The sequence below is a fragment of the Symphalangus syndactylus genome, chromosome 2 (genome assembly GCF_028878055.3).
Source record: "Symphalangus syndactylus isolate Jambi chromosome 2, NHGRI_mSymSyn1-v2.1_pri, whole genome shotgun sequence".
In the NCBI taxonomy this organism is placed as follows: domain Eukaryota; kingdom Metazoa; phylum Chordata; class Mammalia; order Primates; family Hylobatidae; genus Symphalangus; species Symphalangus syndactylus.
Genome location: NC_072424.2, coordinates 17,469,457 through 17,757,814, shown reverse-complemented (window position 1 = coordinate 17,757,814; position 288,358 = coordinate 17,469,457). Strand labels below are relative to the sequence as shown.

General features: G+C 41.0%; 1 protein-coding gene and 1 long non-coding RNA gene across 4 annotated transcripts; one reads left to right on the top strand and one right to left on the bottom strand.

Moving 5' to 3' along the window:
- Positions 1-100,082: 100,082 nt before the first annotated feature.
- Positions 100,083-192,092, bottom strand: LOC134734197 (uncharacterized). Its single transcript, XR_010117519.1, has 3 exons — positions 191,475-192,092; positions 187,204-187,321; positions 100,083-103,982 (listed from the first exon to the last, which is right to left on the bottom strand). It is a non-coding gene; the product is annotated as an uncharacterized lncRNA (long non-coding RNA).
- Positions 192,093-192,131: 39 nt separating this feature from the next.
- WDR11 (WD repeat domain 11) lies at positions 192,132-255,379 on the top strand. Of its 3 annotated transcripts, none has more exons than XM_063625048.1 (29): positions 192,132-192,286; positions 193,271-193,382; positions 199,740-199,893; positions 201,181-201,354; positions 203,844-204,030; positions 206,466-206,631; positions 207,188-207,302; positions 208,130-208,325; positions 208,627-208,730; positions 212,366-212,542; positions 215,657-215,741; positions 224,568-224,674; positions 227,033-227,108; positions 230,599-230,707; positions 232,650-232,774; positions 233,526-233,673; positions 235,915-236,021; positions 236,742-236,856; positions 237,555-237,726; positions 245,890-245,998; positions 246,899-246,961; positions 248,100-248,165; positions 248,898-249,075; positions 249,894-249,989; positions 250,486-250,651; positions 251,158-251,255; positions 251,715-251,860; positions 252,615-252,682; positions 254,410-255,379. In XM_063625048.1, the coding sequence occupies exons 1-29, from the start codon at positions 192,201-192,203 to the stop codon at positions 254,478-254,480; spliced, it is 3,576 nt and encodes a 1,191-aa protein (XP_063481118.1). In that variant the 5' UTR covers positions 192,132-192,200; the 3' UTR covers positions 254,481-255,379. The 3 variants fall into 3 exon arrangements, 2 of the variants coding, with proteins under 2 accessions (XP_063481118.1, XP_055103005.1); XM_055247030.2 differs by having other exon boundaries at positions 252,615-252,694; positions 254,420-255,379; XR_010117440.1 differs by lacking the exons at positions 250,486-250,651; positions 252,615-252,682; positions 254,410-255,379 and having other exon boundaries at positions 251,715-251,848.
- The last annotated feature ends 32,979 nt before the right edge of the window (positions 255,380-288,358 follow it).

Sequence of the window (288,358 nt, the reverse complement as noted above, 5' to 3'; positions counted from 1 at the left end):
AGTAAAGGTCATAGATATTGAAGATGAGCAAAGAATATCCAATGTGCAGACAACAGGCTTCTTAGAAAAGAAAATAAAACAAGAGAGCAAAACAAATATCAAACACAATTTGAAAAACATTTACTGAATTAAATATCTAAAGCTCTATAGTTTTGTAAAACCCCACCCCACATGATAATATCAACACAGAATGATCAGTGTCAAAGTATATGATAATGAAATGACTAGACTTTTAAGAAAAAAAAAAAAACTTTGGGCATCTAGACAAAAATGAATAGAGAAAGAAAATGAAGTGATTATCATACTTTTGACAGCAATGCTTTATGTCAGAAGAAAATGGACAATTTACTCAAGGAAAGAAAATGTGAGCCAGGTGTTATATCCAGCAACATTGACTTCAAAATATAAAAGGTGCAATGTATTATCAACAAGAAAGAACTCAGTTTATGTGATTCTTCCTGAAAAATATAAAGTAGAATGTGAACTTCAGACCAACATATTGGTATCTGCATATTGGATATTCTTTGCCCATCTTCAACATTTGTCACCTTCACTTGAATTCCCTTGATTTCTCTCCTTGTCTGTTTTTGGTTTTTAAAATCACTCAGTTTTGTATTTCTTAATAATTTTAGTCTTCATTTTAAAAATACATTTTTAAATTTTACTTCCAATCGTTTACCTAAGACTGGTGGTGAGCAGCAAGTATATAGTAGTTTGTGGAACTCTAAAACTACATAAAGTTAAAAAAGAGAGAGTATAGTGTGTATAGTTATCTATATCTGTACATATATACAGTGTATATATATATATATATGCTATGGCAATGTAGGTATGATACAACTATTTTTTAAAGGGACGGAATAAAGAGAGCACATGTAAGCAATTCTTTAACAATTTTAATAAACATATTACAGTTGTAATATTTGTATTATCATTGTTATTCTGAAGCTATTAGGCATATATTATAAAATGAAGCAAATAAGTCATCCCTTGGTTTTCAGAATTTCATCAGGATTCTCAGGGTGGAAAAGAAGAGATACGGATGTGATATACAAAAGGACCCTCTAGCCCTGCATTTAAATTAAAAATATCTTATTAATTCATGAGATTTGTATTAATAAAACTGAAATACATACCTATAAACAGGAACATAGAAATATGCACATACATAAATCCCAGCTCTTTGCACTTAAAAGCCTAGAAACAATGTCCTACCTGCTGATAGTTTTAAAATACCATTTTCTATGAAAAGAAATCATGGCTGATCCCAGGTCTAGGGCAGAAAAAGGGTAATATCCTGGAACTTATTGACACAACAGATGACAAGAAAGTTATCGAAGACCACTAGTGTCATATCAAAAGTCAACTTGAGTGGGTTCCCACTTGCCAGAGATAGTACAGTTATTACTCCAATGAGGATAATAATTGTAACAGATTAAAACTCATTAAATATTTAGAGTTCATAAATTTATAATAATAGTTTAAAAAACTAATTGGTTCACTTCACAGATTTTCATTATCTTGCAAATTGAAAAACAAAGGGAAAGAATGCTGCTTTTTTTTTTTTCTGTAAGAACTATATACTACTGGGTAACCAAATAGTAGGTGAGCGAAAGCATCTCTGTATAAAAACACTCCAATTAAAAGAAAAAGAAAAGATGAAATTAGAAAAACACCATTTAAAAATCTCCACTCAACAGATCTAGGCATTATGAATTAATAGCTACTAACATCACAAAAAGAGACAACTAGATATTGTTTGCCTCCCAGTGACAGAACACAACATACCTTTAGTCTTATCAATGGGACCAAACTTGAGTCTGATCAAGCCTTTGGATCCCGCTGCAGTTTGAATGAAATATATAGGAAAGAGGGACATATGGCCACTGCACAACGAGTATTCAGTCAACAAGATTTAAGCTGCTGGAAACTATAGGTTACATGGCCTGTGTTTTTCAACACATAAATGTAAGGAAAAGAAAGGGATGGGAGTAATCCTGGATATTAAAAGACATTTAAATGACAAATAATTTTTTAAATGGCAAGATGAAACTAGTGTCTAGGGATACACACTGGGGTGAAAAATCTAAAAAGAAACCCAAGGAAGTGACTACTATAAAAGTCAGAATGGAGGGAGGTATAATTGGGAAGGGGCTCAAGGAGGAGATCCAGGATGGCTGACCAAGTTTGATTTCTTGACTTGGTGGTTACAGGATACTCACCATAGAAAAATGCATTGATTCTAGACCCAGCAATCCTATTACTGGGTATATGCCCAAAGGATTCTAAATCATTCTACTATAAAGACACATGCACACCTATGTTTATTGCAGCACTATTTACAATAGCAAAGACTTGGAACCAACACAAATGCCCATTAATGATAGACTGGATAAAGAAAATGTGGCACATACACACCATGGAATACTATGCAGCCATAAAAAAGAATGAGTCCATGTCCTTTGCAGGTACATGGATGAAGCTGGAAGCCGCCATTCTCAGCAAACTATCACAGGAACAGAAAACCAAATACCGCATGTTCTCACTCAAAAGTAGGAGTTGAACAATGAGAACACATGGATACATAGAGGGGAACGTCACACACCGGGGCCTGTCAGGAAGTGGGAGGCAAGGGGAGGGAGAGCATTAGGACAAATACCTAATGCATGCACGGTTTAAAATCTAGCTGATGGATTGATAGGTGCAGCAAACCACCATGGCACATGTATACCTGTTACATGGTGCATGTATATCTATGTAACAAATCTGCATATTCTGCACATGTATCTCAGAGCTTAAGTAAAATTTTAGAAAAGAAGATCATAAGGAAGAAAAAAAGAAAAATTCATTGAATTACATATTTGTTTTATGTATTTTTCTGTATCTGTTTTGATTTTTTTAAGGTGTTGACAGAATTTAGCTCAGAGAGGCTGGTTTAGCTGATGTCAGGACAGAGTACACTGCTTATTTAGGCCCAGTTAAAACAGACACTAGGGGAGGCGTTCAGGTTTACTATGTCTTAAAAGATCCCCCAAAGATTCTAATGCACAGTCCTGGTTAAGAAGGACTAGCCACATAGTAGTTCTTGAAGCATTGGACAAGCAGCTTCAAAATCAGCTGGGATGACTGTAAAAAAAATGTATTTTCCTTACCTGAGAACTTGCTAGAAATGTAAATTCTCACACTCCACTTTATCTACTGAATCAGAAACTCTGGGGCCCAACCCTTTGTATTTTAGCAAACCCTCCCAGTGATGCTGAGGCAAGCTCTAGTTTGAGACCCTCTGCATTACCCCAAACAGCCACTTTCTCCAGTTTCTCAAAGACTCAAACCTGTACGGGGATGAATAGAGCAAAGGCTCTAGAAAGTGCTAGGAGTGGCCATAATTTTAGATTGAATTCATCTATACAGAGAGGGCCCCTCATCTTCTTTCCCTGGACAGTAAGTACCAGAGGAAGTGCAAATGCATGTTTGGACTATTTTTCAAATTATGACAGTCTGATAGGTCCTCTCAGCTCTGATAACGCAATATATGGAGATCATGGTTATTACTTTAGAGCAGGCATATCTTCAACTGTAAGCTGGTTCCATTGCCAAACCTTAACAAATCTTGATGGTAACATTGCTGAACTCTCTGTGTAAATTTAATATGCAGAAATTATCCTTTTAGAGCCACTCAACAATAGCAGCAACAAGAAAAAAAAAACATGAATCTGTGTGTGTTTATTTGAGTTCTTAGAGCACAGCCATCTCTCGGCCTGTGAGGAGGTAAGCACAGTGGAAATGCATTCCCCACAAGCTTAGGGACTCATACAAGAAAGCCATTTCTTTCTTATTTGTAAATTCTTGGGCAGGTTTTCTGCAAACTTCATCTGAGCAATATGTTAAAAGTCTAAAAACTGCTGTTCTCAATGTACCTTTTGGAAGACATGGCTCTAAAACTGGGAAGCTTCATTCTATTTGATTATTTGCAAAGGGAGATATTTTAGAAGTGATGTCAGGGGAAAAGTAGGATTATTCCCCCCTGGATTGGCCTTGGCTCTTGGTAGTGGTTCACTAATGATGATTAGACATGCTCTGTTGACTGTGCACCAGGTGGGCACAGGCTTTATGCTGTTTTTCCAGGACAGAGAGAGATGTACATTCATCCATCAGGAGGCAAGAACTCTTCTCAGTTGCAGCTCTCTTTCCCTAGCTGTAGCCTGAGTCAGAGCACACCCAGGCTGCAGGTTCCAAAGCTCCATTTGGTACCAGTGATGTCTTAATAGCACCTAAAGGCCCTGGGGTGCCCATTCCAGAAAGGATCATAAACAAAATCTGGGAGAAAAGTGACTTTCTTCAGAAACACCCACACTTTTGCTTTTTGATCCCTGTATACAGGGACACAATGGCCTGGAGTGCTAAGATTCCACTAGCATCTGTGAATATAAAGATAGAGATGGTTTGTGGCCACAGGTATCTTGCAGTCCAGGGAATAGACAGACTGTACTGTACAAGGACAGTACAGAGTGATGAGTAGTCAGTGGTGACGCATGCCTTAGCTCAGAAAGAATGTAGGAGAAGGATCCTTTCTCTGAGGAACCAGAGCAGGCTTCACAGAGAAATTAGACTTTGAGTTGAAGTGTGAAGAATGAGGGATTTTTTTTGGAGGGGGGAGGGGAACAGGCAGACAGCTAGTGGGAAGTTGCTCCAGACAGAAGGGTCAGGCTTGGCAAAGGTTTGGAGACGTGGAGCCGCATATAACGCGCTGGCTCTGTATTCTCCATTGTCACTGTAAGGTGGAGACCAGTAAAGACAACGGCTGAGCAGGTCTGGAGCTGAGTCGGAGTTAAGGTTTAATCCAGCTTGCGAGGAGAGAGCCTTTGAAAAATTCTGATCAAGAGAAGAGCGTACTAGTTTACAGTCCCACCAACAGTGTGAAAGTGTTCCTATTTCTCCACATCCTCTCCAGCACCTGTTGTTTCCTGATTTTTTAACGATGGCCATTCTAACTGGTGTGAGATGGTATCTCACTGTGGTTTTGATTTGCATTTCTCTGATGGCCAGTGATGAGGAGCATTTCTTCATGTGTTTTTTGGCTGCATAAATGTCTTCTTTTGAGAAGTGTCTGTTCATGTCCTCTGCCCACTTTTTGATGGGGTTGTTTGTTTTTCTCTTGTAAATTTGTTTGAGTTCATTGTAGATTCTGGATATTAGCCCTTTGTCAGATGAGTAGGTTGCAAAAATTTTCTCCCATTGTGTAGGTTGCCTGTTCACTCTGATGATAGTTTCTTTTGCTGTGCAGAAGCTCTTTAGTTTAATGAGATCCCATTTGTCAATTTTGGCTTTTGTTGCCATTGCTTTTGGTGTTTTAGACATGAAGTCCTTGCCCACGCCCATGTCCTGAATGGTATTGCCTAGGTTTTCTTGTAGGATTTTAATGGTTTTAGGTCTAACATATAAGTCTTTAATCCATCTTGAATTAATTTTTGTATAAGGTGTAAGGAAGGGATCCAGTTGCAACCATTGTGGAAGTCAGTGTAGCGATTCCTCAGGGATCTAGAACTAGAAATACCATTTGACCCAGCCATCCCATTACTGGGTATATACCCAAAGGACTATAAATCATGCTGCTATAAAGACACATGCACACGTATGTTTATTGCGGCACTATTCACAATAGCAAAGAGTTGGAACCAACCCAAATGTCCAACAACGATAGACTGGATTAAGAAAATGTGGCACATATACACCATGGAATACTATGCAGCCATAAAAAATGATGAGTTCGTGTCCTTTGTAGGGACATGGATGAAACTGGAAACCATCGTTCTCAGTAAACTATCGCAAGGACAAAAAACCAAACACCGCATGTTCTCACTCATAGGTGGGAATTGAACAATGAGAACTCATGGACACAGGAAGGGGAACATCACGCTCCGGGGACTGTTGTGGGGTGGGGGGAGGGGGGAGGGACAGCATTAGGAGATATACCTAATGCTAAATGACGAGTTAATGGGTGCAGGAAATCAACATGGCACATGGATACATATGTAACAAACCTGCACATTGTGCACATGTACCCTAAAACCCTAAAGTATAATAAAAAAAAAAAAAAAGAAAAAAAAAAACCCTACCTTCGGAGAAAAAAAAAAAAAAAGAGAAGAGCGTAGAATTAATAGTTAGCGTTATTATTACTATTTACACCTAGTGTGTGCTAAACACTGTACTCAGGGATTCCGTTGAATCTTAAAATAACTATGAAATAAACGTTGGTCTCTTCATTCTACATATGAGGAAATAATTTCAGAAAAGGGAAGCAGCTGGCCTGGGATCACACAGTAGGAAGTAGCCAGCTCCTGACTGAGACTGAGGTGGGTCTGACTCCTGGAGGCTGAGCTCAGAAACTCTTTGGAAGTTTGGATTATAGATGGAGGGGGAGAGGCTGCAGGAACTGCTTCAGAGGGGATATGGTAGAACTGAACTAGAACTGAAGATGCCAGATTATAGCATTTTTCAATAAAAAGTACACGTGTCTGTGTTCCTATTTTGTTTGGGTTTTGGTCTTTAATAGCCTCTTTAGGATCAAAACAATTCTGTAGATGAAATCTACCCATGTTTACATTGGATATTTGCTATAGCAATGTTCCAGCAACCCTGGAACAATCTCAAAATTTAGATTCATATTCATTTCAAACTCTGCCAATTTGGAATTTTCTTTCTTTCTGCCTGGACCCTGATGAGCAGCATCTATAACTTCTCCATAGCCAACTCCGATACCAGGGCCTTGAAAATATGGATCAATCTTCATTCTAGGATTTATAAGGTAGCCCCTTATAAATAAATTTAACCCAGAGAGAGCTACTTGCTGCTAAAATTATAATTTAATAGTGAAAAGGGGATTCAAAAGGCCTGGGGCTTTTTGCAGTCCTGTATCTGCAAGCAAATTTGAAACTCTTTGAGCTTGTTTTCTTTTTTTCACCTTCAAAATGGAGATGAGGGCCCTTGTGAAGGTCAGGTAAAGTCACATTCATGGACATATTATTTCCTGGTCTTCTACAGCTGAGCCAGATCACCTCATTCGTACACATTATCAGTGCCTTGCTTTGTCCACTTCCACAGAGAAGGGAAGATTCCCAGATGGCCTGCCCTCATTTATCCATGGAGTAAGTAGCCCATAGCCTACATCACAGATGTGAATTTATAGCCTCTGCAAAGACAATGGAAACTGGCAACCAAATGCCTAATTGAAAAAAACAAGACAAAAACCCAAACAATAGCCCATGAAGTAAAAGAACAGGGTAAACAGCAGTCAGGAAGGAAAAAGAAATGAATTTGAGGTTATTTGACTGGCTGTTTTTCCCAGATCACAGAAAACAATTATGCCATGTTAAACTATGCAGAAATTGCATCTATACTGCTCATTTATTCATCTATCCATCTAATCCACCATATGACAGGCACTGTGCTAGTGCTGGAGACTCAGTATGAACAATAATCTAATGGAGGATTCAATTGTTGATCCAGTAATTACACAAATAAGGTTTATATAAGTAACCATGAATTGTGCTCTCATGTCAAGTTTTTCTGAGCTTTAAGTGGATGTGGGGAAAGTGGGGAGGAATTCAATCTACACCAGGAGGACTGAGAAAGATCTAAAGAGTGGGAAGTAGCTGAAAGGTGGCCTGGTCAGGTGGAGAGGGAAGGATGTTCCTTGCAGGTGGAACCATGTGTGCCAGTGCCCTGTGATGAGAGGGCTAGCATAATTGAGAAACGTAAAGAAAGCTTGAATGCAAGGAGAGAGATAGGGAAGAGTGGGATGGGAGAGGAGTCTGGAAGGCAGGTGGGGGTTCTTCTATGAGGGTCTTGTAACCATGTAAGAATCTGGGTCTTTGGATTAAAGCATTATTCTCAACCTAGGTGCACATTGGTGTCACCTAGCAAGCTTTAAAAATCCTGAGTCCTGGGCCCTGCCCCCAGAAATTCTGATTTTAATTGGTGTGGGTGCTACCTGGGTATCAGGATTTTAAAAGATGCTCAGGTGATTCCATTGTAAAGATGGATGGATAAATGAGTGAATGAATGAATGAATGAGTAGCATGGATGTAATTTCTGCATAGTTTAATATGGCATAATATTTTTGAAAAATGCTGTTTGTGAATCTTCAGTTCTAATTCAGTTCTGCCATACCCTCTATGAGGCAGTACCTGCAGTTCTCTAGCCTCTCCTGCTCCATCTATAACCCAAACTGCCAAAGGGTTTATGAGCTCAGCCTCTGGGAGTCAGACCCACCTGGGTCTCAGTCAGGAGTTGGCTACTCCCTAGCTGTGTGATCAATGGCTTGAGAGCCACTGGATTAAAACGTTTTACATGATATATATCAACTGATTTCCACTTTGAAAGATCAGTGTGGCTGTGGTGTGGAGAATGGATAGACAGGGCAGGGTAGATGGGACAGGACTCTAGTGAGCAGACTAGTGCAGTGTCCTCAGCCCCTGGTTTACCAGGCTCTGCAAGGGCTTTTCATTGTCTATCATGGCAGCCATCAGTTTGTCTAGAACTGTTAGACACTCCAAAGAGGTAATTTTGCTTTTTGTTTTCTTCTTTTATTTTAAAAATAAGCCCAATCTGCTTTCTTAAAACGGAAACAAATTGATCTAATTTCTGCTCCTTGGGACAAGGCAGAACGAGTTTTCTCCCTTTTCTACATGGCAGCCTGTCAATAATGGAAGATGATTGTGGTGCCCTAAAGATATCTTTTTTTTTTAGACAGAGTCTTGCTCTGTCACCCAGGCTGGAGTGCAGTGGTGCGATCTCAGCTCACTGCAACCTCCACCTCCCAGGTTCAAGCAATTCTCCTGCCTCAGCCTCCCGAGTAGCTGGGATTACAGGCATGCGCCACTACATCTGGCTCATTTTTTTGTGTTTTTAGTAGAGACGGGGTTTCACCATATTGGCCAGGCTGGTCTCGAACTCCTGACTTTGTGAGCCGCCCACGTCGGCCTCCCAAAGTGCTGGGATTACAGGTGTGAGCCACCGCACCTGGCCAAGATACCTTTCTTTAATACTAGATGCGTGGACTTATAAACTACTTCTTATGCCATGAATTCTAGATGTCTCTGCTGAGTATATCCTAATTTGTCATTAACATGTCCTCTTAAAAATCTGTTACTTTTTTGCTAAATATGGCTTCTCTATTTTATTAAGTCATTTTGATTATTACAGAAAATGCCAACAGAAAATACTGTGCCAAGAGGAAAGCTTTGATTTATAAAAACTGTTGATTTGTCTTCTAAAACAAATGATATTTCAATGACATATAAAAAAGTACTTGAAGTTTTACTCTCGGGCTTGGAAACAGTTGAAGCCAGCATTTGAAATTCTAACTTTCTTATTTGTTCTGTTGGTTTAGTGGGTATAACTTCTTTTTAGGAAAAAAGTAGAAGCCACAGGGGGCTTTCCCTTTTATGTTTCTCAAAAATTTAAAATTTTTCCATTGAAGAATTTGAGAATTTGACTTAGCACATAAACAATCTTTCTTCTGTCTCTAAGTGTTGAAAAGTAAGATGAATCAGCATCACTACCATTTATTAAGTGGTTTCTATAGCTGGTATGGAGCTCATCAGTTTGCATGTTGGGCATCTCATTTAATTCCCATCACAATTCAAGAGAGAGGTAAGATCGTTATCTCTGTTCTACAGATGAAGGATGAGGAGTTAAGAGCTGATCCAAATCATACCAGTAGCACCCCTGATTTCTGCCTCTACAGCACAGCATGGCACACTTTTGACTCCCACATTCGAAAGCAAGTTTATGCCTTGACTAAAGAGTTAAGGGCCGGGGGAGGGGCCAAGAATGGCTGACTAGAAACAGCTGTAGTCAGAGGTTCCCACTTAGAAGAATGAAAATGGTGAGTGAATCCTGCACCAGTAACTGGGGTATCCAGGTTCTCTCATTTAGACTAACTAGGCAGTTGGTGCAACCCAAGAAAAGCAAGGAAGATCAGGGTGGTGACGGCCCACCTGGGAGCCACGGGGAGCAAGGGGAGCTCCCATCCCCCAGCCAAGGGAGGCAGTGTGTGATTGTGCTACCCTGCCTGGGAAACCATGCTTTTCCCACAGATCTGTGCAACCCATGGGTCAGGAGAACCCCCTCATGAGCCCATGCTACCAGGGCCTCGGGTCCCAAGCACAGAGCTATGCAGATTCTCAGCGGCCACTTGGCTGGAGATTGCCTAAGACTACCCAGTTCCCGGGGGGAGGGGCAGCCTCCATCCCTGCGGTTGCCTGCTGCCTAAGACAACTGAGCTCCCAGGGGGAGGGGCAGCAGCCATCACTGCAACTGCAGTCTACCATTTTTCCCCTGCTGGTGCCAGGGAGATTGGATGGTTTGGACCCAGGGGGAATTCCCCACAGCACAGCATAGTGGCTGTGGCAGATGGTGGCCAAACTGCCTTTTTAGGCCAGATCCTGACCAATAACTCCTCACTGGGTGGGGCCTCCCTACAGGAATTTCAGCGACTCCAGCCAGGGATTTAGGGACAGAACTTTGATCTCCCTGGGACTGAGCCCCTGGAGGGAGGGGTGGATTCAGTCTGCATAGATCAGCAGACTTAGTTTTTCCCCCTGCTGGCTCTGAGGAATCTGGGCAGTCTGGATGAGTGGGATTCCCCTAGTACAACACACTCCCTCCACCAAGGGGCAGCCAGAGTTCTCTATTAAGTGAGTCCTGGATCATGTGCCTCATGACTGGGTGAGACCCCCCAATAGGGGTTCCCAGACACCTTATACAGGAGCATTCCTGCTGGCATCAGGTTGGTGCCCCTCTGGGACAGAGATCCCAGAGGAAGGAGCAGGCAGCCATCTTTGCTGTTCTTTAGCCTCTACTGGTGACACCTCCAGGTGCAGGAGGGACTCAGGAAAATAGGGTCTGGAGTGGACCCACAGCCAACCGCAGCAGCCCTATGGAAGAAGGACCTGACTGTTCAAAGAAAAACAAACAAACAGAAAGCAACAACAACAGCATCAACAAAAAAGTCCCCACAAAAATCCTATCCAAAGGTCAGCAACCTCAAAGATCGAAGCTACATAAACTCATGAAGGTGAGAAAGAATCAACAACAAAAACACTGAAAACTCTTAAAGCCAGAGTGCCTCTTCTCCTCCAGATGGTTGCAACACCTCTCCAGCAAGAACACAAAACTGGGTGGAGGCTGAGATGGATGAATTGACAGAAGTAGGCTTCAGAAGGTGGGTAATAATGAACTTCACTGAGCTAAAGGAGCATGTTCTAACCCAATGCAAAGAAGCTAAGAACCAATGTAAAGCAATGCAGGAGCTGTTTACCAGTATAACCAGTTTAGAGAGAAACATAAATTATCTGATGGAGCTGCAAAACACAACCCAAGAACTTTACAGTGCAATCACAATTATCAATAACCAAATAGACCAAGCAGAGTAAATAATTTCAGAGCTCAAAGTTTATTTTGCTGAAATAAGACAGGCAGACAAGGTTAGAGAAAAAATAATGAAAAGGAATGAACAAACCCTCCAAGAACTATGGGATTATGTAAAAAGACTGAACTTATGACTGATTGGGGTAACCGAAAGAGATGGGGAGAATGAAACCAAGCTGGAAAACATACTTCAGAATGTCATCCAGGAGAACTTCCCCAACCTAACAAGAAAGGCCAACATTCAAATTCAGGAAATCCGGAGAACCCCAGTAAGATACTCCATGAGAAGATCAACCCCAAGACACATAATCATCAGATCCTCCAAGGTCAAAAAGAAGGAAAAAAATGTTAAGGGCAGCCAGCCAGCAAGAAAGGCCAGGTCACCTACAAAGCAAAGTCCATCAGACTAACAGCAGACCTCTCAAGAGAAACCCTACAAGCCAGAAAAGACTGGGGGCCAATATTCAACATTCATAAAGAAAAGAGTTTCCAACCCAGAATTTCATATCCAGTCAAACTAAGCTTCATAAGTGAAGGAGAAGTAAAATCCTTTTCAACAGGCAAATGCTGAGGGAATTTGTCACCACCCAGGCCTGCTTTTCAAGAGCTCCCAAAGGAAGCACTAAATATGGAAAGGAAAAACCATTATCAGCCACTGCAAAAACACACTGAAGTACAAAGACCAATGACATTATGAAGCAGCTACATCAACAAATCTGCAAAATAACCAGCTAGCATAATAATACCAGGATCAAATTCACACATAACAATATTGACCTTAAATGTAAATGGACTAAATGCCCCAATTAAAAGACACAGAATGGCAAGCTGGATACAGAGTCAAAACCCATCAGTGCGCTGTATTCAAGAGACCCATCTCATGTGCAAAGACATGCATAGGCTCACAATAAAGAGATGGAGGAAAATTTACCAAACAAATGGAAAGCAGAAAAAAAGCAGGGATGCAATCCTAGTTTCTGACAAAACAGTCTTTAAGCCAACAAAGATCAAAAAAGACAAAGAAGGGCATTATAAAATGGTAAAGGGATCAATTCAACAAGAAGAGCTAACTATCCTAAACATATACTCCAATACAGTAGTACCTAGATTCATAAAACAAGTTCTTAGAACCTACAAAGAGACTTAGACTCCCACAAAATAATAGTGGGAAACTAATGCTCCACTGTCAATATTAGACAGATCATTGAGACAGAAAATTAACAAGGATAGTCAAGACTTGAACTCAGCTCCAGATCAAGTGGAACTGATAGATATCTACAGAATTCTCCACTCAAAAGCAACAGAATATACATTCTTCTCAGCACCACGTGGCACTTACTCTAAAACTGATCACATAATTGGAAGTAAAACACTCCTCAGTAAATGCAATACAACTGAAGTAATAATAAGTATCTCTCAGACCACAGCACAATCAAATTAGAACTCAAGATTAAGAAACTGACTCAAAACCACACAACTACATGGAAATTGAACAACCTGCTACTGAATGACTTATGGGTAAATAATGAATTTAAGGCAGAAATCAAGAAGTTCTTTGAAAGCAATGAGAACAAAGAGACAACAGACCAGAATCTCTAGGATGCAACTAAAGCAATGTTAAGAGGGAAATTTATAGCACTAAATGCCCACATCAAAAAGCTAGAAAGATCTAAAATCAACACCTTAACATAACAACTTAAAGAACTAGAGAACCAAGAGCAAACAAACCCCAAAGCTAACAGAAGACAAGAAATAACCAAGATCAGTGTGGAACTGAAAGAGATAGAGACCCAAAAAACCCTTCAAAAAATACATGAATCCAGGAGCTGGTTTCTCGAAAATATTAATAAAGTAGAACACTAGCTAGACTAACAAATAAAAAAAGATGAAAGAATCAAATAGACACAATAAAAAATGATAATGGGGCCATTACCACTGACCTCACAGAAATACCAACAACCATCAGAGAATACTATAAACACTTCTATCCAAATAAACTAGAAAATCTAGAAAAAATGGATAAATTCCTGGACACATACATCCTCCCAAGACTGAATCAGGAAGACCTTGAATCCCCAAATAGACCAATAACAAGTTCTGAAATTGAGGAAGTAATAAATAGCCTACCAATAACAACAACAAAAAAGCTCAGGACCAGACAGATTTATAGCCGAATTCTACCAGAGGTACAAAGAGGAGCTGGTACCATTTCTTCTGAAACTATTTCAAACAGTTAAAAAAGAAGGAACTTCTCCCTAGCTCATTTTATGAGGCCAGCATTATCCTGATACCAAAACCTGGTAGAGATACCACAAAAAGAGAAAACTCCAGACCAATATCCCTGTTGAACTTTGATGCAAAAATTCTCAATAAAATACTGGCAAACCAAATCCAGCAACATATCAAAAAGCTTATCCACCATGATCAAGTCAGCTTCATCCCCAGGATGCAAGGCTGGTTCAACGTATCCAAATCAATAAATGTAATTCATCACATAAACAGAACTAAAGACAAAAACCAAATGATTATCTCAAAAGATGCAGAAAGACCTTTGATAAAATTCCACATCCCTTCATGTTAAAAACTCTTAATAAACTAGGTATGGAACATACCTCAAAATAATAAGAGCCATTTATGACAAGCCCACAGCCAATATCCTACTGAATGGGCTAAAGCTGCAAGCATTCCCCTTGAAAACTAGCACAAGACAAGGATGCCCTCTCACACCACTCCTATTCAACATAGTATTGGAAGTTCTGGCCAGGGCAATCAGGCAAGAGAAAGAAATAAAGGGTATTCAAATAGGAAGAGAGGAAGTCAAATTGTCTCTGTTTGCAGATGACGTAATTGTATATTTGGAAAACCCCATCGTCTCAGCCCAAAAACTCCTTAAGCTGATAAGCAGCTTCAGCAAAGTCTCAGGATACAAAATTAATGCAAAAATCACAAGCATTCCTATACACCAACAATAGGCAAGCAGAGAGCCAAATCATGAATGAACTCCCATTCGCAATTGCTGCAAAGAGAATAATACCTAGAAATACATTCTAACAAGGGAAGTGAAGGATCTCTTCAAGGAGAACTACAATATGGCAGAAGGAAATAAGAGAAGATACCAATGAATGGAAAAACATTCTATGCTCATAGATAGCAAGAATCAATATCATGAAAATGTCCATACTGCCCAAAGTCCCAAAGTTATTTATAGATTCAATGCTATTTCCATTAAACTACCATTGACATTCTTCACAGAATTAGAAAAAACTATTTCAAAATTCATATGGAACCAAAAAAGAGCCTGTATAGCCAAGACAATCTCAAGCAAAAAGAACAAAGCTAGAGGCATCACGCTACTGGACTTCAAACTATACCACAAGGCTACAGTAACCAAAACAGCATGGTACTGGTACAAAAACAGACACATAGACCAATGGAACAGAATAGAGATCTCAGAAATAAGACTGCACATCTACAACCATCTGATCTTTAACAAACCTAAGAAACACAAGCAATAGGGAAAGGATTCCCTATTTAATAAGTGGTGCTGGGAAAACTGGCTAGCTATATGCAGAAAATTGAAACTGGACCCCTTTCTTACACCTTATACAAAAATTAAAGATGGATTAAAGACTTAAACATAAACCCCAAAACTATAAAAACCCTAGAAGAAAATCTAGGCAATACCATTTAGGACATAGGCATGGGCAAATATTTTATGACAAAAACATCAAAAGGAATTGCAACAAAAGAAAAATTGACAAATGAGATCTAATTAAATAAAAAAGAGCTTCTGCACAGCAAAAGGAACTATCAGAGTGAACAGACAACCTATAGAATGGGAGAAAACTTTTGCAATCTATCTATCTGACAAAAGTCTAATATCCAGAATCTACAAGGAACTTAAATTTACAAGAAAAAAAAATCTCATTAAAAAGCAGGCAAAGGACATGAACAGGCACTTCTCAAAAGAAGACATTTATGTAGCCAACAGACATGAAAAAAACCTCAACAGCACTGCTCATTAGAGAAATGCAAACCAAAACCTCAATGAGATACCATGTCATGCCCATCAGAATGACAATTGTTAAAAAGTCAAGAAACAATAGATGCTGGTGAGGCTGTGGAGAAATAGGAACACTTTCATATTTTTGTTGGGAATGTAAATTAGTTCAACCATTGTGGAGGACGATGTGGTGATTCCTCAAAGACCTAGAACCAGAAATACCATTTGACCTAGCAATCCCATTACTGAATATATATGCCCAGAGGAATAGAAATCATTCTATTATAAAGATACATGCACACATATGTTCATTGCAGCACTATTCACAATAGCAAAAACATAGAATCAACCCAAATGGCCATCAATAATAGACTGAATGAAGAAAATATGGTACATATACACCATGAAATACTATGCAGCCATAAAAAGGAATGAGTTTATGTCCTTTGCAGGGACGTGGATGGAGCTGGAAGCCATCATCCTCAGAAAACTAACACAGGAACAGAAAACTGAACACTGCATGTTCTCACTTACAAGTGGGAGCCGAACAATGAGAACGCATGGACACAAGGAGGGGAACAACACATAGTGGGCATGTCACGGGGACATTGGGAGAAAGAGCATCAGGATAAAAAGCGAATGCATGTGGGGCTTAATACCTAGGTGATGGGTTGATAGGTCCAGCAAAGCACCATGGCACACATTTACCTATGTGACAAACCTGCATGTCCTGCATGTGTATCCTGGAACTTGAAATTAAATTAAACTAAATTTCAAAAAAAGAGTAAGGGCCAGCTTGCATCCATATTCTTTCTAGGAACTTTTCTCAATGCTCCAGCCTGAGTGACCATGCCCTTCTCTAGATTTCATAACAACTGTCTATACTAGAGGAGGCAATTATGATGGGCTTATGATTTCCACCATTACTCATAGTTATTAACCACTAAATTATTGTTTAACTCCTTATCTCTGTGTAGATTTTTTTTCTCCACATAGACTCTAAGTTTCTTGGGGAAGGATTGTCTATTACAAGTCTTTGCTTTCCCATAATGCCTAGCATATTGCTCTGTCCATATGCAAGACAACCAATTTACTTGAGTTAATGAATAAATAAATTAATAAAGAGCAGCCAGTTATTTTGGAAAATGCAAGGTATAAATATCTTTTTAAACCCTGAAAAGCTCAGAGCAAAGAGGAGAAGGGGCTAAGTGCATAGGCACAGGAGATGAACACTTCTGGGCTCAAGTTCCAGCTCTGCCACTGGCCAGCTCTGTGACCTCAGGCAATGTCAGTCACCTCATCTGTAAAATATGGATAATAACTTAATACCCAAACTAGAGGATTGTCGTGAGTGTCCAGTGAGATGATATGTGTAAATCCTTTAACCTAATTCCTGGCATATTTGCATAAATTGTAGCTATTGTAGTCAGACTAGCTCTTATTATTGAATCATGCTTTACTATGTATCAAGAGCCTTTCTGAACATTGTCTTGTGTAATTATTGACAGATGTTTACTGAACACTATGATGTGGTGGGTACACAGTAGCAAATACATAGGCATAGTCCCTGACCCCATAGAGCCTTTGTCACATAAACAGTGAAATATATAAGACAGCTATATTTCTCCCCATTCTACCAATGAGAAAGAAGGACTGAGGGGCATGACTCAGGCTTGTCATTTGGTGATCTGATATTCAAGCTGTGCTGTTTCTGCCCGCTATGCTTTGAATGTGTCCCCTAAAAGTTAACGTGTTGGAAACAATCTGCAATGCAACAGCTTTGGGAGGCCTAATGCAAGGTGTCATTATTGTAAGAGTGAGTTAGTCATCACGAGAGTGGGTTGTTATGAAGTAAGTCTGACCCCTAATGTCTCTCTCTTTTGCATGTGCTCACTTGCCCTCTCACCCTTCCACCATGAGATAATGAGCAAGGAGGCCCTCCACAGATGCAGCTGCTTAGTCTTGGACTGTCCAGCCTCCAGAACCATGAGCTAAATAAACCTCTATTCTTTATAGATTACTCAGTTCATGGTATTCTATTATAGCAACAGAAAACAGACTAGGATACTGCCTCACAAGATGTTCTTGCCATGACAACCAGGTGGATTGTGAGAGGAATATTCTGTGAGCAGGGCTGTTTCCAAACCAGGGAGATGGTGTTCATTTTAAATATGTTCATGTATATGGATATTAATTTAGCTATGGCCATTAGCTTTGATCTGTTTGATATTAAATAAACCTGAACAGACATGATACAGTATAAAATTAAGTATTGTTTGATTCCTCAGTATATTTCCTATTAATGAGTAATTATGAATACAATTCATAAGGACTGCAAATGTATAATTTGTATGTACATGTGTATGTCAGGATTGGTAGAAAATGTGAAATATTAAGTTATACTGCTTAAGATAGTCTACTACAAGTCTACTGATGAGGTCATTTAGTGTGAATTGCCTTTAAGAAGAATCTCGCTACCAACATCATCTCCCCATCACCATCTGCCCATAAGATATGCCAAGTATCTATTTGAATCCCTTCTTTTTAAAATTCGTATTTTAATAATGAATTAAATGTGTCTGTGTTCCTATTTGGTTTAGGTTTTGATCCTTAATAGCCTCTTTATGATCTATACAATTCTGTAGATGAAATCTACCCATGATTACATTGGATATTTGCTATAGCAATGTTCCAGCAACCCTGGAACAAACTCAAAATTTAGATTCATATTCATTTCAAACTCTGCCAATTGGAATTTTCTTTCTTTCCGCCTGGACTCTGATGAGAAGCATTTATAACTTCTCCATAGCCAACTCTGATACCAGGGCCTTGAAAATATGGATCAATCTTGAGTGAACATTCATTCTAGGATTTATAAGGTGGCCCCTTATAAATAAATTTAACCCAGAAATAGCTACTTGTTGCCAAAAATATAATTTAATAGTGGAAAGGGGATTGGGAAGACCTGCAGCCCTGGCCCTGTCCTTTACCTGTCCTGTAACTGCAAGCAAATTTGAGCTTGGTTTCTTTGCCTTCAAAATGGAGATGATGTCCCAGAGTGCCCTTGTAAGAGTCAGATAGAGCCACATTCATGGAAATGTTTCTTGGTGTTCTACAGCTGTGCTGGATCACCTAGTTCTTGCACATTACCAATGCCTTGCTTTGTCCACTTCCATAGAGAAGGGGAGGTTCCCAGACGGCCTGCTCTCATTTATCCAAGGAGCAAGTAGCCCATAGTCTACATCGCGAATGTGGATTTATAGTCTGTAAAGACAATAGAAACTGGCAACCAAATCTCAATTAAAAAAAAAAAAACACCAGGCCAGGCATGGTGGCCCACACCTATAATCCTAGCACTTTGGGAGGCCGAGGTGGGTGGATCACCTGAGGTCAGGAGTTTGAAACCAGCCTGGTCAACATGGTGAAACCCCATCTCTACTAAAAATACAAAAATTGGTTGGATGTGGTTGTGCATGCCTGTAATCCCAGTTTACAGGGATTACTCAGGAGGCTGAGGCAGGAGAATCGCTTGAACTGGGGAAGCAGAGGCTGCAGTGAGCTGAGATTGTGCCATTGTACTCCAGTCTGGGCAAAAAGAGCAAAACTCTGTCTCAGGAAAAAAAAAAAAAAAAAAAAAAAAAAAAACCCAAACAATAGTCCATGAAGTAAAAGAACAGGGTAGACAGCAGTCAGGAAGGAAAAGAGAATGAATTTGGAATTATTTACCTGGCTCTTTTCCCAAATTACAGAAAACAATTGGGAAAGACCCTGAGAATCGAAATACCCTCCTCCTTCCCGACTCTCCTGTGTATGGTGAGATTTATGGATTTAAAGGCTGTGTAATAGAACATACACAGTCAAGTCTTCATGGGCAAACCGTGGCTTCACTTCATGACAGCGGTAGGGTTGGCAGTGAAGTGAAAACATCAGCAAAACATTTCCCTTAAAATCTATTCATGGGGACACTAACAGGGCCATTCCACGTAGCACATTCTTCTATGTGTGGGGCAAAGGCCACAGATTGTGAGGCCACAGCATGAGCATGGCTGAGACCCTGGCAAGAAAGAGTGTGCACAGGTCAGAGGATTCAGGCATCCTCAATCATCAGAGACCAATGACGTTTGTCTGGGGTTAACCCAGAGTGAGGCTAGCACTGGCCATGTGGAGCATCCTGAGCCGTTCTGTGGCTCTCAGGCTGTGGCCTAGTTTGTTGTATGTCTCAAAATAAGCACCTTGACCTCTTCTCCCTGTGGTGTTTTATTTTGATATGGTAGTTTGACAGTTATTAATATGAAAGTATAATATATGGAGGAAATTTTTAAAACTATAGAAAAGTAAAAAGAAAAATTATTTGCATTACATTATAAGCCTTTCAGCATTTTGTTCTCTTTTCTATTTAACCTTTCAAATATGCAGAGATTTTAAAATAAAACTGGACTCAGTTTGCATTTTCAGTTTTCTGTTTTGATTTTTTACTTATCATTATGTCATGGACATTCTTCTAAGTCATTAAACATTTTTAAGAAATAACATTTTTAATGTATCATAGGGCTGTCTCATGGTGGCTGCCAGTGTGGATTATGAAAGGATTGTTCTTAGGACAAGACTATTTCCAAACCAGGGAAATGATGTCCATTTCAAGCACGTTCATGTGCACAGATGTTAGTGAAACTGTGGCCATTAGCTTTGACTTGTTTGATTCATAGTATGAGTCAGATATCCCTTACCTGAAATGCTTATGAACAGAGGTATTTGAGATTTTGGATTTTTTTTTTTGGAATATTTCCATTATATTTACTGGGTCAACATCCCTAATTGAAAAATCTGAAACGGCCTTTGGAGCATTATGTCAGTGCTCAAAAAGTTTCAGATTTTTAAGCATTTCAAAATTTTGAATTTTCAGATTTGGGATGCTCAGCCTATAGTCCATTGCATGACTATACTGTATTTTTATAATCATTTATCTCTATCATTAGTTGCTTAGATTCCTTCATCTGTTTCTGTACAAATAAACACTGCTATGTTTTTTTAATATTATAAATAAAAGTGAAACAGATTAGTTATTGTTATTTCTAACAGTGGCATATATTTTAAATATGTAAAAGTAGTAACAGTGTGGCTTGATGCAAAAATAAGCCAACAGAGTAAGGAAATAGAAAAGACAGCCAAGGAAAAGATCCTAATATATACAATGTATTGAATGATAAAAAAAAAAAAAAAAAATGTATCACATCAAGGTTAAGAGTTAAAGCCAGTAAAATTTAAAAAAAAAATCACGAATCAGTGGGGGAGTGATTATTGAACAAATAGTGCTGGGAAAGCCTAACCTCATATTCTATCAGCAGAATAAATTTTACATGGAATAATGAATTAGATCTTAAAATTGACATCATGAAAATACTGGAATAGAACCTTAAAGACTAATTGTTCTTAGAGTTTAAAAAGACTATTAAAGCAATGAAAGAAATAAGGAAAAAGTGATACATAAAAATATGTAACTTAGGACAGGCACAGTGGCTCACACCTATAATCCTAGCACTTTGGGAGGCCAAGGTGGGAGGATCACCTGAGGTCAGGAGTTCGAGACCAGCCTGGCCAGCATGGTGAAACCCCATCTCTACTAAAAATACAAAAATTAGCTGGACCTGGTGACAAGTGCCTGCAATCCCAGCTACCTGGTAGACTGAGGCAGTAGAATCGCTGGAACTTGAAAGGCAGAAGTTGCAACGAGCCAAGATTGCGCCACTGCACTTCAGCCTAGGTGACAGAGTGAGACTCTGTCTCAAAAAAAAAAAAGGAACTTAAAAGAAACAAATGCATATATATTCTTTGCTTCTGTATGTATGATGGATGAGCAGTAGATAAAACAAATTCACTCTTCTAAAGGAGCTCACATTCGAATGGAGGAAGGTAGGCAATAATAAATATATTCAGAAAAATAAAATAGGGTACTGGAAGAGAGAATGAGCATGCTTATTTTCCTTTCTCAGCTGTAATCATCTGACAGCTGTATACATCCTGACTTTAATTGTATTTGTAGCTACCATCAAGTTTTTTCAGACTTTCTTTAAGTTATGGTCCTGTAATGATCAAAGGCAAAAATGAAGTACTGCCTTTCGTTTCCTTTTTGCTATACTTCTTCGTTCTCTCTATTCTTGTCCTCTGTTAATATAAGCTGTGATTGTGTACATAGATTCCATTATAAAATTATTGCTTTATCTTTCAGTAAATATATTTGAAATTTTTATTTTTGTAATCAGATTATCTTTTGCATTTAACTTTTAAGCTAATTTTAGGATTTACTACAGACACATTTAAACCAGGATTTTCCCATTTTAAGTACTTAGCTTTTATTCTTATCATGCTTAAAATTGATGTGCATCTTCAAGTGTTCCTTTTTCACCAAATAAGTAAAGACATATTTTTCTCTGAGTCCTTGTCTTTGTGGTAATGTCTTTCTTTTAGTTTTTCACATAACCAGCAACTTGGCCTTGGAAAATCCCTGGGAACCAATCCTTTGTCCTCATATCTCCTTAGTTGTTACTTCTTTGTGTTTTAGTCTTTAGCATTATAGAGGGGAAAAAATCCTACCAGTTTTTAATCCTTTATAGATAACCTATTTTTCTTTTTGCTTTTATTTCTAATTTGATTTGTTTTGTTGTTTTAAACACTTGTACAATTTTACATTTGTTCTTGCAATTCAATAAAGGGCCAGGATATTTTTAGACATGAGTCTATTTTTATTAACATTACCTGTTACATGGCCAATCTTCTGTATATAAGTATATATTGTCTTGCACCTCAGGAAAGTTTGTTTCTTTTTATGTCTTTATTATTTTAGTTTTAGGTTTTTTTCTTCCATTGGAAAACCTGTAACACTTTAGTTCAGTCTTATTCGTTATCTTCTGCATCTTGTATCTTTTCTTTTATTATTTTGGTGTCTTTGCCTTTTCCTATGCTTTCTGGAAGAGCAACTCACTTTCTTCCTGAATATCCTTGATTTAGTTTTTAAGTAAATTTTATTCTTTCTTGCCTCCAGTTCAGGTTTTAATTAGACCCTTCCATTTCCCTCTTAGTTTATCTGATTCCCTTCCTTCCTGCACTTATCCTTCCCTGCAGCATTCTATTTCTGTTTCAAAAGGCCAAGTAATTTTATAAATCATTAAATATGTCTGATAAATTTCTAAAAAGGTGTTTTGATATCTGGAGTGAATCAGAGTGATGCATTTCCTTTGGGCTTTCAGAATGATTTTTCTTCTTACTCATTTTATAGCTTAAAAAAATTGTTGGGTCTTACTGCGTTTCTTAATTTTTCCTCAAACAGAGAGCTATATAGGGCTGTTGTTCTACAGACAAGGCCTGTCCTGTCTTGTCTACTCACCTGGTATCCCCCACACAGTACATGGCCTGACACATAGTAGGCACACAACGATTATCCGTTGAATGAATGATTGGCCAGGGAAAGCAATTCAACTAGTTTTCATCTTAGACATATGTTTTAAAAACCTTGTATAACAGAATCAAAATAAAGAAAGGGAGTTTTATTGCTTAGGTTGGAGGGAATTTATCCCTCAGCTGATGGCTCAGTGACCACAGCAAACAGGGTGATCTTTCACCATCATCTTGCTCAGCTGTATTTTTCTATACTTTCCCCTGACAATTGCCAGGAGACATTAATGAATCTTACAAAAGTCCGGACCATATATATCTTCAGAAGTGTCTGCCCTGCTCAGCCTGTGGACAATTACTCAAGTCATTGGAGATAGCTGGCCCAGTCAGGAAGGCCATCTTCCTCACAACCAAGGCTTGGGTTTGACACCTTGTACATCCTGCATAAACAAACTCTGTTTGATTCAGGCCCCAAGGCAGACACAAAACAAGCAGGGCAGCTGGGAGGAAGTTTGTCTGTTATTTGTGAGGAGGAAAGAAGCTCAAGCTACGCACAGAACTTGCTTAGCTCATTTTATTAGCTAACCCCCGCTCCCCGCCCCACTTCCTGACTCTCTCTCTTTCTCTCTCTCTCTCTTTCTCTCTCTCTCTCTCTCACACACACACACACACACACACACGCATTCCACATCTAAGCCCAGCCCAGGAAAGTCCAGAAGGAGGCATACACATGCCTAGTGGGCCTTATATTATAGTGACCATTACAAAGAAATGTTTTAAAGACTCTTTTAAGGGAAGTAAAGGATTTTGCAGAATCCCATTTGCAGGGAAAGGCCTGTTCTGTGCTGGCACCTGCTCCTATGTTTCTTCTAGCCGCCTTTTAAGGGGTCTCTAGAGCCCATGAAGAAGGCACATCTGATGTGTGGGAGGAATCAGAGTGCAAGAGGGTGCAGAGGTCTGGGAGGAGCCTCCAGAGGGAAAAGCAACCTGCATCCTAGCTCCACAGATGCGCAGCCTCCCCTGCCCCAAATCCTGGAGCTGGCTTGGCATTTTGTCTGATGAATAACGCAGGGTTCTCCAAAATAGTTTTGCTCTAAAGATCAATTTCCTCAGATATCAAAACAGAAACCATGAGCAGCCCTCTCTCCAACCAAAGATAAGACATTTCAAAATACGAGAGGGCACACGATCCCCAAGACTGAAAGAGAGAGACTTGTTGATGACACATGGGAGTATACTTCATTTGGCAATTATCCTCTCCCGTTTTTAACCTCAATGGATCTGGAAATGGATCGAGTCTACAGACACTCTGGCTGATTTCCTAATGGGTTCAAAGGAGTAATCCTGCAGAGCTCCCTGTGAACGCCACAGCAGGAGTGGGATGGTCTCCGGCAATGTTTGTAACACCTCCTTTGGACTTTTTTTTTTTATTTTTTTATTTTTTTATTATTATTATACTTTAGGTTTTAGGGTACATGTGCACAATGTGCAGATTTGTTACATATGTATCCATGTGCCATGTTGTTTTGCTGCACCCATTAACTCATCATTTAGCATTAGGTATATCTCCTGATGCTGTCCCTCCCCCCTCCCCCCACCCCACAACAGTCCCCAGAGTGTGATGTTCCCCTTCCTGTGTCCATGAGTTCTCATTGTTCAATTCCCACCTATGAATGAGAACATGCGGTGTTTGGTTTTTTGTCCTTGCAATAGTTTACTGAGAATGATGTTTTCCAGTTTCATCCATGTCCCTATAAAGGACATGAACTCATCATTTTTTATGGCTGCATAGTATTCCATGGTGTATATGTGTTGATTCTGCCCTAAGGTGCATGATGTTCTGCAGTGGAAATGGGTTGGCTCCCAGCTCTGCTCAGACCTTCAGACATTAATCTCTCAGATAGTTCAGAAGCTACAGTCAAGAATGGGAGGGAATGTGTCTGGATGCCAGGTCCAGCCATTAGTGCCCTTCTCAGCATGACTCCACACTTCCTTCTGGCCTTAACTCCCAATGCTCCTTTATACATCACCTTAAACTACAGTAAAACTCAGCAGCTAAGCACAACCTTACTTTTCAACTTCCATTTTGAGTAGGGTGGAGAGACACTTTCACTTGTTGTCTTGGCCTAGAATACCCTCTACCTCTTCCCTGCCCACCCATCAAAATATTTTCTTTCCACCATTACAAACTTTAGTAAATAGCCTGGGTTTTCCCAGAAAAGTCTAACCTGCATACAGATAAGGGCTGGTTTTCCTCATTATTTACTTCCTTTGGGAAAGGCTTAATGCAGAATTTTAAATGTTGTTCTGCTCATATTTTACATGCAGTGTTTTGTCCATCCTTGTCATTTTCACCCTCTCAATACAAACCTTATATACTTAGAGACTTAATTAATAGCAAGATACATCTAAAAATAAGAGAAATTAAAGCTCAATATTAGAAGACTTTAGGAATAAGATGACCCTTTTAATAGCATATTGCTGAGCTTTTACTAAACACCTATTATTGTGTTATTATTATTTCTGTTATTTTTCTAGGTAGGATTCATAAAAATGCTGATATCTGTCCTGACAAGAGCAGAGGGAAGAGTGTATGCTTGAACCATCTTTATGTTAAGAGCACAATAAAATTCATGGCTTATAGTTTCCAAAATATTGCCATGCTCATTCTATGAACTGATTCCATAAACAAGTCTGTTGCTACCTACTTCCTTATACCTCTAGCTCCACGCTTGGCTCTTCCCCTCCTTTCCTAGGCCAGGCCCATTTCTCTCCAACTGTTCTTACAGTTGTGACCTCCTTCCCCAACTCCATCCATTTTCTCATTGCAGCCAGAGTGACTTTCCAACATGCAATAACTCTGTCTCCTGTATGGCCCACCTCGAGTTAATACAACTCTCTACTACAATACAGTGAATCAGTTTTTTCTGTACGGCAGGCAGGAAGAACCTGTTGGGCAATTACAGTGCCAGGTACACAGTTGGTGCTTAATATATGCTTATTGAACAAAAGGGTGCATGAATTAATATATAAATATGTCAAAAATAGCTTCCTCGCTGGGCATGGTGGCTCATGCCTGTAATCCCAGCACTTTGGGAGGCCGAGGTGGGCAGATCACCTGAGGTCAGGAGTTCAAGACCAGCCTGGCTAACATAGTGCAACCCCATCTCTACTAAAAATACAAAAATTAGCTCAGCATGGTGGTGGGTGGCTGTAATCCTAGCTACTCGGGAGGCTGAGGCAGGAGAATTGCTTGAACCCAGGAGGTGGAGGTTGCAGTGAACGGAGATCACGCCACTACACTCCAGCTTGGGCAACATAGCAAGACTCTGTCTCCAAAATAAAAGCTTCCTGGGGTGGGCAAAGAAAATGCTATGATTTCTAGTCTACTAACCCACAACCAGCAGGCCAGGGGTTTTCTGAATGTCACGCAACTTCTATGAACAGGAGAAGCTTTAGAACCCAAGATTTAAACCTCGTAGATTGGTGAGTTTCCTTCCACATCTTAGATCAGAGCAACATTTACTTCCACTTTTCTACCTTGGCTGTATGTTTCTCCCAAAGTAAAAGAAGGACACTGGAAATAATTCTACCCTCTCCTGTGGAGACAGTATCAAAGTTGTCAGGAGACCAAATTCATGTAACATGCGATCAGTCAATGAGTTATCTCTACTGCTTAGGAACAGCATCAACAATGACACACTCATTCCAATGCATCATTTTTGTGTGTCTGCAATGCAGTGTAACAAGTCTGTGCTTTAAAATCATGTTTTTAAAAGTTGTCATTCTTTTCTTTCTTAAAGTTGTCATTCGTGTCTCACTTGTAAGACTTTTGCAAGTGTCATTTCTTCTGCTTGAAATTTAGCCTCCCTATTGTATATTTTGGCTTTTGAGTATTTTTACATCTTATCACATCAGTGTCAATGTCTTAACAAAGCACATCAGCCAGAGGGTGAGTATTTGAGCATCTATTCAGAATCAATGCCATGCCCACTGTTGCAAAGAATGTGAGAGATACTGAGATAGCTTTACCATCAAATATTGGACCGCCCAGGAGTGGAAGCTAACTAATTTCTAAGTAATTTCTCAACCAGAGATCTATAAGAAAAAGAAAAAAAAGACCAATTATTGAACACATTTGCAAAGGCCTTACAAGTGAGACAAGAATGACAACTTTTAAAAACATGATTTTTAAGCACAGACTTGGTACACCACATTGCAGACACACAAAAATGATGCATTGGAATGAGTGCGTCATTGTTGATGCTCTTCCTAAGCCATAGAGGTAACTCATTGACTAATCACATGTTACATGAATTTGGTCTCCTGACAACTTTGCTGCTGTTTTCACAGGACAGGGCAGAATGACCAGTTAGAATTCCCTTCCATTGGCTGGGCATGGTGGCTCATATCTGTAATCCCAGTACTTTGGGAGGCTGAGGCAGGCAGACCACTTGAGGTCAGGAGCTCAAGACCAGCCTGGCCAACATGGTGAAACCCTGTCTCTACTAAAAATATAAAAATTAGCCAGGCGTGGTGGCGTATGCTTGTAATCCCAGCTACTCATTAGTCTGAGGCAGGAGAATCACTTGAGTCCAGGAGGTAGAGGTTGCAGTGAGCCAAGATCGTGCCACTGCACTCCAGCCTGGGTGACAGAGTGAGACTCCTCTGTCTAAAAAAAAAAAAAAAAATTTCCTTCCACCACTACCACCACTATAGACTTGATGTGACGAGGGCCCTTCCCAGTGATGAGAGGAGGACTCAGGTCTATAAGAGAAATGGGTTTCACAGGAGGCACAGCAGGACTTCGTGATGACCCGCAGGTGCAGAGCTGAAGGACAGGGAAGGTCTCTGTTGTCTGTCAGGCTGCAAGCTCCATGACAGCAGGAACTGAGTCATTTATATTGACCATTGCATTCCCAGTACCTGGCCCAGGCCCACTTCATAAGGGGCACTCAATATATATTTTCAATGAAGAAGTGATTAAGTAGAGATTAGGGATGAGAGGAGTCCCAGAGAGCTCTTATGTTCTAAATATGTGTAATGGGAAAAATGGTGGCGCTATTTACTGGGAAGTAGAATCTGGGACTGGAATTGAAATGGAGCTGGCTTTGGGGGAGAAATGACAAGGTGCACATAAGACTTAATCTGGTGATGTCAGTTTATCTGTGTAACCAGGACTTCTAGTCTCCAAACAAGGTAGACAAGAGGCAGATAACAAGTGAAAGAATAGAATAGTCAGAGTAACACTTGAATGAAAGTCAGGAAACCCAAGTTTCATTTCTGTCTTAGCCACCAATTTACTTCCCTTTTCTGGGTGTTTGCTCGTCTATACAATAACAAGGTTATATCAAACAGGTGCTAAGGACCACTTTAGGACTAGAATTCTAGATTGTAGAGGATTCTATGCTAGGCCAGGCTATGGTGAGTGACGCTCAAGATGAACCTTCAGAAGTAGGTGATGGATGAGTTAGACAGGTGAGTGTAATGGTGACCAATAGCAAGCTCAAACTCACGCATGGTGGGGCCATGGACAGTTCCCTCCCCTGGCTGTTTCTTCTAGGCAGAGTATCGTGGAAGCCCTGAAGGCTATAGATCATCTAGGCCAGGATTTTTCCACAAAGTATGTTCTAGAGGTGAGGTGTTAATGGATGTTTATACACACTTAAATGAGGTTCTATGCTCAAATAAATTGAAAAACACTATGTTAAAAGGCTTCTTTTTACTGGACTTTAAAAATAGCCCTTAATATGCTCATTTTCCCTCTAGGATGCTAATATACTGGATACACTTCCTTTAAAAAAATGAAAGATACCATAATCAGGCAAATCTCAGCATGCAGGATGGGGCAGCTGACTTCCCGCAGGCTTGCTGACAGCCCTTGATGACTCTTGTCAGTGCAGTGAGATGGCTCTTGGTGGAGTCACTGAGGATGAAGATCAGGAGAGAAAACCACATACTGTCTCCTGGACACCAAGCGCCTCTCAAAGGCCAAAGGAAGCTTCCATCATTCTGGTGTGCACATCTGCCCCTGTATCCCAATAAGAGATCTGAGCACGTGGGTGTTCCAGCTTCCAAACGTACTGGGCTCCCACTGGTGAGATGATATTAGCTACTTACTTATGTTCACCTCCACACCTATGTCCTTCTCACTGCCAAACTGCCTCTTTGCTCATTTCTTGTTCTGTGGGCACTTATATTTTTGTAGCATGAAGTAATGAGGACTCTGAGGACTTCCACTTCCCAGAGCCAGGATTAATTTAAAAGTTTTGTCACCAGGCAACAAAATTCCAAAGGTTACTGTCCACTTGCATTCAACTGGAGGCACGCTCAGAAAGCATTCTTTTGTGGCTTTAGCACGTGTGGCAGGGGCACTGGTTGAGGCTGGACATTTACTTGCAGTTTGATTGCTGACTGTGTCACTGGTTCCTGATGATTTTTGGCATGGGATAAATGCTGTTAGTCAGAAGCAAAACTTCCCCCGTGAGAGCTATTTGTTAAATCCAATCAACAAGCACTGGTCAGGCAGTTACTGAAGTGGATCCCTGCTAATTTGTTCCTCTCCCACTGTATGCAATTCCAATAGCTACTTATCATAATTCCCATAGAACTCTGAGAGGGGAGAAAGCCTATGGATACAAGATTTTCTCTCTGAAAGTGCAAATTGCATTTTTAGAGAGAGACAAGCAGCTGTGGCATCCTGGGTGGGACACAGAGGGTGGGTGGAGGACTGAAGGAGGAAATGATATGCATGCCCTGAAATGGTGTCTCATGTTGCTCCCGAATAGTGACAGGATTTGTATTCGACATGGCTCCTGCTCACGAACTGTGGTCTCCCTGAGGGGATAGCATTGTCTGGTTCATCTGTGTCCCTAGCCCCACCACCTAGTAGGTTAACAATTTTTTTTTTTTTTTTTTGAGACGGAATCTCACTCTGTTGCCCAGGCTGGAGTACAGTGGCGCCATCTGGGCTCACTGCAAGCTCCGCCTCCCGGGTTCACGCCATTCTCCTGCCTCAGCCTCCCGAGTAGCTGGGACTACAGATGTCCGCCACCTCGCCAGGCTAATTTTTTTTTTCGTATTTTTAGTAGAGATGGTGTTTCACCGTGTTAGCCAGGATGGTCTCGATCTCCTGACCTCGTGATCTGCCAGCCTCGACCTCCCAAAGTGCTGGGATTACAGGCGTGAGCCACTGCGCCTGGCCTGGAGGTCAATAAATATTTAAAACACCTATAGCTAAACCAACAGTTAGTAATTACGACTCCTCACGTATTCTATGCCAGGCCCGGTGCTGATGATGTGCATATTAAGCACACCTCCTCCTTGATTTTCATCGCGACCCTAAGCAGAAGATACTGGCATTATTCTTTCTGTGATACAAGTTAGGAAAGAAGGGCCAAGAGACCTGATGTCACCTGCTGGGGATGCAACAGCTGTAGACTTTGTGATCCGCCCTCCTCGGCCTCCCAAAGTGCTAGGATTACAGGGCCTGAGCAGAGTCCAGGTTTCTGAGCCCAGCCCAGGTCTCTGAGCACAAGGTATGTGCTCTGGACCACAGGCTTTAGGGTGGGGAGGGGAGCAGGAAACGTTGGTGCATAGGGTTGGAGGCAGGGGTAAGTCTCTGCCTTAACCGAGGTTAGAGGTCACTCGCAGGAACACAAGGGCCAGGGGGAGTTTCCGTCATGAGGCATACATCTGAATCCCTGTCCTCAGCCTGCCTCCCTGCCCCTTTGCAGACCGTCTGCTCATCCTGAGTCCCTTGGGCATGCTGCACACCTTTCCCCACGTGATATTCGTGCTTAGGCTGCAGAGGCTGTGAGACACAGGGTAGTGTTACACTCTGCCTTGATTTGTCACAGGAGATAGTGTACCTTCTGGAGCTCAGGGGCAAGATCTTCCCAGAAGGAAAGCTATCAACAGCATGCCTGTTGGAAATACTGATGAATGTGTTCATTCAACTTTGATGTAGTATTTTTAAAAGTCAATTATTTTCAGCAGTGAATATCAAAACAAAATTTAACAAAGCTAAGATTGCTACATTCAGCTTTAATATTTGTCAGCTGGCGAATATCTCTTTAATTACACAAGCACAAATCCAGCAACTCATTTTACTCTACTGAAAATGCAATGATGACAATCAAAAAATTATCACTTTCATTTTCACTGAGTTTATATGAGGGCATGAGGCCATTCAAGCTTTGCCAAAAGATGTACATACTGTCGATGGGTTCCCTCTGCCTTTGAGAAATATTCCCCCAATTGCCTTTCAGTTATTATTTTCATTAAAACTTTTAGTTTAACTTTTAGTTTCATCAAACGAAATAATCTTAAATTAAACAAAAACAGTTTTATTTTAGTTCTATTAAAACTTTAGTTCATTCGAACTTTTAGTTAAGGAATTCCCTTCCACAGGGGAAAAAGTAGTTAAAAATAATAACTAAAGCCCAAAAGATGTAACAATAAAATGATTACCTGGAACTATCCTCTTGTAGGTAAGTCTAAGATATAATGTGGATTTTTCTTCTCTTTTAGAAGGAGTTGGCCACAGAATACCAATGTGAAGTGTTGAGTTTTTCTTTTTCCTTAAGTTTTATTTAAATTTTAATTCATAAATAATAATTGTACATATTTATGTGGGTACAATGTGATGTTTCAATACATGTGTACATTTTATAATGATCAATCTGGGTAATTAACATATTCATCCCCTCAAACATTTATCATTGCTTTGTGGCAAGAGCGTTCAAAGTCCTATTTTCTAGCAGTTTTGAATTATACACTATGTTATCATCAACTGTAGTCCCTTTACTGTGCAATAGAACACTAGAATATTTCCTCCCATTCAACTGTGACTTTGTAACTAACATCTTCCTTCTCTCCCTCCACCTCCATCTCCATCCTCTGGTGAGCATCATTCTACTCTCCTTCTATAAGATCAACTGTTTTAGATTCCATGTTTAAGTGAGATCATGTGGTATTTGTCTCTCTGTGCCTAGTTTATGTCACTTAACATAATGTCCTCTAGGTTCATTCATGTTTTAGCAAGTTATAGGATTTTATTCATTTTTGTGACTGAGTAGTATTCCATTGTGTTTATATACCAGATTTTTAAATCCGTTCATCCTTTGTTTCCTAAGTGTCCATCAACAGATGAATAGATCAAAAATGGATGAATCTTGGCTATTGTTAATAATGCATTGGAGTACAGACATCTCTTATGCAGAATGATTTCAATTCCTTTGGATATACACCCAGGAGGGTGATTGCTGGATCACATGGTAATTCTATTTTTAGTATTTTAAGAACTCCCCATACTATTTTCCAAAATCACCTATGAATTTATTTATTTATTTATTTATTTATTTATTTATTTATTTAGAGACAGAGTCTCGCTCTGTCACCCAGGCTGGAGCGCAGTGGCGCGATCTCGGCTCACTGCAAGCTCCGCCTCCCGGGTTCACGCCATTCTTCTGCCTTAACCTCCCAAGTACCTGGGACTACAGGCGCCTGCCACCATGCCCGGCTAATTTTTTGTATTTTTAGTAGAGACGGGGTTTCACCATGTTAGCCAGGATGATCTCGATCTCCTCACCTCATGATCCACCTGCCTCAGCCTCCCAAAGTGCTGGGATTACGGGCATGAGCCACCGTGCCCAGCCTGAATTTATAATAAATCAACAATGTATAAGTGTCTCCTTTTCTTCACATTCTCAACACTTGTTATCTTTCATCTTTTTGATAATAGCCAATCTAACAGATGTTATGTAAAATCTTATTATGGTTTTAATTTGCAACTCTCTGATGATAAATGATGTTGAGCATTTTTTTTTTTGTATATCTGTTGTCCATTCTTTTGAGAAATGTCTACTCAAGTCCTTTGCTCATTAAAAAAAAAATTAGATTTGAGGGTACATGTACAGATTTGTTACATGAATATATTGCATAATGCTGGAGTTTGGGTGTTAGTGAATGCAGAGCCTAGCAGGTAGTTTTCCAACTCTTTCCCCACCCTTTTGGAGTCCCCAGTGTTTATTGTTTCCATTTTTATGTCCGTGTGTACCCATTGTTCAGCTCCCACTTGTAAGTAAGAACATGTGGTATTTGATTTTCTGTTTCTGCATTAATTCACTTGAAATAATGGCCACCAGCTGCATCCATGGTGCTGCAAAGAACATGATTTTATTCTTTATATGGCTATATGGTATTCCGTGGTGTGTATGTGCCACATTTTCTTTATCTAATCTACTGTTGATGGGCATCAGTTTTGTTTTCTTGTTATTGAGTAGTTTAAGTTCCTTGTACATTTCAGGTATTAGCTTCTTGTCCAGAGAATAATTTGCAAATATCTTCTCCCATTTTGTGGATTGTCTCTTCACTCTGTTGATTGTATCCTTTTCTGTGCAGAAGCTTTTTAGTTTGCTGTATCCCCATTTGTCTATTTTTGGTTTTGTTGCCTGTGTTTTCGAGGTCTTATCCAAAAGGTCTTTGCCCAGACCTATGTCATGGAGATTTTCCCGTTTTCTTCTGGAATTTTCATAGTTTAAGGTCTTACATTTAACTCTTTAATTCATTTTGAGTTGAATTTTTAATAGAGTAAGATATAAGGGTCTGATTTCATTCTTCTACATGTGGATACCCCATATTTCCATTACAATTTATCAAAAACTTTCCTTTCTCGGTTGTATGTTCTTGGCACCTTTGTCAAAAATCAGTTGGCTGTAGATGCATGGGTTTATTTCTGGGTCTTCTATTCAAGTCGATTGGTCTATTTGTCTGTTTAAATACCACTACCATGCTGTTTTGATTACTATAGCTTTGTAGTATATTTTAAAATCAGGTAGTTTGATGCCTACAGTTTTGTTCTTTCAAAATTTCTTTGACTTTTCAGGACATTTTGAGGTTCCACACAAAGTTTTGGATTATTTTTTCTATTTCTGTGAAGAAAGTTATTGGTATTTTAATAGGAATTACATTGAATCTGGAGGTTTTGGGGAGCACCATGGATATTTTAACAATATTGACTTATCTAATCTGTAAACCTGACACATCTTTCCATGTATTTGTCTTCTTCACTTTCTTTCTTCAATGTTTAATAGTTTTCAGTGTAGAGATCTTTCACCTCATTGGATAAACTTATTCCTAGGTATTTTTTGGTAGCTATTATAAATGAAATTGCTTTCTTGATTTCTTTTTTAGATTGTATGCTATTAGTGTATAGAAATGCTACTGAATTTGTATGTTAATTTTATATCCTGTAACTTTACTAAATTTGTTCATTAGTGCTAGTAGGTTTTCAGTGGAGTCTTTAGGGTTTTCTATATCTAAGATTATGTCATCTGCAAACATGGAAAATTAACTTCATCCTTTCCAATCTCTCATGCCTTTCCATCTCTCATACCTAAGAGAAAGAAATAAAAGGCATTTCTCTTGCTCTGGCTAAAACTTCCAGTACTACGTTAAATAGAAGTGATAAAAGTGGACATTCTTGTTTTGTTCTAGATCTTAGAGGAAAAGCTTATAGCTTGTCTCCATTCAGTATGATATTGGCTGTGGGGTTGCCATTTATGGTCTTTATTGTATTGAGGCACATTCTTTCTATATCTAATTTGATTAGAGTTTTTATCATGAAGGATGTTGAGTTTTGCCAAATGCTCTTTCTGCATCTATTGACATAATCATATGGTTTTTGTTCTTCATTCTCTTAATGTGGTGTACCATATTTATTGATTTGCATACGTTGAAATATCTTTGCATCCATTGGATGAATCCTATTTGGTCATGGAAAATGATGTTTTTAATGTGCTTTGGGATTTGTTTTACTTGTAGAGTCACGCATTGCATAACAATGTTCCAGTCCATGATAGACTACAAATATGACAGTGGTCCCATAAGATTACAATACCATATTTTTACTGTACCTTTTTATGTTTAGATACACAAATACCTACCATTGTGTTACAGTTACCTACAGTGTTTATTACGGTAACATTCTGTGCATATTTGTCACCTAGGTGCAATAGACTATATCGTGTAGCATAAATATGTAGTGAGTTATACCATCTAGGTGTGTTTAAGTACACTCTATGATGTTTGCATGACAATGAAATCATCAAACTACGTATTTCTTAGAATATGTTCTTGTTGTTAAGGGATGCATGACTGTATTTTGTTGAAAATGTTTGCATCTATGTTCCTCAGGGATACTGGCCGATAGTTTTCTTGTATTGTTGTGTCCTTGTCAGGTTTTAGTATCAAGGTAGTGCTGGCCTCATAGAATGAGTTTGAAAGTATTCATTCATCTTTAATCTTTTGAAATAGTGTGAGAAGAATTGTATTAGTTTTACTTGAAATGTTTTGTAGACTTCAGCAGTGAATTCTGGCTTCTATCAGGTCCTGGGCTTTTCTTTGATGGAAGACTTTTTATCACTGATTCAGTCTCATTATGCATTGTTAGCCTATTCAGACTTTCTGTTTCTTCATGATTCAATCTTGGGAGGTTGCATGGGTCCAAAAGTTTATCCACTCCTAGGTTATCCAATTTGTTGGTATATAATTGTTCATAATAGTCTCTTATTATCCTTTGAATTGCTGTGGCATTAGTTGTAATGTTTCCTTTTTATCTCTGATTTTATTTATCTGAGACTTCTCTCTTTTTTCTTACTTATTTAGACTAAAGTTTGCCAATTTTGTATTTGCAAATAACAAATTCTTCATTTCATTGATCTTTTGCATAGTTTTTCATCTGTTTTATTTATATCTGCTCATATCTTCATTTTTTCACTTTTTCTCTTAATTTTGGGTTAGTTTTTTCTAGCTTTTTGAAGTACAATGTTAGGTTGTTTATTTGAAATCTCTTTTTTTTATTGATATCAGCATTTATTGCTATAAGCTTCCCTCCTAGAACTGCTTTTACTGTATCTTACAGATTTTGGTATGCTGTGTTTCCATTTTCATTTGTTTGAAGACATTTTTAAATTTCCCTTTTAATTTCTTCATTGTCCCATTGGCTGCTCAAGAGCATATTGTTTAATTTCTCTGTATTTGTAAAATTTCTAAAGTTCTCCCCTGTTATTAATTTCTAGTTTTATACTATTGTGGACAGAAAACAGTAAGTGATATGATTTCAATCTTCTTAAATTTGTTAAGACTTGTTTTGTGGCCTAACATATAATCTATGCTGGATAATGTTCCCTGTGCAGTTGGGAAAAATGTATATTCTGCAGCTGCTGAATGGAATGTTCTATAAATATCTGTTAAGTCCATTGCGTCTAGAGTGCAGTTTAAATCCAATTTTTGTTTGTTAATTTTCTGTCTGGATGATCAATCCATTGCTGCAAGTGGGGTGTTGATGTCTACTGCCATTGTTATATTTCAATCAGCCTATCCTTTCAAATCTGTTAGTATTTGCTTTATATAGAGACTGTTCCTGATCTACGATGATATGACTTAACAATTTTTTGACATTATGATGGTGTGAAAGTGATTCACATTCAGTACACTCCTTGACTAATGATGGAAATTATTGTAAGTAAAAAACACACTTTCAACTTACAGTATCTCCAGTGTATGATGGCTTTATTGTAACTCCATTGTAAATTGAGACGCATTTGTATTTAGGTCCTCTGATGTTGGATAGACATATATTTACAATTAGTATATTCTCTTCCTGAAATGATTCCTTTCATTATCATGCGACGACCTTCTTTGTGTCTTTTTACAATTTTTAATTTGAATTCTATTTTATCTGATCTAAATATAGCTACTTCTGCTCTTTTTTGGTTTTCATTTGCATGGAATATCTTTTTCCATCTTTTCACTTTCAGTCTGTGTGTTCTGACAGGTGAAGTAAGTCTCTTGTAGGCAGTATATATTTGGGTCTTGTTTGTTTATCCATTATCCACTTTATGTCTTTTATTTGGACAATTTAATCCATTTATATTCAAAGTAATTATTGATAGGTAAGGACTTACTAGTATCATTTTGTTCATTGCTTTCTAGTTGTCTTCTAGATCTTTTATTCCTTCCTCTCTTACTATCTTCCTTTCTGGCTAAGTGATTTTCTCTAGTATTATGTTTTGATTTCTTACCTTTTACTTTTAGTGTATCTATTATAGGTTTTTGTTTGGTGGTTATAATGAGGCTTACAAAAACCCTCTTATAGATATAACAGGTTATTGTAAGCTGATATGAAATTAACTTTGAGTGCCATAAAAAAGTCTACGTTTAACCCCACCCACCACATTTTGATCTTTTACTGCCAAAATTTCCATCTCTTTATACTGTATACCACTTAACAAATCATTTTAGTTTTAAAAATAGTTTTATCTTTAAACCTTCATACTAAAGGTATAAGTAATTTAAACATCATTGTTACAGTATTAGAGTATTCTAAATTTTACCATGTAATTATAGGTACCAGTGAGTTTTATACTTTCAAATGTTTTTTGTATTACTCATTAGTATGCTTTTCTTTCAGCTTGAAAAACTCCCTTTAACATTTCTTGCAAGACACATCTTGTGGTGAGGAACTTACTCAGATTTTGCTTGTCTGGGAAAAATCTTTCTTTCTCGTTCATTTCTGAAGAACAGCTTTGATGGATAAAGTATTCTTGGTTTGAAGTTTTGCTTTTTTATTTTGTCTTCAGCACTTTGAAAATATTATTCCATTCTCTCCTGGCCTGTAAGGTTTCTGCTAAGAAATTTGCTGATAGTCACATTGACGCTCTTTTGTATATGATACGCTGCTTCTCTGTTGCTGCTTTCAGAATATATCAGATTTTTTTTCTTTGATTTTTCTTTTTTTTGAGACAGGGCATGCAGTGGTGTGATCATGGCTCACTGCAGCCTCAACCTCCTGGGCTCAAGCAATCCTCCCATCTCAGCCTCCAAAATAGCTGAGACTACAGATGTGTGCCACCATGCCCAGGTAATATTTTTATTTTTATTTTTTGTAGAGATAGACTCTCACTATGTTGCTGAGTCTGGTCTTGAATTCCTGGGCTCAAATATTCCTCCTGCTTTGGCCTCCCAAAGTAGTATGATTATAGTCATAAGCCACGGCACCCAGCCCTGGCTTTGATTTTTTTATTTTTATTTTTTTATTGTATGTCTTGGTACACTTGTCTTTTGGTTGAATTTGATTGGAGACTTCTGCTTCTCATTTCTGGGCATTGGCATCTATCCCTCAATTATGGAAATTTCCATCATTATTTCTCTAAATATGCTTTCTGGCAATTTTCCTCTTTCTTTTCTTTCTGAACTCCTATTACACACAGGTTTGGTCTCTTGATGGTGTCCCATAATTTCTATAGGCTTTTCTCATTCTTTTGTCTGTTTGCTCCTCTGACTGGATAATTTCAAATGTTCTGATTCCCTGCTCGCAAATTCTTTCTTCTGCTACATTGAGTCTACTGTAGAAGTTTTCTATTAAATTTTTCAGTTCACTCATTGTTTTCCTTATCTCCAGGATTTCTACCTGGTTCTTTTTTATTGTTCCTATTTCTTTGTGAATCTTCCCACTCTTTTCCATATTATTTTCCAAATCTTACTAACTCTTCTTTCTGTATATTCTTGTAGTTTGCTGAACTTCTTTATGAATATTATTCTGAATTCTTTGTCAGTCATTTCATAGATCTTTATTTGGGGAAGCATCCATTATTGCAGCTTTTTAAGTTTCTTTTGGAGGTGGCATGATTCTCTGATTCTTTGTAACCCTTGTGCCCCTGTGTTATTTTCTGTGCATTTGAGGAAACAGGCCCCTCTTCTGACATTTACAGATGTCCTTTGGCTAGGATAGAGCTTCCCTACTTAGTCTAGCCTGTGATTATTGGAAGGGCCTGCTGATGATGGCCCCAGGCAGGCAGAACTTGTTGTGGGTTCTCTAGATGGCTGGGCCACTCACTGCCTTTGCTCTGATGTCAAATGGGGCTACTGGCTGGGTTCCAATGACCAGTGAGACCACCCACTGGCTCTACAATCAGGCATTGCTGCTGGCTGGGTACTGTGATGGCCTCTAGCCAGACCTGTCACAAGATGTATTTTCTGGCTTAGCAATTCCAATATTTGGGATCTTCAGTGGGACAGGGCTGCAGGTTGGGCTTCAAGCTTAGAAAGGGTCACTTCTCTGGACAGGCAGAACCTGGGGTTATGTTTCTTAGAGATATGCAGCTGACGATTGTGTCTTTGTCTATGTGGAGCTGTGGGGTGAGCTTTTGACTGAGTCGAGTAGCTGTTTGACCTCCTGGATCAAGCAGGACTGGCCTCTACATTTCTTAAAAATGCATGGAAGTAGGAATTTCCCTATCTACATCAGGTTGTTGAGCCAGGTTTTTGGCTGTGTTGAGCCACTGCTTATCTTTCCAGGTCAAGCCATTCTAGGCCCTTTGCTTCTCTGAAATCCATGAAGTTGGGAATCTGCCTACCTGGATGGGGTCACTGGAGTGAGTTATGAGGCTGAGTAGGAAAACTAGCAGATTAGGGGCTCAAGCAGGATTGTGCTTCCCACCACGCTTCTGAAGGCAAGTAGCTCAGCTCTGTGGGGTACACTGTGAGGTGGGCTGATACCTTTTATCAAGTGCTACATCTGGCAGAAACACAGAGGTACCACCAAGATCCATGTGTTGGTCACTTTCTTTTTTTCAACCTGACCCCTGAGCAATCAAGCCATGCTATTTCCCTAGTGTTTCCCATGAGGTGAGAGGAGAATGGGCTTCCTGGGAAGTGCCTCAGAATTCTAGGGACGCTAGATGACTGCCTCTGGTTCTCCTTTCCCCTTGTAGAAATTGTGAGCCCAGGGAAATTCTCTCCATCTGGCACTGTGCTGACTTTAGGGAGGGGGCAGGAGTGGCGTGGTCACAGTGAACTCACCCTTCTAATTTGAACTTGCTCAATTCTTCCTACGATGTGGATGTCTCAGGCTTTTTTCCAGATTGAGGTTGAGGTTTTCAAAAGGAAGAGAAAATAGAATAAAATTTACTCTAAGAGGATGAATGATCTGATGCTAACTGCTTCCTGTGGTTGGTTTACTATTGCAGTTGTCAATCTAGATGCCTTGGTCAGAAGGATCTTTTTGTAATTTAAACGTGTCCTCTGTTCTCAGAACTGAGATAACCAGTTTTATATCTTCTATTTCACAAGAGAAGTGGAAGAGGTTTGTTGAAGTTTTCAAAAGGATATTCTCATCTGTGGATAGTTGCTAGTTGAACTTTCTGTGGAGGAGAAGAGTGGAGCCCGATACTTCTCATTCTGCCATCATGCTGATATCATTCCCAAAGTGCCGATTTTATTTTTTTTAAGACAGAGTCTTGCTCTGTCACCCAGTCGGTAGTGCAATGGCTCACTGCAACTTTTGTCTCCCCGGTTCAAGTGATTCTCCTGCCTCAGCCTCCTGAGTAGCTGGGATTACAGACACCTGCCACCACACCTGGCTAATTTTTTTTTTTTTTTTTTTAGTAGAGACAGGGTTTCACCGTGTTGGCCAGGCTGGTCTTGAACTCCTGACCTCAAGTGATCCACCTGTCTCAGCCTCCCAAAGTGCTGGGATTACAGGCATGAGCCACTGTGCCCAGCGCCAAAGTGCTGAGTATTTTTACTGGCATCACCTTCTGAGGGTAAAAGTTCTCTGGTCATTTCTGTGCAGCAATTATCTGCTTTAGTGGGATGAAGAAGAAATTTTAATACACATATATCTCTGCATTTTAATTTCAGAGCTTATATCCTATTCAATTCCTACTTCAAAATGTATTTTATTCAAGTAGATGCTGCCAAAATATGTTACATTAATTTGTCTTTCTGGATGGAGGTGTTTCTAACAGAGCAATTATATATTTGCCTGGACTAAACATTCATTTCATTTCCATCAGGAGCCTCTTCTACTTTGCTTGTGAAATAGAAGATGTAAAATCGGTTATCTCAGTTCCGAGAACAGAGGATATGTTTAAATTACAAAAAGATCCTTCTGACCATGGCATCTAGACTGACAAGTGCAATAGTAAACCACCCACAGGAAGGAGTTAGCATCAGATGATTCATCATCTCAGAGTCATCTTTTATTGTATTTCCTCTTCCTATTATAAACTTTCTCATGAAAATGAGTTTACTGAATCTTAATGTTAAATGTGCTCTCCTTCTAATTATCTGGCATTTTCATGAAAAAAAATTAACAAAATGAAACATAAGCCAAGTATATACTCTTGTTTCTTAAAATAATAAGGACAAAAAATAGTATAGGTTGATTCAGTTTTTGAGACCTTTTGAATTACAAACAGAATCATGAATAGAAAAATTTTACATAAATAGTAAAATAAAATTAGATGGAGGAACAATATAAAATCTCCATTTCATAGTTGTCATACAGTTGGTGAATTGTTTCCTAAGAGTAACAAAATTAAACTCAGGAAAGTAGCTGGCAGTCAATATTTCTCTGACCCCTGCAAGTTGTGACTATAATAAAATAAAATTTGACTTTTTGTGATTATTGCTTAAAGATATTGAATACAAACTGAATATCATCTGTCTTTCTCAAGTGATGACACTTCTCAAATATTTAAGCCCAGAGGGCATTTAGATGATATTTTAGTCAGGAATTTAACTGCATACTCATATGTAAACTAAAATTGTGAAGAAGCCAAACTCATACAACTTCTACCCACTTTCTAAGTCTAGGGCAGCCTAAGCCAGAATTGGAGGACATTTTAAATTGGGTGAGGTTCTGGAATATTTATATTGGAAGAAGTTCAACTTTTTATTACTTGTTGGTGATCAGAAAGCTGTGGGTCCTTCCCAAGCTACAATACCATCCACAAAGTGGGAAGAAATGAATCCTACCACAGTACATAGAGGTAGTAAGTAGACTAAAGAATAAAGTTGCTTTTGGCTTGCTTTTAACCAAGGCTGGCTAATTAAATTAATCTGCTACATATATTTAATGATCAATAAAGTTTAGCGATTGTTATGAACACAATATAGTATATATCTCAGTAGCTCTCTAGGTGGTTTTTGTTTGATTGATTGGTTTGGTTTTTGTTTTATTTTGTTTTCTGTAACCAGTGGGTTCTTGGGAAGGAGGCACAGTTCATACTCTTATTAGTCAAGACAATGCTCAGGTATGTTGCTATAACAAATGATATCAGTGGCTTAAGCCAATTTCATTTCTCACTCATACCTGCCAAGTGTGGGGTGGTAGGAAGTGTAAAGGCTCCCCTGAGTTTCTCAGAGACTCAGGTTGACAGAGGCTCCACCACCTTGTGACATTGCCAGCTGACAATGGCTTCTAGGGTCTCTGAGGAAGGACAAATAAGGTGCTGGAGATCTCACAGTCTTAGGTGCCTCAAGCTAGAGAAGACACCTGCAACTTCTCATCACAGCCCATTGGCTGGAAGCAGTCACTTGGCTTGGGCATATCCTTTCATGTGCCCAGGAAGGAGAAAAGAATCAGATGGAAGCGAACCCTAGAAGATTCAAATGCAGTGTAATCTCCCAATGAAAAGGTTCCCCCAATTTTTCAAGTGTTATATCTTATGAGATTGGAATCCCTTCAATAGCAAATATTTCTTTTGTTTCTTCTAAGAGAACTATTTAACTTATATGACTGTTTAGAAAAGGAAGTGATCTCCTCCTACTAATTGACATGGCTTAATTCTGTGGGTCTGGGATAAAGCTCAGGCATTTAAATGTCTTGTTTGGAAGGTGTTTGCTGGATACTCCATTTAAAGGGTGTCTTCCCCGTAAGCCCCTTACTGTTGATCTCTTTCTTAGCAACTGATTTGCTTCTTTCATAGCAGCATCACAATGTGTGACTATTTTACTTCATTAGAATTTTAAGTTTTGACTATTTTCCTCATGACACTGAAAGTTCCAAGAGGTTAGCAATGATGTCTGCCTTGGTTACTCTTTTCCTCTTAGCCCCTTAAACTATGCCTATCATGTAGAAGGAATCAATATGTTATTTGCCCAGATAAATAAATAAATGACTTTTTTAAAACAAGTTTTCCAGGTAATTCTGGAATTACCAAATTGGATGCAATTTGTCCAATGGCCACACTTTGATAAATACTACAGTATATTTGCTTATCCCTTTTTGAAACCAATAATCCTCAAGTTAATTCAATTTGATTTGATTTGATTTAATCCACATTTACAGCAGCACCAGAGGGTGGGGCTACTACTCTGTCAACCTCCTAAAAAGAGAGGATCTAGCCTTTCTCCCCCACCCCAACACACTCACTCATGCAATAGTCAGGGCTCAAGCACATATACTCCAACTTATGCACCAGCAAGACAGCTGTGAATACTTGTGATTTGTGGTTACTTGGCATCGTTCTCCTTTCCTAACAGTGGCACGGAGTTTTGGGGATAGGAAGGCTTCTCTCTCCACACCTGTATGACCTACTTTGATGGGACCGTGAAGGCACCATTTCCTTAACCTCAGTGCAGCCTCTTCATCCAAACGTGGCCACTTGGACTCCCTTCCCTAGGCCTCTACATCTTGAGCTGAGTAATGCGAGGACAGAAAGAACCACCCAAGACCCTCCGTTCCAGCACTGCTGTCCAGTTGAGATGGCAGAGGAGTTCTTCCTGCCTTGTCAGCAAGACTTCCCTGCTTCACACCTTGGCCCTGTGCTTTTTACTAAACCCAGACTTCCATCTTTCATCCATTCTGCCTCTCTTTTTCTCTCTGGCAGGGGTTTCTAGCTAGCCACTCAGTATCCTTCTGCCTCCGTCATCACCCTGATTTAATTGGGAGTAACAATATGCTCCCCAAAAGTGACATTTCCCTACTTCTCCTGCCACATGCCACAGTTCTAACTGATGGGACATAAGCCAGAGTTATTGAGTATATTTTCTAGTCAAGTTTCTTGAAAAGGGAGACCTGCCTCTCTTGAGTATTTGCTACTCAGCCTAATTAAGGAAGGGTCCCTGGGCAAGGATAGATGCTATTTCTCCCTCCCAGCCATGGCTGCATAGGCATGTTCCATCATGAGAAATGGAATTGAAAATATTAATTTATGCAACAGATAATCTGATTCATCACATTACAAAGTTGTCTCATTTTACCCAAAATGCTACTCATTTGGTTTCTTTAAATATCATGTATCCCTCCCTAACTCAGTTACTTTTAAAATAAAATTTCGAATACTTTTTATTTCAGTGCCCCATAGTGATTGAGAACTCAGCTGTGGACACAGGCAGGGCTGGATTTGCTATTTTCCCCAGGCAAATAATACAGCCATGCTGAGCTTCGGGCTCCTTACTGAGAAAATGGGAAGAAAAATTCCATTACTTTAGGAGGCCCTAGTAAGGATGAAATGAGATAATGCTCATAAAATGGGAAATAATGCTAGCCATCATTATAATCAGTATTATTGATCACAAAATGCAAACTATACATTGATTCAGCCTGATGCATGCACTGAGAGATTCCATCCAACGTGCACCAACAAGGATAGTATTAATGGTGATTTTCAAGTTCTTATATGTATTTTCAGAATCAGACTTGAGAAATAATGACATTTTACCTCTGCTGCTTTCAAATCTTTAATTCTGACTGCTCTAAAATTCTGCAAATGTCTTTGTCAATAGAACTTCCTATTAACAAATATAGTCCTGGGGAAAGGTAGGTTTATTATTATTTTTTACACTGAAATACAAATACAATAAAATGTACCAACTCTAAGTATATCAGTTCAATGAGTTTTGACAATTGCATAAATCTGTGTAACCACAATCCAAAAAAGATATAGGACATTTCTATCATCCTAGAGAATTCTATCATGCCTCGTTCCAGTTAATTTTCTCCCAAAGGTAACAAATTTCTGAATTTGTACTTTTATTGGTTAGTTTTGACTGTTCTAGAACTTCATATAATATGTACTCTTTTATTGTCTGAATTCTTTCCTGCAATACGTTTGAGATTAACCCATGTTATGGTTGTATGTGTCAGCAGTTCATTTGTGTTGTTGTTGTTGTTGTTGCTGAGTTGTGTCCAATTGTCGGGGATATGAAACAATTTGTTTATTGATTCTCCTATTAATAGACATTTGATTTATTTCCCGACTTTGACTATTATGAATGTATTTGTACAAGTCTCACTGTGTTCAAATGTATTCATCTCTCTTGAGTAAATATCCAAGAGGAAAGTTTTGAGTAATAACATAGATATATATTGAACCATATTAAGAAACATCCACAAAGCACACATACCATTTTATATTTCCACCAGGAATGTGTGTTCCAGTTACTTCCTTGGTCTTGACAGCCTTAGCTTTTTCCCAAGACATTCTAGTGGGCTAAACTATTCTTATCTTTTTTTTGCTTTCTTTTGAATTAATCAAATATTTTTATTATTTCACTTTATCTCTTATATTGACTTATTAGCTATACCTGTTTGTATGTTTTTTTCAATGTGCATCTCTAACTTATTACAGTCTATCTTCAAACGATAATATACAAATTCACAATGTAAGACTTTATAAGGATATCATTTCACTTATTCCTTCTTGTATTATGTGTCCCTCTTGTCATACACTTTATTTCCACATGCTATCACTGCCACAATACATTGTTATTATTTTGCTTTAAACAGTTGATGGTCTTTTTTAAAAATAAATATATATGTCTGGGTATGTATCTTTAAAATTTTTTAAAGTTTTAAAAATAAATATCAGATGATTATGCTCTCTGAAACTCTCTTCATTTCTATATGCTGACAGGAGCTTCTATGTGTATCATTTCCTATCGAGCTGAAGAAATTCTTGTAGTTTAGGTTTGTTGGAGACCTCTCAGTCTTTATTTGTTTGAAAATGTCTTTATTTCATCCTCATTTTTGACAAATAGTTTAGCTGGATAAGAATTCGTATCCTTATATATGCACAGTTTTGCTTTGTTGTTTTGTTTTCCTTTGCTTCTTAAAACCAGAACTTTAAAGACCTTATTCTGTGTTCTGACCTCTACTGTTTCTAATGAAAAAGCAGAAACAACAGAGCTTCCATTTGTATTGTTGTTCCCCTGCATGTAATGCTCCTTCTTCTTTTTCTAGCTGCTTTTAACTTTCTTTTCATCTTACTTTTTAGAATTTTGATCATGATGTGCCTAGATGTAGTTTTCTTTGTATTTTTTTATCTTTCTTGAGTTGGTAAGCTTTTTAAATTAATTGGTTGATACCTTCCATCAATTTTGGAAAATTATCTGTTGTCTATTTATCTATCTATCACTGGTCCATCCATCCGTCTATCTATCTATCTATCTATCTATCTATCTATCTATCTATCTATCTATCTACAAATTTTTCTGGCCTATTCTGTCTCTCTCTTTCTGATCCTACCATGAGATCTCTGTTGGACTATTTAATATTATTCCATAGACACTGGATGCTCCCTTTCTGGTGTTTTATTTTTCCTTTCTTTTTCTCTTTGTGTTTCATTTTAGACCATTTCTATGGACCTATCTTGAGTTTCACTAATCCTCCGATGTGCTCACTACTGTCAAACCTATTGACTGAATTTATCATTTCTGATAAGAGTATGTTTTTTCCTCGAGACCATCCGGGCTAACATGGTGAAACCCCGTCTCTACTAAAAATACAAAAAATTAGTCGGGCACGGTGGCGGGCGCCTGTAGTCCCAGCTACTTGGGAGGCCGAGGCAGGAGAATGGCATGAACCCAGGAGGTGCAGCTTGCAATGAGCTGAGATCCCGCCACTGCACTACAGCCTGGGCGACAGAGCTAAATTCCGTCTCAAAAAAAAAAAAAAGAGTATGTTTTTTCCTTTCTAGTATTTCCATTTTTAAAATAGTTTTCATCTCTCTGTTTATATTTAGAGGAAAAGGTAAGCACCTGAGTGAACTGATGGAGGTTTACATATTTGTCATTGTTATTTTATTTTATTAATTAATTTTTTTTTTCTGAGATGGAGTCTCACTCTGTCACCCAGGCTGGAGTGCAGTGGCGCAATCTCTGCTAATTGCAACATCTGCCTCGCAGGCTCAAGCAGTTCCTATGCCTTAGCCCCTGCAAGTAGTGGGGACCACATATGTGCATGAACATGCCTGGCTAATTTTTGTATTTTTAGTAGAGATAGGGTTTCACCATGTTAGCCAGGCTGGTCTTGGACTCCTGGCCTGAAGTGATCTGCTTGCCTCAGCCTCCCAAAGTGCTGGGATTACAGGCATGAGCCAGTGTGCCTGGCCAGTTATTTTAAAGTCTTTTCCTGAGAATCCCAACATCTAGGTCATCTCTGTGTTTACTCTGTTTCCCCACTGACTACATGTCATATTTTCTTTTGTGTGTGTGTCTGTGTGTTTCTCATAACTTTTTATTGTGTGCTGAACGTTTTTGTAGAAGAACAATAGAGAATGAAGTAAAGAATATTCACCTACAGAGAAGAGCTTGTATCTCTCCTGTCAGGCCCCTTGTTGGATGCTAAGTCAGACTAATCCACAGTTAAGCTGGGTCCGGGCTAGGCGGCAACTTTAATTTGATTCAGTTCACAAGTGGTTTCAAATGTTTGGAGGGAACAATCAGGACTTTCTCTTCCTCCAGGACGGAGGTTCTAATGCTGAGGAGATTCTAGGGATCCCCTTTATGGTTTCCCATGAAGCTGCCAGATGTTGGAGATTTCAGAGATTCCTTGGCTGCTTTTGAGGTTGCTGAGCATTCGAAGTCTTTGCTTTTCAGCGCTGCCTCTGGCTTTCTGCACCTCAGATTTCTCTCTGCCCTTCTGCCGAGCTTTCACCGTTGCAGGACTATTGTACTTACTAATGTACAGGGGGGGTGGGTAGGTTCTTACTCTGTTGTGACTCAAAAATTTTATTTTGCCTGCTTTATTATGATGTTCTTAATAAGTGATAAATAAGAGAAAGTGATATAAGAAGACAGCAGCGTCTAGAATAAGGAGGACAAGAGTGAATCTGAAAAATGAGTCCCTAGATGCATTTCCACCCATCTCCAGCACCTTGTTGCTTCAGACCCTCCCTTGGGCTCATAGTTTCAACCTTTCTCTCTTTTTATGTTGCTTCCTCTCTGCCTAGAAATACGTTACTCTCTTGTTTCAAATAAATCTCTGTTTTTTTTGTTTTTTGGTTTTTGGGGGTTTTTTTTGTTTTTTTGGTTTTTTTTGCGAGACAGTCTCACTCTGTCGCCCAGGCTAGAGTGCAGTGGTGCAATCTCAGCTCACTGCAGCCTCCACCTCCCAGGCTCAAGCGATTCTCCTGCCTCAGCCTCCCGAGTAGCTGGGATTACAGGCACGCACCACCACACCTGGCTAATTTTTCTATTTTTAGTAGAGATGGGGTTTCATCATGTTGGCCAGGCTGGTCTCAAACTCCTGACCTCAGGTGATCCACCTGCCTTGGCCTCCCTAGGTGCTGGGATTACAGGCGTGATCTACCACGCCTGGCCCCAAATAAATCTCTTGAACTATATCTGCTGTAGTTACTGTCCAATCTGTCTCTTTCACCTCCCCAAAGAGGAGTCTTTACTTCTTCAGCCTCTGCCTGCTCCTCAGCACACGACAGTATGACTTCTGCCCCCACCAGATCAGGTCTCCATAACAGGTGGCTCTTGAGACTACTGCACAAGACGAGGTCTTGTTTCTGCCTGAGACTTCTGAAGACCAACTTCCAGGGGGCAGCCACCCTTTTGCCCTGCCAAGCCCAAGCACAAGAGATACACAGCAATAATACCAAGGGTATCTTGGGCTACATGTTTCCTCATAAAAGGGCCAGATAGCCTGGAATGGGAGGAAGCCCCACTGCTCCAGCACTCAGGTGCTTGTGAGGAGGGCTGGACCTCTTGATAACTTGGAGGGGGAACTCTAGTCTGTGCTTTGCTTACACCTAGGTGGCCTTCCCTCTCTGTCTTTCCCTGAAAAGAACATGGGCCTATTCTGGGGGGCTGGCATGGTCCCTGCAGGATCAGCTGGAGGGAAGACGAGACCCACTTTCCTGCTCGGGGCTCACATCCACCTCACTACAGCCGCTGGTGCTTGTACTTTCCACTTGCTGTGTACAAAGGCTGGATGCAAATATGAAATGTTAAGAGTAAACATATAAAGTTGTCCAGTCACAGTGGCTCATGCCTGTAGTCCCAGCACTTCGGGAGGCCAAGGCAGGAGAACTGCTTGAGGCCAGGAATTTGAGACAAGCCTGGGGAATAGAGTGAGACCCTGTCTATATTTTAAAATAGATAGATAGATAATATAAAAATTATATAGGGAGAGATAGATCATATAAAATTAGATACACATGTATAATTTTTTTAAGTTAGGCAAAAAAGTTAGAAAGATAAAATGTTAAGTGAAATTGTATAACGAAATTAATCAGGCTGGGCGCTGTGGCTCACACCTGTAATCCCAGCACTTTGGGAGGCCAAGGCGGGCAGATCACTTAAGGTCGGGAGTTCGAGAACAGCCTGGCCAACATGGTGAAACCCCATCTCAACTAAAAATGCAAAAAAAAAAGATTAGCCAGGCTTGGTAGTGAGTGCTTGTAATCCCAGCTACTCGGGAGGCTGAGGCAGGTGAATGGATTGAACCTGGGAGCTGGAGGTTGTAGTGAGTCAAGATCGTGCTGCTGCACTCCAGCCTGGACAACAAAGAAAGACTTTGTCTCACAAAAAAAAAAAAAAGAAAAAAAGAATTTAATCATATGACAAAATAAAAGTTAAGGCTAAGATGACCAAATGGTGGAAAAACTGAAACTACTTTTTATGTTGAACACTATGAGATGGGCTCAGTACAAGTTCATTGACTGTTCATTCACAAACCCGGCCCCACGAGAACTCTCATTTCCTTCACTGACTCTGACTTGACCTAATTCAGGATTCATGTCCTACAAACTTCTAGGCTGGTGGGAAAGGTGATCTTGGTTATTTTGAAGACTCAACCCGCTCTGCCTCCAGGTCCTGGCAAGACTCTGGGACTGTCTTCAATGCCACGGACGGGGAAAGGGGAGCAAGGTAGGATGGGTAGTCATTATAATTTTCTTTTTACAGTGGCCCGCTTCAGCTGTGGGTCTCTCAACTGACCCTGGGCCACTGTGGGATAAGGGTCTCTTTGTTGAAGCTGGGATACCTGTCCTTGGATCCTGTCTATCTGGACACCTTCAGACCATTCCCCTCAGCTCCAGCTGCCCCCGTGGGCCCTGCTTTTACAGGACACAGAGGTTTCTTTCTTTCTTCCTTTTTGATAGACAAGGCCTTGCTCTGTCACCTAGACTAGAGTGCAGTGATGTGATCACAGCTCACTGCAGCCTCAAAACCTCCTGGGGTTAAATGATCCTCCCACCTCAGCCTCCCAAGTAGCTAAGACTAAAGGCACACCCCACCATGCTTGGCTAATTTTTAAATTATCTGTAGAGACAGGGTCTCACTATGTTGCCTAGACTGGTCTCAAATTCCTGGGGTCAAGTGATCCTCCTACCTTGGCCTTCCAAAGCCGTGTGATTACAGGTGTGAGCCGCTGCACCTGACTGAAAGGCCTCTTAATATCAATCCCTTTCTGCCTTCCTCCTTCAAGGCTTCCTTCCACCTGGTGTCACCCTCAGAGTTGTCCCACCTAACCCCTTCAATGGTCTTGGACCTCTAGAAACAACACCCAGGACAGAAAATGTTTTGTTGGCAGCTTTTTTCTCTCTGGCCATAGACCCTTACTGGGTCAAGAAACACAGAGCTTATCATCTGCTTAAAAGGGCTGGGGTCAGGGGTGGGAGGAAAGAAAGGGTAAATAAGGGAGAATAAATCTATATTAATCTTTTCAAATATTCTCCAGCTGTGTGCATTATGTTCCATATAATAGCAGACAGTCATTAAAGCTAATAACATGGGAAGATGTTCAAGATTTATAAACTGGAAAAACAGGTCAAATGAGTATATGGACCATGAGGGCATTTCTGATATCTATAAATATATGCAGACAGAAATGACAGGAAGGAAAACCACTCATTTTCTATAAGTAAAATAGGAGAACCGATTCATCTTCCCTTTTGATGTATCTCTGTGTGTGTGTTTTTTTTAACTTTTCCGTAGTGAACTTGCTTTAGTTGTGTGAGCAAACAGAACAAATGAGAACAGCTAGACAGATATATTAGGGATCAAAGGGAAAATAGGCTTACAATACTCAGTCTCTTTCTTCTGTACCCCCCACACAGTCTTTTTAGGAAAAGATGCAGGAGGCTGGGCCTGGCTGGCAGAATGGCCGTCCCCAACGGACCTATGTCCTGTGGGCCCACCAAGGCTCTGGGCACTTGCATAGATGATTTCTGCCTACTTTGGAAAACATCTCTGCACCCCTGAGACTCTGCAGTGAGGTTCTCCCTGTATACAAGGCCAGGTGGGGTGTGAGTGGGAAATAGACTCTGTCTTCCGCAGTGGTGAGGACTATGCGCTGAGTCAGCTGAATTGTAGAAAGTAAATGTGTGGCAGGCAGCATTTGGCTTCATGCATGTTTAAAATCAGCCTGTGTCTAGCCTTTGCCTCCTGGGCAGTGAGCTTGCTCAGGGCTTGCAGCAGGAAGCCTGCTATACAGCTGCTCCTCCAACTCACCTGGTGATCTCAAAAAGCTATGCAGGGAAGCACCAGCTCCTGCCCAGCAAACACCCTTTTTTCTGCTAAAAACAAAATGAGTGCTGGAAATCATAGGCAAATCTTTCTTATGCTGTGCCTTGGAGCAGGAGCTACGAATGAGTGGAATCCATTCACCTTCCAGACGCCATAGCTGTCTGCAATGCCCCCTCAGGAGACAAAGCCCACGCAGTCCCTCTCTTTGGTTGTCCATTCATTTGCCTGCAGCTCCACCAAATTCAGCTCCCCAGATTACATTTCAAATGATGGAGCATTTCAGAGTGCTCTCTGTAAACTGAACCAAGCTCTGTAAATGTGAGAGAAGATTGTGGTTGACATCCATCATTCAGGGGGTGCATTCCCAAGTTGCAAGATTCTCTGTGTTTCAGTTGAATGTTGTGCTGCTGTGCTGCACCCTGGCCTCTGACCGCAGACATCATGGCCCGTGGGAAGTTCTGATGGGAAATATTTCACCCAGAAATGTCAGGGCCTCTACAGCCTTTATCTTGGAGAAAAGTGCAAAGAGGGCAGCAGCTCACTTGTAGTTTGTGTTTATAGTTTAGCATCTCTGTGATCTCTCAGCATTGATTCCTTTTACTTTAAACCCTGTCCCATGCCCGAAGAGTCATTTTCAAGCAGAAATCTGCACAGTGTGTGATATGGTTGCCCACTGTATAATAACCATGGGTGAGAGTCTAGGAATCATTGTAGCTTTAAGGTCTTTGTTAAGAATGCAAAAACGGAAATGAAAATTAACTCCATAGTAGGGCAGCTGGTTTCAGCAAATTCAGTTGTTATAAAGAAAGATGTGGATTCATAACGGATTCCTCAGTCAGCCGGGAATTTAACAATTACCTCTGGAATGTTTAAGGTTGAGAATTTCTGCAGATTTTCAAAGGAAGTTCTGATAGTTATATCATGGGCTCCACTTTACACATCACTCTGAGTTCACCCTGGGTAAGTAAGCATGGTGTCTACAGTTCTATGTATGAGATGGTCCAGATATGATCTTCTGTCTCACCAGTTTTTGGCAGGACTCCTTGGAGCAGCTAGAATCTGTGAGAATAAACTGAGCATCACCAGACCACATTTTTACTGCAGTCACACTAGGTCTGGCTATGTAGGTAAAGCCTTCAGGTGTCTTCATGTGTTCAGAACAAGGGCCCCTATCTTGGGCAAATTCCAGGCTGTCACATTCTTCATACGTCCCACCATACATTTAGCATCTTTTCTTGGAAATTGATTTGTTAAGTTCCAAATTTCAGGTGCTCAACCTATGCCCATTGAAAATCACATGGCAAATTACAACAACTTTTTTTCTAACATAGCTTTGGGCCTGCAAGAGCCCATTATGATTCTGATTGTGGCTACACCAACTCATATTACAGATCAAGTCATTTTCACCAAAGCGTTCCTTGTACAATCAGAGGGAACTTGGTGGCATACAGCTGCCTGGGAAGGGCTTAGCCATCATCTTAATGTTATGGGCTGTTGGTAGCAGATCACTCTACTGAGCCAAAGATAAGATCATTTTGGTGATGTTTGTGATAAACATCCTCTCGTGGGTGAGAAGCCTCAAATCAAACCTATCACTTAGTCTGATGAAGGCAGGACAAAGCAGGGGGACGAGAACACATTAAAACAGGCATTCAGTGATGAGCTTGTAAAGGTCAAGAAACCTAGGAAAATGAGAAGGGAGTGCTGGCAATGATGGGCTGGCTGGGGACACTTGCTGTTTTGCAAACTGATTACCCAGAGGCGTTAGTGATGCAGAATGCCTACCAAGTAACTTCTGAAATAGCAAAAGCCCCTTTCTGGTCATACACCACTAAGGGGATTTTTTTTTTTTTTTTTTTTTTTTGCCTGTTAGAGGCAATTGAATTAATGTTTCCATTTGGGGTAGGATAAAGGAGAGAGAGTGAGAAACAATCAGATAGAACCTATTTGACTTTTTTCATAAAATTGTTTCTATTTTGCAGTTTATGACCAAAGGAAAAAATATATGTGTCCTTAATGTGTCTAGCAAGAAAATAAATCCAGTACAGAAATTTTTTAAACTTTCTGAAATCAGTTTCCAGAGGGTGATTTTAACAAAGCAACAACAATAATAATAATAATAGACCACTTAGTACCTTGAGGACCTAAATGAGCTAATACATGCAGAATGCTTTATTAAACTCTAAAACACCATTAAAATGTGAAGGCATCTTACTAAGCCACAGAGGCATGCCTTCTTCAACGTGCTTCTGTGTATACTAAGAAACAAACAAAACATTTTTATGTTTTTCAAGAAAGTACACTGGCGTTTCTGCAAAGGCAGTTTATATTTGTGTGTTTGTCTCCTGAATACAGAACTTCACTCTGACATGACTCTAGTGGTTAATTCCAAGTCACTCCCACACAGGTAGAAAATCACAGAGCACTGGCCTCTTTGGGTTTCATGAGCAGGTGACTGTGTCCGCATATAGCAGAGGTTTTCAACCAGGAACAAATTTGTCCACAGGGGACACAGCAAGATCTGGAGACATCTTTCATGGCCACAGCTTGGGGGTGGGGTGCCACTGGCATCAAGTGGGCAGAGGCTAGGGATGCTGCTAAACAACCTACATTGCAAAGAAGACCCCCACAACGTTGAGTTATCCAGTCCAAAATGTCAATAGTGCCAAGATGAAGAAACCCTATCTTACAACATGAAGCTTTTTATTCCAGTCACTGGCCTCACAAAGAAGCAGAGCACAGGAGGATCAAACCTCACCTGAGAGCAGCCTGGTTCACTGTGCTGTGACAGAGTAAGAGCCAAGAACAATGTTGTGGGGAAAAACAAACATGAAGATCAATAAGAGCCCTTTGGCTGACAGGTGTGACAAGCCAGCCAGCAGGGGGTGAGGAGGCACCAACATTACGTAAGAGAGATGCCAGCTTCAGAGGAGTAGATGTGCACAGGGAGCTTATTGTGGCCGAGAAGGCCCTCTGAGCCAGAGGGCACAGCATTCCCTGAGCTGGGGGAAAAATCATTGGCATGGGCACAAAGTGGAAGGCGGTGAGATGTCAAAAAGCCAAAATGGGGGCAGAGCGTGGGTATTCCCTTTTAATAGAGTATCTGATGCATTCGCAGGAAGAAGAGGAGAGTATTTCAAAAGAAACAAGAAGTTTGGGGACAGCTGTCCCCAAAGCGGCCATTTCAGAGGCCTACCCTCAGGGACGCATTCTCTTTCTCAGGGATGTTCCTTGCTGAGAAAAAGAATTCAGCGATATTTCTCCCATTTGCTTTTGAAAGAAGAGAAATGTGGCTCTGTTCTGCCCGGCTCACCGGCAGTCAGAGTTTAAAGTTATCTCCCTTGTTCCCTGAACATTGCTGTTATCCTGTTCTTTTTTCAAGGTGCCCAGATTTCATATTCTTCAAACACACATGCTGTACAAACAATTTGTGCAGTTAACGCAATCATCACAGGGTACTGAGGTGACATACATCCTTCCCAGCTTATGAAGATGATGGGATTAAGAGATTAAAGTAAAGACAGGCATAGGAAATCACAAGGGTATTGATTGGGGAAGTGATAAGTGTCCATGAAATCTTCACAATTTATGTTCAGAGATTGCAGTAAAGACAGGCGTAAGAAATTATAAAAGTATTAATTTGGGGAACTAAAAAAGGTCCATGAAATCTTCACAATTTATATTCTTCTGCCATGGCTTCAGCCGGTCCCTCCGTTTGGGGTCCCTGACTTCCCGCAACAAGACACTTTTTGGTTTACACAGAGAAGTAAATAATTCAAATGAATGAACTATCGCTCATCTCAGAAGGAAGACTTTGATTTAGTCTCTGTGTGTGATAGAGGAGATGGGTTCTCCCTGCAGTCTAGAGATACTTAAAGAAGCAGAAACTATCAGAGAGAAATAATTCCCTCTCCCTAATCCAAATATGGGAGATGAGAATAAGCAGAATGCACTTAGGGGATTGCTCAAATCTGATATTTTCCAGCCTAATTTATATGATTTTATGGAGGGCTAATAGACATTTTTCTCAAAAAAAGAAAGTTAATGAAGTTTTCTAGAACAACAACAAAACCCAGAGTAGCTAAGGTAGAAAAGAATGCAGCCCAGGAGGAGATTCTAATAGACCCACACAGGCAGGACAAGTGAGAGCTCAGGACAGAGAATGCGGAAGCAGAAGCGAGAGATGGAACCTTAGAGCTAAGGAGAAAGCAGAGAAAGTGAAAGGGTCAGAAAGTGAAAGAGGTTCTAAGAGAAAAAGCTAGTCATGGTCAAAGTTAGGCAGGCAGCATGAGACCACAGTCTGACCACATTTACAAGAAACTTCAAAGGCTTCACCAGCTCAGGATTGATGAGGAAAATAAAGGAGTGGTATGACTCGGTGGAAACAAAACCCAGACTGCCACCTAAACCCAGGTGTCACCAGGTATATTGGCTTCCTGTGATTATTGTAACAAATGACCACAAACTGGTTTAAGACAACAGAAATATATTCTGTCATAGTTCTGGAGGCCGTAAGTCCCAAATCAATGTATTGGTAACCTTGGTTCCCTTTGGAGGTGGAATCCATTCCATACCTCTCTCCTAACGTCTGGAGGCTGTCAGCAATCTTTGGCGTTCTTTCCTTTACAAATGTACCTCTCTAATCTCTGCCTTTATCTTCATATGGTCCTCTTCTCTGTCTCTCTGTATTGCAAATATTCCTCTTCTGTCTCTTATAAGGATGCCAGGCACTGGGTTTAAGACCCACCCGAAATCTAAGATGATCTCATTTTGAGTTCCTTATTTTAATTATATCTGCAAAGACCCTTTTTAAAAATAAGATCATAATTCAAAGTTCCATGAATTTCGATGATTGAGGGGATATTATTCAATCCACCATACCAATTAACTCCAAGATGAAAGGAACTGATCCAACTACATTACACTCCAGGGGTCTCAAATTTGAATATGCATGTGATCATCTGGGGATTCAGTAGCTCTGGGAGGTAGCTGAGAATCTGTACTTCTACAAGTTCTCAGGATGCCAGTGCTTCTGGTCTGGACCATATCAAGTAGCAAAGATTTAGTTGTCTATGTGAAAAGGTATACAATTAGTTGGCTTTGCTTAACATAACTCCCAGTCAAGCTGGTATGGCCACAGATTGTTTGGAAAACAATTTCAAGTGCTTATGGGTGAAAAGTAAGAAATAAAGATAAATCTGAGTGTGAGCCAAACTTTTTTCCTTGGGTGAGAAATAGCAGGTGGGGAGACAGCTGTGTGATCTCTGCTGTGCCCTTCAATCTTCTTAAAAATTACTAGACTGACACACACCTTTTGCTAGGGAGTCACATGGAAAGCTTGAAAGCACAGAGTTTTGAGACCAGATTGGTGTAGAGAGGAAAAAATGTCTATGAGGCAAAAGTCCCTGAGAGTTTGCAGAAATTGAGAGAGAGGAGGTATTAGGGCTCATGTGCTTTGTGATATTGAAGGCTTAAACCTTTAATAACTAAAGAAATATCTGAGAAGGAGGAAGGCGTCTGCGGTATCTGGGTAATATCTGCTAAGATCCCACAGAAATGGCCTTCCGTGTGGCAGAATATAGGCAATTCTGCCTCTAGCTTCATCACAGTTTAGAGTCTTTTATCTGTAAGTCAGAAAAGAGGTAGCATGAAAACATGGACTTTAAGTAGTCAATTGAAAGAAGTAGTGGAGAGTGTAGCTTGAGTCTCGATATTTCAAAATCAATATCCCATCTCAATTATCAGAAGGGACATTGCAGTCACCTAGCCAACTTTTAGACTTGGTTCAATCCAAGAAATCTTACAAAATTAATTTCCCTTCTTAAAATAAAGCACTTTTCACAGAGAAGGTTGTGGGGTAGGGAAATGAGGGGTTTATTTTCGAAATGATAACACTGAAGGCCTCATTTTACTCTGGCAATGTTGAACTTAAACTGAGCTTGTTATCCTGGAAAATGGTGACAATTAAGAACCCTACTCCCCCTGCCCAATTCCCTTATGCTCTGGAACTGGCCTACTGCAGGGAACCATCCTTCCGCATATGACTTAGGCAAAAATCATGGATGACCCCCTTGTTCACCCATGGCAAAGCCAGGCAGACACCCTTCAGATTTTCATTCTTTGGCCTCATAAATGATTAGCTGAACTGTCTGTGATCAATCCAAACAAAATCCTTGCTAATCAAACTTTGGTGAAGATTCTCTCCTTGCCCCAGAACCCTGAATTTTGACCTCCTCTTAGCCTGAGCCAGCACACGTCTCCCCACTAATGGACTCTCCCAAGGAATAGACTGGCCTCTGGGTAAGACATTCTGTGATCCACTGACCAATTATGTCAGCCTTGCATCCCCCTTCCCACACTTGGCTCTTTCCAGATTTGCTTACTCCTCCCTAGGAAAGGAAAGCCCTTTACTGGCTGACCTTGGAGATGCTTGTAGATGTCACGGTCAGAGCATTTTCCCTATTGTAATGGGCCCCTGATCCTCCTGTTATGTCCTTTGCTGTAATCCTTCAAATAAAGTTTCTCCTTATACGGATCCGGATTTTTTTTTTTTCCACAGCAAGAGAAATAAAGGGAAACTTGTGCATGGGTCATTGTTTGCCTAATGATTTTGAGTTAGTTAAGTCAGTGCAATCTTTCTCCCCCTGGGTTCCTGAAATGAGCCTTTCATCCTACTCCAAGAGCCCCCTGAGGTTAGCGGTGGCAAAGTCAAGAGAGCATGGAGCTGGAAGGCAGGACACCTGGTCTGTGTTCCCACATCCACCAATTACAGTAGAAACTGTGTGGCTGTGGGCAAGTCCCAAGGCATCCGGGACCTCAGCAGTAATAATACCTTAAAGAAAATCTTGAGTCTTTTCTTTCAGTTCTAACAGCTGTAACGTTGGGATGGACTGGAGTTTTCTGACCAGTAATACCCTGAACTCTAACAGCAGTTTTGGTCTGAATCTTTCACCTAGAGTCATATCAATAAGTTCTGCTGCTGTTTAACTGTTCTCTGTGTGGTGGTGTGTGCATGAGTGTGTGTGTGTGTGTGTGTGTGTGTCCTTGCCTATGTGTGTATGTGATGGCCTTTGGAGGCCGGAAGTGTCTATGGTGTTCTGAACAGTGCATTTGATTTTCCTTCTTCCAGCCAAAGCCTTCAGCTAAGTTGATTTGCTTTCTTCTGGCTCCTTTGCTTATGGTGATGAATAGATATGGGTGTGTTACATAACCATATCCACTATTAGTATGGATCTATAGTGAAGTTCTCTATGATTTTCCCAGTATGCTTAGTGTGTGAGAAGCTTCTATTTTTCTTATTTACATCCCAATATTGTCCACAAAGTGTCTACACATATTTCAGTGAAATGTCAGAGCAAAAGCCTCAGAGATAAAATGACCATGCCAACTGGTTTTTAAAATGTAGGTTTTCCAATTTAATTTAATGTAATTTATTTTTTAGCACAGGAACCTTCAGACAAACAAATTCATATGTTGAGGCCTGTCAGGATCACACTGTAACAGAAGACAGTATCACCTCTTTGCCTCTGAGGCACAAGTCCCTGAGAGTTTGCAGGTATTTGGAGAGAGGAGGGGCCCATTGCATCAGGGGCCCATTACAATAGAGAAAACTGGGACAGGGTTGAAGGGTGGGAATAGTCCTCATCTTGCCTCTCACACCCCCCATGGCTCCCAAGGGGCCACCATAGTGTGACCATTGCTGCTATAGGCCAGTCACTCATTTTGGCAGGGAAGCTGAAACTCAGACAAAGTTTCTCATCCATGGCCATGCAGCCAGTGAGGACAGGGTTGGGGTTCTTGGCCTTGGACAACCTCCCTCCCTCCAAGGAACTCCCACCTTTGGTCAGCTCACCTTTGTCACATGGTCCCCCCCCACACTGGAAATTAGTAAAATAGTAGTTATTTCCAGGGGTGTTTTCCTTATGTGGGCTTCCAACCCCATTCCCTTTTGGACTGAATTATTCTGGAAGGAAAGAATGAAGGGAGGGAGGGAGGGAGAGAGGCAAGAAAGCCAATCATTCAGCCAAAAATTCAGCTATCTGTGGCTCTCGAACATTTTTAAGTTCAGAAATATAATAGTGGTGCTTGCTATCTGCTGATTGACATTATACATTATTTATTTTAGGGCAGACCAGTCAGCTTTAAAACTGGGGTTTTGTTTTAAAGAAAATAAATCCTATTTCAAAATTATCAGCATCTCTCCAAAAAATGCCAGTGCCTAGATATGTAAGAATCTGAATACAAATTTGAGCTCTAAATGACATCATTAGTAGTGTATCCCTGCAGGCCACCATTACTTGGTGGCAAGACATACATCACTGCCAGGAGATTATGAAGGGAAGAAAAGGCAAATATTCAGCAGCCCAGTGGATTAAAGAACTCTATCAGGCTGATGTAATGCTGTGCTTAAGAGAGATCAGAAGCCCTTAACTATTTAAGCTTCTTGTATTTGGCTCAAATGTGCCGGTTTTACAAAATGATCACACAAAATTCACTATTGCTTCCAAAACCCAATTCTCCATGAGCTTCTTGGTGCTTCCTGCTTCCCATGTAGTTAGTTTGGGACCTTGGAACTAGTTTCGGCCAATGGGCTCCCACAGGAAATGGCAGGTGTTACTTCCAATCTGAGGCATTGAAGAGCATGAGTCTCCATGCCCTCTCTTCCTGAGGTGCTCTGGAAGTTCTGTGTAAATGAAGACCACAGAGATGAAGTGCCATTAGGGTTCAATCTATCAACATGACTTCTCACTGTAGATGTTGATGTGGTTTGCCTGTCTGAGAAATGTTTATCGGGGTCCTCAACAGTTAGGTTACTTAGGTTACTCTTTTTCTCCCTCCCTTTCCATGTTCTGTGCTTTAAAAGGGAATCACTAGATTCAGCTCACAACTGAGGACTGAGCAGTTAGTTCTATTTCTCAAAGGTGGAGCAACCACATAAATTGCTTGGAGTTCTTCTTCATGGGAAATTTCTCTCTTGTCCCTCAATTGTTTATTAATTCAATTGTTTATTTGTGTCAGTATAGACTTGTGAATATTTACTATGTAAAACTTTGGGCTATAATCTAATACTGTCTCATTTATTTAGCTAGTTTTGCTAAAATTCTTAGCTTTAGCCATTGAGAGCTCTTTCAGTTGGCTCCTGTGTCCCTTTGACATACCCCATCATTGTGGGGTGTTTTGTTTGTTTTTGACTTTTCCTTACATTTTGGCATGATAAGATATTCCAGGCTCATCTTGTCTATTTACCGCCTCAGTCCTACAATCAGCATTTCTCCATGGAGCCCTGGTTCCTTTAATTGAAGAATAGTTTTAGAATCCAAGATCTGGGAGTTAGGTATGTGATACGGTTTTGCTCTGTGTCCCCACCCAAATCCCACCTTGAATTGTAATAATCCCCACATGTCATGGGAGAGACCTGGTGGGAGGTAACTGAATCACGGGGGCAGTTTTTCCCGTGCTGTTCTTGTGATAGTGAGTAAGTCTCACAAGATCTGATGATTTGATAAAGGGGAGGTCTCCTGTACAAGCTCTCTCTTGCCTTCTGCCCTGTAAGATGTAACTTGCTCCTCATTCACCTTCCACCATGATTGTGAGGCCTCTCCAGCCATGTGGAACTGTGAGTCAATTAAGCCTCTTTCCTTTATAAATTACCACCAGTCTTGGTGTGTTTTTATTAGCAACGTGAGAACAGACTACTACAACATGCTTGTTGCTACCGAGGTATCATTGCTTCTAGACTCTCTCAGCTAACAGAGCAGGGAAATATCTACGTGTATGTAACCCATGAGTATATACATATAGTATCTATAATATTTCTATGTAATGCTTCTTTAGTTTTAATTGTTTGGTTTTAAAAAATAACTTGCTGAAATGGATGTTTAAATCCTTGATTTTAAAACTTTATTTTTTTAATGTCTGTACTAAGGGCTATGAAATCTCTAAGCATACCATTAGCTGTATCCTACACATTTTATGTGCATGTTTAACTATTATACTGTTCAAAATACTTTAGAATTTTTATTGTGATTTCTTCTGTGACCCATGGGCTATTTAGAATTACATTTTTAAATTTGCTAATATATGCAGATTTTATAGTTATATATTTCATAATTAATTTATAGTTTTATAGCTTAATTGTATTAAGTTGTATTATACTCAGAGAACATACTCAATGACTGCAATCATTTGAAATTGTTAGATTTTTGCTTTATGATACAACTTGTTGTCAATTTTTGTAAATGTTCTGCATGTGCTGGAAAAAAATATGCATTCTGTGGTTCTTCAATGCAATGTTCTATGTGAGCATATTAATCTTGTTTTCCAAAGACGTTATTGAAATATTCTAAATTCTTACTGAATTTTTATCTGCCTGTTCTATTTGTTATCAAGAGTTATATTAATTTCTCCCTTGTAATGGTGCGCTTGTCTTTTTCTCTGTGGCTCTGTCAAGTTTTGCATTATATTTTATGAGACAATGCTATTAGGTATATGCAAATTGTGAATAGTTGCAGCTTCCTGATGAATTGAAGCATAATTACAAAATGTCTTTTTTGTCATTTGTAATGCTTTTTGGTTTTAAAGTTTGCCTTATCTGATATGAATATAGTTTTCTTTTTATAGTGTTTGAATCACACATCTTTTATTTTCATTCTTTTCGTCAACTTATATTTTATTTGTTCACCCATTTTTACATTTTATTTGCTCACCCATTACTGAGCTTTTCTCCTTTCCTATTCTGACAGCATTTTTCTTTTAATCAGGTCATTTACCCATTTATATAAAATATTTTTAGGTTTAACCCTACCATCTTATTCAGTGCTATTTGTTCTGTCTGTTTTATGTTCTTTTTTCTCTCATTTCTCACTTTCTTTTAGATTAATTGGGAATTTTTATTATTCCATCTTCCCCCTTTTTAGCTTGAATATTACACACCTTTAAACAATTCTTTTAACGTATACCCTAGAGTAGCAGCCTGTGAATTACAGGCCATGGGACAAATTCAGCACATCACCTGTTCTTGTATGGCCTGTAAGAAGAATATCTCATGGCATCTGAAAATTTAATTAAATTCAAACGTCATTGCTTATAAGTAAAGTTTTATTAGAACTTTTGTTGTCTTTCACAACTACATAATCTGTATATACCAAAGATTTTCCAAAGCAGGAAACTAAAGCACAGTATAGAAAATAATTGACTAGAAATTATAAAAATTCTGATAGGTTTGTACAAATCCTAATTTCAGATATTTCTATTAATCAAATGATCTTTTTTGTTCCATTGATCACCCTTATAATAAATGATGTTATGCATTATATACATTATACATTAAATATTGTACACTAATTATGTTATTTTAATACATAAACATGTGCCAAAAAGCTCCACTTTAGTTTTTGAGTTTCAGGAGATTAATTTTGAAAACAGGATTTCTGTGCTCAAAAGTATGAAAATGAATAAATGAATCTAACCAACTAACTTGAGCTAAAGAAGAAAAATGATGTTGATTTCATATGTTAGCACACCAAATAACCCATGAACACTGTATTAAGCCTTCCTGGGCCTTAACCCAAAGCGGACATGGATAAGAATGTCAAGATAATTTGGGGTGTATTCAGCAATCCTTAAAGCAGAGTGACTTGTGGGTCAGATATATTTTGCCTTTACATTGTGTTAAGTCTTCCTGTGTTTGTTGCCAGCATTTTTAAATTGGGATGTTTTATATGGAACAAAATCTACATTTCTGACTTCTCTTAGCACACGGGCAGAAGTGCACCAGCATATCTCACATAGCAATACTGGGTTGAAGCTTAGTAGATGTTGTCATCTGTACTGGGTCTTAGGGCTGCCATAGCAAAGTACCACAAACTGGGTGGTTTAAATAACAGAAGTGTATCATCTCAGCTCTGGAGGCTAGAAGTCCAAGATCAACATGTTGGCAGGGCTGGTTCCTCCCGCTGGCTGTGAGGGAGAATCTGGTCTATGCCTCTCTCCTAGCTTCTGATGCTTTCCTGGCAGTCCTTGGAGTTCCTTGGCTTGTAGTTGCATCCCGTTAACCTTTGCATTCATGGTTCACCTGGCATTATCCCTGTGTGCATGCCTGTGTCCACATTTCTCCCTTTTATTTTATTTTTTATTAATTTTTGAGATGGAGTCTCACTCTGTCGTCCAGGCTGGAGTGCATTGGTGCAGTCTCGGCTCTCTGCACCCTCCACCTCCTGGGTTCAAGTGATTCTTCTGCCTCAGCCTCCTGAGTAGCTGGGATTATAGGTATGTGCCACCATGCCTGGCTAATTTTTGTGTTCTTAGTAGAGATGGGGTTTCCCCATGTTGGCCAGGCTGGTCTCGAACTCCTGACTTCAAGTGATCTGCCTGCTTTGGCCTCCCAAAGTGCGGGAATTAGAGGCGTGAGCCACCTTGCCTGGCCTACATTTCCCCCTTTTATAAGGACACCAGTCATATTGGCTAAGGAGTCCACTCCCCTCCACCATGACCTCATCATAAGTAATTACATTTGCAACAACTCTATTTTCAAATAAAGCCACGTTCTTAGGTATTGGGAATCAGAACTTCAACATATAAATTTGAATTGACACAATTCAATCCTTAACACTCCTTTTAGAAGGGACATGCATTCCCTCATTCCCCACAATTGCCATTTGATAGAGTATTCATTCCTGGCCCACTGAGATATTTAAGTTGGTGATCTTTGTCCTAAATCCCATAGGTTCAGGAGGCTGTATATCTGACAGGTAGACCTAAATGTTAGGAAATCATAAGATCCTAGGATGTCAGAGAAGGGAAGAACCTCTGAGATCAACTGATGTCACCCTCTTGCCCTATGGCAGAGGGGCAAATCTGAGAAATGCTCTCACTGGCCTTTTCCAAAATCATTCCCATAACAGTACCTAAGATTCTTATTATTTACCTAAGATTTAAAAAAATCCATTGCATTAAATTTATTTAAAAAGGGAGACAAGTTTGACAGAACTGTCTTTTCAGTTCCACAACACAGCATACAAATAAATCCCTTTCCTCATACCTTTTCTCAGAAACTGGCTTGCGGAATTTGGTTTATCCTGTAGGGCCTTAGTATTATTTTTTGTTTGTTTGTTTGTTTATGAGAGCATTTGCACTGGATGCTCTGTTCCTTAGAAAATAAAGAGGCTTTCCAAGTAAATAGGGCCACTGTGTACAAATTAGAGTTCAGGAAGGGCGCTTCTCAATGGTTCAGCTGTTTCATAGGCTACTTAACATACAGCACGGGTAAACATGAGTTCCCATCTACAAAGGGTTTTTCTAAATTTATAGCTTCCAAACAGCCATTAATTTTGCTGCCATATGGGTCACAAGAGGCAGGCTGATAAATCTTTCATCCGCAGTGGATTATGTTTTCCCATATGTATATTTATTTTCAGAATCCATGTGTATTTCAGCTAGGGTGCAGCTGATCTTCTACAAAAACTCTGCAAGTGCAGAAGCAGGAATCAATAATATACTGTACCCGCCTGCTCTTGATAAATTCTGTCTCCTTAGGTACTCAGAAGAGAATCCAAGGAGATCCTGATTCTGCATATCATCCCATATTACAAATGACTATAAAAGTTGGTGAATAATAACGCTTGACCTTTAAGCAGCCAGCAATTTTCATCCAAGTCAGTCAGTAGTGATGAGGCCTTAATCCAAAGCCATTATGAAACTCCTATATTCCCCCCCCACCTCAGAAGTTTGTCTTTTTATTCTAGAACTACATTGGGAGTAAATGATTTTTCATCATTGTTTCATAATAGCCTAAATCACTCCCTTAAGGTATTTGCCAATTTAGATCTGTTACATGGTAAATATTAAATCACGTAGTTTTCTGCTCAACATATTCATCACTGACTATAATTTGCATGACATAACTTGAATGTAATTTCAAATAATTTGGTACAATAAATATAATGAGAATTAAATTATACCTGCCTAAAGGACAGCATGATTCATATAATTGCTAATGTACTGATTCTTCCATGTATTTTGACATTTCATATTAGGTGGCTCTCTTTTTTCGTTATTAAGAATGAATTTAAAAATGTCTTGCAGTTCAAATTTTATAGTTTTCCAAGTGCTTTCATGTTCTTTGTTTCAAGATTCTTCAAAATGAATAGGAACTGTAGGAAATAGTTTATGTTATTGCCATTTTCTAGAAGAAACTGAGGATCAAACCAGTTAGTGACTTGTCTGTGGGATACAATCTATAAGGACAGAGCTGGGCTCGGGCTTAGGTTTTGTGCCAAGTACAATGTTCTTTCTTCTATACTTTGTTGCTTCTAAAAATATTGTGCTTGGGTATTTGTTTTTTACCCAGTAGTCTTAACAAGCCCCACTCGAAAGCACTCTAAAACCCTGGCATGCACTGTGTTTGCAGTCCCTGTTTTACTGTTTCAAAGTAACCCATTCTATTGTGTGCTGGGATTTACTCTATGATAACTCTAACTCATACAAACCAGTAGCTGAGATATTACCTCCAAGGGCCACTGGTCACCAAAGACTTACATACTCTGTCCTTGATCAAGCTGAGAGGAGAGTTTGATATTGAGTTCCAGTGAGAAAGAAGCTACCCTTTCTTTATCTGTAGCTCAGGACACTTCCAAATTGTCTTGCTCATCTCTGTACCTTTCCTCTGTAGCTTCTTCAAAAGGACAAATTAAATTCCTACAAGAACATCTTTAAATAAACTATACTTGTGTTGGCACCCTTGCGTTTATGTAGAAATTAAAGGAAGACGTATTTTTATTACAAAAATAACTTCTTAATAATAGCTGGGTATGAACTAATTGCTTTCAAGGCTTTGCATATGGTGGCAGGAATTATTACATTAATCGTACACTTTGGCTGCTGGCTTGGGCATACTTGGATGAGGGCTCAGCCACCAGGAGATCCCCACAGTTCTCATCTTTCCAGATAGATGAACTTGATGCCTCCTTTGCATTGAGTATGAGAATGGTATAGGCCCTCCCCCAATAAACTGGTAGGATTTGCATTTAGCAATAATAACAATAAAAACGATGTTTACTGAGCTTTGCTGTGCCAAGCACTGGGCTAGGTGCTTTCTATGTAGCAAAACTTTCTATGAAGCAAAACTACCTGAATTTGAATCCTTCCCCATCTACTGACTAGATGTTTAGCCATATTGAGTTACTTAACTTTGTTATGCCTCAGTTTCTGCATCTGTAAAATGAGAATAAGGAGAGTACCTGCTTTAGGTGTTATGGGAGTGAATGAGTTCTTAATGTGCAGTACTGAGAACAGTATAGGTATGCAATCAGAACAGAAGAAAGGGTAGTTATTGTTGTTATGATAATGATGAGGAGGAGGATGCTGAACTCTAACCAACTGAGAGTTAAAAAGTATATTTTCTTTTATTGACTTTATTCTTTAACCCCAACTTCAGGAAACTGAAGGCTTGGACAATATTTCCATGACTCATTCAAAGTCAGATGTCAAACAGCTAGTAAATGGCTGAGCTTGGAGAGGAACAGGTTTCTTTGTCTATGACTAGCACATTAACTGATTAAATCATCCAATCCACTGGCCAAACTAGTGAAACAGCCAGCAGGTTTATGATATAGAGGTGAGGGGAATGAGCTTGATGGTGTTACAGGATGGACTCACTGGAAATCACTGGATTTGGAATCAGAAAATCTTGTCCTGAATCAGCCTTCACTAACTCAAGTTGGTTGACTTCTCTGAGTTTCTATTATTTCATCCATAAGACGATTCCCAATCTAACCCATTCAAGATGATTGTTCAGAGAAGCAAAGAAATATCATATTTGAAAGAATATTGTAAATCAAACTGCCATAAATTGTGCCATTTATTAATGTTTGAGATTTTACAAAATTATTTTTTACTTGTTTTATACAGTTGTTGATTAAAATGACCAAATCACTTGGTTATTGCTTGCAATATGTGTGGAATCCAACAGCTTTTTTAACCTATAAGTACACAAATCAGCCTTGAAAACAAGCATGATGGTTAATATTGAGTGTCAACTTGATTGGATTGAAAGATGCAAAGTATTGTTCCTGGGTGTGTCTGTGAGGGTGCTGACAAAGGAGATTCACATTTGAGTCAGTGGACTGGGAGAGGCAGAGCCACCCTCAATCTGGGTGGGCACCATCGAATCAGCTGCCAGCGTGGCTAAAATAAAGTAGGCAGAAGAAAGTGGAATGAGAGGGATTTGCTGTGTCTTCTGCCCTTCATCTTTCTCCCATGTTGGATACTCTAAGTTCTTCAGCTTTTGGATTCTTGGACTTACATCAGTGATTTGCTAGGGGCTCTTGGGCTTTCAGCCAGACTGAAGGCTGCACCGTCAGCTTCCCTAAGTTTGAGGTTTTGAGACTCAGTCTGGCTTCCTTGCTCCTCAGCTTGCACATGGCCTATTGTGGGATCTTACCTTGTGATCGTGTGGGTCAACTCTCCTAATAAACTCCCCTTTATATATATGTGTGTGTGTGTGTGTGTGTGTGTGTATTCTATTACTACCCTTCATACATACATATATATATATAATATACTATATACTACTACTCCCCTTCAGATACATAGATTGATGATAGATAGATAGATAGATAGATAGATAGATAGATAGATAGATAGATAGACAGATATCCTATTAGTTCTGTTCTGTCCCCTTAGAGAACCCTGACCAATACAACAAGGTTGGAAAATGTCCTAACTCATAAAAGTGGAGACACTTTCTCTCTCCCAGGAAATGTACAGTTTACATTCATGCTTTGATTCATACTTTGACTGATTCATTCATCCATTCATTCACTTTTCTTTTTTTTATGTGCCAGGCATTATGATGGGTAATAGAATGAATAATGCACAATCCTTGCCCTTAGTAGGTTAAGCAGCCTCATAAACACATCATTATAATCCATTGCGTTAAACGTAGTGCTAGGTAATTGAGCTGGGAAGGAAATTCATAGAAGACTTCCTGGAAGAAGTGACATCTAAATTGAGTCTTAAAGAAAAAAAATAAGTTATTAGCAGCTAAATACATGGATCTCCTTTGTGACCCTCCAAGGGCAGATGGCAAGACTTGGTGGTGATGGATGGACTTCACGGTGAATTTCAGGCCTGAAATGACTGAAGAAATTTGATGACTTGGCTGAGAATGTCCTTCAGTAATCTGCTATATGCATAGGGCTTCTCTGTTGGGTGTCTTTGGGCAGATGTTTGCAAACCTGGCTTATTTAATGTATGAAGTTTCTACAATGGACCGTGTTTGCCTTAAAAAAGGAAATGAGATTCTTTTCTCAAATGGTCATAAGGAAGCAACTCATGTTTATGTAATGCAGCTCAGTGCTGAGGCTGAAGATGAGTGAATTTCGATGGAGCTCTTCCAAGCACTAAAACAAAATGAAGGAAATAAGATACGATTAGACCAGAATTCATGGAAGTGAGTCAAATATACATCTCCACCTATAAAGAAATAGTCCCATTATCGTTTTAAAAGATTTTTGTGTGGGAACATCATGTGCGTATTGTTCCATAATTACTCTTTAACATGCAGTAAAAATAATTTTGCATGCACCAGTTTGAATGTTTATCGGCTTCCCTAAAAGCAAAGGCCTTGAGGTACTAATTAGGACAGAGGCAGGAGGAGAACAGGGTCAGAGAAGAGACCCAAGGAATGTCAAAATCAGTCATTTGCTCCTAAGTGGTAGGAAACAGAGACATTTTTGGTTCCAAGTTGCTTGTTTGGGCCTAGTTAGAAAAATGGGTTAAACTCTGGGCATTTGCAGGTTGAGAGCTATTTGTTTATGTGAACTAGAAAAAAGTATCTTACAGGACCAAAGGTATTGGGATGGGTTCAGTGGAGAGGGTGGATATACTTTAGGCTCAGAGCTTAATATTGATCCTATAGATCAGGGGTCCCCAACACCAGGCCAAGGACCCATACCAGTCCGTGGCCTGCTAGGAACCTGGCCACACAGCAGAAGGTCAGCAGTAGGCCAGCGAGCATTACCGCCTGAGCTCCGCCTCCTGTCAATCAGCAGCAGCATTAGATTCTCCTAAGAGCGGGAACCCTATTGTGAACTGCACATGTAAGGGATCTACTTGCACGCTCCTTATGATAATCTAATGCCTGATGATCTGAGGTGAAACAGTTTCATCCCAAAAGCATTCCCCGCCATCCATGGAAAAATTGTCTTCCATGAAACTGATCCCAAACCGTATTGGGACCACTGCAGATGCCTGGGGATACCGACATCTGATTGCATAACAAAATTCATCCTCTGAATATTCATATCCGTGAGTAGTGTTTGCATTATAGTAAGTGGTGTGTGGACAAATACTACAACCATTATAAATAAACTGTGGTAATAATTGTAGTAATAATACCTGCTTTGAATTAAGGAGGTGTGCTGTTTGCCTGGTATTTTAGATGTGCCATCTAGTGGTCAGAAGGAGCATTTTCAGATTATTAAAGTCGCTCTAGTACTCAGAGACACTTGCAATATTCTGAGTACTGATTATTTCACAGTAAGTATCCAATATGTTTCTTCCTCCAGGGAAATAATTCACCGTTTTTGGTAATGTATGTCTGAAGCTTTTTTGAAATCCTTTTGTCTATGTAAGGCTAGTTTCCATCTCATCCTTTTCTATAAAATAAGATACTCTCTATTTGCTAAAGACAATTTAAACTGGGTCTCAGAGGAGGAGCCGGAACCTACCAAATAGAGGAGAGCACAGAACAGAGAAAAAGGACAGATGTGGGCAAAAGGACAGAAAAGGTGGCTTGGCTAGATTGTGACACTTGTCGTTGTCACAGCTAAAATGTTTGAGGTTTGGCATTGAGGGGACACTGGAATGTCACCAGTAAAGTGGTGGGTCAGGGCTGAGATGCAAAAAGGTAGCTTGGTGTCGAGCCAGGTGAAGCCAGAGGCAGGACACCTGGACGATGGGTGTGACGGTGGCCCAGCTAAGACACAGACATGGCCTGAATCAGACACAGAGTTGGTGTTGGGGAGGGCTGAGGGATGCAGCAAGATGACCTGTGGGAAGTGGGACATGGCTACAGGCAGTGTGCAGGCCAGTCTTGCACCACTGCATCCTGACACCCGGCACATGGCAGGTGTGGAGCAGCCAGGAGGGAGAGCCCCTGAGCCCCTGCCCAATCAGCTCCTCCCTCCCTCCCTCCTTTCTTTCTTTCTTTCTTTCTTTCTTTCTTTCTTTCTTTCTTTCTTTCTTTCTTTCTTCCTTCCTTCCTTCCTTCCTTCCTTCCTTCCTTTCTTTCTTTCTCTCTCTCTCTCTCTTTCTTCCTTCCTTCCTTCCTTCCTTTCTTCCTTTCTTTCTTTCTCCCTCTCTCTCTTCCTCCCTCCCTCTTTCTTTCTTTCTTTCTTCCTTTCTCCTTCTCTCTCTTCCTCCCTCTCTCTTTCTTTCTTTCTTTCTTTCTTTCTTTCTTTCTTTCTTTCTTTCTTTCTTTCTTCCTTTCTTTCTTTCTTTCTTTCTTTGTTTTTGGAGTCTCACCCTGTTGCCCAGGCTGGAGTACAGTGGTGCGATCTCAGCTCACTTGCAACCTCTACCTCCCAGGTCCAAGTGATTCTCCTGTCTCAGCCTCACAAGAAGCTGGGAGTACAGGTGCCCACCACCATGCCCAGATAATTTTTTTGTATTTTTAGTAGAGACAGGGTTTCGCCATGTTGGCCATACTGGTCTCGAACTCCTGACCTCAAATGATCCACCATCCTCAGCCTCCCAAAGTGCTGGGATTACAGGTGTGAGCCACCATGCCCGGCTAGCTCTGTTTTCTTAATGAGAAAAGGATCTGCCCAGGAGGAGTGGAGTGGCACACCTTCGGGGGCTTGGAGACGGAAAGGAAGGGAATAAGAAGAAAATCAAAAGTATCACAAATTGTACTGAAGCACTGCTTGGGCCAAAAACCACCAGCAATGTGGGCATCTATTCAACAAGGTTGTGCCATTCTCCCTCTGCCAAAGTAGAGGGACAGGATAAAGTTTGTGCAAGGCCAGAGAGGGAGAACACGATACTGTCATGTCCATCAGTCCTGTCCTTGGATCATCAACTGTTAACTGCAGTCTAGCGCTGTGAGGCTTGATAGCTTTGTAGTTAAGACCCATCCCACCTCTGCTGCCCATGGGGCCGTCCTTAACCTCTCTCAGCCTCAGTTTCCTCACCTGAGAAGCAGAGATCAGAACATAACCTATCCCCCATGCAATGTGGTTGCAATTCAGTGGGATAGTTCATACAAAGTGCCTGGCCACGAACCTAGCACATTGCTGGTGCTAAGTTGATGGTGGCTATTACTTTCTGCAGAAAAGAGTATTTCTCCGAACACTTCATATATGGCCTACAAAGAACTCACTGCATCATTCCAGAATTTAGCAGTTGCCCTGCCACTTGAATCTTTGAGACTAAGAGCTAATGGATGATGGTTCTAGTTCTGCCACTTGTCCCACCGTTTTTGGGTTTTTGACTCACACACAATGAGAAGGAGAACTCTCCCACTCTGAATATTTAGGCATGCCACATTTAGTTTTATTTATTCCCTATTCTCAGTAGCCAGATATTTTTGCACTGAAGCCGTCTACAAAATCAAAAAAATAAAATCCAATCTTGGCTAACTTTGTAGTTAATTAACACATTTCTTTAGGCTCTTTATGAAGGAAAAAAGAAACAAATAACTTTTCACTTCTTTCTGCATGTGCCTGTATGGATGAGTAGAAGGAATTACTATAATAAATGCTGGATTTTAAAATACCAGCACGGGGAGATAGCTAGCATCTTCCAAATAAGGGGATGAGTCAGAGCCTCAGAGATGCTATGGTGTTTAGACAAATGTGAGTTATTAGGTAACCAGGAAAAATACATTACAGAAGGCAACACATAGGGCAATGAAGCTGCAAGCCAGCACATAAATTGCAAGACACAGTCCTGAGTGCTCTGGTGGATAGCAGGTTTGTAACTCCATACAAAACCTATGTTTTCCTACCTAAGAAAGGGCAGAGGGTTTTGTCTGGTAAGATCTCTACCCTTCAGGACTTCTGGGTATTGTTTGATTTCCATTTTTCTGACTCAAGGTGGTCTTCCCGGGGGCCATGCTTTGGGAAAAGCTTGTATTTCTAAATTCGCTTGATCTCCTCTTGCTGATTCCTTTAGCATCCTGGAGAAGTAAGAGTTGAAGAACCTCCTAGACTTCACGGAGCTCTGGTCTGGGGGCCTCTCTCCATTTGTTTTGTTGTTAAGGCCAATTTTAAGAACAATCAAACAGAAGGTTCTAGAGAGGGGAAAAAACAAATTGAAAAGGTACAAGCTAAAGAACTTAATACAAGAGAAAGTGAAGGATGTATGGGAAGGACTAGAAATAAATCCTAGAAAAGCTACAATTCATCAGGTTTGAAGTAAGTGCATTTTCTAGTGCATGGGTCATTGGTTCATGAAATAAGAAACAAAGAGAGATGTAAAACCTGGAGACTGACCCAGCAAACTCATTAGCCATCAAGCTGCCTATAGCCTTACCTGCAGAAGGAATGGGAGCAGGATGAAGGCTCTGAGGCAGACAAGGAATGAAGCTACACCTTAGTCTGGAGGCTCTGATCCAGTGTTGACCAACCCTTATTCCATTATCACCTCCTCATGTAGTCTTTTAAGACATTGTTTATGTAACCACCCCTCCTTGTGATACCACAGATATACCATAGAGCTCTCTATGTGCTGTAGCCTTTTAGAGGGCCACAAACTATTGTAATCTCGAAGATTTTCTCCCCCAAGAAACAATTTTTATCCCCTGGGGGAGTGATGTTGCCCCTAGGTACTTACTGTATGCCTGGCCCTGGTGTGTATTATTTCACGTAATCCACTATTCCCATTTGGCATATAAAACTTAGAAGGGTTGAATAACTTGTTCTAGGACAAAAAGGATTTCAACCCAGGGAGTCAATGTCAGCCTGCCCTCTTAACAACTTTGCTTCTGTTCAAGTCAAGATCACAACCTGCCCTACTCGTAACCACCATACTGTCCTGCTCCTCATCTGGAGAGGTCGGACAGTCTCAACTGAGATGCAGAAATAACATCCCTGTAGGCAGGACTCGTGGGATCATGACAGGTGCCAAAGGGGTCCCCTCATATAAGCACCTTCCACTGAGGTAAAAGCAATGAGTGTGAAAACAGATTCAAAATCTAGTGCCTGGTTAAAAAATCCTGTTTTAGACTATTACAAGACATAAATCTCTGACTCTGTTTTCCTCTCTCTAGAGTTCTGTGTTACAAACTGCCCAGCGTGGAAGCACATTTCTAATCTAAATGATCTCTACAGATTTTACCAAGGTGAGGAGACCAATGTGGATCTTTTCATCCTAATGTGGAGTCTTCTGTGAACCATTCCTGATAGTTACCCATACTCTGCCTGAACAATTTCCATGTCATTCCATGTCTTTCCTCATGGAAAGACACGTCCCTTCACCTCTTTTTATTTTAATCAGGCAGGGTATAACCTACATGAAGTAAGTTATACCATTCTTTTTGTTTGTTTTGTTTGTTTGTTTGTTTGTTTTGAGACGGAGTCTCGCTCTGTAGCCCAGGCTGGAGTGCAGTGGTGCAATCTTGGCTCACTGCAACCTCTGCCTGCTGGGTTCAAGCAATTCTCCTGCCTTAGCCTCCCAAGTAGCTGGGATTACAGGCACCTCCCACCACGCCTGGCTAACTTTTTGTATTTTTAGTAGAGACAGGGTTTATTGGCCAGGCTGGTTTCAAATTCCTGACCTCAAGTGATCCACCCGCCTCAGCCTCCCAAAGTGCTAGGATTACAGACGTGAGCCACCATGCTTTCTTAAGTGTACAACTCAATGACTTTTAGCATGTGCATGATTCTGTGCACTGATGTTTGTCATCATATACATTCACTTCTTGTAGGCCTATACTTAGGAATGAGATAGCTGAGTAATAAGTAATGTTTAGCTTTAGTGTCAAACGTCAAACAATTTTCTACAGTGATCAGACCAAATTACACTCCCGTCAGCAATGTGTGCAAATGTTCCAGTTGCTCCACATCCTTGTCAGCATCTGATATTGTCTTTGTAAGTTTAACCATTCTGGTGGGTGTGTAGTTCTATCTGGTTGAGATTTTAATTTATTTTTCCTATTAAGTAATGCTATTGAGCATGTTTATATGCTTTTTAGCCATCTGATATCTTCTTTTGTGAGATACTTGTTAAAGTCTTTGGCCCATTTTTAAATTCGGTGTTTTGTCCTTTTTTTTATGATTCCTAGGAACCTTTATATACACTAAAAAATTTCCTATTAGCCAAGAAATATTATTTAAGGCCATACATGATGGCTCATGCCTGTAATCCCAGAACTTTGGGAGGCTGAGATAGGGGGATTGCTTGATGCTGGGAATTTGAGACCAACCTGGGAAACATAGACCCAACTTTACAAAAACATTTTTTAGAGAAAGAAGTATTATTTCAAATTGAAAGCTGCTATTATTTTTGCTCCCTCTTCCCCAATCTGGAAATCAGAGCATGTTTGTAAAGGCAAGCCATCATGTTCAGGAGTGGAATGTGCCTCTTGCTGCCAGATACTAAATTCTCTTGTTGGACTATAAATGAGAAGTTTGCCCTTTTGTGGGAAAGTAAGGGCACATGGTTTATATTAGTATTTCAACATAATATAAGACACTTACTTTACGTCATAGCCACTACCTCTTCCTGATGCTCTGGTCTAGATTTTGGCAGGTAGAAATGAAAGCTTAAGGGGAAAAATTACCATTTTTATAGTTAGCACTTATGGGCCAAGAAATTATTCAAGTTATTCATTTTAATATCACTGATTTTTAAGGGCCTATAGTAGTAATGGCCATTGATCACCTTCTCTGTGCCAAACGCCTGGCTAGGCACATTGTATACTTTATCCCATTTAATTTTCACAAAAGTCCTACAAGGTAAAGATGAGGACACAGACCCACAGAGAAGTTAGAAATGTGTCCAAGGTCATAAGCTAATAAAGGAAGAGCCAGGATTCAAACCCATGTTCAAAGCCCATGTCCCCCAAAGAAAAAATTACACTTTTACATCATTGTAAAGGTTGTAAGTTTTCTGTAGATCAGAAAGAACTCTAAAAATTATCCCCATTCTGTTTTTATCTTGTTCTATGAACTTCCCTTTCCAACAAAGCAGCTTGGAGTTTGTGTGCCACAACTGGCACTTAGGACTCTCATGAATTTCCAAGTCAATTCTGAAGGTAATGGCGCTGTGTGCAAATGTTTGTTTAAAGACGTGCTGTGCGGTGGCAGGACCCAGCCTGCTCAGGCAGCAGGGTGAATCAGTGCGGAGGCAGTGATCACACCAGGTATCAGCTCCTGAGTGAGCCTGCCTGTCTGTCCCTCCCTTCAGGGGCTGTGCATAAAGGCATTTCTCTCTAGCAAACATGCACATCGTCCTGTCATTTTGAGCTAGTCTTCCTCCCAATTTGTTATCATTATCACAAAGCAAGTTGCCTTCAGACTCTTTCCCTAAGGGAAATGAGACTCAAAGGAGGGTCACTGATATCAAAATTTGGGGCTCTCATTAAACTATGGTTCCCTCTGTCTTCTGCAGTAGAGAGGAATTGGTTCAGAGCAGTAATGCACAGGGTAGAAACGGAAGGTCCCAATAACGGTATTCAAACGACTGATTGGGAAATTTCAAAATATTTCCGACGTTTCTCTTAAGATTGAACCTGATTTTTCACTACAGGGGAATATACATGGTGAGTCCAGATTATGCTCATGAAAAGTTACCCAGAGCAATTTGTGTCTTGTCCACAGTGCACAGATCACTTTAACCTGATGGGATGTGAAAATCATGACATTTGAAATAGCATCACAACTTTCTCATGTTGATGAATAGATGGCCCAGGGTATACCTTTGACTTAGTCTATTTTTAGCTCTAATAACTATTTCTTGCTGCATAGCATTCCTTATGGTTTCCTCTGGGCTACACAGTAAAAATTATTCTGGACTTGGAGTCAGAAGGCCTGCATATAAGTCCTCGTGTGACTATCACCCCCATCTTACCTCTGCAACATCACCTCCTGCAACTCTGTCTCCACACACCCTGCACCAGCCCCTGGGTCTCCTCCCTCTACACTGGCCCCCGTACCTAGAACAGGGGTCCCCAACCCCCAGGCCATGGACCAGTACCAGTCTGTGGCCTATTAGGAACCAGGCTGCACCAGGAGGTGAGCAACAAGAGAGCGAGGGAAGCTTTGTCTATATTTCCAGCCACTCCCTATCACTCACATTACCACCTGAACTCTGCCTCCTGTCAGATTAGTGGCAGCATTAGATTCTCATAGGAGTAGCACCCTAATGTGAACTGCACATGCAAGAGATCTAGGTTGCACGCTCCCTATGAGAATCTAATGCCTGGTGATCTGTCACTGTCTCCCATCACCCCCAGATGGGACCGTCTAGTTGCAGGAAAACAAGCTCAGAGTTCCCACTGATTCTGCATTATAGCAAGTTGTATAATTACTTCATTATATATTGCAATGTAATAATAATAGAAATAAAGTGCACAATAAATATAATGCACTTGAATCATCCCAAAACCATGCCCTCTGTCAACCCCGGTCCATGGAAAAGTTGTCTTCCATGAAACCAGTCCCTGGTGCCAAAAAGGTTGGGGACCACTGGTCTAGAATACCCTTCCTTCAGATACCTAACGTTTTGCTCCAACATCACCTTCTCAATGAGAGCTCCCTGACCACCCTAATTAAAGTAATTCTCTGCCTCTACCTTCCATATTCTGACCTCATATCACGTTCTACATATTATCTTCAAAATCTCTCTGCAATTTATTTCTCTGTATTGTCTATCACCCTCTCTAGAATGGGATCTATAAAATCTCTTACCAAAAGCAATATATATACCTAGTTCTTAATCTATAAATTTTAATATTTTGATACAATAAGTTCTCCTCTCATCAATAAGATGCACTATCTGTTTTGTTCATATCTCAGGTACCTAGAAGAATGCCTGGCCCATAGAAGGTATTCAATACATAGTTGTTTGGGTTGTTGCTGTTTTCGTTTTATTTTGATCCCTTATCAGCATGGAGTCTTTAAATAAATCCATCACTCTCTCAGAGCCTGAGCTTTTAAAATTTATAAATAAGGAGAATAGTTAGACCAACAAAGTTGGATTTTTAAGAAAATTAGTTACGATAGTGTATACAAGAATTATACATAATATTGGTGAGAAGAGTATTTGTTGTAGTAAATTATGGGAATTTATAGGTTAAGAATTAAGTGTATATAATGCATTTCATAAGAGATCTTCTAGAGGTAGACGTATTGACAGCATTTTGTACTTTATCTTCCACTGGTAGAAATAAGATGTGTAAAGGAAAGTGTCACATCCGCCATGACATTGGGAGACACAGACATGATATGGAGGCAGAGGCTGGGGGGTGGGCACAAGATGGTGGAAGCCAACCATGAGGATCAGAAGGTTCTGCTAAAACTGGACTTCTCAGCTACCACTCCTGGTTACCCCTGTTATGGTGATCCCCTTCTAATGTCATTATGAGAAATACACACACACACACAAAATGAGGTACATAGTAATCAGTGTCTGAGCATCCCCCACGTGGTGCGAGAGCTCCATGTTGAGAAAAAGATGAATGAAAATTGGGAGGGATTTGAGGAGAGGTCCTTGGCTGGGATCACATGGGACAGGGTATTTTATGGTTAACAAAAGGGCCACCCTAAGACTGTCTAGGGAGAGCGTCTTGGGTAAGGTTCTTTCTCCTGCTGTTGTGTTATGTGCAGTGTAGATAACATTCACAAAACCACCTTGCCCCACCTGTCCTGCTAGTTGCGCTCATGCATGGAAGGAACTCTCACCAGAAAATAAGCGAGCTCAGTGTATTGGTGGCTTTGTCAGCAATGCTTAGGCTCCAGACTCAAGGTCAGGAATGCCCAGTGGGAACAGGCAGAGGAGTAAATAAAAAGGCTCTGTAAACTATGAAGGGGTGTCCAGATGTCAATTTTCATGTTTTCCCCAGCTGCTTCTATTTCTTTTACTGTGATGCCTTAGGTCCATTAAATCATGGAATATCAAAACAAGAATGACCCACAGAGATTGTCTGATCATTCATCTGTTCAACGCACATTTTCTGCGCATCCATTCTGTGTCAGACTTAGGACTCAGCACTGGTTAGACAAGAAGTAAGTGTCATTGCCCTTAAGGAATTCAGTTTTCTAGGAGATAACAAGCAAAAAATGGAAGACAGTGGGGCATCTATTATGACAGAGGCATACATGAGATGCTGTAGAGCAGAGAAAAGGGATGTTTAAGTCAGATGGGTGGGGGGGTTTCTGGATAGAAAGACAGTGGGAGTGGGACTGTTTTGAAAACCAAGTAAGAGTTGCCCAGGCAGAGAAAGAAAAGAAAATATTTCAGGCAGAAGGATGGAGGAGTGAGGAAGATAAAAGATCTTGGTTTGTTAAAGGAACTGCCAGTAATTTGAACTAGCTGGAATGAGGTAAACATGTCAGTGTCCAAAGAATAAATCAAGACAGGTTGGCAAAATATAGTTGATTAAAGATCTTGTGTCTTAAGCAAATGACTCGGAGCTCGATCATGGAAACAAAGGTGAGCCAAGGAAGTGTTTTAAGGTGAAAAAGATGAGACTGTGTTGGTTTATACACAGGTTATTCAGCCTGACACATAGATTCGGGAGTTAACTTGGGTAGGAAGGAGCAATTCAGGCAATTAACTGGAGAAGGTCTGGACAAAGACTGTAGTTATAGCAATGGGTTTGGAGATGAGCAGACAAAATCATGAGCTATTTACCAAATAGGACTAGGCTTTTGTACACTCTGGGTTTCCATAAGGAAGGATTTTTTCTTAAGCACACACCTGGACTTTTATACCATTTGCTTTCTCTTCCTTCTTGAGGGAGGTGGAGTGACATTGAATTGGTGAATTTGGAAAGAATAACTGGGCATGCTCAGTTCAGCTCAGCTTAGCCCTTTTCCCTTGGGAGCGAGCCTGTCTACAAGAATGCAAGTACTCCATTTCTTCATGCCCTACATCTTATCAGCCAATCCACGTGGGATGCCCTGTCGTGCTGCTGCGATTGCATGGATGACCCTAACAAATTTTGAGGCTCAGTATTTGCAAGCCTTCTTGGTCCACAGATCTAAAGCCATGTCTTCTACTGAACCTCTCTAGGGAGAAAAGGTAACATTTTGATGTCATCTCCTACTTTTTGTTTCTTTCTCAATTTTCTCAGACCTGTGGTCTGGAAGAGTGCCACTGAGTGGCAGTCCTTGAAGAACCCAGAACTGACAATGAATGAAAGAGGTGGTCAATGAGAGACCAGACCTAAATATGACTCCCGATTTCTTTCTGTTTGGGTTTTTCCCTCTCCTCAGTTTTCCTGGGGAAAGATGGGAAGTCATTACTCTGGATTGGAGATACAGGAGGAGGAAAGTGTTTAGGGAAGAAGATACTGATTTTAGGTTTGATCACAGTGACTTCAGTGAATACCAACCAAGTAGCTATTCTCCTTCCCCTCTCCCCTCCCTTACGTTAGATACATCCCTCCTCTGTGCACCTGTCCTTGTGTCTCCCATTATACACATCAGAAGATGTACCTGCAGTTACCTACACACCTGTCTTTTGTTTTTGAGCTTCCCAAGGGTATGATCTGTGTTTTCAAATTTCTTCACTGTAGGGCCAGGTCTTATCTGAGCCCCAGAAGTTAGTCAGCCGTGCTTGTCAAATGAATGAATAAATTCACTTAACCACACCAACATGTCAGTTCCTATGTGTTTCCTCACCCTGGAGTATTTGGTAATACAAGGATCATACATATGCAGAAAAGGCTTCATCAGAGGGAGTGTGTCTCCTCTGGCATCAGCAGATTCCTCGCCTAGTCTCTCTTCTCTTTCAGTCAAACCCTAATACTCCCTACCCAGTGTCTACCCTCCAAAGGTTTGAAATCAGAGTCCGTGGTTAAATGAGAATCTTGCCACTGTTTCCAACTCATGTTGACCCAGAAGTGCAGCTCTGAGCCCTGCTGTAGTTTTTGTCAGCAAGCCCGTGGAAGCTGTCAGTGGGCTGCAGTCTGTGCTTACAGAGTGATTCCCCAAAGAGATGCAGATTGTGTAGATACAGCTGGCAGGGGCTGATGCTGGGAAAGACTGTGCTCTGCAGGGAGAGCATCATCAGCTAGTTGCTTCTACCCTCTGGGGCATGGAGAAATGCAGGAGCAGATCCAGAATGACAGTGTGAATGAGCCCCAAGCATCTAGAATAGAGAGAAGCCTGTCTAGAGTGTTCCTGACAGGCTTGAGTCAAAAGCACTGGATCATATTTCCAAGAAAGGGAGACTATTTCTTTTTATTTGAAATGTAATAGACATGCAGAACAGTGCATAGAAACATATGCACAGTTCACTCATCACAAATAAAATGCCTTTGCAACTACACTCGAGATAACATTTTCTGCAATGCCCCCTGCAAAACAGTATCACCTGCCATCCCCTCAACATTTGTGTGCCATTTCCTAGTCGTATCCAATATGTTGATTTTCATGGTAACCATTTTATTGGCCTTCTTTATAATTTTAACACCTTCCCGTGCATCTCTAAACAGATTTGCTAATTTGTTTGTTTTAGAACTTGATATGAATGGAGTCCTACCATTATCATTTTTTTGACATGTGTCTTCCACTTGACATGATCTTTGTGAAATTCATTCATGTAGATGTGTATAATTGTAGTGTACTCTTCTGATTGCTGTACTGTTAAACTATGTAAATACGACGGCTTATCCATTCTACCTGCTATGGGTTGATGGACACTCAAGTTGTTTGCATTTTGCTGCTGGAATCATTATACTGGTATATTTATGTATAAGTTTCTGTAAAGTATTTGTCTGGGGATAGAGGTCCTGAGTCAATAGGTAAGGTCTGCATGTCCTCAAATTCAATAGAAATGCCTAATTCTTTTCCAAATTGGACATACCTAATCATAGTCCCACCATCAGGAGTTTGAGGACATATAAAGGCACTCTACAATTCTAACTGCAGGATCCCAAGATAACTCACACTGGCTGCAAACAGGGAGCTCCTGCAAGTCCTTGGAGCTTGCCTCGTACATGAAACGTGGCATTTTGTTTCTTGCTTTTAGAATTTAACTGTTTCCCTCTCTGAGGATGGAAGAACATCACATATTATTCATTAGTCAAAGTATGACTCAGCTAACCTGGAAAGGCAGAAGGGCAATTTAATAACATATAGATGCTTTTCCTTCTAAAGTTGTACATACAGAAGTATATTTGTAACAAGAAGATCAATAGAAAATTGAATGCCTAAAATAATACCGTAGTTTCTCTTTTGAGCTCAATTGATTTGCTCCATATACGTCTGCTGAAAAACAGAGGTTTCAAACAATATATGCTACTCAGGGTCTGAATTAAACATCTATTGGTGTTCTCTAGTTGTAATAGGGTAACATAAGCAAAAAATAAAATAAAATAAATGACATATCCTAAGAAATTCAGCATTAGTCTATTCAGGGAAGTTTTCCAAGAGAAGGAATAGCTTTGTTTTGACCCTTTTTACAAAACATCATCAGAACCAAAGGTCTTACACGTTAGAAGAGTCTTCATTTCATTACTTTTTTCAGCCTTACAAACCAAGCAGTACTTATCTACTAATTGTCTCACCTTCACCTCAGTGTCCCCAGTACCTAGCATAAGCCTTGACAATAACAGGAGCTCAAAAACATTTGAATAGATGGAGTGTTCTTGTACACTTGAGATGAGGAAACTACCAAAATCAAGAACCATATTTTGTTAAAAATCTTGTCCTCTAAGACTCAATCCCATCCAATTACCACCCCACATGAAGAAAAGAAATGTTGTAGATCTCAAGAAATCAGGCCAAGTTATTTTTGTAAAGAAACACTAATTCAAGACCTAATTATGGCCCTTCGAAATATCAGTTATTAAATTCCGTTAACCAAAGGCATAAACAAGATTCAAAGCCTCCCACTGCCTTTTCCCAGTATGTTCTAGTAAGAGCTTTTCTGTGTGATTCCAAAAGTTGTTGTTTGGAAGCTCATGATACTACTGAGTCCCCCCAGAGTACAAAACAGCTTTTGAAGTTTAAGTCCAGACTAGAGGGGGTATCACAATGGAGGTTTAACCAACTGTAATGAGAAGCTGATAACAGCGAAAGAAATATCCGCTGGGAGGGCAATAAATCCTCTCCCCTTAATAAATGTCTGACAGGAAAGGAACTCATGATGTCTCAGTGCTGTGAACTTACAAATTAAATCAGAGATGACTTGTTGATTGATACTGCAGGTAATCAGATAATTAACCAGTCATGGGCTGATAATGAGATACTTTTGGCTAATTAGAGGAAGACCAATGAATTTAATTCAGATGAAATGCTGCAAATGAAAGCTATTTAGAGAAAAGGGCAGGCAACTGGAGAGATGGAAGGAAGTGACAGTGGAGAGTGGAAGTTATACCATTCTGGTTAACAAATTATCCACTTATTCAGTGATCCAGGCTCAAACACCAAAGGTGTGGAAACTTCCCTGAGATGGGTTTGTAATCCAAAATCTAACATCCAGAAGAGAAAAATAAGTAGTGGAAACATTTTATTTAAATATTATTCCATTTCATTTAAAATGTTAAATAATAAAATTTGTAGGAGCCTATTGATTTGGACTAGGCTGCTGCACTGGGCCCAACAGACCAAACCAATATGGAGTCACTCATGCTAAATGAAACTAATTAACTTAGGAGTGCACTTGGGTAAACAGCTGGGCTTTAGTTGGTTACAGCAGCTGAGCTTCAGTCAGTCAATTGCAGGCAGCCAGCTGATTCAAATAAGGCAAGATGCCGAGCTGTAACCAATTAAGCTGTCTCTATATCTCACTTCCATTTTCTGTCAGTAAATACAGTCTAATCACTTTGCTGGCTGGAGTTTTTTGAACCTGCTCTAGTTCTGAGGGCTGCCCAATTCTTGAATCATGAATAAAAACCAGTTAAGATATTTAAAGTTGTAATTTTTTGTCTTTTGACAGTAATCTGAAATCTAAAGCTCAGGGGAGAAAAAAAAATAGTGGAAGCCAAATCCCAATAATGTCTTTATATTTTGCCCTCAGCAACCCCTTAAGTGTGAGTTGAGTATAGAATAGTTAGATTTTCTTTGGGAGCCATTGGAAACAAGACTTTAAATTGAAGATAGATTTCAGTCCCAGAGGGGGCTTATTTGAGCCAAAGGGATATAATCTAAGTGATTACACTTGCTATATGTATTTGAGAATACACTTTTTATTTCAAAGATGAGTAAGGCAACACCTCCTCCCAGCTTATTCTTATAACCCCTGATATGGTTAGGCTTTGTGCTGCCACCTGAATCTCATCTTGAATTGTAGTCCCCATAATCCCCACGTCATGGGAGAGACCAGGTGGAGGTAATTGAATCATGGGGGCAGTTTCTCCCATGCTGTTCTCGTGATAGTGAGTTCTCACGAGATCTGATGGTTTTATAAGGGGCTCTTCCCCAACTCTGCTTAGCACTTCTTCCTGCTACCTTGTGAAGAAAGCGCCTTGCTTCCCATTTGCCTTCTGCCATGATTGTAAATTTCCCGGAGCCTTCCCCAGCCATGCTGAACTGTGAGTCAATTAAACCTCTTTCCTTTATAAATCATTCACTCTCAGGAAGTTCTTTATAGCTGTATGAAAACAGACCATACAACCCCTCTCCTCTTGTCAAATTACACACTATCCTTCTGAACCTACTCTCCCTATGCACCAATAAGATCAAAAGAGAACTACAGCCATGAAGCATTAGGAAGTGGGCAATGAAAACCACTTGGGACATGTCTGCTTCTCTATTTTTCCGACTGACCCTTTCTCTGTTACACTCTTCCCCTTTCTCCCCTGCCTCCTCACTTCCTCTTTCTTCCTTCAACCATAATAAATCCACGTGAAAGAATTCAACATACTTCTTAGTTTGTAGCATATGATCATCGTCAAGCGACGCAGAGCCTTTATTTCTTATAACATTTTCTCTGAGTTGACTCCTTTAAACCACACACTCCCACTCCTTTACTGAATAGGTGCTCAATCTACTCAGTCTCTATGTGTATGTATATTATTAAAAAGCTTATTGGATAGATTTTTATATGCTGAAATTTGCATAAATATATGGTGCTATAAATTTTGTTTCTTGCTTTTTTTCATTCCACAATGTGTTGTTGAGATTTAGTCTTGCAGTTATGTAAATATAGTTCATTACTTCTGATTGCTGCTTCAAGTTCTATCATATGGCCTTTTATTTGCTGAATTGCATGAATATCTAGTATGTTCTCGATTGTAACCTCTTAAGCATTTTAGGCATTGAAAACATGTTATCTCTCACCACCTCTCAGCTTTGGTATGATGTCCTTTGGGCAGAAGTCTTTCATTTTGATGTGCAGTCCATCATTCTCATTATAGTTTTGTTTCATGATCTTGCTTCAGAACAAGGTTACAAAAATACTTCTTACCTTTTCTCTTGTCAGCTTTAAACACTTACCTTTTATACTTATATTTTCATCCATTTGTAATTTATTTTTATATTGTATATTTATATATATTTTATATATTATATATAATATAGTTTTATATTTTATATAGTTTTATATATACATATAAGTGTATATATATTGTGTGTATATATGTATATGTGTGTGTATATATACACACACAAAAATATATATATTAGATATATACACACACACACACACACACAAATCTCCATATAATGAACCAGATTTCTCAACATCATTAGCTACATAATCCATTCTTTCCCCATACACGTGTGTGATCGTTTTCATTACATAGCAAGTCTGCATGGATTCATGGATTTCTCTCAAGGCTATTCTGTTGTCTATTACTGTGCTTTAGTATTCATTCTTTATTACTGTAGCATTGCAATATGTGTGATAGTTGGTAAGGTAATTCCTTCCACTTTGTTTTTCTGTTTCAAAATGATCTTGTCCATTTGTGAGGTTTTATTCCTCAATTTAAGTGTTGGCATCAGTTTGTCAAGTTCTATCAAATGACCACTAGGATTTTGCTTGGAATTGTACTGAATTCACAGATTAACTTGGAAAGAATTGATACTTTTGATAGGTTATCCAATTCATGATCATAGTATATATTCCCACTTATTTGGCTCTCCTTTAATATACTTTAATAGAGTTCTGGTATTTTTCTCATGAAGGACCTTGTGTATTATTTATTAATTACTGGATACTTTAGTATTGGAGCTATTATAGGTGATGTCTTATTTTCTATTATATTTTCTAATTGATGACTATTTAAACAAATGTTATTGATTTACGCATGTTGATATTTTTTAATTGGAAACTTTACTAAACTCTTATTAATTACCAGTTTATTGATTTGGATAGGACTCAAATGTGAATAAGCTTTATGGATGAGCAAGTCATCTATAAATAATGACTTTTGTTTTTTCTTCTAACTTTTATTTTAAGTTCAGGGGTACAAATGCAGGTTTGTTACATAGGTCAAGTTGTGTCATGGGAGTCTGTTGTGCAGATTATTTCATCACTTGGGTATTAAGCCGAGAACACAGTGATTTTTTTTTTTTTTTTTTTTTTTTTTTTATGGAGCTGGAGTTTTGCTCTTGTTGCCCAGGCTGGAGTGCAATGGCGCGATCTCGGCTCACTGCAACCTCCGCCTCCCAGGTTCAAGCAATTCTCCTACCTCAGCCTCCCGAATAGCTGGGATTACAGGCATGCACCACCACACCCAGCTAATTTTGCATTTTTAGTAGAGACGGGGTTTCTCCATGTTGAGGCTGGTCTCGAACTCTTGACCTCAGGTGATCCGCCCACCTCGGCCTCCCAAAGTGCTGGGATTACAGTCTTGATTTTTCTTCTCCTCCCAGCCTCCACTCATTGAAAGGCACCAGCATGTGTTGTTTCCCTCTATGTGTCCATATGTTCTCATCATTTGGCTCCCACTTATAAGTAAAAACATATGGTATTTGGTTTTCTGGTCCTGTGTTGTTTTGCTAAGGATAATGGCCTCCAGCTCCATCCACACTCCTGCAAAGGACATGACCTCATTCTTTTTTATGACTGCCTAGAATTCCATGGTATATACATACGCTGTATCTTTTTCTTTATCCAGTCTATCATTGGTGGGCTTTTAGGTTGATTCCATGTCTTTGCTATTGTGAATAGTGCTGCAATGAACATACACATGCATGTGTCTTTAAAACAGAATGATTTATATTCCTTTGGATATATCCCCAGTAATACGATTACTGGGTCAAATGGTATTTCTGACTTTAGGTCTTTGAAGAGTCTCCACGTTGTCTTCCACAATGGTTGAACTAATTTATACTCTCACCATTAGTGTGTAAGTGTTCCTTTTTCTCCACAACCTCACCAGCATCTATTTTTTTTTATTTTTTATTTTTATTATACTTTAGGGTTTTAGGGTACATGTGCACAATGTGCAGGTTTGTTACATATGTATCCATGTGCCATGTTGATTTCCTGCACCCATTAACTCATCATTTAGCATTAGGTGTATCTCCTAATGCTGTCCCTCCCCCCTCCCCCCACCCCACAACAGTCCCCGGAGTGTGATGTTCTCCTTCCTGTGTCCATGAGTTCTCATTGTTCAATTCCCACCTATGAGTGAGAACATGTGGTGTTTGGTTTTTTGTCCTTGCGATAGTTTACTGAGAATGATGTTTTCCAGTTTCATCCATGTCCCTACAAAGGACACGAACTCATCATTTTTTATGGCTGCATAGTATTCCATCTATTATTTTTTAAAAGTCAAAAATTAGTGACCTTTAAAGTTTTCCTCTTTTCCTCACTTCTGATCTAATTCTATATCCTTATTTACTCTTCATTGTGTAAAAATTATTTAACTGATGAGTTCAGAAGAAACTAGGCATATGTAGCTCAGTCCTTTCTGTGTATCCCATTTGGGAGCTCATCTGCCCAAGAACTCCTTCACACTGTCAGCTATGCAGTGAGGTCAGCCATGCAGTGAGGTCAGCCATGCAGTAAGGTCAGCCATGCAGTGAGGTCAGCCATGCAGTGAGGTCAGCGATGCAGTGAGGTCAGCGATGCAGTGAGGTCAGCCATGCAGTGAGGTCAGCTATGCAGTGAGGTCAGCCATGCAGTGAAATTGTCTGTCTATGCCAGCAGCCAGGTAAATCTCTAAAATTCAGAGGTAAAATGTCTGCAAATCCACCAGACTGGCTGATCCAAGCCCATTCTTCAATATCAGCTTCATCAGTTATAAGGTAATGTTTTATTTCCATCTACCTTACTCACATGTCTTTTTCTATTTTTTTCTGACTTGATGTGGCATAAAGATGGTGTTATTTATTATCCCCTTAACACCTGCACACCTTCTTTTTTTATTATTATTATACTTTAGGTTTTAGGGTACATGTGCACAATGTGCAGGTTTGTTACATATGTATCCATGTGCTGTGTTGGTTTGCTGCACCCATTAACTCGTCATTTAGCATTAGGTATATCTCCTAATGCTGTCCCTCCCCCCTACCCCCACCCCACAACAGTCCCCGGAGTGTGATGTTCTCCTTCCTGTGTCCATGAGTTCTCATTGTTCAATTCCCACCTATGAGTGAGAACATGTGGTGTTTGGTTTTTTGTCCTTGCGATAGTTTACTGAGAATGATGTTTTCCAGTTTCATCCATGTCCCTACAAAGGACATGAACTTATCATTTTTTATGGCTGCATAGTATTCCATGGTGTATATGTGCCACATTTTCTTAATCCAGTCTATCGTTGTTGGACATTTGGGTTGGTTCCAAGTCTTTGCTATTGTGAATAGTGCCGCAACAAACATACGTGTGCATGTGTCTTTAAAGCAGCATGATTTATAGTCCTTTGGGTATATACCCAGTAATGGGATGGCTGGATCAAATGGTATTTCTAGTTCTAGATCCCTGAGGAATCACCACACTGACTTCCACAATGGTTGAACTAGTTTACAGTCCCACCAACAGTGTAAAAGTGTTCCTATTTCTCCACATCTTCTCCAGCACCTGTTGTTTCCTGACTTTTTAATGATGGCCATTCTAACTGGTATGAGATGGTATCTCATTGTGGTTTTGATTTGCATTTCTCTGATGGCCAGTGATGATGAGCATTTTTTCATGTGTTTTTTGGCTGCATAAATGTCTTCTTTTGAGAAGTGTCTGTTCATGTCCTTCACCCACGTTTTGATGGGGTTGTTTGTTTTTTTCTTGTAAATTTGTTTGAGTTCATTGTAGATTCTGGATATTAGCCCTTTGTCAGATGAGTAGGTTGCAAAAACTTTCTCCCATTCTGTAGGTTGCCTGTTCACTCTGATGGTAGTTTTTTTTTGCTGTGCAGAAGCTCTTTAGTTTAATTAGATCCCATTTGTCAATTTTGGCTTCTGTTGCCATTGCTTTTGGTGTTTTAGACATGAAGTCCTTGCCCATGCCTATGTCCTGAATGGTATTGCCTAGGCTTTCTTCTAGGGTTTTTATGGTTTTAGGTCTAACATGTAAGTCTTTAATCCATCTTGAATTAATTTTTGTATAAGATGTAAGGAAGGGATCCAGTTTCAGCTTTCTACATATGGCTAGCCAGTTTTCCCAGCCCCATTTATTAAATAGGGAATCCTTTCCCCATTGCTTGTTTTTGTCAGGTTTGTCAAAGATCAGATAGTTGTAGATATGCAGCATTATTTCTGAGGGGTCTGTTCTGTTCCATTGATCTATGTCTCTGTTGTGGTACCAGTACCATGCTGTTTTTGTTACTGTAGCCTTGTAGTATAGTTTGAAGTCAGGTAGCATGATGCCTCCAGCTTTGTTCTCTTGGCTTAGGATTGACTTGGCGATGCAAGCTCTTTTTTGGTTCCATAAGAACTTTAAAGTAGTTTTTTCCAATTCTGTGAAGAAAGTCATTGGTAGCTTGATGGGGATGGCATTGAATCTATAAATTACCTTGGGCAGTATGGCCATTTTCATGATATTGATTCTTCCAACCCATGAGCATGGAATGTTCTTCCATTTGTTTGTATCCTCTTTTATTTCATTGAGCAGTGGTTTGTAGTTCTTGAAGAGGTCCTTCACATCCCTTGTAAGTTGGATTCCTAGGTATTTTATTCTCTTTGAAGCAATTGTGAATGGGAGTTCACTCATGATTTGGCTGTTTGTGATTGGTGTACAAGAATGCTTGTGATTTTTGTACATTGATTTTGTATCCTGAGACTTTGCTGAAGTTGCTAATCAGCTTAAGGAGATTTTGGGCTGAGACAATGGGGTTTTCTAGATATACAATCATGTCATCTGCAAACAGGGACAATTTGACTTCCTCTTTTCCTAATTGAATACCCTTTATTTCCTTCTCCTGCCTGATTGCCCTGGCCAGAACTTCCAGCACTATGTTGAATAGGAGTGGTGAGAGAGGGTATCCCTGTCTTATGGCAGTTTTCAAAGGGAATGATTCCAGTTTTTGCCCATTCAGTATGATATTGGCTGTGGGTTTGTCATAGATAGCTCTTATGATTTTGAGATACGTCCCATCAATACATAATTTATTGAGAGTTTTTAGCATGAAGGGTTGTTGAATTTTGTCAAAGGCCTTTTCTGCATCTATTGAGATAATCATATGGTTTTTGTCTTTGCTTCTGTTTATATGCTGGATTACATTTATTGATTTGCATATGTTGAACCAGCCTTGCATCCCAGGGATGAAGCCCACTTGATCATGGTGGATAAGCTTTTTGATGTGCTGCTGGATTCAGTTTGCCAGTATTTTATTGAGGATTTTTGCATCAATGTTCATCAAGGATATTGGTCTGAAATTCTCTTTTTTGGTTATGTCTCTGCCAGGCTTTGGTATCAGGACGATGCTGGCTTCATAAAATGTGTTAGGGAGGATTCCCCCTTTTTCTATCGATTGGAATAGTTTCAGAAGGAATGGTACCAGTTCCTCCTTGTACCACTGGTAGAATTCGGCTGTGAATCCATCAGGTCCTGGACTCTTTTTGGTTGGTAAGCTATTGATTATTGCCACAATTTCAGAGCCTGTTATTGGTCTATTCAGAGATTCAACTTCCTCCTGGTTTAGTCTTGGGAGGGTGTATTTGTCAAGGAATTTATCCATTTCTTCTAGATTTTCTAGTTTATTTGCATAGAGGTGTTTGTAGTATTCTCTGATGGTAGATTGTATTTCTGTGGGATCGGTGGTGATATCCCCTTTTTCATTTTTTATTGCATCTATTTGATTCTTCTCTTTTCTTCTTTATTAGTCTTGCTAGCGGTCTATCAATTTTGTTGATCTTTTCAAAAAACCAGCTCCTGGATTCATTAATTTTTTGAAGGGTTTTTTGTGTCTCTATTTCCTTCAGTTCTGCTCTGATTTTAGTGATTTCTAGCCTTCTGCTAGCTTTTGAATGTGTTTGCTCTTGCTTTTCTAGTTCTTTTAATTGTGATGTTAGGGTGTCAATTTTGGATCTTTCCTGCTTTCTCTTGTGGGCATTTAGTGCTATAAATTTCCCTCTACACACTGCTTTGAATGTGTCCGAGAGATTCTGGTATGTTGTGTCTTTGTTCTCATTGGTTTCAAAGATCATCTTTATTTCTGCCTTCATTTCATTATGTACCCAGTAGTCATTCAGGAGCAGGTTGTTCAGTTTCCATGTAGTTGAGCAGTTTTGAGTGAGTTTCTTAATCCTGAGTTCTAGTTTGATTGCACTGTGGTCTGAGAGACAGTTTGTTATATTTCTGTTCTTTTACATTTGCTGAGGAGAGCTTTACTTCCAACTATGTGGTCAATTTTGGAATAGGTGTGGTGTGGTGCTGAAAAAAATGTATATTCTGTTGATTTGGGGTGGAGAGTTCTGTAGATGTCTATTAGGTCCACTTTGTGCAGAGCTGAGTTCAATTCCTGGATATCCTTGTTAACTTTCTGTCTCATTGATCTGTCTAATGTTGACAGTGGGGTGCTAAAATCTCCCATTATTATTGTGTGGGAGTTTAAGTCCCTTTGTAGGTCACTCAGGACTTGCTTTATGAATCTGGGTGCTCCTGTGTTGGGTGCATATATATTTAGGATAGTTAGCTTTTCTTGTTGAATTGATCCCTTTACCATTATGTAATGGCCTTCTTTGTCTCTTTTGATCTTTGTTGGTTTAAAGTCTATTTTATCAGAGACTAGGATTGTAACCCCTGCCTTTTTTTGTTTTCCATTTGCTTAATAGATCTTCCTCCATCCCTTTATGTTGAGTCTATGTGTGTCTCTGCACGTGAGATGGGTTTCCCGAATACAGCACACTGATGGGTCCTGACTCCTTATCCAGTTTGCCAGTCTGTGTCTTTTAATTGGAGAATTTAGCCCATTTACATTTAAAGTTAATATTGTTATGTGTGAATTTGATCCTGTCATTATGATGTTAGTTGGTTATTTTGCTTGTTAGTTGATGCAATTTCTTCCTAGCCTCAATGGTCTTTACAATTTGGCATGTTTTTGCAGTGGCTGGTACCGGTTGTTCGTTTCCATGTTTAGTGCTTCCTTCAGGAGCTCTTTTAGGGCAGGCCTGGTGGTGACAGAATCACTCAGCATTTGCTTGTCTGTAAAGTATTTTATTTCTCCTTCACTTATGAAGCTTAGTTTGGCTGGATATGAAATTCTGGGTTGAAAATTCTTTTCTTTAAGAATGTTGAATATCGGCCCCCACTCTCTTCTGGCTTGTAGAGTTTCTGCCGAGAGATCAGCTGTTAGTCTGATGGGCTTCCCTTTGTGGGTAACCCGACCTTTCTCTCTGTCTGCCCTTAATATTTTTCCTTCATTTAAACTTTGGTGAATCTGACAATTATGTGTCTTGGAGTTGCTCTTCTTGAGGAGTATCTTTGTGGCATTCTCTGTATTTCCTGAATCTGAATGTTGGCCTGCCTTGCTAGATTGGGGACGTTCTCCTGGATAATATCTTGCAGTGTTTTCCAACTTGGTTCCATTCTCCCCGTGATTTTCAGGTACACCAATCAGACGTAGATTTGGTCTTTTCACATAGTCCCAAATTTCTTGGAGGCTTTGTTTTTTTCTTTTTATTCTTTTTTCCCTAAACTTCCCTTCTCTCTTCATTTCATTCATTTCATCTTCCATCACTGATACCCTTTCTTCCAGTTGATTGCATCGGCTCCCGAGGCTTCTGCAATCTTCGTGTAGTTCTCAAAACTTGGCTTTCAGCTCCATCAGCTCCTTTAAGCCCTTCTCTCCATTGGTTATTCTAGTTAAACATTCATCTAATTTTTTTTCAAAGTTTTTAACTTCTTTGCTATTGTTTTGAATTTCCTCCCGTAGCTCAGAGTAGTTTGATCGTCTGAAGCCTTCTTCTCTCAACTTCTCAAAGTCATTCTCCATCCAGCTTTGTTCCATTCCTGGTGAGGAACTGCGTTCCTTTGGAGGAGGAGAGGTGCTCTGCTTTTTAGAGTTTCCAGTTTTTCTGCTCTGTTTTTTCCCCATCTTTGTGGTTTTATCTACTTTTGGTCTTTGACGATGGTGATGTACAGATGGGTTTTTGGTGTGGATGTCCTTTCTGTTTGTTAGTTTTCCTTCTACCAGACAGGACCCTCAGCTGCAGGTCTGTTGAAGTTTGCTAGAGGTCCACTCCAGACCCTGTTTGGCTGAGTGTCCGCAGCGGTGGCTGCAGAACAGTGGATTTTCATGAGACCACAAATTCAGCTGTCTGATAGTTCCTCTGGAAGTTTTGTCTCAGAGGAGTACCTGGCCGAGTGAGGTATCAGTCTGTCCCTACTGGGGGGTGCTTCCCAGATAGGCTGCTCAGGGGTGAGGGACCCACTTTAGGAGGCAGTCTGTCTGTTCTCAGATCTCCAGCTGCATGCTGGGAGAACCACTACTCTCTTCAAAGCTCAAATGGAAATGCAGAAATCACCCATCTTCTGTGCCTCTCATGCTGGGAGCTGTATACCGGAGCTGTTCCTATTCGGCCATCTTGGCTCCACCCCCCCTTCTGATTGTTATATCTCTGCTATGATGGGAACATTTATGCCCCTTCAAAATTCATGTTGAAACATAATCTGTAATGCAAAGTATTAAGATGAGAGGCCTTTAGGAGGTGACTAGGTCATGAGGGCTCTTCCCTTGTGAATGAGATTTAGGCTTTTATAAAAGAGGCCAGACACAGCATTTGGCCCCTTTTTGCCTTTGACCTTCTACCATGTGAGGACACAGCCTCCACGGTGCCATCTTGGAAGCAGAGACCAAAACCCTCACCAGTCACCAAACTTTGATCTTTGTTGGATTTTTTTTTTTTTTTCTGTTTTCAGAAGTGTGTCCATGCCTTCTAGATTTTCTTTTCTTTTCTTTTCTTTTTTTTTTTTTTTTTTTTTTTTTTTTTTTTTTTTATGGAGTCTTGCTCTGTCACCCAGGCTGGAGTGCAGTGAGGCAATCTCGGCTAACTGCAAGCTCCACCTCCCGGGTTCACGCCATTCTCCTGCCTCAGCCTCCCGAGTAGCTGGGACTACAGGTGCCTGCCACTGCACCCAGCTAATTTTTTGTATTTTTAGTAGAGACGGGGTTTCACCGTGGTCTCAATCTCCTGACCTTGTGATCTGCCCGCCTTGGCCCCCCAAAGTGCTGGGATTACAGGCCTGAGCCACCGCACCTGGCCCATGCCTTCTAGATTTTCAAATTTATCACTGCTTTTGTTCATAGTATTTTTTTTGAAATCAAATATTTCTTTTAGGACAGTTTTGAAATTACAAAAAGTTACAAAGATAGTACAGAGAGCTCCCATAAAGCCCATTCCCAGTTTCCCTTACTAGTAAATCTTCCATTAGTATGGTACATTTGCTACATTAATGAACCAATGTTAATACATTATTTTAGAGTCTACAGTTTATTCTGACTTTCTTGGTTTTCATCTAACACATTTTTTTCTGTTCTAGGATCCCATGATCCCATAATGCATTTAGTTATGTCTTCTTACGCTCTTCTTAGCATGGACAGGTTCTCAAACTTGCCTTGTTTTGGATGACTTAGACAGTTTTTGGGGGGTTTTTTGTTGTTGTTGTTCTTTGTTTTTTTCTGAGACAGAATCTCACCCTGTCTCCCAGGCTGGAGCGCAATGGTGCGATCTCGGCTCACTGCAACCTCTGCATTACAGGTTCAAGTGATTCTCCCTACTTGTTAAGTATTTATAGGACGTCACTCAGTTGGATCTGTCTGATGTTTTTCTTATCATTAGACAGGAATTATATGTTTGGGGAAAGCTGCATCTCACAAATGCAAAGATAAAGTGTCATTTTCATCACATCATATAAAGTGTACACAATACCAACATCACTCATCACTGTTGAGGTTGACCTTGATCACTGACTGAGGGTGGGTTGCCCAGGTGTCTCTACTGTGAAGTGATGCTTTTTATCCCCCTTTCCATAGTGTGCACTTTTTGGAAGTGAGGAGTATTCCACCTCGAGGACAGAGTATCTACATAAATTATTTGGAATTCTTCTGCATGGGAGATTTGTCTATTCTCCTCCACTTATTTATATCAGTATGGACTGGTGTTTATTTTGTATTTTGAGTGTTGTATTTTTGTTCAAATCTTACTTATTGCAGTTATATTGGTAGGTATTTTCACCTTCAAATTCTGTTGGATGCTTACTTTGCATCTTCTCCCCTTTTTCCTTGATTAATATAGCCAGAAATTTGTCTTATGAGTCTTCAAAGAACCAACTTTATTAATTACCTAAATTGCTTCTTTCTGTTCTCATTAATTTCTGTCCTTATCCTTATTGTTACATTCCTTCTTGTTTCTTTGTGTTGACTTGGCTGCTTTTTATCTACCCTTTAGAGTTGAATGCTAAGCTTTTTTGTAGTAACCTTTTTGTTGTTGCTCTCTGTTATATGTAATGAAAGGTTTAAATTTCCCTCTAAATATCACGTTAGCTGCATCTCCCAAATTTAAAATGTGGCACCTTCATTATCACTCACCTTTAAGTGAATGCAATTTGCCTGATGATTTCTTCCTTAACCAATGAATGCTTATCTCACCTCCCCCAACATAAGACAAATTTTTTAATTATATGAGTTATTCATTTCTAATTTTGTTGCATTTTAAGAACACATAATATTGGTTTTTGATTCTTTGGAACTTATTAAGGTTTCTTTTGTGTTTATTACATGATACTATTTGTTATTTTTCCAAGAATGCTAAGAATATAGCTTTTTATACACAGTCCAGATTATTTATCATATTAATTCAAATTTATCTGTTTATATTTTCTGTATGATCTGTCACTTATTAAAAATGTTGTCTTATAATCTCCAGCTCTAGTTGCTGATCTATACATGTTCTCTGTTGCATTATTCAGTTGCATATTTTAAGGTACATTTTGATTCACAATTATAATCTCTCCTAGCTCCTTTCACAATGTATAACTTTCCTCTTTAACTCATGTGATGTTTTCCCCTTTTAATTCAGTTTTGTCTAATGTGAACATTGTTATACAAGTTTGTTGTTAATATCTGTACAGCCTATATTTTCAGTTTTTCTGTATTTTTTGTTATGTATATCTCCTGGGAGCAACATATTTTAAATCTCATTTTTTAAAATCCAGCAGCACTTAAGCAGTTCCTTTTCCCTCTTTCTTGTCTCCCACTGAATAAATCATGTGTTCTTGAACAGTTAACTTCTTATTTCTATTCGTTTAGTGGTTTCTCCTTATAAAATTCCCATTAAGTTGTAACATTAATTTGTAATTTTTATAATAACTAAATTTATACTCATCGAGAGTGTTTACTTTGTATTGTCATGGCTATGCTTTGGTTTTTGTAAGAAGGAAGTATAGGAGGTCATTGCACGTCTAAGCAGAAATAAAACTTACCTACTCATCCATACTTCCTATACCTCATTTTTCTCTCCTGAATTAATCTCTCCTCTTTGCTAGAGTATTTCTTTCAAAGATGTTCTTTAAGTAGGAAACAATTTTTAGGCCCTGTGAACCTGAAAATATCTTTATCTCACAATCATATTTAAATAAAAACTTAACCGGTTACAAAGTTCTAGCTTCAAAAATGTACATGTTCAGCATTGAAAAAATATTATTTCACTGTCTTCTTGCATAAAGCATTACTGTTTTATTTCTTCCTGGAACATGCATTGAATCAATGCTGATACTTTTCTGTCTTCCATGTCTCTCGATGTTAATTTTATTCTTTTCATCTCATTAACCCTTCCTGGTACTCTCTGGGAGAATTCCTCAACTTGAAATTCCAGGTTACTAGTTTAGTCTTTGAAAGTATCCATTCAGTTTTTCAACTCATCTACTGAGTTTTTCATTTCTATACTTATATTTTTCATGCCCAGGATCTCCCATTGTTTCTTATCTGTAGCTACTTGTTCTTACTTCATGTTCAAATATCACTCCTTCCCTTTTAAAAGATATTTACTAGGCTTATTTTAAGTGTCTCTAGTAGATATTTCTTGGTATACTGCCTTTCAGGGTGTGTGTGCTCCAGAGAAGTCTTATTAAACAACCCCTTCCCCACCCCCAAACCTTGCATGTCCCTTGGGAATTTCAGTTGACATGGAGAGTAATGTATACCTGAAGGAGAATCAAAATCTTAGACTGTGAGTTTAGGGGTGGGGAGTATGCTTTAAGCTGCACGGCCTCTGATGTTTCTATCAGGAATCAACCACTTGCAGTTTGCTTTCTCCTACCTCTCCCTACCCTGTACCTCATGAGACCTCACCCTCAGAGAGCCCTGAGAACTTCTCTCTTCTAACTACTCCTCTCTGCTTTGGGGTTGGAGAGGTAAGGAGGAAATTTGCAGGGGCTGGCCAGCTTCCCCACACTTGTTCTCACTCCAAAGGGTCACCAGCTCTGCCCCGATGTTGGCTAACTGCTCTGATACATTCTGATTTGGGGAAGTGCTTTGCCACTGAAGCAATAGGAGATCAATAGCCCACTGAGGTCAGGGTATGAGAGATAAAAGGTACACTCAGCCAGCACTTCCAAGCACGTCTCCCATCTATGGCCCTGGGCTTCTCCTGATATAGGCTATCATCTTCCTATCACACAGGAATTCAACTACCTTTCATCTTCCTATAGGTTTTTCATAGTTTTGGTGTTAAGTGCTGGGATCCATCCACATGTCTTCTATTTCTTTCCCTAAAATCTCCTAAGTTGGATTTCAGGAAGAGAGACAATGGCTTATGTTGATTTTCCATGTTGTCCAGAATTGAAATTTCTTCTAAAGATTGTGAGTGTTGATAATTATGGGAACCATGAGGCCTATAGCCCCATTAAATGCATAATGCCTATCACATAGTAGGCTCTCACTAAAAACTGCTTCAATAAACTGGTAAATTTATTCAAAGATATTTTAGATGATATGTAATATCATGTTCTGTATTTTAACTTTTTTATAGTTATATTTTGCTTGAAAAAATATTACATTGTTTTGGCTGGCCTAAAAAGGGAGAGTGATTGCATTTTAATAGCTTAATCACAAAGAAAGCCCCAAAACAGAGTAAATAGTGTACGCAGATACAAGGCTGGGATAGATTTCCAATTACATTTACATTTTTCTTTCCGATGCCTAAGCTTCTCTGGCTTTGAGATCCATTTTCAGGCTGCATATAATCATGTTAATACTGTGAGACTTTCAGCATTTATTAGTGCTATTATTTTCATCTATACAGCTCCTTTTTCAGACGAACTCAATACGTTTTACAAGAGCCTACAGAACAGACTTAATTCTTTGAGTCTCATGAGAAGGTGGAAAACACTGAAGAAGGAATGATTAGCCACTCTTTCTACTATTTATTACTTCTTAAAGAAGAAATAAGAACGGAAAAGAGAGAAGGAGAAAAGGAAAGGAAATCAGAGAGAAGGAAAGAAAGGGAAGGAAAAACACACAAAAGGAAGACAGCCTGCCCTCACCTCTTCTCAGTTGTCTTCTTTCCCTTGAGTCTCTCCTCTGTCCTAACCTGCTGTTCTGCCCCTGGGTGCCTGGCCCTGGACTTCTCTTTTTATTTCAAATGGGCTCTTGTGGCTACTCTATAATCTCCGTGTTCACCTCTGTGAAATCTTAACATGTATTTCACAATGGCAATCCTGGGCTCTTTTCCCTGTCTTCTAACCACCGCCTTCCTGCTATTGTCTAAACAAAACTGTGTCCTTTGTTGAGAAATTTGGAAATGTCCACCAGAAGCTTTATCTTATCCTCCTTTTTATGACGGAAATTTTTTCTCTGCACATTCAACCATCCTGCAACCAACCAGCTGCAGGGGTTCCTTTCTAGCTCCTTCATTGCCATCTCCTTCTCTTCTTCTCTCTGTTGCTGCCTTGGATGCCTCTTTCTTACTTTTCCTCCTCCTATTTCTCTTTGTAAATCAGTATTTTATCTATTGATCACTTAATGGGTACTTAGCACTATGTGAAGCTAAGTATTTCATAAATTACCTCACTTAAAGGTCACAATATTCCAATGAAATATATAGTATTATTACCCCTGTTTTACAAGAGATCCTTTTAAGGTTTAAAGAAATCAAGTAACTTGACAAAGGTTGCACAGCTTATAACCAGTAGATTTCATTAGCTCCTTCCCCTTGGCCTTCAAACATGAACATGTTTTGGCTATACAACTAAGAAAATAAATGAATTGCCTCTTTTGAGGCATGGTTCTATCCCTCCACTTCGTTTCATTGCTAGTTTACTTGTCAAGCAAATAACTATCTATGTTCCTATTTTCTCAGCATCAAAACCTGCCTTACGTCTTTGCATTCTGACTTCTTCATTCTGCCATTCTGCCATCGTTAGAGTGACCTCTCCAAAGTCACCAGTGGCCACCTTCTGTCTGAACAAATGACCTTTATAATTCTTTTCCTTGACCCCTCTGTACCTGTTGATGCTATTGATAATCCTGTCTTTGAATTTCAGCTGCTGGCCAACATGGCTTACTAAGCAAATTTGTGTGGTCAGTCGGATGTGCTGTTAGATGATGCAGTTGTGAACACATGGGTGACCCACTAATGGATGCACCCCAAGCCCATGGCCAGAAATTCTCATTTTCTTTGAGGGTCAGGAGGCATAAATTATCTTCAGGATGGGAAGGATATTTTATAGATACAGGGCTATTTTTGCAGGATAACAAATTATTTACCTCTTATGAATAATGCAGAATCATGTGTGGTGACCCTATGTGCATAAAACTACATCTTAATGGCCTAGATAACAAGGTAATAATTGTATTTGCAACAAAATATAAGTAACCTTGATAAAACTACAAGGATTTGGGGTCTTGAGGGGATTAGGTGGGAGTAGAGTTGGGAGGAGTGTTTTTCATTTTTATTGAATGGTTTAGTAGAAAATGAATCTCCTGGGGATATTTTATATGTAACTTTGCCAAAGAGTCTCCTAATTACTCTCATAAAAGTATGTGTGAATATCACAGAATATTTATTTTCTCTGATGATTTCACGGTTTCTAAAATGAAAGAAGTAGCTCAAAGTAATTACAGATTTTATTCCTCTGCCACATGGTTTGGAAAACGTAGGGTCTCTGGTTGACTGGAAACATGGATGCATGTGATTTAACACACCCAAGAGAATGAGATTGGTGGATTTTTTTAATGGAGAATATACTTAACATTTACATAGAACTTTACAGCATCCAAACTACATTCACACTTATTATCCCCACTGCCTTCTTTCAGTTCTTTCAGCTCTTTGGATAAAATGGGGATTCTGGGCCGGGCACAGTGGCTCACGCCTGTAATCCCAGCACTTTGGGAGGCCAAGACAGGCAGATCACAAGGTCAGGAGATCAAGACCATCCTGGCTAACACGGTGAAACCCCGTCTCTACTGACAATACAAAAAGAAATTAGCCAGGTGTGGTGGCTGGCGCCTGTAGTCCCAGCTACTCGGGAGGCTGAGGCAGGAGAATGGCGTGAACCTGGGAGGCAGAACTTGCAGTGAGCCGAGATCGCGCCACTGCGCTCCAGCCTGGGCGACAGAGCGAGACTCTGTCACGGGGGAAAAAAAAAAAAAAAATGGGGATTCTGATCCCAGTTTACAGATCAGGAAATAAAAGTCCTGACAGTTGATACTGCTTGACCAAGTCTCCATTAGGCCAAGGGTTCACAACCAGGTCCCTGCCCCCAGCCAGGGCTAAGTTCCGTCTTCCTCCAGCCCCTTGTGTGCAGATGATTAGTGACTTAAGGGGAGTGGGATGCAGGAAGAGGGCCTGGCACAGGCATGCAGGCAAGCATGGCGGCTCAGTTCACAAATATTAATGAAGCTGCATGGAGGAAGAAAATTTACTTCCCCAAAAGATAAAAGCCTATTCAGTTGGTGTCAGAGGGCAGCATTATTCTGCTAAAAGGACAAATCTGAGCATGATTCATTCTTGGTAGCTCCATTACTAAGGGCAGTGGGTGTTTCCCAGTGAAACCAGCTGAATTTTCTACTGAGATGGACCCTCCAAGTTGCTGGATGAAGTATTGATGTGCACTGCGGAAGCTCAAAGGGCATTTAGGTATTGCCTATGAACTTCTGGTGAGAACGCCAAAATCCAGAGTGAGGAAGTGATCTAACAATGTTATAAAAATGTAAGGAATGGAAATTGATATCCCTCTGAAGCGAAAACGTGTGGAGAAGAACTTTAGGGATGCCAGTCCAGCCACAGATCCCTGAGTGTCACCCCCTCCACTTTTGCACTCCCTGCCACACACAGAGAAATGCATATACACAACACATGCACACGCATGGGTGTGGGCCCCAGCAGTCATACTTCTGTAATGTGACCCTGACCTCTCAGCCATAGCCATAGGGGCTTACAACAGGTGTGGACATGTGGACACCTGACCCAAGCTGGACCACTCAATTCCTCTCTCTCTAGAATTAAAGTCAAGAGAAAAAGCAAATGGGAAAATATTGCTGAGTAATGTGGATGTCAAGTCTCTAGAAGAAAAATCCACAGCCTTGGGCCTTAGAGGTTCCTACTTCATTCTTCCTTTTTCCTGATCACTGGGTTATTTGGCTTTTTCTTTGACTTTCGGAGCTACTGCCTGAGCTTAAACTAATTTGAAGTGGGTTTGTGATATTTGCAACCAAAAGAATTTCAACTAAGCTATGAGACAGCCCCTGGCAACTGATAAATACCCTCTCCTAACGCTGCTTCATCCTGTCTATAATGGATTTAATAATTAGCTGGTTAAATTACCAATTTATGCAAGTAACTATCACAAGTTAAAAGCTATCTCTTTTTTTGGAAAGTTCGATGGCTCTTAAATAGCTATTAGAAAATATACTTTTAAGTTAAATAAGTTGCATATGTCTGTGTACACATATATACGCAGAGACATTAATATTGGAAAGTTAATTGAATTGTCAATTGTGTAATATAAATTTTTAAGTTTAAAGTTCGTTTTTAGTTTTGTCAATTATAAAATGTTGTTTACTTGTTGCAGAAAATTTGAAATTGTGTTAGTTTTGTCCCACACGTTATACCACAGGGCTTTATACTTATAGTTTATCTGATCCTAATCACAATCTATAGGTAATCACTATCCCTGTTTAAAGACAATAAACTGTGTGTGTGTGTGTGTGTGTGAGAGAGAGAGAGAGAGGAGAAGAGAGAGAGAACCCAAATCATTAAACCAAACAAGTTTATAGCACAGACTAACCGTAAAAAATATGGAAAAGCATAATTATTACTATAAAGCAATTCATAATACTTATCATCATTGGGAGCAAATGCATGCAGAAAAAGCTTACTTTGGAGAACCTATTCAGATTTATGCTCTGCAGCCAACATAAATATGAAAAAGAGTCTATACACTTCCACTGCATTTGGCAAAAATAAGTAAGAGTGAGGGTGCCCTGGATACACTTGCTGAGTCACACTTGCCACTGAGGCAGGCAGGAGGGAGCATAGCATCATGGAAAATAATCATTCGTAGGCAGCTCTGATGTGAACGTGGTTTGCATGGTTCAAGGAGGTGTGCTGTTGTCAACAATGCCACAGCTTCCATGTCAAAAGGCAGGTCTCTCCTAAGAATGGTAAGCATGTACTTATCTCCTCTAAGACTTGAGCAGATTCCGTTTTACACACCCATGCAGAAGTCAGCAGGGTATTTTCAGGGCTCCCTCAGTTATTAAATTGACATTTAGGAGGGGTGCAGTGGCTCACACCTGTAATTCTAGCACTTTGGGAGGCCAAGGTAAGCAGATCACGAGGTCGGGAGTTCGAGACCAGCCTGACCAACATGGTGAAATCCTGTCTCTACTAAAACAAAAATTAGCCAGGCGTGGTAGCATGCATCTGTAATCCCAGCTACTCAGGAGGCTGAGGCAGGAGAATTGCTTGAACCCAGGAGGCGGATGTTGCAGTGAGCTGAGACCATGCCACTGCACTCGAGCCTGGGCAACAGAGCAAGACTCCATCTCAAAAAAAAAAAAATTAAAACTAATTTCACAAGTAATCTATTTTTACTAGAAAAGTTTGAACTTACAACTAGCAAAAATAATAAACTCTTCTATTGATATCTGGATGAATGTCCTTTCATACTTTTCTGAATATCTATATAAACACACCTATATTTCATGGAAATGAGGTGAAAAATGCCTGCTTTATTTTACATAACAATGTATTGTCAGCATTTTGTCATTGTAGGGAAACAGTTCTCCGTGAGCCTCTCACGTTTCTGCACATCTTGTGAGCAGAGGCATTCTCCACCTATTTTCCTGTCTATCTTTTCACAGATATTTATATAGTAAACAGGTGTGGAAGGCTGGGGTAGCGTCTCCCTTCAGAACAATGGCAGATGTGTTTTTTGTTAACTATAAAAGATTTGGGTTTCCTAAGCTTGGAGTTCCTGTTCTGTAATACAGCCACTGATGGCAGTGCTAGTGTTACCTGGCCCTTTCCTGTAACTCTGTGGTAATTAGGACTTGAGAAACTGTCAGGAATAAAGGTCCTGAAATTCTGGCTCCTGATAGTGCTGTATTAGAGACCTTTGTTCCTGACCCAGGGGTCTTGTGTCTTCTTTCATGAAGCTATGGCAGAGTTGTTAACTTACAAGTTGGGTAAAATCTCAGACTCCCTGTGGTTCTAGACAATTATATTGCTAAACTATTGTTCAACATCATCATTCTTGATAGCTGTATTTTGACAAGTGCACTCTGATGTCTTTATCCAATTCCCTGTTGTTGGATTCTTAAACTGTTTTCATGGTCTTGCCCTTGAATATAATATTTGCATACAACATATTTATACATTTATCCCTTATAAATAACTTTTCTAGATGAAAATTTAAGGAACTTTTGCTTTTGATGAACTGCATATTAAATACCATTTGAGATTTTCTGGGTATTTAACAATTAATTTCTGTTGACTGCTCCTCTGTCAGTGGTCCTCAAGGTCAGCTCATTGAGGGGTTGGATGGGTCAACCCACGACAGATGATAGGATGGCTCAAGTGTCAGAGGCCAGTCATCCTAGGGTTAGCTGTGAAAATAGAAGGCAAAAGGTCAGAAATCCAAAAGGATGATATAGCTCAAAAACCTCCGAAATACGTTCTCACTCTAATATTCCACCTCTACAATTTGACGTCTACTTGTTGCCAAGCTCATGCACATGAGACAAAACAAAGCCAAGGCCAAAGCCTGGCTAATTCAGCTGGTAATAGACAGTGAACCACTTAGATTTAGACAGTTACTATTTTTATATAGACAGTGAAAAGGGGGGCCAGTTCCCCATGATCTTTCCCAAACACCAAACTGAGCAACACTGAAATAGAAGGGATCAGATGACTACACCATGAGCTGGGACACTTGCAGATTTTGGCTGAACAGTTTCGAGTTCTGCAGCTCTACTTTTGGAGTGGGGGAAACAGGGCAGAAAGCGTGAAACCTTGTCAGCACCCTGGAGACCTTGAGAAACTGATTCATGACAATCTTCCAAGGAGAGAGGGAGATGAGTGGGAGATGGCTTCACAGCAGCTCCTACAAGCCTCATGTCCTTGGAGGAGCACAGGCATTGTGCCAAGCCATTCAAGAGGTAGCTTGTCTGGATAGGTGCAAGTCACCAGGGCACCATGGTGGAGCCATTGCCCACACTTACCTTTTTATCCTATTTTCTCACATTTCCTCCAACCTCTGCCCACACACTACTGCACGCTGTTGCATGTTCTCCAGACATACACCCCACATTCCTGCAGCTGTGCCTTGGTTGCAGGTGAGCCTTTAACTGGGGCCATTTGCCTCCATCTCGTACCACCTAGCAAAGTCCCAGCTACCTCCAAGCTGTGCTTGGTGCCTTAATATATTTAATGATGATGACATCCCAAGAGCCCAGCAGGGTGGGTACAGGATACTCATTTTGCACAAAAGGAGGGGAGTTGTTAGGGAACTTGCTCAGGGCTCTCCAGTAGCAGAGCCAAGATTCAACTACTTTGATCCTTTGCAGGATGCAGCACAAAGCCTAGCTCATAGCAAGTTAGAATAAAATGTCTGGAGAGTCACATCAAATGAATTGCAGCAAGGGGGCATCAAGAGGAATTGAATCCACAGTCTTGGATAATCAGATCTACTGGTGGGTGCCAGAGCAACTGACGGTCAAGGTACATGAGGGATGGGGCACTATCAGAGTCAGAGCTAATTCAGCCTGAATCCTGGGCCTTGTACAGTCTGGCCTTGAAGGGGCAGGGCCCAGCGCTGGTAGAGCTGGGGACTAGCTGTGCTACTGGAAGCTTGTGTTTGAGGAGAGAGGATTTGAGCATAGAAGGGGCATCAGCAGGTTTGGGGTTCATCCTAATGTTCCCTAGCTTCTCCCTTCTCTCTGGAGTCCCTCCTCCCCCTGGCCTGTCTTTAGCCCTTTTAGTTCCAATCACTTTATCCTTTCAGCCTGGCTGAGCTCCCCCACTGGTCTCATTCTCCTCTAACCAGATCTGGGGTTGTCTTCTGCTTTTGGAATTCACCATTAGGAGATGAGGAGGCAGCTGCAGGTTGACTGAGCAAGGGTCATTGTCTATTTGAAGTTTCAAAGGTATCTCTGAAAATAAACACAGTTTTTTGCAAGAGTGAAATGGCATCTGTGGTAGAATTGGAAAGACAGTTGTCATTTTGCTTAGAGTTCCTCTTCTACAGATGGCAGCTGGGCCTTTCAAAGTCAAGGGTGACAGTCTGCACGTGGCTTCTCCCCAGCACTGTACTGGGTGATGGGGGTGGTGTGCAATACACTAGAAATATACTTCCCCGGTTTGCTGCTCTGCTTGAGGCCTCCTTCCCCCATCCCCTCATCAGCCAGGATGCAGGACTCCCTATCTGTGTATCTTCCACATTGAAAATTGTGCTGTGTTGAGATGACATGGCACAGAGATTCAACCCACAGGGGTTTGGGGTTAGGCAGGCATGGCTATAAGCCTCAGCACTGCCCCTCTACAGCAGCTTTTGTAACACTGAGCAAGTGACTTTGCCTCTCAAAGCCTCCATTTCCTCATGGGTAAAAGGGGATAAGAGGATCTGCCGCCTAGGATGATAGGGATGGATTTAGTGAAATAGTGCATGTCAAGAGCTTATGAGTATGTGGCCACAGCAGGAATTCATTACTATTGCTCTGTGACTGTTATCAAAGCTGTGGCCTACACATACACCCAGCTAATGGCTAATGTGAGGTAGGCTGTGATGCCTGCTACAATGAAGCTATGATTGTAACTATAGCCCACACCCATATCCCTGGGTCCTGCACATGTGGATTCAACCAACTACCGGTCAAAAATATTAGAAAAAAATAAAAGTAGCAATACAACAAAAATACAAATAAGAAAACCCAGTATAACAACTATTTACATGGTATTTAGGTATTGTAAGTAATCTAGAGATGATTTAAAGTATACAGAAGGAAGTGTGTAGATTCTATCCAAATACTATGCCACTTTGTATCAGAGACTTGAGCATCCGTGGATTTTGGTGTCTGGCGGTGAGGTGTCCTGAAACCAATCCCCCATGAATATTGGGGATGACTATATCATTATTGGGCCATCTTCTCCCTTGGGGAAACCAGATCTCCACCAGCATTAATAAGGCAATTGCTGTGCCAGAGAGCATTAATATTGAGAATCTCATGTTTTCATGTTACAACATCATATTTAAGGATATACAAAAGTTCTGTATCACTGGCAATAAACTCTAAAGACCCACCAAGGAATAAAAACTCTCCATCTTTGACTGTACATGCCCAAGGATGACGCTGTTACCCTTAGATCTAAGCCATAGGCCTGAACACAGGCAAACAGCTGTTGGTTAATGGCCTTGGAGATCTGGAGGGCTGAATAGAAACTCCCCAAATGATAACGTTCTAGGGAGTCATAGCACTGATGCATTCACCAGGCATCTACCTCTGATCTGGAGGAAGTCCATGCTGCTTCCAATTCAGAGACTGTGCCCTAGACATCATATTGATTTTCTGCCTCTCCACCCCACTCTATGCTGTGAAACTGAGATTAATTGAACTGCTAAAATGATGAAGTTATATATACCAGCTAATTTTCCAATGGTCAGCATGACCTTTTATAGAAGTGTGTTCAGCATTTGAAAATGTATGTTTTTCCAACATCTCACCGTGAAATACATATAAGAAAGTAAAGTTTTAAATGATTTTCTTTTATACCGACAAACTAGGAAGTATGAGATGTTCATTTGCCCCAGAGTTAGCAAATGCAAAACCAATTATGAAGTCAGAATATCACAGTTGACTTAAGCAGCAAATAGTCATGCCTATGTAATTCCATTTAACTGGTTACTCAGCTCTTTTTGAAAGGCATTATTAAGCTTGTTAGGGAACCTCAAAGGGAATCAGTTTCATTAAGAAACTAGACAATTAGACCTTGGAGTATTTAAAAAGATTACAGGCAGACAAATAGTACTGCAAACTGGGCTGTGAAATACATTCAAGAACTCAATAGACAGAAATAAAGATTTACAGAAGTCCTTTTTCCGATTGTGTTCTAATTTTAATTGTTTTTCTAATTGAGATTGTTTTTTCCCCAATGTAAGATATCTACTGCATAAATATATGCATATTATCTTCATAATATTTGTATTACAGATAAGCTAAAAGAAGAAAATGACCCATTTCAAGAAATAACCAATATCAATACTTTGCTCTAAACTTTCCAGAGGCCTGTATAGTACAGCCAGATAGCTAAAAGCCTAGGGGCCAGAGTCAGAGTGACTGGATTTATAGCCTAGTTTTATCACTTATTGACTCTGATCTTGAAAATTCACTTGAACTTCGTTTGATTCCATTTTCTTATCTGCATAATTGGGATTTTAAATTGTACCTTCTGTACAGCATTTTGGGATGATCAAATGAGACAGTATGTGTAAAGTCTTAAATCAATGGCTGGTATTTGGTAAGTCTTCAATAAATATTAGCTATTTTATATATCTTATATAGACAGTGTATAATCAAAATGGGATTTTATTGTATGTTCTGTTTTTATAGTTCACTTTTTATTTGCTGGCATATTGTGAAGATTTTTCTATATAAATAGATGCACATCTCTTTATTATTTTTAATAGCTATATAATATTGCATCATCTGCTGCTTGATAAATTACCAGGTAGGAGGCTAAGCAGAGCCATGGTTTGGGCCCCACCCTTCCTTGCTAGAGCTCAGTGAGGGCAAAGCTTCCCGCCCTACCCCAAGTCACCCCTGATGTGCCAGAGTGAGTATTTTTACCTGGGTTCAAACCCTGTGACCGAGTTCTCAGCATTCATGGGCTCCTTTACAGTAACAGAATGCCCAGCTAGCAGAGACACGGGGGATTCCCACCACTGAAGGCTGCTCAGGGAAGACAGCCTCTTTCTTCGCTTCTAATAAACCAGCATCTGCCATTTGCATAACTTCTGGAGAAGGGCCAACACATTTCGGGAAGATGCTTGTTTTCTTGCAGAGGCAGCTGAAACTCATTTGAATAACCAAGTCAAATCAATTCAGAAGAAGCCAGCTCAGCATGAAAGCAAGGATTATCATTCTTGTTCCTGCGATATCCCTCCAAGTAGCACAGTGAACCAACTGCAGGATCATAGACTCCGTGCTACAGGATGTGCAAGGTGACCTGGTCCTCCTTTACAGGTAAGCGAATGGAGGCATGACCCCAGGTCACATGAAAAGAATGGGGCAGAACAGGGGAAAACTCAGGTATTTGGACTTCATGTTCAGAGTTCTTCCCACTCCACTCTACTGCCTTCTACTCTCTCTCACCCAAGAGAGATTGAAAGTGACTGCAGGTGCAGACTTTTGTGAGAGGAAATAATTCGAGCACTACTGTTGATCCCTTTTGTTCCCACTTGGTCAGGACACCTTGGGGAAAATTAAGGTGGACAGAGCTACATGTGTTGGGGAGGAATAGAGTGCAAGGTAACATCAATGAAAACGAGTTGGTAAAGAGAAAATGATGTTATTACCTATTCAATCGTCTAAGCATCTAACTCAACAACAGCAAATACGCTGTGTGTGCCCACCATTGGGGCATCCTATCTAAGAGTTTGATGCATGGAGAGACAAAGTTCAGTTCTTGGCAGGATGAGAGGAAACATCGTTCTGATCTAATATGGAATCCATTCTCAGCTCTAGCATTTCCTCCCAAGGACCGTGTAGATGTATGATGTTACCTGAATTATCTTTTCAAAATGCAAATCTAGGCTTGTGGTTCCCTGCCTTAAACCCTGTCAGTGGCTCTCCATTGTCTTCTGAGTGACCTTCTAACCCCTCAGCAGGAATCTTTCTTTGGGGGTGAGAGCAGCAAGGAAGGGTAGGATGATTAGGAGAGGTAGGATGAGCTTCTTAATTACACATTTCTCGAGGTCTAGAGCCCTCCAGTATTGGTATCTGGAAGAAAACAGCCTTGTCCTGCAGAGTTGTCTAGAAGTAGATGACAAAACCCAGCGGGGCCAGGCCCAGAGTACTGGTCCTACCTTGACCGCAGGACCTCAGCCTTATAGATTTCTGCAGTGTCAACCCAGAGAAGATAGATGCATGGAATAGACCAAAGCAGTTACTTGCTTTCCCCCTACAAGGCCCTTAGTGTCTGCAGCTCACCCCATCTAATGGGCTTGGAGTTCGAGACAGCAGTTGACCCTGTCATTTTTCCAGTTTGATATTTAGTTATCAGTGTGCTCAGCCCTTATCCTTTAGATATTTGATATTCAAACCCCAATTGGGACTCTTGTACATCAGCTGGCTAGGAAATATTTTGGGTAATTGGATGGTGGCACTACCTGCCAGCTACCAGGTGGATTCAGGTGCTGTCTTTCAACATCAGTGTGTACTTATGCAGTTTATTGCATTTTAAAATTGTTATATAAAAATCAGTAAAAATGAAAACTGAAGGTCTGATATTAATGGTAAGAATTACTGGCCTTATAAATGCATACAATTGAGGCAAAGATGAAAAGCAATAGCACATTAACAGTCTTTGATTTTGAAGAACATGTACAAAACAGAAGGCAATATATTGACAACATAATTTTTCTATGCCTTAAAGATAGGGCTAGTTAGAATTTTCATAATTTGTCTCTCAGAGATCAGAAGTCTTCTTCTAAAATATATTATCTATTTTCAGTTTTCACACATCTGACTGATGTTCAGAAGGAAGGTCTTGACGTCAAGCATCTCCTGCCACAAGGAAAGCTTTAGGGGGAAATGTGAGCAAAGTGCAGAGGGTGAGGCTCATGAGAGGGGTAGACAGGTGAGGCAGTGCTGAGTTCTGAAGGCCGCCCTGATGCTGAGATTCCATAGCTGGGGCTACCCTCATGACCCCCAAAACTCTCATCACTAAATACCAAAGGACTGTCCCCTGAGGACTGACGGACCAGATACACAGTGTTAAAAGAAAAACTTTAAATAAATATAACGGAGTTTACTTGAGCAAGAAAAAGAAAAAGATTCATGAATCAGGCAGCCATCAGAATCACAGCAGATTCAGAGAGATTCTAGCACTTGCCACATGGTCAGAGCAAATTTATGGACAGAGGGGAAAAAAAAGTAGCATGCAGAAAACAAAAGTGAGGTCCAGAAATAGCTAGATTGGTTATGGCTCTGCGTTAGCCTCCTTTGCACATGGTTTGAACAGTTGGCTGCCTGTGAGTGGCTCAAGTATGGCTGCTGGGATTGGCTGAGACTCTGCTAGCTTACAGAAGCATACTCCTGCATTAGTTTTTGGTTTGCCTGCCTACTATGTTAGGTTACAGTTCCTCCGTAAGAACTCAAGCATGAGAGTACAGAGGCTTTCACAGACCAGATTTTAGTTTGATTTTACACTGATCTGGGGCTTGGTGTGAGATGTGGCGAAAAGGCACGAGCTAAGAGTTTAAGAAGAGGTTTCTCGAAGCCGGTAATATGCTCTTGGATGGAAACAGCTTTTTACTTTCAGGAGTGAAGAAAACAGGACCACAGGCTATAAAGAACTGTACTCTATGGAAATGAGACAGAAATGCCTATTGTGGGCCTAGTGTGCCTAGTACATAAGTGTTCATTACATGCTGAGGGGTCCTCTTTTGTCAAGTAGAGGAAGCAGAAGATGGTCACATTATGTTAATACATCTGTGTCAGTTGTGTAGTTACCAAGTGCCCCTTGCTGTTCTCTCTAATCTTTTCACTTTATCTTTAAGCTACTCTCATTAGGGGAAAGGAGATGAAGGGAACCGACATTTGCAGGTGGGGTGCTGCATATGATTATGGAGAGACTATGTAAATGACACCCTTGGCATTGCACAGTGCACAACATATGCAGCTGTACAGAATGATCCTGGCTGTTGTTTGCCTCCTATTGTTATAGTAGGTAGCTAGTTATGCATGAAAAGGGCGGGATAGGGTTCCCTCCCACTGCATCAGGAATGTCAGGTGGCCATCAGGCAATATGGTCAGGTAGTTGTTAAACTGTTTCTCTAAAATAATAATCGGTTGCAGCCAGCATTAGGGAAAGGCAGTCTCCCAACAGACAGAAAAAACCTGAAACTGGTGATCAGCAGTTTCCCAATAAGATCTCAGGAGCTGGGTGAGTGGGCTCAAGCGTATATACTAAGAGGCAAAATGGCGGAGTTTAACTGGTATATGACCTTCTCAGAGCATTCGACTGGTGAGGGAGGAATTCCTCAAGTGAGCATCATACAACTCCAGTAAACGGTTGTAGCAGCCCCTCCCAAGTGCTAGCAGGCCACTGTGCATGCAGATATCCCACATCAAGGGAAAAATCAGGGGAGAAGAGAGGCAAGCTCCAAGAAGTATGCCAATATTATAAAAACCTGAGTCAAAGGTCAACCTGGGCACTTGATCTCTCAAGTTGGCTGCTTGGCCCTCTTCCAAGTGTATTTTCCTCCCTTTCATTCCTGCTGTAAAGGTTTTTAATACACTTTCACTCCTGCTCTAAAACTTGGCTCATTCTCTCACTCTGCCTCATGCCCCTTCAGTTGAATTCTTTCTTCTGAAGAGGGAAGAACTGAGGTTGCTGCAGACCTGTACGGGTTTGCTGCCAGTAACACTATGTTTGTAGTACTGTGCTAGATCTTCCTATTATCATATCAAATTACACTCCTAAAAGCCCTGGGAGGTGGGATTATCCCCACTTGTCACTAAAGAAATAATGAGTTGGAGAAGTTGAAGGATGTCCCAATATCACAAAACTAGGAAGTGGTGGGACTAGAATGAAAACTCTAGTCTGACTCAGCTAGCTTTCTTTTTTTCCTTCTTTTTTTTTTTAAAAAAATCTTTTTTTAATTATACTTTAAGTTCTAAGGTACATGTGCACAACGTGCAGGTTTGTTACAAATGTGTACATGTGCCATGTTGGTTTGCTGTACCCATTAACTCATCATTTACATATTCACAGCTGAATTCTACCAGAGATACAAAAAGGAGCTGGTACCATTCCTTCTGAAACTATTCCAATCAATAGAAAGAGGGAATCCTCTCTAACTCATTTTATGAGGCCAGCATCATCCCGATACCAAAGCCTGGCAGAGACACAACAAAAATAGAGAATTTTAGACCAATATCCCTGATAAACATCAATGCGAAAATCCTCAATAAAATACTGGCAAACCGAATTCAGCAGCACATCAGCTAGCTCTGTCAATCATCCCAGAGAGTTGGGAGCTGAACGCACCTAAATGCAAATGAACCATCCACCGAAGAGTGCAAAACCTATGCAATACACAGAAGCCCCGCGTTCCCTCATTGCATGATGCTTTCTGTGTCTGGCATTGGCTCCCAGAGACTGGCTCTCTGGAAGTTCGAGGAGGAATTACAGCTTTAGCAGGAGCCTGGGTTCTTCAATCCAGAATCTGTGCACTGAATCGTAAACTCTCATTTGAATGTGATCTCCTGCATTAGCTCCAGAATCTCTTCCTTCTCTTCTTTCTTGATACTTCTTTTCATCTTTTGTGTGAGGGATGGGAGTCCCTGCATTATTTAATGCTCAGTGTCCTTCACAGCTGGGGCAGCAATTCTAACATTGAGCTACAAAACATCAGAAGAGAAAAAAAGGAAAGTCTGTCCCTGTTACAGGAAAGGGGTCCCAATCCAGACCCCAAGAGAGGGTTCTTGGATCTTGCATAAGAATTTAGGGAGAGTCCATAGTGCAAAGCGAAAGCAAGTTTATTAAGAAAGTAAAGTAGTGAAAGGACAGCTACTCGATAGACAGACAAAGCAGGGTGTTCCCGAAAGTAAGAGGGGGAATGTGTCCACCCTAGGTACAATGCTCGTTTATATACAGGATTAAAAAGATTAGGCCGGGCACAGTGGCTCACGCCTGTAATCCCAGCACTTTGGGAGGCCAGGGTGGGTGGATCACGAGGTCAGGAGATCAAGACCATCCTGGCCATCATGGTGAAACCTTGTCTCTACTAAAAATACAAAAAATTAGCCAGGGCATGGTGGTACACATCTATAGTCCCAGCTATTCGGGAGGCTGAGGCAGGAGAATTGCTTGAACCCAGGAGGCAGAGGCTGCAGTGAGCCGAGATGGCGCCACTGCACTCCAGCCTGGGTGAGAGAGCAAGACTTAGTCTCAAAAAAAAATAAAAATAATAAAAATAATAAAAATAAAAATAAATCATGGGGAGATGTGCTCTAAGGGTTTGTGATAAGGGACTAATTTTCTTAATTACCATATTTTGCAAGAATCAATATTTAAGGCAAAACTAGAAATGCCTTTGTTCTCAAGATATTGGGATGTCAGGACACTTCCAAGTCTGGGTCTGTTTAGCAAAATTTATCAATATATTCCCTTAACCGTAAACATCTAGAGGCTAGAAATACCTCAGTTTCTGGCAAGGCAGCCCAGCAAGTCCCAGCCTCATTTTCCTAGCCCTCACTCAAGACGGAGTCACTCTGGTGTGAATGCCTCTGACACCCCTAATCAAAAAGGAAGAGACTGCTGATGATGCCTTTAGGACAACGGCACAGAATTGGAATCTGCAGAGAGGAGCTGCTAGCCCCTACCTTCTCTCCCGCAGAAAGATGTGCTCAGGTCAGAGAAGGATGTTTATGGGTATCAAGGGGAGATGAGGCATGAGAGAGATAGAGACGAGACAGACAGAGAGAGAAAGAGAGAGAGAGAGAGAAACAAATAGAAAATTATTATAAGGCTATGGTTAGAAATTCCATGGCTCGACGGACCAGGCAGCCACACAAGTGAGTAAAGTAGGCGGTAGGATCCATGGCAAAATGGAGATGTCATGCTCTAAAGGGGCTATACCTACTCACGGCCCCAATCAGGTGTGGCCAGGTACTTATCCCACATACTAGGATGTACTAGGACTGGTTTTAAGAAAATCTAAGCTTTTGAATTTTAAAGAATAATCATAATAGCTACCACTTGTTAAGCACTCAAGGCTGAGGGCAGAGCGTGCAGAATCTATTTGGGAATAAGAGGAAGATCAGAAGTGAGTGGAGACAGAAACGAGCTATGAAGAGTAGCAAACAAACAGAAAATCACATCCATGGAGACAGCAGTGGAAGGGAGGGAGGTGACCATCTGCAGTGGCACCTGGCAGGCAGGTGGAGACCCAGGATGGACAAGGAAAGGCTGGTGAACATAGTGTGCAGGATGGCTTTGGTGACCTCCCAGGGACTAATTTCAGCAGAGGGACAGAGATCAAAGACAGACTACAAGGAGCGGGGAAGTGGGTGGGTGGAAAAAAGCAGATGCAGCAGGTGTGCACTACTCATTTCAAAAGTTTGGCAAAACTCCTAAGAATTCTGAGTTTTGTATTCCATCCCCATTAGCACCATTAGTTTCAGTGGCTACTTTCAATTAGTTCTCCACTCAGGCATCTGCAGCCTTTTCCTTCCCACTGTTCAAGCCTATTATCAGAAAGAAAAAAGGAAGCAACTCAGTTGGGATCTTCTTTTTCAATGTTCACCAAAGAAAGAAAATCAGCAAAACTGCTGAGTTTATTCTAAGCACAGCAGTGTAGAGTCCAACCACCAAATTTAGTTCTGCCTGAATCTCTAATGGGGGAGGTAGAGGTGAAACTGTCATTCTTCGGTGCAAATTTCTTCAGATTTACCTGTAGGTGGAGAAACTGCCAGGCCTCCCTTAGGACTGCATTTTTTTGGTGACAGCCATTCCTCCAAGACGCAAGACCCCTCTTATGCAAGACTTTGGCTTGAGGTCTCCCTCTTGGTCTTCCTGAAACTTGCTTGGAACTGCAGTGCAGCCTGAGACTCCTGCCCAACCCCTCTCCTGTCCTTCTCTCATTCACAGGTGTCAGAGTGGCACAGCCATTTGAGAGCGCTCGCAGTTGCCTCCCCATCACAGGTGTGTGTGTCACAGGTGATGTGACCACCACCAACACTGACTTCTAAAATATTAATCCAACTGCCTCTTTTTTTTTTTGAGATAGAATCTCGCTCTGTCACCCAGGCTGGAGTGCAGTGGCACTATCTCAGCTCACTGCAACCTCTGCCTCCCAGATTCAAGCAATTCTCCGGCCTCAGCCTCCCTAGTAGCTGGGACTACAGGCACGTGCCACCATGCCCAGCTAATTTTTGTATTTTTAGTAGAGACGGGGTTTCCACCATGTTGGCCAGGCTGGTCTTGAACTCCTGACCACATGATCCACCCGCCTCAACCTCCCAAAGTGCTGGGATTACAGGCGTGAGCCACTGCGCCCAGCCCCCTGACCCTTTTAAGGGAAACAATTGTACTTCTAGTTTAACATTTTGATGTAGTACAGGCTTCTGCAACTGAGCACTTGTAAATGCATTATATTTAGTTGTAATGCCATTTGGGGCACTAGGTATGGTGCATCATATGAAAAGAGGCCTTACATTATAGAGTCCAAAAGATAGTGCAAACGTGTTCTAGTTTCCCGATCCTTCCATAGAGACTCCAACCTGGACACACACGTGGGCATTCCCTTTCTTCCCAGTCTTCTTCCCTGACCTCACAATCATGATTATTTGAGCTCTTTTTTCATCCTAGGGCTCCTGGCTGCATCCCAGAAGTGTGTGTGGCATCTTCTGGTTCTGAGCATCACTCTAGGCTCAGTTCTGGAGAGGAAGTGGCAGGCACTGAGCTGAAGAAAGCCTTACTTCCTTTGGATTTTTCAGACTTGAGCTTTAAGAGGACAAACAGCCCCTCCTCTAGCTAAATTTGCCAGCTTTAACTCTGATATGCTTTTATGCAACCCTACCAAAGATTTTTTTCCGTCTTCTTATTAACCTTGCCAAACATTCCCAGGAGGTCTACCCGGAGTGATGGAGGTAGGGGGAAAGGCAGAAAAAACGGAAAACAAACCCATCTCATCACAAATATAAAGCTCTAAGCATCAGGAGATAATGAACTAAAGTTATATAATTTATTTAAATATTCTTCCACCAGAGAGAGAGCTTAAAACCCGTAAGAGTCTTTTCTGAACTACACGGAGGGGAGTGGGAGAAAAGATGTTCTGATTTAATTCCTATATTATAATGAAAGCAATTGTCCTGTGTGCATCATTATTTTTCCATTATCTTAATGCATCAGTTAATGAAAATTTTCAGAGTCCATTCACATGGCTACAGTAGCTGAGAAGTTAGATTGCATCCTCCACCCTGTGGGTACAGATGCAGCTGCCCTGCACATGGGTTGTCCTTCCACACATCAAAATCTCACTAGTGCTAACCATAAGTTGGGCTGCATATGCCAGCCTGAGGGTACAAAGCAGCTTCCATTTCATCCAGATGGATTTCTCTCCCCCATTACCTTCCATTTGCGGCATCACTGCAGAGATAGACCATTCAGAAGGTACCTTCTGTGTGGATGATAGCAGATTCATAGCTCTTGGGCACCACAGGCACTCAGGGACCCCAGACACTTCAGGCATGACACACAACTTTGGGACATTAACTTCCTCTGTATGAGAAGACACAATATTTTTAATGTGTAAGGAATTCAGACTGTATCCACTGCCTGCATATAACAATTTCAGAATTGCCAGCTTTGCTTTTTCTGTACTTCCCCCTCTTTTCCTTATTTCTGAGGGCTGAAAGGGCAAAAGCTTATGCAAAGCCTGATGAGAAAAGAGATGGGAGAGAAGAATGTATTTCCCAGGCAGCTTCATGGGGAGCGGGAGGATGAAACTGGTCAAATGGGTCATGATAGGAAAACAAGACACTAAGGTGGCAGGGACAAGACCATCTGGATGAGAGAGAGTATACTCATGGCATAGGAGTGAGAAATCTCGACTAATTGGGGGTGGCAGAGAACAGAACAAGAGAAGTTATAAAGATTTGGTGTAGATTTTGCTCTTGGATCCCCCATGAATTTTTGAGAAAGACCTAAATAAAATTAAATCCCCCTCATGGGTGGCAGTTCTTCAAATGTGATACTCTTCCGAAACTGGCCCACTGGGTCTTAGCTTTATGGGCAGGATATTTTGTTTCTTGGCCACTCTGTGCCCATCTACCATCCAAGCACCAGGACAGATGTGAAGGGGCAACAATGTAGAATTACAGGCTTTCAAAGGATGAAGTCACATTAGAGATAATCGAGTCTAGCCTCATATTTAATTCAGGAAACTTCCTAGTGCTCCTTTGCCTCATCCCTGGTTAAAGGATTCCAATAATATGAATTTCAGGTCCGATGTAGAGGCAGTCACATTGTAAAGCTCATGCCTTGAAGTCAGAAGGTGTGGTTTCCAGACATTTACAATGGTTAAACTCCTGTTCCCTGAGTGTCAGGTCTGTTACCTGGAAAAGGGTCACAACAGTCCCTTTCTAGAATGTCAATAAGGGGAATAAAGAACAGAATGGATGCAGATTCTAATCATGAGTACAGCCTCCTGACTCAGTGGCCTGGATTGAGTCTACATGTTGACCAAATATCTGGTCAGTTTAGTGAGGTCCAGTGTGGAAACAGCCATAAAATAAGTGATCTACTGGAGTTTTGGTTTTAAAGCTCTGGTGATGTGCTAATACCCAGCTATGTTCAATTAACAGTGGGAAAGCATGTTCAAAAGACTATCTACACCACATGGATAGAGAACCTTGGAAAACCAACATTTTTCCAATCAAAATTATTTCATTCGTAGAACTTTTTAGTAGCTATTTCAAATATCCTTTCATTTAATGAGCTTGGTATCTGAAGAAGAATATATCATAGGAAATGGGATGGGAGTCTTAGAAAATCTGACACTAAAGTAGAAAAAAAAAATGAAAGAAAAATATTCCAAAATAAGAGTGGAGGAATTCGAGGAGGGCCTATTTTTCCCACGTGTTGAAAATTCTCTACAATAATGCTATAATACCTTAAAAATAACAATGGTGTTATAACAATATTAAGCACAATGTAACGGGTAGCTTTATGTATGTTCTTAGGTTATTTCACCTTTCACTACTTCAGCTTCTTTATCTTCAGAGCAAGGGGATTCAAATAGATGCTACGTAAGGACCTTTCTTACAACAACTCTATTGTGTGAAAATTTCACTTACATGCAATAGATGTCACCCCATTCAAAAATCTTTCAGCTTCACAGTAGATTATTTTTCCGTAGGAAAAACACATCTTTTGTTAACAATTATATGCATCTTTCCTCAGAAATAATAAATGCAAGAATGACAGATGTTTTGCGTCTCGGAAATTTTTCACTAATACAAGAGCAAATAATACAAGAATGATAGACATTTTGCATTTCGGAAATCTTTGACTGATACAAGGGCTATGACACTGTGACTTTGGCCACGAGAGGATGGGTGTTATACATCACATTTACACCTGGTTTACCCAATGAAAACTGGTGAGTCTCAGATGAGTTAGTTCCCTTTGAGTCCCTCCCTTTTGTGGTGCATAAGCCTCACTGCCATTTGCTGCATACACAACCTGAGTGCTCACCTGTCCCAGGGCAGCTACCATTGCTTGAGTTGACTGCCCAGCCCGATAAGCCATTATGTAGACAAGAATGTGGTGGATATTCACAGCAGTGCCTTTGAAATTTGCATGCTCCTTAAAATCAAGTTACATCTCATATGCAAAATATAAAATTAAAAGAAATTCATGAATGCAAACGCTACTGGGTCTAATTTTAAAGTATAATTTAAATAAAATAGAGGACTCACTACACATTGGAAAGGCAGAATTTTAAGAAAAATCTATATGAGTATTTAAAATGTTGGATTTTTGCTGGGTGACACAGTGATAAAAATCCAATATTTGGTGCCAGACAGACCAACTTTCTAGGTTCGATGCTAAGTACTTAGCACCTCTGAGTTTCAGTCACTTCATTGGTAGCATGGGCGTGTGGTAGGTTCCTTTCTCCTTCCTTGGATAACCTGAGTTATCTTTAATTCTGTGGTATAGTTTATAAAACGTTGGAAATATTTTATACCTATCCACCTTTCCTTTCAAAGTTTCTTGGTACATGTGATAGCAATACATCTCCATCTCACTGTGCCCTCCTTGCCTATTGATGAAAGGAACTGGGAAGAAAGGCTACAGTTTCTCATCATTATGATTACTAATTTGCTAAAGCATTAAATTAATAGCAGATCCCAGGTCCTAATCCTCCAGTTCCATAAAGGGATAAAGGCATGTCTATTCTACCACCAGCTATTTATGCTGTTGCCTTGTTGCTTCTTGAAAATGAAGCTATTTCTTATATGCATAAGTAACCCACTTTTTAAATTTTTATTTTTTGATGAGTCTCGCTTTGTCACCCAGGCTGGAGTGCAGTGGTACAATCTTGGCTCACTGCAACCTCCGCCTCCCAGGTTGAAGCAATTCTTCTGCCTCAGCCTCCTGAGTAGCTGGGATTACAGGTGCGTACCACCACGCCTGACTAATTTTTGTATTTTTAGTACAGATGGGGTTTCACCATGTTGGCCAGGCTGGTCATGAACCCCTGACCTCAAGTGATCCACCTGCCTCAGCCTCCCAAAGTGCTGGGATTACAGGTGTGAGCCACTGTGCCCGGCCAATAACCCACTTTTGAGACTGGATTTTTATAGATGCACATGCGAGACTATGTAGCATAATTTAATACATATTGTCTTATTGTGGGGATAGGAAAAACAAAATATGTATTTGTAAAATTCTACAGTAAAAATGCAGTGCTAGCACTCAGATCTTCATAAATGATAGCATCCGTCGCCATCACTGCTTGTTGCTTCTCCAGCAGCTGTCCCCGCCCATACTCCCCTGCTGGTGGAAACTGGATCAATGACAAACAGAAGCTCAAAAGGTTAGAAGCTCACTTTCCGGTTGCTCTTGAGCCACTGGCAGCCACGGCACCTAGTTTTATTCAGAGACATCAGTGGAAATACCTTGGGGGATTTTCTTGGAAATATTTTCCTCCTGGAGAGATATGGGCTAGAGCTCTACCCCGTCTCGCTTTTGGACTTTTGGAAAACTCAGAAAATAGCAGAGGCAACAACCTGGTATCCAGGCATAACTGAGTTACTGAACCAACCCCAATAATCAACTGCTTCTGAACTTATTATCTGGAAGGAAAAATAGCCCTTATTGCTTAAACTGCTTTTAGTCTGCTTTTGGGTACTCTACTCCTTGCAGTTGAAAACATCCCTCCGACTGCCTCTCCCACTGTTCCACTCTGGCTCTGAGCCTGCCTACCTCTTGCTTTTGTCCTGGTGTGATCTCTGGCACACCCAAGTGTACTGCCAGAAAAAAATGACACAAAGTTGGCCTTTTCTCAATCCCTTTGAATGCACTGCTCCCACGTGTCCTGATGAGAGACATGAGGCCCTGAAATCAAATTCCCTTACCAGCCTCAGGGAAAAGGACTGAAAACGGCAGAGCAGGAAGGAGGGGCAGGCACAGGTGGGTTGGTGACACTGAAGTGGCCTAGGCAGCTATCACATGCCCTGGAGGAGCCACAGGGCACACGAGCTGCCCCCTGACCCCAGCAGGAACCACAGGCTGTGAGCTGCAGCCCCTCTAGTCCCAGAGGTGACCTTTACAGGCTAAGGCTGAGTTGTCCAATTGTCTGAATCCTAAGAGATGGTGGCTGAGAGAAATGCCATTGGCAATTGCCATCCACAGGGCTGCAGAGATGGCGGAAGTTTCAGGGAGCCCCTGCAGCAGGGAGAAGCAATTCTACAGCCTCTGCCTTGATGAATGACACTCTGTAGGGCACTACGGAAACACTGGCAAGGGTTCCACGAAGGATTGGGCTACTAAGGAACTGCTGAGTTGCCAGCTGAGGCACCCTGCTGCTCAAATGTCCCCAGCTCTCTGCATCCTCCTCTCATGATTCACCCTTGATATCTGTGCAGTAGAGAAGGAACTTATTTCTCTGTTATATTCACCCCTCACTGTAGATGGAAAATAGCTTCCCCTCACCAGGAGACTGTCTCTAGAGAGTTGAAGCCCCCAAATCTAGAGTTGATCCAACTGTGAAGGACCCAAAGTTCCAGTCCCACCTTCAGATGGCAAGCAGTAGATGCTGCCTGGGCAAACAAAGATGCTTATGCCTGCAGAGATCAGCAGGCAAGTCCCATGCAGGTAAATCACAGACTGGCTACTTTCACTAAGTGAAGCTCTTCAAACTTTGGGCAGCAGAGCAGAATGCTTTGTTTATGAACATTGGCAATCTCGAGTTTTCTGAAAAACTTGGAATGGCTCACAAGCCTTCAATAAATTCCAGTTTCTCCAATTCTTTGTGCTCAAGTGACTGACACAGCACAAAATGAAGTGGAAATGTAGCAAGAGATGGTCGAGTTGGTGACAACCGGTTGATATCACTAACTTGTCTATTGATGTCACTAATATCAAACCATGGCTAAGTTTCCCCAGAGCTGTGCCCATGTAAGCATTGCAGTAATAACCATAACAGCAAATATGATGGGATGTGCCAGACACCAGGCTCATGTGCTTGTCGCCGTTTAATCCTCATGACCCTATGCAATAAGAATTTCCTTTTTTTTTTTTGAGACAGAGTCTCGCTTTGTTGCCCAGGCTGGAGTGCAGTGGTGCAATCTTAGCTCACTTCAACCTCTGCCTCCCAAGTTCAAGCAATTATCCTGCCTCAGCCTCCAGAGTAGCTGGGATTACAGGTGTCCACCACCATGCCTGGCTAATTTTTTTGTATTTTTAGTAGAGACGGGGTTACACCATTTTGGCCAGGCTGGTTTCGAACTCCTGATCTGAAGTGATCCACCCACCTCAGCCGCCCAAAGTGCTGGGATTACAGGCATGAGCCACCGTGCCTGGCCAGGAATTTACTTTCTGTGTAGCCTTGGCAAGTTACTTATTCCCTTGAAGCTGATAAGTAACAGAGCCAGGACTCAGATGTGTGTCTGTTGGAGTCCAGGACCTGGGCTTTAGACCACGGTGCTATCCCATGTCCTCTGAACTGGCCCTGGGAAGCCCCACCTTGCTCCACTCATCCTCACAGTGTCTTTCCCCTGACATGTTGCTTTTAGGAAGGTGGCTAATTAATAGGCTCCATTATTTTTCAGGTGATTTGAAAGGGCAGTTGCAGACCAATTAAAGGTCAGCAAGTTCATGGAAGCCAGGGCGACTCAACAGTGACTTGCAATGGTGCAGCATGAGAGCATCTGTCTAGCAGTGGAGTGGCTCCAGGGCCAAGCTCACACTGCTGCTGGCTCTGCCCTCCTGTTTCTATGGTATACAGCAGACTGGCATTACACTTGCCCAATAAAACAGGGACATTCCTAATTAATATCCCAACAACACTTTACTTAGAGTGTGTGTGTATGTGTGTTATAGGGTGTGTGAGTGTAGTTAGAGAGTATGTGTGCGTATTCAGTGGTATTATAGCATAAATGATTTGCATCATATAAATGAAAGGGAACATCACTATTCTTCTGAACACAGTGATTCCTTATGGCATCCCATCACTGGCAAGAATTATGCTTTAAGGGCTAATCTATAGCCTCTAAGTCAATAAAGCCATGTAAATTAAGCCTACATCACAAAGCTTTTTTTCCTGATACCAACCTTCATGGCTGGCCATAGACTATAGAATTGGATTCTGGCTAAGAGGACACTTAAAACTCAAGTCATAAACCTTCCCAGAAAGGGAAATTTGATTCAAGAATTTAAAAATCAATTGTGAATACTTTTAATAAGTAAAACAAGACACCTGAAGGCCTAATATGTACTACCTTAGTCTTTGTCAGGGCAGCTTTCCAAGCTTGCAAAAGAACATGTGAGAATTTTAGAAATAACCCTGGAATCAAACTGAACTTTCTAGGCTTGAACTACTTTTAAGGGGAGGGCTGTGTGCACGAGTGTGTGTGCCTGTGTATGTGCTTGTGTGTGTGCCTGTGTATGTGCCTGTGTGTGTGTGCCTACATGTGTGTGCCTGTGTGCACCTGTGTGTGCCTGTGTGAGTATGCCTCTGTGTGTGTGTGTGTGTGTGTGTGTGTGTTGGGGACGGTACTAACAGCCTGCACTAACTCCAGGCTGTTAGTGCAGAGAGAATTTTCAAATAAATTTAATTTTCTTTTGTGTGCTGCCTTACAGAAAAGACCCATGTAAATGAAACATTTTGAAGATCCAAGTGCTTACTTAAAAAAATACAATAAAACAACTTTAAAGGAGCCTGTGAGACCAAACCTTGTAACTCAATAGTTTGACTAGGAATTCCTATTCCTTCTGCATTTGAGCACCACAAGCCAATTACTTATCCTAAAACTTTCTAGGTTGTCCTCAGTATACAAGTTGAGAAAGCATGTCACAAAACACACATGAGCACTTAAAACCTTTAAAAACAGCCACCTTATTCTGTCTTTCCTTTTGATTAAACACCATCAACATAACTGCATTTTACTTAACTAAGACAAAAGATGTGAAAACTCCATTTACTAAGCGAGAGAGCAATCTACTCTAAATCATTAGCAATTATAAAGAGTACACATATTTCATTATGAGAGATTGACTATACATTTATTTTCTAACCCATCCATTAGTGAGAAATATGGGCCGCACATATTAGTGGCTGTGTTGGACAAATGATTTATATTTAAAATCTCATTTTCACTTCTCAGAAGCACTTTGGAAGTAAGTGTTCTGTTTATGCTGAGAACTGTGCATGGTTTGCACCTCCTATGACTGCTTCAGGCAGCTTCGCCAGGCTGAGCTAGCACAGGAACCATGTACTATGTACACTTGAAACACTCCAGGTTTCCTCCCTATGCAGACAACAACAGCCATGGGAACTTCCCTCTCCTCTGTATCAACAGAAGTAGAGTGGAAAGCAGAACCCAGCTGTTATGGGTCAAACTGTGACCCCCAAGAATTCACATGTGGAAGCCTTAATGCCCAGGACCTTGAAATGTAACTGTATTTGGTGATAGGGTCTTTAAAGAGGTGATTAAGTTAAAATGAGGCCTTTAGGGTGAGCTCTGATCCACTCAGACTCGTGTCCTTAAGCAAAAATGAAATTTGGACACAAAAGGAGGTACGAAGGATTTGCGTACACAGGGCAACAACCACGTGAGGACACAGCAAAAAGGCGGCCGTCTACAAGCCACAGAGAGGGGCCTCGGAGGAAACCAACCCTGCCAACACCTTGATCTTGGACTTCTAGCCTCTACAGTGACGAGAAAGTTAATTTTTGTGGTTTAAGTCACCCAGTCTGTGGCACTTTATGGCCACCCTGGCAAAGTAAGACATCAGCTTACTTATCCATTGGGCAAAGATAGATCTAGCATTATGCTGATGATTCTTAAAACATGGCAAGCCTTGGAGGTTTAATGTCAGCTTTGCCCCCATTCCAGTAAAGGAGAGCCATCTTCTGTGAGTAACGATTTCACCAAGAACTTTTCTTAAAATTTTGAGAGATGTCTGACCCATGTGATTATAGTAAATGACCAAGTCTTCAATTAATAATGCTAGCAACAATCATCACCAGCATTTATTGGATGCTTGCGATGTGCCAGGCTCTGTACTGCACATTCTATGTGTGTTATCTGGTCCTCATCATTCCAATCATATTAGGCTGATATCATTGTTAATCCAGCTTTACAGAAAAGGATTCTATCTTGCCCATGGTTACATAACCAGGAAGCCCAAGTTGGACCCAGGTAGCTTGTCTCTGGAGCTTACGGTTTTAACCTCTAAGCTATATTCACTGGTGATGTCAGTGGCCTTACAATGCAAGCATTTGAAAATGAAGTGATACCCTAATTTTTTCCTCCAAACAAGTGACTATGATGATAGGGGACCACATTCTCTTCTGAGCAGGGTCTGCTTTCTCTCTACTCTTCTATCTTGCCCACCTTCCAGAGTTTATCCACCTCCTGCAGGAAGCCTTCTGGCCCTACCCTATCTGATATGGTTTGGCTGTGTCCCCACCGAAATCTCATCTTGAATTGTAACTCCCACAGTTCCCATGTGTTGTGTGAAGAACATGGTGGGATGTAATTGAATCATGGGAGTAGGGCTTTCCCGTGCTGTTCTCATGATAGTAAGTCTCACGAGATCTGATGGTTTTAAAAATGGGAGTTTCCCTGCACAAGCTCTCTCTTTGCCTGCCACCATCCACCTAAGATGTGACTTGCTCTTCTTGCCTTCCACCATGATTATGAGGCCTCCCCAGCCATGTGGAACTGTAGGTCCATTAAATCCCTTTCTTTTGTAAATTGCCCAGTCTCAGACAGCATGAAAACATACTAATACACCATCCAAAGGGCTCCTTCACTCCTACATTGCCTATTGATGAAACTCTTCATTTGGTACTTGGTATAAACTGACCTTATGTTCTCATGCACATTTGTCATGTCTTACCAACTTTTAGTCAATAAATGGATGTCAGTATTAAGTGACAGACATTCTAGGAGGTCACCTTCTGTGGCTTTCATTTGTTAGAAGAAGGTTGCTTGGTAGAGGTCAATGTGGGATGATAAGCTGGTTCATCTGACGATGACCATAGGAGATCACCTGAGGTTACCTGGACAAGGATCTGGATGACCAGGGGCTCCCCTCTTCCCCAATAGAACATAGGAGGTTGAACAGCCTGTAAACAGCCAGCCTCTAAACCCAGACTGCCAGGGCCTGAGTGGGTGAGCATGTCCCTCAAGGGCAAAGCTGCTGTCACTCTTGCTGTATATGGAGGGACCCACCGTTAGTGTCAGATGAACAAATCGGTTTTCTCTCACATGCCAACTAGGATCAGTCACATAGAGGTTTGCATTGAGAAACTTACAGTCTGAGATGCAGGAAAAGGGTTATCCAGAATCAATCACTTAGAAGCACTTTTTAAAAATAAGAGTCCTTAGGCGCCCCCAACCCAGACTGATTGAATTAGAAACTCCTGGAGGAGCTGCCCAGGTGGTTCTAGTATACAGACAGAGAGCTGGAGAGAACCCCAGCCCTCATGTTGATCACACCTGGGGAGTGAATTCGTTGGTTCTGTGAAGTGAGAGCCACACAGTAGGTCATCAATATCAGTTCCTATCCCCCTTCTTTTGTAGCCCCCCTAGTTATCTACTAAGCACATAATAGGGGCGGAGTAAATACTGCGGGTTAATGGACATGTCAGCTCAAATAAGAGCAGAGCTTTGCCACGATGGGCAAGCAGAATACCCTGGGGGAGTAGAGTGACCAACTTATTGATTTTAAAACTGAAAGTCCCAGGCAAATCAGAGTGGTTGGTCATCCTATTGGAAGAAGAAGTGAGGTTCCTGCAACATCTCTGCCTCCCACCTAAAGCACTGAGATTCAAAACTGGGAGACCCTCAAACTCAGCTGGGGTGAGGGCTGTCGACATTCCTAGCTGCCACTTCACTGTGACCTAGGACATCCACCCAAGGGGAAGATAAGCTATGTCTCCAGCAGTAAGAGGAGTTAGGCATGTTAGCACCAGCTGAGATAGGTAAAAAAAAAAAAAAAAACCCAGGGGAAAACCCGCCACCCAGACCTCAATATTAAATTTGACTTGTACCTCCTATCTGCAAAAGCTACTGCCTGATTGTAGAGGTGTCACATATATGGTTTTGTTTTGTTGTGTTTTGGCAATGAATTTATATTAGAGTCACCCAAGACTCCTCTGACGCTCTGCATGGGGACATGTCTTCAAGTGCCATTTTACAGACATCATCAGTTATTTTCAGCAATGGGTAAGAATTTCAAAAGACAATTTTGGCAGCTATAAAGGAGCAACTAGGGAAATTTAAATATATATATGGACAATGATATTCATTCAGGTGTGATCACGGTGGCATTGGTTAGATAGAAAAATGTCCTTATTTTTTAGAGGTACATACTGAAATTTTTAGGGATATGTTGTCTGTAATTTATAATGATTCAGAGAAGAAAACTGGTAAATATCAAGACAAAAACAAACCACAGTAACCGGGGATTTGTATGTAGAAGGTGGTTTCCCCAACTCCACATGGTGGAATATGATGAGATGATGAAAGTTTTTTTTTTGATGGAGTCTTGCTCTGTCGCCAGGCTGGAGTGCAGTGGCACAATCTTGGCTCACTGCAATCTCCACCTCCTGGGTTCAAGTGATTCCCCTGCCTCAGCCTCCCAAGTAGCTGGGGCTACAGGTGTGCACCACCATGCCCGGCTAATTTTTTGTATTTTAGTAGAAACGGGGTTTCACCATGTTGGCCAGGATGGTCTTGATCTCCTGACTTCATCATCTGCCCACTTCGGCCTCCCAAAGTGCTGGGATTACAGGCGTGAGCCACTGCGCCTGGCCAGTGAAAGTTCTTAATGATGATGTTGGTCAGTGAAGAGATGATTAGTGTTCACCCCATTTATTGTTAGATGATAAGAAAATGTGTAATTCTTTTTATCTTATTTTACTTTAAGTTCCGGGATACATGTGCAGAAAGATGCAGGTTTGTTACATAGGTATACGTGTGCCATGGTGGTTTGCTGCACCTATTAACCCATCATCTAGGCTCCCTCCCCATCCCCCCCCACACCCTGCAACAGGTCCCATGTGTGTTGTTCCCCTCAAAAATGGGTGATTCTTAATGTTCCTAATCTCTCATCCAAAAAAATGGTTTTAATGCTAAAGTCTTTGCAATTTTTTGAAGCCTGAAGATTTCTAAGGCCGGCCTGCTGCAAGAAGTGCATTTGAGTGAGCACGGGTTGGGGAGCTAGAGGGAGCTGGGCCCCCACACTATTGTTATGGCTGTGGGACCTTAAGCAGGTGGCAGAACTTCATGGAAACTCAGGCTCCCTCCTTGCAAAGCTGTGATGGGACCACATGAAATGCTATGGATGCAGAGCTGGCCTGAGACAGGTTAGATAATCAATGAATGGAAGATTCTCTTGTGGGGATGGAGGAAGGAAAAGGAAATGTAATGTTTTTTTTTTTTCAATGTAAAGCAAACAAAGAGACCTGACTACCAAGTTTAGTACCAACCTTCCACACCTGTGGGATAGATCTATTAACACACTGAATTAATAGTTACTGGAACCCAAAGCTGTCCCAGGAACTATGCATCACAGGAAGTAGCCCTGTGACATTTACATTATAAAAATTATTTCTTAAAGTTAAATCAACATAGGCAGATTTCTATTATTAGTTAGCCCAACCTGGATTTCTATACAAAGGATCTTGGCTCACTGCAACCTCTACCTCCCAGGTTCAAATGATTCTCTGCCTCAGCCTCCCAAGTAGCTGGGATTACAGGTGCCTGCCACTGTGCCTGGCTAATTTTTGTATTTTTAGTAGAGACCGGGTTTCACCATGTTGGCCAGGTGTGTGAATAAGCCAGCCCTCTGGGCAGGGGAAAAGCCCTGCTTTGCAGCATTTGCTAATTTCCATGGTATAAATACTCCCATTGTGGCCAATTTCAAGCTACAAACGAGGTGACACTGAACACAAACTTGGGAGAAATATGCACCATGGGGTTGGTACAATCAGTTCCAGGACACCACTGGGCTGGAACTCAGCTTCCTGCACATGCATGAGAAAGCAGCTCCCTGGGGTCCTCTGGGAAGCAGCCGGAGACTCTCAGAGGGGGTCAGTTTCCAGCAATAAGGCACCTAGCATCATGCCCAATGTGTGTTTCCCTCCCCAATCTTGTTCCAAAATACCAGTCACTTTTTTTTTTTTGAGATGGAATTTCGCTCTTGTTGCCCAGGCTGGAGTGCAATGGCATGATCTCGGCTCACTGCAACCTCCAACTCCCAGATTCAAGCAATTCTCCTGCCTCAGCCTCCCAAGTACTTAGGATTACAGGCACCCACCACCATGTCCAGCTAATTTTTTGTATTTTTATTAGAGACAGAGTTTCATCATGTTGACCAGGCTGGTCTTGAACTCCTGACCTCAGGTGATCCCCCACCTCAGCTGCCCAAAGTGCTGGGATTACAAGCACCAGTCACCTCCTTGAATTAGGCAGCAAAACCAGAGCATTCCTGGGCAACTAGCCTTTGGTTACTCTAATGCTTCCTCATCATGTGAGGTCATGTAAAAAGCCGTTCTACTCACTGCAAGTCCCTGACTACCCTACCAATGGAGGAATGTGGATTGATGAAGTGTTTGGTCACAGCTGAAATACAACCTCTTGGAGCTTCTTCGGAAAATATATAATAAGAGAAATGATAGATCGACATTAAATAAAGAATATTGTATAATAGTTCACAATCCTATGATAATAGTTCATAGGAATATAAAATGACGTGTTGAAATTGGAAAAAGTCTGATTCTTAATGTCTACACCTGTACAGTCCAGTATAGCAGCCACTCACATGTGGCTGTTAAACAACTGAAATGTGACTAGAACACATTGAGAGGTGCTATAATATACACACCGTGTCTTGAGTGTTTAGTAAATTTAAACATGCAAAATATATCAGTAAGTTTTATAATGATTACATTTTGAAATATATTTTTGCTATATTGGATGAAATAAAACTAAATCATTTAATTTCACTTGCTTCTTTTTACTTTTCAAATTTTAAAATTTACATTTTAAATTGCATGTGTGACTTACATTCTGTTTCTATTGATAGCACAATGCTAGATACTATTGGACACCCCTTAATTTAAACAACAGGAGCTACATTTATTAGGTTTTACTATGTGTCCAACACCAAATGAAACTATTTATGTATATAATTTTATTTAATCCTTTCAACTTTTTGATAGGGCTCATTATCCCTGTGTTATAAAGGAGAAAACTGAAGGTCAGAGAAGTTAAGTAACTTATCCATGTTCGCACAGGGAGTCTTAATTCAAATCAGTCTTTGGCTCAAAAGTCTGTGCTGTGATGCTTTTTGCTAAAGCAAATGAAGGATTTCCTAATCTCTAATAGACATATAGGTTAATGGGAAAGACAATTTGTTAGCAGTCTGTTTGTTTTGGTAACTATATTTTGATACGATTGCAAATTTAGAGAAAAATTGTAAGAATAGTACAAGGAACTCACATGTACAGGGTCCAGATTCACCATCTATCTATAGGCTAGGGATAAAGAGAGAGAAAAAGAGGATTTTTCCCCTCAAACCATTTGGGAGTAAGTTGCAGACATCAGGTCCATATACTCCAAGTACTGATGTGTGTGTGCTTCCTAAGAACAAAGACATTCTCTTATTTAGTCACAATCCAATGATCAAAATTAGGAATTTTAACAGTGATATAATACTATTTCCCAATGATAGTCCGTATTCAGATTTCATCAATTGTCCCAATGATGTCCTTTTCAGCTACTTTCCCCTCTTGGTTCAGAGTGCAGTCCAGGATAATGCATTACATTTAGTTGTCACGTCTCCTTAATCTCCTTTAATCTAGAACAGTTCCTCAGCTTGGTGTGCTGCTTGACTCGATATTTTTAAAGAATGCAACCCATTATTTTGTAGAATGTTCTTTAGTATAGTTTATTTGGAATTCCCTTAGGATCAGAATCAGGTTTTGCACTTTCAGCAAGAATATTACAAAGTGTTCCTGGTCTCACTCAGCACATATTTGCTAGCTGCTTTGAAATATTGTTTATGAGACTTTAGTATAAAAGAAGTAAGTCTTTCAAAAACATTTCTAGATTTGAAATTGGTCCAAATATTCCTGTGCAAAACAAGTGTAAATCTTAGGGGTAAAATATAGATAATGATAAATGTGGATTATAATAATTATAATATGGCTATATTTTCATATTTTCCTGACCCTGTATAGAAAACAATTATTTTTAATTCAGTCTAGCAATTTGAAAGATTAGAATATATGAGTTGGCGATGGATAGATAGGAAAAGAGAGTGAGTATAAGGTCATTTAACCACTAAAGATGGTTTAATTTCAAGGCACCTGTTTAGAGTAAAATAATTTCTTTGTTCTCCTTTCTCTTTCTTTTCACTTCAATTCATATAAGTGCTTTGATTAGAGTCATCAAACTGCCATTGCCAGATCCACTGCTGTGCTGCAAGATGATGGTGTTTGTTCAGAGTTAGCAGCAAACTCTTATAATCTCATTTCATTCAAATGATGTTTTTATTGCAAGATGTAACACCAGCAACCTAAACTGTCTCTGACAGTCTCATATTTTTCTTGTTTAAGAAACAGCTGTCAAAAGGATCTGTGTGAGCTGAGCAACTGACAAATTACAAGCAAATTATATTTTTAATCAATCACTTGCCTAAAGTCATGGAAGCTAATATGTGGTTTATAGTTATCCAGATATAACGCCATTTAGAAACCTTTTCTTTCATATAGGGCATCTAGTAATGTTTATGGTTTTCTTCTTATCCTGTGGCCAAAAAAAAGGATGTCTAAGACAAATGCACTTTAAATATAAAGATATAGACTGAAAGGAAAAGGATAGAAACAGATATACCATACAAAATGTGAGCTTAATAAACATGATGTGGTGTGGCTATATTAATACCGGTCAAAATAAATTTCAAGGCGAGGACTATGAATAGAGATAAAGCACATTTAATAATGACAAAAGGGTCAATTCATCAGAATACATGACAACAAAAGATGTATGTGACCTTCAAAATATACAAAATATATAGAGAAATTCAAAATCCACAAAGAAAAAAATGACAGTGTTAAAGAGAGAAATAGAAGTAATTGGAGATTTTAACACCTCTTGTTCAATAATTGACAGAAAAAATAGGACAAAAAGATGGGTAAGGATATAGAAGATTTGACTATCAACTAACTTGACCCAATTGGCATTTACTGAACAGTGGTAGAATGCACATTCACTTTTTAAGAACACACAGAACATTCACCGAGAGGCCATATGCTAGGTTCTAAAATGTCTCAATAAATTTCAAAATGTTGAAATCTTTAAAAGCTTATTTAGAACCATAAAATTAAATTAGAAATCAATAACAATAAAGTATCTAGGAAGTCTCCAAGGGCTTAAAAATTAAACTACACCCTTGTAAAAAATGCACAGGTCGCCGGGCTCGGTGGCTCACGCTTGTAATCCCAGCACTTTGGGAGGCCGAGGCGGGTGGATCACGAGGTCAGGAGATCGAGACCACAGTGAAACCCAGTCTCTACTAAAAATACAAAAAAAATTAGCCGGGCGTGGTGGCGGGCGCCTGTAGTCCCAGCTACTCGGAGAGGCTGAGGCAGGAGAATGGTGTGAACCTGGGAGGCAGAGCTTGCAGTGAGCCAAGATTGCGCCACTGCACTCCAGCCTGGGCGACAGAGCGAGACTCCGTCTCAAAAAAAAAAAAAAAAAAAAATGCACAGGTCAAAGAGGAAATTACAAGCATTAAGAAAATATTTTATACAGAAAAATGATTTTAAAACACATATCAAAAATTCAGATTCTGCTAAAGCACTGACTTAAGAGAGATGTATAGCTTTGAAACCACTTTTGCAAAATTATGATAGAAAGAAAAATCTGACATGGCTGATTCCATCTCACTTCTAACCTCACAGACTAGCTGTTTTTGCTAATTCCTGGGCATGGGCCAAGCTAACTTTGGGAGAAATTTGGTTTATATTTTAAATAACAATAGCCCTTCCCCAAAACTAAACTGACCTTACAAAACTAATGAAAGGTCATCAGGTTAGGAAAATGAGAGGGGCTGGAATTCTGCTAAAATGTAAGGTAGGTAAACAATTACAGCCATTTTTCCCGAGGTCACAAGATTTGCAACTTCCCCAATTACTCCTGCAGATAATATCACTATTGTAGAACCCAAGATTGGGTTTTTGAAGTGTCTTTTCAGGGTTTTGCATTTCTAACAACCAGATGGCCCCATTTGCACCTGTGACTCAACCAGTTCTGTGGCCCCACCTAGAAGCCAACTCAGCTCATGAGGACCGTATTTCATACCACTATCATTGCATCCCCAACCAATTAGCAGCACCCATACCCTAGCCCCTTGCCCACCAAACTGTCTTTGAAAAACCCCTAACCTCCAAGCCTTCAGTGAGATTGAGCAATAACTTCCTCTCTCACCTGGTATGGCTAGTCTCATATTAATTAAATTCTTTTTTTATGGCAATGCCTTGAGTCTCTGTGAATTGATTTTGTTTGTGCAGTGGGCAGGAAGAACCCATCGGTCAGTTACAGATTTAAATCTGAAATCTTTGACTTGAAATATTTCTTCTTTTAAAATATGTTTTCACATTATGAAACTAGGAAAACATGGGTGAATTAAACTCAAAATAAGTTTAAGGGAAGAAAGAAAGATAAGCAGAAATCAAAGAAGTAGAAAACAGATAAATAATAGAGAAAATTAGCAAGGACAATAGATACTTTTGTGAATAAAATGGTAACACTGATAACCCCACAACAAGACTTCACTTGAGGGTTGATCAGAGAATCTGAGCCAATATGAGAGATACAGAATACAGTAGGAATCTGACCTCATGCAATTGGGCTGTAAACCAAAAATAAAATTCTAAGCCTCTCAGCCAACTAATGGATGATCCTCTTGGCCAAGGTAAACCTGAAAAACTATTTAATGCAAAGATGGAAAGGAGTGGGAGTCAGACATGCCTCATCGCAACCTCTTCCCTGTAGAATTCAGGCACAACTGATCAGCATTAACATTAAAACAGAGATTCTAAGACTGAGAGAACAAACTGTTTGTAGCAATAAGATACCAATTCCAACCTGATTCTAGTATAGTATTGCATGACAGGTAGCAGGCCCTGAAAGAAATCAGTCTTTTCAGGCCCTGAAAGAAATCAGTCTTTTGTCCCAAAATATACTTATTTGATGTATTTTGAAACGGTCTTGCAAAGCTATCTCTTGTGGGGGAAATTTACATTCTATAGACAATCCCTTTTTCTTTCCAGGTCTTTTTCTGATTCTAAAGAGGTTGGCTGAGAGTCCAGCACCCTTTAAGGGTCTGGATGGAAAACATTGCCATCTATTGCCTCTAAGGGTGGCCACCTATGAGACTTCATCTACATAATAAGAACCCTGATTTCCACAACCCTTTATCTTAACCCAAACACTCCTTTCTATTGATTCCAGGTCTTCAGATAACCAATTGCCAATCAGAAAATCTTTGAATCCACCTATGACCTGAAAGCCCTCCCACTTTGAGTTGCCTGCCTTTCCAAACTAATGAACACCTTACATGTCTGTAACTTCTGTCCCTCTAAAATGTATAAAATCAAACTGTAAAACAACCAGTTGGGGGACATGTTTTCAGGACCTCCTGGGGCTGTGTCACAAGCCTTGGTCACTCATATTTGGCTCAGAATAAACCTCCTTAAATATTTTACAGAGTTTGACTCCTTTGTTGACAGGGGTAACTGGTTAAACAGTCTGTGAAACAAGTGCTTCAGTATCCAAAGCCTACAGAGCCATCAGTCAAGAACAAAACCTGGACTAGAAGTGGGAGAAACCCAGGACAAACTGGAGCCTAGGAGGACCCACTAGGATTCAGGGGCACAAGCTGGAATTTGCATGGGCCTTTCACTGCCTCTGAGCGTCCAATTTCAGCGTCTCAAGTGAGCTGCTGGTGCTCTTGTTGTGCAGCTGCATAGGTGGCTCAACCAGGTTGAGAAAAGCGGGAGGCAGAAGCCCAGAAATGAGGGGAGCTGTAGGCCTGGCTCTTGCCCCCACATATATGATGAACCATCAAAGAACCAGCAATGTGCAGGAGTTCAGCCATGCCTTCCCATACATCCACTGGCTGCTACTTTATTCTGCTGCGAACCCCGAAAATCTGAAACAGGTCTCAGTTAATTTTGAAAGTTTATTTTGCCAAGGTTGAAGGCACATGCCCATGACACAGCCTCAGGAGGTCCTCACAGCATGTGCCCAAGGTGGTCAGAGCACAGTTTGGTTTTATACATTTTAGGGAGACATGAGACATCAATCAACATATGTAAGATGAACACTGGTTCTGTCTGGAAAGGTGGGACAAGTCCAAGTGGAGAGGGGGTTTCTAGGCCGTAGGTCGATAAGAAAGAAATGGTTGCATTCTTTTGAGTTTCTGATTAGCCTTTCCAAAGGAGGCAATCAGATACGTATTATCTCAGTGAGCAGAGGAGTGACTTTGAATAGAATGGGAGGCAGGATTGCCCTAAGCAGTTCCCAGCTTGACTTTTCCCTTCAACTTAGTGATTTGGGGGCCCCAAGATATTTTCCTTTCACATTGTCTTGCACATCTCATGTAAATTTCTCTTGGGGACAACCCGGACTCAGAACCAAACAGAGAAGGGAATTCTGAGAAAGGTAGTTTCTGCTTTAGCATGTTGACACAATACCCATCCACACTGATTGAGAAAACAAAGAAAATACAAATTACCAAAATCAGGATTGAAAGAGGTGATATCTCTATAGATTTTATAAACATTTATAAAAAACAAGCCCTGGCTCATTCATTGCTCACCTTCAGAATTTCCTGGTTGTGTGTGCTCCTGGGAGAAAGCAAGTTTACATTAAAAAAGAAAAAGACATCTAATTACCTATCCTTCTTGTTTCCTTGCTGAGTTAAATATACCTATGTATTAAAGCAAAAATTTAAACAATCGATCAATTAGAGTATTAGGATGTACTTTGCTAAAGGATTCTTCAGGCAGTAGAACATGGACATGTTTCATGGTAGATTATTATTTCACTGACAAGCTCAAGGACAAGAACAATGAAATTTAAAATCATTAGCCTCTGCGCATTAAAGATTGGTGAGAAATGAGGATAACATTTCAGAAATGAAAATTATATGCCCACAATACTTTCAAGCAGAATTAAACACAATCTTAAGACCCACTTATTGCCGGAAGTGAACATTCTTTGCACATGCTCCGGCTCCCTTGTCTCCTTACAATACAGGTTCTTTGCCTTTTGTAGTCAGGATTAAAGGACATAACATCCCTCACTATGCAGAGCGTTGTGCAAATAGTGATCATGAGAAAGGAGCCTGTGAATTGGGTTTCTGCTTTATTTGCCCATAAAAGAGAACAGAGCCTGCAAGAGTAGCTTTCCAATTGTCTCATTATTTGTCATACAACTCAGCACACGCTGGAAGACAATCACAAGGTGGGCACACAAAGGTTTGATCGAGGTCCTGTTACTCAAAGCTCCCCTTTGCCTCTATCTCTATTGCCAATGAGGAAATGTATCTGATCAATTAAATCACACTAGCATACAGAGGTGCCTTCTCAGATCAGAGTCTTTCTAAAAAGATATCTGGAGCCGAGCATGGTGGTTCATGCCTGTAATCCCAGCACTTTGGGAGGCCAAGGTGGGTGGATCATGAGGTCGGGAGTTCAAGACCAGCCTGGCCAACATGGTGAAACCTGGTCTCTACTAAAACTACAAAAATTAGCCAGGCACAGTGGCAGGCACCTGTAATCCCAGCTACTTGGGAGGCTGAGGCAGGAGAATCGTTTGAACCTGGGAGGTAGAGGTTGCAGTGAGCCAAGATCGTACCACTGCACTCTAGCCTGGGCAACAGAGCAAGACTCTGTCTCAAAAAATAAAAATAAAAAAAGATACCTGGAGAAATCAACTACAGTATGGATTTATAATGGTAGGATTTCAAGCACTGGTGAGTTTGAGTTAGAAGAGATTTGGCTACCGTGGGAGGAATTTTTAGACTCTGCTTGAATCCTTTCTCCCTCTCTCTGCTTCCTTCATTGTTTTGTGGGTATCTAGAAAGTGCCAACTACCTCGTAAGCAGGTGGGTTAATGCCTGCCTTGACTGGATGTTTGATCTCATTAGCCGACAGTTTCCTTGTTCATCATTTCCAACAGCGCCATTGTTTATGACCCCAGATAGACCTGGGATGCTAGTTACCAGCCTGATCATGTCCACTGTCACATTTCATGTCTTCTGTCAGAATTTATGATGTAGCATCCTTTGGAGATCACTAAAAACATCTCCAGAGGAAAGACCTTCTGTGAAGCCACTGAATCATAAAACCATCTCCCAGAGAGGAGTATTTCTCATGGATCAGAAGCTATCTGGAAGAGCAACTTGCAGGAAGGAAGAGTTAAATGAGACAGTCAGTTGCGCAAACACTTGAGTGAGAAAGCAGTGAGAGCGATTTGATGAGCTTTTTCTTCCCCTAAAATTAATTACAATTTTAAAGGCTGGCAGCTTGATTTTATATTGCAACTTTCTTCAATTAAATCTACATTTTTTCTATCTTACTTCATGTCATCTCACTAATTGGTTTCAGCATCTACTTGTGCTACCACCAAACTGTCTTTGCTTAAAAGAAGCTGTTTTACTAAAAGAGAATTAAAAATGTAAATGTATCCTATCTTATATTGCCTTTTCCTTTTCTGCCAGAAGAGAGGGGGAAATAACTGATCAGCAAAATCCTAAGAGGCACAAACTGGAGTTACATTTTTGCAATGTGCGGGACAGCGCCATGAAGCTATAATGTGTCTGGTACCCTGGGTTCATTCTCATCCAGTCAATGCATACTGAGCACCACTGTATGCCAGGCCCTGGTCTAGATGCTTTGAGGTCTAAGCAGGATCAGTCAAGTGTCCATAAGAGCTTCCTCCAGCTTCCCAGGCATGGCAGAATCATTATTTACACTCAAAACTCTGTTTCTGGTGGCCTTTCCCCAAACCGTTAAAATCATGGCAATGTCAAGTGAACAATTATTTCCTTATTTTCCTTCAATAAATGCTGGTAGCTATTGAATTACCTCCTCCTCCACTAACATCCATTTTGAAAATAATGGCAATTCAGTAAAAAGCTTAGAAAGCAAAACAAAGTAAAATTATTCTGTTTTATTAAACAACATTAAAAGACTGGGTTCAAAATAGAGTCTGTGTTATACTCAGCTGGCGACCAAGTCAGCAGGGAAGTCCCTCCAATTTCTTACCATCTGTGGGTGCTAGAAGGGCTTGCAAACCTGCTGTGTGTAAAAGGTGGCAGTCAAAGAAGCCTCTTAAAACAAGAAAGGGATTTGAAATGGCTGTGTCCAACTGGTTGTGAATCTGGATTCCAGGGGCCCTAGAGGTTCAAGGTGATGCCTCCAGACCACTAGGAGGAGCTGTTGAGGGTGGTCAGAGGGCCAACAGACTGCAACCTCCGGTTCCCCACCCCAACTTCAACCCAAAGGGTATCCCTTTCACCTGTCTTACCTACCAGTGTCCCTTGGGACAATCCATGGAAGAAAAGAGCTCTACAGAAGAAAAGGGCTCTACAGCCTTAAAAATATGAAAACCCACTGGCGTATGACCTGCTCTAGCATGCTAGAGGGCAATGCTGATGACGTATTCTCTTTGGGACTCAAATAGTTTGAAACAGCGAACATTTTGATGAATGACGAAGTAAAAGCTGGGTTGGCCAACACTGTACTGTTACAGATGATGCTTGCTCCTCTCCTGCAGTTCTGCACACTCCCCCACCCAGCCTCAAGTGCCTGGGGAAGCCAAGCCAGCGTAGCACAGCCCCCAGATACTTCAACATTCAAACTTCAGACATTCAAGTCCACATTTTCATGCAAGCCTGCATAATGTAAGCAAATTTAGCTTGCTTAAAAATAAGATACTCCCAACGTTGGGTAGTGCATGGCCTTTTTTGCTGTAAACCAAGATGCAGCAGATGGAGCCCTAAACCATTATTCTTTTTGCTCCTTCTTTTTCTGAGTTCATGACACAGTAAAGGATGAGTTCAGAGAAAAGTTAATAAGAATATGCATCTAATGAATATTGCAAAATGTTCACTTTACAGTGATGGATAAAGCCATTTTGGAGTCAATCCTAAAAAGCCAAGACTCCTGGGTGTCAGTCAGGATGGAGTGATGCACAGAACCTAGAGGGGAAGCAGTCCAACCCCCCAGCAGATGCATGAGTTTATGCAGAAATTTGAAACAAGGCTGCCATTTATCAGGTATTTATCATGAGCCAGGACCTCTGTAAATAGCATCTCTAATTCTCAAAACAACCTTTTAAGTTAAGTATTTTCATTTTACAGATAGGAAACTGAGGTTCAGAGAAGTAGTATTATGTCCAAGCTGCCAAGCTAGTAAGTGGCAGAATCAGGTTGCAAATCAGATCTGCCTGATTGTTCTCTTCCTGCTTCCCACACTACCCCACTGTTTGCACATCTCCAGTGACAGGGAACTCACTGCCTCCCAAACCACATGTGTGCTGAATAGCACTAAGGAATAAAAAGCATTTTGTGTTGAAATGAAACCCACTGCCTGTTACTGCTATACCTAGAACCTGCATCTGCCCTTTGGAGCCACACAAAGTCCATCAAAGAGGGCTTCCACAAGACAGCCCTCCAAGGAATTTGAAGGAAGATTGTGGAGCTCAATTTCTCTTCTCTAGGTTAAGCCTCCTGGGGCTGGGGTGTAGGGCTCAGGATGTGGGTCCTGGAACCAGACTCCTGGGGTTCAAGTCTCTGCTCAGTGACCTACTGGGTGAACGAGATGAATTTCAAATTTTCTTTTCCTCAGTTTCATCTTATACTCTGTCTCATCCGTGAAATGGTGTGAAAGCAATAACATCTACTTTCTTGTGTTTATGAGAATTCAATAATTTATAGAAAGCACTTGCCATACAGCTTGCAAACAGCAGGAGCTTAATAAGTGACAATGATAATCAGTACTCATGGCTTCCAGCTGTGTAACGATCCTGCTGTTTCTCCTCTTGACCTTTTCTTATTGATGTAGGGGCCTCTTGAATGTGATGTGGAAACAGAATGGAAAACTCCCGGATGGGCCTGAGCAGCTTGTAAGAGAACAGCATCATCGCCTTTATTCTAAATGTGATGCTTGTTTTAATGTAGGCTAAGGGGAGTTATTAGTTTGGGCTATAGCCACATTATACTGGTAACTTGTATTAAACTTGGAGTTAACAGAAACCCCCTGGTATTTTTATTCCACCCTTCATGCCATCCTAACTCAAGGGCCTTCTGAAGTCTAAAGCCAAAAGGTGGCTTGCTCGAATTGAGTGGTGGGTAAATGGGGGTTGGTTATGCATAATCTGTTTTTTCAGACATTTGAAATTCTCCGTATTTTTTAAATGAGGGATTTAAAGATTTCCAGGACTTAGTCTGGGCCAACTTAGTGATGACTGAAATTTACTGAATGGACAGATGGAAAGATGGATCTGGTAAGTCCATGGATCTGAAAACTGAGGATCTGAGATTTTAAGTAATCTTCCTGGGTCTCATAACCAGCCAGAATTAGGCATCAGTCTTCAAGCCTGGGAAAAGAAACTGGCATTTATTGCTTTTTGTACCAGACCCCTCACCAGGGGCTTTACCTACCTTTTCTCATTTAATCTTTACAACCAACTTATGCCGACAAAACCAAGGTCCAGACGTCACCTAGCAATGAATGGCAGGGCTCAGCTCCAAACCCAAGCCACCAGACCACACACTGCCTCTCTCCAGCTCTGTGTCAACGGGTAGTTCTATATGCAAAGCTATCTATATTGTTTTAAGAATAACAAGTAACATTTAGCAACTATCTGCTGGCTCCTCTTCTAAGTGCCTTATTTCTTTCAACTCACTAATCCTGATAGCAACACCATAAGATGTGAGGCAGGGAAAATGTAAATGTCTTGCTCAAGTTCATCGTTAATAAGTAGAAGGACTGAGATGTGAACTGGATGGTCTAGTCTACGGACTGTATATTTAACAACCACAGCCTGTTGATTCTTGTCTATCAACCCGGAATCCAGAAATACCTGCCTCATGTAGGCATCCTCCAGAATTCTTTGTCCTCCCTTTCTCATGTATGTCTCTTTCCCTAGACCCTTACCTCCTTTCCCCTTACCCCATTATAAATGGTTGCTTCATTTAAAATGATCTAACACAAAAATTGGTGAAATGATTATCAAATTTGCAGAGTACTCAGGTTGATGTGTGTCAAACACATTTATTATGCAACCAAAGATGCCGATTCTGGCTTGTTTTCTCAATTCCCAGCTCTAAAAGCTCGACAAGGAACATTACCAGAAAAACACATGCTCTGTAGTTAAGATGGATGAAACTGCAGTTTGTATTGATTTTGGTAAGACAGCTAGTTAAGAACATGTTTAATTACCTGATTCCAGGGGTTGTGTTTGAATTAACTAGATGTTGGTTTCTCTCTGTACTGGAAGATATTCTCAACGGATTCTTATTGATGATAGGAGGATCAATGGGCAAGTGTGCTTCAAAGTAATTAATAATGCATGTTTAGGTTAGAGAATTCAATAACTTAAGAGAATAAAATATTTTAATTCCTATATCATCAACAGCAGTGATTTGCAACAAAGGACGACTTTGTCCCCCAGGGGATATTTGGCAACACCTAGAGACTTTTTGGTTGTCACAACTGGGGTGAGAGTTGCTACTGGCATCTATTGAGTAGAGGCCACAGCTTCTCCTAAACACTTACAGTGCTCAGGACAGCTCCCCACAGAAAGAATTATCTGCCTCAAAATGTTAATAGAGCGGAAGCTGAGGAACCCTTATCTATAACAATACCAAAAGAATACAAATAGTAATGAGAGAAAAGGTATTGATTTCACGATACAGAAAATGATTCATAATAATAGATTGACATTGGTGCCCACCATCACATCAACTCTATTAAAATGAATTATAATGGTTATAATTTAGTTAAAGGTCATACTGAAGCAGAGTTATCAGTATCCAATGAAAACATTTCTAGCCCTCTTTTTCTGTAGAAATTATTCCACAACAGCCAGTTTTTCTGGAATTCGCAAATTCAGGGATAACATGTAACGCATGGGCTTAGCGTTAACATAACTACAGAAGGAGAATTGACTTATAAACCTGAAGACAGGCTCAGCACGGTGGCTCACACCTGTAATCCTAGCACTTTGGGAGGCCAAGGCAAGCAGATCACCTGAGGTCAGGAGTTCAAGACCAGCCTGGCTAACATGGTGAAACCTTGTCTCTTCTAAAAATACAAAAATTACCCAGTGTGGTGGTGCATACCTGTAATCCCAGCTACCCAGAAGGCTGAGGCAGGAGAATCGCTGGAACCCAGGAGGCGGAGGCTGGCTGCAGTGAGCTGAGATCACACCACTGCGCTCCAGCCTGGGTGACAGAGACTCCGTCTCAAAAAAAAAAAAAAAAAAAAAACCTGAATACAAACAAAGGTTCAAGTGAAGGTGTCACCTGCTTGGGTAAGTCATTTAAGTCCCATGCGTGAGTTTCCCCAATCTTATAATGAAAGTAATAGAAAAACTCCTGAGGCATTACAATGATTATATTAAATAAAGCATATCAGCCCCTTAATAAGAAGAAAACAGTATCCTACAGAAGGTTTTATTAGAAGAATCGTTATTACAAGTAAAAACAGACACCTCAAACAGCCATAGAAATTGCCTGATAATTCTAAATTCTAATAACAAACCCTAAAATAGTTCTGCCCCAGTCAATTCAATCCAAGACTTAGTCATTCTTTTCTAATAAAACATGATTGTTTGAATTAAATGCTCTTAATAATATCCCAGAATTAGATAATGGCAGTGCACCTGGAGATTTCTCTATTATCAACAGAATAGCATCTCTTTGAGAAGCAGAAATGGTCGAGTGAGTTCTGAAATGAGACTAGAAAGAACAAAAATAGATATGGGGAAAAAGAACAATGTATAAAACAATCTTTCAATTAAGACTAAACAGAAAAAAGAGGCATATAGGCCAAAATCGGAGGCAGAGAACACTCTTCCCTTATGGTTTTATGACATTAGACAAATTTTTCATGTTTCAAGAGGACAGGAACATGGTTTTAGTAAAATGAAGGCTGTATTGAATAACTAAAGGTGTGAAAATAGAAGGACAAAAAATTTTTTAAATATAAAAGGCAAACATAATGCCCCAAAGAATATCCTTGATTAAATAATTTATTTTCTGAGTTGCATGGAACAAGAGCAGGTAAAACTGTACCCTTCTGTAAAATTAAGTAGAACTCTCTATATAAGGGTATCAGGAGCAGAGGGCCCCCTTTTAATTTGTAAAGTGATACACTTTAAAAATTCCATGCAATGCTGGCCCAAGGCTAAATTTTCGTATCAAACACAATGAAATTCAGGAGGAACTTATACCAAATTAATTTTCTCAAAGCATACATTGATTTGCTCACTTCCTACACTCCATACAAACTCAAAAGCCAGCTAAGGCTCTGCAAACAGTGTAAGTTCAGACCCTCCTCCTGCCAGTTTCCTTCCCATTCCCTCTGTTGGCTGTCACACCTGCACTTATGCACAACTCCCTCCCTGAATTAGGGCCCTGGGTCCCCTGCTTTCCTCTTTCCAAGGCTGCTTTTGCTGCTGCTTTTCCCCAGGAGGCCCTTCCCCAATCCTCACATTTGGATCCTAGCCAGCTCAGCTACCACCCCTTCAGGAAGCCTCCCTGACTTCCCCAGCTGGAAGGCCGCACCTTCACTTGAACCTTTGTTTGTTTTCAGGTTTTTTTTTTTTTGAGACGGAGTCTCACTCTGTCACCCAGGCTGGAGTGCAGTGGTGTGATCTCAGCTCACTGCAGCCAGCCTCCGCCTCCTGGGTTCCAGCAATTCTCCTGCCTCAGCCTCCTGGGTAGCTGGGATTACAGGTATGCGCCACCACACTGGGTAAGCAGCCCATCCTGCAGCCCTTCCCAACAGCTCACCTATCACACTTTTTGTATTCTAGATTATTTTGTTCCTGGACCCAACACCACGATAAGCAGGAGAGGAGGAAGGAAAAAAGGGAGGGAAGCCCTGGCTTCAGCATCCTTTGAGCACTTGCTGCTTGCTTGCCCAGCATTTCCCCAGCATCCTTGCCCTTCTAACTCTTGCATAATCCTGGGGAGTCAGCACACTCCACTTACAGAGGAGGAAACTGAGGTTCAGGGAAGTCCCCTTCTCTTTCCCCCACTCTATGTGGCCACAGCTATTCCAATCTGCCTGAGGATCCCCACCAGTGGTGTGTTGCTTACTGTAGCCTGCCTGGACACTTTTGGTGCTAATGCTAGAAAAATGAATTCCATTGACAGTCCTCAGCATTAGTTAGTCGGAGCCAAGGAGGCCAGTCGCTTTAAGCACTCCTGGAGCATTGCCTCAGGCCACTGGAGAAATTCTGGGCAAGCTGATAGCCATTGCCCCAGCCCCAACCTACCTGGGTCCCCTATCAGAAATAGATTCCCTCACACCAAGCCCATGCCTGGGCTGCCCACACACTGCCATGCAGAGTAACAGGGTGACAGGCCCTAGTATTCATGGCTGCCACTGTATAAATATTCCTAGGATGGAAAAGCAGTCTTAGACTCATGGTGGCTTTTTAGGATTATATTTACATCAAATGCAGCCACTAACTTGGGGAACATCTTGACAACCCACCTCTCTCCTTCCTCTCTGAGGTAGCTCTTGTAACCCTCCCCTTTGCTCTCTCTGTGCCAGCCCCATTGGCCTCTTTGTGTCCCACAAATGCACTGAGCATACTTGAGCCTGGGGCTTTGCAGTGACTGTTGCTTGTGCTAGAACACTCTTCCTTTGCACATCCATATGACCAGATTCCCCTCATCTATTCCAAGAGTTGGCTCATGTGTGACCTTCCTGACGAGGACTACTGGGGCACCCTTCTGAAAATTGTAATCACTTCTCACCCGAGCACACCCTCCATACTTCCAAGCCCCACACCTGTTCTATTTCTTGTCTCTGTAGCATTCACCACTGTACTAATATTCTATTTATGTTCTAACTTTATTTTTTTCTTATTTTTTGTCTCCACACACTCTTTCCCCATAAGAGCAGGAATTTTTGTCAAATTTATCTCACTTTTCTATCTTAAGTCCACAGCAGGGTGTCTGGGGCATAGCAGCACTCATGTTCAATAAGTACTTGTTGAGTGAATAAACCTTAGAACATTTCCCTGGTATTATGGTTCAAATGTATGTCACCCTAAAATTCATATGTTGGAATCTAAGACCCAATGTGTGAGTATTAAGAGGTGCGGCCTTTAGAAGGCAACGAAGTCATCCCTCATGAATGAGATCAGTACCTTATAAAAGGGCCCCAGGGAACCAGCTAGGTCCTTCTTGCCTTTCTGCCTTCAGACATGTAAGGATGCAGCCAAGGCCCTCACCAGATGTTGAATGTAGATGCCATCATCTTGGACTTCCCAGCTTCCAGAACGGTGAGAAATACATTTCTATTCTTTATAAATTACTCAGTCCATGGAATGTTGTTATAGCAGCACAAATGAACTAAGAGACCTGGCAGATTACAGACCTCATTTTAATTTTAAAAACAGAAATTAGGATGAGCTAATATATTAATTTTCTCTGACTGCTTTAACAAATTACCATAAATTTGATAGCTTAAAACAACCCAAATTTATTATCTTACAGTTCTGGAGATCAGAGTTTGATATGGGTCAAACGAGGCTAAAATCAGGGTCTTATCCGGCTTCATTTTGTCCTGGAGGATCTGGAGGAGACTGTTTCCTTGCCTTTTCCAGCTCCTAGAGGATGCCTGTATTCCCGTAATTCCTTGTAATTATGTTGAGCCTACTCAGATAATCCAGGAAAATCTCCTCATCTCAAGATCCTTAATTCAATGATATCTGCAAAGTCTCTTTTGCCATGAAAAGAAATATTGATAGGTTTTGGGGATTAGGGCACGGATAACTTTGGGGGAGGCAGATTATTCTACAGGTAAAAACTTTTTGCCATTTACATAATCTTTAAAAAAAGATTCGATTAATTATGAAAATGTTTACAACATACAGAGGAAATACAAAAAATAATGTCTTTCACCAAAAGCAAACAGCTAACATTTGTCATATATGTTTGGCTCACAACTTTTGGAAATAAAACATTGCAAATACAGCTAAATCCCCAACCCATTTCTCATTTCCTTCCTTCTTACCTTTCCTCAATAGTATCCACTACTAAGGCTAATGGGAATTATTGTGATGAATGTATTTTTACCGTTTCTACTGCTAGGACTCAGAAAACAATACTCTGAAATGCAGGCCTCAGAAGCGGCTTCAGAAGCAAAAGTTTTTCTCTGACCTTCTCCTGCTCTCCTGTCTCTCAGTTCCATTCTCCCCTGAGGCTAGGCAGAGAAATTAGAATCTCTCTTCCCCAAGGCAGGTCATAGAAACCAGAACCCCTCTTCCGAAAGCCAGCCATAAAACTTAAAAATGTTACTTTAATTTTTCCTCCACCTGTCTGTGTAAAAACGGACCATGAAGAAATTATCTGACCTACGTTATTTGACTGTAGGTCTTAAGAACCCCATTCGAGAGAGGGTTCTGCCCCACACCCAGAAAGAAGGCGTGCATGCTCTGAGAGGCCGAGAAGAATCTAGACAGATGGGCCTTGCTGGGTTTCCCCACTCAGTCAGCTATTAGCATTAGATCATACCTTTTCTGTCCAATCACATTTCTACATGGTTGTTGAACTTAAGCATAAAAATGGATAATTTCTGTCCAATCATATTTCTACATGGTTGTTGAACTTAAGCATAAAAATGGACAATTTCCCCTGTAGCTTTGAGTCTTTGTTCTGAAGGCTCCCGTGTATACACTAAATAATACACTAAATAAATATGTATGTCTATTCTCTTATTAATCTCCCTCTTGTCAGTGATTTTCAGTAAACCTTTAGAAGGTAAAGGAGAATTTTCCCTTGGCCCTGATACTACAATAGTATATACACTATTGTGTGTTTTTAAAATTTAGATAAATGGTATAATACTGTTCATTTCTTTTGCTGTTTGCTTTTATGTTTTGGAAATGTACCTACTTTGGTACCATATTGATGTACTTCCAGCCTCCACTTTATTCAGAGACCTCAGATTATTTACCTATTTCTCTACCAATGGGTAGTTTCCACTTACATGCTATGAAATAACAGAGCTGCACTGACACCCGTGGATATGTTCCTTTTGTGCAAATATGGGTTTCTCTAGAGGAGAATGTACTGAGAGATGCCACATCACTCTCTGAAGTGGCCACTTGGACTAATTAGCATCTCTAGTGATGGTACAGCGTGCCCATTCCTATACATCCTCGCCAACACTAGGTATGAACATGCTTATTAACTGTCCTAAGCTGATGTAAGTGATGTGTGTGTATCTCACTGCTGTATCATTTTGAAATGTGCTTATTTGTGTGAGAGGTTGAGAATATTTTCATGTTGATGGATCATGAAGGATTCCCCCTCAGGGAATTTCTTATATTATTTTCCCCATCTTTCTATTGAGTTTGTCTTTTAAATAGGGATTCTTTATATATTCTGGTTACTGATATTTGTTAATTACATGGATTGTAAAATCTGTTCTTATCTTTTCCTGTTCTTTCCTGCTTCTTGGCAAGTGAGTTTATACTTTTAATTAGAAAACTTTATCACACTTTTTATTTGTGACTTGTACTTTTCCTATCATGAAAAAAAGTTTTCTTCAAATCAGTTCCTATTCTGTTCTCATAAAGATATTTGCCCATGTTTTCTTCTAATAGTTCTATAGTTTTGTTTTTGACATTCATATTTTTATATTATAGAATTATTTTTAATATGATGGCAGATAATGATCAAATGTTATCTTCTTCTGAAAATGTGCTAGAATTACTTGTTTGGTCTATTACCTTCTGCTAATTTTAAAGCTGCCTCTGTCATATACCAAGCTTCCCTCTCTATGTGGCTCAGTGTCCAGGCTGCCTGACATCCCAGGACAATGCTGCACTGATTTATTCTCTACAGCTCCATGGTAAGTGATATGGTTAGGCTATGTGTCACCACCCAAATCTCATCTTGAATTATAATCCCCATAATCCCCACGTGTCAAGGGAGAGACAAGATGGAGGTAACTGGCTCATGGGGGCAGTTTCTCCCAAGCTGTTGTCATGATATTGAATGAGTTCTCATGAAATCTAATGGTTTTATGTTTGGTAGTTCCTCCTGCATTCGTTCTCCTTCCTGCTGTCTTGTGAAGAAGGTGCCTTGCTTCCCCTTCACCTTCTGCCATGATTGTAAGTTTCCTGAGGCTTCCTCAGACATGCTGAACTGTGAGTCAATTAAACCTTTTTCCTTTATAAATTACCCAGTCTCCAGCAGTCTTTATACCAGTGTGAAAATGAACTAATACAGTAAGCTTTGCTGTCTAATAAGAAAAATTTTGTTCCCCATCCCAGCTTTCTCCCTTACCACACATATGGCCGCTTCCTTTACATTTGTCTGGGAATTTTTTCACTCTTTACCCTTATGTATGGCTTTAGGATCAGCTTGTCCAGTTCTGAAAAAAGTCTTGTTAGGACTTTTATTAGACTAACAATGAAAGTGTAGAAGTGATATGACTTCTTTATAATATTAAATCTTCCTGCCAATGAACTGGTATTTATATATCTTTCTAAATCTTTTGATAAAGATTTTTTTACATTTTGTTGTATTTGCAAATGTCTGTTACAAATATCAAGTTTAGTGTTTTTTAAAATTACAATTTTCTAATTAATAGTTCCTAGGAAATAAGAACAGTGTTCATTTTTATATTGATCTATCCAGCCACCTCGTAGAACTGTCCTATTTCTCAGTAGCTTTTCTGTAGCTCCACTTGAAATTTTTGTGTCAACAAAATTTTGTCTACAATAACAGCAAAATAAAATAACAGCAATTTTGTGTCTTTGTAAGTCTTATACATTGTTTATTTTTCTTAGTTTACTGCACTGATTAAAAAAAATTTTTTTTTGCTATGTTGAATAGAGGCAGTGATGAAAGCAAGGAAAATTTTATTCCTAACTTCAGAGGGAATATATGCAATGTTGCACTCTTCGGGTATGATATTTCTGTACATTTTAGGCAGAGACTCTTCATCAGGTAATGCTGTTCTTTCCTATTTTTAGATTGCTGTTTTTTTAATGAATGGATGTTGAATTTTGAAAAAAAAAAAAACAAACTTTTTTTTTTCTTTTACATTTGAGACGCAGATCAGTAGCATCCTTAGAGAATAAACTCTGCAGTCAATGCCTGGATCTTAATGAACAGTGGATTACATGCTATTTTCTTTTTTCTTCTTTTAACTTTTATTTTAAGCTCAGGGGTACAAGTGCAGGTTTGTTACATAGGTAAAGTTGTGTCATGGGGGTTTGTTGTACAGATTATTTTGTCACCCAAGTATTAAGCCTGGTACTCATTGTTTTTCCTCATCCTCTCCCTCCTCCCATCCTCTACCCTCCAACCAGTCCCAGTGTGTGTTGCTCCCCTCTATGTGTACATGAGTTCTCATCATTTAGCTCCCTCTTGTAAGTGAGAACATGCAGTGTTTGGTTTTCTGTTCCTATGTTAGTTTGCTAGGGATAATGGCCTCCAGCTCCACCTATGTTCCTGCAAAGGACATGATCTTGTTTTTTATGGCTTCATAGTATTCTATTATGTATATGTACCACATTTCCTTTATCCATTCTGTCATTGGTGGGCATTTAGGTTGATTTCATGACTTTGTTATTATGAATAGTACTGCAATGAACATACACATGCATGTGTCTTTATGATAGAACAATTTACATTCTTTGGGGGTATATACCCAGTAATGGGATTGCTGGGTCAAATGTTATTGCTGACATTAGGTCTTTGAGGAATTGCCACAGTTTTCCATTATGGTTGAACTAATTTACACTCCCACCAACAGTGTATATGTGTTCCTGACAAATTCTTTTCAAGGGCATGCAGTTCTCACACTTGTTGGTGTCAGCACTTCTTTACACTCTTAAGATTGAAGATTACAAAGAGCTTTTGTTCTTGTGGATTATATATCAATGTTTATCATGTTATAAATTAAAGCTGATATTGTAAAATATTGATTCATTTTAATACAACAATAATAAACTCAATCCATGTTAAGTAACATATTTTTGTATGAAAAGTATCATATTCTCCAGAACAAAATGAAATGGAGTCTGTCTGTTGAGTGACATATTAAACTTATCCCAGCCTATCTTCAAGCCTAATGCTACTTCTTACCTTCCAGCCTTCAAGCTATTGTAATCATATATTATACTTCCACCTATGTTATAAACCACACAATAATTATTTTTGCTTTAAGCAGTAATGTTAAAAAATAATTTGTAAAAATAACAAAAAGCTATTTAAATATAGCTACATATATGCAAGCCCAAATCTGACTTCAAGCTTTGATGTCGGGGCAACTTTTTAGCTTATTCATTCACTTATGCATTAGTCATGATTGCTGCACTGCAGAAACTCACATGAAAGTAATGTGCTAGGCTGGGCGCGGTGGCTCACGCCTGTAATCCCAGCACTTTGGGAGGCCGAGACGGGCGGATCACGAGGTCAGGAGATCGAGACCATCTTGGCTAACACGGCTAAACGGTGAAACCCCATTTCTACTAAAAATACAAAAAAAAAAATTAGCCGGGAGTGTTGGTGGGCGCCTGTAGTCCCAGCTACTCGGGAGGCTGAGGCAGGAGAACGCGTGAACCCAGGAGGCGGAGCTTGCAGTGAGCTGAGATCGCGCCACTGCACTCCAACCTAGTGGACATAGCGAGACTCCGTCTCAAAAAAAAAAAAAAAAAAAAAAAAAAAAAAAAAAAAAAAAAAAAAAAAAGAAAATAATGTGCTAAACTGTCAAATGTTTGGGGTGGCTTCTACTGTTGGACCATACACAACCTTCACATTTTAGATATTCTTACTTGAGGGACTATTGAGCAAGCAGAGAAGAAAGCCTTACTATGTACTGTTTATATTAATTCTCTTCCAATTGCTTTCTTTTCCTGCCCTTCCAGTTGTAGTTAAACAGCGGGGAGAACAGAGTTGTCCTGCTGGGGCAGTGGTTCACAGCACCATGGGGCGGGCCCCTAGGTGTGTGCGACTTACTACCATTGTCCAGCATTCTCTCTCTGCCTCATGTCCTGCACCCTAAGCCTGGCCAAAGCTGGAAGCAGGTGAAAGGAGAGATGAAGTGGTCAAAAGAAGCATAGAGATGCCCTACTTCCACTTCCCTAGCATCTTCACTCCATAGGCTGAGGGCACTTCCAAACAGCCTGCCTTTCCCAGAGTCCTCTTTCCTTGTCCATCAGAACAATCAGCAGAACAGAGATCTTGGAAGCATAACGATACACTTTTTCTTCCTCTTTCCTTCTTCCCTCCCTCCTCTCCTTCCTCCCATCCCTTCCCTTGTTTCCCTCTCCTCCTCTCCCCTTTCTTTCACCTTCCCTTTTTTTTCTTTCTCCCTTTCTTCCCTTTTTTTTTTTTTTTGTAAGACAGAGTCTTGCCTTGTCACCCAGGCTGGAGTGCGGTGGTGCGATCTCGGCTTATTGCAACCTTGCCTCCTGGTTTCAAGCGATTCTCCTGCCTCAGCCTCCCGCATAGCTGGGATTACAAGTGTGCACCACCACGCCCAGCTAATTTTTGTATTTTTAGTAGAAACGGGGTTTCACTATGTTGGCCAGGGTGGTCTTGAACTACTGACCACAAGTGATCTGCCCGCCTCGGCCTTGCAAAGTGCTGGGATTACAGGCATGAGCCATGGCACCTGGCTCCTTCTTTCCTTTTCTTTCTTCCTTTCTCTCTCTCTTCCTTTCTTTTTCTCTTTCTTTCTCCCTTCCTTTCTTTCTTTTTCTCTTTCTTTCTCCCTCCCTCCCTTCCTTTCTTCCTCTCAATGAACATAGTATTTTGAATACTATAGTAGCCTAAATAATGCCCCCCCCACCAAAGGTCCATGTTGTAATACCTGGAAACTGTAAATATGTTACCTTACATGGCAAAGGGCACTTACTTTGCAGATATGATAAAGAGAGACTCAGAAGGTGTCAGAGTCAAGGAAGACAATATGACAACAAGCCAAGAGAGGTTTGAAGATGCTACTTTGCTGGCTTTGAAAGGGGCCAGAGCCAGAGAATCCAAGGAATGCAGCTCTAGCAGCTGGAAAGGCCACAATTCTCCCCTGGAGCCTTCGGAGGGAGCGCAGCCCTGCCAGCACCTTGGGTTCAGGCTGGATGCACCATTTCAGACTTCGGACCTCCAGAACTATAAGAGAATACATTTGTGCTATTTTAAATCATGAAGTTTGTGGTCATTTGTTCCAGCAGCAACAGGAAACTAATTTGAGCACCAAGCACTGTATCTGATATAACCAAAGCTCCAAAGGAGGGCACAGACCCAGGAGTGGTGTGGCCACTGCCAGGAGAGCTAAAGCCATAAGAGTGGGTGGGGAAGGGGAAGAGTTCCAGGAGCCATGAACAGATTACTCAAGCAGGGTTGCACATTGGATATAAAAGAAAGACATGATGTACAGTTACAGAAGAGAGACTGGGGCATTGTCACTTCACAGAAGGCAACGGGGAGTGTCAAGAGATTGATTTTCCCTCCTTTTCCCTGGGCTGTAATTTCTTCCTCTTTCTTGGCTATTCATAAACAGATGGCAATGGACCCCATGAGTGGAGCTTTAAGACAAAAAACCTAAATCCGTAGAGACAGAAAGTAGGTTAGTGATTGCCAGGGACTGGGGCTAGAAGGGAGCCGGGGGAAAATGAGGAGTGACTGTAAGAGATAGAGGGTTTCTTTTGGGGACTGTGAACATGTTCCAGAATTAAACAGTGATGGTTGCACAACTCTGTGAAAATACTAAAAACCCACTAAATTGTACATTTTGAAGGGGTGGCTTTTAAGGTGTGTGAATTATATTTCAGTACAAATAAAATAAGTAGATAGATAGATAAAAGCTCACTCCTTGAGTGGCTTTCATTCAATGCAGCAGAACCAAAGAGCAGCCAGCGCCCTCCAAGCCTAATGTGCTCCTTTCTCACCACGCAGGTCTTGGCCACCTCGCTTCCTGCCTCTCTCAGCTGATTCCCTGTGACTCTATCCCTGCATGGAGGAGAGACAAGTGAAAATGAAAGACAGATGAGTGTGTCAAGTGGAGAGCTCTTTACATGATGAAGGTGTTTCTGCTTCATTGCATGGAACAGAACATAGAGCGGCGATAAACCCCAGCCAGATCCTTTGGGTTGACTTCCAACCGCAGGTGGTGGTTACTCATTAGGAAAGAGCGAACACTGTAATTATTTCAAAACTAAGGAGTGCAAAGCCAAATATTCACTAATAATCACTCATCAAGGAGAACAGATGGCACAGGTTGAACACTCCTGAAAATGAAAGCCCTTGGCTGCAGGGGTGAATGTCCAGGACCCACAGAAAATATCAAGTCAGATACCTCTTGAAGCACTGATGGGAAGGTGCGGCTGGACTCCCTAGAACTCTGAAGCTGAGGTCAGAGATGACTCTGCTTCTGTCCAACTGCTCAATCACATTTCTACAAGGCACTAAGCATCTCCATTTTTCCATCTGTAGAATAGGTATCTTGGTTGCCATACACCAACTTTTCTGATGTTTTGATTAAAACTAGGAAAACTGTCTTTTAGGATTGGGCTGCTGGCAATATGGAAAGGAGCACAAATTTCTGGGTAATGGAGAGAAAATCTATTCTAGTTCAAGTATTTGGAGTTCCTATAAATCTTACTCTATATCCAATTGTTGCTTGAGAAATAGTATTACCAACAGACTGCAAACAATATGCTTTTTAATCAACTGTGTCTCATCTGAGCTGTGATACATCTTTGGCCTTATGAAAAGAGAATGTTTATTTAATAAGACTAGCTGCTGTAATTTGTCAAAATCATACCTTTTTCTGAAATTATTCCCCTGCTCACAAATGGTAGTGACTTTTGTGAAAGAGTTTATTTTGATTACTCTATTAGCTGGATCAGTAATCAGAAAACTTGCTTTGAGGGAATTGTTTCCAGATCATGTCATATCACACAGGGACCCCTTGGGGTGTCATCTACATAAGCTTTCTAAAACCTAACTTTTAAACAGCCGCAACAGTCAAACACAGTGGGTGTGGCAGGACCATTCTCTTATGATAAGGTTTTCTACTTCTAAAATAGGTTTCCTACTCAAAGTTCGGACCATAATTAATCAGTCCTGGTTGCAGACTTGTACCAAAACTGCAATATATGTGTGTTTTAAGCATGATTTAAACATAACTCTTCCTTTCTTTTTTTAGAGACAGAGTCTCACTCTGTTTCCCAGGCTGGAGTGCAGTGGCATGATCACAGCTCACGGCAGCCTTGGCCTCCTGGGCTCAAGCAATCTTCCCACCTCAGCCTCCTGAGTAGCTGGGACCACAGGCACATGCCACCAAGCCCGGCTAATTTTTTATTTTTTTGTAGATGTAGGGTCTTGCTATGTTGAGCAGGCTGGTCTTGAACTCCTGGGCTCAAGCGATCCTCCCACTTCAGCCTCCCAAAGTGCTGGGACTACAGACATAAGCCACTGCACCCGGCCTAAACATAGTTTTCCAAACACACTATGGTCATTATCTTTAATTTATGGGAGAATTAAAGAGTTGAAATGACTCTTCACTCTTTTGAAGTGCTAGCAACTAAAAAACATAGTAGTTTTTTAGTTTTGGCAGTAGTTATGGCAGAGAGATTGGAACCACTGGATGCTGGACTTCCAGGGCATGATGGCTCACTCGCTAGGTGAGGATTTGCCACCCATGGAGAAGGGGGCCTCAGGTACAAGTGCCCCACAGGCCATCCCCTCTGAACTCTGATATCTCAGGTAGACACCTCACCTTACCTCCCTCAGGTCTTCCTTTCCAAGAGTCACCACTCTGTCCATACTCCACCTTTCATTTCTTTCTTCCTCTCTCCACATTTGTCCCATAGCCCAAATCTGAGCTCTCTTTAAAACTTCTTTCCATTTCCATCAATGCTTAGTGAACATCTGCAGGGTGTCAGAAGTTTAAAAAGTGACATTCATCTAAGAACCCAGAAACACCCAAATTTATGTGTCCCTGTCCAGTCTTTCCTTTGAAGTTCCTGAGAAACCTATACAGCAGAAAGTCACCAAGAATTGGACATTTTTGCGTTACTATTTTGGCATTGTCTCCAACTAAGGTGTCCTGGTCTGCTTGGGACTGAGGAAGTTTCCAGGGACATGGGACTTTCAGCTTTAAAACCAAGATAGTCTCAGACAAATTGGGGAAAATTGATCACTTGTGGATTCAATTCTGTGTCCACCCCCATATGCTGAATTCATATTCATATGCTGAAGCCCCAACTCCCAATACCTAAGACTTTATTTGGAAATAGGGTCATTGCAGATGTAATTTGTTAAGATGAGGTCATACTAGAGTAGGGTGGGCCCCTCATCCAAGATGACTGGTGTCCTTATAAAAAGGTGAGATTTGGATGCAGACAAGCACATGGGGAGAAGGCTACATGAAGATGAAGGCGGAGGTCAGGGTTATGCAGCACCAGCTAAGGAGCACCAGCGATTGCTGGCAGACCACCAGAGGCCGGGGGACAAGCCTGGGCAGATTCTCCTTCGCAGCCCTCAGAAGGAACTAACTTTGCTGACAGCTTAGTCTTTAGCAAAAATCTGGACTCATATAACAATTATGCTGGAAGGTCACAGATGTGGGAAGGGTTCAAGTAAAATTTGAGGAGTAAGGTGATGCTGAAACCACGGAGAGGGAATGAGGTCACTTAAAGCTTTCCCGGGCTTCAAGAGGCCTTGCATGGATAGTAGGAACCCATGTCCCATTTCCAGGAAGCACACTGGGATTGGGACTGTGGATGGGGCCTTGGTAGGACTTCCTATGAAATGAGTCAGGAGTGAGCCTCCTAGGCCCAGAAAAGACCCCACACAAAGCCTGCCAAGGAGTCCCTGCAGCTACCCGCCCTCAGGGCACTGAGCTGTATTTCTTAAATAAAGAATATGAGCCACAGACTAGAGGAGCCTTCTGTAAATGTCCTGGACTCTGCCATATTTTCTTTTTTCTCTTTTCTTTTTTTTTTGAGACAGAGTCTCACTCTGTCGCCTAGGCTGTAGTGCGGTGGCGCAATCTCAGCTCATTGCAAGCTCCGTCTCCCGGGTTCACGTCATTCTCCTGCCTCAGCTTCCCGAGTAGCTGGGACTACAGGTGCCCGCCACCACGACCAGCTAATTTTTTGTATTTTTTAGTAGACACGGGGTTTCACCATGTTAGCCAGGATGGTCTCGGCCTCCTGACCTTGTGATCCACCCACCTCGGCCTCCCAAAGTGCTGGGATTACAGGCGTGAGCTACCACGCCCGGCCGACTCTGCCATATTTTCTAGGCTTGCATACAACTCAGAAGCAGAGAAGGAAAACCCCTATCTGATGACCAAGACTAAATTTCCAATGAGTCTGGTTGGTGGGAGCTCAGAACAGATTAAAGTTGATTTAGAAAAATAAAAACACTCTGGCATTTTTCATGTGCACAGATGTAGGGTAAGACTCATACCCACTACCCATTCATTGATTCAGACAAGATGTGCTTTTAATTCTGCAAGCTGAGGTCCAACAGGTTGATGTCTCCAGGCTCATTTCTTGTCCAAGCTTCCTTGCCTTAGCTGAGCAGCAGTTGCTATGGAGAGAGACACGTCTTCCCCAACCCCAGTCAGAAGTCAATTGAGGAGATTCCTGAAGTGCTACAGCTGTGCTGTGAATGGTGGCGGGAGGTTAGGCAGAGATGGGAGTGGGATAAAAAGGAGACAGAGAAGCCTTCTGTGCTGTGAATGGTTGGGGAGAGGTGAAGCAGGGATGGGAATGGAATGAAAAGAAAACAGAGAAGCCCAAATGGATGGGAGACAAGAGGAAGATAGATAATGTACAGTCCAGCCCTGCAGAGGCCTCTGGGCCCCTCTAGAACTCCAGGAGGCCCCCTCAGCTCCATAGTTTGCACTCCTGCCCCAGCCATTCCTGGCTTTCATTTAGAACCCTGGGTGCCTATCAGGTTGAATCACAGCCCACAGCTCACCGCACTGTCAAATTTGTGTCTGCCAACAGAAAGGAATGTATTTCAGCCAGCAAGAGAGGGAACTCAGGATCTGCGGCAAGGAAAAATGGAATGCAGTAGAGGAGAAAACTCCATTAGAAATTCTCTGAGGAGCGAGGATCATTTGTCTTCCTCTTCTGGTTGTCAGTGGGCCACTCTCTGCCTACAGCTGCCACTATCTCTCTAAAGGAAACAAACACAGCATGCTTATTTCCCTCTGCTAATTGTAGAATCAGACAGATCATTGATAAAGCCTGCATCAACCTCTCAACCTAACCTTTTACTTTATCAGTATCCTGTCCTCTAGATGGGAGTGGGAGCCCACTCCTTTTCTTTTTTTTTTTTTTTTTTTTGAGACAGAGTTTTGGTCTTGTTGCCCAGGCTAGAGTGCAATGGTGCAAGCTCGGCTCACTGCAACCTCTGCCTCCCAAGTTCAAGTGATTCTCCTGCCTCAGCCTCCCGAGTAGCTGGAATTACATTTATGTACCACCACACCCGGCTAATTTTGTATTTTTAGTAGAAATAGGGTTTCTCCATGTTGATCAGGCTGGTCTTGAACTCCCGACCTCAGGTGATCCACCTGCCTTGGCCTCCCAAAGTGCTGGGATTACAGACGTGAGCCAACATGCCCGGCCTAGCCCACTCCTTATCAAAAAACTTCACCCCGTTGTGGCCTCTTTATCCTTCACGTGTGTGTCCTGTCCACCAGTCCATCTTTCCATGATTGGTTTGCACACGGCCACTTCAGACCTCCCTACTGCCCAATGTATCTACTGTTATCTTCCTAAAACTCATGAGCTCATGAGCTTTAACCAGGAATTTGGACTTTGAATTCAAAACAAGAAAAACAGAAGACCTGAAGTACAGGGAGTGCTCTATTTTACTTCTTGCTCTTTGTGTTTATTTCCCCAGAGACAGAGCATTGTGGAGGGGACCCCCATTCCCAGGCATGGTGTCCAATATACTGGTGAGTCGTGGTAGATTATGAGGCAGGTCACAGGCAATTGCTATCACTAATTAAAGTCTGTGAATAAATCTCTTTATAATAGAGTAGAGAGTATCCAATGGTATCCTTATAATAAAATTACTTCTACTCATTTCCATTTGGATACGCCCTCTTGAGTGGAAGAAGGGGGTGGAGTAGAGTTGGCACACACCTCAGTCACCTAATTACCCAATTATGGTTGTTAGATATGGTTGTAGTAAAAAAAATTTTCAAGTTTTTCTTGAAATCTAGTTATACCCATGGGGATGTATTTAACACATGACACCACTTGCCTCTTCTTTTGACAGAAAGAACAACTGGGCTCAGTAATGCACCTAGAGACTCAGATTCCAGACCTCCCCACTTGCTTTACTGTCCAAAACAACCATGACACATGACTTCTCTGGCAGGGTGTTGGCCAAGACAAATTGGACTATAGAAGATCCTTGACTTGCCAATGTTCAAATGATGAACTTTCAAAAATAGCAGCGAAACTGACTGCGGAGCAAAAGCTTTTCAGCTCTGCACAACACGAACAGATGGCGCTAAGTGCCGCCCATGTGGAGAGCAGAGGGACCTCGGAAGGGCCTTTGGAAATCTAATCTGGTTTTGAGTTCATGGTGGGAAAATGCGCCTTTAAGTTGGGAGAGTTTGAAGACATTGCCAAGACACGTGCTGCAGCATTTGATCTTTTCTGCCGCACTGGCTTCTGCAATTGACATGCTTTCACCAGTGAAACTCAGGTTGGGGGGAGAGCATTCTTCCAGGTTTATGCCTGTTGTTATGGAGTAATTATAATTCATGTCTCCGTTCACAGTGTCCTGGTTTGTTGAATAAAGTATCTGGTCCACTCACCCAGTGGGATCTTTGAGAAGCCATTCATTTTAGAGTCAGCATCTGTGGCTGGTTCCAAGACTGTTATTTGCTTCCTTGGCAAATGCCACACTACATCAAGAGGGGGCAAAAGAGTATGATTGCTCTATTTTTACTTAGAATCCAAGTAGTAGTTTATGAAATACAGGGGTTCTCAAACTCAGCACTATTGACGTTGGAGCTGGATAATTCTTTGGTGGTGTGGGGGAGGGGGCGGGGGTAGGAGTCCTGTGCACTGTAAGATGTTCAGCAGCATCCCTGGCCTCCACTTGCTAGATGCCAGCAGCACCTCCCCACTCTCTCCCAAATTGTGACAACCAAATACATTCCAGACACTCTCAAATGTCTTTAGGAGGCAAAACAGTCCCTGTATGAGAACCACCATTTTAGTGCTTTGTACAAGTAGGATCAGTGTACAAACCTGAATCCATTCTACCTCGGCCAGTGATGGTACCCAAAATAGCACCCAAAATCAGAGAGTGAGAAACGCTTACCTTTAGCATTTGAAAGAATGAGCTGGTGGTGATGAGCTCAAGATTGAGAGTCAGAAAGGTTTAGGTTTGAATGTGGTCCTGTCACTTTCTAACTGTATAACCTTGTGCAAGTTACTTGATTTTTTTGAACCTGTTTCCTCATCTGTAAAATGGATTTTTAAAAATGCCCAGCCTGATGGTTGATTTGGGGTATCATCTTGACTGGATTAAGGGATACATCCAGATAGCTGGTAAAGCATTGTTTATTCTCAGTCACTGCATTAAGTATTCTCAATGCTTCAGTAGGCACCAAGTCTCTCTCTTTTCTGCTACAAGGGAGACCTAGGTGGTTTGGCATTTAGTTTGAACGATTAGGCTGCCCCAGGTGTGTCTATGGGGGTGTTTGCCAAGGAGATTGGTGCATGAGGTGGAGGAGTGAGTGGGAAAGATCCTTCTGTACTGTGGGCGGGCACCATCCAATCAGCTAGAGCCCTGGATGGAATGAAAAGGTGGAAGAAGGCAACTTCTGGCTCTCTCTTGCAGAGCCTTTACATACTTCTCCTGTCTTCAAAATCAGAACTCCAGATTCTCCAGCCTTTGGACTCTGGCCCTTGCACCAGTGCCTCCTCCCAACTCCAAAACCTGAGTTCTCAGGTCTTCATTTTTGGACTCAGAGTCACACCATTGGCTTATTTTGGGGCTTCTGTGGGGAGAAGTAAGCTGAGAAATGGAAAGAGAAGAGAGAGGGACAGAGAAAAGGAGCAGAGGTGTGGGTAGGGGGAGAAGCCAGTGGGATAGGGCTGGGACCAGCAGTGGGAGGGAGAGCCACAAGAGAGTCCTGCGGTGGTGGGGGACCATTTTCAAGCAGAGAAGCTTGGTGTAAATATTGGGGCTGTTTGCAGGGTTACAATATTACCTCCTTTATCTCCCCCTCAGCTTATCAGTCAAGTTGATTCTACTAGTAAGTTTTTTGTGTGAGTGGAGTTTAAAGGAAAAATCTTAAAACATCAAATCAAAGCTAAGTGCCAAGTTGATTCAGGTGGTTTGGAATCAACACACCCTAAAGCAGGAGCCCAGGGGCAGGGGTGGCAGCCTGAGGACCCTACATCCATCAGTAATTGCAGGAATGATGGTAGAGGCTTTGGGTTGGGAATTCAGTGGCAATCTTATCTAGACCACAGGGGTGGCAAGCTCCTACTCACCATCAGAGTCACATATCACCATCTTTTTTTGTTTGTTTCTTTTTGTGTTTGTTTTGAGACGGATTTTCACTCTTGTTGCCCAGGCTGGAGTGCAATGGCACGATCTTGGCTCACTACAACCTCCACCTCCCAGGTTCAAGCGATTCTCCTGCCTCAGCCTCCCGAGTAGAGTAGCTGGGATTACAAGCATGCACCACCATGCCGCCCAGCTAATTTTGTATCTTTAGTGGAGACGGGGTTTCTTCATGTTAGTCAGGCTTGTCTCAAACTCCCAACCTCCGGTGATCTGCCCGCCTTGGCCTCCCAAAGTCCTGGGATTACAGATGTGAGCCACCGCACCTGGCATCACCCTCCATCTTTTATTGCCACTTTCAGAGTTGACTCTCTGATTTCTAATCATGTTTTTATGTAACAAAGTAGACATCTCTGAGCATGAATTATCCTCAGTGGAAAGAGGATCTTCATAAAGACAAACTTGCCCAAGGCAGGGATGGAAGCCAAAAAGATAAAGATCTGAAGCATGAGCCTGAATGACGATTCTATTTTAAATCTATGAGTCACGTCAATTATTTGGCCATGCCTTGTGAACATGATTTCTTCATTCATGGTCTTCTCCTTTACAAGTGGAGGAGTTGAGACACACGATAGGTTTAGAGTCAAAAGACTTTAATTGAGCAGCTGCTATTTGGCCATGTTTTTGCATACATTAATTTATTTAAATGTTTCCCAGAATTCTTTCATTTGGGTACCATCTCCACCATATCAATGATGAATCGACATTGTTCCACATTTTTAGCTTAAATAAATTTGTATAATAAATGATAAGAGGAAAATCAACATAACTTGCCATATATAACAGGCATCCATAAAGAAAGTAGCAGATGGATATTGATGCCTGCCAAAAACTCTGATCCCAGATCTGTTCTCTCCATATCAATAAAGACATTGATAGAGTCGGAGAAGATCTGTGTAGGCCAAATTGAAGTGTCCCCCTAAAGTCATTCTAAAAAAATATGAAAGTTGAAAGGGGAATTACCTTCTCGCTGAAATGCAATGTTATTTAATAATGTATGTGTACCAACTAGACTCATCTCAGCTAAATTGACCAGTGGTATGCACCACGTTTTCTAGAAACACCACCTTATTTAATCCTTACTAGACTAAGAATTATTATTATCTGCATTCTGCAGATGAGAAAACTCAGCAAAGTTGAATGATTTGTCAGAGACACAGAGATAATAAGTGGAAGAATAGGGATTTAAATCCAGGCGTATCAATTAGACAAAAGAAATAAAAAGACATCCAGGTTGGAAAGGGAGAAGCAAAACTTTATCTATTTGCAGGTGACATGGTGATGTAAACAGAAAACCTTAAGAAATCCATACAAAAAGACTACTAGAGCTTGTAAATAAGTGAGTTTGTAGGATATGTGACTAACGTATAAAACTAAGTTGTAGGCCGGGCGCGGTGGCTCACGCCTGTAATCTCAGCACTTTGGGAGGCCGAGGTGGGCGGATCACGAGGTCAGGAGATCGAGACCATCCTGGCTAACATGGTGAAACCCCGTCTGTACTAAAAATACAAAAAATTAGCCGAGTGAGGTGGTGGATGCCTGTAGTCCCAGCTACTCGGGAGGCTGAGGCAGGAGAATGGAGTGAACCCGGGAGGCGGAGCTTGCAGTGAGCCGAGATTGTGCCACTGCACTCCAGCATGGGAGACAGAGCAAGACTCCGTCTCAAAATAAAATAAAATAAAATAAAACTAAGTTGTATTTCTATATGCTTCCAATGAACAATACAAAATGAAATTAAGAAAATCATTTTATTTGTCAGAGTATCAAAAAGAATAAAATATGAAATCTAACAAGAGTTAAAAAAGACTTGTACATTAAAAACTAAAAGCATCGTTGAAAGAAATTAAAGACCTAAATGAATTGAAAGACATCTCATGCATATTTAGGGATTGGAAGACTTAGCATTGTTAAGATGCCAATACCCCCCAATTCGATCTACAGATTCAATGCAATTCATATCAAAATCCAAGCTGGCTTCTTTGCAGAAATTGACAAGCTCATCCTAAAATTATATGGAAGTTAAAGGGGCCCAAAATAGCCAAAACACTCTTGAAAGAAGAACAAATTTGGAAGACTTGCACTTCCCAATTTCAAAAATTAGTATAAAGCTACATTAATCAAGACAGTGTTGTACAGGCATACAGATAGACAGATACTTCAATGGGGTAAAACTGATAACCCAGAAATAAACCCTCACATTTATGGTCATTGGATCTTATTTATTTATTTTTTTGACAAGAGTGCCAAGACAATTCAATGGGGAAAAAAGAATAGTCTTTTCAACAAATAGTGCTGGAACAACTAAATGTATGCAGGTAAAATAATGAATTGCGACCCCTACCTTATATCATATGTAAAAATGTATTCAAAATAAGTCAAAGATATAAATGTAAGAGCTAAAACTATAAAACTCTTAGAAGAAGACATAGTCATAAATCTCATGACAATGGACCAAGCACTTAAGGCACATATCAGTTAAGATATGACACAATACACAAGTAGCTAAAGAAAAATAAGTAAGTTGGACTTCATCAAAATTAAACTTTTGTCTGTCAAGGGACATTAGCAAGTAAGTAAGAAGACAAACTAGAGCAGGAGAAAATTTTGCAAATCATATACCTGCTAATGGTCTAGTATCCAGACTATAAAAAGAACTCTTACAACTTAACAATAAAAAGATGAAAATAACTAACCCGGTTTTAAAATGGGCAGATGATTTAGACAGACATTTCCCCAAAGAAGGTATGCAAGTGGCCAATAAAAAAGATGCTCAACATTATTGTAATTAGGGAAATGGAAATGAAAATCACAATGGTATGTCACTTCACATTTCCTAGAATGGCTAAATAAAAAAGCCAGAGAATAACAGGTGTTGGCAAGGATGTGGAGAAACTGGAATCCTCTTAGACTGCTGGTTGGAATGTAAAATGGTGCAGTCAGTTTGGAAAATAATCTGGCAGTTTCTCAAAAGTCTCAACATAGAGTTACCCTAAGAGTTAGCATTTCTATTCTTAGGTATAACCAGGAGGAATGAAACCTGATGTTCACACACAAAAAAGTTGTACAGGAATTTATGCAGCAACATTATTTAAAATAGCCAAACAAATGGAAACAATGAAATGTCCATCAATAGAAGAACAGATAAATATAAGTGTGATATAAATATACAGTGGAATATTTTCAGTCATAAAAAGAAAGTACTGATACATGCTATAACATGGATGAACCTTGAAAACGTGCTAAATGAAAGAAGCCAAACACAAAAGGCTGCCTATCTATGATCCAATTTACATGAAATGTCCAGGACAGGGCAATACAGAGAGACAGAAAGTAGATTAGACGTTGCAAAGGGCTGACAGGACAGGGGAAATAGAGAGTGACTGCTAATGAGTACAGAGTTTCTTTTGGGGTAATGAAAAATGAAACTTTTGAAGAATTAGGGCAGCCATGGTGTCTTACGCCTATAATCCCAGTATTCTGGGAGGCCGAGGCAGGTAGATCACTTGAGCCCAGGAGTTCAAGACCAGCCTGAGCAACATTATGAGACCCCATCTCTACAAAAAAAATAAAAAATAAAAAATTAGCAGGGCATGGTGATGCATGCCTACAGTCCCAGCTACTTGGGAGGCTGAAGAGGGAGGACCACCTGAGCCTGGGAGGCAGAGGCTATAGTGATCCAAGATTGCACCACTGCACTCCAGCCTGGGTAACAGAGCCAGACCCTGTCTCAAAAAAAAAAAAAAAAAAAAGAATAGTATTGATGATTGTACAACCTTGCAAACATATTTAAAAATCACTGGATTATTCTTTTTTTTTTTTTTTTTTAAGTGGGACAAGTCTCATCAGTGCAGACTTTGGGAATGGCTGAATCCAGGACCTCAACAATACCACTGCCCAAGCTCTCTCCTTCTGCAGCTCTGCTTTTCTCTGGGTAACTCCACTCTCAGGCTGCCTTCTCCACTTGAGGGTCCTGTAACCCCAGACCTACATGCTCCCAGCTTTGAGTTCAACCCGAAGAGAAATTCTCTTTTCTTATCATTTTACATAAGTTTGCAGCTTGACTGTGTCCGTGGCCATCTCTGAGCCATCCACTGTGGCCAGAGTGGGTGGAATATGCTGATGGCCTAGACCTGAGCCACATACACACGGCAGTAGCCCTGGAAGACACGGAGGGAGGGAGGTGGTGACCCCAGGCAAACCAAGGCAATGAAAGTGGGGGCGGGTGAGTGGTTTCCCCAAAGATAAATGTGGCATTCATGCCAAAAGCAGACATGGGTATTCACCAGGCAAAAACAACAGAGGTTGCATAAATAGCTGTGTGACCCTGAGTAAGTCTCTATGCCTCAGTTTCCTCACCTATAAAATGAGAATCACAGTAATACCTGCCTCTTCAGGTGGTTAACACTTAAATAAGTTCAGTGATATAAACCACTTAGTACACAGCATACACTATGTAGTGTTAGCTACTATCGTCCTGATTATATGCAACATCATCTCTTCTCAGATTTCTATAATTAGCCTTGGTTATTATTTCAGTTATTTACTTCCTCATCAGAGTCTTTCTTTAGTTGTCAGCAATTTTTGAACCCTCTTTAACAATAGTCAGCACTTGCTTTTTGCACGAAATCATTCTAAAAGTTTGCAAATTTCTACATAAGAAATTGATGCAATAACAACAGCAGCAGCAGTAATTTCTATAGGATTACTGGGATAGAGCTATCATCGTGGCCAGGCTTTCTTCTACATCTAAATTCCAGACATTCTTGATCTTAAAGGGCTTCTGTTACCAGAATTCAGAAGCACTGAATCAAGAGAATGTTCTAGATTAGGAATCAAAGTGCCTTGACAATGAGATTGTACAGTCTGGCTCATTTCTATGGTTCCTTGGAGATTCACCCTCTCCATGAGAAAAGAGGCCATTTGCAATTCTGCCTGATTCCAGAGCCCTTTTATTTGTTTACTGGGTACTCATGCCAGAGAAAAAAAGGCAGCTTCCAGATCCATGCAAATCACATTGCATTAGTGTTTATATTTACAGATAAACAGCTCCATTAAACACAGGAAAAGCCTTCTTATACTTGGACAACCAGGTGAAAATATATAAATTGAATTTCACACTCATGGCACAAATTCATCCTTACAATACAGTCCCCCAAAGCACTTCAAGTGATTTTGTGTGAAGAGTTTCTGAGATGAAATGGTAAGATATGACTGTTCTGAGGGAGGGGGCAATAGAGAGAGGAGTTACTTCATTAGCATTGTCAGCTTTGTCACAAGGTGACATTATGAAAGAATTTAGCCTCTTTGTAGACTATTAAGGGAATAAATACATATTGTAATATAATTGGGAAAGTGGATAACCCACCACTTTGATTATGATGTGCTTATGAAAGATATTTGAAAGTCAAATATCTGAATTTTGAAGAAGAAGAAGAAAAAAAGGTTTGGCCTAGTCCTTGTTAAGAGAGAAGATATAGATAACAATATTCCAAACAATGGTTTGTATCGGTGCTGCTGAGCTCAAGGCCCAGGCAATGTGGTGGGTGTGGTAAGGGTCTCCTCAGGCCAATTCTAGACCCTAGACTGAAGGTGGCTTCTAGTTACCTGGGCTCAGGTATCTGTCTCTTCCCAGGGCTGCTGTCTGTCCTGCTGGGACAGGGAGAATAGAGGACAGGCAACTCTTAATAATAAACATCCCTCAGAGATTCATTAGGGGTCTATAGCAGGGATGGCAGAGTCCATCAGAACTGAGCAGATTCTCAGCCAACTGCCTGCACCCCCAACCCACACACATGGGGGGGTCCATGGAGAGGATCTCTAACTTGCTGCCTGCCAGCAAGCCCCAGAATTACTCACTAGGAGATGTTAGGCAAGTTATCTTATTTTACCGAGCCTCAGTTTCTCATCTGTAAAATGCAGATGCCTGCTCATAGTGTGCTGTGAGAATTAAATGGGATGAAAAATGTGAAGCCCTGAACACAGCACCTGGCTTATGGGAGTGTCCCCCACCCCTCCTCCTTTCTAACATAGAAGGAGGTAGAGATTCTCAATTCCTCTTTCAACAGCAATAACAATAACAAGCCACCACAGTCTACAAATTTCTGTATGTCATGGGATTCATAAGAAATTGAGAAGTACATTTCTTTTGAGGACAATCACACTCAATTTTTTTTTTTTTACTGTATTTCTAGTATATATAGAGAAAAACAAAAAATACAACTCCAAGAGCCTCGGTACTAGTCTCTCCTCTCCCTCTAATGTGTTGTGTGACCATTGATATTCCCTTGATCAGTCTGATTCCTGGTTACCCGGACAAGGTGATCCTCACAGTGAATTCTAGCTGTGATGTTTGCTGACTGATTCTCCTACATAGTCAAGACTCTGTAGAGTGAGCCTTTCAGGGATTGTTTGTGAACCCTTTCCTTCTTCCAGAAACATTTCCCCATCCACATGGCTATATGAGATCTCTGGCTTTCCCTGGCCAAACAGGGTTCTTCCAAGTATCTGATCCAAATGAATGAGTTCGAGTTCTTCTTCATGAGTTGTTCTGGAATTGAGAAAGAGCTATAGGAAGCAATGAGATATAGCTCAAAACCTGCTGACAGTCACCTTGCCAGCCATCTGGTGAAAAACAGTCTGCAGCAAGAGAGAAAAAAGCCAACACCGAGAGAGAAGCAGAAAGGAGAGATTCAGGGAGACTCTAGTCTGTACTTGACTCCTTAGTTCTGATTGTCTCTCCTGTGCCTCTCTCCTTTCTGAAGTTTTCCTTTCTTGGATTCTGTGAGCCAAAGAGTTCTCTTTTTGTCAAAGCTACTTTGAGTTGGTTTTCTGTCCCCTGCAACCAAAAATTCTGACTTGGAGCATCTTTTTGTTTGATCTAAGCATCCCTATATTCATCTGAGATGGCATGGTTTTAATATTTTATTAAACCTACTGTTATGCTACCCTTGAAATTCAGCTTCTGTTGCAATAAGCTTTTATGGCAAGGGAAAACAGGGAGTTCATGGTATATAATCCTATCCTCTCCAGGTCCCACAGATATCTTCTCTGTGAGGGCCCAAAAAAAGAGGAACATGCCACAGAGTTAAGCCAACACCAGCCAGGGAGGATGGAGAGGCAGAGCTGGCTGGGGTCCCCCTGAATCTGCCGCTGTTAGGAATTTTCTGTCAGTGTGGAGTTTATTACGAGTGGATCTAACTTTCAGAAGAGAGTGCAAATTTTCTCTCAAGCCAGTTTGAAAACATTTAGGCAAAGTAAAAAGTCAACAATGACTTTAGGCTCTGAAGTCCTACATTCTAGCCTGACACAGGAGGGTTTCCCTGGTGGCTCAGCTCTTACATGAAGCTCTGTTTTTTTGTATGAAACATCAAGAACTCAATGTTTCTCAGAAAGTTCCAAAAAGAATCTTATTTCCCAGGCAACAGCTTTTCACTTGCTGTCTTCCCCCTGGGCCTCCACAAATTAATCATGAATATAAATAAAAGCACTACTCAAGTCAGTGACTGCTGCCCTGCCCTGCCTGTTGGGTTAACAATGGAGAAATCAAGAACACAATGAGGTCCTAAGAAAAGCAATGGAGCAACTCAAGGCTGAGTGTCCAGACTATAGCTGGGCGGCTGCAATGCTGGTCAAAAACAGGGCCTGCCAAGCTCCAATGCCGCAGGAACACATGGGAGCCTGCCTTCACAGGCAATGCCTCCTGACTTTGCAGGAGCTGGATGCTTCCTGCTTTCAGAGGAGCCCAATGCTTTCTGATAGGAGGCAGGTGTGCCTTTTACATCTGATGCCATCCACTAACAAGAAGTGTGGACTGCTCACTGGCTCTTATTAAAGAATGCCTCAGACACTGCTTATACCAATATTTTACACCACAGTTCAACTTTTGAAGGGTGTATTGTTTTCAGTGTCAAAGTATGTCAATCTGGATGTTTTAAGCTGCAGTAACAGAAAACCAACTCAAATTGATTAAACAATTTGGGGATCCATTGCTTAACAAAGAGGACATCAAAAGATAGGGTTGGCTTTGGTTTAACTGGCAGAATCAGGCTCATGATATAATCAAGACCCAGGTTCTTTCCAGGACTCTGCTCTGCTGTCCAGGCTCAACTGCATCCTAAAGTATCCTCTTGGTCAGATAGTGGCTTCTAGCAGCAACCAGGTCTACTCCCTTGTTCATATCCAATAAGAGAAAGGGTGAGTTTCTTATGGAAGACTTTCAGGGGGCAAATAAGTATGTTTCCAGAAATTTCCAGCAAAATGCTTCTCATATCTCATTAACAAGCTGCATATCACATGCCAATTCCTGAACCAATCCCTGATAAAGAGGGAGGAACACCCCTTGGACCCATCAGGACCATCAGTCAGGCTCTAGGAAGACAAGGGAGGTATGTGGATTATTTGGGAAAGGGTAGATAGCAGAATCAAGTCTGGTTTCTATTAGACAAGAGATGGGAAATACATGGCTAGACAGGCATCCAATAATACTAACTAGCTTAAAGTCTGAATAGCCCACTTTCCTTTTTAGATTGCAGCTTCAACACAAATACACTTTGCAAAGGCCAGGCGCGGTGGCTCACGCTTGTAATCCCAGCACTTTGGGAGGCCGAGGCAGGCGGATCACGAGGTCAGGAGATCGAGACCACGGTGAAACCCCATCTCTACTAAAAAAATACAAAAAATTAGCCGGGTGTAGTGGCGGGCGCCTGTAGTCCCAGCTACCCGGAGAGGCTGAGGCAGGAGAATGGCGTGAACCCGGGAGGCGGAGCTTGCAATGAGCCGAGATTGCGCCACTGCACTCCAGCCTGGGCGACAGAGCAAGACTCTGTCTCAAAAAAAAAACAAAAACAAATACACTTTGCAATACAATTCTTCAACTCCCACCTCCATATTCCTCACCTCATAAGAAGCACTAGGAGCCTTCATCAGGAGAGACAGGATAGGAAAATTGCTCAGGTTGTTCTGAGAATCCTTGCTGGCTTTTCTCTTGCAGACCCTTAATGTAGTATGGTAAAGTCTTCATCTAGACAAGGGCATTTGCAACATCTTGACATCAAGTGCACTGACTAGAACCACACTTCTCACACTCCAGGGTGCAGAAGAATCTTGGGATGGGGGATCAGCTTTGTTCAAAATGCAGATCTCTGTGCCCCAATCCTAGAGATTCTGACTCACTGGGTTTGGATGAGGCTCAGGAATCCGTATTGAACAAATTCGGCATGAGATTGGGATGCAGGTTTTCTTTGGATCACACAGAGAAACAATGGTCATGAGCCATGTGTTGTATTAGGTTGGACTCCCCACAAGCATGCCCAGAGACAAGGGTCTTTCATGACAGTGATTAACTAGAAAGTGTTCCTGGAAAAACAGTTTGGAAATGGAAAGTGGGACCAGAAAGGGAAGGAAGCCAAGTCAGGCTGCAATATTAGTGAGGTCCCATGGAGGTGAACCTATGGCTTGGTTCCACAGAGAAGCTCTGGAAACAGTGGAGGACAGTGTTGTTCCAGTCAGCAGAGAAGGGAGCTGGAATAGTTGTACTCCACCTCACCCTGTAAACTTCAGTGATTGGTTAAGCACTGCAGGGTTCTAGCAGCTGGGAATAGAAAGCCTTTATCAGGAGCCATTGTCCACAAAAATGGTAAAGGTGTTGGATAGAAGGTATGGGCAGGACACCTACATCGTCTGCTCCTCATACTGTAAGTATATTCAATCACTTCAAAAATTTTATATGTGAATTATCTCTCAATAAAGTGTTATTCAAACAATAGATTTTAAGAGATATACTGAAGAACTCTATACTCTGAGCTCCACAGTGGACCATGAAACTACACAACACACAAAGGATGCAGATCATCACACTACATGCAGGCCAGACTCAGGAGCAGGATTCCGTGTTCAACATTGACTCATCGTACTTCAAATCAGCTATGAGGTCTCCTCATAGTTTAATAAAATTACATGAATATGGTCAGACACGGTGGCTCAAGCCTGTAATCCCAGCACTTTGGGAGGCTGGGGAGGGCAGATCATTTGAGGTCAGGAGTTTGAGGCTAGCCTGGCCAACATGGTGAAACTCTGTCTCTAATAAAAATACCAAAATTAGCTGGGCGTAGTGGTGTGCACCTGTAATCCCAGCTACTCGGGAGGCTAAGGTAGGAGAATCGCTTGAACCTGGGAGGCAGAGCCTGCAGTGAGCCTAGATTGTGCCACTGCCTCCAGCCTAGGACACAGAGACTCCATCTCAAAAACAAAAAAAATCACATGAATATTTGAAAAAAATGTATATATGGACAGTACCACTTAGGAACTCCCTGTTTTTCCCTGAGGTAAGAGCTTGTTGCAACAGAACCTGAATTTCAAGGGTAACATAACAGTAGAGACAAATGCTCATATAATGAATTCAACAAAATCATGGTTGCCTACTGGAGATTAGAGACACAAAGATGCCTGAGACAGGTTTCTGTTTGCAAGGAGCTTACAATTTCATTTATTCATCCATTTAACAAACATTTGTTGAACACCTATAATGTGCCTATCACTGACCTAGTCCCTGGAGAATATCTGTGAATACAAGAGACAGATTCTCTTATAATTGAAGTGGGGAGACACTCGGCAAAGAGGTACATGATGAAGAGATAAAAACTTACACTAAAGTGCCAGTAGTGATGAGTTATGGAGAGAAAATGGCAGGTAAGGGGGCTTGACTTCCAAATGATGGAAGACCTCTTTGAGCAAGTGTGTCCTTAATGTTGTCAAAGCCTATAGATAAAAGTCAACTGGGGGGGTCAAAATGGCAGATAGGAGGCAGGACTAACTTGCAGCTCTCACTGAGACGGACAGAGCAGCATGTGGAGACTCACGTCGTGAACTTTTGCTCCAAGAACTACCACAGGAACATACCAGGAAAGCTGAGAGAATCCACAAATGCTTTGAGGGAGGTGGAATGCTGCTGCAGGCTCCGTGGGACAGCTGAGGAACTGTGAGTGGGCTTGCAGTCTCAGCTGGGAGGCTTACAGCCTGGGGCAAGTTTTCAGCCCTGTTCACTGGCTGCCTGGAAATAAACTCGGTGCTGTTGCCAGGGCATGGTGGGAGTGAGACCAGCCTTTTGGTACTTGGCATACCAAACCCCATCTTAGCACCTGCTTCAGAGAAACACAACCTACAACAGGCATCAAAGAAAACTTCCTGGAGGAAATGTTTCTTCAGGCAAGTTCTGAAAGACTGACTGATAGGAGAATTAGGCAGAAGAATGAGAGAAGGAGACATAGCATGTGCTAGTTAATAAAAGTTCAATTCCACTTTCATCTGGGGCTCCCTTGTTCTGTGTTGAAGGCTGTTTCTTGCTAGCATACAGGAGAAAATGTAGTTTACTCATTCTGTTAATGGATATTGAAATGGTATCACAAGGAGGCTTGGGGGAGAGATACGTGGATAGATCTCTGCGTCTGGACTCAGACTTTGAGAATATTTGTGACTCATGAGATTTCCCCTCAAAAGGTAGCCACTGTGCAGATGTTGGTCAGCCCTCTTCCTCGGCCAGCCCAGAGCTTGCTCATGAAGCAGAGGCTGTGCATGGGCTCCACAACATGGACTTCTCTCTAAAGATCGCCTTGGCAGTGCCACGGGACTGTACAATTTGATGGCAGTGACAACCAAACCTAAAACCCCAATATGGTGTAATAATCCAGCAGTAGCTTGATCATACCAGGTGCTTTTCACCATGGAAGGGCAGAGCTTTTCCCTCACTGGAATAGGCCCTCTTACCTGGACTTAGATGTGTTGCTTCTGCCCATGACGCTTTTGCTAGCACCATCCTCCATGACTTACTGGATACATCATGGTAGCCCACACAGCATCCCTTCTGTTCTAGAAACTTCCTTCATTGTGAAAAATGTGTCCCTAGGAGGCACTGGGCTAAGGAGCCCCATTGTTCCATCCGCAACCCTGCGTTTTGCTAGATTAAATAAACTGGAGCAAGGTGTACTGTTAGGTTGAATCATATGAAAATGATGATATTCAACCATTTTCTGACCTATAAAAATGACAATTTCATATGACTCAATCCAATAACTAGTGGGGTTTTGGTGAGGCTCTCCGAGGAGAACAGACTACTGCATCTTGAGTCATGAGAGGTAATAAAACTGCTAGGCAGGAGTGATATTTAGAAGCATAAATATAGGAAGGGGCATATATGAGCCCCCAAATGAACAGACCATGGTAGATATTTCTCATTTTTCACATGGAGAATCCAGACATATTTTCTATGTTGTAAGAATGTCAAGTTCACAGCCAAGCAGATGCTTCTGTCTGGGACTTTGAACTTGAAGGAGTGAGGCAGTCAGAGGCATGTGTGTGTGTGTGTTGTCTGTTAAAAAGTCCAGTGCTGTAACATCTTCATATTTCTAATAATGTTCATTTATTTTACTGTTTTTTAAAAAGATTTGCCAAAGGGTAATCCATTTATTGTAGCAGTTTTCAACAGAGTGATTTGATTTGTTAACTATACTTTCTTTTTATACTCAACTTCTTTTGCCTTCATTATATCCCTCTACTTGGCAGGAGAAATTTGTTTCTTTTCTAACATCCCGCTAAAATTATTAATATGGTGATTTCTCTTTCTTTTTTTGTAGCAATAAAAGCATTTAAGTTAATTAATCTGGTTCAATTCAACAAACATGTATAGTGTGCCTACTATGTGAGACAGCCACAGAGCCAGAGAGGGGGGGCACAAGATAAATAAGACATGAATATGTGTCCCCAAGAGGTCTAAAGAAGGGAACAGGCAGATAAAAAGATAGAAATATAATAGTTACCTTTAGATAAGATTAATAGTTATTTTTTTCTTCTATACATTTTTGTTGTTACTAATATTTCAATGGTACTTTTTTTTTTTGAGATAGGGTCTCCCTTTGTCACACAGGCTGGAGTGCAGTGGCACGATCATAGCTCACTGCAGTCCTTGAACTCCTGAGCCCAAGTGATCCTCCCGCCTCAGCCTCCTGAGTAGCTGGGACTACAGGTGCTTACCACCATGCCTGGCAATGTTTTTTTTAATTTTTAGTAGAGACTAAGTCTTGCTATGTTGACTAGGCTCGTCTCAAACTACTGAGCTCAAGCACTCCTCCCACCTCAGCCTCCCAAAGTGTTGGGATTACAGGCGTGAGCCACTGAATCCTGCCCCATGATACATTTTTGAAAGTTTACCAATATTTCATTCATGAATACATACTAAAATCAGAAAAATAAAGAAAATGTATTTTTTAAAAGAAAGAATATGACAGCATTAAAACTAGTGTTATTAAGCCTCAAAATCTGGAGATTCTAGAAAGACCTCTGGGTTTTCATGGAGGAAAGTAAGTCAGTAAGTCAAAGAAAGACAAAAGGACGTTCCAGGCAAAGGAAGCAGTATCAACAGGGACCCAGCAATGGGAGAAAAGCAGCATTGTCCTGGTTGAATGTAAGCCCCCTGAAGCCTGTCTCCACATGTGCTGACTGCACTGCCATATCCCCGCCAACTGTTGATTGGTACATGTACTACAGTTGGGCCTGAAGTGCTAGACTTAACAGATGCTCCATGAATATGTGCAAACTTGAATGAAGATGGATGGGGTAGGGGTAGAGCACCATTTCCCAGGAGGCCACTGGGAGCCCTTGTGACTTTTAGAGATGAAAGAAAATTTTACTGCACCCTGCTCTGTGTTTTAGAAGAATAGGTACTGTTCAGGGGTGGACAATTTCCCCACTGTTTAGAAACTGATGTTGCATTACTATCACTTCTTTGAATCACCTACTACCTACATCATATTAAGGCACCTACTATCTTTTTTTGTAGATTAATGGACCCTAATGCAAATGCTGCAATACCAATATAACTCTAACATGACCACATTACCATGTAAAGACTGTTCTTATGGGCTAACCGCAGCAGAGAACCAATGGATTCGTCAATCACAGACACCATAAATGTCTTTGAGAATGGCTGTTCTGTTGGCCTGTTCTGCCCTGGCTCTCAGTAGTAACTCACAGTACTCAGATCCCCCAGAGGGTGCTCAGCTAGGAAAAAGAAGGCTCCAAATGAGAATATTTGAAGCTCACTGTCATTTTACCAGATGGGTGGCAAGTTATGGTAGGAACTAAAACATTGTCTGTGTATATATGTGTATATAATATAAGTATATATACTTTTTGTATTTGTGTTTATATATATATATATATCCACACACATACATGTGCACACACATATACAAGGCGTCTTCAAAAGTTCATGAAAAATATGCATTATGAAAAAACTATACATAGATTTCATTTTTTTGCACCAAAATAAATTTGTACTGACTTGTTACATAACATGTCTGAATAGGATTTGGTTTGTCACTAAGAAGGATAAGACATCAGTTTGAAAAGAGCCCCTATCAGAGCAATGTAAATTGAAGAAAAAGCGAACATTGTATTTACGGCAAAACTGGGGTGGAAGAATGGTGAGATCATTGATGCTTTATGAAAAGTTTGTGGGAAAAATACCTCCAAAGAATCAGCAGTTTACAAATAGATAATTCATTTTAAGAAGGGATGAGGCGATGTTGAAGATGAAACCCACAGCAGCAGACCATCCACATCAATTTGCTAGGAAAACATTCACCTCGTGTGTGCCCTAATTTAGGAGGACTGATGATTCACAGCAAGAACAATCCCCAGCACCATAGCCACCTCAACTGGCTCAGCTTCCACAATTCTGACTAAAAAATTAAAGTTGAGCAAACTTTCCTCTCTATGGGTGCCAAAACGATTGCACCCAGATCAGCTACAGACAAGAACAGCGCTTTCAATGGGAATTTTAAACAAGTGGGATTAAGATCCTGAAGCATTTCTGTGAAGAATTGTCACAGAAGATGAAACATGGTTTTACCAGTACAATCCTGAAGACAAAGCATAATCAAAGTTAATAACTCCCAAGAGGTGGAAGTACTTCAGTCAAAGCAAAAGCAGACCAGTCAAGAGCAAAGGTCACGGCAATGGTTTTTTGGAATGCTGAAGGCATTTTGCTTGCTGACTTTCTGGAGGCCCAAAGAATGATAACATCTGCTTATTTTGAGAAAGTTAGCCAAAACTTTAGTAGAAAAACACCTGGGAAGGCTTCACCAGAGGGTCCTTTTCCACCATGGCAATACTCTTGCTCATTCCTCTCATCAAACAATGGCAATTTTGCAAGAGTATTGATGGGAAATCATTAGGCATCAGTTTATAGTCCTGCTTTGGCTTCTCCTGACTTCTTTTCTGTTTCCTAATCTTAAAAAAATCTTTAAAGTGCACCTATTTTTCTTGGGTTAATAATTTTAAAAGATTGCATTGACATGGTTAAATTTCCCAGGCCCTTAGTTCCTTACAGACAGGTTGAATGGCTAGCCTCATCACTTACGAAAGTGTCTTGAACTTGATGGAGCTTATATTGAGAAATCAGGTTTATATTTTTTATCTTTTAATTCCATTTTCCATATGCTTTTTGAAGTCCTCTCATGTAAAATATATATGTCTATGTATTTATATAAGATCTATATTAAGTACTGCATATAATATATAATCACAAATAAAATTCTACTTACTGTGCTGCTTCTCAATAAGTGGCATTGTTATTCAGCTCACCAAGTTTTATAGGATGTCCCTTTCTACAATTATGCAAGAATTCTAGTGGTTTTTCCCTTTTAAAAATGTAAGTGAAATTTAAGCCTGATTCCTACAGGGAATTAATTTTTATAACCACTACATTCTGCCATGAGGAGGGTTAATTACTCTTTTCCTTCTCTACTTTCTATTGAAAGTATCCATGCAAATGAAAAAAAAAACGTAAGGAACTTGGCACAAAGCAAAGCCAGGTATGACTTATCTAATTAATTTGACTGGAAACCCCTGGGTATTACGGGTCCTCCTCAAAAGACCATCCTTCAAAGGTATGAGCCAAATTCTCAGTAACTGGCTTGTTCTGCAACCACCTGGCTATGTTTATCTTGAGAAAGATATGTGGGTCTGGTCGCTGTCTCCAGCCACCTGCACCCAGCCTCCCACCTACTGAGCTACGTCATGGTACCCAGGGACCAGTGAAGGTGAGGTACGGCTGGGAAGCCCAGGCTCCCTGCAGGCCAGAGAGTGGAGCAGGGTGAGGGGGAAAGAGGGATAATGCCTTCAGCACCTTCCAAATCTGGCTCCAGATTTGGAAACACCTGAAACTTCAGATAAAGTTTATTTATTTATTTTGGCCTATAGTCAGACATGTTATTGCAAATATAGAACGCTATATTGTCAAAGGACAGTCTGGCATTCAGGCAATGAAGGACACACTAAATGAAAGGTCAGTGTATTTAATTCCATTAAAAATGTTAAATTTCTGTATCTCAAAAAATTCAGAAAATAAAAGACAAGATAAATTAGGAAAATATTGCAAATGCTTACATCCAATTATTGAATGGAAAGAGAAGAGTAAAAATAGTACTTTATATAATGACCTCAATTTCATAAAAAAAATACATAAATACATTTTAAAGGAAGACAGTCAAAAGAAGACATTCTTGCTAGTGATAATATAATTAATTTTTGTGTTTATGCATTTCTGAGACCTGTATTTTCAACAAGTATTTATTTATTCTTAAATATAGACATTTTTAAAAGAAAAAAAATAGTTCTACTTACTTCTGAGAATTATCTTGAGGAAATAATTCAACCAGAAGTATACAGATGCCTACTGTAACTTTACTATTATAAAATTGGAAGTAACTTAAACGTTAGGTCATAGTAGAAGAGCTAAATTAGTATTGTATACACACTCTAACAAATATGATAAAATCATTCAAATGGTAATTATGATGATTACATAAAGATTATAAATATGATTATTATAGACTGTTCAAAGAAAAAAATTAAACAGGATATGTGCATATTATGTAAATATGTAAAATATATCATTTGGACAAGAACTAGGGGGAAATGTGTAAATATAAAAATAATCACATTAGCAAATGAAGATTATGGATGCATTTTTCTCTTTTTAAAAAAAAAAAGTTGTTATATTATTGTTTATGTTTCAAAGAGTAGGATGAGATTGTCCTGAGGCACTTCCATTATAGGTTAGAATGCCATGAGCCCTTGCTCTGTCCAATGCTGGCACCCAGGCCTCTCAGTTCAGTCTGTCCACACTTGTATCAATCCATTTGTGTTGCCATAAAGGAATACCTGAGACTGGGTAATTTACAAAGAGGTGTATTTTGGCTCGCAGTTCTGCAGTGCCATGTGCAAGCATGGCACCAATGTCTGCTTGGCTTTTAGTGAGAGCCTCAGGAAGCTTACAATCATGGCAGAAGGTGAAGGAGAGCAGTGTGTCACATGGCGAGAGGGGGAGTAAGAGACAAAAGGGAGGAGGTGGCAGGATTTTTAAACAACCAGCTCTCCCTTGAACTAATAGAAGGAGAACTCATGACCACTAGCAGAGCACCAAGCCATTCACAAAGGATCCACCCCCATGATCCAAACACTTCCCACCTGGCCTCTCCCCTAACACTGAGGATCACATTTCAACAAGAGATTTCGAGGGGACAAACACCCAAACCACATCAACACTCAAGGCTGTTACAGAGAAGACTCTGATTTACAACTTAACATTATCCTGAGTAGAAACACAAGTATGATACTCAGAGATCCAAAGAAACAGTGGTAAACTGGCATTTATTTTTAATTGCAACAATTGGAGGATTCTGAGAAAGACCAGCTAAAATTATGAAATCCTTAAACTTGTTAAAGCATCTCACAAACTATTTCCACCAAGGCTCAGCTTGTTAAGAAGGAGAAATCAATAGAATTATTTTTTCCTCCAGAAATCATAATCACACACCAGATACAACCTTGTTAGTTTAATGTAATGTACGAAATGCTCTTCCATAAGCACAGTGTTCAGACATTGTTTATTTGAACTAACAAAATTCTGATGAAGAAATCAAATAAGAAAGTCCTGTAGCTCATTTTTTCTTTAAAAACAGCCAATCACTGGAAAAACACACATTAACAGAATCTATGCAGTCCCAGGGATGAGACATGCTGGGATCCACTCATGGCTGAGGGAGCAGGGCTCAGGCCTCATACAGAGAGCAGTCCAGAGGTTTAGCAAAATGACCTGGAGTTCAGGGCTGGGCTCTGTCTTCATGACTACAGTAAAAGCACTGACTGAGCACCTGCCCCCCTGCCTCTGTTACATACATGACCTCATTTAATCATCACAACAACTTTCCCAGGTGGGTTACTATTAGCTCCATTGTTCAGGTGAGGAAATTGAGGCTCAGCAAGGCAAGGTTGCTTTTCTAAGAGCACACAGCAAGTGATGGACCCCCTGGGTCTGGCACCCAGATCACCTAGCTCCTCACCTGGTGTTTCTCCCTCTACATTATATTAACTACAATGTAACAATTAGTGTCTTAATATTGGTACCTTACCTATATGATTTCATTTAATGATTATGAAGTAGCATTATGTATTATTTTTATCCTCTAAACTTTCCTAAAGTTACAGAGCTAGGACGTGGTAGGGACAGGGTAGGACTGCTGTCTATCTGCCTAAAACTGCAAAGCCCTCACTGTTTCCAGCAATACCCAGCTGCCTCTCCTTGTGCCAAGGGTGTTAGAAGAGCGTATCCCCCACACAGCCTGCTCAGGATAAATGCATTTCATCACGACTGCTCTTCTCAGAAACATGCTACCGTCTAATAAACCTTAATCACCATGTCATAAAGTGCAGTGACTAATCCATTGAACTGTGATTATCACCCATAATATGTAGAGACATAAAAAGAGACTAATAACGAGGGTAGTCAAATAATACATACGACTGATGATTATCCACAACAAAGTAAGGAGTGAGTGGAACGTGTTTAACGAGAAAAGATAAGTTGATGCCAGATCTGAGCTGTCAGCTTAGTGCTCTCCCTACTCAGCCACTCACCCACTCTGCTGGTGACTTTGTCTTCCATGTTACTGGGTGATGTTTCTTTAAAATGTCTTGCTGTGCAAAGTATGCACTCCTGGTCCCTATTCAACCCCCATGAGAACTTCACAAACACTCCTAAATCTCACACGAAGCAGCTCTATATCCTGGACAGAGCCCTGGCCTGGAAGTGAGAAAAACTGGTCAAGGTTCGTTTCTGTCCTCAGCTAGATATGTGATGGTGAGTAAGTCACTTAATCTTTCTAAGGCTGAGTTCCTTCATTTAGAAAATGGGATTGGTGATACCCAAAATAAGGCTGACAAAATAAGGTTTGCTGGAAATTCAAATGCTTTTGGTTAAATAATACAGGATTAGCTGATTTAAAGTACCAATGTTATAAGGAAAATAATCTAACAAACGCAGTGAAGGTCTTGGCACATTTTGATGCTAGAGTTGGTGGGAGTTGGAACAGCCAAGCACCAGGAAAGAGTTCTGAGTCGAGACCAGGACCGAAAAGGGAGGCTCAGTGCAGGTCAAACCAGGAGGAGACTGAAGGCAACATCATACTGAAAGCTACACAAGTGGTAGCCCCCCCTCCTTTAAAACTTAACTCCTGCAGTCACCAGAGGCAAGCCCTGAGCAGCATCTGCCTAAGTAAGCGTCTGTGACTTGCAGAGTGGCCGGCCTGGCCCGCAGCTCTTGGAGAGCACTGGGTGGGGCACGTCTGGCAGCTCAAACAGCTGAGTTTTTCACTGAGTGTGAAGACAGCCTGATCCTTTAAAAAGGGTGGGGTTAACCCCTCCTCTAGGTCAATCTCAACAGTAATTTTCCAAATGCTGCATGATGCATTCACTGTTATGACCCCCTAAAGCTCTTGTTTTAGTTCTAGAACTAGTCTAAAACTATTTACCACTGGTTTTTTGAATCTCTGTGTGTTATACTTGCATTTCTACTTAGGGTAAGACTAACCTGTAAATCAAAGTCTGCCCTCGGGCGCGGTGGCTCACACCTGTAATCCCAGCACTTTGGGAGGCCGAGGCGGGTGGATCACGAGGTCAGGAAATCGAGACCATCCTAGCTAACACGGTGAAACCCCGTCTCTACTAAAAATACAAAAAATTAGCTGGGCATGGTGATGGGCACCCGTAGTCCCAGCTACTCGGGAGGCTGAGGCAGGAAAATGGCGTGAACCCGGGAGGCGGAGCTTGCAGTGAACTGAGTTTGCGCCACCGCGCTCCGCACTCCAGCCTGGGTGACAGAGCGAGACTCCATCTCAAAAAAAAACAAAAAACAAAACAAAAAAAACAACCAAAGTCTGCCCCTAAAACAGCCTTGAGTGTGGACAGACTGAATTGAGCGGCCTGGGTACCAGCAATAGTCAAAGCAGGGGTTCACAGAGCCCTCACCTATCCTGAAAGTGCCTCAGGACAATCTATCCTACTCTTTGGAAACACAAAGAATAATACAGCAACTTTTTTTAAAAAGAGAAAACTGGCTGCAGTTGTGGTGTCCTGGTGACTCACACAGCAAATTCAACTCCGTCTTTACCCAAATCTTTATTAGTTCTTCTCCTGCAAGCCACTCCTTAAAGAGAAAATATAAATATCTGTCTTCAAATTCAAGATGGTATAGCTTAGATGGGTTAGTGTTGCTATTGAAAATAGGAGGCCTCAGCCAGGCAGAGTGGCTCATACCTGTAATTCTAGCACTTTGAGAGGCCGAGGCGGGCTGATCACTTGAGGCCAGGAGATTGAGACCGGCCTGGCCAACATGGTGAAACCTGTCTCTACCAAAAATACAAAAAAATAGACTTCGTGGCTCATGCCTGTAATCCCAGCTACTCAGGAGGCTGAGGCACGAAAATCACTTGAACCCAGGAGGCAGAGGTTGTAGTGAGCCAAGACCATGCCACTGCACTCCAGCCTGGGTGACAGAGTGAGACCCTGTCTCAAAAAAGAAAGAAAGAAAATAGGAGGCTAGATTCATCCTCCAGCACTGTCAACAAGTAATAAGGTACTGTAGGAAGCTAGGTGCTGTTTTGAGCTCTTTTAATATATTATCTAATTTAGTGTTTTTCATCATCCAGGAATAGTTACTCTCCTCCCCACAAATAACAGAAGAAGAAAAGGAGGCTTAATGAGGTCAAGTAATCTGCCCAAAGTCCCAACAAACGCTCTCCTGTTACTAATGCTAACCTTCCATGACTCTCCAGGGCCAGAAGACAATCCAGTGTGAGGGGTTAAAAAGTGAAACAGGCTTAGCTCACATAGAAAGTCCTTAGTGCATCTCCTAGCACATGTTAAATGCTCAACAAATGATATCTGGCATTAGCAATAGAAGGGCATTTGAAAGCCTTTAAAGAAACACACAGAATGCATGGATTTTATAGACTTGTGCACAGAGAAGCCCATGGTGCTAGAAGATACTGTGTAGGACTGTCATCAGTGTGCCTAAAGTTGCTCATTATCTTGCCATTTCACATAAAATAAAACAGAAATGCAAATAAAAGCTACACAAATAATGAAACATATAAAAAAGAAAATTTTCCCTTTGACTAATCCAATTTTTCCTGGGAGTAATGCACCTTGTGCTTAGATACACAATTCTCATTGTCAGAGTTGTTTACCCTTTGCTTTCCACAATCGGACCACAGTCAGACCACATCCAGGCCAGTGCTTGGTTTTGGAAATAAGACCTTGACCACAGCCCTTTGCCTTATTGGGAATGTGTTGCTCAGCTAAGTGGCTCAAAGTCCGTGCTGCCACCTACAGAATGTGAGAACATTTTGGCAAAATATATATCTGACAAGAGACTCAAACAGGCACTATGGCTCCTGTGTGTAATCCCAGCTACTCAGGATGCTGAGGCAGAAGGATCCTTTGAGCCCAGGAGTGTGAGGCTACAGTGAGCTATGATCACACTACTGCACTCCAGCCTGGGTGACAGTGAGACCTTGTCTCAAAAAAAAAAAGAAAAAAGAAAGACAAAGAAAAAAAGAGACTGTTTCTAGAATATATGAAGAACTCTTATAACTCAATAGTGAAAAGACAGATACCTCAATATAAAAATAAGCAAAGGATCTGAATATTTATTCAAAGAAGATATAAATGCCCAATAAGCACTTGAAAAGATGCTCAGCATCGTTAGCCATCAGAAGAATGCATATCAAAACTACAATAAGGACTACTTCACACCCACTAGGATGGCTATTATAAAGAAGACAGATAATAATGAGTGTTGGCCAGGATTTGGAGAGACTGGAATACTTACACACTGCTAACAGAAATGCAACACTATGCAGTCTCTGGAAAAGTCTGGCAGTTTCCTCAAAAAGTTAAATGTAGAGTTTTTATATGAGCCAGCAATTGTACTACTAGGTATATACCTAAGAGAATTGAAAACATATATTCACACAAAAAATATGTGCAGGAATGTCCATAGCAACATATTTGAAATAGCTAGAAAGCAGAAACAAACCAAATGCCTATCAGCTGATGACTGAATAAATAAAAGATGGTATATCCATATAATGAAATATTACTCAGCAGTGAAAAGGAATAAAGTACTGATAGCCGATACAACATGGACAAATCTTGAAAATGTGATGGTAAGCAGAAGAAGCCAGGCATAAAATACTACATGCTTTATGGTTCCCTTCATATGAACTGTCCAGAACAGGCAAATGTATGTGGACAGAAAGTAGATGAGCAGTTGCTAGAGTTGAGGGATGGCAAGTGGGGGAAATGGTGAGCAACTGCTAATGGGTCCAGGGTTTCTTTTAGAAGTGATAAAATGTCCTGAAATTATGGTGATGGCTGCTAAACTCTGTGAATATACCAAAACACGCAAATTATACCTATTAGATGGATGAATTGTATGGTATGTGAATTATGTCTTAGTAAAGCTGTTGTTTTTTCAAATCTCACGCTTCCCAGGCAGCTGGAGTTTCTTCTAACTGGGCTGTGGAGTACATGACATGGAAGGCAATGTGGTTAAAGGCATGCATTTCAGAATCAGACTCCCCTGGGTTCCAATGCTGGCTCTGCCTTTTACTGTCTGCATAAACTTGGGCAACTCTGTGAACTTGTGAAAATATTTGTGATAATATAGTCTTTGTGACTTTGTGCAGATGAAATGAGATGATGCAGGTAAAGGGTTTATCACAGTATTCACTTTGCAAGTGCTTAAAAGGAAGCTACTGACTTCATCACCTACGTGACCTTGGAAAGTTTACTTATGAAGTAAGTCATTTACTCCGTTACATATTATTTCTGTCTTCTTCCATTTCTTGTGTTTCCACCACCAAATCAAGATAGGAATCAGAAGTTCGCATGCATTTATCTCTACTGACTTCAAAAGAAAAGGGTAAAAAAGTTGTCCTAGTTTAGGTATGCAAATAATTTAGCAGTGGCAGGATGCCCTGAGTGCGCATTACCAGGCTTTGGAGTTTATGTCATCAGGAATGGGGCGAAATGGTAGCTTTTGAGGCATAAAAGAGGAGCATAAGTTCTGTCCTATTAAAGAGATCAATTGTCCGGTGTGTCCAGTATTCTGTCTTCCACTCTGGCCAAGACAGATGCTTCAGAGAAGGCCATAAAATCCATTAACATACTTAATTACACACTCTTGTATCATGGGAGATACATTACTGTCCCAAACCCAGCCTGTCCTTGCCCTAAATATCCAACATCCATTATCTTCAAGGTAGCTTCCAGATTTAAACTAATTAATCTCTCCTTCTCCAAGAGGCTTTTTCTTACCAGAGGGATGGGAGGGCTGGTTACCTGCTGCCTGCCCCCATCTGTGAGCTACTGCGCTGATGCCTGATTGTCACCTTGTGCCTGTTTGACATTATGCTTACTGGGCATTTGGAACTCCTGCACCATCAATCATTTGTTGAAGACCAACTGTATGCCAGGAAAGGTGCCAGACATTGGGGCAAATGGAAGACTAGGATTTTGTTCCTTTATGAGAGGAACTCTAAGTCTACTAGGGTATATATAATTTTTCCTATATTATGATTACTTAAAAATGTGTTGGCCTCCCCTTTGAGATAGATATATCTGAAGATAATAATAATGTAAGGTATAACTATTGAAATTGCTCAGAACAGCAAAGTGACTTCTCAGAGGTCACTATGCAACACTTCCATTTTCATTTATCAGCCAGAAATTTAGTCTCATGGCTGGGTCTAGTTGTAAAGGGAGTGGGGAAATGTACTCATTTAATGGAGGGACAAGGTGCCTAGATATAAACTGAAGTTCTATCCTTAAGAAAAAAAGGAGAGAATGAATTTGGGGAGCCAATTAGCAATCTTCTCACAGAAGGCATCAAAGATTTTTAATAAGAGAGTGATAAATTTAGATCTGTGGTTTTGGGCACATCTGGTGGCCCCCAAAGCATCAGTAGTGTCAGGCCTCTGAGCCCAAGCCAAGCCATCACATCCCCTGTGACTTGCACGTATATGCCCAGATGGCCTGAAGTAACTGAAGAATCACAAAAGAAGTGAATATGCCCTGCCACACCTTAACTGATGACATTCCACCACAAAAGAAGTGTAAATGGCCGATCCTTGCCTTAAGTGATGACATTACCTTGTGAAAGTCTTTTTCCTGGCTCAAAAAGCTCCCCGACTGAGCACCTTGTGACCCCCCACTCCTGCCCACCAGAGAACAAACCCCCTTTGACTGTAATTTTCCTTTACCTGCCCAAATCTTATAAAACGGCCCCACCCCTATCTTCCTTCGCTGACTCTTTTCAGACTCAGCCCGCCTGCACCCAGGTGAAATAAACAGCCATGTTGCCCACAGAAAGCCTGTTTGGTGGTCTCTTCACAAGGACGCGTATGAAATTTGGTGCCGCGACTCGGATCGGGGGACCTCCCTTGGGAGATCAATCCCCTGATCTCCTGTTCTTTGCTCCGTGAAGAAGATCCACCTACGACCTCAGGTCCTCAGACCCACCAGCCCAAGGAACATCTCACCAATTTTAAATCCGGTAAGCGGCCTCTTCTTACTCTGTTCTCCAACCTCTCTCACTATCCCTCAACCACTTTCTCCTTTCCACTCTTCAATCTCTCCCTTCTCTTAATTTCCATTCCTTTCATTTTCTGGTAGAGACAAAGGAGGCACGTTTTATCCATGGACCCAAAACTCCGGCGCCCATCATGGACTGGGAAGGCAGCCTTCCCTTGGTGTTTAATCATTGCAGGGACGCCTGATTACTCACCCACGTTTCAGAGGTGTCAGACCACGCAGGGACGCCTGCCTTGGTCCTTCACCCTTAGCGGCAAGTCCCACTTTTCTGGGGAAGGGGCAAGCACCCCAACCCCTTCTCTCCTTGTCTCTACCCCTTCTCTGCTTTCCTGGGGCAGGGGCAAGTACCCCTCAACCCCTTCTCCTTCGCCCTTAGCGGCAAGTCCCACTTTTCCATTCCTCCTTCTTCTCCCTTAGACTGTGTTCTTAAGAACTTAAAACCTCTTCAGCTCTCACCTGACATAAAATCTAAGCATCTTATTTTCTTCTGCAATGCCGCCTGATCCCAATACAAACTCGACAGTAGTTCCAAATAGCAGGAAAACGGCACTTTCAATTTTTCCATCCTACAAGATCTAAATAATTCTTGTCATAAAATGGGCAAATGGTCCGAAGTGCCTGACATCCAGGCATTCTTTCACACGTCAGTCCCTTCCTAGTCTCTGCCCAATGCAACTTGTCCCAAATCTTCCTCCTTTCCTTCCCGCCTGTCCCCTCAGTTTCACCCCAAGAGTCGCCGAGTCTTTCTAATCTTCCTTTTTCTACAGACCCATGACATCTAGCTAGGTCCCAATTCTTCCTCAGCCTCTGCTCCTCCACCCTATAATCCTTTTATCATCTCCCCTCCTCACACCTGGTCCGGCTTACAGTTTTGTTCCGCGACTAGCCCTCCCCCTACCTGCCCAGCAATTTCCTCTTAAAAAGGTGGCTGGAGCTAAAGGCATAGTCAAGGTTAATACTCCTTTTTCTTTATCCGACCTCTCCCAAATCAGTTAGCGTTTAGACTCTTTTTCATCAAATATAAAAAATCCAGCCCAGTTCATGACTCCTTTGGCAGCAACCCTGAGACGCTTTACAGCCCTAGACCCTAAAAGGTCAAAAGGCCGTCTTATTCTCAATATACATTTTATTACCCAATCTGCTCCCGACATTAAATAAAACTGCAAAAATTAGAATCTGGCCCTCAAACCCCACAACAGGACTTAATTAACCTCACCTTCAAGGTGTACAATAATAAAGTTGGAATTCCTTGCCTCCACTGTGAGACAAACCCCAGCCATATCTCCAGCACACAAGAACTTCCAAACGCCTGAACTGCAGCGGCCAGGCGTTCCTCCAGGCCTGCCTCCCCCAGGAGCTTGCTACAAGTGCCAGAAATCTGGCCACTGGGCCAAGGAATGCCCGCAGCCCGGGATTCCTCCTAAGCCGTGTCCCATCTGTGTAGGACCCCACTGAAAATCGGACTGTTCAACTCACCTGGCAGCCACTCCCAGAGCCCCTGGGACTCTGGCCCAAGGCTCTCTCTGACTGACTCCTTCCCAGATCTTCTTGGCTTAGCAGCTGAAGACTGACACCGCCCAATCGCCTCGGAAGCCTACAGGACCATCACAGACACTCTGGGTTAACTCTCACAGTGGAAGGTAACTCCGTCCCCTTCTTAATCAATACGGAGGCTGTTCACTCCACATTATCTTCTTTTCAAGGGCCTGTTTCCCTTGCCTCTATAACTGTTGTAGGTATTGACGGCCAGGCTTCTAAACCTCTTAAAACTCCCCAACTCTGGTGCCAACTTAGACAATACTCTTTTAAGCACTCCTTTTTAGTATCCCCACCTGCCCAGTTCCCTTATTAGGCCGAGACACTTTAAATTATCTGCTTCCCTGACTATCCTAGGCTACAGCCACACCTCATTGCCACCTTTTCCCCCAGTTCAAAGCCTCCTTCACATCCTCCTCTTGTATCCCCCCACCTTAACCCACAAGTATAAGATACCTCTGCTCCTTCCTTGGCGACTGATCATGCACCCCTTACCATCTCATTAAAACCTAATCACCCTTACCCCACTCAACGCCAATATCCCATCCCGCAGCACGCTTTAAAAAGATTAAAGCCTGTTATCACTCACCTGCTACAGCATGGCCTTTGAAAGCCTACAAACTCTCCTTACAATTCCCCCATTTTACCTGTCCTAATACCAGACAAGCCTTACAAGTTAGTTCAGGATCTGCGCCTTATCAACCAAATTGTTTTGCCTATCCACCCTGTGGTGCCAAACTCATATACTCTCCTATCCTCAATACCTCCCTCTACAACCCATTATTCTGTTCTAGATCTCAAACATGCTTTCTTTACTATTCCTTTGCACCCTTAATCCCAGCCTCTCTTCGCTTTCACGTGGACTGACCCTGACACCCATCAAGCTCAGCAAATTACCCAGGCTCTACTGCCGCAAAGCTTCACAGACAGCCCCTATTACTTCAGTCAAGCCCAAATTTCTTACTCATCTGTTACCTATCTCGGCATAATTCTCATAAAAACACACGTGCTCTCCCTGCCAATTGTGTCCGACTGATCTCTCAAACCCCAGCACCTTCTACAAAACAACAACTCCTTTCCTTCCTAGGCATGGTTAGCGTGGTCAGAATTCTTACACAAGAGCCAGGACCACACCCTGTAGCCTTTCTGTCCAAACAACTTGACCTTACTGTTTTAGCCTAGCCCTCATGTCTGTGTGCAGCGGCTGCCGCTGCTTTAATACTTTTAGAGGCCCTCAATATCACAAACTATGCCCAACTCACTCTCTACAGCTCTCATAATTTCCAAAATCTATTTTCTTCCTCACACCTGACACATATACTTTCTGCTCCCCGGCTCCTTAGCTATCCTCGCTCTTTGTTGAGTCTCTCACACTTATCGTTGTTCCTGGCCCGGACTTCAATCTGGCCTCCCACATTATTCCGGATACCACACCTGACCCTCATGACTGCGTCTCTCTGATCCACCTGACGTTCACCCCATTTCCCCACATTTCCTTCTTCCCTGTTTCTCACCCTGATCACACTTGGTTTATTGATGGCAGTTCCACCAGGCCTAATGGCCACTCACCAGCAAAGGCAAGATATGCTATAGTATCTTCCACATCTATTATTAAGGCTACCGCTCTGCCTCCCTCCACTACCTCTCAGCAAGCCAAACTCACTGCCTTAACTCGAGCCCTCACTCTTGCAAAAGGACTACGTGTCAATATCTACACTGATTCTAAATATGCCTTTCATATTCTGCACCACCATGCGGTCATATGGGCTGAAAGAGGTTTCCTCACTACACAAGGGTCCTCCATCATTAATGCCTCTTTAATAAAAACTCTACTCAAGGCCGGTTTACTTCCAAAGGAAGTTGGGGTCATTCACTGCAAAGGGCATCAAAAGGCCTCAGATCCCACTGCTCTAGGCAACGCTTATGCTGATAAGGCGGCTAGACAAACAGCTAGCTCTCCAACTTCTGTCCCTCACGGCCAGTTTTTCTCCTTCACTTCAGTCACTCCCACCTACTCCCCCGCTGAAACTTCCACCTATCAATCTCTTCCCACACAAGGCAAATGGTTCTTAGACCAAGGAAAATATCTCCTTCCAGCCTCACAGGCCCATTCTATTCTGTTGTCATTTCACAACCTCTTCCATGTAGGTTACAAGCCGCTAGCCCGTCTCTTAGAACTTCTCATTTCCTTTCCATCGTGGAAATCTATCCTCAAAGAAATAACTTCTAGCGTTCCATCTGCTATTCTACTACTCCTCATAGATTATTCAGGCCCCCTCCCTTCCCTACACATCAAGCTCGAGGATTTGCCCCCACTCAGGACTGGTAAATTAGCTTTACTCAACATGCCCCGAGTAAGATAACTAAAATACCTCTTAGTCTAGGTAGACACTTTACTGGATAGGTACAGGCCTTTCCTACAGGGTCTGAGAAGGCCACCGCAGTCATTTCTTCCCTTCTGTCAGACATAATTCCTCAGTTTAGCCTTCCCACCTCTATACAGTCTGATAACAGACCAGCCTTTATTAGTCAAATCAGCCAAGCATTTTTTCAGGCTCATAGTATTCAGTGACAGACTAATGGTCAAGCATTTTTTCAGGCTCTTAGTATTCAGTGACAGGTTAATGGTCTATTAAAAACACACCTCACCAAGCTCAGCCACCAACTTAAAAAGGACTGGACAATACTTTTACCACTTCCGCTTCTCAGAATTTAGGCCTGTCCTCGGAATGCTACAAGGTACAGCCCATTTAAGCTCCTGTATAGATGCTCCTTTTTATTAGGCCCCAGCCTCATTCTAGACACCAAACCAACTTAGACTGTGCCCCAAAAAACTTGTCATCCCTACTATCTTCTGTCTAGTCATACTCCTATTCACCGTTCTCAACTACTCATACATGCCTTGGTCTTGTTTACACTGCCAGTTTACACTGTTTCTCGAAGTCATCACAGCTGATATCTCCTGGTGCTATCCCCAAACCACCACTCTAAACTCTTGAAGTAAATAAATAATCTTTGCTGGCAGGACTATGCTGAATCTCCTTAGGCACTCTCTAATCAGATGTCCTGGGTCCTCCCAATTCTTAGACCTTTTATACCTGTTTTTCTCCTCTTATTCCATTTAGTTTTTCAATTCATATAAAACCGTATCCAGGCCATCACCAATAATTCTACACGACAAATATTTCTTCTAACAACCCCACAATATCACCCCTTACCACAAAATCTTCCTTCAGCTTAATCTCTCCCACTCAAGGTTCCTACGCCGCCCCTAATCCCGCTCGAAGCAGCCCTGAGACAGACACATCGCCCATTCTCTCTCCATACCACCCCCTAAAAATTTTCGCCGCCCCAACACTTCAACACTATTTTGTTTTATTTTTCTTATTAATATAAGAAGGCAGGAATGTCAGGCCTCTGAGCCCAAGCCAAGCCATCACATCCCCTGTGACTTGCACGTATACGCCCAGATGGCCTGAAGTACTGAAGAATCACAAAAGAAGTGAATATGCCCTGCCACACCTTAACTGATGACATTCCACAACAAAAGAAGTGTAAATGGCTGGTCCTTGCCTTAAGTGATGACATTACCTTGCGAAAGTCTTTTTCCTGGCTCATCCTGGCTCAAAAACCTCCCCCACTGAGCACCTTGGCGACCCCCACTCCTGCCCACCAGAGAACAAAACCCCTTTGACTGTAATTTTCCTTCACCTGCCCAAATCTTATAAAACGGCCCCACCCCATCTCACTTCACTGACTCTCTTTTCGGACTCAGCCCGCCTGCACCCAGGTGAAATAAACAGCTATGTTGCTCACACAAAGCCTGTTTGGTGGTCTCTTCACACGGACGCGCATGAAAAGTAGGTTAGGGTGTGGGGTAAGGAAAGGTAAGACAACAAGGGAAAGGGAGGGAAGCCGCAGCAAAACATGATCAACTAAAAGCCAAAACATGCTCATTGGTTTGAACAACTAAGAGGATATGACGTGACCTTTGAGAAAGCTGTTTTACAAGAATGGTAAGCTAGACACAAAAACCTGTGATGAAAATCACCAATATGTTCCTTTTGTTGATCAAGGAGCTAACAATGTATTGGGGAGAGAAACACACATCTGCCAATATCATTGCTGAAAAGAAATCATTGCATTAAGTGCTATAGTTAAAGCGTATAAACCCAACACTGAACACAAAGGAGGGAAGGATTGGGTCTGACCTGGAGAGCAGCAGAGGAGAAAGTGCGAAATGAAAGGTACCCCAACAGACAAAGGGTCACACTTGGCCCCAGACATCGTGCTTCTTCCTCAAGCGTGATGGGAGTATTGCCAACACCAGAGATGCAGTGTTATCTGTATTTGGAAATTGTTTATATTCGGGCCATTCACTTCATTCAGTCTGGCAATTTCATTCAATTAATCTGATTCATTTCTTAATTAATCTCATTCATTATTCTCTGTAAACTCCATGAGAGCGGAGAGTTTGTGTCTTCTTCATCGGTAGATCCCCCATGCCTACTTTAGGGCACTAGTAGTTGCCCTAAATTCACTTATCAAAGGCAGAAAGAATAACTGGGACTCTTCTCTCTTGCTTTTCACGATTTCCAGCAGGGCACAAAGGCCTACAGTCCCCACCTGAAAAAAACAGACTTGACTGGAGGCAGCGCCTCTTCCAAATACAACTCCAGCTGACGCAGATTAGCACAACCGCCTAAGCGGCGGAACTCTGGAGATCGCGGAACCTGGGATCCTCGGAAACTGAAGGCAACGGAACCTCGGGGCAATGGAATCCGGGAGCGGTGGAACCCGGAGACTGTAGAACCTGAATCCAGCGGAACCTGACAGCTGCGCCCAGGGGGCTACCCGGACTCTGTTTGGAACGGAAGCACAGTGTCCGCCGCTTCCTGGTTGCTGGTCAGCGCCGAGGGCCTGGGCTGGCAGCCGGGATGTTGCCCTACACAGTGAACTTCAAGGTGTCGGCGCGCACCCTCACGGGGGCCCTCAACGCCCACAACAAGGCGGCGGTGGACTGGTGAGGGCGCTGGGCTTCCAGGTCGCCAGGATCGGCCAGGAATGTGTGAGGGGAAGGGGGAAGAACAAGAGGTTTCATCCCCTGGTTAGTTTGGCCTCGCTAAGACAGGGAGCCGCCCTCACACAGTGAGATCGCTTTTAGTTGGTGGATTTTTGTTGTTACAAAAGTGATAATAGCCCCGTGTGGGAAATTCCCCCATGCAAATACATTTCGCCCTTTCATGCATATTTCTTTGCTGTTTTCTCTGCACCTCGCCCTTTTGCCATTCCATTCCCCTCTCTTTACCTCTCCTTCAGCTTCCGTGCTTCTCTCTCCACCAATAATTCCCTGTGCACTTTCTCTTTCCCATCCTGTCTTTTCTTTTTCGTTCTCTTGTATTCCTGTTGTCCTTCAACAATGTGCCAGACCCTGTGCTAGGCGCCTGTTCTCTCACCTGTCCTTTTCACCTTCTCTTTTCGGGCTCCTCCATCCTGTCTTCAACAGGTCGTCTTTATTACTCTATCCTTTCACTATAAATTACCACTGCAGCCCTGAAAACTACTCATTAGACAAATGTAAAGCAAAATTATGTAGCTGTGGGATGTTGTTAGGAGGACTGAAACGTCTTGTGCAGTGTTTGTCATTTTATTTAGTTGGAAGGACTGGGATTAGCCGCAGTATCCCCAGGCACATTGTCTGATAAGCGAAAGACTTATGCCTACGAAAACAATCAGAGGGCACAAGTTCCTTTTTATGTCCTCGGGTCTCTATTTTCATATCTTTTAGAATTTTTTTTATCCGAATGAAAAGTGAATTTCAACAAGCATTTTAAGCTTAGCCAGATTTTTATTTAAATGGAATAATGATAAATACTGGCCTTTGGGTTTAAATGATTTTATTAATGGTGGTACGTATGAATTAGACTTATCATTTATTTAGGCTTGGCAAGAAAGAAGTTGTCCTGCTTTGTTCTGTACTTAAAATTTAACATTACTGTTTTGCTAGGGGCTGGCAAGGTTTAATTGCTTATGGATGTCATTCACTTGTGGTAGTGATTGATTCCATTACTGCCCAAACTCTTCAAGTTTTAGAAAAGCATAAAGCTGATGTTGTCAAGGTAAGTAAAATCCCACTTTGACCCTAACATGTTGTCTAGTCTAAAGTTTAATACTGTGTATCACTAAGCTCTCATTAAGTCTTACGTGTAAGTGTTGAATAGCTTTTAAATATAACAGTCTATTTGGGGTAGCCTAGAATTTTCATATATATGACTTAATGTCAATACAGGGTGAGTTATTAAATGCTAGTTGTTAGATCATTTTAAGGCAGATGAAAGACACCAGTTCTACCATTTACAAGACCACTCAGTCATTCCTTAGTTTTGAGCACTTAGCATGTGCTATGGATATGGAGATGAAAGCCCTCAGATAATTCTCCATCTTGTAAGGAAGACTCACAGCGTGATAGTGTGATAAGTGAGACTTGCTTAACACGCTGTGAGAAAACAGAGGAGCTGCATATTGCCTGATTGTGAGGAGAGTCACAGAAGTCTTTTCAGTTTCCAGACTAGCAGACAGTAGTTAGTCAAGTAAAAAATTGACAAGGAGCATTGCAGGGAAAAGCAAGAATATACACAGAAGTAAGTAGCGCGCCATAAAGATGACTAAAGATGGGACACTTGTAGGAGTGAGAAAATAAGGGGCAGCCAGAGAGATTCAGCTGTCTGTCCTGAAAGTTTTATAAGATTACGAAGGAGTTTTGATTTTTTTTTTTTTTTTTTTTTTTTTTTTAGACAGAGTCTCGCTCTGTCGCCCAGGCTGGAGTACAGTGGCACGATCTTGGCTCACTGCCAAGCTCCACCTCCTGGGTTCACGCCATTCTCCTGCCTCAGCCTCCCGAGTAGCTGGGACTACAGGCACCCGCCACCACGCCCGGCTAATTTTTTGTATTTTTAGTAGAGACGGGGTTTCACCATGTTAGCCAGGATGGTCTCGATCTCCTGACCTCGTGGTCCACCCACCTTGGCCTCCCAAAGTGCTGGGGTTACAGGCGTGAGCCACCGCGCCCAGCAGGAGTTTGGATTTTTGAGTAGGAGATTGATGTGACCATATTTGCGTCTTAGAAAAACTCTGGCAGCAGTGGAGGATCTGCTGGAGAAATGCCAGACTGGAGGCAGTAAGATCATTTAGGCGATTTTTGCAGTAATTTTGGTGGGAAATTCTAAAGGCCTAAAATAGAGCTGGGGCATGGGGAAGTCATGTTTAAGAGCTGCAAAGAGGTAAACCTGATAGCCTTTATAGTGATCAGTATAAAGGAGAGTAAGAGAATAGAGTGACTCCAAGGTTTCTTTTGGTGTAATTGAATGACAGTGTTTCCAGTTATCAGAGGTAAGCATCTGTGAAGTCAGTGAATTTTTAAGTTTTCAACATGCAAAATCTGAGATGCCTGTAATATATTGCATTGTAGTGATCCGGGCTTTAGGAGAGAGGTCAGGATTAGACATAGAGATTTGGAGTCTTTTTCTTTTTTAAATAATAGCTTTATTGAGATACTCATACCATACAATTTACTCACTTAAAATGCACAGTTCTGTGGTTTTTAGTATATTCACAGTTAATGCAGCCACAATTACGATGAACTTTTTTACCTCAAAAAGAAACCCTATATCCACTAGCAGTCAATTCCATTTCCCCCATTTCCCTCATCCTTTGGCAACCACTGACCTACTTTGTGTGTCTGTAGACTGGCCCATTCTGGGCATTTTATATAAATTGAATCATATAATTTGTGGTCTTCTGTGCATGACTTCTTTCACTTAGCATAATGTTTTCATGGTGCATCTGTGTTGTAGCATATATCTATACTCTGTTACTGATGGATAATATTCCACTGTAAGGATGTATCACATTTATTTTATTGATGGACATTTGGATATTTTGTACTTTTTTTTTTTTTTTTTTTTTGAGACGGAGTCTTGCTCTGTCACCCAGGCTGGAGTGCAGTGGCGCAATCTCGGCTCACTGCAAGCTCCGCTTCCCGGGTTCACGCCATTCTCCTGCCTCAGCCTCTCTGAGTAGCTGGGACTACAGGTGCCCGCCACCACGCCCAGCTAATTTATTTTTGTATTTTTAGTAGAGACGGGGTTTCACCGTGGTCTCGATCTCCTGACCTCGTGATCCGCCCGCCTCAGGCTCCCAAAGTGCTGGGATTACAAGCGTGAGCCACCGCGCCCGGCTATTTTGTACATTTTGCCTGTTACGAATAATGCTGCTTTGCACATTCATGTGCAAGTTTTGTGTGAACCTGTGTTTTCATTTCCCTTGAGTATATTTCTAGGGGTGGAATTACTGACTCATATGGTAACTCTGTTTAACTTTTTGAGGAACTGCTGGACTGTTTTCCAAATTAACATTCCCATTAGTAGTGTATGAGGAGTCCAATTTGTCCAAATCCTCACCAACGCTCGCTATTGTCTGTTCTTTGATTATAACCATCCTAATGGGTATGAATTGATTCTCATTGTGACTTTGGTTTGCATTTCCCTGATGGCTAAAGATGTGGAGTATCTTTTCATGTGCTTATTGGCCATTTGTATATCTTCTTTGGAGAAATGTCTATGCAGGTCCTTTGCCCATTTTAAAATTGTATTATTTATCTTTTTATAAGTGAGTCATAAGATTTCTTTGTATACAGTAGTCCTCCTTTATCCAGAAGGGAAATGTTCCAAGACCCCAGTGGATGCCTGAAACCCTGGATAGTACTGAACCCTATATATATTGTGCTTCTTCTCATACATACTTACTTATGATAAAGTTTATAAGCTGAACCCTGTATATACTGTTTTGTCTCATACATACTTACCTATGATCAAGTTTATAAATTAGGCATAATAAGAGATTAACAATAATAGCTAATAATAATAAAGGAGAACAATTATAACAATACGTCAGCATTACTACTCTTGCACTTTGGGGGCATTATAAAGTAAAATAAGGGTTACTTGAACATAGCACTGAGATATCACAACAGTTGATCTGATAATCAGTATGGCTACTGAGGGCAGGTGGTGTATACAGCATGGATGTTCTGGACAAAGGGATGATTTATGATTGAGGCAGGATGGAACAGGACAGTGGGAGATTTCATCATGCTATTCAGAAAAGCGCATAATTTATGAATTGTTTATTTCGAGAATTTTTCATGTCATATTTTTGGATTGATACATGATTTGCAAATATTTTCTCTCAATTTGTGGGTTGTCTTTTTACTTTCTTGGTGGTATCTTTTGGAGAACAAAACTTTTTCATTTTGATGTAGTCCAATTTATTATTTTGTATTGTTGTTGCTTGTACTTTTTGTGCCATATCCAAGAAACCATTGCTTTCTCCAATATCAAGAAGATATATACCTTTGTTTTTTTCTTAGAATTTTAGAGCTTTAGCTTTTAATCCATTTTAATTTTTATATATGATGTGAAATAGGGAAAAATACTATTAATTTTTGTTTATTGACCATATCCTGTAATCTAGCTAACTTCACTTAGTAGATCTATTTAATAGTAATTTTGGGTAAATTTTTTTTAAGTAGACAGTCATGTCACTGCAAGTGACTGCAGTTCAATGTTTTCATTGATAATCTGTGTGTCTTCTATTTTTCTTGCCATGTTGCATTGGCTAGGACCTCTACTACAATGAATGAGAGTAGTGAGAGGATACTCTTGTCCTGTTCCTGAGCTTAGGGAGAAAGTATTCCATCTTTCATCAAGGCTGATGTAAGGTATAGGGTGTTTTGGGAAAAATATATTTACCTTCTCTTTCCCTCTCTGTTTCCTTTCCCCTACACTGCCCCTTGGCATTTCTGGAGCTTTTATTTCTTTATGTAGGTCCAAGTTTCAGTCTGGTATTATATTCCCATCGACTGAAGAATTTACTGTAAGTTCTTGAAGTGCCTGTCTAATATTGGTTGATTCTCTTAGCTTTCATTTCTCTGAGAAAGTATTTCACCTTTGTTTTTGAAACATAATTTTCAAAGGATATAGAATTCTGGGTTTATAATTTTTTTTCTAGTAGTACTTTACAAATATCATTCCATTGGCCAGGCATGGTGGCTCACACCTGTAATCTCAGCACTCTGGGAGGCCGAGGTGGATGGATCACCTGGGGTCAGGAGTTTGAGACTAGCCTGGCCAACAAGGCAAAACCTCATCTCTACTAAAAATACAAAAATTAGCCAGGCGTGGTGGTGCACACCTGTAATCCCAGCTACTTGGGAGGCTGAGGCAGGAGAACAGCTTGAACCTGGGAGGTGGAGGTTGCAGTGGGCTGAGATAGTGCCACTGCACTCCAGCCTGGGCAACAGAGTGAGACTCTGTCTCCAAAAAAAAAAAAAAAAAAAAAATCACTCCATTATCTTCAAGCTTACATAGTTTCTGATGAAAAATTTTTGTTTTTGTTTCTCTGCATTATATCTTTTTTCCTCCGATTATCTTCAAGATTTCCTTAACCTTGGTTTTCAATAGTTTGATTATTAAAAAAAATATATATATATACATGGCTTGGAGTTTACCTAAATGGAATTCAACAGATACATATACAAATATATACACATATACAAACATATATATACACATAGAGACAGTCAATTCTTGTTATTCATGGTAGCTATATTCTGTAAAGTTGTTGTATACACTGAATTAGTGAATGCTGAAACTTTGGTCCTAGTGGTTAGGTTCTTGTGAGGCTCTGGTCACAACATTTTCATCAACTGATCAATACATAACCTTGCTTTATATGTGTTTCTGTTTAAAGACATTATTTAATATGTCGGTTGATCCATCAACATTGAACTCATAGCCAACAACACGTGCCTGAGCAAAGATTATCACATATATATATATGTATTTTTTGTAAGACACATCACAACTTCTCATACTTAGAAACAGTAGAAGCACTATGCTCGGGGACCTATTTAAACAGTGAAATCACCAGCAAGAAGAACAAAAATGTGAAAAATGTGGTACTAAATAAATGATGAGATGAACACTTGTTTTGCAATTGTAAAAGCTAAAGCAAGAATTCTTGTTTGACTTTAGCTGGGAACACCCGTGTATGTTCAGTGACATTTTTTTCACCATTCTGTACTTGTCCACAAAAGCACTGCAAGTATTGATTTTGAGGTTGCAAATTTTAGTGAGTAGGTAAATTGACAAATACAGAATCTATGAATAACTAGAATTGACTGTGTACACATATATACACTATACATATTCTATTCATATACATTCTATACCTATGAATTTATACATATTCAAACATATACACATTCAAATATGCATGCACACATACATATGCATATATACACGTACACACTTCATTTAAAAATTTTTGCCTGAGCAAAAGCTCTATTACAGGAAAACCTTAAGGCCTATTCATGCTCACTTTCAGAAAACGTTGTTTCCATCTTTTTCATGAATACTACTGCAATTGGTTGGCTTACTTTCCTACCTTAGCATTATATATGAGTGTATTTATATCTGTACACATATATAGATAGATATATACATTTATATGTATTTATAGATTTGTGGTATCTACTTACTAAACAGAGCTTTGGACACTGTACTAAGTCTGAGAATAGAAATGCAAATAAAGACTACATGGTCTGCCCTATGGAACTTACAGTTGATGGACTCATGAATAGGCAAAAAGAATGTAAATAAAATAAGTACAAATTGTGTAGTAGTAAATGCTTTGAAGAAAATTAGCAGGATACTGAGAAGAGAGAGAGGGGTGGTAGTGACCAGGGAAGGCCTAACTCCTAGTGAGGACTATGAAATGTTTCCCTTACTTTGTCAGTATTCATTGTTCAAGAATTTAATCAGATTTGCCCTGGAGTTCTTGTGTTTTTTATTTTAAAAATTCTATTGTTAATCATGTTGCTAGAGGCATGAAGCATTTTTTTTTAGAGAAAAACTTAATGTTTTGTGAAAGAGGGAGACTGCTAGAGTTTTTTGTTTGCCTTTGCCTTCTCCTAACTTTCCCTCTGCAAGGTTTTTGTGTTTCTAAGTTGTCTCCTTTTAGTTAGGAGACTAGAATACAGAAAAACATTCTGCTAAATATGATTTTAGGTATTTTGTCATAAATTAGATTTTAGGAAAACTGATTTCCAAGGCATCCTGGGGTTTTAACCTAAATTTCCCAAAATATTAAGGCTGTGAATCATTTTTCATCATATCATTTTTCATCACAGGAGCATTGTGATGTGTTAAAAAAAACAATTTTTTAACTGCAGTTAAAAATATATACCAAAGTAACAAAAATGCTGCCTTAAAAATGAAAACTAGTTTTCTCTTTATTCTTGCTAAATATTTATGTAATATAAATGTAGTGTGGGTTCTGGTTGATGTTTTGTGAAAATTATGTTCCGTTTCATCCAGTGCAAGTATTTACTTGATCTGATTTCTTCTTGATACTAGGTTAAATGGGCCAGGGAAAACTATCACCATAACATTGGCTCACCATATTGCTTGCGCTTAGCTTCTGCTGATGTCAATGGGAAGATCATCGTCTGGGATGTAGCAGCAGGAGTAGCTCAGTGTGAGATCCAAGAGCATGCCAAGCCTATCCAGGGTGAGGAAAGTCTGCTCAGCTAAGTGTGTATATTGATACACTTACTCTTGGAGTGGTTTTTTGGTTTTGGGAGTTTTCCCCCATTCATTTAATTTTATCAATTCCAAGTTAGCTTTTGATTGTGTTTTGCCTATTCTACTGATCTACATCTAGCTTTCTTTCCTTATTAATACACTTCTAGGCATATTTCTTCAATCTCAACGGATTTGTGCTTTGGTAAAACTCATTAATTGCAATATCAGCCTCATTCAAGCATGATAAGAAAAATTAAATGTTACAATCTTGTAATCTAAGCTACAATATAAGGAAAATTGGCCACTGCTGTTAGGAACTAGCCATCAGTGCTTACTCTACATTAAGTAATTTGTTCATTATCAGAGATGAACAAAATTTTATTTTCATTTTCATATAGATTGCTTGTTTGCTCATTTCATGTTACTGACCTAAAACCAGTACAGTATTCTTTTTTTTTTTTTGAGGCGGAGTCTCGCTCTGTCACCCAGGCTGGAGTACAGTGGCGCTATCTCGGCTCACTGCAAGCTCCGCCTTCCGGGTTCACGCCATTCTCCTGCCTCAGCCTCCGGAGTAGCTGGGACCACAGGCGCATACCACCATGCCCGGCTAATTTTTTGTATTTTTAGTAGAGACGGGGTTTCACCATGTTAGCCAGGATGGTCTCGATCTCCTGACTTCATGATCCGCCTGCCTCAGCCTCCCAAAGTGGTGGGATTACAGGCATGAACCACTGCACCCTGCCCAGTACAGTGTTCTTTAGACTTAAGTCCTCTAGTGGCTCTCTTGACTGAATGAATTTTTTAAATGACTATTTAAAAAATATTTATTAAATACTTACTGTGTACTGGGTATGGAACTAGATCTTTACATATTCTGTTTATTTTTTGAAAAACCATGAAAAACTGTAAAGTTCCATTAAGTAATTCCACAGAAACATTAGGAAAGTCTGACATCTTGATTGTGGCTAGGAGAATTTCATATTGATTTTATAGTTTTAAGTAATGATTAGGGCAAATTGCCTTTTATTTTCTTTGAAGTAATATTGCAGATTACTTCAAAATTTTGACCTTGAGAGTTTAACCAGACAACTTATTTTTATATAAAATTAGTTTTTTCTCTGGAATATTGATACACACACACACGTCACATTTGGGGCTGGTGGTTAAGTTTTTAAAGATTATATTTTAAAAACTAAATATCAAGGACAAGTTAGCCAAGGATTTTGGAGAGTGTGGTTTCTGAATTTTGCCTTTCTTTATCGGGTCTTTCCAGATGTTCAGTGGTTGTGGAATCAAGATGCTTCCCGCGATTTACTGCTTGCTATCCACCCGCCAAATTACATTGTGCTCTGGAATGCTGACACTGGCACCAAACTATGGAAGAAGAGCTACGCAGATAACATTCTTTCTTTTTCTTTTGACCCTTTTGATCCCTCACATTTAACTTGTGAGTAACAGTTGCTTGTGGAAAATGAGTTAAGTGAGATATTTATAATATAGTAATGCTGTGTGCATGAGATATACACACACACATTATACGTCTATAATGTTAAAATGAGTGAGCGAAGTGGAGAAGCATGTCTAGTCCATATATCTGCAGCTCCTAATACACATAATCCTAAGTTCATATCATTTGCAAATATGATAATTAAAAATTTAAATCAGCAAGCTACACCTTCACTGTGTTGAATTTGTGAATAGTATTAGACTAGCCAGGAACAGAGAGTTACTTTGACACTCCAGACTTAATTAGTTTTTCTAAGAACATTTAAATAACTTGAATCAAGGGTTTCATTCAGTCTGTGGCCAAGTTAAGTTCTTGCTTTTTAATAAATTGTCCTAATTCACGCCATTCATTTTGAGTGCCATAAACAGATGCATGTAAAGAAGAAATAAGCCTAAGCAAATTTTTTCTTGCAGAGGTAGTTTTTGCTAATATGCTTTTAATGTTTTCCTGAGCTAATGATCTAAAAATGAGATATACTTTAGATATTTTTGTGGCTAAATTGTTTAGAAACTATTTAATCATCCAACAGATATTTCTTGAGCTATTGCTACTTTTCTGGGAACCAAGATGTCTCGGAACCCAAAAGGCGGGAGCCTTCACAGAGTTTGCATTCTAGTGAGAAGAAGTCATATCATAAACTATGAACACAATGAATTAATAATTCTAATGTAGTAAGGTGATATAAAGTAAGGTGTAGTAAGGTGATATAAAGTAAGGTGTAGTAAGGTGATATAAAGGCAGGATAAAGGGGATGCAGAAGAATGGGGGATGAGGGCATGCAAGTTGTATCAGATAAAGTGGTCAAAGTAGGCTTCACTTTGATAATAATCAGAAATATGAAGGAGGTAAGGGAATTAGCTATGGTAAGGAATGTTTTTCCTGGATTTGAATGACTCAAAATTCTTTTACCCATCAACTTTTATTGAGGGGCATGTGTGTGTCTGCACATGTTAAAGGAGGAAGAGAAAGGCAGACAAAGTCGAAATTATAATAACATGGGAAATGTGGCTGTGTAAATACACTACAGTGTGCTTAGGCTTTTACATATATAAATGTTTGTATATGAACGTGTGCATACATACACTCCCTTGGTCACCAGTTTACTTACTCACATAGGTGCAGTGCTGGGGAAACACCTAGGAGGGCTGGCCCAGTTGGCAGAGTCAGGGAAGGAAGGCATCACAAAAGAAGGGAAGCAAAGGGGACCTTGAAGGATGAGTTCTGGGACCTGAAAAGGCAACAAGGCTTTCAGCTAACTTGATTGCATCAGCTCTTTACATCTCTGTAATTTGGTTGATGAAAGCATTGTGTGTTTCCGAATGTCAGTTGACCTAACATCTTTGATTTACTCATACTGAATGTGCTAGGGTTGTCATAACTCTTGAATGCATCCTTTTTCCCTGTGTTTAGAGCAGCCTTGCTAAGGGCTGGGACCAAGGGTAGTAAGGTTTTTCTGCTCATATCTTCCAGTATTAGGCCCATTGTTGAGGGAGATTATTTTTTCAGTCATAAAAAGGCATAATTTGTATTGCTAAATATGGTGCTCCTTCCTTGACTATTTTTGTTTCATGTACACTTAGTAAGTCACTGTGGGCCCACTACTTTTTTCTAAATATTAAGGGAGAAGAATATTCTTTAATCATCTTAAGGTTCGATCTGATGCTGGAGAAGAAAAAGGAAATATATTTAGACTGAGTAGCTCAGGATAACAATTTGGTATCATCAAATCAAATATTTGAACTTAGCTAATTGTGATATGCAGAGCCTCTTAAGTATGGTTTTTTGTTTTTTTAAGTTATGGGATATGTTAAAGTTTTTTTGTTTGTTTTTTGTTTTGTTTTGTTTTGTTTTTTGAGGTGGAATCTCGCTCTGTCACCTGGGCTGGAGTGCAGTGGTGCTATCTCGGCTCACTGCAACCTCCACCTCCCAGTTCAAGCGATTCTCCTGCCTCACTCTCCTGAGTTGCTGGGATTACAGGTTTGTGCCACCACGCCTGGCTAATTTTTGTATTTTTAGTAAAGACAGGGTTTCACCATGTTAATCAGGCTGGTCTCGAACTCCTGACTTCATGATCCGCCTGCCTCTGCCTCCCAAAGTACTGGGATAATAAGGAAAGATTTTTAATGAAAGTCCGTGCACTGAATTTATTTAGAAGAACAAACACTTGTTCTTTCTGCCAATAACCTTATGTTATCTTTTTAATATAAGGCATAATTTAGAATGCCAAGCTTGCAGGCCTCTGATGAATTGTAATGGACCACCTGTTTCTTTTCAACTTGGAGAACATTCCCATTATGTTATGACTGCATAACATTGCCAGTTATATATTATTAAAATAATCACTATATTGCTTTCAAAATTACATTGGAATAAAACTGTATGCTAAACTTGATTAAACTTTAATCAGAGTTTTGCTTTTCTCAATATAGTGCTCACCAGCGAGGGTATTGTTTTCATCTCAGACTTCTCCCCATCCAAGCCTCCCTCAGGCCCTGGGAAAAAAGTTTACATATCCAGCCCACACTCTAGCCCAGCTCATAACAAGCTGGCCACAGCCACAAGTGCCAAGAAAGCTCTAAATAAAGTAAAAATTTTAATCACTCAAGAGAAACCTAGGTAAGTTACAAGTGTAAAACTAACATTCATCTACTTATCCTATATGAAAGCATCATTTTTGGCGATGTACAAGGACTGATGTTTTTCTTCATCTCACTTTTTCTCATTTCTAATTTTGAATTTATTAGAGGAAAAAAATATGTATTTTGTCCCCTGTCCTAAGAGGAGATTCAGCATTTAACATTGCCTTTGTTTCCACTAGCTATGCTAAACTTCCCCACTGACTTTTATAGATTAAAATTTTTGAATTCTGATTTTTACTGGTGAAAATTGCGATGATCCTAAAGTTCGGGCCATTGAATGCATTAAAAATTTGGGCACGAAAGCTGGATACTCATTTTAAATACATTTTCCTGACTTAGGTGCTGTGCATTCTCATTAAGCAGTAAAATCAGAGTATTTTTCTTATGCAGGTGAAGATGTCTCCCATCCTGGTTAAGAGCCAAGGCTCCGGGGGAAGCTGTAGCTATGTGACTTTGAGAAACTTCTTCAATCTTACTCAAATTTCTCTCTCCCAGTCTCTAAAATAACACTTTAAAGTATTTCATAGGGTTGTTTTAAAGATCAATAGATCCAATAATGTAAGTAAAGCATATAATGTCATTGATACTTAGTAATTTATTTAGAAGATGTCAGCTGTTACTGTTTAAGAAATTACAACTGAATAAAAGTTTAAGTAATTTGATGTATTCGAAATAGGTTTCCTTCTTTTATCCTATAGCTATAATCTGTATATTATTGCTTTGGCAGGCTTTTTTGTTTGTTTTGGCATTCGTTTTCAGATAGCCTTTATTTTTAATATGCCAAGATTACTCTCTCTAGGCTTGGTGAGTAACTACTTGAAAAATGTGGTAAAAATATAAATTGCTCTACAAATACGTTTTGCACTTGTGTGTAAATATCACTTTTATATATTAAGCCATAGGCTGGTTAAGTTCACTAGTTAATTTGTCTCTCACCCTGTGCCAAAATGACTTAAGATTACTTCTTTTTTTTTTTTTTTTTTTTTTTGAGACGGAGTCTCGCTCTGTCGCCCAGGCTGGAGTACAGTGGCGCTATCTCTGCTCACTGCAAGCTCCGCCTCCCGGGTTCACGCCATTCTCCTGCCTCAGCCTCTCCAAGTAGCTGGGACTACAGGCGCCCGCCACCACGCCCGGCTAATTTTTTTGTATTTTTAGTAGAGACGAGGTTTCACCGTGGTCTTGATCTCCTGACCTCGTGATCCGCCCGCCTCGGCCTCCCAAAGTGCTGGGATTACAAGTGTGAGCCACCGCGCCCGGCCTCAAGATTACTCCTTAAGTATCTTAAGAGAACTTTCTATTTTTTATGTATTCCCTCTCATAAACAAGGAATTATTTGGCAATCTGAATAGTTTTATAAGTTATGTTTTATATTTCTTAAGTTTTCTCTCATATGAATTATATGTATATCTTGAGTATTGGGGAAATACATTATTTCTTCAAGTAGAACCACTCTGGGTGCTTTCACATCTATTAATTCATGGACTCTTACTACAATTCTGGCAGTAGTAATATTCCCATTTTACAGATAAGGAAAACTGAGTCCCACACCAATTTAAATAAAGTTACTCAAGCTCACCCAACTAGGACATGGCAGTCAGGATTTTAATGCAATAAAAATTCCTCTTTCTAGTCTTGTAAACTAACTTTATTTTAAATTTCAAAGCCTTTTAATAAAATTATGTATGTAAAATGAAATGTAAAATGCAAATAGCACATAATTGTATGTCTATTCCTATTGAAATATATTTAATATAGAAAAGGTGATTGAATGTATGCAACAATCACAAATTATTAAAATGATTTTTCAGACCCTAACAATCTCTTGAAATCCTTATAGTTTGACCTGTTTTATTTACACACAAGAAAATGCTGCAATATAAGTGAAACTTTGTTTCAAAAAAGATTTAAGACAGCTTAAAAGTGAATGAAGGCAGCCAAGGGGAAGTTACTTGCCCAAAGCCATACAGATAGTCCAGTAACTCCTGGTCCAGGAGCCCTAATTACCCTAAATGTTGATGTTTTCATCCTGAGTCTTGATTTTAACAGTTTGTCTAGTACTTTTAATGACAAAGTAAAAGTAAAATAAAACTGTCTTATGCTTGCCAGCTATTATTATATCATCATTTACCATGTCTTGTATAATATTAATAACTTAATATTCTACTACTTTAGTTAATATTTCAAAAACTTAGAAACACTGACATTTCTACCCATCCTATACAATATTATTATCATTTGGATTTTGGTACATAGTAGAGATCTAAGTTTCGGATGCCAACCCATGTTGGTCATTTCAGGGAATAGTTGTACATTTTTATTGTCAATTTTTATGTGTAAAGTACAAAATTAAATGTTTTATTAGCTCTGATATAAATGAAGTCTTTGACCCAAGTAAATGTTTACTTTTTTCAGTGCTGAATTCGTAACTCTCAATGATTGCCTTCAGTTGGCATACCTGCCTTCAAAAAGGAATCACATGTTGTTGCTCTATCCTCGAGAGATTTTAATCCTTGACCTCGAGGTGAATCAGACGGTGGGTGTGATTGCAATAGAACGCACAGGAGTTCCATTTTTACAGGTATCTACAATTCATACATTATATTCCCCAAAATTATTAAGAATGTTATATTAAAAGAAGGCCATAATCTTGCATAAGTCTTGTCTTCAGTTCTCCACTTTCTCTTTTCGATTTATCGAAAGACTAGCAACAGTATTTTAGATTGATTTTTTTGTCTGCACTTTTGATTGGTTTGATTTACCCTAGAAATTGTGACTGATCCTGAGATATTTATTGAACTATTTAAGTTACATGGGTAAAGACAAATTATTTTAGGATTATAAATGGATATTTTAAATGCTAAATATGGTGCATGAAACTATTTTTGTTTCATGTACACTTAGTAAGTCACTGTGGGCCCACTACTTTTTTCTAAATATTAGGATTATAAATGGATATTTAGGATTTTAAATGGATATTTTAAATGTACATTTAGTTTTAAAGTTTGGAGATTTGTCTATTTTTGTTTCTTTTTTTTTTCTTTTGCCCATATTATCTAAATATGAGTTTGAGTTTCACAGTATATACTTTATTAATCTATTGCGTTTTAAAAAATAAATATATCATCTATTTAAAGGTAATACCCTGCTTTCAGCGTGATGGTTTATTTTGTCTACATGAAAATGGTTGTATAACTTTACGTGTTCGAAGATCTTATAATAACATTTTTACCACTTCAAATGAGGAACCAGGTGAGTTTCTGTCTCACAATAATGTTATATTTTTCTTCAAAATTATTTTATAAAGCTTGATGTGGCAAATACCAGCCAAGGTATATAGTTAATGATACTCCTTGCTTTGAGGAAGTTTAAAATATGGTTATAATAAGAGGCATAAAAAGTATAAGCCCAAGATTAATCTCTTGATGTTAAAACAGTGCACCTCCTGTATACATCAAAGAGAGTAAAATTTTGTGTTTCTTGTTCATATCCATGAGCCAAGTAGATATTATCTTTTGGACTTTTTTTTTCAGTACAAGTCCAACCTTGTGTGCCTCTGTTATTATACCCCCTTGACTTGTTGGCTGTAAGAACTTCCACTGTAAAGTTACAGAGGTTATTAAGTCTCAGTTGTCAAGTCAGTCTTATCTTGGAGAATGGAAATAATGTTTTTGTGAAATTATATACTGTGTAAAGATCAAAGTGATTTTCACATCTTTTGGAAAGTACAGTTATTTTCAGGCTTACAGACTACTACAAATTATGATGGAAATTTATTCATTAATTATATATCACTGTTGATCCTTTTTCAAAGCATTGTCTTTATTTTAAAATATTGAAAAACAAGGTATCTTGATTATAGTTGTTATTTTGGAAATTAAACTTAGTACAGTCATTAAGTAAATTATCTTTATATTTGGAAAAAATTTAGTAGTAATTGTAAAAAGTGAAGCCATGCTTGACATTGCATTCATGAAGGAGTGATGCCCAAATTTAGTTGAGGTTTTATTTAAGTTGAAACAAACAGTAGTGGTATTGATATGGCTGCTTTCTGATATTTAAAACAATTTTATGTGAAGATCCAGATCCAGTTCAGGAGCTTACCTATGATTTACGAAGCCAGTGTGATGCAATCAGGGTGACAAAAACCGTCCGTCCCTTCAGTATGGTGTGCTGTCCTGTCAATGAGAATGCAGCCGCCCTCATAGTGAGTGATGGAAGGGTCATGATATGGGAACTCAAGTCTGCAGTTTGTAATCGAAATTCACGGAACAGGTAAATGAATCAACAGGATCATGGTTTTGTTTTTTGTTTCCTGTTTCCTTTTATAAAAAATCTCCATAATCATAAAAATAGGAGGGCTGGTTTTATATGAAAATATTTTTAAGGTAATAATTAAGGCTTTAGATTATTAGGGAATTATGTAAATCTGCTAGAGCTATTTCACCTATGGGTAAGATGAATGAATAATATAAAAATAGATAGAATGCCATGATCTGGACTTAATAATTTGAATTCCTAATATGTAATGCAGATTTTAAATATGTAAAACCTTCTAATTATTATGTCTTTGCAGTAGTTCTGGTGTGTCACCTTTATATTCACCAGTGTCTTTCTGTGGAATTCCTGTAGGAGTGCTACAGAATAAACTCCCAGACCTTTCCTTAGATAACATGATTGGTAAGCTTTTTTACCCTCTAACTCCATGTTAAGTATTCTTTCTGAAGGGCAAAATTAATAGAATCACTCACTTGTAATTATTTTAAAGTCAAAAAAGTTAATACTTGAGAAAACTAGAACATGGAATCATTCTTTCTTAAATAAATCAGAGGGGTTTAAAATACTTAGGTAGAAAAGTGCCTGAAGTAGCATAGGTTTGCATTATAGTTGTTAGAAATAGAAAATGTTCATTCGTGATAGACTGATGTAAATGAAAGCAATGACGTTAGGCATCTGGATTTTGGACGTAAAGCCGATGCTGAGCTACGCCATGCCAACTTAGGGCCTTGCTGTTTGCTGGTTCCTCAGCCTGGAATGAAGTACATGCTTCCTTTCTCTCTGCTACTCCTAATTCAAAAGTCAACTGTGATGTTGTTTTCTTTAATCTCCCAAGTCTAATTTAAATGCTCTTCTTTTGTTTTTCCTAACAGTTATCAGCTGTATTGTAATTGTGGGTTTTTTTCTTTTGTTTCATCTCATCAATTATAAGCATCACAAGGGTGGTGCAGTGTTTGATTCTATTTTGTCTTTCCCAGCACTCAGCACAGTACCTTGTGCATGCCTGTTTTGTAGTAAATATTTACTGAAGGAATAAAGTAACTGAGCAGTATTAGAAGAGATTATTTTAACTTTTTGACACGAATTATTTTTATGTTGGGGATTCTTTCAAAAAATCATTTTTGGAGATAAAGTGTTCAAAGTTATTTAATTATGAGGCCAGTATATATTAAAGGAAGAATGAGAATTTGTGATTTCAAATTTTATGCTACTTGAAATTGTAAGACTTTGTAAATATGCCAAGCAATTTGGACATCTAATTCTTTTACAGTTGTGGCTATGGTTTATAAGGGATTTTCTGTTTCATTATTTATTCTACTATAATGTAATTGAAAATGATATTATTTAGGAGGGTTTTTTTGTTGTTGTTGAAATGCTAAATAAGTGATGTACTAGAAAGAGCACTGGCCGGGCGCAGTGGCTCACGCCTATAATCCCAGCACTTTTGGAGGCCGAGGCGGGAGGATCACCTGAGGTCAGGAGTTCGAGACCAGCCTGGCCAACATAGTGAAACCCTGTCTCTACTAAAAATATAAGAATTAGCCAGGTGCGGTGGCATGTGCCTGTGGTCCCAGCTAGTACTTGGGGGGCTGAGGCAGGAGAATCACTTGAACCTGGGAGGCGGAGGAGGTTGCAGTGAGCCGAGATCGCAACACTGCACTCCATCCTGGGCAACAGAGTGAGACTCGATCTCAAAAAAAAAAAAAAAAAAAAGCATTACATTATTAATTACATTAATCAGATCACTTTATTGGGTACTTAATACTGTGTTAAGTGCTGTGCTAAATATTCTACATATTACCTTGGTACAACTTTGCAATGTAAGTAATATTATCTCCATTTGATATATATGAGAACTGAGGCCCAGAGAGATTAAAGCTTTAAACCACACAGTCACACAGTCACACAATGGAAGAGCCCAAGTGTGACCCGGGTAATCCTCGCTCCGGAGCCTGCTCCTTAGCAATGGCCTCCAGTCCTGACAGCTCCACTGTCATCTTGGGCAAGACCGTCATCCATCTCTAGGCCTCAGTTTTTTTATCATTTCTGCCAGTTATGAAATCCTTTTGTTCGGTGATACTTATTATTATATTTAAAATTCTTTCTTTCCATGTGAGGAAGCCTGGACACATGTTTTGCAAAATTTATTTTATCAGTAACACAATGTTTTGAGTTAATTCACTCTGTCTACTCTTAATATGAAAACTTAAAGTGAAAAGAATTATAAACACACACAAGAACAGCACTAATCAGTTATATGGAGCCCATAGGAGTTTGAAATTTTATGCTGTTTAGGTATCTAAGTGATATAAATTACAGTTTTTAAGAGACAAATGGATATGGATTGTATAGCAGTTCTTGACAATGTAGTTGATTTTAAAGTGTTAAATAAATAAAGCTTCGTAAATAATTAATTTAAACTTTTAATTAAACTTTTAATTTGAAATTCACTGTGTTCTTAGCAATTCAGGTAAATACAGAGGCTGATTTATATTCACTGGATAAATGCTGATACTTATTAAGGCCTAATCTGTCCTACATTATGAATTGCCTCTTATGAAAAATACTTGAAGAAAAATGTGTCATTCCCTGGGAGTCAACTCAAAGCCAATATATGTATGTGTGGCACTTACATGTTAAGCTTCCCATTCCTTCATATTTCATCTTTTTTTTATTTTTTTATTTTTTATTTTATTTTTTTTGAGATGGAGTCTTGCTCTGTCACCAGGCTGGACTGCAGTGGCGCAATCTCGGCTCATTGCAATCTCCGCCTCCCGGGTTCAAGCGATTCTCCTGCCTCAGCCTCATGAGTAGCTGGGATTACAGGCGTGCGCCACCACACCCAGCTAATTTTTGTATTTTTAGTAGAGACAGGGTTTCACCATGTTGGCCTCGATCTTCTGACCTCGTGATCCGGCCACCTCGGCTTCCCAGAGTGCTGGGATTACAGGCGTGAGCCACCACACTCGGCCTCCATCTTTTTTTAACCAAAGTTATGCAAAGAGCTTGGTATTGAGTATGTGGCTAATCCTAAGGGATCATTTTAATAGGATTAAAATGCTATTTTTTCTATATATTTTGTGGATTTTAAAATAACATTATTAAAACAACTTTACAGCTTCAAAAGGTTGTATTCATCACCCACTGTTAGTAATTATTTACACTTTTCCTTTCACACTATAGACATGTTTGTGTTTATGTGTGTGTAGACATGTATGTATATACTCATGCATATTCTATTTTTGGCAAGTTAATCCCAATATTCCATAGTGGTTTATAGAAAGGAAATTTGTATACCTTTTTAATGAACAGTCTTGATTTCTTTGTACTGTTTAGATTTTGTTAGAATGATTTTTATTGGAGTCATCTTTTTAGTGTGAGACTTGATAACCTAAGTACGAATGGTGTATGTGAAAATAATGCCACTGAAGTCTTAACTATTGACAGTGATGGCTTATATATTATACATGTGATTTATGAATATATATTTGTATTTATTTTATATTTACTTATAAAACATATTTTGTAATTACACTGACACGTTAAGGTTTCTTAGAAATTATGGATAAGTTATTTAAACCTGTTTTTCATGAATACCAATTTTGTGTGTACTTTACAGAGTACATCAGATTGAAAACTAACCCTTTCAAAAGGCAGTAAAATGAGAATGCAGTACAGTAGTTCACTCTGCAGAAACTGTTCTCTAATGCAAGTTCTCTTGCTCTGTTCTGAAGCCTGTGTTGTGCTTTAATACCAGGAACACTGACTGAAACAGTGTTTCTTAGAAGACATAGGTCCCTATATTCTGGATAGCAGGACTCGGGAGTAATATATCCTTTGAAATGTTAGTCGATGCAATTTAAGTCCTATAGCCAGGTACAGAGTCATTGTGTCCCTAATAACACAGCCGCCAAAGTACTACATTAACTACATTATACTTTTAGACCTGAAGAGCATTTCTACTGAAAATTTTCTTTAGCTTTTTAAGATCAGCATACACTGTAGTTAATATATTTGTTATTTTTATTACAAATCAGGGCAAAGTGCAATTGCTGGGGAAGAACATCCCAGAGGTTCAATTCTGCGGGAAGTGCACCTCAAGTTCCTGCTGACGGGACTGCTTTCAGGACTGCCTGCACCACAGTTTGCTATTCGTATGTGTCCACCGTTGACCACAAAAAACATCAAGATGTATCAGCCACTGCTGGCTGTTGGTGAGTATTTGACCTGGTCTTTTTTTTAACTCACTTTATAAGATGTTTAGGTTTTCTAGTTTCTAGAAGATCCTTTATTCTTTTTGAGGATGCTTTAAAAGGAGATAGAGGCTAAGTGAAACTGTAAATACTCATCCTGGAACTTTAAAAAAAAAAATTTTCTGTCCTTTTATTCCAACCGTCTTATATTGAATGGGCATGCCAAGTCTTCATCCACCTGAGACTGGACAGTCAAGTCCCTGACGCTGTCCATTCATCTCGGAAATATCAGGAGGCTCATGCCTGCGGTGCTGAATCCCAGGCTCCTTGTCTGTAATTGGACCACCCCAGTCTTTATGTCATGTCAGTTTTCGTTGGGTCTTTATTGACTAAAAATATAGTCAGGGTTAATAGTTTAATAATAGCAGCAGGCCGGGCGCGGTGGCTCACGCTTGTAATCCCAGCACTTTGGGAGGCCGAGGCGGGCGGATCACGAGGTCAGGAGATCGAGACCACGGTGAAACCCCGTCTCTACTAAAAATACAAAAAATTAGCCGGGCGCGGTGGCGGGCACCTGTAGTCCCAGCTACTCGGAGAGGCTGAGGCAGGAGAATGGCGTGAACCTGGGAGGCGGAGCTTGCAGTGAGCCGAGATTGCGCCACTGCACTCCAGCCTGGGCGACAGAGCGAGACTCCGTCTCAAAAAAAAAAAAAAAAAAAAAAAAAAATAATAGCAGCGTTCTTCTTTTGCTAAGAGTTATATATTAAATATTATTTAAAGTGGCTATGGTCCCTATAAATTAAGATTTGCCTTTTGGTGTGAAATTGTGTATTTGTATGTTATAGGTAGAAAAATTTATCTAGGTTCCAACTTGCTGTCACATTGATTTCATAGTAAGGTGATGAACCTAATTTTCTTTACAGCGTAGAGAAAAAAAACAAAATTTAGTTTGCTATTAAGTACACATTATTAAAATACATTTCTCCAAAACTTTTGAAAAACAGTGTATTTGTTTGAAACTCAACATTTCTTCTTAAGATGCTATCGGCTGGCTTCTGGCTTTCTCCCCCAGTCTATTAACATGTGATTTGTGGTGAAAACCTCACCATATTTATTCTGTGGCCAACATGGCTGACTTCTCAGTGTTAAAGACTCATTTGGGTATTACTGTTTGGTAGTACCCTTCTCCTGTTTTTTTCTGTGCCTATCTTTTGAAAGCGATTTGATTTTCATGATTCAATTGTCTATATATGTGTCCCGATTTATATAATGCAGATAAGTGTTTAATTTTTGCTTTAGAAACTATTGATTAATATTTCACCACTAATAGATTTTAATTAGGATTTATCAGTGTGCTTCATATGTGCTTGTATGTATTATGTCAGTGTTCCTGATTTGTCAGTTAGGATTTTGTAAATTTCTTGGGGAAAACTACTTCTTGGGATAGCTATGTAATAAGAGCTATGGCAAGGTCTGAGATTTCCATTGCAGAATAAGCTATATTGGTATGTAGTGAATATCATTTACTGAATTTAGTATAACAAAGTAAAAATATAAAATAAGTACCTAAAAGTTTGTCTAGAGGTGTCACTAAGAAAGATAAGTAAGAGTTCAGCTATGGAATTAATTCTCCTTGTGGTGCCCCTAGTGCATTAGATCATAGGTTTAGCATCATTAAAACTTTCAGATTACAGAAATCATTTGATTATTATGAAGTTCTGTTAATTGAAAAATTTTAGTAATTTAGTTATTTTCTCAGTGCCAAAACTTATTATTATGAAATAGATGATAAATGTAAACAACTGTACAATGTGTTTTTCTAGAATAGTTTTGCAAAAGATTTCTGGAGTTTTATTCAGCAAATAAGATAATATTGGAATTTGCCCAGCATTTTTACTTCCACTCTGTTGCTTTGTATGAATTCATTAATCTTTAAATCATGTGCAATGCAAAAGTGATTGTCCATATAGACTGTTGACTTTTCTTGCTTAACTTATACAAACACCATAGAGACTGAAGCTTTACTTTCTCATGTATGTCCATGTCCTTTACGTTTAAACTTTAGACATACTACCTGAGACCATGAAAAGCTTTAGAATAATACCTGTAAACTATTAATTATAGTGATGACAGGATAGTAATAGTTAACCAAGTGCTTACTTTGTGCCAATTACTGTGCTAAGTGCTTTATGTTTTCCCATTTAATCTCCAACAACTAGATTTTCTACTCTTCCCATTTTAAAGAGATGAAAACACAGATTTAGTGTGGGCAAGTAATTCATCCAAGAGTATAAGGAAGAGCCAGGGCTTGAGCCCAGGTTTCTTTAATTGCAGAGACCACAGTTAACCATTCTTACTTTACTCTCTTGTCAGGATTTGTTTAATATAAGAGACAAAACAAAAAGCAAACTTTGTAAAGAAAAATGGATAACCCTGGTTAGTGAGCTCTGCTAGATTGCTTATTTGAGGACCAGCTATAATAAACCTTCTGAGTCTCAAAAAGTATAAATTCCCATGTGTATAAAAGCTTAGGAAAGTGTTTCTTCAAATTGTATGTGTATTAATGTAAGTTTTAAGGTCTTTCTGTGAAAAATCTATTCCTGGAATTAGGCAAGGTTTTTGAGCACATGAGGTTAGGCCCATTTTTTTAATAAGGAAGTGGCCCAGAGAAATTCATTCTTTTTTGTGTGTTTGTTTAAACACATAGTTTGGGTTTCTTTTTTTTTTTTTTTTTTTTTTTTTTTTTTGAGACAGAGTCTCGCTCTGTCGCCCGGGCTGGAGTGCAGTGGCGCAATCTCGGCTCACTGCAAGCTCCGCCTCCCGGGTTCACGCCATTCTCCTGCCTCAGCCTCCGAGTATCTGGGACTACAGGCGCCCGCCACCGCGCCCGGCTAATTTTTTGTATTTTTTAGTAGAGACGGGGTTTCACCGTGGTCTCGATCTCCTGACCTCGTGATCCGCCCGCCTCGGCCTCCCAAAGTGCTGGGATTACAAGCGTGAGCCACCGCGCCCGGCCGGGTTTCTTTTATAAAAGATAAATGTTGTTAAGTGATTAAAGTCTTGAGAAAAGACTTTTCTTGCAAAGTGCTGGAACTCCCACTGAATTAATGCTCTTCCATGATGTCATTTTGAAAGGTACAGGTAACGGTTCTGTCCTAGTGTACCATCTCACCAGTGGTCTGCTACACAAGGAGTTAAGCATCCACTCATGTGAAGTCAAGTAAGTATGTCATTGTGATGGTGACAACACAAACATCATATCAGAAAAAAAATTCTCATCGAATTTTCTACATTGAGTACTCCAGTGATATCTGTAGTGGTGATTATTTGAAAAGTTTGAGTAATGTTCATGTCCAACTAATGGCTATGTTAATCAAGGATGATAACTAATTGTTTGCTGTGTAAAGAACATAAGCAGTAGAGAATGTTTTCTCTTTTATTAGATTGGTGCAAAAGTAATTGCGCTTTTTGCAGTTTTAATGGCAAAAAGCACAGCTATTTTTGTACCAACTAATATTGTTGCACCTCATTTATTTCTCCTAAGGGCCAGGCTGTTTTCTCACTGGATGTCCTTACATTGCCTTGTTCAGGTTTATTTTATTTATTTATTTATTTTGCTGAAAATTATTACTTTTTATTGTTTAAAATTTTTTTTTATTATAACTTAGGTTTTAGGGTACATGTGCACAACGTGCAGGTTTGTTACATATGTATCCATGTGCCATGTTGGTGTGCTGCACCCATTAACTCGTCATTTAGCATTAGGTATATCTCCTAATGCTGTCCCTCTCCACTCCCCCCACCCCACAACAGTCCCCGGAGTGTGATGTTCCCCTTCCTGTGTCCATGAGTTCTCATTGTTCAATTCCCACCTATGAGTGAGAACATGCGGTGTTTGGTTTTTTGTCCTTGCGATAGTTTACTGAGAATGATGTTTTCCAGTTTCATCCATGTCCCTACAAAGGACACGAACTCATCATTTTTTATGGCTGCATAGTATTCCATGGTGTATATGTGCCACATTTTCTTAATCCAGTCTATGGTTGTTGGACATTTGGGTTGTTTCCAAGTCTTTGCTATTGTGAATAGTGCCGCAATAAACATACGTGTGCATGTGTCTTTATAGCAGCATGATTTATAGTCCTTTGGGTATATACCCAGTAATGGGATGGCTGGGTCAAATGGTATTTCTAGTTCTAGATCCCTGAGGAATCGCCACACTGACTTCCACAATGGTTGAACTGGTTTACATTCCCACCAACAGTGTAAAAGTGTTCCTATTTCTCCACATCCTCTCCAGCACCTGTTGTTTCCTGACTTTTTAATGATAGCCATTCTAACTGGTGTGAGATGGTATCTCATTGTGGTTTTGATTTGCATTTCTCTGATGGCCAGTGATGATGAGCATTTTTTCATGTGTTTTTTGGCTGCATAAATGTCTTCTTTTGAGAAGTGTCTCTTCATGTCCTTCGCCCACTTTTTGATCGGATTGTTTGTTTTTTTCTTGTAAATTTGTTTGAGTTCATTGTAGATTCTGGATATTAGCCCTTTGTCAGATGAGTAGGTGGCGAAAATTTTCTCCCATTTTGTGGGTTGCCTGTTCACTCTGATGGTACTTTCTTTTGCTGTGCAGAAGCTCTTTAGTTTAATTAGATCCCATTTGTCAATTTTGGCTTTTGTTGCCATTGCTTTTGGTGTTTTAGACATGAAGTCCTTGCCCATGCCTATGTCCTGAATGGTATTGCCTAGGTTTTCTTCTAGAGTTTTTATGGTTTTAGGTGTAACATTTAAGTCTTTAATCCATCTTGAATTAATTTTTCTATAAGGTGTAAGGAAGGGATCCAGTTTCAGCTTTCTCCATATGGCTAGCCAGTTTTCCCAGCACCATTTATTAAATAGGGAAGCCTTTCCCCATTTCTTGTTTTTGTCAGGTTTGTCAAAGATCAGATAGTTGTAGATATGCAGCATTATTTCTGAGGGCTCTGTTCTGTTCCATTGATCTATATCTCTGTTGTGGTACCAGTACCATGCTGTTTTGGTTACTGTAGCGTTGTAGTATAGTTTGAAGTCAGGTAGCGTGATGCCTCCAGCTTTGTTCTTTTGGCTTAGGATTGACTTGGCGATGCGGGCTCTTTTTTGGTTCCATATGAACTTTAAAGTAGTTTTTTCCAATTCTGTGAAGAAAGTCATTGGTAGCTTGATGGGGATGGCATTGAATCTATAAATTACCTTGGGCAGTATGGCCATTTTCATGATATTGATTCTTCCAACCCATGAGCATGGAATGTTCTTCCATTTGTTTGCATCCTCTTTTATTTCATTGAGCAGTGGTTTGTAGTTCTCCTTGAAGAGGTCCTTCACATCCCTTGTAAGTTGGATTCCTAGGTATTTTATTCTCTTTGAAGCAATTGTGAATGGGAGTCCACTCATGATTTGGCTCTCTGTTTGTCTGTGATTGGTGTACAAGAATGCTTGTGATTTTTGTACGTCGATTTTGTATCCTGAGACTTTGCTGAAGTTGCTAATCAGCTTAAGGAGATTTTGGGCTGAGACGATGGGGTTTTCTAGATATACAATCATGTCATCTGCAAACAGGGACAATTTGACTTCCTCTTTTCCTAATTGAATACCCTTTATTTCCTTCTCCTGCCTGATTGCCCTGGCCAGAACTTCCAGCACTATGTTGAATAGGAGTGGTGAGAGAGGGCATCCCTGTCTTGTGGCAGTTTTCAAAGGGAATGCTTCCAGTTTTTGCCCATTCAGTATGATATTGGCTGTGGGTTTGTCATAGATAGCTCTTATGATTTTGAGATACGTCCCATCAATAACTAATTTATTGAGAGTTTTTAGCATGAAGGGTTGTTGAATTTTGTCAAAGGCCTTTTCTGCATCTATTGAGATAATCATGTGTTTTTGTCTTTGGTTCTGTTTATATGCTGGATTACATTTATTGATTTGTGTATGTTGAACCAGCCTTGCATCCCAGGGATGAAGCCCACTTGATCATGGTGGATAAGCTTTTTGATGTGCTGCTGGATTCGGTTTGCCAGTATTTTATTGAGGATTTTTGCATCAATGTTCATCAAGGATATTGGTCTGAAATTCTCTTTTTTGGTTGTGTCTCTGCCAGGCTTTGGTATCAGGACGATGCTGGCCTCATAAAATGAGTTAGGGAGGATTCCCTCTTTTTCTATCGATTGGAATAGTTTCAGAAGGAATGGTACCAGTTCCTCCTTGTACCTCTGGTAGAATTCGGCTGTGAATCCATCAGGTCCTGGACTCTTTTTGGTTGGTAAGCTATTGATTATTGCCACAATTTCAGAACCTGTTATTGGTCTATTCAGAGATTCAACTTCTTCCTGGTTTAGTCTTGGGAGGGTGTATTTGTCGAGGAATTTATCCATTTCTTCTAGATTTTCTAGTTTATTTGCATAGAGGTGTTTGTAGTATTCTCTGATGGTAGATTGTATTTCTGTGGGATCAGTGGTGATACCCCCTTTTTCATTTTTTATTGCATCTATTTGATTCTTCTCTCCTTCTTTATTATTCTTGCTAGCGGTCTATCAATTTTGTTGATCTTTTCAAAAAACCAGCTCCTGGATTCATTAATTTTTTGGAGGGTTTTTTGTGTCTCTATTTCCTTCAGTTCTGCTCTGATTTTAGTTATTTCTAGCCTTCTGCTAGCTTTTGAATGTGTTTACTCTTGCTTTTCTAGTTCTTTTAATTGTGATGTTAGGGTGTCAATTTTGGATCTTTCCTGCTTTCTCTTGTGGGCATTTAGTGCTATAAATTTCCCTCTACACACTGCTTTGAATGTGTCCCAGAGATTCTGATATGTTGTGTCTTTGTTCTCGTTGGTTTCAAAGAACATCTTTATTTCTGCCTTCATTTCATTATGTACCCAGTAGTCATTCAGGAGCAGGTTGTTCAGTTTCCATGTAATTGAGCGGTTTTGAGTGAGTTTCTTAATCCTGAGTTCTAGTTTGATTGCACTCTGGTCTGAGAGAGAGTTTGTTATAATTTCTGTTCTTTTACATTTGCTGAGGAGAGCTTTACTTCCAACTATGTGGTCAATTTTGGAATAGGTGTGGTGTGGTGCTGAAAGAAATGTATATTCTGTTGATTTGGGGTGGAGAGTTCTGTAGATGTCTATTAGGTCCACTTTGTGCAGAGCTGAGTTCAATTCCTGGATATCCTTGTTAACTTTCTGTCTCATTGATCTGTCTAATGTTGACAGTGGGATGTTAAAATCTCCCATTATTATTGTGTGGGAGTTTAAGTCCCTTTGTAGGTCACTCAGGACTTGCTTTATGAATCTGGGTGCTCCTGTGTTGGGTGCATATATATTTAGGTTAGTTAGCTCTCCTTGTTGAATTGATCCCTTTACCATTGTGTAATGGCCTTCTTTGTCTCTTTTGATCTTTGTTGGTTTAAAGTCTATTTTATCAGAGACTAGGATTGCAACCCCTGCCTTTTTTTTGTTTTCCATTTGCTTGATAGATCTTTCTCCATCCCTTTATTTTGAGTCTGTGTGTGTCTCTGCACGTGAGATGGGTTTCCTGAATACAGCACACTGATGAGTCTTGACTTCTTATCCAATTTGCCAGTCTATGTCTTTTAATTGGAGCATTTAGCCCATTTACATTTAAAGTTAATATTGTTATGTGTGAATTTGATCCTGTCATTATGATGTTAGTTGGTTATTTTGCTCGTTAGTTGATGCAGTATCTTCCTAGCTTTGATGGTCTTTACAATTTGGCATGTTTTTGCAGTGGCTGGTACCGATTGTTCCTTTCCACGTTTAGTGCTTCCTTCACTAGCTCTTTTAGGGCAGGCCTGGTGGTGACAAAATCACTCAGCATTTGCTTGTCTGTAAAGTATTTTATTTCTCCTTCACTTATGAAGCTTGGTTTGGCTGGATATGAAATTCCGGGTTGAAAATTCTTTTCTTTAAGAATGTTGAATATTGGCCCCTAGTCTCTTCTGGCTTGTAGAGTTTCTGCCGAGAGATTAGCTGTTAGTCTGATGGGCTTCCCTTTGTGGGTAACCCGACCTTTCTCTCTGGCCGCCGTTAACATTTTTTCCTTCATTTCAACTTTAAGTTCCGGGATACATGTGCAGAATGTGTGCATTTGTTACATAGGTATACATGTGCCTTGGTGGTTTGCTGCACCTGTCAACCCATCACCTAGGTTTTAAGCTCCACATGCATTAGCTATTTGTCCTGATGCTCTCCCTCCCCTCACATGCCCTCGCCAACAGGCCCTGGTGTGTGTTGTTCCCTTCCCTGTGTCCATGTGTTCTCATTGTTCAACTCCCACCTATGAGTGAGAACATACAGTGTTTGGTTTTTCTGTTCCTCTGTTAGTTTGCTGAGGATGATGGCTTCTAGCTCCATCCATATCCCTGCAAAGGACATGATCTCCCTTTTTATGACTGCATAGTATTCCATGGTGTATATGTACCACACTTCCTCTTTCTTTTTTTTCTTTAATTTTACTTTAAGTTGTGGGATACATGTGCAGAATGTGCCGGTTTGTTACATAGATATACATGTGCCTTGGTGGTTTGTTGCACCTGTCAACCCGTTATCTAGGTTTTAAGCCCCATATGTGTTAGGTATTTCTCCTAATACTCTCCCTCCCCTTGCCCCTCAACCCCCAACAGGCCCCAGTGTGTGATGTTCCTCTCCGTGTGTCTATGTGTTCTCATTGTTCAACTCCCACTTATGAGTGAGAACATGCAGTGTTTGGTTTTCTGTTCCTGTGTTAGTTTGCTGAGAATGATGGCTTCCAGTTCCATCCATGTCCCTGCAAAGGACATGAACTCATTCTTTTTTATGGCTGTGTATTTTTCATTTCTATAATGATCCATCAGTAGGACTGCTTATGACAAATTCAAATAAAGTCATTTTAATTGTTAATTTGTCTTATTTATTCTTTGTTTTAACATCATCAGAACACTGCATAGTATTTATTCTTTGATTTTTAGGACATGATCTGCTTATGAGTTCTGTGTATGCAGAGCTGTCCGAGGGAAGGCTAAATTGACAGAAAAGTGCTGCTTGCTTTCTGTTCCAAAATGCGTATCTGTGCTGTCCATAGCATTATTTTGCTGAACGCAAGGCTATTTTCCTTTTGTGCCCTATCAATGATAGATTGTAGAGTTACACATATAAAATATGAATTTCCACTTTTTTGTTTGTTTGTTTTTTGAGACAGTCTTACTCTGTCACCCAGGCTAGAGTGCAGTGGCGCGATCTCAGCTCACTATGATCTCCGCCTCCTGGTTGCAAGTGATTCTTATGCCTCAGCCTCTTGAGTAGCTAGGACTACAGGCACGTGCCACCATGCCCAGCTAAATTTTGTATTTTTAGTAGAGACGGGGTTTCACCATGTTGGCCAGGCTGGTGTTGAACTCACCTCAAGTGATCCACCCACCTCAGCCTCCCAAAGTGCTGGGATTACAGGTGGGAACCACTGCCCCCGGCCAGTTTCCAGTATTTTTTTTGTGATCTTTCAGTGAAAGCATAAGAAAGGTCATTTTTCTGTTTTCTGTACATTAAATAATTGTAGGTCTTGTGTATAAAAATTCTCAATGAACCCTTAGCAAACACATTATCCTGAGTACATGCATTTTCTTAATGGAGAAGGGTTAACCTCTTTTTTCTTTTTTTTTTTTTTTTTTTTGAGGTGGAGTTTTGCTCTTGTCGCCCAGGCTAGAGTGGAATGGCATCATCTTAGCTCACTGCAACCTCTGTCTCCCAGGTTCAAGCAATTCTCCTGCCTCATCCTCCCAAGTAGCTGGGATTACAGGTGTATGCTACCATGCCCAGCTAATTTTTGTGTTTTTTAGTAGAGACGAGATTTCACCATGTTGGTCAGGCTGGTCTTCAACTCCTGACCTCAGATGATTTACCTCCCTCTGCCTCCCAAAGTGCTGGGATTACAGGCGTGAGCCACCGCGCCAGGCCAGGTTAACCTTTTAAGTATCACAGCTTCTGATTGTGATGGAAATCTCTGAAAAGTTTGCATTGTCTTATTGTTTCAAGTGCATTGTTGTGTGGTGCAGCCCAGGTGACTGTTTATTGCCACCTTATGCTGTTCCTGTACGGCATCTCCCCAGATACATTTACATGGAATAATAATGTCTTTAAAAGCTTTGGGCTTTTGAGGTGCAGTGACACAGGTATCTGTTTGGACTCTTTCAGGCTGTTATTCATCTCTTCTCTTCTGTTGTAATGTCTGTAGCTTGCCATCCTGGCACTTCTAGTAGTCTCTGCTTACACTGCTGAATCTTCTCTCTCTCTCTTTCCCATCTACTCTTCTCTGGACATTTCCTTTCACCCTGCCTTGTGTGTCTGGTGTTTCCTTTTATGGTCAACACTAACCAATCGAAACTCTCCATTTAATCACTACTTATTCTAGGCATTATGTTAACTATTAATACTTTACATGTATCATTTCATTGAATCCCCACTACAATCGTATGGGGCAGGTATTGTATTTCCAGTCTACAGAGTAAGAAACTGAAAATTACAGAGTAATCTGTGAAGGAGCTAGATGGAATTCACCCTAGGCCTTTGAAGCCTCAGAGCCCGAACTCTTCACTTATACTTAACGGTGCATATGCTGCATCTCCTGCTGAAATACGCACGTAGGTTAGTAGGAATCATGTTGGCAGTAAAATTAAAATGTTGGCTGAGCCAAGATTTGTGCTAAGAATTTCACACATGCTTCTGAAAAATCAAACATGTTGTCATTTTTTTTCAAACACAGAAAGTTTTAATAGCTAATTAATCAGAGAGGTATTAATTTTAAGTAAGGTTTATTATCCTGGATTAGTCAGGTTATAGATGTCACTAAATACTTGACTTATACATGCTAAGATAATATTTATGGTTGAGTAACATTGAAATTGATTATAAGTGTTACTTGGGATACTAACTCTGAGGGATATACTACTCATCAGATAAATGTCATGAATGATCATACAAAGATACTCCATTTTTATATGAATTTTTCCTCTTCATTGCCATTTTGAAAATAATTTGTATTTTATATTCAGAGATACTGCCCAAGAGAACGCTAAAATCCTGCTTTGTGTTTCAGTTAATGCAATTTTAGTATTATAATCAAAAGCCATTAAGAAAATTTCACAGAAATACAAAAATTAGCCGGGCATGGTAGCACACACCTGTAGGCTCAGCTATTTGGGAGCCTGAGGTGGGAGGATCTCTTGATCCTGGGAGGCAGAGGTTGCAGTAAGTTGAGATTGTGTCACTGCACTCCAGCTTGGGTGACAGTGAGACTCTGTCTCAAAAAAAACAAACAAAAAAAACTTTCACGATGTATTATAAAAAGTCTGAATTTATTAGCAGTAAACTCAAAACATTTTAGATTTTCATGTCCAAATAAGGTTAACTTTTAGAAAGTTGTTTTTCTACCTTTTATTAGTGTGTTTTTAAAAAATCATAATCTAAAGCACTTGAAGGTTGTATATACTGTGCCGGGGACTCATGACAGCAGATAGCACAAAGTGTGTGTGTTTTTAAAACCATGATGTTTTAACTTGTGATACTTTATGAATATCTGTTGAGTATCTTCTCTATGCTTATAAACAGAGAAAGCCTTTGAAGCTTATAATGCAATGGAAGATACTTAGAAGTAAACAAAATAGAGAGGTACATGTAGATTTTCTTAGGTCATTAGTTTGTGTCTTTGTCTGGTAGGCTGAAACTACTGTCATATTACTCTCTCCCTGGCCAGATTTTAATAGTCATACTAATACTGATGTGAATCCTGATAACTAAACTATCTTGTCATTACATTTGTAGATAAAGTTTTGGTTAGAAATGATTTTGTATGTGTTAGGTATGCTAATACAGTCTCAAATAAAAAGTCACGTTAAGATAAAAGGTAGTACTTACTTTTTAATTAATTTGTGTAATAAAATTTAGGTCTTTGGAAAACTTATTTTTCAAATAAATGAACCTTTCAAATAAAAAAGAGAATTAGTTTAACCTTTATCTCATTTCCTATTATAGGGGTATTGAATGGACAAGCTTGACTAGTTTTCTTTCTTTTGCTACCTCAACACCAAACAATATGGGATTAGTGAGAAATGAACTTCAACTGGTTGATCTTCCAACAGGTTTGTTTTTAAAGATCCAAATAGATTTGTCATATTGAATAAACATGTTGCTATTTATAAAACATGTTTGAAAGTACTTCTTTCACCTTGGAATTTTTTCTTATATTTCGTGCTTATATATTTATTCTTTTATTCTCTAATAATTGCCCTAGAAAGGCCTCATCGTTGTTTACATGGAAATGTTGTTGACACAAATACATGGTAAAATGGAGGACCATTAGCCTGAACAGACAGATTCATTAAAAAATAGGATACCAGTTCTACTGTTAAGTCCATTGTTATATATAACCAACTTTAAAAGATCGATTTAAAAATAACTCTGTCCATGGACTTTATTAGAGTCTCTGCTGAAAATTTTGGCTTTTATAGGAAACACTTAGAAAATTTATAGGTTAAGGATTGTTTTTAAATGCTCAAATTTAAAACTTGTAATAGTCTCTGGCTGAATAAATAGAGAAACTTAATTTGGGATTTTGAAGATTCTACAGTAGGAAACGTCCCAATAAGGTAACTTTTTCAGAATTGTTAAAAGCCTAAACCCAGTGAATTTCAAAATGAGGAATTTGAAAATATAAGGAGTTTCAAATTATTTTCTGGTGTATGCAGTAGTTTCAAAGAGGTTTTTTTAAAAATAAAATTGCGATGAGTTTCTTTAAAATGGTATAGCAACATGAATCATATGTAGATGATCTTAACCAATGAGAGCATGTGTATGTATGTGTAAAATGAATTAAATCAAATAAATGATTGTAAATCAAGTAAATTGTAAATAAATGAACTACATGGTTGCTTTTTTATGTTCTCCATATGTATTTTCAAGCTCTCAAAGATCCAGTTGTTCTTACTTCTCAGGGTATGTTACTGAACTTCAAGGAATCATCCCCATCTTTAGTCCAGTGTTGCTGCTCTAGTCTCATTGGAAGTGACCTCTCCATTGACTCTCATCCCCAAGTTCCTAATTTGCCAACAGAGTGGTACTGGCCCTCTCTCTAGTGATCCCAGGGATAAAATGCTGTTGTCTAGTATCATTGATTAAAAAAAAAAAAAAAATCCCTGTTTTATTTGTTTTGGTCAGCTCAAGTTCAGGACTGTTAGATAACTTAAAATCTGCTTTGCACAGATGTATTTTTAAGGAACAAACATCTACAGTAACAGTTACAGATTTCCTTAAGTGGGATATTTGAGTTCATAGATGGTAGACTTTTATAGCCTGGGCTTCTAAGGAGGGCAGCAGACTAGTGCAGTCAGGACAGGACATGGGCTGTTTGGGGTATAATAATAGTGAGTATAGTGAGATTCCACATGACGGAATCTCAACAAAGAGTAGGAAGGTATTTAGGCCTTCAGTTGTCCTTGAATTGAGTAGGTTCTCTCTTTTGTTTAATGTAGATAAAAATCTAACACAAGATACTAAAACATACAAGGTAGAATTTATACTTTTTTTATTCACAGAAAATCATGTAGCTTCCTTTGTGGGTAACTCATTCTTTCACAGCATACATGAACACAGTAGTTATTCCCTAGTTTCCAGTTTATAAAGATGTTTTGAGAGGAACATGTTCAAAATATTTAACTAGTATTTTGCACATGGGACAAGAAAATCTTAAATACATGTTTCAAGAGTTTTTCCCCCACTAATTAGTATTTGGAAACATGGGAATGTTTGTATTAAATATTACTTTAAATAAGTAATTTTCACACCCGACAATTGCTGTACCATAAATATCTTAAAACTTAACGTTGTTTTTTTAAATTTCTAAAATTGAATTATAGAATTCAAGAAACTGTGTGACATGAAAACGCCTTTTTACAAAATAAATATCTGAATATGTGATATATTATTGATCATTAGTTTGTAACACTTTTGAGAATATTCTTTGAACTTACATCATTAGAAACAGCTTAGAAGCAACTGGGCACCGTGGCTCACACCTGTAATCCCAGTGCTTTGGGAGGCCGAGGCAGATGGATCACTAGAGGTTAGGAGATCAAGACCAGCCTGGCCAACATCGTGAAACCCCATCTCTACTAAAAGTACAAAAATGAGTTGGCGTGGTGGCGAGCGCCTATAATCCCAGCTACTTGGGATGCTAAGGCAAGAAAATCACTTGAACCTGGGAGGTGGAGGTTGCAGTGAGCCAAGATTGCACCACTGCACTCCAGCCTGGGTAACAAAGTGTGTCTCCATCTCAAAAAAAAAAAACCCCGAAAAAACAGAAACATTAGAAGCAAATGGAAGAATGAATAGGAGAACAGGGTAGGAAGGGTAGGACTGATCAAATTACATTGGCGTGGCTTCTTGTTTTTCATACATGTTTTATGCACTGTTCTCACTTTTTTAAATATTTGCAATTAAAGGTAGGAGCATTGCTTTTCGTGGTGAAAGAGGCAATGATGAATCTCCCATCGAAATGATTAAAGTATCTCATTTGAAGTAAGTGTCAACCTAAAAAAAGTCTATGGTGTTATCACAATGAAATCTCGTGGATTTTTTTAATCTTTAAGAAAATGGGAATGTGCTGGAATACATATAGAATCTTTTTAGTGATAGCAAATGGTGATATGCAGCCCAAAGAAAATATTTTGATTACAAAATTAAGTTGCTGTCACTTTTAATTCTCCACTTCTAAAAAGATGAGGTAACTTTTGCATGAATTGTTATTTACTTTCAGATAAAGTTCTTATGTACTTCTATCTAAGCATGGAGTTACTGAGTGAAATAACTCATTTTCTTTATGTATAATTTAAACTCATTTTGCTTCCAGAAATTGAGTTTTTTTGTTTTAGGGGAAAATAACATGTAAAGCAGTATTATTAAAAATAGAAACTGAATGAAAATCCATCAAAATTACAAAGAGTAAGCTTTCTAAAGTAGTTTTCAAACTTGTTTTGGCTTTTCTAAGATCTTTGCATTTCCATATAAATTTTAGAATCAGACTATCAGTTTTACCAAAAAATCTTTCTGAGATTTTGATTGGGATTGCATTGAACCCATCGATCAGTGAGGGGAAGAACTGGTATCTTAACAAGTTTTGTAATCCATGAATGTGGTATATCTCTCCACTTATTTAGGTCTTTTAAAATTTCAGCAATATTTTGTAGTTTTCAGTGTTTAAGTCTTACATATTATTTGTTAATTATATTTTGTGTTTTCTTTGATGCTTTTATAAATGACATTTTTAAATTTCAATTATTTATTATTTGTATATTAAAATACAGTTAATTTTCTGATATTGACCTTGTGCCTTGTGACCATGCTAAGCTTAGTTACTACTTCTAGTATAGGTGCTTTTGTTAATTCTTTAGGGTTTTCTATAGAGACAGTCTCGTTTGCCAGTAAAGACACCTTTACATCTTTTCGATCTATAGGCCTTCTTTTTGCTTGCACTAATTAGGACCTCCTGTATAGTGTTGATTAGAACTTAGATGTCAGCTACGAGCTGACATCTTTGCTCTGATCCTGGACCTTACGGAGAAAGCATTCAGTCTTTCAACATTAAGTATGATACTAGCTGTAGATTTTTTATATATTCCCTTCATCAAGTTGAAAAAGTTTTATTCCTAGTTTGCTGAGCCTTTGTATCATGAGTAGGTGTTGAATTTTTTTTTTTTTTTTTTTTTTTTTTTTTTTTAATTTTTTGAGACGGAGTCTCGCTCTGTCGCCCAGGCTGGAGTGCAGTGGCGCAATCTCGGCTCACTGCAAGCTCCGCCTCCCGGGTTCACGCCATTCTCCTGCCTCAGCCTCTCCGAGTAGCTGGGGCTACAGGTGCCCACCACCACGCCCGGCTAATTTTTTGTATTTTTTTTTTTTTTGGAGACGGAGTCTCGCTCTATCACTCAGGCTGGAGTGCAGTGGCGCAATCTCGGCTCACTGCAAGCTCCTCCTCCCAGGTTCACGCCATTCTCCTGCCTTAGCCTCTCCCAGTAACTGGGACTACAGGCGCCCGCTACCACGCCCGGCTAATTTTTTGTATTTTTTTTAGTAGAGACGGGGTTTCACGGTGGTCTCGATCTCCTGACCTCGTGATCCGCCTGCCTCGGCCTCCCAACGTGCTGGGATTACAAGCGTGAGCCACCGCGCCCGGCAATTTTTTGTATTTTTAGTAGAGACGAGGTTTCACAGTGGTCTCGATCTCCTGACCTTGTGATCCGCCCGCCTCAGCCTCCCAAAGTGCTGGGATTACAAGCGTGAGCCACCGCGCCCGGCCAGGTGTTGAATTTATCAAATGCTTTTTCTGTATTCATTGATATCATCGCATGGTGTGTGTGTGTTATTTTGTTTTTCTTTTTGTTTTGAAGTTCGCTAATACGGTGAATTACATCGATTGATTTTCAGATGTTAAGCCAACATGACATTCCCGGAATAAACTCTAGTTGGTCATGATGTGTTACTGTTTTGACATATTGCTGGATTTGATTTATTGATATATTATTAAGAGTTTTATGATATATTATTAAGAGTTTTTATATCTTGTTCATGAAGGATATTGGTCTCGTTTTTATGTAATATGCTTTGTTTTGGTATCAGGGTAATACTGACCTTGCAGAATGTGTTGTAAAGTATTCTCTCTCCTTTTTTTTGAATGAGTTTGTGTAGAATTGATATTATTTCTTACTAAATAGGAAAAATTCATTAGGAAACCCATCTGAACCTAAAATTTTCTTTGTGGAAAAGTTTTTAAATACAAATTCAGTTTTTTTCATAAATATAGGACTATTTAGATTCTCTTTTTTTGAGCTTTGGTAATTGGTGTCTTTCAAGTAATCTGTCCATTTTGTTGAAGTTGCTGAGTTTACTAATTTATTGAAATAAGCTTGTTCATCATGGCTCTGTGATCAGTGATTATCTCTCCCACTCCTAATATCAGTAAATTATATCAACCAATTTTATTTATTGATCTTTTCCAAGAAACTACTTTTGGTTCATTTGATTCTTCTCTATGATTTTTCCATTTTCAATTTCATTGACTGTCATGCTTATCTTTTGTTCTTCTGCTTACTTTTTAAATATGCTCTTCTTTTTTTACATAGTTTTCTAACATAGAAACTTAGATAATTGAATTAAGTTGATTCTCTAAAATGTAATGTAAACAGTTAATGCTATATGAGCACCACTTCCTGTATCCTACAATTTTTGTTATGGTTATATGTTTTCATTTTAATTCACATTATAATCTTTAAAAATTTCCATAGGGTGTTATTCAGAGGTATATTTTTTAACTTCAAACTATTTGGGTGTTTTGCCAGGTATCCTTCTGTAAATTTCTACTTTCTATTGGGGTCACACATGGTCCTGAGTGGAAGAATCTCTGTCCTTTGATACAGGGAGTACAGGGATCTTCCTACTCTGTCACATTTCCTCTGTGTCAGCCATCATTTGCTGATAATATTTTACTTCCTCATAATGCTTATTGAGTAGTCAGTGCTCAAATTATGTTTGTTGAATTACACTCGTTGATGTCATTCAGTACTTCTTTCAGGCTTAATAGAAAGTGAATAAAGTGGCATTTGTTGAATACCAACTGTAGTAAGATGATAGAAACTTTACATACCTTTTCATTGACTGTTTACCATAATCTGTATATCAATTAATTGAGGTACATGATGAGATTCTCCTGTTATATGTGAGAAATTGAGCCTCAGGAGGGTTAACATAAGTTGTGGCATCAGGATTTGAATCTATGCCACTCTTTCTTCCGAGTTGGACTCCTTGCCTAATTGTGTGAGACTGTATGTTCTCTCACAGGTCATCTTAGAGCTTTACCTTCTTATGACTGTTAATCGTGGTGCTAAATGGTAGTTTAAATTATCTGTATTTAGAATGCATCAGCTGAGTTTTTCAATTTACTGAACTTTTTATTTGGTCTAATTCACGGTGAAATTTTTGCAAAAAGGGGCTAATTTAGTAATTTTGTTTATTTTAGGCAGTATTTGGCAGTCGTATTCAGAGATAAACCCCTGGAGCTATGGGATGTTAGGACTTGTACCCTTCTTAGAGAAATGTCCAAAAACTTCCCTACAATAACTGCTTTGGTAAGTTACAGTTTAAGAATTAAATAGCTTATTTAGGTATATATGTTTGTAGTGAATGTTTTGCTTAAGCTTGAATCAAAATCATTACTGCCAACGTCATATTTTCTTGTTAAAAATGTGTGTTCAGAGAAGATGATCTAAATAAATGGAGATAATTCTTATTTTCTTGGATGAATCAACCTAATATCATATTAGTGCAATTCCAATTCAAGTTTCATTTGGATATTTTGAGGAATATGGTAAGCATATTCTAAAATGTTTATGAAAGAATAAAGGTCCTAAATAGCTAAGTCATCCTTGAATAAAGAGGAGTAAATGTGGGAGGTGTGGGTGGGGTTGGCCCTTCCTACCTGATATTAGTACATCTTACAAAACCATGGAAATAAAATCAGTATTGTATTGGCACAAGAATAGAAAGCGAGTGAACATAATAAAGAGCTCAGAAACAGACCCATGAATATTTGGGGACTTAATATACAGTAAAGTAGCACAAATCAAAGAGGATGGACGGACTGTGTAGCAGACGGTGTTGGGAAAACTGTCTCACTTTATGGAGAAAAATACTTGATCTCCACTTAATACCGTGTGCAGAAGTGAGTGTCACAGCACTAAAGACCTAAATGTAAAAATGTAAAGCTATAAAATTGAATATAACAAAATACAAAATACTGCTGTGACCTAGAGGCAGGAGGAGACATTGGAAACTGAAACCAAAAGGCAAAAAAAAAAAAAAAAGAAACAATGCATTTAATTAATCAAGATTCATGCTTTTTGTTTGATGAAGATGTCAAAGTTAAATACAGAAGATTTTGGGAAAACAAATTTTCCAGTGTCTAAATTTAACTAGAAACTCCTGCAAGTCAACAATGAAAAAAAGCGGGAACCCTAGTGAGAAAATGAACAAAGTCTGTGAAGAGCTAATGAGAGGCAGAGAAACCTAGAAGGCCAACAAGCCATATAAAGGAACGTTCAGACTCATCAGTTTTCAGAGATGTTCAAACCATGATATGGATCTACCTTTTAGACTAACAGAAACTGGAAAGCCATATAGTGTTAAGTACGGGTGGAACATAGGATATGGGAATCCTTGTGCATTGCTGGTAGGGATGTAGACCAATGCAGCCATTCTGTAAAGCACACTGGCAGCACTTGGGCAAACACAGACATCTTCTGTGTCTGCTGAGCTCTTGGTCGTAAATGAACTTTTGCAAGGATATTGACTGGTGTGTTTTGTCATGATGTGAGTTTGGAGACCATCTGCGTGTTTTTACTGAGAGAGGAGACAGATTAACAATTGGCTGATGCACCCCTGGAGTGTTACGTAGCACGCAGAAACAGGAGGAAGAGGACTTAAATACAGTGGAAAGAGTAAGAAACAGGATGAAGTATATATATATACACACACACACACACACACACACACACACACATATAAACACAATACTATTTATGTAAATTAGAAATACATGTGAAATAACTACATGTTAAGAACTTATACATTTGCGAGGATATTGGACTAAAAGGCTTTCCAATAGGTGGAATATAAAAGAATATATAAATAAAACAAGTGATTTTGGAGGAATCTATGGATGATAAAGGACCCTGGTTGGAGAACTGTGATTGTCTTATCCTGTGCATGTAAGAGATGGGGGAGGAGACGAGGAATAGGCAATACTATCGTTGAATTCATTATTTTCATTTTGTAAATATTTTATAAAAACATCAAATGGTCAGACCTTTTGGAAGTTTGCCACAAAAGCTCCAATTAAAATGCATTCATTCAGCCTTTCTCTAAGTAGGTAAAATCTAAAAAACAAATGTGGATTCATGTGTAGTAATAATAAATGATACTGGGCAGTGGTGTGTGTGCCCAGCTCTTCTGGATGATTCTTTGACAGAAGGAAACCTAGCACTTCTAGGTTTGTCTGCTTTTGCTTTACAGGAGTGGTCACCATCTCACAACTTGAAGAGCCTGAGAAAGAAGCAACTTGCTACTCGAGAGGCCATGGCCCGCCAGACCGTAGTCTCAGACACAGAGCTGAGTATTGTTGAATCATCTGTGATCAGGTACAGTACAGTGTTTCTTGACACTTGTCATTTGTGTCATTAGCATCATGTCTGGGAAGTTGACAAGTGTCATCGGAAGGTGTCTGTGGTAGCAAGTTGGACTCTGCTTTTGAACATACTTAGTTTCATCTTTCAGGACATACCCAGATTACTAAAAAGTTAATTTTATCATTTTTATAATTGTACTATGCTGTTTATTGTAACTAATAACATATGCAGTAATATTCACCCGTCAGCATCTATTAGTAAATGTGATCATTCCGAGTGCCCTTCTACTCCGTACACTTCAGCTTCTGAAATTCAAATGAACATAGCATAGACATACAGATAGATCATATTATCATTTATGCATACCAAAGAAAATGTGTTGGGAATCCTAAATTTGTGTATCATCCCCATACATACCAATCTTACAGATAAAAAGCTTCAGAGATAATGTTGGGTCACTGTACAGCCTCCCTTCTGTTGAGCACAGTTCTACAGCAAAAACTTCTATGAATTTTATTTTTCTTGTATTAAGTTTAGATCACTATTTCTCTCTGTGCAGGGTAAACTTCCTCAGATGTTATGGCTGTTCAGGAGTGATTCATGTTTACCCATAATTAGCTGGGCAAATATTAGTTTCAGACTTTAAAAAAAATAGTTTTGGACCTCCTCTTAATGCATCTGTACTTTGGGCAAGTTAATTAATTATGGGTATGACTCTAGGGAAAAAAAAAACATCTTTATCTTATGTTTCACTATCCCAAAGCTTGCTGCAGGAGGCAGAAAGTAAATCTGAACTTAGTCAGAACATCTCTGCCCGGGAACATTTTGTATTTACCGATAGTGATGGCCAAGTTTATCATCTCACTGTTGAAGGAAACTCAGTAAAAGATAGTGCTCGGATTCCACCAGATGTGAGTACAACCTTGATTAAATCTTTATCAAGAAGATTTTGTTTTGTTGGTTCCATATCCAGTGAAGGCATAGTTAAGTTGGAAACTTCAGAAAAGCCTAACGTAAATAAACTTTATTTAAGGAGATATTATCAATTAAACTTGTTCCATACTGCTAGAGAATAACGCTGTAACTATTTTGATTAAATGTTTACTATGTGCTGCTCATTTTTATCCCCGTAATAATCCATGAGGAGTTATCTCCATTTTACCTATAACAAAACTGTGGGAGAATAAGTAACTTTCCCAAAGTTACCCAGCTTACTTATATGGCAGAGCAGTGTTTTAAACTCAGGCCTGTCTGACTTCAGTATCTGTCTTCTTTCCATTTCAGGCATTACCCTGAAGGATTTGACTTACAATCTAGTATTATTTTTGGATAATAGTAATCAGGTTGTAAGTGTAATAGTATTATTAACATTTACTAACTTACATATATCCTTATGGCCTTGTGGAATCTGTAACTAAAGTTTTGCCATTAATCATTTGTGTCAGCATGCATCTCATAGATAGTTTTTAATAGATGGATCATGAAAATGTTTATGTTAACTAATGCAGGCTATTATAATGGTTAAATGAAGGCATGAGGGGATTTTTTTAAATAGGCATATTTATTTTAAATTGCCATCTAAAAATGGAATGCTCTAGTAGAATGCCAACCCCCATAATTTTATAGGTGGCTTTGGGGTCTCATAAAGTTACAATCTAGATGTTGGCTGTGGCTACACTCTTTTGAAGTGTAATGGGACAGAAGGATCTGTTTCCAAGATGGCTGACTCACAGGCCATCTTGACATTAATGCTGCTGTTGACGAGGGACCTTAGTTCTTCTTCATGTTGATCTTTCCATAAGGCTGCTTGAGTGTTCTCACGACATGACAGCCAGCCTCCCCTCGAGTAAGTGATCTGAGAAAGCAAGAAGGAAGTTGCAGAGTCTATTATGACCTAGTTTCAGAAGTCTCTTCAAAGGCAACTTCTTAATTAAACATTCCATTATATGGTTAGGAAAGTAGGTATCTTAAAGTGTTGCTTCATATACAGAATTTCATTTCTTTAAGTTTTTTTATTAATGGACTTTATTATAATATTGATTTTTAAATCTAGTTTTTGTTTTGTTTCTTGAGTGTTACCAGAGTTTATGCAATATTCAGTGTGTATGCTAGTGTACTAATGGTCAATTATTCAAACCACTAGAGTTTTCTTACTTTTTACCATGGATACCGTTTGAATTTTTATATTGTACAATAAATGCAAAAATAAGATTTCTTTTAATAAATAGAGAAGTAATTGAGCAGTAATATTATTTAATAGCTAACATGTATTGACTATTTACTGCATGGCAGGCATTGCTTTAAGGCCTTTGCCTTTATAAATTTATTAATACTAGCAACAACTCAAGTTTCATGAACTTACCCTACTTTATTGACAATAAATCCAAGACAGAAAGGTTAAGTAAACATGCCTCAAATCACATACCAGTTTCAAGCTGGGATTCAAGCCCAGGCAGTGTGACTGCAGAGCCCAGGCTGCTGAGCCCTCCATGATACCGCCTCTGAGCATCTGTTAGAACTGCAAGTTCCTTTCTTCCTCCAAGTTAGGTTGATTACAGCAGCATTTCATTCTTATATTGTGCTTCTATATGTAACTTCTGTGCAAAGCTTTCTGTGAATTTAAACTGCATATGCCTTTAGTAAACAGCATCTCTTCACCTTCATGATTCCACAATGTTCCAAAAGGTGTCAGTGAAGATCTGGATCCTTTTTTCAATAGAAAAATCACCACGTAATTAATTATAAAAGAGCTTTAAGTTTCCCTTGGAATGGATTTAGTTATCCTTTTGCAGTGAGAGATAAGTTTGAGTTGGCTCTCTGGAAAACCTTCCCTTTACTTCTCTGTTTTTCTTACTTTAATTTCCTTTTTTTTTTTTTTTTGAGGTATTTGTTCCTCAAAAGACATCCCCTCTTTAAATCTAGTTCCAGTAACTACTTAATGTCTATCAAGTTGAAATCTCCTATTTCTTCATAGTTGAAATTGATAGGCAGTGTAGCTCTTTGTTAGTGTCTGAAGTCTGTTTTAGGATTTGATGACTAAAAGCATACTAAAGCACAGCCCTTTAAATTAAGTTTTATTAAAATATTTCTTTATTATGATGTCATATACAGCATAGTGAAATTTATATGTGTTTGTTGCTGTTGTTTTCTAGGGAAGTATGGGTAGTATTACCTGCATCGCTTGGAAAGGTGATACATTAGTGCTTGGAGATGTGGATGGAAATTTAAACTTCTGGGACTTGAAAGGCAGAGTATCCAGGTATAAGCCAAGAATGAAATCTTGTTATTTCATTAAAAAAAAAAAAAAAAAAAAAGACACTTTTTTTTTTTTTTTTTTTTTGAGATGGAGTCTTGCTCTGTCGCCCAGGCTGGAGTGCAGTGGTGCGATCTCGGCTCACTGCAAGCTCCAACTCCTGGGTTCACGCCATTCTCCTGCCTCAGCCACCGGAGTAGCTGGGACTACGGACGCCCACCACCACGCCCGGCTAATTTTTTTGTATGTTTTTAGTAGAGACGGGGTTTCACCATGTTAGCCAGGATGGTCTCGATCTCCTGACCTCGTGATCCACCTGCCTCAGCCTCCCAAAGTGCTGGGATTACAGGCGTGAGCCAGCGCGCCCGGCCAAAAAATGACATCTTGATATGGTTCCATTAGAGGCTTGTGACTTGGCAACCAGGATCAGTAAAATCATGGAGGTGTAGCTTGGACCCTTGCGTCCCTTCACCTAAACTTGGGAGGATGGGCCTCGAGCCAAGCATTCTTAGGAGATAGTTATCTGCAAGTGGCCCCTGCAGAAGTCTTAGCTGACCTTAAAGGGCAGGCCCTTTCTGTCAGATGTGGCCCCCAGTCCCAGCAAGTAAAGGGTTCTCCCATCATCAGACCTGTTAGAAATGGAAATAGTGAGAGACCTTAGACATAGCTTCTGGTGACCAGATCTCACGATACATTGTATTGATGTTTTTGTTTCTTTGTCTTCAGAGGAATACCTACACACCGAAGTTGGGTGAGGAAGATTCGTTTTGCTCCTGGTAAAGGAAATCAAAAATTAATAGCAATGTACAATGATGGAGCTGAAGTGTGGGATACTAAAGAGGTAGGCCCTCTCCATGAGGATAAAACGTAAATAAATTGTTAGCCATAGGAACTGTGCTTTGTTAAAAAACTTCTTTCTGATTTAGAAATGAAAACTACTTAATGAGTTTGTCAAGTTTCCCATAACAAATTATTTTCTTTACGATATTTGTGTTCTAAAGGTAACAACTCAAGATTTATTTATTTATTTATTTTATTTTTATTTTTTATTTTGATATGGAGTTTCGCTCTTGTCGCCCAGGCTGGAGTGCAATGGCGCGATCTCGACTTACTGCAACGTCCACCTCCTGGGTTCAAGTGACTCTCCTGCCTCAGCCTCCCTAGTAGCTGGGATTATAGGCACGTGCCACCACGCCCGGCTAATGTTTTGTATTTTTAGTAGAGACGGGGTTTCGCCATGTTGGGCAGGCTGGTCTCTAACTCCAGACCTGAGGTGATCTGCCCGCCTCGGCCTCCTAAAGTCCTGGGATTATAGGCGTGAGCCACCGCGCCCAGCCGATTTATTTATTTTTCAGTGTTATCACTGTCTTTGAGACCTTTAAAATGCTGCCTATTTGTGGAAGATAGATTGCCAGAGGCTGTTCAGTTCTAAACTTGAACTGGGCCTTTGCCACAGACTGTCTTCCTTGACCATTTAATCTAGAATAATAAAGATCTTCGTTTTCTGTCTGGAAGTGATGCCCAAATTCACTCTTGAAGGTTCAGATGGTGAGCAGTTTAAGAAGTGGCAGAAATGTGACCTTTCGTATATTGGATGTGGACTGGTGTACATCAGATAAAGTGATCTTGGCCTCAGATGATGGGTGCATCAGAGTCCTAGAGATGTCTATGAAGTCTGCGTGCTTTAGAATGGATGAACAAGAGTTAACCGGTATGGAATCCTAATGATAGCGGGCTTTGAAACCTGTCTTTACTTTGCCACAAGCTCCTGTATTTTGGGGAGAGAGCTGCTGCTTCTGTTTCATTTCAGTCTTATTTTCTTAGAATCTGAGTTTAAGAAAATATATTAACTTGAAGCTTGAGTGTTTTTACTGCTGAGATGCTGCAATCTTTGTAACTATAGATGTCAATCATTCTCAACTCAGATTTTTTAAGTGCCCCTTTTTTGACTCTTTTCTTTGGTTAACAAGATAAAAGATGTTTACATTTATAAAAATGGCTTACTCAGAATTTAGGCGAACTCATCAGAGGACATAAATCTAGTGATAAGGCTGCTGGCTTTTTAATACTGGCCTTATATCTTTTGCAATCATATATCATTGAAAAGTCACTTTGGAAACTGTTCTCAGTATTATGAATTTTGATGCCAATCTGTGACTAGTAAAATGACCAGTCAAGCAAATTAGGAGATTGCAGTATCTTGCTCTGTTTTGTATGGTTGTTTTGACATTGCTTTTTACCAGAATAAAAAACATTTTAGTAGAATATACCCCATATGTGACTTCTAAAAAAAAAAAAGAATAGGACAATTGTGAATGCATCCATTTATCAGTTTAAAAGGCAGCTTTTGGCTGATGAAATACAGTGTTCATCCTTGGAAAATACTTGATCCTACTTGGAGCAGAGGAGGGAACTTCTTGCCTGAGTATTCTCCCAGCAAAACTTTGGTGCACACTCCAGGCTGATATGTAGAAAATTTGATGAGACTTTTCTGAACCTTTGTAGAGTCAATATTTGGCACTTCAGACACAGTAAGGTTTTAAAAACCTGGTTTTTGGTGTTCATGCTTGAGGCACTACCGAGTTGCTGCTAATGTTAGTGGGGCTGCCTTTAGCTTACGTTAGGGGTGTTTTGGTTTTTGTCACTGCCCACCCCTGCCCACTGCATTTGGGCACCACTACTTCTTACTGTGTAACTGACTGCCATCAGGTGAAGCCAGAACTCAAGACCTACATTCCCATATCTGTCCTTGAGTTGTCTGCCAGCTCTGGGGAAGCATCAGGATGGCCTCCTAGGACAGGGCAAGCATTGGTATTCATTTTAAACCTAAAGGTATTGAGGAAATTGAAGGAACTTCAAGGGTGGTTTTTGAAAAAATTAGTTACTAATTCTAGATAAAGAAGTGTGGAACTGCCATCTAAATGTTCGAAGAGCGTTTCCTTCACTTTTAATATAAAATTTGAATCTAAAACGCTCCAAAGTCAAGGTGTGGCTTGTTCTTAAATTAAACTGACTACAGAAATGGAGTCCATCATATTAACCCATGTTCAATACCATACTTGAACATCTGGCCTGTGGCCAGATTTTAGATCACATGTTTCTTTTAAAATTTTTCTGATTTTTTTTAAAAATTCTTTTCAATCTCTAATGTTACAGCCTCAGCCAGAAAGAGAAAAAATATCTAAATAGCAATCGGGAAAGGTCAATGCAATTGTGTATTCATTCCACAAATTGAACTTCAAACTCAGAACAACCCTTAATAAATGTTAAAGAATGAAAACTGTGGTAGTGTAAATGTGGAGTGAGGACAAAGACATCTGTGTGTTCACCTCCAGATTCATGGCCGATTTGGTCTTGGGGAAAAAAAGTCTGATGTAATATATTTCTGTTCTGAGGAATTAGAAGTATATTTGGGGCTTACTGACATGGGATAAAAATAAAATAGGTCCTAACATTGGTATTTCCTATGTTTTCTTCAATTCTCCCCGATAACAAGTAGAGAACATAAAATATTGATTCACATCTGTACATTTTTAAATTTTTATTTTATTTATTTATTTTTTTGAGATGGAGTTTCGCTCTGTCGCCCAGGCTGGAGTGCAGTTGCGCGATCTCAGCTCACTGCAAGCTCCGCCTCCCGGGTTCACGCCATTCTCCTGCCTCAGCCTCCCGAGTAGCTGGGATTACAGGCACCTGCCACCGTGCCCGGCTGATTTTTTGTATTTTTAGTAGAGACGGGGTTTCACCGTGTTAGCCAGGATGGTCTGGATCTCCTGACCTCGTGATCCACCCGCCTCGGCCTCCCAAAGTGCTGGGATTACAAGCGTGAGCCACCGCGCCCAACCTTGTACATTTTTTTAGAACAGCTTGGATAGGCCACTTCTTCCTCCAATAAAGAGGGGCAGTCAGACAAATTAGAAGATTAGAATTCCTTTTTTCGAGTTGGAGAACCTTTCTTATCGGCTGCCTAATTTGTCAAGGACACAAAGTGCCATCAAAATAAATCTTAATAGTCTTTCTAGCAGCATCTAAAAGGAATGTAAGAATATGAGACTTGTTTAATAGCATTCTAGTATCCTGCAGTTTCCACACCCTTTAAATAGTATTGACTTGGTATCAGGGACTGTTCAACCTAATTTCCTCCCCATTGTTAAAGGCCACTGCTAAGCACATTTTTCCTAAGTAAGCATATATAGAAAGAAGCTTTCTGAAATCATTTATGCACAAAGCTTTCCTCTTCATCTGCCACAGCTTTCCACAGTCATTTTCAGTAACTCTTGGGGCATTCAGAAATGTCTCACAATGACTTGCAGATGTGGGGAGGTCCAGGGATGCTAAACAACCTGGAACGATCTGGCGCAAATGAAGAATTCTCCTGCCCTAAATGCCAGTAGTGTTCCTTAGCTCTTTTTCCCCGCTCATTGAATCACACTGAACAAAATCACAAAATAGGATACTTTCCTTCCCAGACTTCCAGCTCACCTTAATGTTGCCACTTCCAAGTGGTGGAGGAGTACCTTTTTTCTACTGCTTTTCTTCTTGGCTCTTTGGTTACTGATTTTCTGCATTCCTGTCATGTAGGTAGCTAAATACCTGGGTGTTACGCTTCACACCTCACATAACTTTAGCCCAGATGGAGCAGAATCTATGACAAACAGCAATGATGCTAACTGCTTTTGCATTCTAATTGTGTAATTTTCAGAGGTGAATGAGCTCTTGCAGGTGAGTTTCTCCATCTGTGAGATGATCACCTATTACTTTTTCATGGCTGATCTTTACCCTTCAGAAGAAAGATTTCAATTCATTTGAGGGAGGGAAGTAGTAAGGGTCACTTTCAGTTTGTTCATGCTCATTGGGATGCTGTCAACAATATTTTGCTTTTGGAAAAATAACATATATTTGTTTTTAAAAGTAAGATATTTCCCTCCTTTTATTCAGACTTGGTAAATGTTGTCTTGCTTGTATGACGTAAACACTTGATGCTGCCTTCTACGTGGATTCTCTTGTATCTTTTCATTTGTTCATTAAAAAATTACCATGCAGCATGAGAACTTTCCCTGAACGATTCCAAGATTATTATGTACAGTTAATTTTTTTCCCTGACATTTACCATTTCCAAACATACTGTGATGTAATACCAACAACTATCTACATGAATCTACCTAAAACATATACATATACTATCTAAAATATGAACGGGGCTGACTTGAGAATTATGTAGATTGTCGTCTATGAGGGATGAATACAAAGAAAGTTAAGTAAGCTAGCCACCTGCATCCCTTTCAGTGCTAAGTGTTCAGTGCTTCTGTAGGTAGTCAGATAAGCCTCATTTTTCCAAGAAAAGATGACTAAGTGGAAATTAAAAAAAAAAATTCAAAACAAAAGAAAAGCTTTAGTAAGAATAAAAGAAAGTGTTCAGTAAGCAAAGCCAAATACAAATGATTACCCGGGGGAAAGTAATTTAGAAGTCACAGACTGTCTACAGAGGGGAAAAACATAAGCAAATGGCGTTTCAACATATGAAATGATACTCAACTTTATTTATAATAAGAAAAATATTTGACCTCCTACTGGTAAGGATAAAAGAAGAAAAAGAATTTTAAAAAGTAAATTTTTAAAAAAGAGTAAAATACAAATTAAAATTGTTTCTTACCTGTCAGATTCAAAAGCTTGAAAATATACTCTGTTGGCAAGGCTATGAGGAAACAAGCACTGTCATCCATTGCTCACAGTAAGATCGCTATAGGAAGGAATTTGGCAATATCTAACAGAGCTACATGCACATTTACCTTTTTACCCAGCAATCTCAGTGCTAAGAATTTATCTTAAGATGTACATTTGCACTGTGACCAAAATGCACACAAAGTTATTCATAGCAAAATTTTGAAAAAAGCCAAACTGCTTAGCCATAGGAGATTGGTTGAATAAATTTGGGGACGTCTGCAGAATGGAATAATCTATGCAGCTGTAAAATAGTGAGGAATAGCTCTATGACCTGATGTAGAGTGATATCCAGGATATGTGTAAGTGAAAAATGCAAGTGTAAAAGAGCATGTATGGCCTGCTTGTGTACAAAGGCAGATTTTATACATAGGTTCATGCACACATGTTTGCTTACTAAAACACACACCGCACATACACAGAATAATCCAGAAACCAAGGAGAATAGTTAGAAGATGTAGATGGAAAAATGGAGAGTATGGGGATAGCAGTGAAACTTCTTTATCTTTGTTATACAGTTTCAAGTTTTGAACCATTTTTATATTTTATATATTCAAAATATACAGTGAAAACAAGAGTGAAAGAAAAAGCAAACCCTAAAATTGAATGCAAGACACAGTTGAACCAAACTGTATAACAACAGTATTGGTAACATAACCACACACACACACAAAAACAGTTCAAACAACTAAAACACAGAACTTCCCATTCACTGTACACCTTTAGTGGTTTATATTCTAAGGACAGAATTGCTAAGGAATGTTGAACTTTACCGGAGTAGTTGACAGTGGCACTAGTAATTCTGAAGCTGTTTTGTGCATGTTGTAGTCTGGAACACATTAGTAACCAAATTGCAGTTTTTGGAAACCAAGATCTGTGCTGACAGAAAGGGAGATACAGATGGGAAGTGGCAGTGGTGGGAAGAAACATTCCAGGGGTGGATTTGGGTTGGTAAAAAATCATGACTTCTTGAACATGTATATTCCCTGGCTCTGCTCACAGAGTTTTCTTGCAATGACACTCAATGGCAGTGAGTGCACATGGCACCCAGATTTTACTTTGCAAGTTCCATTTCCAGGCTAAAAGGAGCCAGAGCTCTTTGGACAAAAAGTTTATTTCAAGACAGAGGCACAGAAGGTGCAAGATGGGTCTGGGGCATCTTGTGGTGCCAGAATTCAAGTAAGGAATTGAAAAACCAAGGAGGACCTGACGTAAGAGGCTTCTCCTGTCAAATTGGGGGTAGTATGAGCATCATGAAAACTAATGGTGGTATTGATGTAAGTGCAGAATACCAAAGAAACCCTCACTCCATAGTAATAGTCACAGTAAGGAAAGGGGAAGTGGGCAAGAAGCAAAAGCTCAGGTGGACAGAAGAATGCCAGCTGACAAATGCGGAAAGAATAAGATTAGAAAATCACCACTTTGCAGCCCCGATACAATAATTAATTCAAGCAAGGATCACTTGTGGATGTCAAATCACTAAGTAAAAGGATGTTTGAGAATAGGAAATTCAATCTGACAATATTTCTCCCACATATTACTTACTAATTAATTATACAAGGGAGAAGGTGCCCTGATAAGAAAGAGCTCTGGTGAATACCCCTTATCTAGATGATCAGATTTAGTGTTTCCTGTAACCAGACAGCTAACATGTTCCGTCTGGTGCAATGCAGTGAAAAGTACACAGCATACTTTGTTCAGACTCTGCCAAAAATGTTTAACCCAAATCTGATAATCAGAAAACAGACAAGTTAGAACATAGGGCATTCTCCACAGCAGCTGACCAGGACTCTTCAAAAATGAAAACGTCATGTAAGGCCAAAACCAAAAAGGAAGAGGACCATTTTAGATTGGAGTAGACTAAAGAGACATGACAATGCAGTGTACCAGCCTTGACTGGACCCCAGATTTTAAAAAATACAGCTGTCAGGACATGTGGGGAATAACAAGGGACTTTTGAATTTGGACTGCATTTTAAGTGATTTTACTGAATCAATATTAAAATTCTTGGGTGTAAAAAAATGTATTATTAAAAATATTTCCAATCACTTTCTGGCTTTTAAATTGAAAAATCCACATAAAATATTTTATGTATAATTTAATTTTTATTTAACTACATAGAATGAAGTTTTCTAAAGCAGAGCTTTCCAATAGAAACATAATGTGAGCCACATAGGTAAGTTTAAATTCTAGTATCCACATTTTAAAAAGTAAAAAGAGATGAAATTGATTTTAATTAAAATTTTATTTAAGCCAATATATCCAAAGTTTTATTTCAACATATAATCAGTATTAAAAGTTACTAGTGAGACATTTTACTTTCTTTATTCATTCTTCAAAATTCAGTGAGTATTTTACATTTATTGTAAAATAACTTGAATTGCCCTCTAAATTTATAGGATAAATTTTCAGCAGAAACAGTCAAGCTCTATTTAGATTTTATAAAATTTTCAGTTGAAAAAGTAGTCATGTATTCAAGTTGTTTCAAACATATTTAAAAGTTATCCAATGACTGAATCAATAATCACTTTTTAAGTTTAAATAAGACAGACATTCATTTCCTTCATTATACTAGCCATATTTTAAGTGACTATCATATTGGATATCATACTAGATAATTGCACAGTCCAAAGTTGATGTGGATCACTGATACGATTTGGCTCTGTGTCTCCACCCAAATCTCATGTCAAATTGTAATCCCCACAGGTCAGGGGAGGCAGCTGGTAGGGGGTGATTGGATCATGGGGGCAGATTTCCCCCTTACTGTTGTCACCATAGTAAGTGAGTTCTTAGGAGACCTGATGGCTTAAAAGTGTGGCACTTGCCCCCTCGCTCGCTCTCTCCTGCTGCCATGTAAGATGTGCCTTGCTTCCCCTTCACCTTCTGCCATGATTGTAAGTTTGCCTCCCCAGCCATATGGAACTGTGAATCAATTAAACCTCTTTTCTTTATAAATTACCCTGTCTCAGGTAGGTCTTTACAGCAGCATGAAAACAGACAAATACAGTCACTTAAATAAGCCAACACCATTTATAAGTTTGTGTCATTTTACATAATTGTATCTATTCAAGGGATCCATGGATAAAGGCTCTTCAGGATTCTGGAGTGGAGTTGGTAGTAAGGCCAAGTTGTAAAAGCCAGGGCATCCCTAGAAAATTGGAGCAAAGGTCGAGTCCGATAGAGTGTAGGGTGGTCAGAGCAGAGCTGCTGGACATTGCAGCCTTTAGGTCTTCTGCTTCTTTGCACTGAAACATGTTGGCAACTAGGCAAATCTTGTTTGTTAGTGTTCTAAGTAAGCCACCTGCTGGATGTGGGGGATGCTAGGGCCTAGAGTCTAAGAAGATAGCCCCTGTGTTCAAGTTACCTTTATAAGTGAGACCTGGGAATGCTAGTGATCACAGGTGGCGTGATCCCTTCAGTGACATACTCAAGGTCGATAGGCCATGTTAGTTGAATAGTCTCGGAAAAACAAAAGTACAAAAGGTACGTACAGGTAAATATATTTATTTTTAATATTTAAAAATAATGAACTTTGTTGCTATTTGTTGAATCATTGCATTGAATCCTTTATTCAAGTAGTACCAGAGTTGTATTCCACACAGGATACTTAAATTTAAAAGGGGAAAAGAAGGCCAGGCGTGGTGGCTTATGCCTATAATCCCAGCACTTTGGGAGGCCAAGGTGGGCAGATCACCTGAGGTCAGGAGTTTGAGACCAGCCTGGCCAACATGGTGAAACCCCATCTCTACTAAAAATGCAAAAATTAGCCAGGCATGGTGGCAGGTGCTTGTAATCCCAGTTACTTGGGAGGCTGAGGCAGGAGAATCGCTTGAACCCGGGAGGCAGAGGTTGCAGTGAGCCGAGATCACACCACTGCACTCCAGCCTAGGTGACAGAGCGAGGCGTTGTCTCAAAAAAAAAATAAAAAATAAAAAAAAGGGGAAAAGAAGAATATGTTAATCAGATTTGAATGCAGAGACTCTCTCTGCTCTTGGCTTGTGTTTCTTAAGCAGTGACTACATTGAATATACTCTCAGGTGTTCCAGATTTACCTGTTGCTCTTTGCTGACTACTCTGTAAATGGTTTATAGCTGAAGCTTCATTGTAGTATAAAACTTCATTTTATTTTTAAAAACCTTTCTTTGTTGTCTAGAGCCTGTGTGGTGCCCCTATCTCCTTGTTCCAAGGGCCTCTCTTGTCTTGAAAGCCTTCTTATTACACCAGCCTTGGAATGGACAGTATTCTTTGGACATTTCTCATGTGTAAGTTTTTTCATTTTTCTTTTTCTTTCATAATTTACTTGGGGTTGAAAGACACCCATGAATGTCAGCCATGGCCTGTACTCCAGCATTTAAAGGGAATGGAGCCTTTAAAGCCGAGAGAAGGCAGAGACACTACAGAATTGCCAGGCTGCCTCTGGGTTCCCAGGGGCCTTTGTGGAAGTGTGGGTCAGTGAGGAGCTGTGAGGGCGTGTATTGCTCTCAGGTGGCTGTGTGCTTGTCTTATGGTCTGAACATGGATGTGTCGTGATGATGAAAAGGATGCGTGTGAAGAGGGCAATGGAAGGCAGGAGAATTTGGAGCCAGGCACATTCTTTTTAAAAGCAGCATCATTAGCTTCAGGGATATACTGTGTCTTATAAATCTCAATATTTGCCTCATTGCAAAAAAATATTCACAGAAACTATTAGTGATTATTAATTAAGTTCACAAATATTACTGAACTCCTGCCATGTGCAGCACGGATGGGGGATTTAAAAATAATGCCAGGAAGTGTCTGTTCTCCAAGCACTGTCTCCTCAGAATATTCATTCTGCAGAGATCAGTGAATGAGCAGATTCCTTTAGTAACATTAAGTTCTTCATTAAAAGGAATCTAAACCTGATAGATTTTAAGGCCTGCTTATAAATTTCCTGGTTTCTTGAAAGCCAAGGAGACTTTCTTTACTCATTTTCTTGTTTTTGACTCAATAAGATAAAAGCAGATATTAAAGTTGATTGGTGGGGTCCTGAGTAGATTTTTGTTATTTTGGTCTATAACCAGATTTCTAACCGAGAACTACAAAGAAGGTCATCTCTATATTAACACAACTTTTTTCAGGTGAAGAAATACATGGTTTTAAGTGAAGAGATAATGAACTCATTCAAAATTTTTTCTTTACAGTGACTATCCAGAAAATGAAGAAATAAAGAATCTCCTCCAAGAACAGTTGAATTCATTGTCTAAGTAAGCACTCCATGTTTTAGTAGAAGATAGGAATATGAGAAAGAAAAATACAATTCAACTTTTCAAAATTAAAATGTTATGTTTTAGAAAATATTAGTGGCCCAAGAAGAGACCATTCTGTTTAGAGGTTTGCTTCCCTTTAGAGTCTGTGTTTTGCAGAAAAAGTACTTATTCAGTAGTTATAGTGACAGAGCGTCTGTCTTCACCAAGTTCATGAGCACCAGCTGCTCTGGTCTCACATCAAGGCAGGACTAGATGCATAGTGTGAGCATCCTTGTAGCTCAGCTTGCCTCTACTACAAACCTCCACGAAGCCTCACAGTGGGAGACAAATCGCAGGGTGATTCTGGGTCTGCTTCCCGCTTCTAAAATGAGTTCTCTGTGTCAGGTGCTGGTGTGCACAAGTCTGGCTAAGAAATTAATGTGCTCCCTAGAGCCAAGGGCATTTAACAGAATGTACTGGGAATAAGGAAAAAATACGGGTCTACAAGGAGTTCTTGGGGAAAGCATAACACATTTTTGCAATCTAGAATCTGTTACATATAATTATACTATTTAACAAATTAAGCATGATATTTTATTGATGTAAAATTCAAAATAAGTTTTTTCTATGCAAAGATTAACATTTATGTTTAAATGGGAAACTATAGATTTAAAGAATGTCTTCCTTTCTGTTCTGTGAATATTCAGTATTTTACTATTTTAGAAATATGAATGTATAAAAGCACTAGCCATTCTTCCTTAGATACTTTATTTTTGGAATAGTTTCAGAGTAAATTACAAATGTCATCTTCTTTAAAGTATTTACTGTTCTTGATGATTTTGTCAACAATGGCATTCTTGTTCCAGTAGTTAGGCAGCTGCTACTTTCAAAAACTGTTGTAAGCCTATAAACCAGAAATGAGAGCGCTGCAGCTCCCTGTGGTAGCTGAAAGCTGCTGCTTCTCCAAGCCTTGAGAACACTCAGCCTCCTTCAACTTTTATAATTTCAGGGTTATGGTAAAGTACCTTGTCTTGTGTAAATTCTAAACATGTTATTTGACTGGAATTTTTCATTTCAAGCGTATATTGATCAACCCCCATGCTTTACTGTTTGATTGAAAACTTTTGTCTTACTTTTGTCCGGATTCCTTCCACAGTGACATAAAGAAACTGTTGCTTGATCCAGAATTCACTCTCTTGCAGAGGTGCCTGCTTGTTTCAAGGTAATATTGTTTGATCTATTCTGTATAAGAGATAGGATTTCAAGTTAACTCATTTCTTTTAAGGGTTTTTAGTTACAAACACTTAGATTTTAGAAAAATGTATCAGTTCATCCTTTAGATTGAACTTAAAATAATTTTGACAGTAGTAATAACAAATAGGGAAAAAATCAAATTGCATTTTAAATGTGAGATCTGGGCCTTCTCTCTGGAAAGCACTCCCTCCTACAGCTTTTTAAAATATGTTTTAAAATATCAGATACAGATATATTTAAATATACCAATAAATTATATTTAGAAGTGATAACCTCTATATCCTGACTTACAGTAGAGTTTGTCACTTATAAAAAAGACTCCTCTCCCCACAGAATAGATAGCACATTACTTTCATACCTTAGCTAGCCAGTTATCCCAGAGGAACTTCTTCCTAATGTGAATCAATGGCCCACATTGAAAGGTGTGCTAATGGCAAACCAGGTAAATAATTGTTCTTAACACAGAACGGAAAGATGTTGAGGTCTGAAGGGGTCCTGTGCAGTCAGGCCCCTGTATTGTTGGAGGCCCAGTAGCAGGGCTGGGAACTTGCTGCCTCTCCCTTTCACCCTGCAAGGCCCCATGCCAGTATCCCAGTGGATACGTGACAACACTCCCTTCCAGTCCTTCAGTCTACTCTAGGAAGCCATCCAGGCCAGGTGTGCTGTGAGAGTAGTCGAAACTTTGCTTCATCCTTGCCAGGCTCTATGGTGATGAATCGGAGCTGCACTTCTGGACTGTCGCTGCCCACTACCTGCACAGCTTATCCCAGGAAAAGTCAGCCAGCACAATAGCTCCTAAAGAAGCTGTTCCTCGAGACAAACTGAGCAACCCACTGGATATATGCTATGATGTGCTCTGCGAAAATGCCTACTTTCAGGTAGTCTGCTTCACACAGCAAAACCTTTAGAGCTGTCATCTTGATTACTTATATCTTTGTCAGTATCTTAAACTTGGGAAACTTTCAAACTAAGTTACTGTTCAGTAATAGAAATAAGCCCTTGAAAATTAGCTGGGTGTGGTGGCACATGCCTGTAGTCCCAGCTACTCAGGAGGCTGAGGAAGGAGAATCACTTGAACCCGGGAGGCGGAGGTTGCAGTGAGCTGAGATCATGCCACTGCATTCCAGCCTGGGCAACAGAGCAAGACTCTGTCTCCAAAAAAAAAAAAAAAAAAAAGAAAAGAAAGAAGCCCTTGGTACATTTGCATTAAAAAAAAAGCCTGATTCAAGATTTGAAAAGCTCATAGACAATTACTGAGTTTTTTACTAAACATTAAAATGTTATTATTAAACAGTCTTAATTGTTTGTCTTACATTTTTAACTTAGCTTCATTTTAATTCTGTCGTTAATTTTCTATAAATAACAAATACTTTATACACTTGATTTGAATTTGCTGTCCGCATGATAATTTCTTTAACCTCCTGCAGAATACTTCAGTGTACATAGGTTTTGTATCCAGCTCTACTTAAGTGTCAGTTTCTATAGGCAGGCAGGTGTGCATTCAAGTGATAATATCTATCAACATTTCTTCTGTTCAAATTCTTATTAAATGTTTGGAGTGCTGTAAAATTGATTATCTAGTAACCTGAAAAGTCAAAGTAGTTTATTAAAATGATCTTATTAAGTACAGTAAAATTTAAATAATTCCAAACTCTTATAGTCCAGGCTTAATTTTTCTTTTTTTTTCCAATTCTAGAAATTTCAGCTAGAAAGGGTTAATCTACAGGAAGTGAAACGGTCAACTTATGATCATACAAGGAAATGTACAGACCAGCTACTACTCTTGGGTCAAGTATGTCAGTTTTTATAACTCTACATGCTTCATTAAATTGCTAGTTAATTCGTATTTCAGAGCAATATATCTGTATGTATATATCTCATAATATTTTCCCCTTGAATGTACCTCCTTCCCTGTAGACAGTTTAGGCCTTCTTTCAAAATAATACCAATAAACCTCATAAGAAAAAAACATATGGTTAACCAGCTTGTAATTTAGACTTCCATAATGCCCAGTGGAGCCCAGCTATTTGTTTTGTTTTGTTTTGTTTTTGTGTCTGAATTGACTGGTGCAAAGCTAAAATAGGCAATTACTCGAGCACCTAGATACACCAGACTCTGGCTTTATGTTTGTCTCAAAAGAGTAGTGTAGCATCTCTGTTTGTAAACAAAATATTCAATTGCATTTTTTGAAAATGAGTGTTTTCCTTTAGTTTTCCACATTATGAATTTTAAAAAGTTATGTTGGAGGAAAATGTTCTCATAATTAGAAAAACCGTTTCTCTTACTAGACAGACAGAGCTGTGCAGTTGCTGTTGGAAACAAGTGCAGATAATCAGCATTATTACTGTGATTCATTGAAAGCCTGTTTAGTCACTACTGTCACCTCATCAGGCCCCTCTCAGAGCACCATTAAGTTGGTAGCAACGAATATGATTGCCAATGGCAAATTGGCAGGTAAGGCACACTTGATGTATTTGTCATCTCTCTGAAAAATGAGACCTTGTTCCCAGCAAAGTATTTTATTAGTAGGAACATTTCTTTCTTTTTTACATATGCTGAAGAAAAATAGAAAAATTACTGCTACCTATAAATCAGATGATTATAATTGTCTAAACCAGAATTAATTGTTTACACTTTACAGAGTGAAAGGGGGCGCTGTTAATAATTGCCGAGATCATAGGCATAAATCCACCAATCCTAGGCAAACCAGAACAATAAAACCTTGAGAGAACTGTGCTCTCCCTACTTATTCTCCAGACTGTATTGTGCTTCCTACCCTGGTTACTTGAGTAATAACAGTAAAACTCTTAATATTATGTTTCAAAATTTAAATAAAGAATGTCTTCAGTAGGTATAAAATGGGCAAGACTAGATAAGGTCAAATGGGGATTTAACTTTTTAATGACTTCTCAGAGAAGGAGCTGCAATGTCACTTGAGGCGATGCGCTTTTGTCTTTCAGAGGGCGTTCAGTTGCTCTGCCTGATAGACAAGGCTGCAGATGCCTGCCGCTACCTGCAGACATACGGCGAGTGGAATCGGGCGGCATGGCTGGCAAAAGTAGGTGGTTCCAAGTTCCAATAGGTGCCCTCAACATTTGGGATAGAAAGCTGAGTCCTGAACTTTGGACTTATGACTTAGAAACATTTTTTGGCCTGCAAAGCTGCTTTGCAAATAGTGTCTTGAGACCTTCATCCTTTTCCTATTCTTTATGAGTGTAAATTGCATTACTTATTTAAAAATGGATCTTGCATTGGTAGCAATTAAGTAAAAGCAGCTGCCTCCTCTTCCTCCCAGAGTCTGAGCCGAAACTACAGTCCAGAGGTATAGCCAGGCCCTGGGTCCTGTAGGCACAGACTGTTATCATCATTCAGAGTATGCAGCAGCTTCAGGGCAGTGTGCTAGTCAAGCAGAGCCTAGCCTGTGTTTCATAGAAACATATCTCACTTTAACTGAATTACTATTTTTTCTTTATAGAGTGCAGGATGTTTTTGTTGTTAACACGGGCATCTTTCTCAGGTCCGTTTGAATCCTGAGGAGTGTGCCGATGTTTTAAAGCGGTGGGTTGACCACCTTTGTTCTCCACAAGTCAATCAGAAATCAAAGGCTCTCCTGGTCCTCCTCTCTCTGGGCTGCTTTTTCAGCGTGGCAGAGATGCTTCACAGGTAAACCGAGAGTTCACATGGGCTGCTCAGGCCTGCCCATGAGCAGTCACTTCATGTTCTCTCGCGGTTCTTGCAGGTGATGGTACTCAATGTGTAAAGTGAAAGGAGAAGTATACATTTCAGGTTTGTCAAAAAACCCAAAGGAGAATGGAGCTGTCCATGTTCATTACGTCTTCATTTGGTCTAGGAGCTATGATAGTTTCCTACTAATATACTGATCAGACCTAACAGCACCTAGTAAAAAGGAATTTAAAAGTCTTCAGAGAATTGGGGTCCATTCAGCTTTGACTAGAGCAACTGAGAGGAGGCCCAGAGAGCAGGGGGAGAGGTGACAGAAGGCATAGTGAGGTGGAGACATCCCGTCTGAAAATCTGGAAGAGGAATAACCATCACTAATTGTGGAGCATTTCATTTATTCAAAACTAAGGGAGGTAGATTAAGGAAATATGACAAAAGATTACTTGTCAACTCTGGACAGTGGGTACATGGGCACTTGTCATGTCTCTGTAGATTTTTGTGTATTTAAACCATTTCACAATTTTTTACAGTATTAATTTTAAAAAGCTTGGGTTTGGAGATGTGAGTATTCTTCCCTCCTTTTTTTAATAAACCAGGGCTTAGAAAAGTGCTTGTATCTTAATGCAGTACACAGGTTTCCAGGGAAAATGTGTAAATGTCTTTATACCCTTCGATGCTGCTGCCCACCAGTGACATAAGTCACAAAGCATAACTCTTGTTTTGTTCTGTTGAGCAGCATGAGATACTTTGATAGAGCGGCCTTATTTGTGGAAGCTTGCCTCAAGTATGGAGCATTTGAAGTCACTGAGGACACAGATATCCTTTGCAAGGCTGTTCATAGTGACGAGGAAGAAAGTGACATGCATGGGTTTTGGAATTTCCCTTAGTTGTGCTTCCTGGACAGGAACTATATTATATTGTGAAAGATCCATGTTCTGATTTTCTGATTCACCAAAGCCAGGCAAGAGGGAGAAATTAGAGGACAAAGAATCAGATAAGAAGGTGGCTGCACCATGGGCGTCAGCTTTGACTAGGATGGAGGGAGGGAGGAAGGACTATAGAGGACAGGGCCCCCAAGTCTTGTTTGAACTTAAAAAGAAGATGAAGGAATGATTTGGGAAACAGGTAGAAGGACCTGGTACTTTCAAATAGTACTTTTCCAAGACCAGGCATTCCATGGAATAAGTTTTATATATTTATCTAGAAAAAATATACTGGAATAACTAAAAACTCCCACGATCACCTCTAGTGACAATATGATATGGGACAAAATACAGCACTTAAAGAGGGGTGTTGCTCAGGCCAGCCGCTATGATCCACCCATCAGCCAGAACGTTTTATTTCTTCTAAATGTCACTTGAGCAACATTGGTTTCTTTGAAAAGAATGAACTTGAGAATGCAACTCCCAGGACCAGAAACGAATGAACTTGGGCCAGTGCTTGCGTGGTCCTGCTGCTGCTCACTGCACTTTGCTTCAAATTCTTACATTTGCTCTCATTTCTACATGGCAGGTACTTGGTTCTCTCTCTCTTTCTCCCTCTTTCTCTCTCTGTGGGTGTTTATAATTTTTTTTTTTTTTTACAGAAAATTAAACTAAACTAAATTTTTTTTTTCCTTTTTTGAGGTAAGGTCTCACTCTTCTGCCCAGACTGGAGTGAGTGGCATGATCATGGCTCACTACAGCCTTGACTTCCTGGACTCAAGCAATCCTGCCACCTCATCCTCCCCAGTAGCTGGGACCACAGGTCCACACCATTGCGCCTGGCTTTTTTTTTTTTTTTTTTTTTTTTTTTTTTTTTTTTTGGGTAGTGACCCAGGTCTAACTATGTTGCCCAGGCTGGTCTTGAACTCCTAGCTCAAGCAATCCTCTCACCTTGGCCTCCCAAAGTGCTGAGATTACAGGCATGAGCCACCCAGCCCTACACTGAAAGTTTTTTAAAATTAAAGTAAAGCCTGAGCCTACTCAAGATCATGCACGTAGTCATTGGGAAGGTGACTGGTTCAGTGTATCCATTTTGAGGATCAAAGCATCAGCACAGAGTACCCAATAGGCTGTTTAAAAAAATAAAAATAAAAAAACAATAGGACAGGGCTTTCTAAAAACCCAACATCCAGATATAGGGAACATTCAGAAATAAATATCTGCCCCCAAACTGCCAGCCTCACAGACTTTCAAATGGAAGGAGGATATGCAGGTCAAGTTTCTCCTCTCTTATCATTCATCTTCCAATATTTAGTTGAGTGTAGGTCATGGGAGAATCTGGGAGGAGGTTGGTTGGGTCTTCTGGAAGGAGAAGCTTTGGACTCAGCTGGTGCGAAAGGTAATGATGGTACAGACTGAGACATGGCGTCCTGTGGCCGGGAATCACCCTCCGCCCGCGAAAAGGCTCCTGTGTTCATCCTGTGCTGCCCGCTATGGACGCCAGGTCCCTTCCGAGCAGCCAGCAGAGCAGACGCAACTCACCTTTCCTGCTTCTGGGAGCCTGTGAAGAGTCTCATCACAGCCCTTTTTACTCTTCTTTTCCTTAACTATGGTTTACAGAAACTCATCACTGCTATATATGCAGATTATGCCCGGAGTTTGAAGAACCTCAGTTTTAAGCAGGGAGCAGTTCTCTTTGCTTCAAAAGCCGGAGCAGCTGGCAAAGACTTATTGAATGAGCTTGAGTCCCTCAAGGAAGAACCCATCGAAGAGTGACAGCTTAATAAATGCCAGGGAATCTGACCTGGAAGGCAGATGGGAGGGGCTGGTCTGGCTGTGGTCACCGTCACAGTCCAGGATGAAGAGGAATACGGGGTCCTGTGAGCTGTTTGACCACTGTTCTAAGGCTATGTGTGCCCAAAAGCACATGAGCATCTATGTGGAGAGTAAGTTTATATCCTGTGTTGGTCTCAGAAAGAATGTGAATGCTTAAGATTTTGAAAGTACATAATATTTTATACTTTTGGAGAGAGCTTTAAGAGTCCCTGGAAATACTTTTTAATTTTTTTAACTTAAAATTCAAGAGACTGAATCACTTTTCTCATTGATTAAATGTAAAGATGATTGAGAAACCTATAATAAATGAAAGTTGTGAGATGTTGTCTCAAATATACGCTGTGCCTGTACTTATATACAGTCTTTCAAGATACAAACAAGGCAGAAACATTTAAACTAGTATTAAAGATAGCTTACCAAAGCATTTTTTGTTTTCTTACCTTGAAAACACAGAACTGTTAATTCCTTGGTTTAAGCAGTCGCTAAGTTTTGTAATTTTAGGCTCAGAGGCTCATAGGAGGTTTTAAGATTTATGTTTAGTCCGATAGGTGAGGTCTTTGATATTTCGAATTTTAATTCCTTTTATGATACATCACAGTAACCTCATTTTTGAAGTCTTTGTACTTTAATGTTCTCTCTGATCTAACAGTTGAAGTATGAGGTGTAACTATTATAAATTATTGCTGAAAACGTAAATATCTGTAGCTTACAAACATGATAAATAAATTAAAAATTCCCTCCAGGCCTTTGTGTTCTCTGCATTGCTGTGCCTGAGGCCACGTGATGAGCTGGCTCCTTAGGAGTCATCTGGTCGCCCAGCCTCTAAAGCCTGGCTGCTCCTGCTGTATCCAGAGAAACCCATATGTGGGAATCCCATGGGTGCGGCACAGGGCAGGAAGGACACCCACACCCCGGGCAAGTCTACCTCTGCGTTCCGGAGTGGGAATGTGGCTTAGTGCACAGCTCTTGGAGATGAGGGGGTGAGCACTTACGTCTTTTCCCTCCTGAGCCTGCTGGGTGACACATCATACCCACCAAGAGGTACAATTTTTAAAGAGAAGAATAGCCTCTTTCTACCCTTAGACCAACCAGTCTGACACCCTCTGCCAAGGAACTGAGCTCCATGGAAAGGAAGGCTTGTTCCAGGAATATTTGTCCCTAGCTCGGTGCTTTGGCAAGCAGTTCTGTGTCCAGAGTTGGTTCCTTCTGGGGGGTTCTTGGTCTCGCTGACTTCAAGAATGAAGCCGTGGACCTTTGCGGTGAGTGTTACAGCTCTTAAAGGTGGCACAGACCCAAAGAGTGAGCAGCAGCAAGATTTATTGTGAAGAGTGAAAGAACAAAGCTTCCACAGCATGGAAGGGGACCCCGAGCGGGTTGCTACTGCTGGCTGGGATGGCCAGCTTTTATTCCCTTAATTGTCCCTGCCCACATTCTGCTGATTGGTCCATTTTACAGAGTGCTGATTGGTCCATTTTACAGAGTGCTGATGGGTGCGTTTACAATCCTTTAGCTAGACACAGAGCACTGATTGGTGTGTTTTTACAGAGTGCTGATTGGTGCATTTACAATCCTTTAGCTAGACACAGAGCGCTGATTGGTGCATTACAATCCTTTAGTTAGACAGAAAAGTTCTCCAAGTACCCACTCGACCCAGGAAGTCCAGCTGGCTTCACCTCTCAGTTCTAGAAGAAATTCAGGATCCATTATTGGTCCTGTACCTGGCTCATGTTTCCTGCCCTTTCTTTGCCTAGACACACTGCAGTAGACTTTCTAAAGTCCACGGGCAAGCACAGCTTTCTTTATTATTTGTCCAGATTTCCTTATTCAATCATTGTCTTAGCTTTGGCTGCTATAACCAAATACATAGACTGAGTAGCTTAAACAACAGATATTTATCTCATAGTTCTAGAGGCTGGAGGTCCGAGACCAAGGTGCCAGCAGATTTGTTCCTGGTGAGGAACTTCCTGGCTTGTAGAGCGCTGCCTTCTTGCTGCATACTCATGTGGCCTTTCCTGTACATATGCACGTGAAACCAGCAGCACTCTCTGTCTTCCCCTTATATGGGCCCTAATCCCATCATGGGGTCAACCTCAGCCTAATTACTTCCAAAAGGCTGAACCCTCAAATATCACACTGGACGATAAGGCTTCAACATGTGAATTACCAAACTTACGAAGCAGAGAGAAAGAAGAAACTTTATACCAGAGTCATGCATTCTGAAAAATGAAAATACTTTGGATTAAAGCCAACAAATAGGTACTAAGGCATTGCCTGATGGTGACAGCGAAGCAGGGCCAGGCACGGCAGCTCGGTGTAAACACAGTGAGCAGACAAGGCCCAGAGCCTGGGTTTGTGTCAGTCCAGCTGGCTAGAGTAGCAGTTAGGACTCGCATGGGGACACAGAGACCAAGCCTATGTCGAGACACAACTGAAAATCCCCTTCCAAACAGAACAGGTGATCTGTGGTGATATTCATGGCCACATTGCTGAAAACTGCCATACTCGCCTCCATCAAGCATTAGAAATCAAGAGCTGAACAAGTGTGAATCATTTTTCACGTTTAGCCTTTCTGAATATCTTTTCATGAAAGATCGTTAAGAATATGTGTTGTCAACACACTAATGAGGTGGCTTCACGAGCTGAAACAAGCAGCTGAAATTGGGAATAAGACTGAGAATGACTTGAGGGCAGCAGACCCTGGCCCCAGTGCCAGCCCCCACAGAAGCTGCTGGGCAAGGCCTGGGCCCTTCCCTTTGCCACAAAGCCTGGGTAGGGGTGGAGGAGCCACTCTGGAGGTGGGGCTTCAGGAAGAAGGTCAGGTGGTGGGTGGTAGGTGCTTCCCCTTGGCTGGTCTCAGAGCCATTTCCTACTGCTCACTGTTACCTTTTTCCTGCTCTGTTGCTAATGAAATGCTCTGCCAAATGTGGCTGGCTGCCCCACCACGGTCTTGCTCTAGGTTTAATCATTGCTTTGGACGTAGTCGCAGGACATTTTGTTCTTTCAAAAGAGATAACAGAGCAGATTCATACAAGCCTAATGTCCCTCTCACACATGTACCTGATCAGAAGGTCTCAACATGTAGATACAATGAAATAAGAAAACAATTTCTCTCTCATCTATTTATTTCCTGAGGCTTCCTCTTGCCTCAGGATGGTGTTGGGTTTCAGTGAATCCTGAGCTCTGTGACTACCCAGGATATTCCATTCTCAGCAACAGGATGTGATTGAAGTAAAGCATTCAGGCACAAACTTGTAACTGTGCTGCTGAAATAAAAGAGGGCCACGCAGGGAAGGCACCCAAGGGAGAATGTTCCAGGCAATGGGGCCGTTTCTCTGGGAGCCTGCATGAGATTATTTTGACTGACTCAAAATGACTTGTGAATGAAAGAACCCTTTTAATTAAAACGTAATGGCAGTTTTAATCGATGACATGTTGCTGCCACTTTAAAAGAAGGAAGGAGGAGCTGGGCTTTTGGAAGGCACTTCTCCTGAAAACTGCTGGAATCCAGTGAGATGTCAGGTCTAAGAGAAAATCAGAAGGGCAGACAGCCGCCGCCTCGCCTTGCCTTTCCTGCAAGGGTCCTGCATATTTTCTTTCCTTCCATGTCTGTTTGGTCAGCACGCAGCATGCATTCAAAATAACCCAGGAAATCCCATCTTTTCTCCCGCTGAGAGATGGTGAGTGACTGAGGCTCTTACAGGAGTCCTTGAGGGCAATTTCAGGCCTTTCTCTTTGGTGTTTGGCGTCATGCCTAAAAATGCCAAATAAAAACCACCCCCACCTTATTTTTTTCAAGAACATTGAGAAATATGACTTAAGATAAAATATGTCCTAAGTGTAAGAGAAAGAAGGACATTCTGGGTTCCACAGGTGGCCTGGCATGATTTTTAGCTTTCCCATCTTCCATACTTAAAGTGAGCAAAGCCAAGGACAATTAAAGAGCCTCAAATTGCCGGGCGCGGTGGCTCACACCTGTAATCCCAGCACTTCGGGAGGCCGAGGCGGGCAGCTTGCCGGAGCTCGGGAGTTCGAGACCAGCCTCGGCAACATGGTGAAACCCCATCTCTACTAAAATACAAAAAAAAAAAAAAAAATAGCTGGGTGTGGTGGTGTGCACCTGTAGTCCCAGCTACTCGGGAGGCTGAGGGAGGAGAATTGCTTGAACCTGGGAGGCAGAGGTTGAGGTGTGCTGAGATGGCACCACTGCACTCCAGCCTGGGCGACGGCGAGACTCCGTCTCTTAAAGAAAGAAAGGAAAGAAAGAGAGAGAGAGAAAGAAAGAAAGAAAGAGAAAGAAAGAAAGAGAAAGAAAGAAAGAAGAAAGAAAAAGAAAAGAAAGAAAGAAAAGGAAAGAAAGAAGAAAGAAAGAAGAAAGAAGAAAGAAAAAGAAAGAAAGAAAGAAGAAAGAAAGAAAGAAGAAAGAAAGAAAGAAAGAAAGAGAAAGAAAGAAAGAAAAAAAGAAGCTCAAATTAGCCGGATGTGGTGGCGGGCACCTATATTCCCAGCTGCTTGGGAGGCTGAGGCAAGAGAACCGCTTGAACCCGAGAAAAGGAGGTTGCAGTGAGCTGAGGCAGAATCGTTTGAACCTGGGAAAAGGAGGTTGCAGTGAGCTGAGATTGCACCACTGCACTCCAGCCTGGGCAACAAGAGCAAAACTCCGTCTCAAGAAAAAAAAAAGAGGCTCTGATGGGCTGCTTCAGAAAGACAGGATTTGAACAAATCGCTGAGAATTTAAGAACAGATAAAAAGACAATCCTCAGTAGTCACTGCCTTAAAAATGCAACCAGACTTTGGGAGGCTGAGGCAGGCAGATCACAAAGTCAAGAGATTGAGACCATCCTGGCCAACATGGTGAAACCCTATCTCTATTGAAAATAGAAAAAATTAGCTGGGTGTGGTGGCACGTGCCTGTAGTCCCAGCTACTCGGGAGGCTGAGGCAGGAGAATCACTTGAACCCAGGAGGCAGAGGTTGCAGTGAGCTGAGATCGTACCACTGCAGTCCAGCCTGGCACAGAGCGAGACTCCGTCTCAAAACCCAAAACAAAAACAAAATGTAACCAGAGGGGTCAATTTTCTCTTTGCAGTTAGGGTATTTTTTTGTTTTGTTTTGTTTTTGTTTTTGTTTTTGTTTTCAGACGGAGTCTCGCTCTGTCGCCAGGCTGGAGTGCAGTGGCTCACTGCAACCTCTGCCTCCCAGGTTCAAGCGATTCTCCTGCCTCAGCCTCCCGAGTAGCTGGGACTACAGGCGCATGCCACCATGCCCAGCTAATTTTTTTGTATTTTCAATAGAGACGGGGTTTCACCATGTTGGCCAGGATGGTCTCGATCTCTTGACCTCGTGATCTGCCCGCCTTGGCCTCCCAAAGTGCTGGGATTGCAGGCATGAGCCACACTTGAAGCAAGGCAGCCGACGTGAAAGCAGAGAGAGAAAAGCTACACACGATGCGGCCTCTGCTGTTCCTGTTCCTGGTCAGTGATGTTGCAGGTTTAGGGTCAGCAAACCACAGCCGGCAGCCCGAATCCCTGCCTCTTTCTAGAAATATGGCGTTACTGCAACAAAACTGTGCCCACCTGTTCATTGCCTGGCTGTTTTCAATGATAGGGTTGAAAAGCTAGAAGGGAATCAAGTGGCCTGAAAAGCCTAAAATATTTACTATCTGGGCCTTTACAGAAAAATAGTTCAATAACTCCTTCTCTAGGGTCGAAATGCTTCCTGGTGATGAAATCTCAGCTGTCCAACTGCCGTATTGTTTACAGACTGGTTTGAGGTCCTTTGTAATTTTTCTACAGCGAGGTGCATTAGAACCTACCTCCTTAGAAGGTTGTTGTTATAAGCTCTGTCCCATCTGGCTTCTTCCTAGGCCCAAGTTGCCGTGGGAATGGGCCCAGGAGACTTCAGGGTTTATCGGCCAGGCTGACCTTAGTCTTATTGTTGATAAATCTGAGGTAAAAGGCATCAACAGCTGATTGAAAAGTTTAACTCCAAGTGCCGTTTCATTATCAAATATTTTTAAGCAAATCTCCATTTTACTCCAGATACTTCTGAACACGTTCTGCTATGAGATCTTCATTTTATTCCAATCTTTTGCATTCTACCATATTTTTAAGCCAAAATACTTCAGGCATGCTAGAAGATGAAAAAGTATTTATGTTCCAAATAAGTGGCATGCACTACTGTCATAGAAGAGAATCCATGGGGTGCAGGGACGCACGTACGTCCCGCTTGGGAAGCACATCTCAGGTCAGGGACTTCTACAGGGTCCAATGACTGGGGCTTCAAATAATCCCACAGAGCTGGGCCAGGAAGTAGAACAATAATTAGAAGTGAAAAATGGACAAGTCTGCAATATAATCCAATGGAGACAATTCATGGAGGAAACTGGCAAACCATTACATTTGCACAGGTATGTTATGGAAGGAAGGGAGGGAATCCTAAGAAACAAGAGATTTCTTAAGGCTGATTGGGGAGACATGACGCAGATCATTTTCTTAAGAACTATCTGCCCAACAACACAATTGAGTCCTCCAGATTTTTACTTCCCAGTGTTCTTCAAAAATGTGTATCAATCAGGAATTTATTTGAAGAACAGCTCCTCGTTTGAAGTTGCTGATCTTTGCTTAGAACAGGCCAAGGAAAATATACCTCATCCGGTTAAGGAGTTAGAAAGCTGTTCCAGCAGATCATATTGTAGCAAACCTGACATAAGTTCATTTGAATGCTAAGGATCTGATCTGAGCTTGTGTTTCTGGAATTGCCAATGCACATTTCAGAGGGCCTCAATAACTGTCAGCCAAGCCTTGGTTTTCCTTTTTGCCTTTGGCAAACCCACTCAGAAATGGTTCTAAACACAAGGACCAGAGATGCGGAACAGGGTGAAAGCAGCGGGGCTGGGAACACCTGCTTCCCGGCAATCTGGCTGCCTGGCCTTGGACAAGTTATCACCTGAGTCTCACTTGTAAAATGGTGATAATAGGGTCTTCCTCCAGGGGTGGCTGAGAGTCAGAGAAGGGAGCTGCGAGGGCTTGTCAAGATCAGGGATCTGTCAGCTTAGCTGCTCCTGGGAAGGAGGCTGAGACTCACATTGTCAGCTTTCACTCACTAAAGAGAGTCTTGCTTGAGGGGCTTAGACAAGCAGGAGCTGGGATTAGAGTGGGTGGGACTGGGAAGGAGAGAGAGAAAAAAGGAAAGAAGCAAAGATTGACTCCCCAAATCTCTAAAATCACCCACCCTACAAGTGCAGAAAGCTTGTTTTGAGCAGAAAGGACTTGATCCGGAGCCTGGTCGGTCACCTTCTCTCCTGGAGGCAGCTCTGGAAAAAGGCTCTTGGGCTTCTGGCAGTTCCTCCCCTGAGAATCTCACACTCTGCAGGTCTCCTCCTGCCTGAGAATCAAAGTCTCTCCAGTCCTTTTGCTGCCTTACGCCCCTGATCCCTGCACCCCCGGACCCCTGGCCCCATCCCATTCATGGGAACCACCAAGATCCAAGTACTTATTGAGCCACCACCTTCTTCCAGGGACTCGCCATCCCTGTCGGGGGGCACAGGGTCATAGTGGAGAGCAGCCAGCTGAGGTCATTGGGAATACCAGAGTTGGGGCTTGGATGGAAAGTGAGTGGGGAGGGCAGCAGTTTTGGGGAGGTGGGAGGAGATGCAGGTAAGTGAAGGGGGCCAGGGAGCAGCCCTGCGGGTAGGGGGCCGGCCAGTGGCTGGCAGCAGGAGAGGAGACCCCTGCAGGCAGTATGGACAGTGGGGCAGAAGTGAGCAGGCGGGAGGGCACATGCCACTTGAGGGCCCGGTGTGAGCTCAGTGAGGGGCTCCAGCCAGGGTCCCTCCTGCAGAGGAACCAGCCTCTGTGGTCTGAAGAGCCCCAGGAGCTCAAGAAGGTGGCAAAGCCATGGCAGGCAGAGGGAAACTCAGGGAGGGGAAAGAAAAGATCGGAACTGAGGGGAGTCCTGGGAGCTCCCTGCGGTCCAGCAGCAGCTACAGCAGGGAAGTGGTTCTGCAGCACCGTTTCCAGATTGCAGGGCTCGTTTAGAACCGTCTCAGCCTGCTGGGGTGGGAGACTGGAGAGCAGCTGCCCACAGCCTCCAAGGTGTTGTCAGAGCTTGGTGCTTGCCCTGCTCTGTCGGCAATCAGCACGGTTGCTGTGATGACACTGAGCTGCCTTGGAAGGAGATGCACAGGTAATGGGGACCTTTCTCAGGAATGCCATAGACTGTGACATAGGCCTCTCCTCAGGACTTTACAAAGCCTTAGTGAAATTATGAAATCCGCCATATGCTTAATGTGATTTGATTTGGGGGAAGAGCCAGAGAGGAGGCTGAATGTTGAATCAAGATAGAAACAGCCTCAGCCCACATGATGATGTGAGCAGCCACACATTTAGGTCCCCAAAAGGGTCACACCAGTCTGGCCCAGGAAGGGTCTGTCTGCACCTGGCTGCTGAGAGCTGGGGCCTCTGGAGGGCTCAGTGGAACCAGGTGAGACCAGCCAGCACCAGCACCAGCCTGAGTCGTCACCCCCCAGGCACCAGAGGCCATCCCACCTGACTGCCATGACAAGTGCCCTGACTGTCTGCAGTGTTCTGGAAAGGTGACCAACAGGTGTAGGCTAATTACATTTCATAAAAGTTTTTTTTTTTTTTCCTGGCACATATAACAAGACTACTCCTCTCCCCTCTTCTCATCAGATTCCATTTCCTTTAGCAAATGCACACGGTGTTTGATTTAAGTGCAATTCTCAGAAAACTTAATAACTGCAGTGTTTAGTTAGTCTGACAACATTTATTGAAGCGATGAATACAGAAAAAAGTACTTTCAAGGAAGAAAAATGATGTGTCATTGTTTTGTGTTTTCTTTTCTCAAATCTGTAGACAGGTATGAAACCAAGCAGCAATCTCTGTCTTGAAAAGCTGGTATGTCTGTTTCCAGAACGTATGTGTGTTTGGGGTGGGGTATAGAATAGAGGGGTGAACTGAGTCCTTCACCTATTACCTGGTTTACTCACTCCGCCCATGCGTGTCCCCTTGGCAGCCCTGCCAGTGCCTGAGCTGTGGCTCCCCAGGCAGTGAAGAGCTAGGCCCTGGAGCCAGACTCCCAGAGGTGATTCCCAGCTCTGCCATTTGCCATGTCTCAGTTTCCCTATCTGCAAAATTGGCTTAATGATAGTGCTTCCCTCTTGCAGTCATAAAGCTCTTAGAACACAGCTTGGCAGAAAAATGTTGCCTGTCACTATTTGTGCTGTAAAAGCCCTGCCACTTGGCCGAATGGAGCTCAGTAAAGCAATGGGAGAAACAGGTCCCTTCCGAGATCTCCCTAGATCCCTATTCAGCCCCTGGTAGGCTCACAATAAGGGCTCAGTGTTTGTGGGAGTGAGTATCTGTGCAGAGGGAAGATCAGAATCCAGAGGTGACAGTTTAAGGTTAACATATAATTTTCTCAGCATTTGAGAAGGAAATGCCGGGAAACACAAGATATTCCTGAGAAAAAACAAATGTGATAGGAACCAAATGAATTGGGAAAATGGGGCATTCAGATGTCTCCTCTCAGAGATTCCCAGTGCATGCTGGCACTTCAAAGGCTCTGAGAAGTCCTACCATAAAGACACCTGCTTAAATGTGTTTCAGCCAATACTAGCTAAACTCATTTGCTGAGGAATTTCCTTCTCCCCTCTTTACTTTCCCTCCCTCCCTCCTCCCTCTCTCCCTCCCTCTCTCCCTCCCTTCCGTCCATGCTGTGAATGCCCCGTGGAATCCATGCTGGATTAGGAGTGGGCACAGTTGCTCGAAAAGCACAGGAACTTGCTGGGTGTCCTACAGAAAGCCTTTCTTTTTTCTTTCTTTTTTTTTTTTTTTTTGAGATGGAGTCTCGCTCTGTTGCCCAGGCTGGAGTGCAGTGGCATGATCTCTGCTCACTGCAAGCTCCGCCTCCTGGGTTCACGCCATTCTCCTGCCTCAACCTCCTGAGTAGCTGGGACTATAGGCGCCCACCATCACGCCTGGCTAATTTTTTGTATTTTTAGTAGAGACGGGTTTTCACCATGTTAACCAGGATGGTCTCGATCTCCTGACCTCGTGATCCGCCCACCTCGGCCTCCCAAAGTGCTGGGATTACAGGCGTGAGCCACCACACCCGGCCTAGAAAGCTTTTCTAAGCAGGCAACAGAGCAACGATGCTACTCTGTCAACAGGATTTCTGGAAGGCCCAGCACTGCAGTACCAGGGATGATCCAGGGGTCCAAGGCTTGTAGGAGGCTGGCACCTCAACCATGGAGACAGATGGTTTCTTTCCAGAGCACAGCCTCAGGGCTCCCTTTCAACTGATCTGAACTTGGCTGACGCAAAAGGATTTAACGTCTTTTCCCAGAGAGAAACTAGATCTTTTCTATATACGAAGCTGAGAGACCATCAAACAATTTTTTCCAAGCCTAGAAGTTTCATGGGGAAGAAAACAGCAAAAACACGTAAGCCAAATCAAACCAAACCAAAACAAAAGCAACCCTGAGAACAGAAACACACTAATGAGATTTCTGAACATTTAAAGGTTTCTGAATAATTCATGCAACCACAACTTTCCTTCTTTTTTGTTTCTTAGGATTCCCAGGGTAAGAGGACTCAGCTTTGCCATGGTCCCTTCCAAGTGACATCCTGTCTCTGCTTACATACCTCCCATGACGGGCCGCTCACTACCTCCCAGGCTGTCCCTTGCATTACTCTTAACTTCCAGCACCAGAATGTGCTTTAGATAACAGTAGGATGACTCCAGAGATCCACCACATCAGGTTGGTTGTCTAGTGTAGGCATTGAAACTCTAGATTCTGAATTAGACCTCCTGGGTTAGAACCCCAGCTCCACCATTTATGAGCTATGTACAAGTAGGCAACATGCCACATTCCTCTGTGCCTCAGTTTACTCACCTGCAAAATGGGGGATCATACACTGTACTTATCCCATAGGGTTGCTGAGTGATAACACTCATATCAGTGTGTGGTGCATAGTGCTACACAAGGGTTTGATGCTATTCTTTTCAAAATTGTGATGACTTGGGACATTCAGCAGCACAGTCTTTTCTAGATTCTCCACCAAATACATACAGGTCTGTGCACCCAGCCTGGACATCAGCTCTTTGGACTTATACCAGGCAGCCATGTCCACAGCCATGGCACCAGGAGGAAAAGGCCAGGGAAAGACCAGGACACTGGGTGTACTCTGTCCATCCACTGTGGTAAGTTCTTGTGCCGAAAGCTCAGGTCCTCTATCTTCCCTTTAGATTATGGCCTTCTGGTCTCATTTTCTGATTCACTGAGGCTCATCTAGAGACTCTGGATGTGAATGGCTGTGTAGCTCATCACCCTCTTCTTCTACAAGAACCTACGTGGCTGCCAATGATGAAGGGGTGTCTCCTAACTTCACTCAACAACTGCTTTCAAGCCTTGGGACCTGGTAAAGGAGCAGTGTCCCAGGTGGAATTCCCCAGGACCCTGGGACCAGGAATCTGTTGCCTCTTGCTGGAGATGGCCCTGAGGACATCTGGCGGCACTCCTAGTCCCCAGAGATGCTTCATCCCCCAATCCACAGACCCAGTTTCCTGGCAGTGCCCTACCTGTCTCTCTCCTGGGGATGTACACAGGTGCCCCACTGGAAGCAGCTAGAGAGTACGTGAGGGACAGGGGGATGGAAAGGATATTGGGCCAGGTCAAAGTACATCACAGATGGAAAACATCCAAGTGACCCAGATGGGACAGCACCTGTGAGTGGATGTCCTGCTGGGCGCCCCCCAACCTCAGACTCTCAGGGAGTGAAGCTTCCATTGAGTCATACTTGCCAAACCATGCGCCATCTGATCCTCACAGCTTCAGGGTAGCCACAGTCACCCCACTTAACAGAGGAGTGAACTAGGCTCAGAGAGGTTGAGAAAACCAGGGTGACCAACCATCTGGATTGTGCCAAAAGGAGGAGTTTCCTAGGACACCAGACTTTCAGCTAGGACAGTCCTGGGCAAACTGTGACGGTTGTGCTGCAATTAAGTGACAAATTTGGGATGCAAGACACACCCTGCCTGACATCCTGGTCTGAGCTGCCTCCACTCTAACCAGCTTTCCAGAGGAGGGAGAATTGAGAAGGATCTGATCCCCAATGGTGCTGGAATCCCAAGTGCTCTCTTCCTGCAGAAGGGGGAAGCTGAGTTCAGCCAGCAAATGAGACAGGAAGGCCCAGAATCCAGCAGGGGCCAGAATTAAAGGATTGTCTTCTTAGCCATGCTCTGTTGGAAATAATGCAGTTTTCAAAACATTTTTAAACTTTTTTGCACAGTGGACTTTGGACATTCCAAGTAAGTTTTTTGCAAAACTGGACCAAGTTACACCATTTTGGTTTGGGGTGCTTTCCTTTCATACAAAAACTACCAAAGAAATCCATTGCTGCTTCTTCTGTCCTTATTTTTCTCTTGAACGAATAGCAGATGCTTTAGGGAAAATGGAACCATACCTGTTGGCTGAAAACCAAAACATCAGTCTACAGCGTCTGGGCTTTAGAACCAGGATTCTTTTCCTGCTACCTTGGAGGTGGCTCTGTTTTTAATTACAAGGCCAGCAAAAGACAGTGCTCGCTCCTGACAATGGCACTAGGATCATTCTTCATGATGACAGGGTCATAGTGGCCACTAGTCATTCCAACCCTGGTCTCAGAGATTGTCATGCTCAGGGCCATCTTCCACTGTTTGATCTACTCAGGAATCCTGGTGGGATCAGATTCAATAAATAAACTAAATAAACCTCCAATGAGGTTTAAATAAAGCTGTAACACTGCTTGCAGGTGGAAGCATTGTGACTGTTAAGATTTCATAAATAGTCAGGGTGTTGCCTGCACTTGCAGGGGATGAGACTTTAAGAAAGCTCCAGAGAGGTTGCTCTGTTTCCTTGCATTTGCTTCCTGGCCCACCCCTACTCTTATCTCCTCCTCCCCGCTTTCCTTTCCTACCCTGACCAACTTGGATGTTGGCCACTCCTAGTGAGGCTGGCTGAGAGTCTTGCTGGGTGTGAATTAGACCACGTGAAACCACTTGAGGTCATTAGAATGTTAAGTGGAGAAGCAAGTCCCAACTAACACAGAGTGGCCTGAGCTCACTGTCCAGCTGCCAGAATGAGGGCAAAGGCTCATCTGAAAGTTTGTGAAGACCCGGCTCCCATCTGAAGACACAAGGAGGCACTTGTACCTTGGAGAACCAATGACATGGAATATACTCCTGGGAAAACCTCCCTTTGTGGCCTGGGCCTGTCAAGCAAATGGCACTTTTGGCCTTCAATCATCAGACTGACCCTTATGTTCATTAGATTCAGTAGGCTTTAAGCCATCAGTGGTTGAGGCAGCTTAACTCGTATACACCAGTGGGAGTATGAATGGGAATGCTGTGTTTGAGAACTGAGAGGCTAGTGGCTTTTCATAAAGTCATCGCGATGCTTGGTGAGCCTCAGGCCCGGCCTCTGATGGACCTTCCCACGGCCGTCCTCCCACACCCTGAGCCACAGACATGAGTGTCCACCTGAGCTGACAACCAGGACTCTGGAACACCTGACTCTCCTGTAGTGGAGTTAATAATCTCTCTCCCAAATTCACCTCCATCTGGAACCTCAGAATGTGACCTTACATGAAAAAAGGGTTTCTGCAGATGTAATTAGTTAAAGATCTTGAGATGAAATGCAATGACTGCTATCTTCACAAGAAGAGGAGAGGACACAGAGACTCACACAGAGGGAAGAAGGACATTTGATAATGTGAGACAGAGATTGGAGTTGTGCTGCCATAGGCCAAGAAACCCCAAGGTTTGCCAGTCACCTCCAGAAGCTAAGAAGAGGCAAGGAGGGCCCCCCCTAGAACCTGCAGAGACAGCATGGTCCTGCCAACCCTGATTTCAGACACCTGGTCTCCAGAACTGCTAGAGAACAGTTTTCTGTTGTTTGAAGCTAGCACGTTTGTGGTCATTTGTTACAGCAGCTCTAGGAAGCTAACCACCTCCAATGAACAAAAATGAGGACCCAGAATTCTTCCAGGTCCTCTTCAAGTTGTAGAGATAATCCCCCTACTTTTTGCCCAAAAGACTAAGAATTCTAACTCTACCCTCCTGTCCTTCTTTCTGGCTGAGGGTGGCTAGGAGGAGGCCTTTTGCTTGTGTTTGTTTTACTCGGAGTCCTTGTCAGGTAAGGACCCACTCTCTAAAAAGAAAACGATGTCCTTCAGTTGCACCTCTGGACTTAGAAATTCCATTTGCAGCCAGATTTACACCAACAGGCTCAGTACCTTCGGCTTCCGTCACCATGTTCAGCAGCCCTCTCAGGCTTGCTGGCATTTCTTTCTGTTGTCCACAGCTGATCAGACGGAACTATGAACACTAGCAAGTCCCAAACTCATAGCCTGGGGAATGTCCAGCTTGTCAAAGACATTGGACCCATGATGGTGGCTTGGGGAAGGTTCCAGAGTCACGGAATATCTTTGGCTTTAGCGTTCTAACTTTCTGGAGCCCAGAATCCCTTTTGCCAATATATTCCAATCTGTGCTCCTTGGAACTGTAATGCCCTGCAAAATATTAATAAACATTTTTAAAGCATCATGATCAAATATGTCTGGGAACTGCCAACATAAATAGAATTAAACGACTTTCTTACTGCAGAACTTCTCAGAGCCTTTAATACGCCAAATACAATTTTTACCCCCCAAGTAAAGGATATGGTATTTGGGGATTCTCAAGCCTGTAAATCATAGGTTTTCCTCTGTATTCTGCCTGCCTCTGCCTGACTGTGCTTTTATGAACTTCAGCAATGAAGAAATCCCTCTCTTGCTTCTCTTCCACGTTTTAAGGAAGCCACTCTGCCCCTCCAGTTTTTCCCATAAATCCATGTAACTATGCAGCTTCCTGGTCCAGAACTTTTCACTAGGTCTCGAGCCCCCAAGGCCAGAGTTCACTTTTGAATGGCATAAAAGCCACCCCAAAATCCAGAGCCAGGCAACCTGTCCTGCTCAGTGTCTACCATCTGCGCGCCTCGAAATGGGCCTGAAACCCGTGTGGTTCTGAACCCACAGCACCTTCACAGCGTTGCTCTCGCTGGCTGAAACACCAGCTGCCTGGCTCATCCGTCTGACAAACACGGACACATCCTTGAGGCTTTGTGCCCACCCCACAATGCCTCCCTTTATCTGGATCAGGAGCCCACCTCTGAGCCCCACACCCCTGAGCTTACCACAAGATCTGCTCCTCTACATAATAATTGTATTAGCCAGAGTTCTCCAGGGGGACAGAACCAATAGCATATATATATATATGAATGAAAGGGGATTTATTCTGGGGAATTGGCTCACATGATCACAAGGTGAAGTCTCACCATAGTCTGCAAGCTGGAAAACCAGAGAAGCTGTTAGCACAGCTCAGTCTAAGCCCAAAAGCCTCAGAGCAAGGGAAGCTAATAGTGCAGCCCCAGTCTGAGGCTGAAGGCCCGAGAGCACTGGAAGGCTGCTAGTACAAGCCCAGCAAAGGCTGAACGATCTAGAGTGACGTCCAAGAGCAAGAGGAGAAAATGGCAATCCCACCCTAGAAGAGAAACAGAGAGAATGAGAGCCAGCTGGGTACCCCCCTCCCTCTACTGCTTTGTCCCAGCCAGGCCCCAGCTGATTGCATGGTGGCCCCACATTGAAGGCAGGTCTTCCTCCCTCAGTCCACTGAGTCATACCACAATCTCATGTAAACCCCCACATAGACACCCAGAAGCAATTCTTCACAGCCATCGAGGCCTCCCTCAGTCCAATCCATTTGACACCTAACATCACCATCACGGTAATGTACCACTCATTGGCCTGTCTGTGATGACCTGGATGGTATGTCCTGGACAGGTCTTGCCCACCACACCATCTCCAGCATTTTCTACAGTGTTGGACACTTCCAGGTCTCCATGCACTTGCTTCGTGATTTGACAAATCAGGGTCCTGGACATTCACTGGCCATGTTTTTTTGTTGTTGTTGTTTGGTTTTTTTTTTGTTGTTTGTTTGTTTGTTTTGAGACGGAGTCTTGCTGTGTCGCCCAGACTGGAGTGCAGTGGCACAATCTTGGCTCACTGCGGCCTCTGCCTCCTGGGTTCCAGTGATTCTCCTGCCTCAGCCTCCTGGGTAGCTGAGACTACAGGCACACGCCACCATGCCAGGCTAATTTTTATATTTTTAGTAGAGATGGGGTTTCACCATTTTGGCCAGGCTGGTCTCAAACTCCTGGCCTAGGGTGATCTGCCTGCCTCGGCCTCCCAGAGTCCTGGGATTACAGGCGTGAGCCACTGTGCCCAGCCCACCAGCCATGTTTTTACTGGAGGATGAGGACAAGCCCATCAGGTCTGTAAGTCACCCATATTTACAGTCTTTGCTCCTTGCCTTCATGTCTACTTTGTTTGATATTAGCACAACCACATTATTTTTCTTTTCCTGTGTGCTTATATTGTTTTATGTTCAGCCTTCTCTATCCTTAACAATGCGTCCCTTCTAAGTACCAAGTAACTGGGTTCTTGGTTTTTTATTTGCTCTGTCTTCCAACTGGAGATCAGACAATTTACATACAAAGGTATTACTAAATCCTTTGTATGTAAATCCATCATCTTATTATTTACTTTCATTTTTTTCTCACCTGTTTGTTGTTCCTTTTCCCTTCTGTCTTCTTTTGGATTAGTCTGTTTTTTTATTACTCCATTTTCCACTCTATTATCTTGTTGCTTACAGATTCTTTTCTATCCACTTAGTGATTATCTGTTGGATTACATCATTTGTCCTTGACTTATGATTAAAGTCTAATGTAAATTTGTACTTCCACTTTCCAGACAAGTGAAAAGGACCTTAGAACATTCTAGTTTTGTTTATCCCTCTTCTAGTTTAGGTGCAATTCTGTATTTTAATTCTGTATGCATCCGAAACTCTATCAAGACATAATAATTATGATTCTATTTGGTGAATACCCCTTTAGGCTCGCCCACGTTATCTCTCCTCAGACCTTCCTGCATCTCTCAGCTGCCATTTGGCAGCTTAGGGCCCTTCTGCCTGAAGAACACTTTTCTGTATTTCCTTTAGTGCTGTTAATAAATTCTCACAGCTTTCTTAGCTGTCTTCATTTTGCTTCATTTTGCTTTCATTTACTTTATGGAAAATCTCAAGCATACAGAAGTAGAGAAGATAATGATATATATATATATATATATATATATATATATGGATGCATCACCCAGTGTAAACAATAATCTCTCACCCCCATGCTTTAGGCTGTTTTCACTGGCTAGTCTGGGTTGGGAATTATTTTCTTTCAACACTTTGGAGCTATTACATTGTCTTCTAGTTTCTGCTATTTCTATAGAAATGTCAGTTGTCAGTTGTCAGTAGTGACATTCCTTTGGGTATGCCTGATCATTTTTGATTGTCAGACACTAGCTATCTATCTATCTATCTATCTATCTATCTATCTATCATCTATCATCTATCATCTATCTATCATCTATCTATCATCTATCTATCTATCATCTATCTATCTATCATCTATCATCTATCTATCATCTATCTATCTATCATCTATCTATCTATCTATCTATCATCTATCATCTATCTATCTATCCATCATCTATCTATCTATCATCTATCTATCATCTATCATCTATCATCTATCTATCTATCTATCTATCATCTATCTATCTATCTATGTATCTATCTATGTATCTATCTATCGAGAGAGAGAGGCGGAGTCTCACTCTGTTGCCCAGGCTGGAGTGCAATGGTGGGTTCTTTGGTCACTGCAACCTCCACCTCCTGGGTTCAAGTGATTCTCCTGCCTCAACCTCCCAAGTAGCTGGGACTACAGGTGTGTGCCACCATGCCTGGCTAATTTTTTTTTTTTTTTTTTTTTTTGAGACGGAGTCTCGCTCTGTCGCCCAGGCTGGAGTGCAATGGCGCAATCTCGGCTCACTGCAAGCTCCGCCTCCCGGGTTCACGCCATTCTCCTGCCTCAGCTTCTCTGAGTAGCTGGGACTACAGGCGCCCGCCACCACGCCCGGCTAATTTTTTGTATTTTTAGTAGAGACGGAGTTTCACCGTGGTCTCGATCTCCTGACCTTGTGATCCACCCGCCTCGGCCTCCCAAAGTGCTGGGATTACACGCGTGAGCCACCGCGCCCGGCCGCCTGGCTAATTTTTATATATATATTTTAATAGAGACAGGGCTTCACCATGCTGGCCAGGCTGGCCTGGAACTCCTGACCTCATGATCTGCCCACCTGGGCCTCCCAAAGTGTTAGAATTACAGGTATGAGCCACTGCACCAGGCCTATATTTTAAAATATTAACATTTTAAAAATTATATTTAATTTGAGAATTGGGATGATGTTGTCTTCCTCCAGAGAGGATTTACTTTTGCTTTTTATAGGCAGCTAAACATTAGAAATGCCAGGTTACTTACATCCAATAGGACCTGAGATGATTCAGAAGTAGGCATTGACCTTTGTGAGGTTTGGCCTATTTCTGGTGCACTTTTTAGAGGGTAGCCTTGCAGAGCCCTCCGAGCTCCTTGTATCTACTAAGAGCTCCACTTAGAGTCTCACCTTCTCAGTCACCACTTGTAAACCCAGGAAAAAATATTTTGGCCACTTCTCGAAGATGGAGGTAAGATTCCAGAGGCCCCGTTGCCCTATCTATGTGATCTACAGGCTGCACCGTGCCCTGCTATAATGGCCAAGTAAGGTATGCTCTCCCCAGGTCACCAAAGGAAAGCAAGTCTCTGTCAAATCTTCCACAAGTTTTCGTGATGTTTATCTTCCGCTAATGAGCAAAACGACAAAACACAGTGCATAACAAGAAGTGTGGAGATGACCAGTAATGTTGTGGTCAAGGGCTATTTTTTTTCTGGATGTGTTTGTGGTTATAATATTTAAGAAAATAAAAACATGCAGTGCTGCTGTACTTTTGGCTACTTGGCTGGCGTCGTTTGGCTGGTTTGTGGGGTTGAATGAAATGTTTACACATTTCTGGTGTCACACAAAGAGAGCCAATGGGCTCCTTGATTTGTGCAGCTGGATTGGAGTACGGGCTAGGTTGAGATGAACCCAAACTTCTTTCTTTTATGGATAACTGTGATCCACGGGCTCTAGAGCAAGTCAGAAAGTCAAGTGCTGGTAGGGGTGGAGCAACCAGAGTGTGAGGGGATGGTCAAGGTGTAGCACTTTTGCCCACCCTATGTGAGTGGGGTTTCAGGGCTGCAGGCTCTCAAAGATCAGTAGCAGCCATTCAGCTCCAGCTGACTCTTGGCCCAGAAAAATTGGGACCCACAGTGTCAGATCCCTTGATCTTCCAAAAGAAGCCAGAAATTCAAATAACTAGGTGAAATAGCCCATTTTTGGCTTGACTAAAAAAAAATCCAGTGTAAGCCAAACAAAATATATCTCTGGGCCAACATCAGCCCTTGTGTTGACAGTTTCTGACTTTGCTAATAATAAAAATAAGCATAGGCATTGTGGTGCATCTTTCTTTCTTTTTCTTTTTTTTTTTTTTTTTTTTGAGACGGAATCTCGCTCTGTCGCCCAGGCTGGAGTGCAGTGGTGCGATCTCAGCTCACTGCAAGCCCTGCCTCCTGGGTTCACACCATTCTCCTGCCTCAGCCTCCCAAGTAGCTGGGACTACAGGCGCCTGCCACCACGCCCAGCTAATTTTTTGTATTTTTAGTAGAGACGGGGTTTCACCGTGTTAGCCAGGATGGTCTCGATCTCCTGACCTCGTGATCCACCCCACTTGGCCTCCCAAAGTGCTGGGATTACAGGCGTGAGCCACCGCACCCCGCCTGTGGTGCATCTTTTCTTCACTATCTTAAGACACCAAGAAAACTGGCATATGTGCAACACTTTAGGGCATCTTGGTCTTGCTGTACTACTTAGGGCCCATCCTGGACACACTTGGGCTTCTGGAGTAGTGGCCCAGATGTTTTTGCCTCATTCCTGATCACCTGAGTTGTGTGTGCGAATTTTGTTTAAAGTAGCATAACCACACCACCTTATTCAGGTGGAGTTCTGAAAGCTGGGGCCTGAGCATCTGAGGTTTGTACAGCAGCCCAAGTGATTTTAATGTGCAGCCAGAGCTGAGTTCATTTCGCTCCTCACTCCCCTGTCCTCCTAGCGGAGGGATGGTGACCAAGATGGTGACTAAGCCCCTGATGGCCACCCCATTTGCCAAAGTCCCCAGTAGCTTAGAAAGGACGATTTCCGAGCAAGATGTCCACACACATCTGGGCCCACTTTCTGGACCTGTCACAGGACAGGAGAAAAGGCATGAAGTCTAGCAATAAAATAACGGGTGGCGTCCTCTGTCACTTCCTGGCTGGATTGGACTCTTTCCTATTTGACCTCCATTTTTTCTACTTTTAACAAGATGGTGATGCTGGTGCTGGTGAGATGGAAAATTCTGCGAGCAGCTAGCAAGCTGTGGAGTGAGGTGCACACATGGGTGCTAGTTTTCTCAGGTCCCCTACCCCCAGAACTTGGTGTATGTCCCGCCTCGGCCCCTCCTCTGCTCTCCCAGGAAACACTCCCACACTGCTTCACGCAGGTCCTGCCATGGGACCACTGTCTTCAGGGAGGCCCTCCTGCCTCAGTGACCAGAACTTTTGCAAAGGGCTCTATCATCCCCAGAGGTTGAGCTCTGGGGCCATGCCTGGTCCAGGACACAGGGCTGGAATGTGGCTTCCCATGCTTATTGGCTCCAACTGTGGAAAGGAGACCTTGGCCCTTGTTACGACGTCAGCCCCTTCGGAGAGGCAAGTGGGCCGTGAGCGCCTCAGTTGTGCCCCTCTGCTCCCCTCCCAGGCTCCAGCCCACTCTGTCTTGCCCCACATGCCCCCACCCTGTCTCTCCGCCTCCCCTCTAAGGCTCCGTCTAAGCAGAGACTCACTGCCCCCCTCCCTTCCTCCTGCCCTGAGCTCTCAGATTCCAATAGCATGCCCTCGTGGCTGTTGGGCCATCAGTATCTCTGCATTCTGTCATGATTTTTTTTTTTTTTTTTCACACAGGAAGCCCTAGAACGCTGCCACTGTCTTCTTAAAGTAGCCGTATTTTCAGGAAGAGAAGGCCCTCCCAGTGATCAGACATGGTGCAGGGTACACTTGGGAGCCGAGGACCATCCCCGAGGGGATGAGAATAACGTGGGCTCTGGATGCACATCCCTTTATAGCTTCCCCTCCCCTGCTTGTCCCTTTCCCTGACTAATTAATGACTCCACCCATCACCCAGCCAATCCAGGTGCCTGGAAGTCATCCTCCACACTTCCAGGGTGGGCAAGGGGTGTCTCTTGATCACAGATGAGAGCTTGCCCCATCTGCTGCCCCAGCCCTTTGAAGCCTCCCTCCCATCTTCAGAATGATGTCCCCATCTTGGCCTGGCACTCCCTCCCACCAGACACTTCCCAGGGCTCAGCCTCCCAGCCCCACCCCACCCCGGGCCCCATTCATCCCAGGTAGCAGCTTCTGCTGCTCAGATGCCCCTCTGCTCCTTGGGTGGTCCAGGAGCTCCTCATTCTTCCAGAGGAGGCCTGAGCAGTGAGGGAAGCCCTTGACACTCACCTACTGGGGGTGCAATTTGACAGTTTTTTCATAGCATCATTTGGCGAGATAAATAAAGTCTTTAAAGTGGCTATGAAATTCCACTTGTAGACATTTTGCCCAGCAAACATGAATGGACGCAAAAATTCAGCTGCAAAGATGTACTTGTAGCAATTTGAAACACCCAAGTGTTGCTTAAAGCAATCCTAGTGCATCCATTTAGTGGAATCCTAGGCGTTAAAAACATTGAGGCATATGTAAATTTTGTTTTTGGAACCGTTACGTCTGTCCTGGACTTCCTCAAAGCCTCCTAACGGGCCTCTAGGTGTCCCTCTTTGCTCCTTTCCAAATCATTTGCACCTGGTATTGGGTGAGAACTAAAAGCCTGAATCATGCCATCGGGCAGTTTAAAGCCCCATAAGGCATTTCCATTGCAATGAGATGAGCTTGTGAATTCTCTCCCCAAGCTGTGCACTATCAAGGCCCTGCGTGCTCTGTAACCAGGTGCTTGTCTACCTGGGGGGTCCCACAGGAGGACACGGGCCTTAACCTGGGCCCTGAGATTGTCACACCCTTGTCAAACAGTGCCTCCCTCCCGCCCTGCTCTGGCCACAACCACCTTCTGTCAGCGCCTTGGGATAAGCCTAGCCCTGCCCCATCTCTGGACTTTGGTTATGCTGTTCCTGCATCAGTCGGCTTCCCCTTCCTGGTACTTGGGGTAACTTCTCTGCATCCTTCATTTCTCAGAGAGGCTTCCCTTAACCCTTCTGTTCAAATCGGGTTGCTGCTATTATTCCTCACTGTAACTTGTTCTTTCTGTTTTCCCTTTTCCGATTATTACATCCAGTAAATCCCTAAGGACAGCATCCTGATGGGCTTTGTTTACAGGGTACATCCAGCACTGAACACTCTGTATGCCTCACACAGAGGAGGTGCTTAATAAACATGTAAGAATGCCCATGCTACATTGTAATTTAAAAAGCAAACTACAAAACAGTATGATAGCATATATAACATAGCACGGTATAATGCCATATAGTACAAGAGTACAAGGATTAATATTAAAAAATCCAGAAGACTCTTCCACAAACTCTTGTCAGTGGTTAAGTATACATGATGGATTATAGATGGTTTCAAATGTTCACCTTCTCTGTATTATCTGTATTTTCCAGATTCTAAATACATTTTTATTTTTATTTTATTTATTTATTTGTAGAGACAGAGGTCTTGCAACCTTGCCCAGGCCAGTCTCAAACTCCTGGCCTCAAGCAATTCTCCCGCCTCAGCTCTCAAAGTGTTGGGATTACAGGTATGAGTCACAGTGCCCAGATTGAATCAATTTTTCAAAAATGGTGACAATAGCAATTATTCCACAATAAAAAAATAAAAAATTTGCTTAATTCTCATTGTAAAAAGACTCTGCCCACAAATCCCCAGCCTCTGTGAAGTGTTTCCTCTAAGCTCCATCTGCACCACACACCTGAGAAGGTGAAGCTTGAGGCATCCTTCTCTCTCCCATAGCAACTGGGACTGCTTCCTTCATAAGATGAGTCATCACCATTTCATAATCCTCCCTCTCCCTGCGCCCTCCTGCCTATGGGAGCACCCAGAATGTCTTCTTCATAGCCCTCACTCATTAATGATTGTGACTAATTAATTTGAGCTAATCCATTTTATGTGCAATTTCTGGCCTGCTCTGTCTTCCCGGGGCTGTAATTTCAATAAGGGATCGTCTACTCTAATTGATAGCATAGTCTTTATAATTCATAGTCAATGCTCGATCAACAGTTGCTAAATGAACAAATGAATGAATGCAAAACAGGACTGTCTCCAAAGTTGAAATCCCTGCCCTTGATTATGTCTGCCATCAGATGTGCGTCCCGAAATGCAGAAATCCTACTCAAGAACAGAGGCATGTTACCACTCACTGCAGTTCCATAGACATCACCTGACCACGGAGACTTTCTAGGTATTTGTCCCTGAGAAGTCTCCGCTGCAAAGTTCCGATTAAGATACCTGTGAGAGGCCGGGCGCCGTGGCTCACGCCTGTAATCCCAGCACTTTGGGAGGCCAAGGAGGGCGGATCACAAGGTGAGGAGATCGAGACCATCCTTGCTAACATGGTGAAACCATGTCTCTACCAAAAATACAAAAAATTAGCCAGGCGTTGTGGCGGGTGCCTGTAGTCCCAGCTACTCGGGAGGCTGAGGCAGGAGAATGGAGTGAACCCGGGAGGCGGAGCTTGCAGTGAGTCAAGATGGCGGCCACTGCACTCCAGCCTGGGCGACAGAGCGAGACTCCATCTCAAAAAAAAAAAAAAAAGATACCTGTGAGCTGTTTAAATCCGAATGTTCGCACAGCAGTGACCTTTTTAAACATGAAAATGAAAACAAATAGTCAGACTCCTGCATTTTTCCATGTCTTATTTCAGTTTTAAAGATGGACAATATGATAAGAAAGTCTGTTTCTCTTCTGGATTTCTATTTCCAGAGATAGCAAAGGTTCTCAGGTTACTTGGAGAGTTTACTAGGATGCCGAGCGCTGATCCTCACCCACATAGTTTATTATTCAGGAGGTCTGAGGTGGAACCCCAAAAGACAAGTTCTCAGGTGAGGTTGATGCTGCTGGTCTGGCGACCACGCTTGGAGACTCCGTAAGCCAGAGGACTTTGCCCGACTGCTAGAGAGGCTGGAGCTCCGGTGACCTGCTGTGTGGCCTGGAGGAAGTCACTGTGCATTCTGAGCCTCGGATTCCTTGTTGGTAAACAACGTATTAGGACGCGGCTCTGTGATGCTGTGGCCCGTGCGTCGCATCGGCATGTCTCAGCCGGCTCCGGACAGCAGAGGGCAGCAGAGATCAGGAAATGGCGCCCGGGCAGGCGGCTTCTCCCACTGCTGAAATGAGTTCTCTCAACTGTCGCTCAGCACTCCAAAACCATTAGCCAAAGAGAAAAGACGTTTCCTTATCCCTTTGCTCTCCAATGACTAAGAAAAGTGAAGTGATGCCTTACACTGAAATGTATTTCTTAAAGTTGGATACTTGTATCATCTTAAAAGCCCCTCTACATCCAGGAAAACTGCAGCCCAGAGAGGGGAGGAAGAGCCCGTGGCCTCCTGCTGGTGGTAGGTTCAGGAAGATGCATGGGCCTTTCTGCTGCGTCCCAAGCTGAGTTTTACATTCCCTCCTAGAAGAGAATTGGCGAGTGAACATGAGGGTAGCTTTCTTCCGTGGTGCTGGGGGGCAGGAGGAACCCCAGGGTCTCATGGATGTGGGAAGGACATGAGAGGTTTCCCAAGTAGGGCCCCTTGCATTTAGAGCCCCTCTACATGGAGCTGGAAAAGGGAGTTCCCTGTAAATGTGTGACCTTGGAGTCCCCAAACATCTATTCAGAGACAGCAGATAAATCCCAGACTGCGCCTCTCCAGCTGGTCTTCAAGCTCAGAACCCCCTCCTCATTTCCAAGTGTAGATCCATCAGAATGAAGGGCCCACACCTCTCCCCCACGGTGGATTTCACATTTCCTGGTGTCTCTAAGTCACCGGGAGTGGGCAGAAAATTCTGCCTCCCAAACCCCACCTCCAGGGACCCCATTCATCAGGTTTGGGTGCGGTCCTGGAATCCACTTGCTAAACAGACACTGAGGGTAGTTTGCCCAACCAGACCTGGACAATCTCTGGCCTGGAGGTTAAGCCTGAGTGGTGAAGATGAAAAGATAGGTGGCAGGCAACACTGGGAATTCACAGTCTCCATTCTTGGAATCACACTCCTTATCCATGGGGAAAATTCCTTGGTTCTGGTACCTTCCCTGCAACTCTCTCCAATCATCCTAACATTCTGGGGGCCCAAGATGAGAATAAAAGTGAAGGTCCCATACCATGTGTCAATTATTAAAAAGTTATCAATCCGGGGCCGGGCGTAGTGGCTCATGCCTGTAATCCTAGCACTTTGGAGGCCAAGGCGGGTGGACTGCCTGAGTTCAGGAGTTCGAGACCAGCCTGGGCAACACAGTGAAACCCTGTCTCTACTAAAATACAAAAAACTTAGCCGGGCGTGGTGCCATGCACTTGTAATCCCTGCTACTTGGGAGGCCGAGGCAAGAGAATCGCTTGAACCCAGGAGGTGGAGGTTGCAGTGAGCCAAGATCACGCCATTGCACTCCAGCTTGGGTGACAGAGTAAGGCTCCGTCTCAAAAAAAAAAAAAAAAGTTACCAATCCAATCAGTTGTTAGAAGATAAAACACATAATTTTTCTACCTTGGTAAATACATCTTCATCATCATGAAGGCAAGGTTTGAATTTAGAATTCTGAGGAGTTGACTTTCGAAAAAAGGCAGCACAGACAGCCAGGCTGCAGCCTACCCCCTTCACGCCTCACCCCACTTGGCTTTTTAGTGCACACACGTGTGTGTGTGTGTGTACAGGTGCGTATACCCACTAGCCTATCCATGACCCCACCCAGTTCCAGCTGAGCCATCACCCACGGAAGAATGATGGACCCAGGGAGAGAAGCCCACACAAACCTGCAGGTTGGCTCAGGGTTCCGGGTATCCGTGACTCTAAAAGGCAGGGTACAGGATCCAGGGGAAGCCCAGCCCCAGCCCCAGGGATCCCTCGCCCTAGATAGGGCATGGCCTCATGAGACAGAGCAGGCCCCGCCCCTGCCCGCCGGGGCTCCTTGCTGGCCAGTGGGAGGTGGAGGCCTTGGAGTTATAAGGAGCTGTCAGGATGGTCCCATTGAAGCCACACTGGCTTTGGGCCCCTGGGAGCCTGACTGTGAGGGCTTTCTGAAACCTCAGGTAGGCCTGACAGACAGACAGGGCTGCAATCCAGGGCTGAGCGCCTGCCTGGAGATGGGGCTCCGGGAGGGGCTGGCAGGACTGCCTGGAGGGAGGGCTGTTAAAATGCCGCTCTCTGGACCCTGCCCCAACCCTTCTGCATCAGTGGAGCTGGACATCTACATTTTAACAAGACCCTCCTTCCCAAGGATTCTAACACAACGCTAAAGTGTGAGAAGCACAGCTTGGAAACATTTTGTTTTATTCATGCAGTCAACAGATATCCACAGAACATCCCCTCCTTTGGCACTGTCAGATTCCTGTCCCCTGCAGCCAACAGGAAGTCAGCTCTTCCCCACAGATTCTCTTCCTCCTCAAGTTTCAATTCTAATTTCACCTCCTCAGGGGCACCTTTTCCAAAATGGCTGCCATCTCTCGGCCCTCAACACCACATCCCCTCTCCTAGCTCCTTCTTGGCCTTTACCACAGGTGCAGATGAGCTTCTTGGAGTATTTATTTTACTCATTGCCATGCCTCCCCCTCCAGAATATAACCTCTTCCCCAGGGCCAGGGCCTGATATGTGGGAATCTTTCCTTTACTGCAGTGTTGCTGGGATATAATATGCCCATAAACCTACTGAGTATTTGATGAATGATGAATAAGGCCACTACCACTCAGCAATTCATTCATTGCCTCTTCCCACAAGGGGACAATGGGGCAGGTGCCTTTTGGATAAATAGGGAAGGTGTAGGTGGCGGAAGCCTCCGAGCTCTGAAGACCCTGCATGGCTGTCTGCCCGCCCCTCCATGAAAGGGGCAGCTCTCACAGGAAAGTAAGAGAGGAAGAGGGGCCAAGAGAGCTCACAAATGGGTGTCTTCTCTTGTGAGGAAGGATTCAGGGCTCAACACGCTTCCTGGGGCTGGGTCTGTACAGGTAGAAGGAAGAGGCCCAGTTGGCTCCAAGGCTGGGCCAGCCCCAGCCCTGCAGCCTGGCGGTGTGCAGGCACCCTCACTTCAGAACATGCTTGTATGCACTTGCTCTTCTGGCTCGCCATGAAGTGTTTCTTGGCTGCCTTGTTACGAGATTAAGCTTTCTCTAAAAAGATGAAAAAAAAAATCTCTAGCAAAGGCCTGACTAGAGCTGACCCCCGAGGAGGCGGTGGCAATAACTGATGGGCACTACATTTGTCTAACTAATCTTCTTGTCAACAAAGTTGTTCTTTGCTGGTGCCAGCTCTGACATCATCCTGCAAGCTTGCCACACTGGTTTATATGCAGTTACAAAGGCTGCCTGTGACCCAGCACTACACTCCCTAACCACCCCCAACACGCTGCTGCCTGGAAATGGGTGGATGAGAACAGAGATGTCACACAGCTGCCGGCTTAGAAGGGGCCCTGGGGAATCACAGCTTGAATGAAAGGTGGATAAAGATCTGGAAGGTTCAGGGGATCCCCAGGCTGGAAGGAGCCTGGTTTCTAAATAGGACACCGATGCCGACCATCTTCTTCAAGTTAAACTTTGGAAAGTTCCATTTGCCATGCAGACTACCCTTGCCCTGGATGGGTTGCCCCAAGAGTGACCCGAGAAAGTTGAGGTGGTAAAGTTGCAAAATCAAATGCCTTCAGGGCCCAGGCAGAGATTTCACCTTCAGTACCCTGGGATGAAATCTCTGCATGTCCACGAGGCTGACCTGGACTTTCGGGATTGGGAGGCCTTGTGGTCAAAAGGTGAGTCCAGGTCTGAACACCAGATCCAAATGTTCGAGAAGTCTGTGCAGATTTACGGGCTAAGTCAGAGTCCCTGGTAGCCATTTCCTACCTCTGTATGGGGCTTTCATAGTGAACTGTGGTCTCATCCAGGCGTTTCCCGACCATCGCATCCCACACAGGGCCTCCCTTCCGATTTTATCGTTAGTCCCTCTCCCTGTTGATTTCCTCCAAGTGCTCATCACTGTCCACACTCACCTGTTTATTTCTGCTCACCGATGTGGCTTTTTAACCAAGAAGTCTGTTAATAAAATCTGGAGGAGGGGAGGATCCAGGAACTTGGACAGGGAAACATTTATATCGTTATTTTCACTAACGTCTAACTGAGATTTAACAATTTACTCAATTACGAAAATAGGCAACAAGCCACAGTGTATTAGCAGTGTCTGTGACTTTGTCTCCAACAGAAATCACAGCTGTTTTTCTATCACATCATAGTTGATGCAGTTATTTCAAAATATCTGCTGGGCTCATCAGTATTTTGAAATGACTGTAGTTAATAGATTGGTCTGTAGATCCTGTTACATCCTCTATCAACAAAGAAGATACACGACTATAGCACTACTTAAAAATATTTTGATAACTGCATGACAGTATAATCGGTTTGTTTCATAATCCTGTGTATCTTAATTTATGCTTTTTTCAAATATTCTGGCCTCATGAGACTGGCAAGAAAGACTATAAGCCATCTTTTCCGTTACCTTTTCTTTCTTTTTTCTTTTCTTTTCTTTTTTTTTTTCTATTTTTGAGACGGAGACTCTCTCTCTCTGTCACCCAGGCTGGAGTGCAGTGGTGATCTCGGCTCACTGCAACCTTTGCCTCCCGGCTTCAAGTGATTCTCCTGTCTCAGCCTCCTGAGTTCTCTTTTCTATCCTTAGCGCCAACCGTGGGTTCTGGCACACAGTAAGTGCTCAAGACAATATTGTTGACTGAATTAATGAAGGAACCACTGAACAAATGAATTAAATAAGTGAACTGAACAAATGAACATGAGCCTTAACGTGGCCGTGCCCACGTCCATGGACCCATGTATTCTGGAAGGTGCAGAAGGTTCCACGACCCTTTGCCACCTGAGCTTCTGTCTCTGCGACATCCCCACTACCCACCAGGAGAGACGGGGGTCTTGCTACCTCCACTAAGAACAGTACGAACAGCTCAGAGCTGACCAAGGCGTCCCCGCTAAGCAAGACTCCACCGGCCCATTGCCTTTGTTGCTCCAGCCACACGGGCCTCCGGAGCCCAGAGCTGGAGATAAGGGGATGATCCTAAAGGGACGCAGTGGTCCCGCCCATCGCCGCCCCTGCAGGGATGGAGCCGCGGCCCCGAGCTGGCCACGCGATGGCGCTGTGCACCCGGCCGCGGAGCCCCTGCACGGCCGGCTGGCGCTCGCGCTCTCGGCTCGGGCTCCCGGACTCCAGGCTCGGAGCAGGGGTTCGGGCTACGGTTCCCGGCTCCGTGGGACCGCGGGGCTCTCTGCCTGGGAAGGAAGCTTGCGGGCCGCCTCGGGCCTCGCTGCAGCCCAGCTAGGTTAATCAATTAGCAGCCGCTCACCCATCCGTTCCGCATCAGTTGCGTGGGTCTGGGGATCATGCCTAGGGCGGGAGGCGTGGATCCTGCTGGAGGGGCGAGCAGAGCGGGTTCTCCATCCCCTGGGGTAAAATCTCTGGGCCCAGGCTTTGAGACTCTCTAACTAGCCATGCACACCCTGTGTCTGCAGAGGGGGCCATAGTTCAGAGGCCAAACCCGCTGTCGGAAGGCAGCCAGGCGGACTTGAGTCCCAATTCCTCCTTCCTTTCTGCCATCACTCTCTGTTTTCAAAATGGGGATGATAAAGGTCCCGACCAGTTGGTAGGATTGACGGAGATGCGGCAGCACAGGGCTCCTAAGCACAGTGCCCCGAGCCCAGTCGGCACCGCGGGGCGCATTGTCTGCAGCCGCGTGGGCTCGGGCAAGGCGACCTGGGCTCATCTCCGCGGGACGGACGAGGTCCGCCCTGTACTTGTGGCATCTGTGTGTGGTGGAACTGAACGAAACGCCTGCGGAGCTGCGCACGGTGCCTGGCACACCGCTAGCAACCCTTCCCTTCCCTTGTTCTGCGCCTATCCTGTGAGTGGACAGGAGGACACCCAGGGCCTCCGCTGCCTGTCCAATACTACGGTCACCCCAGGGCTTAGAGGCTTATTCCCTGAAGATGGGACCCACGCCGAGCCAAGGTCTCCCATTTTCTAGAGAGAACTTGGGCAGCCGGGAATGCCACCCTTGGAAGGAAAGGCAAGAGGGAGGTGAACATTCATCCCAAGGCCGTTAAACATGGGGAGAGGCACTGCTGGAAAACTGTTCTGGTCAGAAAGAAGCTGCTTAGTAAACCCAAGAGGCTCAGTGGAAACCCAGCCGCGGTGCTTGAGGACGTGGGGAGGCTCCAGCTAGCTCCGTTCCGTGTCTGACGTCTGCCCTGCGTGCGTCCCAAGGCTGTGTCCCTGCTCGGTGTCCCTGGCCCACTGGCCCTCCGGCCTGTCCCTGTGCGCGGTCACTGGGGCGTGCAGACCCGAGCCGGCCCTCCCTGAGTCAGCCAGGGACCCCGGAGTGTCGATAATTAAGAGACACACGTCAAGAATGTAAATTCCTGTGGTTCCCAGCCTAGGAAGTGTTCATTCGGTGCCTCAGGACAATTACAAGCCGAGGGAGTCTGAAAGAGCCAGTGTTACTGTTTAAAGTGTTATCAGTTTAATGAACTACTTATGAAGTGTTAAATGCATGCAAGTGTAAACTGCAACATCTGGGTTTGTGTTTTATTTGTAGACTTCAAACTGGGCACTTGGTGTTTTGAAAATGCCAATTAACAGTGTAAATCAGAATTTCTAATGGAAGGAAGAAGATTTTTTTGTGATGTCTCCCTAAACTATCTCAAAATGTCTTTAAAACACACACACACACATTCACACGCAAACGATGCAGCCACAAGGACTTAAAGGATTTTCTTTTTAATTAAAAAAAGCAGGAATTTGCTGCCCTCTTCTTTGTTCATCTATATATATATCTAGTGGAAAGAAGAATTTAACATCAGGGGTGTCATCAACACAAATTTCTCAGAGGTTGTTGTAGGAAATTTGTCATTTCTACCCATTTCTTCCGGGCTAGAAAATAGATCGCCTTCAGGAATATTTACTGTGCTTTCTTGAGAAAAATTTCCAAGCTACCCCTTGAAGCAATGAAGTTGGATTTGGAACAAGTGGAAACATTATAAAATTGCTTATTTTCTTCCAAAATTTGTATTTTTCTTCCTTATTTCCTGTTAAATCAGTGCCACTCATTAGCAACCATATTTCTGCATTATATACTCAGCAGAATTTTTGCTCCGTGACTGCATTCCAAATTAAACTTTTACATTTCCAGGGAAAGTGTAACAAATGTCTAAATCAGTCAGAAGTTAAACTAATGAGAGGAAGGGAAGAAAACTCAGCTTTCTTCTTCTCGTATAAAAGCGATTGCTTTTTATCTGTTTCATGCTTTGGGGACACTTTCATCCCTGGGATCTTGAAAGGATCATTCACAAAGCAAGAAGGCTCAGGAAAACAAAAAGATGTCTAAATTCAGCGCTGTTGAAGAGTTCTGACAAATGCTGGTTTCAGGAAACAAAGGCAGACACTTTGAGGATTTCATTGCAAGATTTGGGTAGGGCTGCCTGTAACCAGTGGCCCTACCATAGAGCTGGAAGGATGTCCAGACTGGAAGAATGTCTGGTGGTGTGGTGGGATTCTGCCATGTGATAGCAGCATACCCGAGATAATTCGGTGATAAGGTTGCAAATAGAGACTTTACCCTTTGCTGAGTGTTCCTTAATGGACAGCTACCAGTCTCATTTATGGGTGCCCCTCTGCCAGGGTGCAGTGAAGAGAGCTAAGTGCAAGTTATTGCTTTCTGGCCAATAGCACATGATTCTCTTAATAAAAAGAGGGTGACCACACATGTTAATTTCCTGTCAACGTGGCCCAGCAAGGCCCAAGCTGTTCCTTCACTCTGTCCTTCTTGCTTCTCCATTCCAATGCAAAAGGCCACTATGAGCCGGGAAAAATCAAAAGATCAGTTTTTTGGAAGAAAGTTGTAAACTTGACCTCTTAGAGAGAGACAATGTTGGCTGTTCAGGTCAACAAGAGTTATATACACACCAGGTCTGCAGTAGCCTGGACTGTGTCTTTTAAGACATTTTTGGTAGCACAATTCAGCCCAGAATATTTTGAGAAAGAAGTATATTAAAAGTATTCTATCACAATGGGGAGAAAAGGATGGGGAGATGATATTTTAAAGCTTCAATAGCCAAATTAAACTGTGAACAGATGAGTCAATATAACAGAATGTCTCAAACACAGGCCTTAATAGAGGTAATATAGACAAAAAATTTAGTATGTGGTAAAGATCTGTGAGGAAAGGGAGATTAGTCAATAAATGATGTCAAGACGAATCATATGGAAAAAATTAAAGGTAATCCCTATACCAAAATAAATTCCACATGCATTTAACAGTTATATGCAAAAATAACATAAAAATAAAAGACAGGTAAACTTCAGATCTTGAGAGCAGGACTTTGTTGATATAAAAGCTTAGGAATAGATTAAAAAGTAAAAGATTATTGAGTTTGATGACAGAAACATTAAAACTTCTAGGTATCAGTGACACTGGAAAGATGTTTGGATAAATATCAGAAAGAATCTTATTTTTATGTGAAAGTTTATTGCAAAACAATGAGAAAAGTGCTATCCTAATACAGTTAAATTGGACAAAGAACACAAGTAAATAATAAAAATACAAATATTCAATAAACAAGATATTCAAATATCAAAATCAAAATAAAAATTCATTTTGCCCATCAAATTCCTATACGACATGCACTGTTACACATTGCAGGTGTGACTTTCCACCGACAGAAACTTTCTGTAATTGATTGAGGGCCTTAAAAGTGGCCATATCCTTTTGTAATTTTTCCTATTTCTACAAATGCTCTACAATCAGATAAAAGTACAAAGACTTATTTTCAGGGATGTCCACTTTGGGGATTAGTTAAACATTTTGAGAAATAAGCTATATAACCAGTAACAAGAATTGCTATCATCCAAATGCTAGAATAATATGCAGCCATTAACTTTTTAAATATTTAAGGATGTGGGAGCATGATCATGATGTCATGCTAAGTGCAAGACTTTGGATGTCAAAAGGCACATATTGAATATAGCAAAACACTAAAAGAAAAAATCCAGACGTTTTCAGTGGGGTTAGTGAGAATTGTGTATAATTTTAATTATCTCTTTTTATGTGCTCATTTTTTCCACAATAAAATATATAAATTTATGATAGAAAACAAGTTATTGAAAATAGCCTGACCATCTCTGTCTGATCTCCCCACACAGACCCTGTTGGCAACTGGTGGGGGCAGATGTTTTTCCCAGGCGGTGGTGAAAACATGCTTAGCAGGAGACACGGCTGCGTTCTCACGAAGTGGGTCTGGTACCCTGTGAGCTTCTTGAATGTTTGTTTTGCGCTCATCCAATCCCTCAGAGCAGCCCAGTCAGGGAAGGAGAGTTTTCAAAACCCTCAAG

Coding starts and splice junctions, on each gene's coding strand:
- WDR11 (XM_055247030.2), top strand. CDS start 192,201: ATGTTGCCCTACACAGTGAACTTCAAGGTGTCGGCGCGCACCCTCACG. Junction 206,632..207,187: donor CAGGAGTTCCATTTTTACAG/GTATCTACAATT, acceptor ATCTATTTAAAG/GTAATACCCTGCTTTCAGCG. Junction 236,022..236,741: donor TTGAAAGGCAGAGTATCCAG/GTATAAGCCAAG, acceptor CTTTGTCTTCAG/AGGAATACCTACACACCGAA.